The 214,141-nt window shown below is 40.6% G+C and overlaps 3 protein-coding genes across 43 annotated transcripts; 2 read left to right on the forward strand and 1 right to left on the reverse strand.

Moving 5' to 3' along the window:
* Nucleotides 1-1,643: 1,643 nt before the first annotated feature.
* LOC100611562 (mitochondrial import receptor subunit TOM20 homolog) lies at nucleotides 1,644-6,492 on the forward strand. Its single transcript, XM_063784634.1, is given in 3 exon segments — nucleotides 1,644-1,814; nucleotides 5,970-6,420; nucleotides 6,423-6,492. Coding segments are annotated over 3 exon segments (669 nt in total). The 3' UTR covers nucleotides 6,470-6,492.
* A 7,945-nt stretch (nucleotides 6,493-14,437) lies between these two features.
* PAK1 (p21 (RAC1) activated kinase 1) lies at nucleotides 14,438-167,612 on the reverse strand. 41 transcript variants are annotated; one of them, XM_063783273.1, is made up of 18 exons: nucleotides 166,055-166,159; nucleotides 164,834-164,922; nucleotides 100,396-100,474; nucleotides 89,592-89,658; nucleotides 84,900-85,110; nucleotides 72,422-72,522; nucleotides 71,769-71,916; nucleotides 66,861-66,898; nucleotides 51,410-51,529; nucleotides 48,176-48,350; nucleotides 46,047-46,110; nucleotides 41,746-41,794; nucleotides 36,332-36,444; nucleotides 33,162-33,279; nucleotides 29,826-29,925; nucleotides 28,588-28,784; nucleotides 25,247-25,384; nucleotides 14,438-15,778 (listed from the first exon to the last, which is right to left on the reverse strand). In XM_063783273.1, the coding sequence occupies exons 5-18, from the start codon at nucleotides 85,087-85,089 to the stop codon at nucleotides 15,692-15,694; spliced, it is 1,638 nt and encodes a 545-aa protein (XP_063639343.1). In that variant the 5' UTR covers nucleotides 85,090-85,110; nucleotides 89,592-89,658; nucleotides 100,396-100,474; nucleotides 164,834-164,922; nucleotides 166,055-166,159; the 3' UTR covers nucleotides 14,438-15,691. The 41 variants fall into 41 exon arrangements, with proteins under 41 accessions (XP_063639343.1, XP_063639357.1, XP_063639346.1 ...); XM_063783287.1 differs by lacking the exons at nucleotides 164,834-164,922; nucleotides 166,055-166,159 and adding exons at nucleotides 100,670-100,703; nucleotides 106,216-106,267 and having other exon boundaries at nucleotides 84,900-85,107; XM_063783276.1 differs by lacking the exons at nucleotides 164,834-164,922; nucleotides 166,055-166,159 and adding exons at nucleotides 100,670-100,703; nucleotides 106,216-106,267.
* A 25,338-nt stretch (nucleotides 167,613-192,950) lies between these two features.
* On the forward strand, nucleotides 192,951-195,469 carry LOC748884 (NADPH--cytochrome P450 reductase-like). The gene has a single exon (XM_063783301.1). It carries the CDS (start codon nucleotides 194,867-194,869, stop codon nucleotides 195,368-195,370), a length of 504 nt encoding a protein of 167 aa, XP_063639371.1. The 5' UTR covers nucleotides 192,951-194,866; the 3' UTR covers nucleotides 195,371-195,469.
* The last annotated feature ends 18,672 nt before the right edge of the window (nucleotides 195,470-214,141 follow it).

Here is a 214,141-nt window from a genome sequence, read left to right on the forward strand (position 1 = left end):
ACTAGGACTCATGAGCTATCTATATGCTGTCCATAGGAAACTCACTTCATGGATAACAATATAGGCAGGTTGAAAGTAAATGGATGAAGAAAGTTATACATGCAAACATGAATCAAAGGAAAGCAGAAGAGGTAACATTAATCTCAGATAAATTGGACTTCAGAGCAAAGAAAATTATAAGAAACATAGAAGGACATCATATAATGACAAAAAGGTCAGTCCACCAAGAAGATGCAGCAACCCTAAATGTGTGTGCAGTGGACAACAAAATTGCAAAATACGTGAACAAAAAACTTATAGGACTGAAAGAAGAAATAGACAAATCCACAGTAATAGTTCAAGTCTTGAACACTCATCTCTCAACAGTTGATAGAACAAGGAAACAGAAAATCGGGAAATGTATAAAAAAACAGAACATCAACCAACAAGCTCTAATTAATAGTCATAGAACATTCTTTTCAACAACATCAGTGTGTAGTTTTTTTTTAAGTGATAATGGAACATATAGAGATATAGCATATTCTGGGCCTTCAAATGAGCTTCAACAAATTTAAAGGATTTAAATCATACAGTCTATTTTCTGACCATAGAATCAAACTAGAAATCATGACAGGAAGAAAATAGAAAAATCTACAAACATTAGGAAACTAAAAAACACAGTTCCAATAATACAGAGGTCAAAGGACAAGTCTCAGTGTAAACTTTAAAAATATATGGAACTGAAAGAAAGTGAATACCACATATAAAATTTGTGGGACACACCTAAGGCTATGTTGAGAGTGAATTTTATAGGATTAAATGCATAAACTAGAAAAGAAGAAAATCTCAAATCAATAATATGTTTCTACCTCAAGAACCTAGAAAAAGAAGAGCAAAATAAAGCTAAAGCAAGTAGAAGGAAAGAAATAAGGAGGGAGTGGGGGAAGCAGGGGCACTGGGTATGGCTATAAAAGGGCAAGATGAGGGATCCTCATGGTGATGCAGAGGTTCTGCATCTTGACTGTGTCTTAAGATATTCTACTATGGTTTTGCAAGGTCCTACCATTGGAGGAAACTGATAAAGTGTTACCATTGGAGAAACTACCACTGGTGGAAGCTCTCTCTGTTATTTCTTACAACTGCATGTGAATCTACAAGTTATCGAAAAATAAAAAGTTTAATTTAGCAAACAACAGAGTAGACTTTACGACACATAAGTGAAAAAGGATAATTATCCAAAATATATAAAGAATTTTAACCAAAAAATACACAAAAAAGGTAACAATAGAAACAATGAGGAAAAGATTTGAAATGATACTTTACAAATGGGTAAAAGTACAATGAAATACTATTAATATTACACACACACTAGATTGGTTATAATGAAACAGTCTAACAGTATCAAGTGTTAGCAAGGTTGTTGAGCAAAGTATCCTCCCATACTAGTGACACCTGTAAATCGGTACAACCCCTTTGGGAAACTCTTAGACATTACCTTAAAAATTGGAGAGCTATATGCCCTGCGATGATTCAGTAATTCCACACCTAAGGTATCTGTCTTAGTCAGATTTTCTGTTGCTATCAAGGAATATCTGAGGCTGGGTAATTTCTAAAGAAAAAAAAAAGTGTATTTGGCCCTTGGTTCTGCAGGCTGTACCAGAAGCATGGCACCAGCATCTGCTTCTGTGGAGGGCTTCAGGCTGCCTCCACTCACAGTGGAAGGGAAAAGGGAGAAGACGCACACAGAGATCAAACGCGACGAGAGCCAGAAAGCAAGAGAGAGAGGAAGAAAGTGCCAGGCTTTTTTAAACAACCAGCTCCCACGGGAACTAAAAGTGAGAATTCATTTACTCCCACCAAAATGAGACCAAGCCATTCACGAGGGATCTACCCCCATGATCGAAACACCTCCCACCAGGCCCCACCTCCAACACTGGGATCACATTTCAACATGAGACTTGTTGGGGCCAAACAAACAATATCCAAACCATAGCAATCTCCTAGATATAAATTTGTGTTTATGATACATCAGGATAAATATATAACAACATTCATAGCACCATTGTTCGTCATAGCCTCAAACAGGAAACAACCCAAATGTTTATTAACAGAAGAATGGAAAATATCAGCATATTCATATAATTGAATAACATGGAGCAAACAAAGCCAAAAGATGAGACAGCACACATACTAGGCTTTCTAGAATAGCATTGAAGAAAACCAACATATTTCTCCCCCAAATATTGAGAATTGTTAAGTCAAAGTCACTGAAAACACAGAGGAACACTCTGTCTCAGCTTCTACTCGCCTGATGGCAGAACCTAAGTCCTTCCTTACTACAAACAGCACTTGCTTATCCACCCAGAGAGGGCACTAGCAGGCACAGAGAAATCTGGGAACATTTTCCCAGAAACAGATTTCCCAGAAATCTTCCCACATTTTCACACCTCTTAAAAGACAACTGTGCTCTTCTCTGTCTTGCCATTATGGGATTTATTATTCTTTGTTAAAATGCTATTTAAACAAGGCTCCTAAACCATTGCTTTGAGAAAGATACTTTTGAACTGAGCCCCCTCCCATATAATGTCAACGTATGTCAAACTTCTGATGATTTTTCTCTTGTAAATCTGACTTTGGTTTTGTTTTTTGTTTTTGTTTTGTTTTGTTTATTTGAGATGGAGTTTTGCTCTTGTTGCCCAGGCTGGAGTGCAATGGTGCTATCTGGGCTCACCACAACCTCCGCCTCCCAGGTTGAAGTGATTCTTCTGCCTCAGCCTCCTCAGTAGCTGGGATTACAGGCATGCACCACCACGCCTGGCTAATTTTGTATTTTTAGTAGAGATGGGGTTTCTCCATGTTGGTCAGGCTCATCTCGAACTTCCAATCTCAGGTGATCCGCCTGCCTAGGCCTCCCGAAGTGCTGGGATTACAGGTGTAAGCCACCATGCCCGGCCCTGACTTTGGTCTTAAAGAGAGTGTCTCAACTAAGAATTTATATGGGTCAAAAAAAGAATTATATTATCTTCCCTTCAGCATTTATTGGATGAGTAGTAGGTGTGGAGATCCGCTGTGGCCCATTCCATTTGGAGTCAGCACACAGGAATGAAAGAGAGCCTGGTCCTTGCCTGAATATGATGGTGTAGTGTCTCCTAATCCAGTAAGCCCCGAAATGCCAGTGAGGAAGGCTATTTCTTCACCTTTCTGAGTAAAGGGCTTGAAACATCAAAGAATAGCTGGCCTGACAAGGGCAGCAATCCAATAGATACATGACGTGGCTGGTAGAACCGTGGCTTCTGGTCCATTACACCACTTCATTTATCAGTTAGGAGTGCACAGGCTGTCTCCTGACAATAGCAGGGGCAAAAGTCTACGTCTTATTATGGCAGACAAGTGGCCTGGTCAGCATTCTACTAAGACTGATTGCCTTAAGCATTGGCTGTAGCCAGTTTCCATGGAGCTTGAAGGACAACTCCTTTTCTGGGAGGCCAGCCTGTAGGGAAGGCCCAAGTTAGCCGTATTTCTCCACCACTGCAGTTCTCCACCTCCAATCTCTATGTGGCCTCTATGCATCATACCCTGTTCCATCAGTAATATATGCCACTTCAACCTATAGGCAACTATGGAGAATGGTTAATACAGCAACTATGGCAGTGGTTCTCAAACTTGAGCTATATCAGAAATACCTGAGGGTCTATTAAAACACAGACTGCAGATCCACGGAGGGCCCTGAGAATTAGTATTTTTAAGGAGTTCTCAGGTGATGCTAATGTTGCTGGTCCAGGAACCACACTTTGAAAATCACTGGAATAGAGAAAGCCATGAATAGTCCTACCCTACGTCAAGGGCTAAGGGGGCCCAGACTCGGCCAAGAGAAGAGGTACCAGAGTTCTGATGGGAGTTAGATAACCATTAGACAACCATATGCCTTTTCCTATATGCAGAATACTGATTATTTTACTTACTGCTAATCACAATCCATAAACAATAAGATGTGTAGATTAGGGTACAGACCACCCTTTGTCTGTCAGATTATAAAGATCAATTCTATGATCTAAATCCACTTTGGTTAAAATACTAACATTAGTAGCAACTGCAATAATAAATAAAAATAAAACCACCCTGGTTAAGGAGTCCAGGCTAATCCACTGGGTGACTAGACGGGTCCCATTAGCTATTTAGCCTAGAATGACTGCAGATTTTCTATTACTGTCTTTAGTTTCAATTACTCCTGGCCAGGAATATGACTACATTGTGACTCCTAGTGCTCCTCCCTGACTGGCAACTGGGAAGTTTTCTCCTTCATATCTAGGCCAGATTGTGGCTGTGGGGGACTGAAGATCCCAGAAAACATGAAACAGTTGAGTATTTACCTCAGGGTTGTAGGTCTTGGTCTCTGGAGGCAAACAAGGCCATTTGGCCACACAGGAAGAAGCCAGGAGAGACGCATGGTCCAGTCCAAAGTTATGTGTGTGCACATGCATGCATGCACTGTGTGGAGTAAAGACAACAGTCATGGTTACAGGGCTTGGATAGAGGCTAACTGAGGCCTGTTGGATTGCTTTCAGGCCTTTCCCAATGACCAGGAATTCTGTGTCATCCCAAGAGGATGAGGACAAGCTAGACATTGAGACCTGAGTCCATTGTTGACAGTTTCACAGGCAGGTGGGTAGTCTAGTGTAATTCAACAGAGTAGGAGAGGAAGCTGGAAGTAGTAAAATGTTATCAAACACTAGACTGTTTCCAGCTCTCCCCTGCTGCAGGTAGTAACTGATGGCTGATCCAATATTGTGACAGGTTAGCAAAGGAGCCACTGGCAGCCAATCAGAGATGCCTGGAAGAATGTGGGATAGCCTGAGTGACAATCCTCCCAGAGGGATCTAAGAACAAGGTAGTGCATCTTCCCTCCACTTATCTCCTACAATTTCAGATATTCCCTTATTTCTGGTGAGGGGCTTCTTCTGAAAAAATCTATAACGTCTGGCCCAGTACAATCACCTTAACAGGAAAACAGGAGTAGCCCCATCACCCCCTGTCTTCTTATATGACCCCATAGTAGTTGAACTGCATTTACTTGCACCCAAGGGTGAGGGCAAGCTAGCACAGTGCCCATGTGGCAAGGTATACAATAACATCAAATGCAGGATAAAGGTGTTAGTGTGACCTCAGATAGATCAGCTACACTAGATAGCCATGAGACAGCAGTGCCTTCAGGTTGGTGTCTGCCCACTCTTGGTATAGGGCATTGTGCAGAATTCCCAACTACCAAAGAGAATCAGGGTAAGAAAAAAAAAAAGTGCAAAGGTGTGGAAAGGTATATCTAGGTTCAGGTCCCTGCAGTGCAGTTGTACTACTCTAGTTATTTTCTCATCCCCTAATTCCTAAGTCCAGATGGACCCTTGCAGGATGTGCTGGAAAGAATTTTGTTTGTTTGTTTGTTTGTTTGTTTTTGAGATGGAGTTTCACTCTTGTTGCCCAGGCTGGAGTGCAATGGCGTGATCTCAGCTCACTGCAACATCTGCCTCCCAAGTTCAAACGATTCTCCTGCCTCAGCCTCCTGAGTAGCTGGGATTACAGGCATGCGCCACCATGCCCAGCTAATTTTGTATTTTTAGTAGAGACACGGTTTCTCCATGCTGGTCAGGCTGGTCTCAAACTCCCGACCTCAGGCGAACCACCTGCCTCGGCCTCCCAAAGTGCTGGGATTACAGGTGTGAGCCACCACACCCGGCAGCTGGAAAGAATTCTAAGATGACCCACCAACATTCCCAGCCATTGGTGTACACATACCTTCTCCCAGTTATTCAATCTAGGTACTGTGGTGAAGGGGTTTGCAGATGTAATTAAGTTCTCCAATCAATTGACCTGGAAATAGGGATTATTTAGGCAAGCCTGATCTAATCACATGAACACTTTAAAAGTTTTCTCAGGCTTTCCGAGTCCTGGCCCACGGGCGTTGGGTATGAGCAGCGCCCTCCGCCCTCCGTCCTAAGGGTTCGTGGCCCACCGCTCCTTCGCAGTCCCTGCCGCCACCGTCCACGCTCTGCGTTGTAGAGAAGACAGTGGGTCGGAAGAGCGCCATCGCCGCCAGTGTATGTGGGGCCCTTTTTATCAGGTACTGCGTCTACTTTGACCACAAAAGACGAAGTGACCCCAACTTCAAGAACAGGCTTCGAGAACGAAGAAAGAAACAGAAGCTTCCCAAGGAGAGAGCTGGGTTTTCCAAGTTACCTGACCTTAAAGATGCTGACGCTGTTCAGAAATTCTTCCTTGAAGAAACACAGCTTGGTGAAGAGTTACTAGCTCAAGGTAAATATGAGAAGGGTGTAGACCATCTGACAAATGCAATTGCTGTGTGTGGACAGCCACAGCAGTTACTGCAGGTCTTACAGCAAACTCTTCCACCACCAGTGTTCCAGATGCCTCTGACTAAGCTCCCAACAATTAGAGAATTGTAAGTGCTTAGAGCTTGGCTGAAGATGATGTGGAATGAGAAACAAATGTCAACATAATAAAATCTCAGTTAAAAATATTTAAGGCCGGGCGCGGTGGCTCATGCCTATAATCCCAGCACTTTGGGAGGCCGAGGCAGGTGGCTCATGAGGTCAGGAGTTCGAGACCAGCCTGGCCAACATGATGAAACCCCGTCTCTACTACAGATACAAAAAATTAGCCGGGTGTGTTGGCGGGCGCCTGTAAGCCCAGCTACTTGGGAGGCTGAGGCAGGAGAATCAGTTGAACCAGGGAGGCGGAGGTTGCAGTGAGCTGAAACCATGCCATTGCACTTCAGCCTGGATGACAGGGTGAGACTCTGTCTCCAAAAAAAAAAAAAAAAAATATATATATATATATATATATATATATATATAATTCTTGGTAGTTGAGCAGCTCCAGGGGAATAAGGGCAAATATGCTTGTTATGAACTACACTGAAATCTACCAAAGTTAATGTTTACTTTGTGTAGATCCATTTGTCTATTTTTTTCCCCAGTGAAAAGTATATTTTGATAGAGAACTTTTCATTTTATAAATACACTATGAGTTACTGAAATATTATGGATTTTGTTTATTCCAGAAACATAGTTAAACTGTACATATGACATGGCTTATGTTAAAAATACCCAGTGGTCAGTTTTGAAAATAGGCAAAAAAAAAAAAAAAAGTATAGGAGAAACTGAAGAATGCACACTTTTTTAGCTCATACATTTTGCTGTAAATCCGGAAATTTGATAGACTTGGTTGTGTTTGTGAAAACTAGCATTAAAATTTTTGAGCGATCATTTATTTCCATTTAATCTCTTAGACATAAATATGTGAGGTATGCTGCTGTCCTGTGTTAACAACTTCATTCACTTTCTGTATATCGGTCTTGAAATGTTTTGTTTAAATCAGTGGGCTTAATGTGTTCTAGGTATTTACCTCCTTGGATTTTAAATACATGTAGTTGCAAATAGCACCAGGAATTAGAGCTATGTACACCCCTAATCTAGCCTTGTAAGATTCACCAGTTCCTGTGTGCTCACTTTCCCTCCGTTTTTTACATGAAAGAATGCGTCCACTAATCACCAAAGTGTCCCTTTCAGCTTCTGATTCACTGGGTTCTGATGAGCATCTTTAAATCCACCTTAACCTAAGGAATGTGTGTGGGCAACCAGGCTTTGCGTTTTTTTATATTCTGAATTTTGCATGCTTGCCTTAGTATTTCTGAATTGATTTTTTTTCTTTTCTTTTCTTTTCTTTTTTTTTTTTTTTTTTTTTTTTTGAGACAAGAGTTTCGCTCTTGTTGCCCAGGCTGGAGTGCAATGGCATGGTCTTGGCTCGCCGCAACTTCCGCCTCCCAGGTTCAAGCGATTCTCCTGCCTCAGCCTCCAAAGTAGCTGGTATTACAGGAATGTGCCACCACGCCTGGCTAATTTTTTTGTATTTTTAGTAGAGACGGGGTTTCTCCATGTTGGTCAGGCTGGTCTGGAACTCCCAACCTCAGGTGATCCGCCCCCCTTGGCCTCCCAAAGTGCTGGAATTACAGGCATGAGCCACCGCGCCCAGCCGAATTGATCTTTTTTTAATGGTATAACTATCTTGTTGATTTTCACTGAAATTATATGGTTCTGTCACTTCTCTGTAAATTAATCTGAAACTTTTAAGGTAACTGGGATGATCTGCTTGTAAAAATGTTTGTTGACTTTTGCTTTTATCATCGGTGTACCAAATCCTACTTCAACTTGATTAATTTATCTTGTTAAACGATGAGAGTAAGTTACAACCTTGTGACTGAAAACTTGAAAATAATGGAGCAGGTGGGACCTCTTATTCTCAAATAGTGACATATTCTCCGTAGTCACAGATTCCATTTCAGAATTGAGTAAGGATCCTTGGTATTTGGTGGCATCTGTTGAACTGAGTAGCATTTCTCATTGTAAAGATTGCCTTTATTCTGTCTAAAAGTCTGTGGAGAGATCCCAAAGACTTTTCCTGTGTACTAGGCATTTTATTTTGGTTTACTTACAAACTCTTCTTAATCGTTATTAACCTTGGGTTTTTGTGGTATAGTGGAAGGAGAAATCGTTCTAGTTTCTGCCTCTGATTAGCTGCACAGCCTTGAGCAAGTCACATTTCATCTCTGATCTTACCTCTACTATTAGACTAGGTGACTCACATTTGAGGACCTTTCTCAGGTATCTTGAGGGTGTGTGATCTTGAGCCCTTAAACAGTGCCTTTTTGGTGACATAGGATGCTTTTGGCAGGGGGGATGACCAGTGCAAACATGCCAGTTAGTTTTACTAGTGGGATCCCAAATCCAAAGCAGTGTAGTGGTGATTGGTCAGTGATTAACCAGTCAGCTAAAAAGTCTTAGGCACCAGCCCAGATGTATATAGAGGGGCAGTTAGAGAGAAAACAGGGGTGGGAAAGGGAGCAACGGGCAGACAGCTCAGCATGGAAAAAAGGGGCTCAGAAAAAGGAGGGCTGGCTGGAGGAGTGAAGAGCAGCTGAGGTCTGGGGAGGGTAGAAACGCCATTTCCTTGGGAACTGGAGTGCAGCATGAGCTGAGTATCACTTGGCTCTAAACATACTGGCTTTGCTGTAATCCTTGAAAAGACAGTGATATCTTCATTTTACAGCTCATTAAGCCAAGTACATGTTCTTATTTAAATGACAACTTTGGTGCTTTAAAATGAGGTACTGCTTTTTTAAAGCCAGCTGTGTCAAGTTAAAGAAAAAAGATCAGCACTTTTTTCTCCCAGAAATGTGATCACCAAACACTATCCGTTCCCATCTTGAGTTTTACAAGGTGATAGAATCAGGTCGTTGTAGTGATGCTGGCCAAATGGTGCTCAGCAAGTGAGAACGAAAAAACCCCAAATTTCAGTGGAGTAATAAACAGCTTGAATGTTTCCATGTGCTAACGTGGCACACTTACTAAAAACAAAAACTTTGGAAGTGAGAAATAATGTATTAGTGCAACAGTTGACATGCTTCTTTGGGCAAAGATCCATTGTTTTGGTCCACAATTTGTACTTAGGGTGAAAGAACATTTAAAACATAGACTTACTGGCTGTAGCAATGCTGGGCCTGTTAACTGATAACTAGAACTTAGGTTCACATTTATGTAACGTGTGTAAAACCTAGTGGAATGTGCATAATAGGCAGTCAGTAAATGTTTGGTTCCTTTTGCCTCTCAGTAAGTTTATTTTACCAACTTCCTGCCTGCCATTCTGACTTTATTAAATCAACCTGTGGACCAGAGTGTTAATGAAATGTTACTGCAGAAGAGATTAGAAAATTGGTATATCATGCACATATCATAGACAATCTTTTTGTAATGTAAAAAATGCAGTTTTAGGGCCGGGCGCGGTGGCTCATGCCTGTAATCCTAGCACTTTGGGAGGCCGAGGCGGGTAGAATCACGAGGTCAGGAGATCGAGACCATCCTGGCTAATACGGTGAAACCCTGTCTCTACTAAAAAATACAAAAAAATTAGCCGGGCATTGTGGCGGGCACCTGTAGTCCCAGCTACTCGGGAGGCTGAGGCAGGAGAATGGCGTGAACCCAGGAGGTGGAGCTGGCAGTAAGCCGAGATCACGCCACTGCACTCCAGCCTGGGCGACACAGCGAGACTCCATCTCAAAAAATAAAAAATAAAAAAATGCAGTTTTATTATTGCTTGTGCCTCAACTGTTTAAGTGAATATTAAGGGGCTTGGAGAAAAAAAAAAGTTTTCTCTGGCTAGTTGCAGAAGCAAAGTCAGAGAGATAGGTTCTAGCTGACCTGGAAGAAAACAAACATGCATTTTGTGAGTTGCCTATGGGAGTCATGTGGCAAGAAACTGCAGGCATCCTCTAGGAGCTGACAGCTAGCATGAAAATAAGATCTTAGTCCTACATCTATAAGGAAATGAATTCTACAAATAACCAGTGAGCCTGGAAGGAGGCTCCCAGCCCCACGTGAACCACAGCCTGAACCAACACCTGGGGGATTTCATTCAGCCTGATGAGGCCCTGAGCAGAAAATTCAGCCATGCCGTGCAGACTTCTGACCTATAGAAACTATGAGATAATTTGTGTTGTTTTAAGCCACAAAGTTTATGGTAATTTGTTATGTAGCAATAGAAAATTAACGCAGGTAATAAATGTATTCAGGACATATAGAATTAGACAAGCTGCAAGTATCTATGAGTAGAGAGTTTCAGGGTTCTCTTGCCTTCATACTCTGCAGGCAGTAAAAGATATAGGAATGTGTTAAGATGCCTGGGCGTGAAGAATGTTCCACTGTCTGAATGGATACCTAGATATCCTAGTAGTAAGCAGTCATTCCTACAGGGTCTAAATTGTGTTGGAAAGTTCACAGGACAACCAATGCTTCTGTCTTAACACCTAATGAATCAGACAACTCTAAGAATCCAGAGGGGTGATCATTAATGATTCCTCAGTCCTCATCAGACTTACCAGTTTACCATCACTGTCTTAAAATCAGGGTACAGTCTTTGGGTTCTCATCACTCCTGTCTCCTGGATGGGCTATACCATCATCTAGCATTCTCTATATCTCACCCGTAAACTGTCCTTTCAGCAACTGCATGGAGGCACTCCTGTACCTTTGGGGTTTTTTCCCCCAATAAAACAACATTGGGGGTCACCAATCTCATCACTTTTGACCCCTTGATCTAAAAGTCATTACCCCATAGCATAGGAGCTGTCAGCTCAGGCAGGGTGTGGTGGTTTATGCCTGTAATCCTAGCACTCTGTGAGGCCAAGGTGGGTGGATCACTTGAGCTCAGGAGTTTGAGATCAGCATGGGCAACATGGTGAAACCCTGTTGCTATAAAAATAATAATAATAATAATAACAATAAATAAAATAAAATAAAATTAGCTGGGTGTGGTAGCTCATACTTGTAGTCTCAGCTACTTGTGGGGCTGAGGTGGGAGAATCACTTGAGCCCAGGAGGTGGAGGATGCAGTGAGCTGAGATCCCACCACTGCACTCCAGCCTGGGCGACAGAGTGAGATCCTGAGCTCAAAAAAAAAAAAAAAAAAAAAGCTGTCAACTTAGTTGGTCTCCCTTAAGGGTTATCTCTTTTACCTAGAATTGGAGTTAAGAAGGGTGACAATTTTTTTTTTTCTTTTGAGACAGATTCTCGCACCATCACCTGGGCTGGAGTGCAGTGGCACGATCTCGGCTCACCACAACCTCTGCCTCCAGGGTTCAAGCGATTCTCCTACCTCAGCCTCCCAAGTAGCTGAGATTACAGGCACCTGCCACCACGCCCAGCTAATTTTTTTTTTTTGTATTTTTACTAGGGACGGGGTTTCACTATGTTGGCCAGGCTGGTCTCAAACTCCTGACCTTGTGATCCTCCTGCCTCGGCCTCCCAAAGTGCTCGGATTATAGGCGTGAGCCATCACGCCCGGCCCCGAGGGGTGACAATTTTATGAGTCAACTTGACTGGGACATGGGATGCCCAGATGGCTGGTTAACTGTTACTTCTGGCTGTGTCTGTGAGGGTGAGTTCAGAAGAGGGGCACATTTGATTTGGTGGACTGAAGAAAGCTGGTGGCACGCCCCAGCATGAAAGGGCATCATCCCTTCTGCTGATGGACTGAATGGAACAGAAAGGCAAAGGAAGGTTGAATTTGCTTTCTGCCTGTTTTGAGTTGAGACATTGATCTTCTTCTGCCCTCAGAGCTCCTGTCCTCAGTCCTTCAGACTCAGACTGGAATCTACTCCATTGGCTCCCTGGCTCTCCAGCCTTCAAACTATGCCATCAACTTTGCTGGGTCTCAAGCTTGTGGAGCAGATCCCAAGAGTTAGCCTCCATAATCACATGAGCCAATACCTTATACAGTAGTCCCCGCTTATCTGCAGGAGATATGTTCAAGACCTCCAATGGGTGTCTAAAACCATGGATAGTACCAAACCCTGTATACACTATGTTTTTTTTTTTTTTCCTATACATATAGACCTGTAATAAAGGTTAACATATTAGGCACAGTAAGAGATTAACAACAGTAATAAAATAGAACAGTTATAACAATACATTATAATAAAACGTGAATGTGGTCTCTCTCAAAATATCTTATTGTTCTGTGGGTTACTAAAACCGCGGAAAGTGAAGCAGCGGATAAGTGGGGCCTACTGTACTAGATATCTTTTTTGTATCTCACATAGACCACCTCTTTAGGCCTTCCTAATCTTTGCTTTTTAGGAAAGAGCAACACCTTAGTAACACTGACATCTCAAGCTGCTCCTCACTCACAGCCAAGGGAGGAACATCAGGGAAGGGTCCCATTTGATTGGCTCTGCTCAGGTAAGGTCATATGCCATTCTTTACACAAGGGGCATGTCATCGGGGGACATATTCCACATTTTAGTTTAAAATTCATCCAGTACTGATTCAGCCTTACTCTCAACAAACCCCTCCTGGGACACAGCTTCCTCCAAGGTCATTAGTAACCACAGAATTCTGTCCCTGAAGAGATCATCACTTAAGTTCTACCTCAAGTCTCTGGTTCACAGTGAATCTAAGATTCTCAGGAACTTAATCAGAGCTAGTAGTCCAGCCTTGCTGCAGTGGAAGTCTCCTCATAGGTGACTCTAAGGTTCTTAAAAACAATCTTGGAATACCATCCTGGGTGACATCCCCCACCCCTAGATCTCCATTCTCAGAAATATAACTCTTAAATTCCTTGGCTTGGCAGGTTTTGTTCCTGCAACCAGTCAGTGACCCACAATCCCAGTCTTTGAATATGGCTGGCCAGCTCCTGTGCCAAGAGGGCATTTTCTCACCCAAGGTGAATCTTGGTTCTCTAATTCCTTGGTTGGTTTCCATAATACGCAGTTACTGCTGCCATTATGAAGCGTGCAGCTGATGAGGCAGTATCCACTCCAGACCTTTTGGAGCCTGCTTTATTGGTGGAAACGTGTGGTTATAGGAACATTATCCAGAGTGTGGAAACTCTAATGCCCATCACCTTCTGGGGCAAAGAAATGTAGTAGGGCCCAGATATCATACTCCAGAGAAGGACTACAGGCATTGAGCCATGGGGATTATATTTTGCACACCTAAGAAGCACTACATCTTCTCTAGTAGTATTAGGTGCTGGGATCCAATAGTAAAACCACACGACAGAACACTGGCCTCTAGCTCTGTTGTGCCATCTTTGAGAAGCATTTTCTCTGGTGTGATCAGAGCTGGGGCTCAAGCCTTATGGTTGTAGCTGTAGGATGTGATAGACTCATGGCCTAATTCGCCACCTGAGAATTCTACCAGGTATGACTGCCTTGAGCAGTTGGCTGTAGTCCATTATGATAGAGTTCTGCAGAAAACCAAATCCTTTGGGAGGCCAGTCCTCAGGGAATTCATCTTGGACAAGTTAACTTTCCTCTCAAGTGCTTACAGCCGGAATAATAAATGAACTAGAGCTACACACAAACTAGGTACATATATTTTAAAAACATAATCTTGAGTGGAAACAATAACAGGCACAAAAGAATATATCTATTATGATATGTTTATTTAAAGTTCAAAAACTGGCCGAACTAAAATCTACTTGTATTGGAACACACCTGAATGTGATGAAAGTATACAGAAAAGCAAGAAAGTTATTTAAATAAAAGTCAAGATGGTGGTTACCTCTTAGGTGGGGGCTATAATGAGAAAGGAAGGACAAGATAGAGAAGGTTCTTACTGTCAGTGTTCCATTTCTTGATTTGGTGGATACAAGTGTGTTTATAATTATTCTTTAAACAATACAAATGGTTTTGGCCCATTTCTCTTAATTTATATTTAAAATAAAAGTGTTAAAAAGAAAGAATACACATTCAGGTATATAGTGGTAAAGGGGCATTCTATCTGCAACTTACCACTCTCAAATGGTTCAGGAAGAAACTACTCATTATTTCATATAAAAAATTAGAAAAGGAAAGAAAAAATGAAGAGAAAAAAGAAAGGCATACTCCAATAGAATATTTTCATCTCCTTTTATTGACAGAAATAGAAATTTGTGCTGCAGAGGCAGTAGTACCTCAGAGCATGAGAAGGTAGTCAATGGGGCTGACATGACAAGCCACAATGCTGGCCGGGGGTCCTACCATAGTGGGAGAACCAAAACCACAAAAATAGCAGGAGGTAGCAAACATCCCCAACACCCAGTGTAAGCATTTCCATTTGCAGAGAGCTTGGCCATGCATCTTAAAAACGGGGTCCCCTCACAGCTGGCAGGGTATCATGTCAGGCCACCAAATCCATCCAGAACTAACATACAGTCTCTAATTTGGAGACTCTTTATTGTGACCAAAAGATTTGGACCATTAGAAGATCCAAGTTAATCTTTCAGCTCCTTATCCTAGGCAGAAAAAGGGGCTGAGTTCCTGAAACATCACACAAGTAGAGCTGGACAGGTGCTGATGCCCAGCCTTGCTCTAAAAGTAGTCACCATTTTCCCCGACTTCTCAACACTGCTCTCACTCAGTATGTGCCCTAGAAAACCTCTCAATGTTATAAACAAGGGACAGGATAGGGGCAGCAGCCTAGGGTATGCAGGGAATCAAAAGCTGCTACATAGCCGAGAGCATTTCACAAGAAACAGCATGGGAACACTATTGGGTCAAGGTCCTCCCAAACAGCTGCTAGAAGCACACACAAAGAAAAATGTGGTTCTCCCATGTCAGGATCAGCTGCGCCAAAGTCATGGTCCAGGAAGCTGAGCCTCTTCATGTCCCTGGCAGATTATCAAACCCCATGGCATTCCCAAGCTGTTCCAGTTTTCAAGTACAATGAGGTGTCTGGGCAGTTCAGTCACAGAAAAGCAAGCACTAAAGAAATCTCAATTGATTACAAATTGATAATATTATCAAACCATAAATTTATATAGTCAAGAATTAATTGTGGGAGATGGTTATGAAGGAGGTGAGGATTTTGACACATGGAAGACTAGAAACATTTATTTATATAAACCCTTAATCATAAACCACCCTCATATCCATGAATTGGGAGGAAATTCCTTATTTAGAAATGGCCATCATCTGATTAGTCATTCAGTTGCAGTTCTCTTCAATGCTGGACACACGGTTTCCAAGGATCAAAGTCTTGAGGAGTGCTAGATCAGGAAACGGGAGAAGCAAGGCAAGGAGAAGAGGGCATCAGGAGTTGGAATTTCTGAAATGTGCATTTATCTCACAGAAGGCTTGGCACAATGAGGCTGGGGTGAGTGTGGTTTTAGTGATTGTTCTTTGTTGCCTCCTTAGCTGCAGCAATCAGTGGAGTGAGGCTGGAGAGGGGCTTGGCAATCTTCAGGAATTGATGCTAGAAAGGAGAAAAATAGCAAAAGACACATGACTATTTAACATTCTTCCCCAGTAACCATTACAAGACATAAAGGCATCTTTGTTTGTAAAGGGTGCTGTGTGGAAAGCTTCTGATCATCCCCAAATTGAAGGACATCTTAAAACAGACCACTTTGGAAAACTGTTTGGCAGCATCTACTTACAGATAAACATACATCTACCTATACTCTAGTAATTCCAATCCTAGGTATATTCCCAAGAGAAATTAGTTTGTATAGCCACCAAAAGATATACACAGAAATGTTCATAAAAGATTTGCTTATAATAGCCAATAACCAGAAAGAACCCAAATGTCCAAGAGAATGGAAAAATGAATAGTGTTATATTCATATAATACTATACAGAAAATTACACAGCAATACAATAAGTAATTGGTACACTGACAAATGGGTTGAATCTCACAGACACATTAAGGGAAAGAAGCCAGACAAGCAAGTTCATATTGTATTATTTCATTTCTTCCGAGGTAAGCCTAACCATGGTGATAATCAGAATAATAATTACCTCTGGGGAAGGTATTAATAGATCATGACCCAGTAGTATATCGCAATACTGCATTTTAGGAGCATTGATCTAGGAATTTATTGTTCTATCCTCAAATCCAATAATGCTAATCATTCAGTAAAAAGTTCAGTAGCTTGGTCCTTTCCCAAATCACTTTCACTGGGCTGTACTTTGGGCCATACCTTCAACATTTAATGACTATTTAGGAGAAAATATTATATGAAAATTGCATCTAAATTTTCAGTAAAACTGTTACAGAAAGCAATTCCTTTTTTTTTTTTTTTTTTTTGAGACGGAGTCTCACTCTGTTGCCCAGGCTGGAGTGCAGTGGTGCAGTCTCGGCTCACTGCAACCTCCGCCTCCTGGGTTCAAGCAATTCTCCTGCCTCAACCTCCCGAATAGCTGAGACTACAGGCGCCCGCCACCACAGCTGGCTAATTTTTGTATTTTTAGTAGAGACAGGGTTTTGCCATACTGTCCAGGCTGGTCTCAAACTCCTGACCTCAACTGATCCACTGGCCTCAGCCTCCCAAAGTGCTGGGATAACAGGCATGAGCCACCGTGCCTGGTCTAACAATTCCTTATGTAATTCTCAGAGCCTCTTAAAAATGGTGCTTTTTTTTCTTTTTAAACATTTAGTAGTAAAAAAGCTTTGTGTCTTAAAGCTGTAGGATGTTCTTCTATTGATAAAAAATATAGGAGCTATCACATTTCCTTTTCTGCCCTGGCTACCAGGAAATTGAAAACCAGATTTGACCTCTAAGCATAACTACTCAACTCACATGAGCATATCTGATTCTTCTGCCATACTTACAATTCCCTTGATTAGTCATATTGTATATATGTATACACACACACACACACACACACACAGAGACAGAGAGAGAGAGAAAGAGAAAGAGAGAGAAACATATATACTAATATTCTTTGCTGAGAATTGCTGCAACTTCTGTTGGGACAGAGATAGTATAAAGAGCTACTGAGAATAAGAACGTACTATTACTATGAAAGGAATAAAAGATCCTAGCTAAATCATGAAGATATGAATTCCAATATATATCATTCTATGTATTTCTGTCTATAAGTGTGTTCTCACAGGAGAAACAGATGTGAAGTTTTTATGATTTGTGATTCTCAAAGTCATGGTTTTCAATATTTACAATGTACACCAACAAGTTAAAAAGCCAGCTTTCTCAGATCACATGTTTCTGCAATTCCCCTAAGTTGAGAGCAGCATGATCCAACATCGAATTGGGAGGCCTCAGTTTCCTTCTCTGTCTAATAAACAAAACAGACTAGATGAGCCCTAAGGGCTTCCAGTTGTGATACTCTTTGAGCCTATTAAGAGCAGTGGCCAAGAGCATACACACTTGAGAGCCAAACAGGCTGAAATCCTGGATCTGCTACTTACCAGCTATCATGGAAAAGTTACTAAACACTTGAAACCTCAGTTTTCTCACCTGTAAAAATGAGAATAATAGAACCTATGACTCACAGACTTGTTGTGAAGGACAATATATAAAGTGTTTAGTGCCTAAAATATGGTAAAGATTCAATATAACGCATTTATTACTAGTTATATTACTATATCAGGAAGAAAACTTTAGAGGTCACTAACCTTTCAAGAACTATAATTTGGTATTTAATTAAGAATGGTATCTTTACTAATCGCAGGCTTAGCATATAGTATTTACACATTTCCCAGTGCCCACAGTTTCCAGAATACAACTCTCATGAACAGCAAAAGGGGTCCTACATTGTACTAAGAGACTTTTAGTTCCAACAGATACTAGAGACTAATGGGTTATACTTGGCAGAACCCAGATCTCATATCTAATAGGCCAGTACGCCATAATCAGTAACCTCAATTACAAAGACATGCTAAGTATGTTCCAGAGGGTGATATTCCAATGTGGGTTCTTCCAGTAATTTCATTCAATTCAATAAATATATTTTGAGTACCTATCCTGAGTCAGGTCCTAGGTAAAACATGAGACTCAGGGATTAACAAAATAGAGGTTATAATCCAATAGGAAAGAGATTCATAATTAACACAGGGCAGTATGCTAGGTCCTGCCCTGCCCTGCCCTGCTCTGTCACTTCTGGGCTTCATAATACGAAAGCAAATGACAGTGCATGCCTTCATAAAGTTGCATGTGATACTTACTATTAGATCACTAGTGGGCAATACAATAAAAGAACACTAGTTATAAGAAATTGTACTTGAAACATATATGTTAAATACAAATGATGCGGCCTGCTAAAGGCAATTTTTGCAACCATATAAAATTATCAGGATTAGGCAGGCAGGAGTATAAAAGGCCTAGTAAACCCCTGACTCCGGGTTTCCCCACAAACTGGCAAAGTCTCACTCTCAATAAGTAGAGTATCATTGCCATTATCTGAGGATTTCCAATGAATAAAGTGTAAAGACTCCAAAAGCCACACTCACTAATTATCTTCTAAACTTATGTTCCATGGATGGGCATGGTGGCTGATGCCATGCCTGTAATTCCAGCACTTTGGGAGACTGTGGTGGGCAGATCGTTTGAGCCCAACCTGAGCAACATGGCAAAACCCTGTCTTTACAAAAAATAGAAAAATTAGGCAGGTATGGTGGTGCATGCCTATAGTCCCAGCTACTCTGGAGGCTGAAGTGGGAAGATCAGCAGAACCTGGGGAGGTTGAGGCTACAGTGAGCCATGATTGCGCCCTGCACTCCAGCCTGGGCAACAGAGAGAGATCCTGTCTCGAAAAAACAGAGCAGAAAAACTGGAAACTCTAAAAATCAGAGCGCCTCTCCTCCTCCAAAGGAACGCAGCTCCTCACCAGCAACGGAACAAAGCTGGATGGAGAATGACTCTGACGAGTTGAAAGAAGGCTTCAGATGATCAGACTACTCCGAGCTACAGGAGGAAATTTGGATCAATGGCAAAGAAGTTAAAAGCTTTGAAAAAAAATAAGATGAATGGATAACAAGAATAATCAATGCAGACAAGTCCTTAAAGGACCTGATGGAGCTGAAAACCAAGGCATGAGAGCTACGTGACGAATGCAGAAGCCTCAGGAGCCAATGTGATCAACTGGAAGAAAGGGTATCAGTGATGGAACACGAAATGAATGAAATGAAGCGAGAAGAGAAGTTTAGAGAAAAAAGAATAAAAAGAAACGAACAAAGCCTCCAAGAAATATGGGACTATGTGAAAAGGCCAAATCTACGTCTGATTGGTATACCTGAAAGTGACGGGGAGAATGGAACCAAGTTGGAAAACACTCTGCAGTATATTATCCAGGAGAACTTCCCCAATCTAGCAAGGCAGGCCAACATTCACATTCAGGAAATACAGAGAATGCCACAAAGATACTCCTCGAGAAGAGCAACTCCAAGACACATAATTGTCAGATTCACCAAAGTTGAAATGAAGGAAAAAATGTTAAGGGCAGCCAGAGAGAAAGGTCGGGTTACCCACAAAGGGAAGCCCATCAGACTAAAAGCTGATCTCTCAGCAGAAACTCTACAAGCCAGAAGAGTGGAGACCAATATTCAACATTCTTAAAGAAAAGAATTTTCAACCCAGAATTTCCTATCCAGCCAAACTAAGCTTCATAAGTGAAGGAGAAATAAAATCCTTTACAGACAAGCAAATGCTGAGAGATTTTGTCACCACCAGGCCTGTCTTACAAGAGCTCCTGAAGGAAGCACTAAACATGGAAAGGAACAACCAGTACCAGCCACTGCAAAAACATGCCAAATTGTAAAGACCATCAAGGCTAGGAAGAAACTACATCAACTAACGAGCAAAATAACCAGCTAACATCATAATGACAGGATCAAATTCACACATAACAATATTAACTTTAAACGTAAATGGGCTAAATGCTCCAATTAAAAGACACAGACTGGCAAATTGGATAAAGAGTCAAGAATCACCAGTGTGCTGTATTCAGGAAACCCATCTCACGTGCAGAGACACACATAGGCTCAAAATAAAGGGATGGAGGAAGATCTACCAAGCAAATGGAAACCAAAAGAAGGCAGGGATTGCAATCCTAGTCTCTGATAAAACAGACTTTAAACCAACAAAGATCAAAAGAGACAAAGAAGGCCATTACATAATGGTAAAGGGATCAATTCAACAACAAGAGCTAACTATCCTAAATATATATGCACCCAATACAGGAGCACCCAGATTCATAAAGCAAGTCCTTAGTGACCTACAAAGAGACTTAGACTCCAACACAATAATAATGGGAGACTTTAACACCCCACTGTCAACATTAGACAGATCAACAAGACAGAAAGTTAACAAGGATACCCAGGAATTGAACTCAGCTCTGCAACAAGAGGACCTAATAGACATCTACAGAACTCTCCACCCCAAATCAACAGAATATACATTCTTTTCAGCACCACACCACACCTACTCCAAAATTGACCACATAGTTGGAAGTAAAGCACTCCTCAGCAAATGTAAAAGAACAGAAATTATAACAAACTGTCTCTCAGACCACAGTGCAATCAAACTAGAACTCAGGATTAAGAAACTCACTCAAAACCGCTCAACTACATGGAAACTGAACAACCTGCTCCCGAATGACTACTGGGTAAATAATGAAATGAAGGCAGAAATAAAGATGTTCTTTGAAACCAACGAGAACAAAGACAACATACCAGAATCTCTGGGACACATTCAAAGCAGTGTGTAGAGGGAAATGTATAGCACTAAATGCCCACAAGAGAAAGCAGGAAAGATCTAAAATTGACACCCTAACATCACAATTAAAAGAACTAGAAAAGCAAGAGCACACACATTCAAAAGCTAGCAGAAGGCAAGAAATAACTAAGATCAGAGCAGAACTGAAGGAAATAGAGACACAAAAAACCCTTCAAAAAATTAATGAATCCAGGAGCTGGTTTTTTGAAAGGATCAACAAAATTGATAGACCACTAGCAAGACTAATAAAGAAGAAAAGAGAGAAGAATCAAATAGACACAATCAAAAATGATAAAGGGGATATCACCACCGATCCCACAGAAATACAAACTACCATCAGAGAATACTATAAACACCTCTATGCAAATCAACTAGAAAATCTAGAAGAAATGGATAAATTCCTCAACACATACATCCTCCCAAGACTAAACCAGGAAGAAGCTGAATCTCTGAATAGACCAATAACAGGATCTGAAATTGAGGCAATAATCAATAGCTTACCAACCAAAAAAAGTCCAGGACCAGATGGATTCACAGCCGAATTCTACCAGAGGTACAAGGAGGAGCTGGTAGCATTCCTTCTGAAACTATTCCAATCAATAGAAAAAGAGGGAATCCTCCCTAACTCATTTTATGAGGCCAGCATCATCCTGATACCAAAGCCTGGCAGAGACACAACAAAAAAAGAGAATTTTAGCCAATATCCTTGATGAACATCGATGCAAAAATCCTCAGTAAAATACTGGCAAATCGAATCCAGCAGCACATCAAAAAGCTTATCCACCATGATCAAGTGGGCTTCATCCCTGGGATGCAAAGCCGGTTGAACATACGCAAATCAATAAATGTAATCCAATGTATAAACAGAACTAAAGACAAAAACCACATGATTATCTCAATAGATGCAGAAAAGGCCTTTGACAAAATTCAACAACCCTTCATGCTAAACACTCTCAATAAATTAGGTATTGATGGGACGTAACTCAAAATAATAAGAGCTATCTATGACAAACCCACAGCCAATATCATACTGAATGGGCAAAAACTGGAAGCATTCCCTTTGAAAACTGGCACAAGACAGGGATGCCCTCTCTCACCACTCCTATTCAACATAGTGTTGGAAGTTCTGGCCAGGGCAATCAGGCAGGAGAAGGAAATAAAGGGTATTCAATTAGGAAAAAAGGAAGTCAAATTGTCCCTGTTTGCAGATGACATGATTGTATATTTAGAAAAACCCATCGTCTCAGCCCAAAATCTCCTCAAGCTGATAAGCAACTTCAGCAAAGTCTCAGGATACAAAATCAATGTACAAAAATCACAAGCATTCTTATACACCAATGACAGACAAACAGAGAGCCAAATCATGAGTGAACTCCCATTCACAATTGCTTCAAAGAGAATAAAATACCTAGGAATCCAACTTACAAGAGATGTGAAGGACCTCTTCAAGGAGAACTACAAACCACTGCTCAATGAAATAAAAGAGGATACAAACAAATGGAAGAACATTCCATGCTCGTGGGTAGGAGGAATCAATATCGTGAAAATGGCCATACTGCCCAAGGTAATTTATAGATTCAATGCCATCCCCATCAAGCTACCAATGACTTTCTTCACAGAATTCGAAAAAACTACTTTAAAGTTCATATGGAACCAAAAAAGAGCCCGCATCGCCGAGTCAATCCTAAGCCCAAAGAACAAAGCTGGAGGCATCACACTACCTGACTTCAAACTATACTACAAGGCTACAGTAACCAAAACAGCATGGTACTGGTACCAAAACAGAGATATAGACCAATGGAGCCGAACAGAGCCCTCAGAAATAACGCCGCATATCTACAACTATCTGATCTTTGACAAACGTGACAAAAACAAGCAATGGGGAAAGGATTCCCTATTTAATAAATGGTGCTGGGAAAACTGGCTAGCCATATGTAGAAAGCTGAAACTGGATCCCTTCCTTATACCTTATACAAAAATTAATTCAAGATGGATTAGAGACTTAAATGTTAGACCTAAAACGATAAAAACCCTAGAAGAAAACCTAGGCAATACCATTCAGGACATAGGCATGGGCAAGGACTTCATGTCTAAAACACCAAAAGCAATGGCAACAAAAGCCAAAATTGACAAATGGGATCTAATTAAACTCAAGAGCTTCTGCACAGCAAAAGAAACCACCATCAGAGTGAACAGGCAACCTACACGATGGGAGAAAACTTTTGCAACCTACTCATCTGACAAAGGGCTAATATCCAGAATCTACAACGAACTCAAACAAATTAACAAGAAAAAAACAAACAACCCCATCAAAAAGTGGGTGAAGGATATGAACAGACACTTCTCAAAAGAAGACATTTACGTAGCCAAAAAACACATAAAAAATGCTCATCATCACTGGCCATCAGGGAAATGCAAATCAAAACCACAATGAGATACCATCTCACACCAGTTAGAATGGCAATCATTAAAAAGTCAGGAAACAACACATGCTGGAGAGGATGTGGAGAAATAGGAACACTTTTACACTGTTGGTGGGACTGTAAACTAGTTCAACCATTGTGGAAGTCAGTGTGGCAATTCCTCAGGGATCTAGAACTAGAAATACCATTTGACCCAGCCATCCCATTACTGGGTATATACCCAAAAGATTATAAATCATGCTGCTGTAAAGACACATGCACACGTATGTTTATAGTGGCACTATTCACAACAGCAAAGACTTGGAACCAACCTAAATGTCCAACAACGATAGACTGGATTAAGAAAATGTGGCACATATACACCATGGAATACTATGCAGCCATAAAAAATGATGAGTTCATGTCCTTTGCAGGGACATGGATGAAACTGGAAACCATCATTCTCAGCAAACTATTGCAAGGACAAAAAACCAAACACTGCATGTTCTCACTCATAGGTAGGAAATGAACAATGAGAACACATGGACACAGGAAGGGGAACATCACACACCCGGGACTGTTGTGGGGTGGGGGGAGGGTGGAGGGATAGCATTAGGAGATATACCTAATGCTAAATGATGAGTTAATGGGTACAGCACACTAACATGGTACATGTATACATATGTAACAAACCTGCACGTTGTGCACATGTACCCTAAAACTTAAAGTATAATAATAATAAAATGTAAAAAAAAAAAGAATTAAAAAAAAGAAAGAAAAATAAAACATAAATAAAATAAAATAAACTTATGTTCCTTTGCTAAAAATGTATCCTTTGAGCTAATCCCAGCAAAATATAAGTTGTGTAAGATTTGGGTGTCAGAGACCCGTTTCTCAACAAGACTCAAACAAACTCTGCCAGACTAATTCAAACAGAACAAAGGAAGTGCTAATGAAAGATACAAGCAGGCTGGTCATGGTGGCCCATGCCTGTAGTCCCAGCACTTTGGGAAAGCGAAGTGGGCAGATCACTTGAACCCAGGAATTTGAGACCATGCATGGCCAACATAGCAAAACCCCGTCTCTACAAAAAAGTTTTTAAAAAACTAGCCAGGTATGGTGGCGTGCACCTGTAGTCTGAGCTACCTGGGAGGCTGAGGTGGGAAGATCACTTGAGTGAACCCAGGAGAGGAAGACTGCAGTGAGACAAAATCACACCATTGCACACTCCTGCCTGGGCGACAGAGTGAGACCCTGTGGGGTGCGAGAGGAAGGGGGAGAGGGAAGAGGAGGGGGAAAGGGAAGGGAAGGGGAGGGGAGGGGGAGAGGAGGGGGAGGGGAGGGGAGGGGGGAGGGGAGGGGGAGGAGGAGGGGAGGGAGGGAGGGGGAGGGGAGGGGAGGGAGGGGAAGGGAAGGGGAGGGAGGGGAAGGGAGGGGGAGGGGAGGGGGGGAGGGGAAGGGAAGGGAAGGGAAGGGAAAGGAAGGGAAGGAAAGGGAAAGGAAGAAGAAAGGAAAGGAAGGAAGGAAGCAAGCAAAAAAGCTACAAGCAAAGCTCAATAGGTGCTCAGAAAATAGATTGTAAACTGAGCCTAGGAGAACGTGTAGAGTTTTAACAGGCTGAGAAAGGCTAAGAAAATAAATGAGCAAAGGCCCAGGGATAAAAGGGCAGTAGGAACAGAGTGAGTGTAGGAAGTGGTAGAAGAGAAGCCTAGTTCTATAAAATCCAGTACCTTACAAACATGAAGTAAAAAAGGCCTGGTTTAGTGATTCCCTGAATTAGGTGCTTCCCTGCATAAGGACAGTTACCTGTAGCAGCTCTTTAGCTGAACCTCTCTTCTCCACATCCATCTCGAGACAGCGGTTCAGAAAGTCCCGGAAGATAGCTGACAGCTTCTCTGGGTTCTGAAGTTCTGGGGTCCCATTGGTGGCAATGAGGTACAAGGCCTGGCAATAAAAATGGTGAATCACCTTGAGCTCCAACTGAGGCTCTCTTTTGTTCCCCATATACAAGTTCTAGAAATATGGTCAGCTGCTTTATGCTCTAGGATGCAAAGTAGCAGCTGTGTATATATACTGGAAAGAGTATGACCTAAGGATCAGGTTGAACATTTAAAGGCCATGGGACTATGTACAACTTCCCTGTCTGTAAAGTAGGGATGATGATAATGCCCATCTCACATGTCTGTAAAAATAAAATAAGATAGTGTATTTGAAAGTACTTTGTAAACTTATGAAATATGTTACAGACCTAAGGGTTTATTCTTCTTCTTTTTTTTTTTTTTTTTTTTTTTTTTTTGAGATGGAGTCTTGCTCTGTCACCCAGGCTGGAGTGCAGTGGCACGATCTTGGCTCACTGCAACCTCCACCTCCCAGGTTCAAGCAATTCTCCTGACTCAGCCTCCCAAGTAGCTGGGATTACAGGCACCAGCCACTACACCCGACTGCTTTTCGTATTTTTAGTAGAGACGGGGTTTTACCATGTTGGCCTGGCTGGTCTCAAACTCCTAGACTCAAGTGATCCGCCTGCCTCAACCTCCCAAAGTGCTGGAATTACAGGCGTGAGTCACTGTGCCTGGCTTTATTATTATTCTTGCTTACACATCTGAAGGGTTTATTATCCATTTAGCCTGTTGAGTTAAACATCTGCCCAGCTGCTGGCAGAAATTATTCCTGGTGCCTTCACCTCAGTCATCCAAGAACTGATCTCTTCTAGCAGGAGAGGAATATAAGTGAAAACTGTTGCCACCCTAGTCCCCTAAATGAAGCGTCTCCTGGGAAAGGTAAAGAAAAACAGTAAGACTAAATCTTTACAAGCACTCAGCACTTAATTCAAAGAGTACTTACATAAGCACTGTCTAATTTAATGGCCACAATTAACTCTGGGTAATAGGGCAAGACTTATCATCTTCACTTCACAGATAAGGTCCGGAAACATAAAAAGATATGTCTAGGGCCGGGCGTGGTGGATCACTCCTGTAATCCCAGCACTTTGGGAGGCTGAGGTGGGTGGATCACCTGAGGTCAGGAGTTCGAGACCATCGAGAACAGCCTGACCAATATGGCGAAATGTGGTCTCTACTAAAAATACAAAACTTAGCTGGGCATGGTGGCAGGTGCCTGTAATCCCAGCTACTCAGGAGGCTGAGGCAGGAGAATCGCTTGAACCTGGGAGGTGGAGGTTGCGGTGAGCTGAGATCACACCATTGCACTCCAGCCTGGGTGACAGAGTGAGACTCCATCTCAAAAAAAAAATAAAAATAAAAATAAAAATATGTCTATGTCTAGGATCATTCTGTCTTATTTCCAACATATCCCAGCAATTATCATCTTCAAATATCTGCAAGGCCGTTCTAAGGGAGGGAAGAGTATGTTGTATGTGGAGTCAGAGGCAAAGCTGGGACCAAAGGATAGAAACTACAGAAGGTAGTTTCAGTTTGGTGCACTGAAGCAATTTCCAATAATCAGAGATATTCAAGGATGACATGAGCATGTAGATGACCACCTACCAGCAACAGTGCACAGGGAATTCCTGCACTGGATGGGAGGTGGGAATAAATGAGAAAATAAAAGCAATCAGAATAAATTTCACATTTGCCCACACCAAGATTACCAACCTATTTGCACCTGTGTTGAGATGCTCTGTTACAAGGGATAAATTCTCCATGCTAATCTAATGTCCTTTACTTCAGTACTTGATCGAACCCCTCTCATCGACTTAAGGATATCACTTCTATGGTTGTCACTTCCTTCTTGTACATGACCATTTTCCTCCTCTCCACTAAATCATTCCCATTAGCACACAGACATCATCTTTTAGAAAAACCCTCCCTTGACTCCATTTTAAGATAGTGCTCCATTTTTGTTACCCTTCCCAGCAAAATTCCTTTAAGAGAAAAAAAAACCTGTTTATACATGCCATCTCAATGTCCTCTTCTTCCACTTTCATGAATTTAATTAGACTTTCATCCCCATCTCTCTACTGATAACTGATTGTTAAGGTCATTAAGAACCTCTACATTGGCAAATCCAATGTTCATTTCTCAGTCTCATCTTAACCTATCGATCACATTTGACACATAATCTACCCTCCTCCTCCTTCGGGAAGCACACTGTTCTCTTCATCTCCAGGACACTTCACCTCCAAGACACTTCCCTGTTCTCTCACACTAGAAAGGCCACTCCTTGGTCTACTTTGCTAGTTCTTCCAACCTGTAAACAGTGGAATAACCTAGAGCTCAGTACTCAAATCTCTTTTCTTTAACTGTACTCATTCCCTAGGTGAGTGATCTCATCTACCTACTATATATACCAACTATATATTATCTACTAATAAATTTATGTTTATAGTCCTGACTTCTCACCCTTGAACTCCAGACTCTTAAGCCAAACTCTACTCCAGCTCCACTTAAATGTCCAATTAACACTTCAAATCAGCACATTCAAAGCCAACTCTTTATTACCCAACCTAAGTATGCTCTTCACCATTTCAACAGATGGCAACTGAATTTTTTCAGCAATTCAGACCAGAAATCTTGTAGTCATTGCTGATTCCTCTTTCTCTAATATTCAGTTCATCTTGTCAGCTAGTCCTTTAATTTCCTGAATCTGACCACTTCTCACTTCCACTCCTACCAAGACACCACCACTCTGAACTATTACAAGTCTCTCGCAGTCTATTTTCCATAAAAGCGGCCAAAATGATCTGTTTAAAACATAAATCAGATCACATTACTCCTCAGCTCAAAACCCTCTAATGACTTCCCAACTCTGCAGAATAAAATAACTTATAAGAGAGAACTTCCCTCTCTACTCTAAAATAGCACACCTGTTCCTCCATTACTCTGTTAACTCCCTTACTTTGCTTTTTCTCACAGCATTTACCATCTGTTACTACATATTAATTTATTTTATTTTCATTAGAATAGTTTCTTGCACTTGACAGGGACTCAAATAATTGTTGAATAAATGAATGAGTGACTTCTAATATTCCTTTTCTTTGACCATTTATACTTTAAGTTCAACAGTGACTAGTTGTATCCAGAAAAGGGATCTCCAGGTTGAAAACCACAGAGAACACCCTGGATTCTTATTTCCTGGGACTAGAGACAACAGCCCAAATAACTTGAAATAGAACTGGTAACACTCACTCTCAGAGGGTTTTCATTGAGGTATGGAGGCTCCCCTTCAATCATTTCGATGGCCATGATGCCCAGGGACCAGATGTCAACCTTGGGCCCATAGGCCTTTCGTGTCACAACCTCTGGTGCCATCCAGTATGGGGTTCCTACCATGGTGCTCCGTTTGCTCTGCTCTGGGGTTATCTGTGCACAGAATCCAAAGTCAGCTAGAAAAGAAAAATAAGAGAAAGAACATACATTTAGGATATACACTCACTTCAGTAAGTGTTGACTGTGTACCTACACATAGGTGACAAGATCCGCCTGGCTTCCAGCTCTGCTATCCTTTGTCTCTCCAAAGTCACTTGACTACCACCTTCATGTCTAGCTCCTAGCCTATTTCCTATTGAACCCTGAAGAGAAATAGAAGGAATATAAGAAACACCATCTCTGGCCTCCTACTTCTCCTCAAACCAGGGGACTTAGTGTTAAAGTCCAAGCTGCCCATTTTGGTCTTGATTGTTCATCCCAATTCTGCTTTGTTCTTGAAAAACCATTCCCATAATCCCAAATCTGGCGACTAGGTCCTTGTCTTATTCCTTGGGCACGAGTCCTTGATTTAAACCCCAATCACCTATGACTAGGCATGGCCCTGTTTTTATGCCCCAGACCCAGGGCTGCTAGCAGTCCTTCCATAAACTGCCCATCCACCCATGACACAGCCTGTTTGTCTGGTCTACTGGTCTTTACACCTTTGAACAAAATGCTCTACCTGCCATGGTTTTTACATTATATTGCAATTATAAATTTATTTAAATTAGGAAGCCTTTGAGAGTACGGATTATGTCTTCTTACTTGTCCTCATATCCCTAGAAGGATCAGCATGTACTAGACATTCAATAAAAGTTTGCTGAATAACTGAATGAAAGAAATTATATAAAACTCTTTTTTCTAATTATCTATTACACGTTTTCCATACTAGATTGAGAAGGTAGGGAAAATGTACTCTCAGTGCCCATCACAGGACCTAGCACAGAGTAACCATTCAGCAAAGTTTTTTGTGGTTGTTGTTAAATGTATAAATGAATGAAAAAATAATGAAATGATATCCTATGATTAATACAGAAAATATAAAACAGCCCTCATATCCCATGAAATCATAAAGACCCTTTGGTGAGTGTCGTAGTTACTATTATATGATGACCATCTCACAGGAGACAGGGCCCCACAGGCAGAGAAGTATTATCATTCCTAAGGCTCCTACTTACTTAGCTTGACAGAGCCATCCATTCCCAACAGAATATTGTCACTCTTGATGTCTCTGTGAATGACCTGGTTCGAATGCAAGAACTCCAGAGCCTGCAGACACTATTGAAGTGGTGTGGGCAGGGGGAGAAAGAAAGGACATACATATAATACAGAAGACTTAATAGAAAATCAACTAATTCAACCTCTTCACTTTAAAATAAAGGAAGTAAGGCCCCAGTGAGTAAAAGGACTTGCCCCAAATCAATCGCAGAGCCAGATCTAGAAACAAGTCTTCCATCTCCTAGCTAAACATTCTTTTAACACTCCATGCTGCCTTTCACCTTAAAATAGTTTTTTTAAGTAAAGGAGTTCCTCCAATGTAATTTTTTTTTAAAATTAGATCCTTGGGAAAGGACCTAAGGCCCAAGAGAAATTACTGAAGAAAAATGGAAAGGATCTTATAATGACAGACCGGAGGAAAACAACAAATAAGGGTCATATTTGAGGAAGCAGACATATGGAAGTGATACTATAAGCAGTAAGTTAGCAGGATAATCTTATTTTGGTGAGGAGATATTTTGTACTATTTTGGATATGCTGAATTTGACATCTGAAGACAAATGTCCGGTAGGCAACTTAATTTATGAATCTTAGGTTCCATACAGTGGTAAATATTTACAAGTCATTTGGGAAGAGATGATTTTTGTTTAAGTTATAAAAATGGTTGAACCCGGCAAAGGGTAAAGGAGAAAGAGAAGAATCTTGGAAAACACCTATACTTAGCAGGCAGAATGAGTAATAAAGAGACACAATGGTACAATTAAAATGCCTGGTTCTGCTGCTACCCCATTGACTATATAATTCTGGACTTCCATCTATAAAATGTGGGAATCAGATGAGATCATCTCAGCTTTTCTACTAAATCAATAATTTGATTTCATTGACCCAAAACTAATTTTTTAGAAACTTCTACCAATTAAAAAACACTAAAGATATAAGTCAACAGGAAAATACTATTTAAATGGTCCTAACCTAATACTTTACTTTCTAAGAATATACCAATGGCTAAAGTAAGAATAAAACAATATCCAGAATTGGATTTTCCCTGAAAATGTAAGAGCTGCTCTTCTTAGAAGGGTGGAGAAACAGGTCTCAGGATGTCAGAAATTATGATGAAAAAGAATTATCTTGAGAAACTGGAACCCTCATACATCGCTGGCAGGAACGTAAAACAGTACAGCTACTATGGAAACAGTTTGGCAGTTCCTCAAAAGTTGAGTATAGAGTTGCCATATGACCAGCAATCCACCTGTAGTTATATATCCAAGAGAATGAGAACATACCTCCACACAAAAACTGGTATATAAGTGTTCATAGAGTAATTTTTTATTTTTTATAACAGCCGAAAACAGAAACAACCCAAATGTCCATTCTATTACTTGGCAATAAAAAGGAATGAGGTACTGATACATGCTACAAAACGGATGAATCTTTGAAACATAATGCTAGCTAAGTAAAAGAAGCCAATTACAAAAGAGCAAATATTACATGATTCCATTTATATAAAATGCCCAGTACAGGGAAACTACAGAGGTAGAAAATAGATTAGTGGTTACATAGGGCTGGGAGAGTCAGGGCAGGGGACATGGGGAGTGACTGTTAATGGATATTAATTTCCTCTTTGGGGTGATAAAAAGGATCTAAAATTCATTATGATGGTGGTTGTACAACTCTATGAATATACTAAAAACTAGTGAATTATATACTCTAAATGGGTGAATTATATCTCAATAAAGATTTTTTAAAAGGAGAAGATGATCTCTATTAGAACTGAAGAATAGTAATACCATCTATTATATAACATTAACATTTTTTTCCAAGTGCTTTTTGATCCATATAGCACCCCTAAGGTATATATAGTGTGAATGTTGCAATTTCCATTTTACAGATTAATAATGAGGCAAAATGATTTCCCAAAGTATACATATGCATGTATTCTCCACTAGTGAAACTTGGTTCCTGAGGGTAAGGGGGTGGGGTGAAAAAAATCTTAGGTATTACAATGGTTTATGACCCAAACAGCTTAGCTATATATCTGTGATATTACAATTTCATGGCAGGGAGTACGATTAGGAAAAAGCCTCCTTAAGAAGGAGATAATGAAAAGAAGGTTACAAAATACTGCATTAGTAGTGGAACAAAAAAAAAGTCAGAACCCCTAAGAATCCCAGCCTGGTATTAATTCCATTAATTAATTCCAATTACTTGTGAACATTCTAGATCCCAAAGTTGTTTGCAAAGGGGACCATTATTTTCTAGGGCAGTATTGATTTCACATTTTATTTTTCTTAACACTGATTAAATATATAACTACATAATTTCAGCAGTATGCCTTCAGCTCTTGCACCATCAAACCCCCATCATACTATTATACTCATCTCCACAAAATTCTGAACCTCATCTCATCTTCTATGCTTCCCCTAATTTCCTAACTTTTCTACTAGGTTGGTGCAAAAGCAATTGTGGTTTTTGGTTTTTTTTTTTTTTTTTAAGTAATGGCAAAAACCGCAATTACTTTTGCATTATTGGGCCATCAGAAAGTCCAGTCTGTCATCAGCAAAACACCCAATATCCTCAATGTCTCTGAATATTCCCTTCATCTTCTTGCTCTAATGGAAATGAAATGTAGTTATTCCCTGAGGACACTGTCCAGGCCTTCTGGAGGGCTTTTTTCCCTCCTACATCAGCATATTATCGATTCTAGACATTTAATAGCAATGAGGAGAAAGGGAGTATGTATTTGAGCTTTGTTTTCTTTTTTTATTTTCCTGGAAGTATTTTACCCTAGATTTTTGCTGGCTTGCTTTTATATATCATTCAGATGTTTACTCAAATCTATAGCAAAACCTTCCCTGACTATCTTGTCTAAAATAGTACTTCCTCCATCACTACCTTCTTACTCTGTTTTATTTTCCTTATAGCACATAAATAAAGCAAGAAAGCAGAATAAAAATGATTGAAATATATGCCCAGATAAAAGAGATAAAGGAATATATTATAACGTGCCTAGGCAAGTGGTTATCTTTAAGACTGGAATTATGAGTGACTTTTTACAATATATACTTTCTAGTACTTTATAATTTTTCTACAATGGGTAGAATAAAGTTATCGTTAAAAAAAAAATCATGGTGATAGAAATGACAAACACAGGTACAATACAGGAATGATAGCAGTGTCAGCACTAATTTCTACCAATTCCACAGAGCCCAGGCTGAGATCTCACTGTACAGGGAACTTCAGGAGACAGGAATATGGAGGCAGCTTTCTACCCAAGACTGCTTGGCCCTTGGCCTTACCTCACGGCACACAGCTGCAATTTGGCCTTCATCCATGCAAGTTTCTGTCACCACATCTGTCAAGGAGCCTCCAGCCAAGTATTCCATAACAACCCACAGCTCATCTCCCACGAGGTAACTGCAGGAATACAGATAAAGGGTGAGAGGGAACAATCAGAGTACACTGAGCCATAACACTGGGTTTCAAAGGCTAAGCATATACACAGAGTGAAACTACGTCTTAGCACAAAGTAAAGTAAAAGGTTCTTTACTTTGGGGAAAAGCAGAATCTGGGGAACAGAATCACTAACTTTGAATCTCTCAAGGATGCTCCTGGAGAAAACCAAGTATACATGTTCTGTGAAGCCCCAAAGGGCAGAACTAAGATCTCTAGCTTGAAGTGATACAATAAAATTATATTTCATCACAACACAAAGGAAGACATCCTAAAATTAGAAAGACTGACATGATTCCCACACCTCTAGAAGCATCCAAACATTTGACAAAGATAGGATTTAGAGTCCATGTTACCCAAAGAAGAGAGAGCTACTAAACCTCCCAGAGAGTCCTACCAGATCTGAGATCTATGAGACCAAGTTTTGGGTCTTGTTCAAGACTCTATCCTCAGAGTCCAGCACAGCAGATGCCAATATTTACTAAATAAATCAATGAATAAAATAAAAGATAACTATAAATATTAAACGAAATAATGTTTATAAGAGCCCCTTAAAAGCTGCAAAGTGTTGTATACATAGTCATTATGCTGACAATTGACCTCTACTTTGAGTGTCTGTGGTTCAAGAATGGAATGAATTTAGCAAGGGCTTATGGAGCCAAAGCCTTCTGATAAGCCAAGACTACCATTTAGTAAGATATCCCCAGAGAGATTATGGGCTGACATGAGTTAGAAGTGATAGTTTCACTCAGGAGTTGGATCACTCAACCCTATTACACGATAAATAAAAAGGTCACTTAGCCTATCTGGTCAATGTTTCCTTACTATAGAATCGGACAAATAAAAACAAGGCGAGCCTAGAGCCCTAAAGTCTTCTGCCAGTCTTGGACAAAGAAGCTGGATTGGAAAAAAACATTTCTTGCATTGGCTTGAACTGTGTGGTATCATCTTATCTTCATCCTGATATTGGGAATACTGCTGGACAGATGTGGAGACTGTTGGAAGATTTTAACAAATGCACTCAAGCAAGGGTAAGATTTGAATCCTATTTTTTTGACTACTAATTGACAGCTCTTTCCATAAAACTCTGTGTTCTGATTTATAATTTTTTAATGTCCTGACTAATAAACATGACAGACTAAGTGTTTCTTCAACAATCTCTTTTGAGAGAGAAGACTATGGGGATTTGAACTGCTATGGTCTGAATGTTTGTGTCCCTCAAAATTTATATGTTGAAAATCTAATCACTAATGTTATTAGGAGGTGGGGCCTTTGGAAGGTGATTACATCATGAGGGTTCTGCCCATGAGTTCATCCATATGTGATGGAGTTCCCCTCTGGGACATCTCACAAAAACCACAGACCCTCATTTGCAACACCTTCACTGAATGCTCAGGTTAATATCCTCTTCCATGACCTTACAGAGGTATTTTTTTTTCCTATACCAGACCAGGAACTATTTAAGGGCAAAGATAGCATTATTTACTTCTAATTTCCAGAGTAAAAGTCTCTGGGAATACTAGTAAAGATATGATTAATAAACAAATCTATAAGTCTCTTAATCCTACTCCCAGAACACAAATTCCTTCAATAACATCGTTTTATCATGTAGATGCATCCACTGATGGGGAACTCACCATTTTGTGAGACAGGCCATACCCTTACTGACAGCTTTCATTTTTCCATATCCTGAACCAAAATCTAATACCCCTGTCGCCTTCAGTAGTTTGCATGAGCTATATTCTCTGTATAATAAGTTCTGAAAGAGATGATAAGGTACTAACTTTCAGAGGATTCTTCAGAGCCAGTCAGGACCCACATTAAGGAGACACAGCCATCTCAAAGAAGAAGGCTTTATTCTTTATAGTGTTGGGAATGTCAAAGTTCAACTCTTTTCTTCTTTAAGGAAACTGAAGCTTACTAGTGTTTTAGATGCAGAACAAGAAGGCGCCCTTATGAAATCTACCAGTAACAGGAAGAGGTAGCTGGTCATGCAATATAAGAGGTAAAGAAATTAGAGTCCAAGATTTAGTCCAATTTCGCCTCCACCTATGATGTCTCTGAACCCTGGGCAAGAAGCTTAACTTTTTTTTTTTTTCAGGTATCGGAGAAAAGAACATGATATAATAGAAAGGTGCTAGATATTGGTGCTAGGAATATTCAAATTCAAAACACTGCTTTGCTGTTTTATGGCTTACTACTCTTGGACAAGTTATTAACGTCTATAAACCTCAGTTTCCTTGTCTGTAAAATATGGATTAAAAAACCCTACCTCACAATGAGATACTGTTCATGAAAGTGCTTGGTACAAAGTAAAGCACAATACAAATATTATATACAACCACTATTACTATTTTGCAAAAAAATTTTGATGAGCTGGAATGAGGGGCTAAAATAATAAAAATGGGACTTAATGAAGATAGTGAAAAAGTTCTACATTTCCAGTTTAATGCAAGCTTACGTAAAAAAAAAAAAAAACCAGAAATTTTAGTTGACTGCAAACTTACTGGGAGTCAAAGCAGACAACCTAAAAGATAAAACAAGAATGAAATCATTAAGCTGTGTTGAGTTTAGAAAGAGTCCCACTCTCTCCATAGTGGTCAGATCTCAAATGAAACATCTAGTTCTGCACACTGCATTTTAAGAGAACATAAACAAACAACAAGTTATTCAGGAGGATGAGCAGAATAAGGAAAGATTTGGGATGTAAAATGAGTTAAGGACCTAGATGTTTGACTCAGGCAGATGGGCTGGTAGGTTTCCCTTAGGCAAAACAAACAGTAAGAGGATCAACTGTTAGAAGCTACAAGGTGGTAGAGTTCAGCCTAACACAGAAGGATTTCCCAGCAATAAAGGTGTCCAGCATTACACAGGGTCACATACAGAGAGCCCAGCATCACAGAAGACTCATAAATGGAGGCAGTTCTGAGGGCTGGCACTGCCCTCTTCTCTAACAGCTTCACCACCAATCAGTCCCAAAGGCCCTTTCCCTCTGATGGGACCCACCACTCCATACCTGTCCAAGTAGTTCACAATGTTTGGGTTCTTGTTTTCCCTCATGACCAGGATCTCATTAATAATCAGCTCTTTCTTGGGCTGCTGCTGAAGATTCATCTGCTTAATGGCCACCTGAAATCAAGAGTATATTCAATGTGCAACCACAGTCATTCCCATTTATTGAGCACCTGCTAAGTACCAGACCTTAAGTACTCAGGAAACAAAGATGAGTAAGATACAGTCTTAGCCCTCGAGTAATTCACAATTTGTCTGTGTAGACCAGTGGTCTTCAAAGTGAGGTCTCAAGCCAGCATCATCATCATCTGGGAGCTTGTTGGAAATAAAAACCTCGGGTCCCACCCCAAATCTGCTAAATCAGAAGCTCTGTGATGTAAAAAGTCCTCCAGGTCACTGTGATACACATCAAAGTTTCAGAATCAAACTTTGGTGTAGAAAAATACTTTTAAAAAGTCACAACAGAAAAGAGATGCTATAACAGAGGCTCATACAAAATGCTAGCGAAACATAAAATACAGCAAAAGCCAAGAATGCTTTCAATCTGGCTAGGTATAGAGGCTTCATAAAGGGGGAAGTGACTTTCTGAACCTGGCGTAGAAAGATAAATCAGAGTTGATCAGGTTAAGAAAGAAGAGAAAAGGAGGATGAGAGCTCTATCTACAGAAATAAAAACAAATTTCCAGACAACATGAATATACGGTATACGTTAGTTTCTAAGGTTCTTGGTATCAATTCCTTCTGTGTGTAAGGTACTATTATAAGGTGTTCTCAAATTTGTTATTTCATTTAATCTTCAAAGACACCTTGTGTGCTAAATATTACTAATGATTCAACAGACGGGGAAACTGTGTTTCAGAGAGGATGTGACTTGCATACATAGCTATTCAATAGCAAAATCAGGATTAGAACCCTCAAAAGGGATGCCAAGTTATCCTGTACGTGTAGCCAGATTAATTTCCCCCCACAGTACACATTTGATAACCTTGTTCAAAAACTTAAATGGCTCCTGGTTGCCTAGAAATGCTTCTCAGTACAACATTCAAAGTTCTCATGATCTGGCCCCTACTTCCTTACTTCCAACTCTATTCCTTCACAGAGGAGAGTGTTCATGGAGAACACTCCATGTTCTCCCTGGTATCTAGTCCCCCTTCCTTTGTTCAGAATCTTCTCTTCATCTGGAACAGCCTGTATCATTTCCATACATTCAAAAGCTACTTACTCTTTTTGTATCAGGCCAAAGGAAACTTCATTCTCCAAACCCAATATGCCTTTTCCCTTCTTTAAAGCCCTATAAGATCATATTTATCCCTCTCTTATGGAACTTACAACTTGCTATCATGTATAATGATTAGTGTGTATGTTTGTGTGTATTGAGAGGTTTGAGGGCTTGATTGAAAGCCCAGAACCCTCAATGCCAAACACAGGCCTTTACACACATAGAGTTGGTGCTCAACAAATGTCTGTAGAAAGGAAGACGGCAAGAGAGAAGTCAGTAGGTTGGAAAGTACTTTGTTTTTAAATAAAAACAAACAAAAAAAATGGCAATGGGCTCCTCTATCCCATAGAAGTATACTTTAAATTATTTTCTAAGCGTTCATTCTCTAGAGATATTTTTCCTTTTTCCTGCTTAGTGGACAAGAACACGAACATCTAACAGAACTAAGTTGTCTTTCTAGAAGCAGCAAGAAGTATAAAGAAGGAATGATTCAAACTTTTATGTGACAAATGCCTGACTCTAATCAAGTCAAGAATGGACAGTCTCTTGCAGAGACCAGGTTAATCATTTAGAATAGAAGTAATTCTGTAAAAAAATCTGCCACCTCCATTCCCTACCTCAAGTAAGGAAAAATTGCTTTGGAGTGGGGTTTCCTGTTAGGTCAGGCTTCTGGTCTGGCTGCAGCTGTCTATAACAGCTGAGCATTAGTTTTTCCTAACGTTTGAAAAGCAACATGTTGATCTAAAGATATTAAGTATAGTTAGCCCTTACAACGCACATTAAGGACTGGAGCCAGAAGAATGTCTTTTGAGTTACTCATGCCATCTTGGAGGATGGGACACTGCTTACGAACCACACAGTGGTCACTGCTGGCAGCAGCAGGGGAGGAGAGGCAGAAAGAGGCTAACGTGGAGGCTAGGGAAGGACATGGGAGTCCTTTTCTTTTTACTTTTTCTTTTAATACAGAGTCTTGCTCTGTTGCCCAGGCTGGAATGCAATGGCAATCTCTGCTCACTGCAACCTCTGCCCCCAGGGTTCAAGTGATTCTCCTGCCTCAGCCTCCCGTGTAGCTGGGATTACAGGCATCTGCCATCACGCCCAGCTAATTTTGGTATTTTTAGTAGAAACAGGGTTTCACCACGTTGGCCAGGCTGGTCTCGAACTCCTGATCTCGTAATCTGCCTGCCTCAGCCTCCCAAAGTGCTGGGATTACAGGCATGAGCAACCGCGCCTGGCCAGGAGTCCTTTTCAATAGCTACTAACTATGGGCTAGGCTAAGTGTCCTTCACCTAAGCCCCACCTATATAGGCTAGGAGATAGCATTCCTGTAACAGAAAAAGAACTGGACTTGAACTCTGAGGACTCAAGCTCAGGATCTGACTGTCACTTACTGACCTTGACCAATCACAAGCTCTCTGAGCCTCAGTCTCTTCATCAATACATTGAAGATAATCTCAACCTTGATTCCCCTCTTTTCAGGATTGTTTTGAATACCAAGTGAGACAATGGCCAATGCATTACTCACATATAAGTAAAGAATTTAAGCAATAAATTTAGACAATAACAAAAATGGTAATCACAGTAATAACAGCATTTAATAAGTACTTGGCACAGCAACCACTCTCCCACCGCTACTGTTTATCAAATACCAACTGTGTGCCAGGCTCTGTGCTAGATGCCGTACTTATATTATCACAGTAAAACCTAACCACACACAACCCTACAAAGCAAGAATCATGATCTGCATTTTCAGGTAAGAAAATTGAGGCTAAGACTCATAAGAAAATTCTAAGGTCATAATCAATGCCTACAGGTCCATGTAACTCCAAAGCCTCTTCCAGTCTGTTCTTTCTATTGTACACATTCTCTCTAAAAACACACTTGAAAAATAATTGTTGGATATGTTAACTGGAAGACTTCCCAGCACTAACATTCTTCCTATATGTGAGACACTAGGTCTGCCCTTCTCAGCTGGATAACCCCCAATAAGCAAGAACTCACAAAGACTGAGAGCATCCCGTGGACTCCAATAAAGATTTATTCTCCCTGGGGCAGGAAATGAAGCCTTCCTGACCACACTGCATTAGCCACCCTGATGGACTCCCTTCCATTCATAGTTTTGTAACCACAAGACAGGCATACAATGAATTTAAATTTCTCTTTCCTCTGGCCAGCTTCTCACACAGCCAGCCTCCAGGGCTTCCAGGAACCACCATCATCACCTACCTGCCTCCCATCAAGGACTGTGAGGCCTGAGAGGCCAGAAGGGACTCTAGTATCTAACCTCAGCTCTGTTGTGCTCTTGCGGCCCAAAACACACAGGATTAGGAGTCAAAGATTCTAATCCAGTCCCTGGTAATTGCTGACAGTACAACTTTGCAAAAAAAAGTTATTTATACACCCTGAGCCTCAAATTCCTCAGCAGTAAAGAAGAAATAATATTACCTACCTCATAGAGTTCTTTTCAGGATTGGTATAGCCTTTTTTATTTTAATCTCTGCATCATATTCACCATCATTAAAATGCCATGATAATATTATCCTTCCTTCCTCACCATTATTTTTACTTTAAGGCAGATTCGTGTCAATATTACAAGGCTTTTATATGTACACAAAGGAAATTATGGTCTCTTACATTTACATATGATTTTAATGTCTGTGAACTTTCACAGAATTCTTAGCATAAGGTGTGGCATAAAGCAAATGCTTTGTGGAATACATACATATGTATATGAGTAAAAATGAATAAATATGAATATGTAGTTCATAAAGTTTATAATGCATTTTCACATGTATTGCTTTACTGAATTCTTTCAACACTTTCGTGGACATTTTATTATGCACATTTTATAAATATATAAAATTCAGGCTCAGAGAGGTCAAATGACTTGCCCAAGGTTATATAAGTAGCTAAAGGCTTATAAGCATCTAGGTCTTTGGATTCTCACATCAAAGAATAATGAATAAATCCTTAACCATAATAATGATTTTTAAAACTTGGCTTACCCTAGGTGGAGCCTTAATATTTGGCTTTAACACTTGTAAAAACTCACAAGAGCCTAGTGAGATATGTGCTACCCCTATTAACCACGACTTCTCCAGGGTGCCACGTGGTTTCAACCACCAAAAATATAGAAGCACGTTTCTAGCAGCCTCCCTCACAGAAGCCCAACTCTATTTTCATTGGAAGAGGAGGTGCCTCTCTCAATTATTGTGTACTGGTACTCTTTGAAGTAAGAACTTCTCTGGGGCAGCTGCCATCCACAGTTCATTGGCTGACACTCCTACTCTGCAACCAAATATTAAAATGCAAGGAAACCTCAAGTACTCTATATTCCCTTCATATCTTTCTTCTACTGAATATAAGACCTTGGGTCAGCAGGCTTTAGCTATAGTTCTCATGGCTTAATGAAATGAGAGGGACAAAAAGCTGCCTCCAAATAAATGAGGATTTCACTGTTCAGTGGAAAGTAAAGGTAGCACCAGTAGATTAGGAGTCAAGAGACATGGTTTAAATCTCCTGTAGATCAGATTTCTCCCCCAAGCCCCAAAGTTGTGTAAGCAACTATCCACTTGGCAATCAGGCAGTATCCAATTTCTTTTTCCTTTCTCCTTGAATAATATCACCCACTTGTAAGTAATGTTCACATTCAATCATCTAATCCTGTCGAACCTAACTGCTAAGTTATCTCTCAAATCCATTCACTTCCCTCCATCTAACTATTTCACCTTAGTCCAAACCTTAAGTTTCATAATGTTATCCTGCTATTTGGCTTTTGTATGCTACAGTAAGAAACTAGATATGTTCCAGCTGGGCACACTGGCTCACGCCTGTAATCCTAGCCCTTTGGGAGGCCGAGGCAGGAAGATCACCTGAGGTTAGGAGTTCGAGAGCAGCCTGGCCAACATGGTGAAACCTCACCTCTACTAAAAAATACAAAAATTAGCCAGGCATGGTGGCAGGTTCCTATAATCCCAGCTACTCAGGAGGCTGAGGCTGGAGAACTGCTTGAACCTAGGAGGCGGAGGCTGCAGTGAGCAGAGATCACGCCACTGCACTCCAGCCTGGATGACAGAGCGAGACCCCATCCCCAAAAAAAAAACCTAGAACTGTTCCTGTTGACCTAACAAGGGCTACAAATTAATCCCAAATAAAAAGAAACAGAACTAAAGGAGCAACAGTGGGTGGTGGATACTTACCTCCTGTCCTGTGGCCACATCCATTGCTGTGTACACGGTGCCTGAAGCACTGAACAGTAAGGTGGCGGAGAAAGAGGGAAAAAAACACAGTGTTCAATAAAGTGATATTTGTCAAATGCAGTTCTACACACAATCTGTGAGTGTCAAAAACAAGAGCAGTAAAAATAATCCTCTCCCTGCAGCATCCATTCTCACATTTAAGAAGCTATAAGAGGTAGTACAGAGAATGTAGGCTCTAGTGGCCAGGAGACCTGAATTCCAACCTGGTACTTCTACCTAGTACCTACTAGGTAGGATCTTAAGAAAGTTATTTAACTTCTTTGAGCTTCACTTTCCTCATTTGTAAAGTGGACATAAGAGAATACAAGATAATTTAAATTGATTAGTTCATGTAAAGTACTTAGCCAACTGCATATCATATAACAGATGCTCAATATATATTAATTTCCTGTTCCTGCTTGCTTCTCTCCTCTCCTCCATCACCCTTGGCACGTGGCTCTAATTTCTTGTGGCTTCAAACTCTTCATCTATAAAAGGGATAAGATTAGATCTATGATTTTCAACTGGGGGGGTGACAGGTGGGGAGAAAGGGGCCCTGCGGAGAATTTCAGAATGTGTTTGGGGGTGGGCCAGCATATCTTATTTATTTATCAAAAAGGAATATGGACTTCCAGGGTGTCGGTAATGTTCTTTTTCTTAATCTGGGTACTGGTTACATAGGCGTGTTCACTTTTTGAAAATTCATTGAGTTGTACACTTATGTATGCTATCTTTAGTGAAAATTTACTTTAAAAAACTATAAATAGTAAAAAACTATAAAAACTTGAAGAACCACACTGAATAATCTAATCTCAAAGTACCCTTCCCACTCTGATATTACAGGATACACTTGGATCCTTTAAAATAAAATAATGGTTTTCAATCATTTATTCCATCAATAGGATATGTGAATTTTGTTTTCTGTAGTTTGTATTATAAAAGTGGTTTTTAGTTTTCATTCTTCAAACATAAAATGATATTAAATATACTCTTTCAAACATACATGCTCCCAGAAGATCTGAGGGTACCTCTGCCCCACCCCCAAGGTAAGAATGACCCCACTTGACACATGTGTGTACACATATGTATGTTAAGTATATACACATTCATATATACAGACAGAGAAGGGGGGAAGAAATGCAGAAATAATGCTAGGAAAGTAATAATTCATTCAAAATAACTAAATCCATTCAAAATAACTAAAACCCTCATTTTATGCTTAAGACCATAAACCCTGTGTATTTGTAGGTAAGTAATTTGTAACACATATTTGTACCTGTACATGCCATATGTTAGGTACATATGATGCAATTTGAAGAAAATTAAAATTCTGCTCTATTACAAGACTGCTTCCTAGGCAAGCCCTGAGATTATAATTCCAGGTCAATCCAGGGGGAAAAGTCATGTGTAAGCATGCCTTGCAGCTAGAAACTATGGTCACCAGCTCCCTAATCATCACTCTTTAGTTGGGACCCTAGCTACATGCCTGGAAACTGTGACTATAACATACTGGCTATAAAATAAGGATTGGATGACTTGTACAGGCAGTTATTTCTTCACTGCCTGATTATCCTGCCCTTAGCTATCTTCTGTTATAAAGCTGGTATCTGTCTTCCTATCCCCATCCCTTCCTGATCCTACTAGATGTACTATTCTTAAAGGACAAACATGCCCAAGCCTCAGGGGACTGTCTCCATGATTACAAAGTTGTAGAAAGCTACTCAGGCCCACTGCTTAATACCTATTTCTAACTTGAATAGACATATAATTAGACATATGAATTCCAAGTCCAAAAGAATAATAATCTTCAGGTCTTAAAGGAGAAATAAAAGCAAGCAAAAATTACAATATTACCAATTCATCATATTGGTGTGGCAGTTGTATTTTAAAAATTATGCAATGTGGAAACATCAGCATAGGTGCTTAATTAATATTTCATTCTTCCCTTAGCACTAACAGACCTGTCAAGTAAGCAAGGAAAGAACATTATGCAGATGTTGCCTATTTATAGGTCTCATATATCAGTAACTAAAAAAAAAAAAAAAAGTCACAAAAGTTCTGGAGGTAAAAGGTCCTCAATTCACAATCTGTCTTCCTTAAATTTACAGGAAGAAACTCCAGTCCAGAGAAGAAACCTGACTTGCCTATGCTTGTCCATGTACATTTCTGCTACATTCTTAATATCTCAATTTCACTACCTAAAGGAAATACCATCCCACATTACTCTGAGGTAAGCAAAATAATTTTTTTCTCAAGGTGTTAAATACCTTACACCAGTTCAAACTCACAAAAGTATGTCTATTTTGAAAAACACTGGAACTAGAAAAAAATAAGATCCACTCAAGCCCAGAGTTGTTCTGAGGATTAAACAATAAATGCAAATAACAGATGTGAACTGTAGAATGCTGTATAAACAGAACCTCCCTATATTATGCAATCTTTTATTTTCAGAAATTCTTGGGTGTATAATTTTTTAAAAAAAAGAAAATTTCAATGACATCGTTAGCAACAATGCTTTCATTCCACTAACACTGAGAGCCAGACATTTTTCTTTTTCAGTTTCTTTTTAATTTTATCTCTTTTGGTGGGTCTTTAGAAATCTCTTTTTTTTTTTTATAGAGAGGTATAACTTAATTTGCACAAATCTTAAGTGTACAACTTGATTTTTATATATGTACATACCCATGTGTTCACTACCAAGATCACCCCCAAAGATTCCCTCATGACTATTCCTACTCAACATCCTCCTCCCAGAAATAACTACACTGTTCTGACTTCTATTATCATACATTAGTTTTGCTTGTTCTTGAATTTCATATAAATAGAATGACATAGTATCTGCTCTTTTATATCTGGCTTTTTTCACTCAAAATAATGGCCACTTTCAAAAGACACTACAGTCATTACCCCCGAAGATTCCTTCATGCCTATTCCCACTCTGCATCCTCCTCCCAGAAATAACCACTATTCTGACTTCTATTATCATATATTACTTTTGCCTGTTCTTGAATTTCATATAAATCAAATGAGACAGTATCTGCTTTTTCATATCTAGCTTCTTTCACTCAAAATAACAGCCAAACACTTTAAAAACACAAGACAGTCATGTGTCACATAACGACGTTTCAGTCAACAATGGACCGCATATGATGGTGGTCCCATAAGATTATGATGGAGCTGAAAAATTCCTATCACCCAGTAACACTGTAGGAGTTGTAACGTCATAGCACAATTACTTTGTTTTTTAATAAATGTACAGTCTAAGTGTACAGGGTTTATAAAGTCTACAGTAGCGTACACAGTAATGTCCTAGGCCTCGACATTCACTCACCACTCACTGACTCACCTAGAGCAACTTCCAGTCCTACAAGCTCCATCCATGGTAAGTGCCCTACATAAATATACCTTTTTTTTAAATCTTTTATGCTGTATTTTTACCGTATCTTTTCTATGTTTAGATATACAACCACCACTGTGTTATAATTGCCTACAGTATTCAGTACAGTAACATGCTGTACAGGCTTGTAGCCTAGGAGCAAGACGCTATACCATATAGCCTAGGTGTGTAGTAGGCTATACTATTTAGTTTTGTGTTCACTCTATGATGCTCACATGACAAAACTGCCTAAGGATGCACTTCTCAGAACATATCCCCTTTGTTAGGCAACATATGACTATACAATTGTTTGCCTATCTTTTTCTGTTGACTTGAGGTCCTTGAAAGCAGAGATTGTCTCTGAATTCATAGTGCCTTGCACACAATAGGAACTCAGTTAAGACTTGCTGAATTCATTACACTGAGGGCAGCATATAAGATACAGAGAAGGATGAATGCTAGAAGGATAAATTCTGGCATCTACCTAGAAAAACAGGTCCTATCACAGTAGTAGAAGGGTTTATAGTTTTGGGTCTTCCATTTTATATTAGTGCTGGTGGATCTCAGCACTAGGACAAACAGGGTTCATCCAGAAAAGCAGAGTTGTAATTTGGGAAGTTGGTTTTGTGCTAAGAAAAAAAACCGTTCTCTCACTGTCACTGCAGGGGTATTTTTAGCAACATGGTCAGCTAATGGCATCTCTCTCACATTAAGCATAATTCTGCCAAATCTGAAGTCAGTCTCACATAACAACTCCAGATGGGTGAGGGGTAAAGTGGAGAAAGAAGAACAAGGTTTATGAGAGGCAAAACAAAAGCAAAATCATATATGCCGGCACACACACTTTAAAGTCATTTCTCCAGGGAAAGAAAATGCCCCTACTAACCCTTGTCCAATCTTCTCAAACCGTGTATATTTCTTCTTAGGATCGCCCACACTCACTATGCTTCCTTTGAAAGAAACAGAGACCATGAATCATTTTTTCCCAAATCAAGATACAAAAAAGGTTCCACATTTCCCCAACCCCTGTAGCTGGCAAGGGTTAAAGAATGACCTCCAATAGCCAAAAAACATGCTAAACAGGCCCTCAGCTTTTCCCCCATAAGTCTCAACCAAAAGTTTCATCACCTTGACTGCTTTGATTCATAGTAAGCTATTCCATTTCTAAACTCCTAAAAGTCATTCATTTTTTAATTAATCCATTCAGTAAATATTTACTCATTTAATATGCACCAAGCCATATGTTGTATTAGGAATGAAGAGATATGACACAGGCAAGGCAGTCCCTGCTCTCAAGAAGGTCAATTTCATGGAGGAGACAGATAAGTAAGCATAAAGTTCCATGAAAATATAATAATTGCTGTGATAAAAGCCAAAGGGGTACAGAAAGAGGCACACACACACAAAAAAAAGACTGGAAAAACTTCAGAAAGGTGATATATGGACTGATTTCCACTTTAAGTAAAAGCCAGAGAGATAAAGTAGAGAAGAGGTTTACAACAAAGAATATTTCAAGTGTAACGACATAGAGGTTTTCCACTGGGTTTTATAACTTGTATTTTAGAGATGGAGAAATTGAGGCCCACAGAAGGGAAGAAGATACTTCCCCAAGGTCACACAGCAAATTGGTGTCAGAGCTAAGATTAGGAGTTTCATTTTTAGTCTCCCAGTCCAATGTGCTCTCCATTAATACCCAATTACTAGGAATTGGTACTTTTCACATATATTACCTCATTTGATTTGCAAATGAGACAAGTATTAACATCCCTATTTTAAAAATGAGAAAAATGAGGTTTAGAGAACAGTAGAAAATTGCCTAAGACACAAGTCAGTGGCTGAGCAGAAGCTTCAACTCAAGTGTCCTAACTCCCAGGCCAAGTCTTAATTCTAAGTCATAATTCTAAGTGTTATTGTTAAAACAAAACAAAACAAAAAACTCTGGTTTAGAGAACAAGACTACATACAGGAGTAAACAGATGACTAGGTAAGTGGCTTTTCTTACTTTGTCATTTTATGAGGGATCCAGAAAAGGGCAATTTTTAAAACAGTGAAAATTTGTTTTAAAGTCATATAGGAATTAATCAGGAAGAACTAGAGAACCACAAAGCAATGCCAGTTTGCAGACGTCGCCAAATCGGTCACATCAAATCCTTTTTGGAAGTAAGTAGATACAGTGAATAAATTAAAGCCCTTGTCAAATGATTCTTCCAAGCCCACAGATCAACCTAGTTCTTCCTTCTAACATGAATTCTTCTGCAGTTTACTGAAACACAGAAATAAGCTACCCTAACATACCCCCATTTCTGGCAGCTAAAGAAAGTAAAATGGAAGTTTCCACTTGACAGCAAGAGGCCGTATGCTCTACTTACAGGAACAAAAACTGTGTTCTAACCTCAGCCATGTCACTTTTTAGCTGCGTGATTTTGGGCAGGATATTTAGCCTCCCTGAGCCTCAGATATCTTAATTGCAAAAATTAGGAACATAATGCTTTTCTTCACAGGGTTAATAAGAGAATTAAATTTTAAAAAAATCAAGAAAATATTTTGCTTGTCATTTGATACATACTATAGGTTCATAAAATGTTAACTTCCCTTCCCTCTTTTCCTACAACCAAGATGGCAGATGTGTCTTCTCCTAGGTCAATGGCAAAACATCAATAATCGATCACAGCGCCCTTTTCCACTAGGTCCTCAGTCTTTCTCAACATGGCATTCTAGGCTATTCATTAGAGAAAAACTATTTGTCTTCGCTATAATACATGCCTAGGGGTGAGGGGTGCCCTGCCCTCAAAGTGAGCTATCCACACTCTCACCACATCTCCATCCTAACATAGTATCCAACCAGGGCTGTGAGACAGGGAAGGGAGGTTCAGGGGCAGGGTGAGGAGAAGCAGTCTGTGCCTAAGGTACCAAGCATGGCCAGCCAGCTGCATGGACCAAGCCTACGACCAGCAAATCTCTGTGCTTGACCAGTCATAAAACGAAGAAAGGTTCAGAAAGCTACAAATTCCTTACGTAATTTCTCCAAGATCTCCTCATCAGACATTTTAGGCTTCTTCTTCTGCTTCTCAGTATTCCGGGTCAAAGCATCTGGTGGAGTGGTGTTATTTTCAGTAGGTGAAATGGGAGATGTAGCCACGTCCCGAGTTGGAGTGACAGGAAGTGGTTCAATCACAGACCGTGTGTATACCTGCATTATTAGTGCAAAATTTTGGCAAGACCAGCCTTTGTTAGCATAGGGGAACCTCTCCTAGATGTGAGGTTAGAACATCCACAGAGCAAACCCCAATAAACTCATCCTTTCTCTTATGTCAAAATCTATATTACTCCTCCTCTGTGCCCAGGCCCACCCATTCTGGGTAAAATGGCCTTCCTTACTCTCACTGTAAACAAAAGAAGTGAGAGTGTCAGCACTAAAGATATTCAGTAGAGGCTAGACAACTATCAAAAGAAATTAGTTAAAGACAATTCTATTAGATAAGAATCCCCTTCATCTGTAATATTTTATGCTTCCCCAAGCTAAAAGAAATATCCTGTATTCCCCAAGCTAAAAGAAATATTCTGTAACAAAAGAAGTTAGTTGAAGACAATTCTATTAGATAAGAATCCCCTTCATTTGTAATATTTTATGCTTCCCCAAGTTAAAAGACATCCTGTAGTAATGCAAATAGCACTTGGCATTACTAGTACAACACCAACTTCTATTGAGTTACTCCCTCCTTACATCCTGAACCCTTGCAGGGAAGGAACTACTTTTGTTCTTCATCAAGAGGTAGTAGAGTGTGATGATTTAGAACATGGACTCTGGAACCTGACTGCCTGAACTTAAATCCCAACTCTTATTATTCTTACCTTCTGCATGACTTTGGGCAGGTTATTTAACTTCTCTGTGTTTCAGTTTCCTCATCTATAAAATGGTGATAATAATGATAACTATCTTTTGGGGTTGCTGTAGGAGTAAACTGATTAATATGTGAGGTAATCAGACTCATCCCCAGCAGACATTAAGCACTCAAATTTTACCTTTTAAAAATATTAAATGTCCTATTCATTCATTTACATAACAAACATTTACTGAGAATCTATTTGTTGCCTCACCCTGTACAAAATGCTGCCCCAACCTCTCATTCTTATAAAGGAGGTGAGAAAATCATAACTACAAGGCAGAAAGTGATACATGTTATAAAGAAATAAGCAAGCTATATACTACTGAGGTTCAGAAGTGATCATAAATTATACTTCCTTTCCCCAGGAGATGCTTCAAGGTATTTAACAGATTTTATCATAAAAATATCACAATTATCTTTTGCATAGTCCATAAACTGTATAAGGACAGGGAATGTGGGTCATTCATCCATGAGTTCCTCCATCTAACCACTTACTAAAAAAAAGCAAGCATTCAGGTAAATATTTGATGGAATAAATAAACAAACAGGATCCTGCAACTGGATCCTGAAGGACGGATAGGTTTCTACAAAGATAGAGGATCATTTATCTATGATGATCATTTATCTGCGATGATGCAAAGCCATTGGCAACAGTGGGACTCAAACCCATGGCTCCACAGAGACTAAAGCCAACTACATCCTGCACCTTGGACTGCTTGACCATGCTACCTTTTGACTGGACAGGCTTTTAATAGGTGGAAATGGGAGAGAACATTCCAGTAGTGGGAACAGCAATAAGCCAAGACGCTGAGATCAGAGGCGATGGCTTCCTTCCTGGTTACTACTCTAGCATAATGATTTCTCAATTTTCTATTCTTGTACCTGTAGACAAACTATATCCCAGGCACCTAAACCTATACTTCCATGCCTTGTCCTCTTTTGCCTGTCCTGATATATCTCTTTGAAGACAGAAACCTTGCCTTTTCCTTCTTTAATAGTCTCCTTCTCTGGCTCCTAGCACAGGTTTGTACACACAAAAATACCACTGTGCTATGGTGGAAAACAACCTGGAGTTGGGGTTAATTACCTGCTTTCAAATCCTGGCTCTTTTGTTTACTAAGAGACTGGGCAGATCAATTCACCTCTCCAAATCTCAGCTGCTTCTTCTATAAATTAGGAATTAACAATACCTTTTTAGAAAGAAATGCTATGAAGATCAATTAATTAATTAATTAATTCAATATTTACTGTCCTCTGATATTTACCCACCTCTGCAGGTGCCAAGAACTATGTTAAGCACTAGAAATACATACATATGGATTTCCTCTACTTTTTGAGGTGTTCATGGTTTAGTGGGGAAAAAAATGTTTTAAATGAACATGTCTACAAACCAAAAAAAACCATATCAGTGTTAACGACTCTCCAATTTTGAAGCGCATTTTCCCTTGAGGTAACTTTGTGACCTACAGAGAAGATGATTCCACAGATTCTGTTTGTAAGTTCTCATCCTAATAGGTCATATAATTCCTTTGAATTTCCTCCACAGCATCTCCAATAGTCATTCAACCAATTTCTGTTTGAACACCTCCCTGAATGCTGTATTCCAGAGGTAGCACTTTTTTTTCCTTTCATGATCACAGAAGTGCTAGATGGTTCCTTCATTATGGAGCTCTCATCTTAGTAAAAGACCTAAACAAAGAAACACTAGTAGAGTATCATCTGATGGTAGGTCAGTGCTCAGTGATGCCAAATTAAGTAAAAGGCACAGGGACTAGATGTTTCAAAGCAAGGTTAGAGGGACCATGGCTATTCTCAGAGATGCAGGAACCTCAAAGGAAGTTAAATAGAAATCACTGCCAACATCCGGCATCAAAATGCACTCCTGATGCCCAGCATATTAATAGCACTAATGTATTTATATATTCTCTTGGGTCTTTCAATATTATCAATAATGCTCTAAGAGGCTGAACACTGCACATTTAACAGAGAAGAAAAGATCTGTGGCAAGACAATTTGTTGCTTCCCTGGAGACTGGAATAATTTATGTTAGTCCTGCACTAAGTAGCATCAATCCTATATATCTTCCTGTCCTATCTGTGGAGAACCGAGACTGGACTGGTATAAACATCAATTACCTAGGACACTTTGGGACTATCTGCAAACCAATGATAAATAAATACATGATTTTTTGTCTTTAATCATACAGAAAGTACCTTTAGTCAAGGTAGTTCAGTGATTTCACCAGCTCCAAAATCTAAGGACGCCTACCAGAATATTAAACTTCTAGGTATCAGCACCAACTCCTCCCTCTCCCCACTTACTCTAATAAATCACAAAACTGGCCAGGTCCCCAAAGACTCACAGATTTTGTGTGCTCTGGGCGTGGAGCAATCACTGGTGGTGGGGTAGCATCATCATCATCATCATCCTCATCTTCTGAAACTGGTGGCACTGCAGGAGTCTCAGACACAGCCTTCACATTCTGTGCAAAGAAGAAAAGCAAGATGCATCTGGTCCAGCTGCCATGGAACTTAACTATCAGGATCACCAAACCTCCCACGAGAAACCCCATCCTGATATCCCTTCTGAAATACACATTAGCCTCCAAGCTCTCACCTTTGTGTAGCTAGTCTCAGAAGCTCAATCTGTTTCTCCCTCTTCTTTTAGCCATCACTATCCACTCAGTCCCTTGGGGCTTCCTTCTCCCACTCAAAGCCTAGCTGTGAATGGGAAGCTAGCTTACAGCTTTTCTACCTGCCTCTCCCCCAACCCAACCCCTGAAGACAAGCTCACAGTACCTTCTTATTCTATGAATTTTGCTCTCCACACTGAATAGGGAATAAAGTACGAAATGTAGGGAAGGGATCAAAAGTTTCTAATTTTTCAAAATTCATCACTATAATTTCTTACTCTCTCCTGATATGGTAAATGGCAGTCTAAACAGGCTTTTGCCCTGTCCTTTTCCTCTCTTTGCAAAAATCTCCTGAACCCATTACATTACCAGGGGTCCTCACCTCAACCTGAAGATAAAGAACATCAGCATCAGGATCATGTTATCTAAAGAGAACAATGAATTTCTCCCCAGACTGGATACTATCTATTTCCCTAAGCTTCTGCCCTACCCTGGAATGGAACTTACCACTAATTAGATCTGCTTACAATCTGTGACAACCTGATTTCCCCATGCAAACTATAAGAGAGCTGGGCCAAGAGTGGCAGGTTTTAGGGCAGGTCCAGGCAAAAATAGCATACCATTACTGTTTATTACACAGAATTAAGAGACAAAATGCCTCCAAAATATGAGATTTTTGATAGATATCAAATGATTCTATCATTTGATCAGCAAAGAACTGGAGAGGCAATGGGGATCTTTTAATATATACTGATATAATTCAATAGTTTCAGGTATTTTCAGAGCACCTACTTTGTGCTCAGTAAGACTGTGATAGGTACTGTTGACATAAATGTACAAAGATGAAAAAGATGGTCCATGTCCTAAAGTAGTGACCATCTGGTATAGGAGATAGACAGAGGATGAGAGCCCCTCCTGCCTGACACCTGGAGCCTCCTAAGAGGAAGGTCAAGAGTCAGAATAACGGGATAAATGGAAGAACTAAGGAATAATATACTAGAGGTACTGACTGTGGGAGACTGTCTTTTACCACATTTGACATACTAAAGTAAGAAAAACTGGCATAGATTTTAACAGGGCCTCCAGCACAAAGCATAAGTTAAAAACTGACAGTGCCGGGCATATATAAGCAGTTGTGGTGACCATAGGCAATAAATCTGTCCTCTTGGTTTGAAGTTTAATCACCTGAGGAATGTGAAGGAAGAGGAGTGTTATAATCTGAAAGATGACCTTAAATCGCTTTAAGTTCCAAAACTCAATAGAGGTCCTTTCCCTGTCAAAATATGTATTTCGATATTTTTCTGCTCTAATTTATTTTCTCCCCCCTATTCCACTCAACAAAATTTAACTAAAAACCTAATGTGGGAATACAGTTGACTCGGCAAGGCTCTTCATCATCAGGTAGCCCTGGAGCTCCCCTGATGTATACTGTAAACACTAGGTTTGTTTGCTTTATAAAACTGTAGAGAAGGGGATTTCAACACCTTCCTCAGTAAAAGATTCTGTTTTCCATAGGTGATAGCTTTGGGCAGTGATATTAACATCTGTCAGAGAGAGAAAGGTCTAGGTTATTACCCAGATTTTTACTTCTTAGCCCTGTGTCCTTGGGCAAGGGTCTAAGTTAAGTCTCACATTTTTAATTTATAAAACAGGGGTAATGACTACAGCTCTCTGCCTACCTCAGAAGGCCACTGAATGGATTAAATGAGGCAAAGTGAGCATAAAATCACTGAAAATGGTAAAGAGCTAGAGAGATGTAAGGAATCAATTAAATTATCATTATGTCTAATAACCACAAATCTCTGTTTCAAACAAAAGCCAGACATTCCAATTCATCATCCATCTACCCATCTAGCCATCCATCCATCTATCCATTCACTGTGTGCCAGGCTCCATTCTAGGCTCTGGGGCTACATAAAGAATAAAACAGATAAAGTCCCTGGTTCTATGACTTACATTCTAGAAAAGAATAGAGTAAAAAACAATCACCAAAGTGTCTGCTCCATATAGGAGCAGAGATTGGTTGACAAGGTGGGGAGATACTATTTTAGATACGATAGGCACAGGCAAGCCTCTCTAATAAGATGTCATATAACAGTGACCTGAATGAATTAAGGGAGCAAGCCACGGGGCTCTCTGAGAAAAGGATATTCCTAGCAGATGGAAGAAGTTAAAGACTCTGAGACAGAAACATGCTTGGTATGTTCCCACAACCCTTAGGAATTCTACCTATGTGGGTGTAACAAAGTTAGTAAGGGGAAGTAAGGAAAGAAACAAGGTCAGAAAGTTAGCTGGGAATCAGATTATGTAAAGTCAGAGAGGCGGTAATAAAAACTCTGGAGTTTAGACCTAGAATAAGAAACCACTGGAGGACTGTGAGTAGAACAGTGATGTAATCTATACATTTTTTTTCTTTTTAAAGTGATTTATTAAGATGTTTCTCACAAATTAGAGAAAAGGTTTTTTTAATCAATGGCAATAAAATACAAATTCCTATTTTATAACAAAATAGTGAAAAGCACCAAAGAAAATTTGCACCTGTAACTCTAACAAACTCAAGGGTTCTTGGTTCTCAGTTCTTTTAAAGTATAGTCTGATAGAGTACTCAAAGCTTTTAGAAAGAGTACCAAATTTATTACTTCCTGAAATGTTGTATGAATAGCACTTTTATTCATCATATGTTCATACATATATTCTAATATACCATCTCCACTGCCTTAAATACAAAAATATTCATCACAGGCAAGTTTTCTACTGCAAATAGGCAAGAATATTAAATATAATCTGTGATACTGTCTACTTTTTTGAAAACAAGATACTAGAACCAAAACACTGTAGAACACAAATGTTACTAATTTAAGATTACTAATGTTACTAATTTAAGGTTACTAACTTCAGATAGCATCAATTGTTCAACAATATTTTAAAGGTGTTTCTATATAAATTCATCCACTGGTTTGGGTTTTCTTTATTACGGAAATGTATGAATAGTACCCTGGATTATATCCTTGCAATTTGGGCATTTGCTTAAAGGTGTATATTCTTAGCATATAACCAGATGACAATAAGGAATAAATACACTGGAAACTTCTTTGTAACTACTTTGTAAGTTCGTTCTTCTTGCAACTTCCTCAATTGTTCTTCTAGTGACAGATCTCAAACGTCCTCTGTTGGAATATACTTTATGTACTTTTCCACTGATACCAATTTTTAGTTTGATTTTCTTTTTTCTTTTTCTTCTTCATTAGAAGTACTAACACAATATCACTGGCTACTTTATAATTCTCTCCAATTAAGGTTTTATGTTGAACTGTCTGTTTTATCAGGCAGGATAGAATAATGCTTAAAAACCAACATTTTGGAATCAACTAGCTTAGGATCAAATCACGCCTTTATCACTTACAAACTATGAGTTCTGCGTAAGATATTAATTCTCTCACTTTCCTCAGTTATGAAATACAGCCTGTATTAGTACTTACTGTAGTGTTAGTGTGAGGTTAAATGAGATAAAGCTATGTAAAATTCATTTTTGAAATACTCAAATATTAGCTATGATAATGATGTTGGCCAGATGATTAGAAAGTGCTCAGTATAGGATTGCTAAATGAATATGTCTTATCCAATAGTAGTATAAACTGGAATGAAATATCTAAATGGTGGGGCACTCAGTAATTGAAAAAGTGGAGATAATGGGAACAGGATTGTGAAGGAAGATGCCAAAATGGCGAAGAACCATACTATTAACTGACTTAAACCATTAGCCTACATTCTACAGTAAAAATTAGTGGGTCTGATGGTTTTTTTCATATCCTATAAAAGTTTGTTTGCTTTATTATATCTTCAACATGATCAAAACCAGCTCTCAACAGGCCAGGTTTTTAACAGGCCAGTTAAAAACCACCTTGGGAAGGCTCCAAGGTTCAGCTAAGACAGTCAAGGATAAGACTATATCCTAAGGAAATTTTGGGTGGCTGCTGCCTGATCAAATAGAAGTTTTAAGGTCAAGGAAAATAGTGAAGAAGAAAATGACTAGGTACTGGAATCAAAACTCAAGGCTCTGGGCAGCTCGGAATGATATAATGCAAACAGATTGAAAATGGCCACTGAAATGTGACAACCCAACCCAGAGAGGAGATGAGATGGTAGCCAGGGTGTGCTCACTAAGCATTCTGTCCCAGTAGGAAGACTATGCTCACCCTACAAGATCAACTTGATACTTTTCCTTGGGATAGGGAGACCAAGGATTGATACCTGACTAAACATAAAATCCTTTCCCCACTCCCTCCATGAGAAGCAGTATGATAAAAAGGAAAATAAACCGTATCAGGATTCAAAAAGTTCTTTCCATTAAACCCTCTGTTCCTTAGCCTCATAACCACTGCTTTCACTTAGGCACCATATTCTCTTACCTTTACCAATCCTTTACAAGTCTTCCTCATTGCTTTTTGGGCCCCCAGTCTTGCCTTCTCTAATGCATCTTTTATTACAGCCCAGAATAATCTGTCCTTTATCTTTTTAAAAATATTATAAGCAGACTGCCAGGTATGGCAGAGAGAGAAGACTGGCAAATCCTCTCCCCAACAAGCAACTATAAATCTGGACAAAATTGACAAAAACCATTTCAGTTCCCTGGAAATCCAACAAAGGTCAACAAAATATTGAGAAGTGCTTATGACTGATAAACTCCTGAACTTTGGGTTAAAAATAGAATCTCTGGCATTCTGGGCAAGGGATGTTCCCATCCATCCAAGCCCCAACTCCAGAAGTGTGGGGGTTCCATCAGGGCAGACCAGGGTATAACTGCATAGTCCAAGAACATTCACTTTGTGCTGGAGATATGGGCAATGCCTAGGCCCAGTGGCACTGTCATTGGAAGTGACTTCCAAAGGTGGTAGCGGCAGAGGGTCAACTATTCAGCTCTATTAGCCTGAAGCTACAGTCCTGAGTAGGGCAAACTAATTTCTGGCTAAGGCTGTTCACAGGCACAGCAGACGCTAGAAAAGCCTCACGCCAGTCACACATGCCTGGCTATGTGCATACACATAAAAGATTCAAAAGAGCCCAACATAAAGTAAAAGCTGGAACAGACTTGAAAAAGGCCTAAACAGTAAATGTACTCCCCTACCTACACATAGGTCCATCAACAGAGGAAAGAAGCCTTACAGAGTTGAAGTTTTTGAGCACCATCTGTGTCAAATCATTGGCTAAAGATTCAGCTAAGCAAACATAGAAGCAATCTCTGGAAAGCCAGGCTGCAACAAAACAAAACAACAACAAAACCACCACAAAAACAAACAAAAAAACAACAAACACTGAGCAATGACATCAATGACCACAGACAGAGACTATTTCACAGATTTATCCCTAGTAAGATAATACAAAACCAACAAATAAAAAAGCTAGCAACTTTTTTGGGGGAGGGGGCTATCAGTATCCAGAATTGGTACAGAATATTATCTAAATATTGAATTTTCAACAAGAAATTATAAGACATGGAAAGAAACAGGAAAGCACGACCTAGGGGGAAAAAAGCAATCAACAGAAACTCTGAATGTCCCCAAATGTTGGCTTTAGAGAATAAAGATTTCAACTCAGATATAAATACATTCAAAAAACTAAAAGAAACCATGTTTAAAGAGTTTTAAGAAAGCCTAACAACGAGTGAAATTCTCAGTAGACATTACTTCAAATGAACCAAATGGAAATACTACAGTTGAAGAATAAAATAACAAATGAAAAACTCACCAGAGAGCTAAACAAGGGATTCTATATGGCAGAAGAATCAATGAATTTGAAAATGGAGGTGGGGAGCGGTGGCTCACACCTGTAATCCTAGCACTTTGGGAGGCCAAGGTGGGTGGATCACGAAGTCAGGAGTTTGAGACCAGCCTGGCCAATATGGTGAAACCCCATCTCTACTAAAAATATAAAAATAAAATTAGCTGGGTGCGGTGGCACGTGCCTGTTGTCCCAGTTACTCAAGAGGCTGAGGCAGGAGAATCGCTTGAACTCAGGAGGCAGAGGTTGCAGTGAGCTGAGATTGTGCCACTGCACTCCAGCCTGGGTGACAGAGCAAGACTCTGTCTCAAAAAAAAAAAAAGAAAAAGAAAAAGAAAAAAGAAAATGGACCCATAGCAATTATCTGATATAAAGAACTGAGGTAAAAAAAAAATTAAAGAAAAAAACAGAGCATCAAAGAGCTGTGGAACAACATAAAGCACACCAGCATACATATAATGAGAGTCTCTGAGGAAGAAAAAAAAAAGACACAGAAAAAATATTTAAAGAAATAAGGATAAAACTTCCTAAATTTGATAAAAATATTAATCTACAGATCCAAGAACCTCAATAAATCCCAAAGTAGGAAAACACAAAAAGATTCACACCTGGCTGGGAGCGGTGGCTCATGCCTGTAATCCCAGCACTTTGGGAGGCTGAGGCAGGCGGATCACTTGAGGTCAGGAGTTTGGGACCAGCCTGGCCAATATGGTGAAACCCCATCTCTACTAAAAATACAAAAGTTAGCTGGCTGTGGTGGCATGCACCTGAAATCCCAGCTACTCGGGAGGCTGAGGCAAGAGAATCGCCTGAACTCAGGAGGCAGAGGTTGCAGTGAACCAAGATCGCACCACTGTACTCCAGCCTGGGCGACAGAGCGAGACTCCGTCTCAGAAAAAGAAAAAGAAATAAAAATAACACCTAAACGCACAGTCAGACTGCCAAAAGCTAAAGTCAACATGAAAATATTTAAAGCAACCAGAGAAAACTGACATCATGTACAAGGCCAGTCAGTATAATTAACAGCTGACTGCTGATCAGAGTATTTTAAAAATCAAAACAAAAACTTCTGATCAGAAAAAATGGAGGTCAAAAGGCAGTGGGATGACATATTCAAACAGCTGAAATTTTTAAAAATTGCCAGTCAAGAAATCTATACCCAACAAAACTATCCTTCAAAATGAAGACGAAATAAAGACATTCCAGATTAACAAAGAGAAAGAGAATTTATTGCTATCAGACCTGATTTACAAGAAATACTCAAAGAAGCCCATCAGACTGAAAGGAAGTAATACCAAATAGTAACTCAAATCCACAAGTAATAATGGAGAGCAGAGGAAACGGTAAATATGTAGATTAACATGGAAGACTCTAAAAAAATACTTTTTGTTATTTCTTCCACTGACTTCTTTAAAAAACATAATTGTATAAAGCAATTGTTAGGCTTCCAACATATACAGTACGTACACGTGCACACACACATATACACATACAGATTCATACACATTCATGTATATGAAAGAATGGCAGTAATAGAATAAAGAAGGGGCAGGGAATGAAGATATACTGGGGCAAAGTTTACATATTTTACTGGATTTCAGTTACTGTTAATGTGAAGTAGATTGTATATAAATGGCCAATAAGCACATGAAAAGATGCTCAACATCATTATCCATTAGGAAATCCAATAAAATCACAATGAGATACCACTTCACACCCACTAAAATGACTACAATAAAAAGACAGACAACAACAGGGACAGGCAAAGATAGGCAGAAACTGGAACCCTCATTAATTGCTGGTGGGAATATAAAATGGTGCCAGCACTGTGGAAAAAAGTCTGGCAGTTCCTCAAAAAGTTAAACATAAAGTTAACCACATGCCCCAGCAGTTCCATTCCTTGGTATATACTCTGAAGAAATGAGACCACACAAAACCTTGTATGTGAATGTTCATAACTGCATTATTCATAATGACCAAAAAGTGGGAACAACCCAAGTACACATCAACTGATGAAAAGATAAATAAAATGTAGTGTATCCATACAAGGGAATATGATTTGGACATAACAAGAAATGAAATACACCATACTGATACATGTTACAACATAGATAAAGTTCAAAGCTAAGTAAAAGAAGCAAAACATAAAAGACTACATGTTGTATGAGTTTATTTATATAAAATGTCTAGAAAGACAAATTTATAAAGACCAAAAACAGATCAGTGGTTTCCTAGGGCTGAGCATGGGAGTTTGAATGAATGGTAAAAGGGCACTAGGGAACTTTTTCAGGTGATGGCGGCACAACTCTATAAATTTATTAAAAGTATTGAATTGTCCACCACCAATGAGCTTAAAATTCTAGTGAGCTTTTTACTACCCCAATCATAAATATGAGCAGACCTCTGAATACGCAAGGAAAACCTCTAACATAAAAGTGTGAAACCAAAACAAATGAGGCAAAGGGCCACCTGGAAAAAACAGACTAAACAGGAAGGAAAAAACATCCAAAGAAAGCCTATCATTACCTTCCTTAGAGATAAGAAAATATATCAATTCTGGAAACAAGAATGCTATATATTTTCTTAAAATAAAAAACTGATTGAAAATTAAACATGAGAATAGAAATGAAAAATTAAATTGACTGAAAGATGAAGTTGAGGGAGTCTCCTAATTCTTCAGAATAAAAACCAACGCAAGGAAAAGAGAGAAAATCCTTTAAAAAATGGAGAATTAGTTTAAGAGGTCCAAGATCTAGGGCTGGGCGTGGTGGCTCACGCCTGTAATCCCAGCACTTTGGGAGGCCGAGGCGGGCAGATCACAACCTCAGGAGATCGAAATCATCCTGGCCAACATGGTGAAACCCCGTCTCTACTAATATACAAAAAAAAATTAGCCTGGCATGGTGGTGCGTGCCTGCAGTCCCAGCTACTCGGGAAGCTGAGGCAGAGGAATTGCTTGAACCGGGAGGCGGAGGTTGCAGTGAGCTGAGATCACGCCACTGCACTCCAGCCTGGTGACAGAGCGAGACTCCGTCTCAAAACAAACAAACAAACAAAAAGGTCCAAGATCTAAATGATGGAGGTTCCATGAAGAGACAACACAAGAAGCAAGGGGAAGATATCATCAACAAAATAATTCAAGCAATTTCCTAGAACTGAGGGCAGAGTTTCCAGGCTGAAAGAGTTCACAAAGCTCCCTGCAGTATAAATAGATGTAAATAGGAATATAATTGTGAAATTTCTAAGCAATGGTGACAAAGACGACCCTACAAGCTTTCTGAGTAGAAAAAAAGATTGGTCACATACAGAGAAGGATAAATAAAATGGCATTGGACTCAGCAGTACCGAAAGCTAGATGACAAAAGTGTAATGTTTTCCAAATTCTGATGAAAAAATATGTGTAACCTGCAATTCTATAAGCAGCTGAAGTATTAATTAAACGTGAGGGTAGCATAGAGAACGCCCCATTTTGAGACCTGAAAGGTATTATTAAATGTTTACTTTCCATTTACTTTCTTAAAGCTACTAGAGGATATGCTCCACCAAATTCATAAGTAAACAAAAAATAATGTAGGCGTGGCATAGAAAAAATAGGAATACCAACACAAAAATGCAAAGGGATTGCCAAGACAATGGTGAAGGAAGATCCCAGAATGAGAGCTACTTATTACAAGTCCTACTTGACTTTTTAATCAAATACCTGGATAAAAATATTTTTTATTTATTTATTTTTTTGAGATACAGTCCCACTCTGCGGCCCAGGCTGGAGTGCAGTGGCATGATCTCGGCTCACTGCAACGTCTGCCTCCCTGGTTCAAGTGATTCTTTTGCCTCGGCCTCCTGAGTAGCTGGGATTACAGGCACACAACACCAAGCCCAGCTAATTTTTTTGTATTACAGGCGTGAGCCACCGCGCCTGGCCGGTAAAAATACTCTTAAGTGAGTATTCTTAATCACCATTAACCCCAGAGGTAATTGATGTTACTATTTGGTATTTAGCCTTTCAGAAGTGATCTGTGGGTGGTAAACCTTGATCTTCACATGTCCAAACATACCTTTATATTGACACCTTATAGTTAAATGTTAGTTTGATTAGGTACAAAATTCTTGGTTCTAAACAATTTGCCTCATCCCTCTGAAGATACTGCTGTTTTTTCCACTATTTCTAATGAGATGTCTGATGCTAATGTTCCTTTGGACATGAACTATATTCTCTTTGGAGGCTTTTAAGATTTTTCTCTTTATTCTTGGATCTCTTTTCAATTATCTGACTTGGTCATTAACAGGCCCTTCATCTGAAGACTCATGCCTTTCTTCAGCTGGGAATTTTTTCTTCTATTTTTTCTTTATTTTTTTACTCTACTGCCTCTGTTCTCTGCTTATGCTTGAATCCCCCTGACCAACCCTCTATTGTCATTTATTCTCAAATTTTCTATCTTTTATATTTTATATCATTAATTCCCTATTCACTTATATGCATTTGTTGTTTAAACCTTATACATTTCTTTTTTTTTTTTTTTTTTTGAGATGGAGTCTCGCTTCGTCACCCAGGTTGGAGGGCAGTGGCATAATCTCAGCTCACTGCAACCTCTGCCTCCCAGGTTCAAGTGATTATCCTGCCTCAGCCTCCCGAGTAGCTGGGATTACAGGCATATACCCCCACACCTAGCTAATTTTTATATTTTTAGTAGAGATGGGGTTTCACCATGTTGGCCAGGCTGGTCTGGAACTCCTGACCTCAGGTGATCCACCCGCCTCAGCCTCCCAAAGTGCTGGGATTACAGGTGTGAGCACCGCACCCAGCCATAAATTTATGTCTTATGTTTTTAATACTAAGAACACTCTTTCCTCCTCTGATTGCTCTAATAGCAGGGTGTTTTTGTAGATGAAACATCTACAGATCCTCTCTGAAAATACTAGATTTTTAAAAAATCTAGTATTTCCTGAATTATCTATTTCCTCTGGGGCTAATTTTCCTTCCTTATCTTGGTTCCTCTCTTTAATGTTGTGTTTCTCTCAAATGTCTGCAGATCCTTAGCTATTCATTCCTATTTATAAGTGAAGGATAGATTAGTGTATGTAATTAGCATTAGTTTTTCTGAAACTTATGTAAGTCTTGTTTTTCCACTGTCCTACTCTGAATGGGAGGTCTGATATGATCTGTTTGTGAGTTACGGATAGATGGTTATTGGCAAGTGTTACTTTAGGGTATGTAGGCATGGAAAAGTAGAGATTCCCCTCCTCCCAGGTATCAAAAGTATGAGAAATTTACTCTTGGGATGGAAAACTTTAATGTATTTTCCTTCACTGCAGAGCTACTTCTCCTGTTTCCTTTTCTTTATATCTGCGGTAGAATTTTGCAGTTAACTCAGGTTCCTCTCTGTTTCTCTCTCAGGCCCCTACACCCACAGCAAGAGCTTTCCTTAAGTAGGCAGTTTACTTTCTTCAGAAAATTAGCTGATTTTAGCTTAGAATCAAATGCACCTGCTGCCTTTTGTTCACTGTAAGGAGGAGGCTGCCCCTACTGTTTCAAAGGTAGAATTAAATTAATTTACCCTTGAAGATGACCCATGACTCTTTCCTGCTTCTTGTATATATTCTTTCAGCCCATTTTCTCTGGAGCTACTTTCATTTTCCTAGGCATCTTCTCTTACACATACTTTAAGCTGTGGCTTCTTCTGCTCTGATCAATCTGACCTTTTCTGCTTTCTATCTTACATGAATTCCTCACAACAGTTGATTTACGTCATGCTTTTGTTTCAGAGCATTGCTTTTAATTTGGTTTTTAAGAAATCTTTTCTGAAATTAAGAAATTTGAGATAGCAAGAGAGATGGGCACATGAATTCAGTTTACTATCGTGATCCAATTTCCAAAGAAATCTAAGATGTTAGTTTAGACATCACATATCCAACTACATCAATCTTCTACTTAAAATAGTCCCTCAGCTCCAGCACAAAGTCCAAGCTCTCTGGCCTAACATACTGGATCCTTAACCCAACTTTTGTTCATGCTGTCCATCAGACAGGAAAGCACTGCCTTTTTCTCTGCCTGGTATCATTACCTGATGCTTACTTAACACTATATTATAAATCCTTGTTTACATGTTCTGATTCATCACAAAAATTGTGAGACCAAGAGCAAAGATCTTACTAGTCCTTGACTTCTCAGCACCCAAAGAACTTATCATGTGGTAACTATTCATTTTATAAATGAGAATCAGGCATTAAAATGCCATGGAATCTTAGAGTCAGATCTCAGACCAGTGAACCACAGATAACAGAATTTAGAGCTAAAAGGGACTTTAAGATTATGTTTGTTAAACGAACAAAGCTTTAAGGCCCAAGAACTCTGCAAACTTCCTTGTACTTCAGAGCAGAATAAATCACTCCATCAAATATAACCCTATTGTACATTATTCATGCCTCTCTTGCAGCCCTTATCTCCCCAGTCTGTCATTAATTTTTTTTCTCAAGGATTAAGACAGTGCACGTTCATTTTTGTGTCACTTGTATTTTGGCATAAAGAAGATACTAAGTCAATATTTAGGGTATGAGTGAATACATGAATGCTCAGGAGAGCAGAATTTTGTGCTGGTTTCTACTACTAACTCATTCAAACGTAGGGAGTGAGTCACTTAATCTTTCTGAGTCTTAATTTCTTAGGCAGCAATTATATTTGATTATTTCACAAGTGGAATCATCTGTTTGAAACCAACATGGAAAATAATGACATGCTACCATAATACAAAACATATCCTCCATGTAAAACTAGTAAGGATATATAGAGCACTGAGCTAGTGCTGGACAAATGTTCTGAACTGGGGGAGAACAATGTCCTTGACAGCCTTAGTGGTTTTAATTGTAGATACTAAACCAGTACAAGTTTTTACCAAGCAGGTGTTATCCTCCCTGCCATATGGCATGAACCCCAGGGCTCTTCCTCCTCAATAACAAACAACATAGCTACAGCTTTACTGCAGTCTCCTTTATAAGACCTCAATGACATCTTTTTTTGTTCCTTGCCACAGTGAAAAGAACCCTAAACTGAGATTCACAAGACCTCAGTTGTAATGTGGTTCTAATTATAAGTCTTCAGGAAACTCTGTTTTTCTGCCTATGAAATGGAGATGACAATACTTTGTACATAAGTAATTGTGAGGCTAATCATGCTTACATAAAGTTTTTAACACCGTGCATCGTAGGCACTCAATATTGATAGCTATCACTCTTCCTACAAAAGCATAAAGACATTTGAGCCACAAAGCACAATTCGGCTTAAAGCCTCTTCTTTAATAATTTACTATTCAAAGATCCTATATTTGCAAATTCTTTCCCATCTTTTAATCACATCTCTTCTATTTGATGAAAGGCAGCACAAATCAGGGGAAAGCAGTATAGGCTGGGAATCAGATGCCTATTGCCATTAACTCTTTTCCATTTCAGTTTTATCATCTACAAGGATAATAACTTACCTCAGTAAGCTCCTGTGAGGATTCAGAGAGTCAGTAAGAAAGGATCCAACAGGTTGCAAGGCACTGAACGTGTGAATATTGTTTTTTATAATCAATATGTGTAAAAATGACTCCGAATAAACCAGTCCCCACTGGTGGAAGCATGGTTCAAAGTATTTTGATGGTGACTCGGTATTGTGTTAGAACTTAACCACTCTTCTGCTTAAGTTCTTTAAGCGTCTCATCACCTTTAAGATAAGTCAAACTCCTACATGATCTGTCCTGCTTACCAATCCTCCTCATCACCCACCTCTACTTCCTTCACTATTCACATTCTAGTCATAACCACTTCGCAGTTCCCTGTGCAAGTATGCCTCATGAACTTCCTTGCCCACATACATGCTATTCTCTTTCTGTGTGGAATACCCGCATTTCCCCTTAATCCCTGCTCTAGATAACTAACTCATTCAGCTCAGACTTTACTATCAGGAAGCTTTCTCTGACACATCCAACCTTTCATTCAGTAAATGTTTACCAAATGCCAAGACTTGCCAGATGCCAAGGATATAACAATTAACAAGTCAGAGACAGCCCCTGGCTTCATGAAGGTTAGCATGCTGCACTATAATTGTCTGTCTGTGCCTTCAAGCACAAACAGGAATCATGAAGAACTGGCTGCTTGAGGTCTTCAACCTCAAGACTGGGAGGTTCTTAGGTACTGGGACATGTCTGACCATCTCTGTAATGTCACTTATTCACACCGGACTTGGCATAGTATAAACTAGGGCTTTTGCAAATGTTTAGTAAATCAATATGGCATAACCACCTATGTACAAGAGACAACATCAGATGTAAAAAATAAATAGCAACCAGGTGTGGTGGCTCACACCTGTAATCCTAACACTTTGGGAGGTCGAGGCAGGAGGATCACTTGAAGCCAGGAGTTTGAGAACACATAATGAGAACCACATCTCTACCAAAACTTTTTAAAAATTGTCTGTCTGACAATTTGACATCACACTCAATAAGCTGAGTGTGATGGCTTATACCTGTAGTCCCAGCTATTCAGAGGGCTGGGGCAGGAGCATCATTTGAGCCCAGGAGTTTGAGTTTACAATGAGCTATGATCACACCATTGCACTCCCGCCTGGGCAACAGAGCAAAACCTCGTCTCTTTAAAAAAAAAAAAAAAAAAAAAAAAAAAAAGGCAGTATTCTCTTATATGCATCACATTTTACTATTTATAGGACCCTTTCAAATACATCAACATCACATTTTATCCTTGTAAGTGCCCTGGGAAATAGAATTTGTAAGTTAAGAGAGACAGAGAGATCATCTAGTTTACTCTCCAGCCAATTCTTCATGATTTCTATAACATCCAGTTGAGTGTCAAAGCATTCATTACAACTTCAGAGGACAGAATGAATGACTTTAAATGAATAAAATCTGCTCCCTTCAACAATTAGTACTAATCTTGGTTTTGCAGACTCCATAGACCAAAGAGGAAATTTTCTTCTAAGTGTAGGTATCTGAAGACATGTCCAGGTGAGGGCACAGTGTATCATCCTCATTTTATTGATGAAGAAATTGAAGCTCAAAGAGGCAAACTGACTTTCCCAAGGTTCAAAGCTACAAATTAAAACTGAGTCTAAAGCCATACCTTCTGGTTCCAAAATTAGAATTTCTAGAACATTTTACGACTATTATGAATCCATAAAAATTAAAAATAAAAAAATTATCACAAAGAAAGAATTTCTAGGACATTAAAGCTGAAAGGGATACCCCCTATTTATTATATCTAATTTCTTTATTGGATAGATAGGAATTCTGAGGCCAAGGGTGCAGGAATGACTAATATGAGTGCCTCCCAGCTCAGGCTCTGCCTCTACCACACTGTCTTGATCCTTACCTCCACATCTGCCCACATCAAAATAGAGTAAATAAAGACTTACCAAGGCATTAGAAGAATTGTAATCCTCAGCTGACTTATCTGCACAGGAAGAAAAACAAGGGACTTAGTCAATAACAGTTACAGTTAATTCTTTCTGGACAGCAAAATAAGTCTATCTGGTCAAGCACGTGCCAGATTCAGAGAATAGTAATAATATGACTGGTACTACAGGCTAGATATCATGCTAAATGCATTATACATATCACCTTCTTTAATCCTCATTATGGCTCTGAGTACTATTATTATATCTACTTTCATTGATTTGGAAACAAGTTCAGAGATGTTAAGTACAGTTGGGTGTGGCTTAGCAATGGGGTATGTTCTGTGAAATGTGTCATCAGGTAATTTGGTCATTATGTGAACATCATAGAGTGTACTTACACAAACCTAGACAGTATAGCCTGCTACATACCTGGGCTATATTGTATAGCCTATTGCTTTCTAGGCTACAAACCTGTACAGCACGTTACTGCAGGCAACTGTAACACAACGGTAAGTATTTGTATATCTAAACATAGAAAAGGTACAATAAAAAATATCGTTTACAAGGTAAATAAAAGGATACACCTATATGAGCACTTACCATAAATAGAGCCTGCAGGACTGGAAGTTGCTCTGGGTGAGTCAGTGAGTGAGTGATGAGTAAATGTGAAGGCCTAAGTAGGACATTACCAGTGTACACTTAGGCTATGCTAAATTTATTTTAAACTTCAGGAATCACTAGATGATAAGAATTTTTCAACTCCCTTATAATATTAATTATCAGACCACCATTGCATATGCGGTCTGTTGTTGTGGCACATGACTGTTATTTGCCCAGGGTACACACAGGTTAGAGAGGAATTAGATTTGAATTCTGGTCTCATTCTAAATACTACGCTAGAACTGTATCCACATCATCAGCTATATCACTGTCAGGCTTAAATGGCCAAGAAAATCTGCATTCTAAAAGAAAAGGAAAGAATCCATAGCACCATCCTGAGTCATCCATGCCAAAACATGGCCAGTCTCCAGTTTCAGCTTTCATAAAGGATCCTTCTATATCCATATCTACTGCCCACAAGGACAAAAGGACTAAGGTTGAGGAAAAGAGAGGTATTAATCCTGTCAAGTCTAATTAAAGGTAGGGTCTTGTTTTCCAAGAATAGAATCAAGCTCCCTCAATGAAGCAATTACCATGTTTCACTGATTCTGAGATGTACATTTTTTCACATTAACGTCTCTGAAACAGAGGTGTGTCCTACTTTCTAAAGCATGTTATGGTTTAATTGGCAGCTTTATTTTCTTTGATTGGTATGTAAATAATTGTACATCTTACAATCAGTGGTATCTTAGACTTCATAAAATTTGAAAGAGAGACCCAATGGAGATCTTAGGAAGAAAGTAAGTTTATAGACCAGGTAATGTCTTCAGTTTTGTTCTTTAATTCCCATGGGTCCAAGAAAAACTGACTGCCAATTCACCACTAATAGAATTAAGGAGGGGAAATATTCTACCAAATCCAATATATTCCTCACCAAGAACCAAGCCCAGAGAATGTACAATTCCAATTCCATCATGTAAAAAAGTGCTAGATACAGCTTCTTTGACCCTACAGCAAATCACGAACCCACAAAGCAGGAAATAAGGCAAGCTCTGACAACTTGTTCTTATAACAAATCCAGAATAGCTAGCAGTATTCTGGAGAAATAAATTCAGGATATACTTTAAACATAATTCGTTTGTTTTTTCTTGTCCAAAAGACTATAGACTATCAACTTTGGCAGAGTACAACACTATGCCTTCACTGCACTACCCCCAACTTTACATACTGCTAGTATTTTTGAAGATTGGGTATTTTGGTAATAGGCATACTTGTTATGTCATATAAAAATAAGTAAACACTCCCTTTAAAGGTGATGAACTTCTATATATCAAAATCAAATTCCAAAGCACAGAATGACGGAACAGAAAGTGCTTCCAGCACTTTCATTTTACAGATGAGTAAAATGAGGTGCAGAAAAGGAAAAAGATTGGTTCAAGGTCACGTAAGTCAGTGGCAAAATAGGGCTAAGACCCAGTTGAGTTGTCAATCTAGTCTACTTTTTCCCTATTACATTAGCTACTAACAGGTATAAAAAATTAAGTGTTGCCAGGCACATGGCTCACGCCTGTAATCCCAGCACTTTGGGAGGCCAAGGTGGGTGGATCACGAGGTCAATAGGTCGAGACCAGCCTGGCCAATATGGTGAAACCCCATCTCTACCACAAATACAAAAATTAGCCAGGCATAGTGGCGTGCACCTGTAGTCCCAGCTACCTGGGAGGCTGAGGCAGAATTGCGTGAACCCAGGAGGCGGATGTTGCAGTGAGCCGAGATCACGCTGCTGCACTCCAGCCTGGGTGACAGAGTGAGACTCCATCTCAAAAAAAAAAAAAAAAAAAATTAAGTGTTGAAAAAATAGAAATACTTGACAAAAAAATTAGCATGGAAGATTGTGCTTCGGTTATAGGCAGCAAAGGAGTTAAAGGCCCAACTTAAAATACATTTCCATCATGTATCAGCTGAGTCACTTGGGGTATGTCATTTAACTTCTCTGAGCCTAATTAATTTCTTTGAGTATAAAAAATGAGCATAATAGTCCTTGCCCTGCCAATCTAAGGCCATCATAAGAATCACATGAGGGAGCCAGGCTCAGTGGCTCACACCAGTAATCCCAGAACTGTGGGAAGCCAAGGTGAGCAGGTCACTTGAGGTCAGGAGTTCCAGACCAGCCTGGCCAACATGGTGAACTGTCTCTATTAAAACACAAAAATTAGCTGGGGGTGGTGGTGCATGCCTGCAGTCCCAGTTACTCAGGAGGCTGAGGCAGGAGAATCACCTGAGCCCAGGAAGCACAGGCTGCAGTGAGCCAAGATCACACCACAGGACTCCAGCAAAAGAATCACATGAGGTAATTCACATGTGAGCATATACAAATGAGGTAGTATTATCATAACTAATAGTATAAGAGGATGGTAAATAGGGAAAGGAGAGATATGACACTTAAAAAAACCTATACCAAATATGCAATTTTGCCTAGAGTTGACCCTAGTCTTCAACTTATAGAAAATTAAAATTCTTGCATACATATATATATGTGCACAAATTTGTACATACAAAAGTAGATGTACACACGTATCCGTACATATACACTCAATATTATTCATATGTGCATGCATGAATGAACATACACATAATTACCTGAATGTGTATATTTATACATATGTTCGTTCATGAATACCTGAGTGGACTTTATCTTTGTTCATGAATACTTAAGTAGGCTTTAATTCCAAATATATGCAAACCCACAGGGCTATGTCTCTGTTTACATACACATTTACATGCCACTAGCACATATTTACATACATACATGCAGGAAAGATCCTTGCAAAGACTTGGCCACTGAGGTTTTCAAAGACAGCCTCTAACCTGATGTTTCCATGACAAGTTCCTTAAACAAAAACTCTAATTTCCTGACTAGAAAACTTTCCCACTCAGTAGCCCTCCAGCCCAATTCCTCCTTGAAATGACTCAGTCCCTGAATGGAGTAAGTGAGACAGACTCAGCGGGGCCAGACGAGAGGAAGGAAATACTGCTGGGCACATGCATGGCCCTCTCCTGGGCACCACCATAGCAGCATGAGTGAAGCTGCAGCCTGTCATCTCCACCATCTGTGCCCTTGAAACAAGCCAGATACTGGCTGGGGAAAGCATCCTTCAAAATTCACTAGTTCATCCTGGTTCTCACCTTCCCAACAATACTGCCATTTGAAGGAGGCAACATGAGTAACGAGCCTAGAAATTAAAAGATTAGCCCACTATTAATTTAGCATATTAGAAAGGCCTTCTTTGGTTCTCACACCTGCAAAACAATGGAAAGTTGGTCTGCTGTGGAAGGAGAGCCTCCAAATAACATTATTAGGGGCAAGTAGTAAATTCAAAAGGTGACGTTACAGGAATTAGGAGACCTGGGTTCTAATCCCAATTCTGCTATTAAAAACACTCCGAAAAATATAGTCCCTTCTACCGAGGGTACATCTAAAGAAACTTATTCTTTATTGGCCTGTTTTTCATTTAACTAATAAAAATTAGTTCCCTGAGGAAGACATACATTAATGTTATTAAATAACTAATAATAATATTAACAATAATGATGACAATGATAGCTACATTTCTATGGTGATGTTTTACAACTTATAAAGAACTCTCACATCAATCAGCTCACTTATTTCTCACTATAACCTCTTTTTTTTGAGACAGGGTCTCACTCTGTTGCCCAGGCTGGAGTGTAGTGGTGTGATCCTTGCTCACTGCAACTCCACCTCCCAGGCTCAAGTGATCCCTTCTCCTCAGCTTCCCAAGTAGCTGGGACCACAGGGATGCACCACCACACCCGGCTAATTTTTGTATTCTTTGTAGAGACAGGATTTTGCCATGTTGCCCAGACTGGTCTCGAACTCATGACCTCAAGCGATCCTCTTGCCTTGGCCTCCCAAAGTGTTGGGATTACAGGCGTGAGGCACTGCGCCCAACCATTTCTCACTACAGCCTCTTGAGATAGGAATTCCCATTTTGAGATGCAAAGAAATGAAGTGACAGGTAGAACCTAGTAAGGGTCAGAATCTAGACCTTCTAGCACAAAACCTGTGTTCTCTCTATATAATACCATGCTATTTTTAAAAAAAACGTGTGCAGTGACAGAGTGAAGACTCAAGTTTGATGCAAAGTCCATCATCTTGGCTGTCAAATTCCAAAATTCCACGTTAAAGTGCCACTTCCACTCTTTCCACTACTTTCTTCTCTCATCCCAGACCAATAGGCATGTGAGCTTTCCCACCCAGATTAAAACCATCTCTTGCTGAGACTGCCCTGGACGCAGTTCTCATACCTGTAAAGCTCATGTATTTCTGGCTGTTGGATGTCTTCTTCGAGTTGTAAAACTCCAACACATCCAGAACAGCCTGCGGGTTTTTCTTCTGCTCCGACTTAGTGATATTTGATGTCTGAAGCAAGCGGGCCCACTGCTCTGGCATTCCCTGTAAGAGAGACATGCAAGACTAACAGGAAGGCACAGTCACAGGGGAGCCTGAAAGAACATCAGAGCTAACTTTGACACTTGCTAGCAGCAAAAGATGCATTTATTAGTCATTCCTTTCTCTCTATACTCTCAGAGTTTACACAAGCCTCTTTTATAATATCTTTCTCATTGAATTAGTCATTTCTTAAGATGTCTGCTCCTTCACCAGGCTATACCTCCAGGATGGTAGGATAGGATGTTGTTCCTGCATGATCAGTGCCCCACACAGAGCCTGCTACCAAGCCTACCATTTAACAGAGGTTTATTATTTAAGGAACGGAGATGGAAAGGCTTCTCTGGATACAATTTTGGCGATGAAAGTGTCCCACTCATGAACGTGAGAAAATTGTAATCAGGGTCTCAGGCAAAGATAGAAGCATCAGGAAGATGAGAAAGGGTTGAATCTAACAGTGCACAGCCAGAACTCTAAAAGACTAAAGACCTTTCTGTGACCCAGGACTTACCGTAAACTCCCCTGTGACAGCATCAAAACCGACATGAATTGTGTGTTCAAAATCTGAAGGGAGAGAAATCTCTGGCCGCTCTTTCTCTTTCTTTTTATTTGCTGCAAGAGAAACAGGGAAAAGGAAAAAAACAGAAACATTATTGTTTTTAGGCTTATTTTAGCTCTTTATTGACTGTAGTCTCCTTGAGAGGGCAAAGTCTATCTATTAATATTTCACATATGTAGAAGAGCTCAGTTACGGACCTGGATTGGAGCAGATACTCAATGCATGTTTAAAGACTTAATTTCTTGTTGAACTAAAGTAAGGGAGGTGGCCGGGCATGGTGGTTCATGCCTGTAATCCCAGCACTTTGGGAGGCCAAGGCAGGCAGATTGCTTGAGTCCAGGAGTTCAAGACCAGCCTAGGCAACATGGCAAAACCCTGTCTCTGCAAAAATACAAAAATTAGCTAGACATGGTGGTGCATGCCTGTAATGCCAGCTACTTGTGAAGCTGAGGCAAGAGGATCATTTGAGCCCAGGATGTAGAGGTTGCAGTGAGCTGAGATCATGCCACTGCATTCCAGCCTGGGTGACAGAGTGAGGCCCTGTCTCAAAAAAACAAAAAACAATAAAATAAAGGGAGAGGCAAAAAGATCGTCTGTCAGAGTTAACAGTTCTGGTTTTACCAGTAACTAGCCAGTTGATATAGAGTAAGTCATCTTTTTTGTGAAGCCCTCCTTGATCTCTAGGCTGGGTGGTTCTTTACCCTCTCTGTTCCCACAGCACCCAATATATGTAATAGTAATTGACTATTATAAGTGTTTATCTTCCATACCAGACTGAATTCTAAGTGCAGAGGCCATGTCAAATTAATCACAGCTTCCCAAAGGCTAGCACACACCTGGACAAAGTAGGTGCTCAGACAGTAAGTGAAGAAAGGAAAAAATGACCAGACATTTAACTCAACTGGGCAAGGAGTTTAAAGAATCTGCCTAAGACACAAAAATTCTCTCCAGGGCAGGAATAAATGTTCATTTCAGCAGCTCTGGCCTGACTTTCACAACACTTGTTACCCAGCACCTGTGAACCTTATTTTAAAACCCTGCTGTCTGGGAGCTCAACACACTAACCAAAAGAAATTCTGAAGTTCTAACACCTCCACAGACCCAGCAAAACCCTGATAAAAGGTAGCAAAATGAGAAGGAAAAAACAAAAAGGTCTAGAGTTCAAGCCAGTTTCACCTCTACCTCACCACAGAGAGTGTGTGTGTGTGTGTGTGTGTGTGTGTGTGTGTGTGTGTGTGTGTGTGTGTGTAGAGAGAGAGAAAGAGAGACCAGGATCTCTGCTTTCTCATCTAAACAAGGGAGAGGATGAGCTAGATGATCTTAAGGGTCCCTCAAGCACCTACATTCTGTGAATCTATGAAAACAAGAAGCTATGCTTTCTCAAAGCTCTGCAGTTAAGATTCCTTCCTGAGATTGCATCCCACAGTTTTAAATAGGTATTTCATACATATCATCTAATACAATCACCACAATCCTGAGGTAAGTTTTACTTGTAGATTAGAAAATTTGGGAACAGACTTGCCTACAATCATTAAGTAATTAAAATCCAAAAAGTCTGGCATCAAAGCCAAGGCTCTTCACATTCTATTTTACCTCCCCTAAAAAATTTCAAGTTGAATCAAGAAAACATACTTCAGTGTAATAAGAAGAAATGACATTAAGAACTTGCCATGTATACAAACCATGATGTCAATATAGTATTTTTCTTCATTCTTACAATCCTACAAGATAGATATTACTACCGTCATTCTTACAATCCTATGAGATAAATACTACTACTGTCATTTTACAGATGAGGAAACTGAGTAATTTACTCATACAGCTACTGAGAGCTGGGATTTGAACCCAGGTCTGATTCCAAACGTTCATTCTTCAGTATCTTAATGAGAACCATTTGCCTACATGCCAAGTGCTAGGGTTTAAGCTATTTATGCACTTGGCAATTTCCCTCTCAGAAGCAGCTGCTTTGAGAAAGAGAAGGCTAAGGGGTATACCAGGGCCCCAAGTCAAGCAGTCCTTTATGACGTAAGTCCATCTGTCTTTCTCATAGCCAGAATGCACTGGAACATGTGGCAGGGCTTTGGAACTACTTTCTGTTTCTAAATTCCCTCTGATCTAGTCACTTAGGGAAGTACAATTATATTTGTGTTTTATTTCAATTTTTATTTTCTATATCTATGCATGTTTATACATTATTTCTATTACATATAATTGATATACTATATAATACATCACAGGCATGAACTGTCAAATGCATAAGAAACTTTGGTAAAGGAGACCCAAAAAGAAAGTTAGCTCAAAGCATGAGTGGTTTACAGAAAAGAGTTCCAGAGAAATGAAATCATTTAATACATGAACACACAGGGTAATGCTAAAGTCAGCTCTGCTTCTACTGAGCACTCTTTACCCTGCAACCTTTGAATATACCTCACACATTCCCACCTCCAACTTTTTGCTTGCTTTTTCTTCTCCTTGTTTGGAATGCTCTCTTCTCCTTCTCCCTATCTCAGCAATCTTTTAAAGACTGGCTCAGGTCCCACTTTTTCCAGGAAGGATTTCCTGACCTTTCTTCTTCCTGTTAATTCCCAAGACACTGAGTCTGCTACACCACCAAGCATCTAGTCATTTCCTATCTTATATAATTCCTTGCTAGTTTAAAAATCCAAAATGTAAGCTTCTTGAGGACCAAAATTACCACTTCCAATTACAATCCCTGTACTTCTGAATTTCAATACAGCACATGGCTTACTTAGTTGAAGAACACTCTAGAAAATATTAGGGAATGGCCAGGCACGGTGGCTCACGTCTGTAATCCCAGCACTTTGGGAGGCTGAAGCAGGCGGATCACTTGAGGTCAGGAGTTCAAGACCAGCCTGGCCAACATGGTGAAACTCCATCTCTACTAAAATACAAAAATTAGCTGGGCGTGGAGACACATGCGTGTAATCCCAGCTACTCAGGAGGCTGAAGCATGAGAATAGCTTGAACCAGGAGGCAGAGGTTGAAGTGAACTGAAATTGTACCACTGCACTCCAGCCTGGGTGACAGAGTGAGACTGTGTCTCAAAAAAATAAAGAAAGAAAATATTAGGGAGTGACTCTAGAGACCATGATCCCATTCCCTGAGGAAAGAGGCCCAGGGATGTAAGTTGACTTGTCCTGATTCACAGAGCACAGGACTGTAGTCTACCTGATCAAGTCTTTCACTCTTTATTATACCCCTGATCCCTACTGAGATTTGACTGGTATCAACTACTAACTGAAATAACAGTTTAACATAGATTAGATGCGGAGTACAAGAATAGCAATGACTTGGTTGAAGTGGGAGAGGAGAGAAGTAAAAGGAACGGGCAAATCTAGGTGGCAGGATTTAGCTTGGGTACTGTGTAATTTTTTTTTTTTTTTTTTTTTTTTTTTTTTTTTTGAGACAGAGTCTCACTCTTGTTGCCCAGGCTGGAGTACAATGGCGTGATCTCAGCTCACTGCAACCTCCACCTCCCCGGTTCAAGCAATTCTCCCTGCCTCAGCCTCCCAAGTAGCTGAGATTACAGGCACCCGCCACCATACCCAGTTACTTGTTGTATTTGCAGTAGAGACAGGGTTTCACCATGTTGCCAGGCTGGTCTCGAACTCCTGAACTCGGGTGATCCACCCACCTTGGCCTCCCAAAGTGCTGGTATTACAGGCATGAGCCACCACGCCCGGCCTGGTACTGTGTAATATTTAGACTGAGTATTCACCAGTTGGGGATCACCAGCAGAAAACAGGATTCAAGAGGCAGGAATACAGGAGAGAAATGGAGAAGTCATACAGTCCCAGAGCCACCTGGAACCCAATTAATCCCTTCTTGGAAGTAACAATCATCCCCTTCACCTGTGTACAGCCCTTCACCAAGCTCTGCCAGTCACTGTCTCACTGGCTCATCACCACAAACCCAGGAGCTAAACAGCTGAGGTCAGGGAATTAAAAGAAATTTCTGTTAGTGGAAAGAATCTCAGAGGAAGGATTCAGTATTATTTTTGCCAGTAACTCACTGGGTGACCCAGGGAAAGTCTGAGTTTCAAGTCTTCAATCTGCAAAATAGGACAATGGTGCATGCTCTGTTTACAGAAGAAGGTAAGTAATAAACCACTCTTCTGGAGAAGATAATACCTGAAAGAAGTCATAAAGGATGAATAGGGGTTAGCCAGACCAAGATGGGAAAGGGCATTTCCAAAAGAAACAGAATAAGCAGAGGCCAAGAGAAGTAAGCAGTGTGATCTTTCTTCCATCTTTCCACCTGCTCAGCAAGTCAACCAAATTTCATAAACTCTTACCAGATTCACAAAGCACATGACTGCAGGCAGGAAGGCACTAAGAGCTTCAGACTGAGGGAAGACACAATGGAGAAAATAAAGCAAACCTAGGATCCTGATGGTCCCATATCCCAGGGATATAGTATCCCTGGGACTACTGCTGCAGTTGCAAATTTTTTATGATGACTAGAAGTATGTCTGCAGGAATCTGATGAAAACTTATGTCTACACAAAAACTTGTATGTGAATGTTCACATTAGCTTATTCATAACAGTCAAAAAGTGAAGGCAACCCAAATGTCCCTCAAGTGACGAATAGATAAAATGCAGTACATCCATATACTATTATTCAGCCATGAAGAGAAATGAAGTCCTGATCCATGCTACAACATGGATGAACCTTGAAAACATTATGCTAAGTGAAAGAAGCCAGTCACAAAGGGCAATATACTGTGTAATTCCATTTATATGAAATGTCCAGAATAGGCAAATCCATAGACACAGAGTAGATTAGTGGTTGCCAGGGGAGAAGGGAGAAATGAGGAATGACTGCAATGAGTATGAGGTTTCTTTCTGGAGTGATGAAAATGTATTGGAATTAGTTGTAATGGTTGTACAATCTTATGAATATACTAAAAACCACGGAATTGTACATTTTAAGATGGTGACTTGTATGGCATGTGAATTATATCTCAATTTTTTTTTTAAAGTGAATGTAATTTACTATATTAAGAAAATAAAGAAGAAAATATATATAATCAATTCAATTAATGCAGAAAAAAGCATTTGCTGAAATGTGATATCAATCATGATTAGAAACTCTTAGCAAACTAGGATTACAAGGGAATTTACTTAATCTAATAAAAGGTAATTACCAAAAACTCTGGAGCAAACATTATACTCAATTCTAAAATGCTGAAAGCTTTTCCTGAGATTAAAAACAGGAGAAGGGTATTCCTCCTCACCACTTCTATTCATCATAGTACTGAAGGTATTAACCAGTGCAATTAGGCAAGAAAAAGAAGTAAAAGGAGAAGGATTACAAAGAAAGAAAAAGAACTATTACAATTTACAGATCATGTGCTCATGTACGTGAATACAGAAAACTCAATAGAAAAACCTTCATGTCTCTGAGTAGGTAAAGATTTCAAAAATAGAACCACAAAGCATTAGAAAGGAAATAATTAATAAATTTGACCATATTAAAATTCTATCTCACATCATGCCAAGCATCTGTCTAAGATTACAGGGGAATTTACTTAATCTAATAAAAGCTAAGAGCACAGAAGATATTTGTAACATATATAACTGACAGAAGACTTATATCTAAATAAGGATTCCTACAAGGATGTTAAGAATTCTTGGCTGGGCGCAGTGGCCCATGCCTGTAATCCCAGCAGTTTGGGCAGCCGTGGCGGGCGAATCACCTGAGGTCAGGAGTTCAAGACCAGCCTGGCCAACATGGTGAAACCCCGCCTCTACTAAAAAATACAAAAATTAGCCAGGCGTGGTTGCAGGTGCCTATAATCCCAGCTACTCGGGAGGCTGAGGCAGGGAGAATTGCTTGAACCCAGGAGGTGGAGGTTGCAGTGAGCTGAGATCGCGCCACTGCACTCTAGCCTGGACAACAGAGCGTGACTGTCTCAAAAAAAAAAAAGAATTCTTTAAGTTACAGGAAATATATGTGCTTTGTAAACTAAAGAACTTTACAAACATGAGTTGTCATTAATATAAAAAACTGTTAGGTTTCTCAGCCCATTCATTAAGACAGAGAAACTGTGGTTGAGGTGAGAAAGAGGAAAGAATCATCTTGATTTCATGTATCTAGAGATCTTGGGATTGAGAAAATAAAGCGGGAAAAGAAGCTTCCAACCTCACCCATCCCAACTTTAACCCTATCCTTGACCTAGACCACTTGGCTTTCTGATAGCATGGGAAATGAGGCTGACACTGCAAAATCCCATGTCTTGGTATAGCCATCAAAGTTTCAGCACAAATCACTGGCCTTTTTTAAAAAAATTATTTTTAAGCAGCACCTCTCATTGGCTCCACTGAGCTAATCTGAGCTCAAGGCAGTAAAACGTTCCAAACTTGGAGAGATAAACACTGACATAGTCCAATGTTAAAATTAACTTTGCTAAACTCTTCCCAAGCTCAGAGAATTCCACTTTGCTTGTGAAAATGCAGCCAGAAAAAGATTTCAAACTAAATGCTGAAAGACTTCTTAGAATAAACCAAAGGCTCCAGATCCTAACCACAGGAACCAGGCTTTCCCACATGGAATTCTGCAACTCAGCATCACCTATTACAGGCCCTCAATTACAGCTTCTCTTTCCAACCATTTATGCATCCCCCAGGCACATACTGAGGCCATGCTAGAGAGGTCAGCATTAGGTAATGCCCAAAGACATTCTACCCACTGGCAGCTCAAATCTCAACCATTACTACAGCCTACAGATCATTCTTCTTTCTCATCTCCCAAAAATCTCTCTAGAGACCCAAGACAACTCCTCTAGAAATTCTGACTCCAAAGGTCTGGATGGAATGCAGGTATCAGTATTAATTAATTAATTAATTAATTATTTTTGAGACAGAATTTTGCTCTGTCGCCCATGCTGGAGTACAGTGGTGTGATCTCAGCTCACTGCAACCTCTGCCTCCTGGGTTCAAGCAATTCTCCTGCCTCAGCCTTCTGCGTAGCTGGAATTACAGGTGCCCACTACCACGTCCAGCTAATTTTTGTATTTTTAGTAGACACAGGGTTTCACCATGTTGGCCAGGCTAGTCTCGAACTCCTGGCCTCAAGTGATCCACCCGCCTTGGCCTCCCAAAGTGCTGGGGTTAAAGGTGTGAGCCACCACGCCCAGCCTTTTTTTTTTTTTTTTTTTTTGTAATGGAGTTTCACTCTGTTACCCAGGCTGGAGTGCAGTAGCATGATCTTGGCTCACTGCAACCTCTGCCGCCCAGATTCAAGCGATTCTCCTGCCTCAGCCTCCTGAGTAGTTGGGATTACAGGTGCCTGCCACCACAACCGGCTAATTTCTGTATTTTTAGTAGAGACAGGGTTTTGCCATGTTGGCCAGGCTGGTCTAGAACTCCTGACCTCAAGTGATCCGCCCGCCTCGGCCTCCCAAACTTCTGGGGTCACAGGCGTGAGCCACTTGCACCCCGCCCTGTATTTTTTAAAAGCACCATAAGTGAGTCCAACATGTAATCAGGGTTGAGAACAACTAAGAGAGATAGTTATGTTACAATGGAACAGATAATTTAGGAAGACTTAGTTCCATACTCAGCTCTCCCACTTTCCACTTGTGAGACCTTGAGCAACTTACTTTTCTCTAAGCCTTAGCCTCCCCAACTAAAAATGAGTTGTTGTAGGTATCAAATAAAACAATAAATGAGGTTTCCATTTTTAAAAAACAAACCTCCTATTTGTATTGCATTTTAGTTTAGAAAATGCTTTTATATCTACTATGTCAAATGACAAAAGCCTACTAATGATATAGGATGAATGGGAAGTGAGGATATTGGAATGAAATTTAAAAAATAAATCAGAGTTAACAAATGTCAGTGGCTGGACTCAATCTGTGTTATAAGTCCAGTTCCAGACATAACTCTATGCAGCTGGTATAAATGCTCAAATACTACATGAAGGGCATATACCACTTCAAAGACTACCAACACTGCTGTGTATCCTTATAGGACTAACTTGAGTAGCTTACTGGTTGATCAAAGGCTCCAAACAAAAGAAAAACACCTCAGACTTCTTTCATTTTGATGTATGCATTAGTTATAGCCATCAAGGGTCTTAAAGCAAAGGGATGAAACCTATGTGCCCAGGGCAAATATAGAAAATCTGTAACCAAAGGATGAACGATAGTTAGATCATTTTGCAAGAACTTCTTTATAACTCTGTATGTTTTCTACCTCTATGTTTTCAGCCTACAGAGATGCAGTTTTGATCTTGAGGCTATGAGATGTATTTTCAGATCAGATTTAGCCTAAGGTTACTTAGATTTAGCCTAGGATTTTCTACAGCTGTATCATTGAATAAAGTACTTTACAATGGCCTAGTTTCTTTTCACCTATATAGACAAGCCTGATCTAACCACGCCTTTGCAATATCACATTTATGTAATTATAGGATTCTATTTTATTTTATTTTGTTTTTTGAGACGGAGTCTCGCTCTGTCGCCCAGGCTGAAGTGCAGTGGTGCAATCTTGGCTCACTGCAAGCTCTGCCTCCTGGGTTCACGCCATTCTCCTGCCTCAGCCTCCCCAGCAGCTGGGACTACAGGCACCCGCCACCACGCCCGGCTAATTTTTTGTATTTTTAGTAGAGACGGGGTTTCACCGTGTTAGCCAGGATGGTCTCCATCTCCTGACCTCGTGATCCACCCGCCTTGGCCTCCCAAAGTGCTGGGATTACAGGCATGAGCCACCGTGCCTGGCCAGTTATAGGATTCTAAAGCTAAAAGAAACTGCACATGCCTACTGCTCTCTCTCCTTTTCTAGATGAAGGCACTGACGTCTACAGAGAAATAATTGACCCAAATCAGACAGCCAATTTATGGAAGAACCAATACTATAATCCCAATATCTAGACCCCCACTTTCCCATTTAGCACATAAGATTGTCCCTTCAGGTTCCAATGATGTCTGAAGGCTCTGCTTCCATCTGCTGTTTCAGACTGGAATCTTCTTTTTTAAAAATCAGCTTTATTGAGATATAATTCACTTACCAAACAATTCACCCATAAAGTGTAAAATTCAATGGCTTTTAATATATTCAGAGAGCTGGACAGGTATCACCAAAATCAATTTTAGAACATTTCATCACTACAAAAAGAAACCCCACCCCTCTTAGTAATCATCTCCTAGTTTTAATTGCCTCTCCCTCTCTGCAGCCCTAGGCAACCGCTAATCTACTTTCTATCTATGAATTTACCAATGCTGGACATTTCCTACAAATAGAATCATACTATATGTGATCCTTTGTAACTGGCTTCTTTCACTTAACACAGCATTTTCAAGGGTCATCCATGTCATGGCACGGATCAGAACTTCATGTCTTTGTTACCAAATATTTCATTGTATGGATATTCCACATTTTATTATTTATCTATTCTCATCAGCTGATGGGGTATTTGGGTTGTTTCTGCTTTTTGGCTATTATGAATGCTGCTATAAACATTCATGTACTGCTGGTAACTCTATGTTTAATCTTTTGAGGAACTGCCAGACTGTTTTCCACAGAGGCTGCACCATTTTACATTCCCACCAGCAATTATGAGGGTTGCAATTTCTCCACATCCTCACTAACACTTGTTATTATCTTTTTTATTATAGCCATCCTAGTGAGTGTGAAGTGGTATCTCATTGTGGTTTTGATTTGCATTTCCCTGATGGCTAATGATTTTGAGCATCCTTTCATGTGCTTCTTGGCCATTTGTATATGTTCTTTGGAGATATGTCTATTTAGATATTTTGCCCATTTTAAAATTACTTGTCTTTCGGTTGTTGACTTGCAATAGTTCTTCTTCACACATTTTAGATACACGTCCATTATAAAATATGTAATTTGGGAAATTTTTCTCCTTTCTGTGTGTTACCTTTTTGCTTTCCGGATGATGCCCTTTGAAACATAAATGTTTTTAGTTTTGATGATGCCTACTGGATGAGAATCTTATTACCTTTCTAGTTTGAGTCAGCAAGAACAATTTAAACTTTTTAATTTAAAAAGTCCTCTTTCACTACATGTAGACACTTGGGCTGAAAGCCTATTTATAGAGATCAAGAACACTGGTTGATAAGATACAATATTAAAAATAAATACACATCTAAATTGAGGGATAAACAAAGTGGCTACATATGTGGAAGAAGACTGCAGGGCATTTAACACTGTCTCAGATCATAGCCCTTGTACCAAGGAAGTTGGCAGCTACTATATGAATGAATTAGTCAGGAAACCAAGGTTAAGCACCTTACCCATATCTTTTATTTTATTTATTTATTTTTTTTGAGATGGAGTTTAGCTCTTGTTGCCTAGGCTGGAGTGCAATGGCGCAACCTTGGCTCACTGCAACCTCCGCCTCCCGGGTTCAAGTGATACTCCCAGCCTCAGCCTCCTGAGTAGCTGGGATTACAGGCGCCTGCCACCATGCCCAGCTGATTTTTTGTATTTTAGTAGAGATGGGGTTTCACCATGTTGGCCAGGCTGATCTTGAACTTCTGACTTCAGGTGATCCACCCGCCTCAGCCTCCCAAAGTGCTGGGATTACAGGCATGAGCCACCACACCCGGCCTATTTTATTTTTTTAAGACAGGATCTCACTCTGTCACCCAGGCTGGAGTGCAGTGGCATGATCACAGCTCACTGCAGCTTCAAATTCCCAGGCTCAAGCAATCCTCCTGCCTCAGCCTCCCAAGCAGCTGTTACTACAGGCACACGCCACCATGCCCGACTCCTTTTTTTTTTTTTTTTTTTTTAGTAGAGACAAGGTCTTCCTATTTTGCCCGGGCTAGTCTCAAACTCCTGAGCTCAAGCAATCCTCCCACCTCGGCCTCCCAAAGTGTTGGGATTACAGGCATGAGCCCCTGTGCCTGGCCTTCTTTTCTACCCAAAGCCATCAAACCCAAAGGGAAGGGAAGGTGAAGTAGAAGGATTCATACACATAACGATATAAGCCCAATGTACTCATTAAAAGTCCTTATTATTTCTCATTTCACTTGTATGACATTTACAATACATGAGATCTGCTTATAAGACATATCTATATAAAGACACTACAAATGCAATGTGTCCGAAATAATCATCTTCCCTGCTCTCCAATCACCAACACTCCTAATTTGTTCCTTCTTTCTATGTTCCCTACTGGGCTAATGACACTACCATCTACCATCTCCCCTGATCCGTAGTTAGGCAATTATATTTTTCTACAACATGAGACATTTTCCGCAATCCACCATTGTGCTTGTTGTATCTGCCCTACTGTTTCAGAATCTCAGTTCTGATTTTACCATGTAGTCTACCAGCTATGCCTCCCAGTTTCTATTCATCAACAAAGGAGTAAAGAGACAGAGACAAAGGAGTAAAGAGACAGAGAACTAACATTCAAATACCTTCTGTGTGGAAGGTACTCTATTAGGAACTTTGTATGTAGTCTTCACAACAACCCTGTGAAATGATATCTCACTTTTAAAATAGGAAACTAAATAAAGGTCAAAGCAGTTAACTGACATGCCTAAGATCAGAAAGCTGGTAAGTGGTGACCCAGCTCCATCTAAACCAGAAGCTCATGGTAACTACTTACACACAGAAAGCCAGTATCTTTAGCATGCCATAAGAACAGGGCCCACAAATATAAGGAGAACTTTACTTCAGAGCAACAGCCACTTAAATCAACATTTTTGGTACCAAACAAAAGTCATCTTTTGTTGTGGACACCAAAACCTTTATTTTACAACCTTGTCTACGAGGATCTTGGTGACTTTTTCATATACACTGTTAAATCAACAGTGTTAAAATCAGTGTTAAAATCACCACTATTCATCATATGATTACTCTTCTATTAACAGAAGTTTTATCAATAAAAAGGAAATGAGGCTGCCCAGGATAATTTATTCATAGTAAACTCATGCTGAATGCTAGTTATCTCTGCATCCTTTTCTCAGCTGTTACTTGCCATTCTTACTGATACGTAGTCCCCAAACCTGAAAGTGGGACCAGGAAGCTGGAATAAAGAAAAGGCAATCAAGATTTTGGAAAGAAAACATTTCCAATTGAAACTAACTCGGGGGGAAAAAAATTCCAAATAAAGACATTTCAATTTTTCTTACATTTTGTGGCTTCATAAACAGTTTAAGAATTTAAAAATAAATAAATCACTTCAGATTGTCCCAAATCTGGCAAGAGCATAATTATTCTCTTACAGTTTTGCTCAGATATAGTTAATAGAGTATAAAAATAGGTCTATTTTCCATTTTGCTTCAGCCACTGTAGGGAGAAAGGGAAATATTTAACCAGAAAGAAAACATTAAAGGAAAATTAAGTCAAAGACAACAGATCTTTTATCCAGGTTACCCAAAATAATTTTTTTAAAGCATACAAATGATGAGAAGAAAATCAAATACTATACTTTTATCTCCAGGTAAGATGGATCGGTAAAATCGGTCCTTCTTTTTCTTCTCCTCTGGGTTTGGAGGCAGAGGTTTAGAACCATGGTTTAGGGTTCCAGCATCTTTGCTGCCGGCTCCAATCATAGTGCTGGTATTTCTCATCGGAGGGGCTGGGGGTTTGTCTTGAATGTCTAGGCCGTTATTTGACATTGTCACCACCAGCAGCAGCTACTAGAATCAGAAATAAGAACAATATAACTCTTTTATTATTTTTGACCAAAAGGAAATACATGTTAAAAAATTGCAAAGAATCAAAATTATACAGCCCTTCCTTCAGGGTCTAGCTCAAGTCCTTCCACTGCACACCATGATATTGCTAACACTCACTGATGTAAATGCCTACTATATGCCAAGCACTAATGAAAAATCACAATATCTTGCTTTTCTTTGCATTCCCATTCTGAGACATTGCAAAGCACGGAAAACCATTATGATGTAGTTGAAAGCAGAAATTTGGCCTAGCAAAAACTAAGTGTGAATCCCAGTACCACTTACTAACTTTAGAGAAATTCTTTAACCTCTTAGGTTTCATTTATTCATCTATGTGAAGATTAAATAAAACTGCTAACAGCATTCCACATAGTGAGTTCTCTGCCAACCTCTAATTTTATAACCTTAGACAAGTTACACTTTCCCTCTTGGGAATGGACTGTATCAAGGGTCAGCAAAGCTGCTGTTTTTGTAGATAGTTTTATTGGAACACAGCCACACCCATTCATTTATAAATTGTCTATGGCTTTTTTTTTTTTACCTGATGCTGGCAGAGTTCAGTAGTTGCAACAGAGATTGTATGTCCACAAACTTACATTATTTACTATCTTGCCCTTTACAGCAAAAGTTTGCTAACCCCTGAGACTATATAATCTCTCCAGTGTTTCCCTCCTCTGAAATTCTACCTTGTTCTTTAAAAAAAAAAAAAAAGAGAGAGAGAGATGGGATTCTTGCTTTGTTACCCCAGGCTGGAGTGCAGTGGTACAATCATAGCTCACTGCAGCCTCAAACTCCAGGGCTCAAGAGATCCTCCCCACTCAGCCTCCAGAGTAGCTGGGACTACAGGCATGCGCCACCATGCCCACCTAATTAAAAAAAATTTTTTTGGAGACAAGAGTCTCCCTATGTTGCCCAGGCTGGTCTCAAACTCCAGGTCTCAATCAATCCTCCCACCTCAGTCTCCCAAGCAGCTGGAATTACAGGCGAGAGCCACTGTGCTTGGCTTTCTTCTTCTAAATATAAAATGGTCAATGCAGTAACCATCCTGTCCTATATGGTGCAGATTTACTGGCAAAATCTCCACTACTTCTGAGAAACAGTAGAATAAAATCTAAAAGATAGGGGATAGGACAAGCGCGGTGGCTCATGGCTGTAATCCCAGCACTTTGGGAGGCCAAGGCAGGCGGATCACTTGAGGTCAGGAGTTTGAGACCAGCCTGGCCAACATGTTGAAACCCCCTCTCCACTAAAAATACAAAAATTAGCCAGGCGTGGTGGTGGGTGCCTGTAATCCCAGCTACTAGGGAGGCTGAGGCAGGAGAATCACCTGAACATGGGAGGCAAAGGCTGCAGTGAGCCAAGATCGCACCACTGTACTCCAGCCTGGGTGACAGAGGGAGACTCTGTCTCTAAATAAATAAATAAAGATGGGGGGGATTTCCTATCACATGTTATCAATAGTTTTAATGAAAATGTTATTATCTTAAATAAACGTCCTTGACAATGGATACATATGAATGTATCCAGAGTTAAAAATATTTCTCATTAGTCTTCCATGCTGCAGTAGAAATTATACATTTAACCATGACTATTTAAAATATAAGCTCTTTGGAGTTAAACACAACAGTGCTTTAGAGAATAATGGGTTCAAAAAACCAGCACAATAATTACCAAGAGCTTTTAGAAATATAGATATCCTGGCTTGGCCTCCATAAATTTTGATTTAGAACGGCTGAGTTAAGACCTAATTCTGTATTTTGAAAATTAGTGATCCCAATGCCAGTCAGATTTGAATACTACCGCTTTAGGCATCAATTACTTAAAATACTATGAATAAAATCTATAAGAGTTTTTTTTTTTTAACAATTTCTAATAAAGAACTGATCCCCCCACATCCAGTTTTTTCCTCAATCCTTTATCCAGGAGCTGTCAGTAACCTTAGAACACACTACTCTTCTACTTTTAAAACCCTTCACTGGCTGGGAGCAGTGGCTCACACCTGTAATCCCAGCACTTTGGGAGACCAAGGTGGGCAGATCACGAGGTCAAGAGATTGAGACCATCCTGGCCAATATGGTGAAACCCCATCTCTACTAAAATGCAAAAAATTAGCTGGGCATGGTGGCGCGCGCCTGTAGTCCCAGCTACTCAGGAGGCTGAGGGAGGAGAATTGCTTGAACCCGGGAGGCAGAGGTTGCAGTGAGCTGAGATCACGCCACTGCATTCCAGCCTGGAGACAGAGCAAGACTCTGTCTCAAAAACAAAACAAAACAAAACAAAATACCCTTCACTGACATCTCAGGATAAAAGCTGATGTTTTTAGCTTGCTTTTAGAGGCCCTCTGTTATTTGACCAAATGCAACAATTAGCCTCATTTCCCACCACTACCACTCTAATTTCCCTTACACTCTATCCACACCCAACTTCTCCAACTTCTTCAAATATCCCATAGCTTTTACACTTCTATGCTTTTGTGCATGCTGATCCTTCTGCCTAGAATACCAATTTCCCTATGCTTCAACTATGAATTCACTCATCCTTCAAGGCTTAATTCAATTGTTATTTCTTCCATGAACCCATTTGGAAATGTGTCCTCATCACTTCAAGAAGTTCGGTGCCCCCTCCTCCATATTCCCAAAGCAATAGGTAACTTTCCAGGTTATCCCTTTTATTATTGCTATTATAATTGTTTATAGGTATGTCTTCCCTGGGAGCCAGAATGTTCCTCAAATGTTGGGCCCAATTTTGTCATCTTTGCAATCCAACAATGCTTTATATAGTATCTAGCTCATAGTGAACTCAAATATTTTAATTAATCAAACTTTGCATAAAGATATATACCTTGCCTTTAGGAAGTTTAGTACAGATAAAATTCAAGGTCCTTCACTATCTGACATCAACCTGCCTTATCAACTAAGCCACTACACCTAGACACAGCCTAATTCAAACTAATTTAAACCTCAGAAATCTGTTCCACTGTACTTGTATTCTTATTTACTTATACACACACACAGACACACACACAAACACACACCCCAACGTGTTTCCTGTCAATGATTTCTCCCTTCTCTGACTGATAAAAATCTTACTCATCCATCAAGGCCAAACCCTAACCCCACTTCTTTGCATAATTCATCCTGACCCACCTTTGGCAAACCAACTGCTCCTTCTCTTTTTGAACAAAAGAAATCAAGCAAGCAAGGACAATCTTGTTAATGCAGATTAACTCTGATGTGCTTTTTATCCATTTCTTCCAGTTTCTCTTCCCAGATTTACCTTTGTTTTCCCTCCCAACTGTAACTCAAGTCCCTCAGCTCCCCCAAGAGAACTTTTACTGTCTCAGTTCTCAAGTGTACCTTCCCACTCCAGGCTGCCAGTTCCAAAATTACACTCCCTGCAGCCATCTGATACCCTAGTCAAGTCCTCCCCTGCCTCCCAGGTCCTTCAACCAACAGCTTCATTGAATGTAACTCCATTTCAGGCCCACAGCCCACGATTATGCCAAGAAAGCTTTCACCAACCTTCCTGATACAGGCTTTTCTCCATTTCTCAGTCCTTTTACTATGTTTGGAGAATTCTGTGATAGATCTTCACTTTCAAAGAGATTCCATTATTACTTAAAACCTAAAATATGCATTGGAATCTAATATTTCAATTCTTTTACTACATTCCAGCCTAGGTCATCCAGTCTATGCTTGAAAAGTTGCAATGACAGGAAATCTAAAATCTCCAAAGACTGTCTCTTCTATCTTCAGCCATCTCATTTAATGAGTTATCACTTATAATAAGCTCTTACACTGCATTGCAATAATGTTTACACATTTGCTTTCCCTTTCACCCCTCTCCCCTGCTAGACATAGACTATAAACACCTCAAGAACAAAGTTCATGTCCTATGTATTTCTCGATCTGCAACACCATGCCTGGCACAGAACAGGTAATCAATAAAGATTTGTTGAATAAACAAACGAATGAATAAACAAAGAAAAAACTTCCATCTGTTAGTACTAAATCTTGTATCTTAGAGCTATTCAGAAAAGATCACTATCTCTTCCCCAGACAGAACTTTAGATACCTGAAATACTCTTTTGAGACCTCCCAAATCTATTTTCTCAATGCCAAACATTTCCAGGACCTTCAACTATACTCACAGAACACAATTTTGTGCTTTCTTAATCACTTCCTTCTGAACTTACTTAACTTAAGGTTTCTATACTACTTTCCAGCTTCCCTGCAGCCCTCCAACAAGCCCTTTCTTATAGGTTCTCCACAAGTCTTTCCTCTTTTTACCCTCATTGATCCTCCAATGGTCATTTTGTATATCTACACTCATCATAATAATTAGCACATTTTAAAACCTGTACCATTTTAAACTTTGTTTACAGGAAAACAGGTCCAAAACAACAAACATGCTCAACTTTTGAATAAAGTGAGTATACACACCTTAATCTTCTAATAGTCTCTGTAGACCAAAAGTTTGGAAGGATGAAAAACCAATGCCTCAGACGTGCTGCAATATAAAGCTAGGCATGAGGCCAACATTATAACAGCTCAGATAGCACCATTCTATCCATCCTGGACAACAAATGAATACAACAGACAGAGAGAAAGACAGAGCGATCACATTTTACCAATGCCCCAGAGGCTCAGGGAACCTAATAATTTATGAGCAACTAATTATATTGAAGCATTAATTATGAATCAACTGAATGACTCTATAATAAATGCAGGATCACTGTGAGGTTTCAAAAGGTAGGGCAATATTTTAAAAGATTACTGGAATTAAAGTCAGGAGACCCAGGTTTAAGTCCTGGCTCTGCAATTTATAAGCCATCGCCCCTGTAGAAGTCCCATCACCTATGACCTGTAATTTCATGTTTCTCGCTATGCAGTCTCTAGACTTAATACTGGTCAAGAGGCAACCAAGGAGGGGAAGTGATTTGTGCCTCTTTTGAAGCATGCTATACAAGGCATAAAGATACAGTGCTACAGTAGAAAGACGGGAAAGAAAACACTTTTCAAGTAGCCACTGTGTGTAAGGTACTTTACATACTGAATCAAAGTAGACAGGGATTCAGAGAAGGAATGTGCTCACCAACAACTACCTCTTTCTACTCTTATTACCCTGGATTCCACAGTCACCGGTATAAAACAAAACCAAGTTAATCAACTATTTTAAGATGCACATAACATCAAAGCCAAAGGCTTCTTTGGAAGTCATCCAACCTGACTGCCTAATGTTACAGGTAGGAATACTGAAGTCCAGAGTGCAAGAGGAAATTACCTAAGATCACACAGCAATTTATAGGTAGAGTAGGGATAGAACCCTCTTTAAACTGATAGAAATTTTACTTATCCTTCCCAGCAAAACTCAAACCTCATCTTTAATTTTTAGTTTTTGTGGGCACATAGTAGTTGTATATATTTATAGAGTACATGAGATATTTTGGACACAGGCATGCAATGCAGAATAATCATATCATGGAGAATGGGGTATCCATCCCCTCAAGCATTTATCCTTTGTGTTACAGACAATCCAATTATAGTCTTTTAGTTATTTTTAAATATGCAATTGTTATTATTGATTACAGTCACCCTGCTGTGCTATCAAATAATAGGTCTTATTTATTCTTTCTATTTTTTTGTATCCATTAACCATCCCTCCCTTTCCACTAGCCCTCCACTACCCTTTCCAGCCACTGGTAACCATCCTTCTATTATCTATGTCCATTAGTTCAATTGTTTTGATTTTTAGATCCCACAAATAAGTGAGAACATGTGATGTTTATCTTTCTGTGCCTGGCTTATTTCACTTAACATAATGACCTCCAGTTCCATCCACGTTGTTGCAAATGACAGGATCTCATTCTTTTTGGTGGCTGAATAGTACTCCATTGTACATGTTCCATCCATGTTGTTGCAAATGACAGGATCTCATTCTTTTTTGTGGCTGAATAGTACTCCATTATATACACCACATTTTCTTTATCCTTTCATCTGTAAATAGACACTGTGATTGCCTCCAAATCTCAGCTATCTTGAACAGTGCTGCAACAAACAGGAGTGCAGATATCTCTTCAATATACCAATTTCCTTTCTTGTGGGTAGATACCCAGCCGTGGGATTGCTGGATCATACGATAGGTCTATCTTTAGTTTTTTGTTTGTTTGTTTGTTTAATCAGACCTCATCTTTAAACTCTCTGCCAAAGGATTTTCCAACTATACTGTTCTTGAGGTAATTCTAGCCCCTTTGTGTTCCACTACTTCTGATTTATGATTAGTTCAGTCAAATCTAGCCAATGGCAAATATAAAAATGTTATTAGCACTTTTAGGCTGGACTTGACTTTTACTAAAAGTCTACCATGAGCTAAGTGCCAGAAAAGATAAATGAATTCTTATTCCTCCAATCAAAAAAATATAAACACAGAATATGTAAGCAAACACATATGAAAGGTATGTACACCTTTTGCTGCAGTTGCAGGCTCTTCATTCAAGTGCAGTTCAAGTGCAGTTCAGCTTACATATAAAAATATATAAGGTGCTATGTATGCTAGAAACCAAGAACAAACAGATGAAGGAAGACAGATAGATAGGTAGATAGACAGATCATGAATAAAATATGACCTGACCCTAGAGGCTATCACCATCTAGTTAGCAGAAGGCAGAACCTAGAAAACCACAATGCCAGGCCAATTGTGAATAGTGCTGTAGAACAGTACAAACAGTAAAATGTCCAAACACACATGAAAGAAATGTTAAATTGAATTTGAGTGATCAGTGAAGTTTCAGAAAAGAGGTGGTATTAAGAGTAGCAGCTTAAAGAACAAATAGGTCAGACTAGTGGTCTTTAACTCTAGGCTATTAGAATCCCCTGTGAGCTTTTTTCTTAAAGCTCACTGGTGCTGAAGTTTTACACCAGTGCTGAAGTACTCAGGGAGAAGTATATTAATATCTGTAATTTATTTTCAAATGCATTTTTAAGAAATAAGATTAATTAACAGGGATATAACATAATATACTTGTCAATATATAATGGATATGATAAAGTTAGTATATGAAAATGTTAATGGTAGGAGAATCTAGGTGGTGGGTACACAGGTACTCACTGTAAGATTCTTCTGATTTTTGAAATTTTACCTAATAAAATGTTGAGGAGGAAAACATTAATGCTTGAACTCTACCCCTAGAGTTGCTGATTTAATTGGTCTGGAGTAGGTCCAGGCATTAGTATATAGTGCTTGGCCCAAAGAAAAGAGACAAAAAATGAGTGAATGATTTTCATGGAGAAAGATGATGGCAAATGCATCCAGACCACAGAATAACATAAATGTGAGAGTACAGTGTGGCAGAATGCAACATAAAGGACTAAAATGGGAGACTGAAAAAGTGGGACAGTGCAGATCACAGCAGGTCTTTTATGTTCTGCACCACGTAGAGCACTAGACAGAAAAATGGTCCATTCTAAGCAGCTCTAGAATTGTGCAATAAATGCCCCATGTTAAAAATAAAAGATGGGGCTTTTAATTAAAAAACAAGGTTGTGGAGAGATGACAATGAGAAAAGAGGTATTGCCTGGAGGAGGAGACCATCTGCTACCCATCTGCACTGAGGACTCCAGTGATGCCTTGAGTTCATACAACGGGATTAAGCATCACAGAAGATAAACGAATTCTGGTGCTTAGTCCAAGTCACACAATGAGACCTGGAGTTTAAGAGTCTTCCACACTGCCTAAGAGAGTTGCTAAAATTCTAGAAACAGTTTCCACAGAAAACCTTCAGGATTAACCATTTTTACAACTAGGATTTAAGCATTATTTGGGGCTGTTTTAATAATCACTAACATTAGATCACACTTTGGAGTTTACTGAAAACTTGGAAATCTATTTGGTATCATTTTTCTCATTCATCAGTGCAAATATTAACTCGTCAGCTACTGTTTGACAAGCTATGCATGAAGTGCTGAAGACAGAACAGTAAACAAGTCAGAAGAAGAAGCAAAGCTTCAAAGATGCTGCCAGTCACCCAGGGTCATACAGCTAGTGGGCAGCAGAGGCAGGAACCTGAAATTAGGCCTGTGTGGTGATAGAACCACTACACCACACTACACTGCTGACTCTAGAGGCAAAGGAAAGGACTAGATAACCTCTAATATTAACTCGAGAAGAAGAAATAAAACCTGTTCCATATACTAATCACACTTTTTAGTCCAAACAGCTCACAGCAGCTGCAACTGGCATGACCAACACTCCATCCAGAACTGGGGAGTACTGTATGCCCTTGACGCCTGGTTATGAGAATCTGATCTTTAATTATATTGTGCCAGGAGGTTTTCTTTGGCAGGGGACTGGAATGCTGCAGTCTTGAATTTGCTGAGGGATGTCCTTCTAACATGTCAAAGATACTCCCACTATGCAGCCTGGCCACTTGCTCTGGTTTAGCAACACCTGCTAGAGCAACAGTGAGGAAAACTGTTGGCTGTTTCTGGGTGGTTAGGAAAGCTACTTTACTTTCTGATCTTCAGTTTCCTCTTAGGTAAAACGCAAACAAGACTACCTACTTTATAAAGTTATCACGAGAATTAACAAGCATATATAAAAGCACCTAGCATGCTGCCTGGCACAAAATAAATGTTCAACAAATATTTGTTCCTTCCCCCACCTATCTTTTTAGTTTCATCTCTACTATTCCCTAAACATGTCATTCCAGCTCACTATGCTTTCATGCTCCTGCCTTTGCCTATGCTGTTTTCTCTGCCTAAAATGCCCCAACTTGTCTGCCAAGCAAACTCCTACTCATTCTTCAAGGCCCAACCTGACTCACTTCCCCTATGAAACCTTCACAGAAGCCCCTCACCTCTAACTTCCCCCAAATTTAACAGATCCCACTACTTCTGCTCCCGAAATGTAACAGCATTCTATGTGTACTTCTATGCAACAATTTCCAAACTTCATTATATCAACCATAATCCATGCTTCTTGTCCTCACCAGGCCATGAATAACTCAAGGGAAAAAACTGAAGTTTGTTTAATCTCTATATCCCTAGGCTGAGCTGGTACACACCTGGTAATTAGCCAAGGTTCACTGACTAAGGCAGCCTGGGTTAGCAGAAAAAACACAGGACCTGAAAGGATCCTGAAGAATCAGCCAGTTTTATTTTTATAAAATAAACACCTTTATTTTATGGGAACCTAGAACCTATAGGGTTATGCAATTTACCTAAGATCACTAAATGAAAGAGTGATAAAAACATTACTAGCTTCTGATTATTCTCTTGAAAACTCTCTTTCTACACTGATTACGTAATTTGAGACAGAATGAACAAGTGACTGTATCTGGGAGGCTTCCTACAATTAGAGAAGAATGAGAGGCAGCAAAGTGAAGTGGAAACGGCAGAGAAATTTAGAGTGAGAGACTGAAGTTCTCTTAGGCTGGCTCTGTACTTCTAATCCTCCCCACCCCCATCCACACCTACGCAACTTCCTCACTCCTACCACCTTGCAGACAGTCACTAGAGTTACTTCCAGAAACCAATATTTACAGGTCTTATAATCCTCTGCCTACCATCTTGGGAAATTCCTAATCTGCAACCCCAGTTGAGTTATTCCCAATAATTCAGGCAAAAATTGAAATTTAACCTTCAAACCTCCAAACCTCCCATTGGATGACCTGCCTTACAGGTTGAGGCCCTTACAATCGGAGAGCTGGAAGGAACCATAAAGGGGCCACTTCGTTCAACCTCCCAGGAAACAATGAAATCTATCGTACTGTCTCCTAGTTGGTTGACCTTCCAGCCAATCTCTGCCTAAACATGTCCTGATTTCCCACATTGCCACATGCTGCCTCAATGGAAAAGTTTATCTCAAAGTGTCAAAAACCATAGCATGAAAATGGGACAGTCCTCCCACCTCTAAAAGGTAATCAGGACTAAATCAATCAATCAGTCCTACAGTTTTCATTTACTTCAGTCATCCATGATCACTCAAACTCTCATCTCCAAACTTTTCTGTGAACCCTCTAACCTGACCAAATTCCCTCCCCCTATGGTGACTCTGGAACCCTTCCACTGTTCCCTCTGGAACTTCTCATTTGCCACTGGCTACACTCTTGCTCCTTTACCTTAAAAGAAATCTGGCTATGCCCTGAAGAAGAGGCTTCTCTACAAGCCCTCTCAATTGGAAGCTGTTTTCCCTCTTACACCCTACCTATCAGTGTAGTCCTTAATTTTCAGTGCCATTTCCAAACCATGTCTTTCTCTTCCTCTTGTAAAAACCTATATTTTCCTTTGAGTAGCTTCCACTGGCTGCTATCGCACATCTTTGCAGACTACTATTCACTTTCTGGTCACTCCCACTGAAAGGCTTTAGTTCCAGGTTCAATCTTCTTCTGAACCCCTCTAGTCATCATTCTAGGTGACTTCAACAGCCACAATGATGATCATGTCAACACCCTGGCCACTCCATTTTCTGACCTCCAGTCCAAGTTAGCCAATACTCTCATGATTACACCCAGGACCTTATCACCAAAATGTGCAACAATTCCAATATATAGAATGAATCATATATACTCCAGAGACAACCTTGCTCAAGAATTTCCACTACAATTCCTAGACTTCAATTTGAGCTCCAATAAACTATCCAGCAGTCCCCTGCCTTTTTTTCCTCTCTTTATCTAATCGTGATCCATCAAAATTACTCAAACATCAAAAACCATCAACCCCTTGCCCTTCCCTCCTTTTCCAAAATTTAACTGGCAAAATCCTAGCTTTAGGATAGTTGAACTCAACTTTCTCCCAACTGTCATTATACTTAAGCAGCCAAATGTCCTAGAGAACATTACAAAACCCAGTTAACTGCTTTCACTTGAAAGTTATGATTACCTTCTGCGTTGGTTTGAACGTGCCCCCAAAGTTCAAGTATTGGAAACTTAATCCTCACTGCAAGTGTTGAGAGGTGAGATCTTTAAAAGGTGATTGGGTCATGAGGGCTCTGGCCTCATGAATGGATTAATGTCATTATCATAGGAGTAAATTAGTTATCAAGAGAGTGGGTTCCTGATCAAAAGGATGAGTTCACCCCCACTTCCCTTGTTACTCTTGCTCTCTTGCCCTTCCACCTTCTACCACGGAATAACACAGCAAGAAGGCCCTCACCAGATGCAGGTACCTTGGACTTCCCAGCTCTAGAACTTTAAGAAATATGTTTATTTTCTTTAGAAATTACCTAGTCTGTCGTATTCTATCATAGTAACACAAAATAGGCTAAGACACTTTCCTACATATGATTACCCTACCTCAAATGGGAATTCAACTGGATTTTCCACTAGCCCTTTCCTTTAGCTAATGAGCTTACTTTTTCTTTTTTTTTTTTTTCTGAGATGGAATCTCACCCTGTCGCCCAGGCTGGAGTGCAGTGGCGCAATCTCGGCTCACTGCAACCTCCACCTCGGGGGTTCAAGTGATTCTCCTGCCTCAGCCTCCTGAGTAGCTAGAACTACAGACACAGGCCACCACACCAGGCTAATTTTTTATTTTTAGTACAGACAGGGTTTCACCATGTTGGCCAGGCTGATCTCGAACTCCTGACCTCAGGTGATCCACCCACCTCGGCCTCCCAAAGTGCTGGGATTACAGATGTGAGCCACTGCACCCGGCCAATGAGCTTACTTTCAATGAGAAAACAGAAATCTTGGCAGAAGAACTACATCTTCCTACCCTCAAATCTATGTGCCTCCCTGTATCTGCATCCATTTTCTCCTTCTTCCTTCCAGTTACAATGAAGGAGGTGTTCTTCCTCTCATCCGAAGCCAATTCTCTCTTATCCCTGTATTCCTTCATTCGTTCTTCATTATCCCTGGAATAATCTGCTCTTTCAGCTATGTCAACCTTTCCCTCTCTGTTAGATATATTCAGTCATTCAACAAACATTTATTGAGCATCTACAAAGTACCAATACTAATCTAGTTGAATAAGAGAAAGGCCTTGTGCTCATAGAGTTTATGGTCTAGTAAGAGATGCAGACAGAGAAATACACAAATAAATACACAATATCAAGTCCACGTGTATGTGTGAATATGAGGGGGAGGCGCATGCATGGGGCATGGTACATAAAAGAAGATGATCAAGACAGGCTTCTCTGAGAAACAGTTACTTAAGACCTCAATTAAATGAGACAGCAAATCATAGTAATATCTGGAAAAGCATTTTAAGCGAAGGAGTAATAAGTACAAATGTCTTAGATGAGAATACACTGGGCATGTAGGACAGCAAAAAGATTGGCAAGACTAAAGTTGAGTAAACAAAGAGAAATATGGTAAGCGACTGGGATCAGAGATGTAACCAGAGGTCAGACAGTGTGGAACTTTATAGGCCACAATAAATTTGGCTTTTCAGCAAGTGTGGAAAGACACTGAAGGGTTTTGAGCCCTGATCTGATTTATGTTTTTAAACAGACCACTCTAGCAGCAGAGGAGAACAGGCTGCAGGGGAACAATGCAGAAGTGGAGAGACCATTAGGGAGTTATTGCAATAATCCAGGTGAAAACTAATGGTGGCTTAGATGATTGGCAATAGGGGGAGAGAAGTAATTCAAAGGCAGATACATTTTGAAGGTAGAGTCAAATGATTTAAAGATTAGATACAGCATGTGATTTAAAAAAAAGAAAAATTAAGATGGTATCTAAATTTCTGGACTGATCTGAGAAATACTGGGTGAACGTAAACAAGTTTTGGCGTCTCCTATTCAAAGACAGACAGACAGAGACACACACACACACACACACACACACACACACACACCCCCCCTTCCCTTGACACCCACATCCTCTTCCAAATACCACTTATTTCTCTGCTCCCCTTCATAGCAAAACTTCTCAGAACAACTGTCTACTTAAACTATCTCCACTTCCTCCCCTTCTGTCTGCCAACTAACAATCTACCATTTCATCAAAAGCAGTCTTGTCAAGATTATCAATTATCCCCATCTTGCCAAATCAAATGCTTATTTTTCTGTCCTCACGTTGCTCAGTATCTTGGCAGCATTAAACGCAATTGACCTCTCTTCTCTTTCAAATACTCTACTTTCTTGTCTTCTGGGGAAGTACACTCACTTGGCTTTCCTTCCATCTTTCTGTCTACTCCTACCTCGTTTGCAGAATCCTCCTTCTCCAGCTATCATCCACACATCCAAGGCTTGGGACCTTCCTTGCTCGGAACCTTCCTTACTGATACACTACACTTTTCCCAAGATTATTTCCTCCATTCTCATGGCTTTACATATTATTAATACGTTGATGATGCCCAAGTTTTGATCTCTAGACCAAACAGCTCTCTTCAGCCTAAAAACCATCTATTAGACAACTCCACCTGCGTTTCTCATCAGTACCTCAAATCTAACAAGACCAAACGGAACTCTTGGTTTTCACAGCATCATCATGAGTTGTAATTATATTTGTTTACTTATTATATATCTCCCTCAATAAGTGATAAGCTTTGTAAAGGAGCAACGATATGCTTTTGTAAGTCTGCTGTGCTTACCAAAGTATACTCAGCAACTAAATAGGACTTGGCAAGAGTAAGCACTCAAAGCCAGGTGCGGTGGCTCATGCCTGTAATCCCAGCACTTTGGGGAGGCTGAGGTGGGTGGATCACTAGAGCTCAGGAGTTTGAGATCTGCCTGGGCAATGTGGTGAAACCCTGTCTCTACAAAAAATACAAAAGCTAGCCAGGTGTGGTGGCATGCACCGGTAGTCCCAGCTACTCAAGAGGCTGAGGTGGGAGGACTGCTTGAGCCAAAAGGTCAAGACTGCAGTGAGTGAGCTGAGATTGCTCCACTACACTCCAGGCTGGGCAACAGAGAGAGAGACACGATTTCAAAGGAAAAAAAAGAGTAGACACCCAGTATCAACACCAAGATTTACTAGACCCTGTCCCTGCCCTCAAAAATCTCACAGACTAATGGGAAAGGCAGATACATTAACCACAATAACAATACAATATGGTAACTGGCACTATTGATTGGTGAGAGGAAAGACATAGGTGCTGCATGAATCCAGAAGAGGGGCCCTTAATAGCCTAGGAGTCAGGGGACTTGCAGAATAAGTATAGCTATTAAGTGCCTACTATATAATTATTATTATTTCTTTTTTTATATGATTATTTTTAAGCTTTATAATAACCCTTCAAAGTAGGTATGAATATCTTCCATTTTTATATATGAAGCTTAAAAAGATTAAAAACCAGGTAACAGTAAGTGGTAGAACCAGGATTTGAACTGAAGTCAATCTACTTTTAAGTCCCCCTTCCCCTCTTTGTGTTACATCATAAGAAGTCACTAAAAGTATCTTTTATAATTGCCACCTACTATCTATTCGACCTTAAATAAAGCACATACTTCGTGGTTTTTGTTTGACCATGGAACTAAATTACCAGTCCTAAAGCTCTATCTACCCCCCTCCTTTTCCTTTACTCATGGAGGATTGAGGTTCAATCCTCTCCTATTAGTCTGTGAGTTTTTCGAGGGCAGAGAAAGGGTCTAGTAAATCTTGGTGTCTATACTGAGTGCCTATTCTTGCCTGTCAGTGGCAACCCTAGGCTTTCAGGCTATAGCATCTGAGCAATTTTTCACGGCTTGAAAATGCACTCGGGAACAACCACAATGATATCTATATAGCACTTTACAAAGCATTTTCACGCATTCATTATTTCATCTGATCCTCACCAACCCTATGAGGTGTTAAATCCCTATTCTATAGAGGCCAGTGGAAGCAAAAATGCCTAGCCTAGCTGCATCTGGTCTCTGGACTCTGCAACCCGCCAGAAATTGAATTTAAGAAAATGGAACAGGGAGGAAAGGAAGGAAGAGATCAAATGACTCAGAGAGGGAGCTCAGCATATAGTCACCCAAGTGGCCTCGAGCCAGAAGTTAACAGGGACGAAGTCTGTTTCCCTTCCAAGGTAATGAGTGTTTGTTTGGCTATGGCACAGTGACCTGCCACATGGGATTGTTCTTTTTTTCATGTCAGCAGTACCTAGAGTCTAGCCCCAAAAGTAGGCAGAAAAGAGGATATAGGAAAACTCTTTGTACACTGTATGTATACACAAACTCAGGAGATAACAGGGTATAAGAGAATAGATATCACCTTCAGAGAAGACTTAAGTTTAGGTCCTAGCTCTGCCACTGTCTTGCTAAATCAAAAGTGCCCTCTTCCGCATTATCACAGCCCCTTGTGCTTCCTTCTACAATACTTACCACATGAGCGTCCACATTCCTTGATCTGCATTTGAGGGCAGCAACTGAGGCCAGTTTCAATTTTTGTATCGCCACCAACCTAGTACCATAATTAGCATAGAGTAGATGGTTCAGAAATATTTGATAATGGATGGATGCAATATTCAAAGCTCTGTGAATATTGTACATACATATACACACACATACACACATGTGTATATATGTATATACATACATATATACACACATGTACACACATATATACATACACACACATACACACGATCGTACGTACCATTGCACTCTAGCCTGGGCAAAACAGCAAGATCCTGTCTCAAGAAAAGAAAAAGAAAAAGACAGGCAATAATAGATGCTGGCAAGGATGGGGAGAAAGAGGAACCCTCATGTTGTTGGCAAAAATGTAAATTAGTAGAGCCACTATGGAGAAATACACACACACACACACACACACACACACACACACACACACTCTCCACATTCTGACAGTGAGTGCCAATAAAACAGTAATCTTGTCGTTCTCATCTCTGCTTTCCCTCTAACTCCCCCACTTTAAGGACAGTGCTCACAAAAATTCTGTTGATTAACAAAGTGGAGACAACCCACAAAATGGGAGAAAATATTTGTAAGCTATCCATCTGACAAAGGATTAATAACGAGAATCTATAAGGCGCTCAAACAACTTAATAGCAAAAAAAACAAGTAATCCAATTTAAAAACTGGCAAAGATCCGAACGGACATTTTTCGTAACAAGAGATACAAATAACCAACAGGTACATGAAAAAAATGCTCAACATCACTAACATCAGAGAAATGCAAATCAAAACCATAATGTGATATCATCTCACTCCAGTTAAAATGGCTTGTATCAAAAAGACAGGCAAAGGCTGGGCACGATGGCTCATGCCTGTAATCCCAACACTTTGGGAGGGCAAGGCAGGCAGATCACTTGAGCCCAGGAGTTCACAACCACTCTGGGCAACATAAGGAGACCACATTTCTAAAAAAAAAAAAATTTTTTTTTTATTAGCCAGGCATGCTGACATGTGCCTGCAGTCCCAACTACTTCAGAGGTTGAGGTAGGAGACTGCTTGAGCCTGGGAGGTTGAAGCTGCAGTAGGCCATGATCGTACCATTGCACTCCAGCCTGGGCAACAGAGCAAGACCCTGTCTCAAGAAAAGAAAAAGAAAAAGACAGGCAATAACAGATGCTGGCAAGGATGGGGAGAAAGAGGAACCCTCATATGCTGTTGGTGAAAATGTAAATTAGTAGAGCCACTATGGAGAATAGCATGGAGGTTCCTCAGAAACTAAACATAGAACTATCATAATTCAGCAATTCCACTATTGAGTATATATCTAAAAGAAAGCAAATCAATATATGAAAGACATCACACTCCCATGAATCCTGTAGCACTATTCATAATAGCCAAAATGAAAATGTGTATATACACAATATATATATGTGTACATATGTATATATACACACAACGGAATATTATTCAGCCGTAAAAAAGAATAAAATCCTGTCATTTGCAGCAACATGGATGACACTGGATACCATTTTTTCAGGTAAAAAAAAAGCCAGGTACAGGAAGACAAATATCACATGTTCTCACTCATATGTAGGAGGTAAAAAAAGTAGATCTCATGATGATACAGAGTAGACTGGTGGTTACCAAAGGCCAGGAAAGGGAGTGAGGAGGATGAAGGGGGAAAAAAAGATATAAATGTACTTATTGAAACTGAACTGTACACTTAAACATGATAAACATGGTAAATTCTTTCAAAATTTTTAACTAAAAAAAAATTTGCTGAGTAGAAATCAGTTCAAAAAGCCAGTCATCAAAGGGGAAGATAATTAACCTATATAGTCCCCTTTCCCAGACTACAATCTTTCTCTTTCTACACACAAATAACCACTATCTTGTCCAGGCCACCCTCTTCTTCAAAAGAGCACTGTCTTCTCCTCCAGGCCTCCTCCTCCTCCTGTCCCTCCAACCCATCCCTGCTATCCTCCCTCTTCTTTCCTGGGCTACCTCCTTTCCTCCAGATCAGCACTATCTCACAGCTGCCAGAGTTTCTGGTCCTCCCAGTCGCTCATCTCACTAAAGGGAACTTGAGCCTCTGCCCAGCACTACTTGACATTCTTGCTCTCCTCCCACTCAGGCCCCCCACTTCCCATCTTGCTTATTCCCTACTGCCTACCTGCTTGCTGCCCCACCACCACCAGCAAAGATGGGAAACAAATGCAGGAAGAGGGAGTGCTTGTTGGCAGGCCCAAGGCAAGGCACAGAGGCAGTAAAGAGAGAGAATGGTCCTGGGGAAGATAGAATTTGGAGGTAAAAGCTAGATGCAAGTGAGTTAGGTAGAAAACAATGTTTGGACCTCATAAACACAGGAAAAGGTCTCTAAAAACCAGTAACCTACTAATAATAAGAAAGCTTAACCAAAAATTTTAGAAAAGAGAAGAAAGCCTAATCAAGAGGGGGAGGATCCAAGAGAGGGAAGGAAAGACTGGCTACACAGGGGGAGAAATACAAAAGGGGAAGCATGAGGGGAGGAGGAAGGGTGAAGGGGACGGCAGGAGAAAAGGTAGGCAGGGGGCAGGAAAAATGATCAGGAGGAGGAAATAGAAAGAAAAGTGAGGAGAGGAAGACGTAGAGTCATGAAAAAACTAGGGGGAGGAAAGAGGTCCAAAATAATCAAAGTAGGTTATTATCGGGCCTGACATGAGCTTCTTGGTGCCAGGTAATAAAGAAGGAAAGAATTATAGTGATTAAGATATTACCACAGCCAGGTCTGTCATTAACTTAGCAGAATAAGGAAGGGGCTCCAGAGAAGAGAGTCTAGTTTAACGCAACTTTATACCTAAGGACAGAAAAACTGGCCAGTTTAGAATCATTAACATACCTTGACCTTCTACTTCCCAACCCTACCTCCCTACACCTAACACACCTACGCATCACACTAAAATAAGCATCAGCATTCTCAGTCTCTGCTTTGTCCCTGAAGAACCAGCAAAATGCCATTCAAAAGGCTGGCTGGAAGACAGGATACCAAGGTCTACTTCCCAAGTTCTCCTCTCTTCTACAGTGTTGAGGGGGACATCTCTGCAGCCCGTTTTAGCACTTTAAACCAGCTCACCTTTCCAAAAGATGGTTTGACGGTCTGGAAAAGCCAGAGTAACAAACAATGTCAAGTCCTTCACTGCACAGATATGGCAACTCAAGCCACAGAGGATGTCTGAATAGGACCAGTCCCCCCAGGTCTCCTCCCTCCCAGTTCACTCAACCTCTTAACACAGAAAAGCCCCCACAGTCCCAGCAGGCCAGCGACTAAGCCAAGGCAGAGGAAAGCACCACCTTGGCCACCAAGCAGAAGGGCGCCTGCAAAGGAGCAGAGCTTCTGAGGCTGAGCAGTTCCCCAAAGGCGCAGCTTCCCCTTCACACCCTTCCCTGGGCAGAGCTCTGATTCCAGTGCAGGCCTAGCCCTGGGTGGGCTCATCTAAAGGTTCCACCCTCAGCCCTTTCTCTCATTTAGGGTCCCTTAAGGTAAGAGGAAAGTAAGACACCCCTCAAAATCTACTGGACCCCGTGTCACCACTCTCCGAAAGCCGGCGGAGATCCCCCAGAACCCGGCCCAGCTAGGGGAGCCCCAGGCAGGGCCGGCATTACCTGGTGGGGAAGGCTAGCCCCGGCATCTCTGGCGATTGTTTCCGTCGCAGAGCCGCACCTCTCCCTGCCCAGTCGGGTACCCACAAGGCCCCTGCTCCACCGGCTCCGCTCGATTCAGCTGGGCTGGGCTCCTGGCAGCTCAGCCGCCAGCTCCCGAGGTGCAGCACGCTCGCGCTCTCGCAGGGCGGCAGCGAAGGCGCCGCGTCGGGGTTGGCGAAACAGAAGGGGCGGGGGAAGAAAGGAGGGAAGGAGGCGGGAGGAAGCCGCGCGCTTCTCCTTTTCTGCAAAGCAGAGCTGAGGGCGGGGAGACAGCTATCTTCCCACCCTCTCAGCTATTCTCCCCACCCAGTCTCCAGCAGGAGGTAATTTCTCTCCAGGGCCAGGTTTTCCAGGGCTTGTCAGAGTCCTGTGTGAGCTCCAGAGTCAAGAAAGACAACCAGAGCTCCTCTGTGCCTTAGTTTCTACAGATGAGTATAAAGGAGTCCCTTCTAAGATTCCTCAGGTCAGACCTACGATTCAGATTAGGCCTCAGAGAAAGAGATACACCTCCCCCCTCCCCAAACGTGCCAAGTTCTAATTCTAATGCTCCAGGAAGAATGCTAGGTGGGCCCCTATAGCTGCTTCTAAGCAAACAAAGCTCAGCAGCTGCTACATTATTATTATTATTATTTTGAGACAAGAGTCTTGCTGTGTGCCCAGGCTGGAGTGCAGTGGTTGGATCTTGACTCACTGCAGCCTTGACCTTCCCGGGCTCAAGTAATCCTCCCACCTCAGCCTCCCAAGTAGCTGGGACTACAGGTACCTGCCACCACACCCAGTTATTTTTATATTTTTTGTACAGATGAGGTCTGCCATGTTGCCCAGGCTGGTCTCAAATCCTGTTCTCAAGCAATCCTCTTCCCTTGGCCTCCCAAACTGTGGATTACAGGCGTGAGCCACCACACCTGGCCACTGCTACCATTTATTAAGAACTATTATGTACTAGGTACTTTATAAATGTTATGTCTCTCTCAAAACAACCTTATGAAGTAGGCACTATACCAATTCACATACGTCAAAACGGAGGTCCAGGGAAAATGTCCAGGGCTCATACAATAAGTATTTTTTAACCAACTATTGTGCATCAGGCATTGTGATGGAACCTGAGCTGAACAACACATTATAGAACATTTACCAACACGGCCCGGACTAGTAGTGCCTCTAGTAGTGCCTCCCAATTACTGAAACAATAAAACACACCTTCACACATTTGCAAATGCTCCCTAGGAGGTACTATTACCTCACTCTTCCCCCTCCCAAACCCTGCTCTTAAGAGACATGACAGAAGTCAGATTATGCGGTGTCTCTTTCGGGTCATAATTAGGAGTTAGGCTTTTGTTCCAAGTTTTAGCAGTGTGAAGGCTTTGAAAGGTTTGAAAGCAGAATGACAAACTCTAACTTACATTTTTTAAAAGATCACTGGCTGTTCAGTGGAGAAAGGGGGTAGGAGTGGAAATAAGTTAATAAATTCTCTCAGAGGTTCAGGCAACAGAAAATAGTAATGATTTAGACTAACATATTGTAAGATAATGTAAAAAGAAGCAAGCCTATTTTCTAAAGACACAGCTTGGAAGAAGCAGCAGCAGAACTTGGTGGAAAACAGAATACGATGGTGAAAGAAGTCAGTGACTTGTCCAAGACCACACATCTGGTAGATGCTCAGGAGTTCAAGGCCAGCCTGGCCAACATGGTGAAACCCCGTCTCTACTAAAAACACAAAAAATTAGCTGGATGGTGGCAGGCACCTGTAATCCCAGCTACTCGGGAGGCTGAGGCAGGAGAATCCCTTGAACCCAGGAGGCGGAAGTTGCAGTGAGCTGAGATCGCACCACTGGACTCCAGCCTGGGCAACAAGAGCGAAACTCCATCTCAAAAAAAGAAAAAGGAAAAAAGAAAGAAAGAAAGAAAGAATTGGTCAATAATAGACACCCGGAGAATTGCTGTAGTCTGAGGATTCAGCTTCAAAGTCATTTTAAGACTTTTTTTTAACCCCACACCATGTCCTTCATCCCAATTTACACAGGGTGAATGAGAGCCAGAAGTAGTCCTCTGCTTTAGACACAGCTTTTCAAACTAATAATCAATAATCATAGCAACTTATCTTACTCGACTTCCCACTCCATGCAGCATCCTCTTATAGATGGTCTTCCAGGCTTTTCTGAAATACATGCAGGAATGAGGAGCTCACTTTCCACCAGCACTATGAGGCAGCGTTTCCTCACATTCAGCCAGGTGGCTCTCTGTAAATTTCTAATTCTGCTCCAGGAGCAACGTCCTCCAGGGCAAGTCACATTAAAGGCTTGTAACTATGTATGTATGTAGGCTAATTTATTATGCCCCTCCACTTTTTCTCTTCTCCAAGATAAATACTCCCAGTTCTTTTAGTTGTTTGTTCATTCAACAACTATTTAAGCATCTTATGCAAGCCACTGGGGATAGACACATCAGTGAACAGAACCACATCTTCAAGGAGGTGATGATTTTATGGTTTAGTATGGTGGCTTTTAATTCTCCCTGTCCACCAGAATAACTTGGAAAGCTTTAAATATGTGTAAATATACTAGAGTCCCAGCAGAGATTCTGACTTGGTTGGTCTGGCATGTGGCCTAGGCAATATATTTTTATAGATACAACTATATTGATATCTATTGGAAGACTGACTTGCTATAAAGCTACAGTGATAATGACAATGTGATATTAATGAAAACATAAATAGATCAGTGGAATTGAAGTAAATAGCCCAAAATAGACCCACACAAATGTGGTTAACTGACTGTAAAAGAGAAAAGGAAATTCAATGAAGAAAGGACAGTCTTTTCAATAAATTGTGCTAGAACTGGACATCCACATCCAAAAAAATCAACCTAGACACAGGCTTTATGCTTTTCACAAAAATTAACTCAAAATGGATCACAAACCATTGCATTTGCAAAATGCAAAACTATAAAATGTCTAAAATATAATGTAGGGGAAAATCTAGATGACCTTGGGTTTGGCAATGACTTTTTAGATACAGCCCCAAAAGCAAGATCCATGAAAGAAAGAACTGACATGTTAGACTGGATTAAAATTTAAAATTTCTGCAAAATACAGTGTTAAGAGAACAAAGAAACAAACCACAGACTGGGAGAAAACACATCTAATAAAAGGCTTGTATCAAAATTTACATAGAACTCTTAAAACTCAATAAGAAGTGACCCAATTTAAAAAAAAACAACTGTGCAAAAGATCTGAACAGACACTTCACCAAGGAAGATATATGCATGACAAATAAGCATATGAAAAGATGCTCAGCATCTTTTATCATTAGAGAACTGCAAATTAAAACAATGAGATATCACTACACATCTATTAGAATAACTAAAATCCAAAACACTGACAACACCAAATGGTGACAGGGATATGCAGCAACGGGAACTCTCTCGTTCATTGCTGGTGAGAATGCAAAATGATACAACCACTTTGGAAGACAGTTTAGGAATTTCTTACAAAGCTAAATACAGTTATGTGTCACTTAATGACAGGCATACATTCTGAGAAAGGTGTCATTAGGTGATTTCATTGTTATGCAAACATCACAGAGTGTACACATACAAACCTAGATGGTACAGTCTACTACACACCTAGCCTATATGGTATAGCCTACTGCTTCGAGACTACAAACTTGTATAGCATGTCACTGTACTGAATACTAGGCAACTGTAACACAATAGTATTTGTGTATCTAAACATATATAAACATAGAAAAAGTACAGTAAAAATACGCCGTAAAAGATTAAAAAAAAAAACAGTACATATGTAAAGGGCATTTACCATGAATGGAACTTGCAGGACTGGAAGTTTCTCTGGGTGAGTCAGTGAGTGAGAGGTAAGTGAATGGAAAGGCCTAGGATAGTATTGTACACTACTGTAGACTTTATAAACAGTGTATGTTTACGCTGCACTAAACTTAAATTTTTCTTCTTCAACAATAAATTAACTTTAACTTCCTGTAAGTTTTTACTTTATAAACTTTTTAATTTTTTAAAAACATTTTGACTCTATTGCATTAACACTTGGCTTAAGACACAAGCACGTTGTACAGCTATACAATATTTTCTTTATAGCTTTATTCTATATGCTTTTTTGTATTCTTTGTATTATTATTATTATTATTATTATTATTATTAGAGACAGAGTCTCACTCCGTCACCCAGGCAGGAGTGCAGTGGCATGATCTCAGCTCACTGCAACCTCCACTTTCTGGGTTCAAGCAATTCTTGTGCCTCAGCCTCCCGAGTAGCTGGAATTACAGGCGTGTGCCACCATGCCCAGCTAATTTTTGTATTTTCAGTAGAGACGGAGTTTCACCATGTTGTCCAGGCTGGTCTCCAGCTCCTAAGCTCAAGCTATTCACTTGTCTTGGCCTCCCAAAGTGCTAGCATTACAGGTGTGAGCCACCATGCCTGTCTATTCTTATTTTTTTACCTTTTAATCTTTTTGTTAAAAACTAACACATAAACACACACTTTAGTCTAGGCCTACACAAGGTCAGGACTGTCAACATTAGTGTCTTCCACCTCTACATCTTGTCCCACTGTCAATATTAGTGTCTTTCACCTCTACATCTTGTCCCACTGGAAGGTCTTTAGGGGCAATAACATGCATGGAGCTGACATCTCTTATAATAACAATGACTTCTTCTGGAAGACCTCCAAAAGGACCTGCCTGAGGCTGTTTTACAGTTAACTTTTTTTTATAAGTAGGAGTACACTCTAAAATAACAACAAAAAGAATAATAAATATATAAACCAGTAACAGAGTCATTTATCATCACTATCAAGCATTATATAACACATATAATTGGCCAGGTGCTGTGGCTGACGCCTGTAATCCCAGCACTTTGGGAGGCCAAGGTGGGCGGATCACGAGGTCAGGAGATCAAGACCATCCTGGCTAACAGTGAAACCCCGTCTCTACTAAAAATACAAAAAATTAGCCGGGCGTGGTGGCGGGCGCCTATAGTCCCAGCTATTCGGGAGGCTGACGCAGGAGAATGGTGTGAAACCAGGAGGCGGAGCTTGCAGTGAGCAGAGATTGCACCACTGCACTCCAGCCTGGGCAAGAGAGCAAGACTCTGTCTCAAAAAAAAAAAAAAAAAAATACATATGTGTTCTATACTTTTATATGACTGGCAGCACAGCAGGTTTGTTTACACCAGCATCTCCACAAACTTGAGTAATGTGTTGCATTAATATGTGATGATGGCTATATCATATATGTGGCTCATCACTGACTGAATCATCATTATGTGATTATAGTATTCCTAGGTATTTACTCAAATGAGTTGAAAACTATGTTCACACAAAAACCTGCTCATGAATGTTTATTGCAGTTTTATTCAGAATTGCTAAAAACTGGAAGCGACTGAGATATCCTTCAAGACTGAATGAATAAACTGTGGTATGTCATACAATATAGTATTATTCAGTAAAAAAAGAAATGAACTATCAACCCACAAAAAGACATGGAAGAACCTGAAATGTAGATTTCTAAGTAAAAGAAGCCAGTCTGAAAAGGCTGATTCCAACTACATGATATTTGGAAAAAGGCTAAACTATAGAAATAGTAAAAAGATAAGTGGCGGCCAGGTATTTGAAAGGTTGGGGTTAGTGGTTAAGGAATGAATAGGTGAAGCACGGGGCATTTTTAGGGTGTAAAACTATACTGTATGATACTATAATCGTGGATACACACACTATGCATTTGTCAAAACCTACAGAACTATACAACCCAAACAGTAAACCCTAATGTAAACTATGTACTTTAGTCAATAATAATGTATCAATATTGATTCATCAATTGTACATTAATGAGATGGTGATAATAGAGGAAATGGGGAGAGAGGGATTCTGCGTTTTCTTTTTTCTTTTCTTTTTTTTTTTTTGAGACAGAGTTTCACTCCTGTTGCCCAGGCTGGAGTGCAATGGCGTGATCCTGGCTCACTGCAACCTCCACCTCCCTGGTTCAAGCAATCCTCGTGCCTCAGCTGGGATTACAGGTGCACGCCACCACACCTGGCTAATTTTTTGTATTTTTAGTAGAGATGGGGTTTCACCATGTTGGCCAGGCTGGTCTTGAACTCCTGACCTCAGGGGATCTACCTGCCTCGGCCTCCCAAAGTGCTGGGATTACAGGCGTGAGCCACTGCGCCCAGCCGGATTCTGCATTTTCTACACAATTCTTCTATAAACCTAAAACTGCTCTAAAAAATAAAATCTATTAAAATAAAAAAGTATCAAGCAAAAAAATAGAAAGAAACAAAGACATACAAGATAAAGTTCATCTTCCTTTTTATTAGATTCATTAGACATAAAATTACTCTGACAAATTGCTATAAAGATTTCTAAGTACTTTCAATTTCTATGCTTATCTCATTGTGGGCTGGGAACAGTTCAGACTACACTTTCAGTAATGATGATCTAGCGTACCCTCCACTAAATAGAGTCCTGTTTGCAATGATCCTCTTACTGCCTGGTACCCTGAGGGAAACATGATACTCTAAGTGCAGTCTGTCCCTTGCAAAACATAGTGGAACTATCACCTCCTTTAACTGTACTTAATACTTCCAATAATTCAGTCTGAAGTTACATTAGATTTTTATCCACTGCAATGCCTTTGGCTGACATTGAGCTTCAGCAGCCAAAACCACCATTTTCATAAGAATAGCATCATGCTAAGTCTCCTCCAGTCTGCCCATATGTTGCCATTTCTTTTGAGACTTAAAATGCAGAACTTCATTGTCTTCCTCTTAAATTTCATCTTGTTGGCTTCAGCCCATCATTCCAAGCTTACTCATCTAAATATTAGTTTTCTCTTTCAGTTTTTGTCACCTACAAAGCTAATAAGTATGCCATCTCTTTAAACATTTTTCAAACATCTGTCATGTGCTCTTGCCTGTTCCAGGTTTTGAGGATTAAAGATGACCTAGAAATGGCCTACATCTCCAGGAAATCACCACTAATAGGGGAAGTTGGCAAATACAAAACTAAAAAGTGCTGCACTAGAAAAATGACTGAACCAAATAAATAGGACCAGGTAGACGAAACAACAAAACATCTATGTACAGTATTAGGCAGAACCACTAATATCTTCAGCAGGAAGGATCAAATTCAGACATCTTCTATTTTAGATTTCAGTTCTGAAAAACCAAACGCTGGTTTGGTTACCAAAAGTTAACTGGCTGGCTAATACACTGTCTCTCTTTCAATGGTGGGTGCTGCTATAGGAAACTTGGCTAAGTTTAGTTCCCGCTGATGAAACACAATACTTATGAAATTGAGGCATACTGGTAAGATGCCAGCAGTTTTATTTATTACTAACAGAATCAAATGAGGTAAAAGCAACTTTAGAGATGATTCTGTACATTCAAAGAAATTAAATCCTGGAGATCTCAAATGATGTGCTGAAGTTATACAAGTTAGCAGTTAACATGTTTTAAGTGCAATAACTCCTTTCATTTAAATAGTCCTCTGGTTTTCAAAGTAAATAATTAACAAATTATTCTTATAAGTCATGGACCTTGGCCAGCAATGTTTTGTCTCTGTAGTCATCTTAAGCCTAACCAGGCCTTTTTAAGTCACTTATCTCTCCTCTGTAGGCATATGAGTTTGCAACTCCTGCTAACTCTATTATAAAAGCAAATGATCAATAATCATTCAAAAATTTGGTTTTGTTTGGAGACTACAGCTTTCAATCTAATAGCTTATAACTGATGACTAGTGTGATTGAAGTGCCTAAAGGATTTGAAAATGATTATTTTTACTGGGTTCTTTTGCAACCACAAGTAACTTTTAAAACAATATGTGTACTAAGTGAAAATTATAAATCACCTGACACAACCAGTTAAATGTACAAGGAAATCAGTCAACAATGATGATGTTGGATTTAAAACAACATCTGAGATGAAATTTTTTCTTGTAGTAATTAGATGGTGAGGCCAATTGCCTGTTAAGGTCACTTTCTGTGGAGTATACTTTCAGTAATGATGATCTAGAGCATCTTAGATCTAGATATGAGGTGGAGTATAAAATAAATAATAATAGTAGCTTACAAAAACACTATAAGTAAAGAAACAAGCAAAAGAAAGATGGAAATGAAAAAAGATATTAATAAATCTATTTAGTGGCAGTCAGTCATAAGTCAAAGCAACCAGTCATAAGTCAAAGTATACTTGAATTTCAAAAAAGGCAAAGAAGTGCAGAGAAGGGAGACATTAATTACACCTGCAGAACTAGGAAAAGGTTCATGGAAGAGGCAGTATTTGGGTTGGTATTGAAGAAGGAGTAAATTTTTCATAGAGCTACTGAGATTTCCCTTGAGTGAATCACAAAAACAAAGGCCCAAAGGAGAAAAAAGTATGAACGGTTTAGGAAATAGTAAATAACTTGGTCCTTCTTGGAAATAGTAAATAATCTCATCATTCATTCACCACTTATTGAACATATTCTACATGCCAGACACAATGTTCGTCACTATGGATGCAAAGATGACATGACCTAGTTCTTACCCTCAAAAAGAAAAGCATTTTTAAAGACAATAGGAGACAAAGCTGTGCCACTGACTGTCAGACTTAACAGGTCAAAACTCTGTTCCTCCTTCAGGTGTTTCCTCCCCCAGCCCTCAATAAATGGCAATTCTACTCTTTCAGTTGCTAAGCCAAAAATCTGATTCATTTTTTACTCCACTTTTTGTCTATCAGCCCCCACAAGCATCCATCAGCAAATTCTATCAACTATACCTTCAAAACAGATCTACGGTCCAACCACTTCTCATCACCTTTACTGTTATCACCTTGGTCCAAACCATCAGCAACTTTTGTGTACAACAGTGGATCTCAATAGTGGGGTGAAGAGGAGTTAGGGAGGGGAGGACAGATTTGCTCTGCTACCCAGGGGATATTTGGCAATGTCAAGGGAAATTTTGGATTAAAACAACTGGGTAAGTGCTACTGGCATTTAGTAAGTGGGAGCCAGGGATACTATTAAACATCCTAGAATGCATAGTATAGCCCCTCATAACAAAGAATTATCCTGCCCAAAATGTCAATAGCGCCACTGTTGGGAAACTCTGACCTAGAATATTACAACATCCTTTTTAACTGATCCATTCTTGCCTCCCAGGGTGATCTGTTTAAAACATGTCTCAGATCACATCACTCTCTTCTGCTTAAAATCTTCCTGTGGCTTCCCCAATCTCCATGTAAAAGCCAAAGTCCTTGGAAAGACATACAAGGCCTTATATGATCTTACCTTCCTCTACCTCCTCCCCTCATCTCACCCTGCTACTTCACTGACCTTATCTCCGACTTTTCCCCACTTCACTCACTCTGCTCCAGGCACCAAGGCTTTCTCCGACAGGCTATATACACTCTCTCCTCCAGGCCTTCATACCCTATGGTGACTATGCCTGAAAACACATTTCCCCTCAGATATCCATATGGCTTATTCCCTGTCTTCCTTCAAGTCTCTGCTGAAATATCACTTTATCAGATAATTCTTCCCTAACCATTCTTTATAAAACGATTTAAAAATCCCCCTCTACTCTATATCAGCACCCTTTATTCCACCCTATCCTGCTTTATTTGTATCCTGGCACTTATCATCAACTGACATTTATTTGCCTATTGGCTGGCTCCCTCCAATGGAACATATGCTCCACAAAGGCAAAGACTTTGTCTTTATCTCCAGACCTCAGAACTATTCCTTGCAAACAGTGGGTGACAGATAAGTAATGGCTGAATGAAGGAATGAATGAATAAATGGAGCTAGAAAGACCAGTCAGAAAAAAAGCTACAGAGAATCCTGAAGGCTAAGAAAGGAATGTGGATGCAGTCTTAGAGTGGCCTAAAGTAATTGTCCAAGAGTTCTCCTCTCATCATGTCATACAAATCACCTTTTGCCCTCCCAACCAAAAAGAGAGACAGGGGAAGGGAGGAAGAAATGGAGAATTCTATAAGAACATTATAATAATCAGAGGTATCTAATAATGAAATGGACAATCTCTGAGGTATTAACATTGCCAATCAACCCCTCAGCAGGGAAGATACAGCAACAAGTTACTGCATAATCCCATAAGTTTTCCTCCCTTTGCTTATCCTTTAGGACCCAGCTTAAATGTCACCACTTCTATGAAGGCTTCCTATAATCCCTCAAACAGATTTAATGACTCCTAAATATGGCCCTTAGAGAAGTCCCAAACACTTATCCAATTTACTGAAAGTATTTGATAGTATTTATTTTTACCTCTAGACTGGAAAGGTAGTATATATCTCCTCATTTGCTACTATATCTCCAGCCCAAAATGAGGTAGCTCCAATAAAACACAGGCACCAGCACACATTTTTATAAAATCATACAGAGTACAAATACATTTTTTAAAACCATATTAAAAAGTCACTAAAGGCAGGGCACAGTGGCTCACACCTATAATCCCAGCACTCTGGGGAGGCTGAAGCGGGTGGATCACCCGGGGTCAAGAGTTTGAGACCAGCCCGGCTAACATGGTGTAATCCCATCGCTACTAAAAATACAAAACTTAGCCGGGCATGGTGGCAGGCACCTGTAATCTTGGGAGGCTGAGGCAGGGAGAAATCACTTGAACCCAGGAGGCGGAGGTTGCAGTAAGCCGAGATCGCGCCATTGGACTCCAGCCTGGGCAACAGAGCGAGACTCCGTCTCAAAAAAAAAAAAAAAAGTCACTAAAATCAAATGACTTTCAAATCCCTAATCAATATCCATTCATCCCTTCATCCTTGCCAATTTTGCCAACCCTAATTTTATCCAGGAAAGTAATGAGACAATTAAACACTCATTTTTCCAGCCTCCTTTAAAGTTGGGCATGTGCATGTGACAAAGTTCTAGTCAGTAAGTTTCTAAGGATTCTGGGGAAATGGTTGCTTTAATTACAAAATAGAACACAGGCAGAGTGCTAATTCTGCCTTTCCGCCCCTTTCTTCTTTTCTCAAACATTCTTTCTGGAGCTGCAGCAGCCTAGTAACCTTGAGGTCATAAGTACAAGAGTGAAAAGCACACACTCTGTGGCTGGCAGAGTGGCAGAGTGGAAAAGGCTGGCAGAGTAGAAAAACAGAAAGAGCCTGGGTTCTAAATGGCATTGTATCCCACCCTATACAAGCAACCAATGCCCTCCCTCCAGAAAATTAATTCCTATATTTTAAATCACTGTTTTCTACTACTTACAGCTGAAAATATTTCTAATTGATACAAACAAGAAGCATACTAGAGAATCAAGAAAAAGATGCTTCTTACTAGTCTGAAACATTGATTCCTTATTAGCCACTGGTCTCTAACCATAAATAAATTCCTCTTATTAGCAGAAGAATGAAAAAGATCTGAGCAAATTAAGACAATACTAGATAGATATGAAAGGAAGACTGAGAATATTCTTCACAATTTGATATATTCCCAATAAGGCAGGCAATCACTCTTTCCAAGTTCTTTAAAAAAAAAAAAAAAAACAGAATAAGAATATAACCTGTCTACTTCAAAAATGGCTTTCAAGTTGCTTTCAAATATATATATACACACACACACACACACACACACACACACACACACATATCCCTTAGGACAATAGTAATCATCAGTGGAATACAGGTAATAAAGTAGGAGACAATTAAAACATAGTACCAACACTCCATGCTTTGCAATTCATGACCAAATTTTGCTCTGAGCATCCTGGAAGCCAAAACTAAAATTTAAGAAAAAAGGGTGAAACTCAAACTAATACTCACTGTCTCACGAAGGAAACATTTCAGTGTTGTTAAGGGACAACCATTATTAGTTAAAGTAGGGGTTGGAAAATTCTGCAAAAGGCCAAATAGTAAATATTTTAGGCTTTGCAGGCCCTATCATCTCTGTCTCAATAACTCAACTCTGCCTTTGTAGCACAAAAGCAGCCACTGACAATATGTAAATGAATGTGTGTAGCTATGTTTCAACAAAACTTTATTTACAAAAACAGGCAATGGGGCCAGATTTGCCCCACAGGCTGTAGTCTGATGACCTCTGACTCAAAGGATTCTTAGATGTAAGCACCAGACTCTGAGTCTGGTGAAAATCAATTTAAAATCTGAGTCTAGTGAAAATCAATGTACTGAAAGAATATTGGGTGGCTCACAAAATTTGGTGAAGGTTGGAAAAATAGGCTTAAGGCTAAACTTCCAGAATAAAGCACAAAGTTACACTGCAGAACTAGTCCAATGAGGAAACCACTGCAGCTACTTCTCATCATTACATGCTAGAATGGGTACCACTGTCACTTCTGCATCAAGAATTCAACCTCTGTGCAGCAATCACAAACAACAATGCCACTTCAGTGCCAGGAACCCAACCTTGCAGGGGATGCTGCTGCCTCTGCCATCAGAAAAAGAAAGTTAGTTTCCCGTTACCTCCTCTCTCAAGTCTTTAAGTGCTAAATCCAAGTGTGGTCTGGGCATATCGGATTGGTGAAACCTAGGTCACTGCCTATGCCCCAGAAGCAAGGAAGCTTGGGAAGCAAGTATCTAAATTATCTCCTTTAGGGAACTGCATATTTGCCCCTAATGAGACTCATAAAATGGGGAACACAAAATACTGTACAGTAAAAACAAATGTTCCACTATAAAATCTTATAACTAACACTAACTAAAAATGTTCTATCTCTTCAAAAAGGGGACAATATACAAAGTCTTATCAGTTACTACACTCCAGCATTAAATTCTGAGGAATGTTTCTCTTATTTGTAGGTGCTTTAAGTACCAGGTACTATTTAAATCCTGGTGCCTTTCTTCAAGCTATTACCACTGCATAGAACACACTTATCTCCCATTATTCCCTTCTGTTTCCTCCAAAACTTTTAATCTTCAGGTGTCCTCTCCTCTAACTTGCCACCTCTGATGCAGTCCTTACCCAACGGCTTGAGTAGGTCCTCCACCTTTAAGATCTTAGAGTACCTCATAAAAATGCTTATCACTTACCACAGATGTCTTATATCTCCAGCCAGACTATATGTCCCCTTGTTTACGAAATGCTTTATTCATCTCTGTTCCCTCAGTACTTCATACAAAGCCTAGCACATACAAAACTCTCAATAATTACATCTACTGAACCCAAACAAATATAAAAAATAAAAACATTATGTATCTTTGGCTCAGCCGCCCAATTTCTCTTTGTCTTGTCCTGATTCATTTTATTCCCCAGGATACATACTTGTTTGCAAGGCTGTTTTAAATATCTAAAATGCTGCAGGAGCACAAGTGGCTTTTTTTTAAGTGATAATAAATAAGTCCTTTATAAACTCAAAAGTGGCTGAGGTCCACTGTGTCATCAAAGTAGAAGACAATTTTAATAGGCATACACACCCCATTTTAAGGACTCCTGGATTCCAAAAACTTCAGACACAGGCTTTTGCTTTTTTTTTTTTTAATATAAAATCCCAATCTACTAAAATCTTTCTTCTCACTTTAATTAAGTTTGGACTCCAACTATGGTGTTCTACTCGGTCAGCCAAGGTTTCTAGAAAAGAGGCACCTTCTGTAAGAATTGACAGTTGTAAAAAGCTGCATTTATGTGGCAACTAATAAAGCACATTCATATCCATTATCCAATTAATTCTTACATACCCTCCTTTGAGATTTCTCCTCAGAAGCAATGCCCAGCCCCACGGCTATCTCTGTGGCACCCTCCTGGACCACTCCCACCACAGCCACCATTATCTTCTGCCACATACACATTTGTTATAACTCTTTTCACTTAAACTAATTATCTGTATCTCTTATCCTTAGTGAAATATAAACAGCTTGACCGAAGGGACAGGCCTAGCACCGTGTAAGGCATAGTAAATGCTCGACAATTATTTGCCAAAGTGAGTTAAAAAGAATAATTCATATTTCTGTTTAAATAAAGTAGAAACTGAGTTGACTTTCCCAAATTATCCTAGCTAAAACTATAAAATCAAGATATTCTTAGTGCAGTGGCTTCTGCGTATAATCCTAGCTACTTGGGAGGCTAAGGCAGGGGGATCGCTTGAGCCCACAAGTTCAAGGCTACAGTGGGCTATGATCACATAGCCTGGGTGACAGAGCAAGACCCTGTTTCTGAAAAAGAAAAAATACTCCTGGGTTCAAGGAATCTTCCCACCTCAGCCTCCCAAAGTGCTGGGACTACAAGCTTGAGCCACTGCACCAAGCCCATTCTTGACTTTTCAATTGAAGGCTTTTTTTTTTTTTTTTTTTACACCACACGGCCCTCTCCTAAGACTTGTTAAGAACAAAAGGAGTCTCAGACTAGGAGTCAGAGGTCTCTGTTTTCAGACAAGCCACTCAACTTCTCTGAGTATCAATTTCCTTATTTGACAAATGGGAACACCACCACCATCTTTTTTTCTCTGATCACAATATGAAGGTTATATAAGATAATGGAAGTAAACGTAGCTTTAGTGTGAAATTATGGCATATACTAAGCCAGGGACAATGCTTAGGTTGATGACTCCCACCTCCCACTGTTGGTGACAAAGTCAAAACCAGAGTCAACCCTACAAGAATCATATCATTTAACCTAATAACAGCCCTTTAAAAATTGGCTTTATTACCCTCATTTTACAGGTAAGAAAATCGGGGCACAGAGAGCTTTAACACTTGCCAAAACTTACAAACCTAGTAAATATCAAGTTCATCACATTCTAAGGAGTTTTCCATGCTGCTCTCCAAACAATTATAGAATAAAAGCTTTCCTTCCTCTTCAGTTTCAATTAGCACCAGGCAGATGGAATAGTGCTAATCTTAAATTGGGAACATTCTACTGTGTCTCAGGCCAAATCAAAATAAGAGTTAGTCTTGTAGGTAAGTATACCTTGATTCAACCCCTGTGGAGGCAAAAATTGAATCTGTATATTAGAAAATATTCTGATCTCAATTTAGAAATTATTTTAATGAGACTGAAAACCTGACAGGAAAAGCAAAAATGAGCAATCTTTAAAAAAAAAAAAAAACATTCGGTGCTATGATTACGAAACACAAAAGAGCCTAGGCTTTGAAATCAGACAGTTCAATCTCAGGGTAGAAAAGAAAACCTGGACAAAGCCCTGGAAGAATGAATGATCAGAACAAGAAAAGTTCAAGATGCTGCTATGGCTGGAGCAAATGGGGTTGGTAGTGGGATCTAAAGAAATACAGACTCCTATCTTTCTCTTCCTCTCTAGAAACCCCCACATGCTACAAGGAACCTAGCCTGTGATGCTTCCCACACAGCTCCAAAAAGTGCAGACTGGTAAAGTCACTGAGAAAGTCTAAAACCCTCCTTTGCTGACACTTCAGCCTAAGTGTCTCTGCAGAGACAGACTGAGGGTCTCTGCAGGGATAGGCTGTCAGGAGACACATATCACAATGCTGGCCTTCAGACAATTTGGGGCAGGCTTTTTTAGTAGGATGATGTCACTGCTATTATTTGCAGCTTTAAATACCTATATTCCTGTAGCTAGGAATTATTTTATTTAGGATGACAGTGTAGATTTTTTTTTAAAGACATATTTGGAATTTACTAAAGAGGAGAACAGTGTGAATATATCATTTTCTCAGAAAGAGCTCTGGCACAGGGCAGATATCTAGACCCAAGGATGCCAGACTCCAAACTCTTTCTTGTAGTCAGAGCCTCTCAGACCTCAGTGGGACCTGTGAATGGACTTCAAATGAAAGCAACAGATTCACTGCTGTGGTAACTTCACCACCCAAAATTCATTCCCTTGACAAGTTCCATCAGCATTCCCTGAGTGTCTACTAGATGCAATGCCCTGTGTTGAGTGCATTCAAGGAGCAGCCAATGAATCAGAGGCAACAGATATGTAAACAGCTGATTGTGAAAAGAGAGAGAATGAAGTAAATACTCCATCAGAAGTAGAAAAAAAGGGGACTGTTTATGACTATAGAGGTCAGAGAGGTTTCACCAGGTAATTCCTTCCTCTTATTGTTATCTTCCTCACTGTATTCAGGCTCTGACATCCATAGCAGACATCTGAACTAGGACTCTGAAGGATTTTATCAGACAGTGAAGAGAGTTGGCTAAGCCAGACAGAGGAGAGGATAAAGGCAAAAAGCCAGAGGAGTAAATGTACTGGGGTATGTCTAAGGACTAGCCAGTGGCGATAGTTGGAGTGCACAGTATACCAAGGAACTAATAAGAAATGAGGACGAAAGGTACCTTTGGGTCAGATACTAGAGATCCTTGAATGACAGCCCAAGGAACTTGAAATTTATTCTCTAAGCAAAAGGGAACTATTACAATGTTTTTAAGCAGAGCAGTGGCATGATTTGACTTATATTTTAGAATGATCACTCTTGCAGAAATGTGAAAGGTATAAGAAGATTGAAAGCAAGGAGATCAGTTAGGAGGCTTTGTGTTATAATAGTCTAGTTAAGGCCAGGCGCAGTGGCTCACACCTGTAATCCCAGCACTTTGGGAGACCGAGGCGGGCAGATCACAAGGTCGGGAGATCGAGACCATCCTGGCTAGCACGGTGAAACCCCGTTGCTACTAAAAATACAAAAAGAAAAAAAAAATTAGCTGGGCATGATGGCAGACGCCTGTAGCCCCAGCTACTCTGGAGGCTGAGGCAGGAGAATGGCATGAACCTAGGAGGCGGAGGTTGCAGTGAGCCGAGATTGCACCACTGCACTCCAGCCTGGGCGACAGAACAAGACTCCATCTCAAAAAAAAAAAAAAAAGTCTAGTTAAGAGATGATGAGGGCAGCCCAACACTGTGGTCAGACCTAAGCAGGGTGAGTCCATCAGGAGGGGGAGGAAGAGACAAGTAGTCTAGTGAGGAGAATCAGAGCCCAAGCAGGGTGAAAAGAGCATCCACATTTGGGGCAGGGAGGTGGACTGGTGTGGAATATCATAGTCTAAGTATAGCAAGGAAGGCATCCGTATCAGGAGAGAGGGGTGCCCTGGTGTAGTGTGTCAGAAGCCAACCACAGTTAAGAAAGAGTTGTCATGGAAGAGCACCCTGCTATAGGGTACCGAAGCCCAAGCAAGATAAGCAGGGCATCCACACAGTAGGGAGAGCCTGTGATGGGGGTGTCAGAACCTCATTTCCTCATTATGTCTATGAGAAGGCCTGGGAGCAGCAATGGTCCAATAACAATGAGCATTATCTAGGAACCAGATTTTGGATTCTAAATGCCATTTAACACTAAAAAAAAAAAAAAAAAAAAAACACACACACACACATCAGGATTCCTTGGCTGGTATAGAGAAAGTACAGGATGAACCTAGAACATCTTATTGGGCTAGAAAGCAAGGAAGTAGTCAAAGAATGATAGGGACATATCAAAAGTTGACAGAAGCCAACTTCTGATTTGGCTCCTACTGGCCAAACCAAAGAGAATTTGAGCACCAAAACAAATGATGCTAGCAATAGATTATTACCCATTAAATAAAATGAGTCCATACTGATATAAATAACTAAATACACTGAAAGTCTGGCAACGAAAGGGATATTTACATAGTACTGCCTACAAAATACTTATTAATTATAAAAGAGAAAAGAGTAACTTCACAGTGAAGAAGGCTGGTAGACACCACCTTAAGCAAGATGCTGAAATGAACATCAATAGTCATGGGACAAACCAAAACCACTACCATCTAAAAGGATGCAATGAAACGAATACAGCACCAGTTCTGTAATATTTACTACCAAAGAAGCATAACGTAAGACTGGTGATGACATTCTATAAAACACCTGCTTTATCTGATATTCTACAAAATAATTGGCCTGTAATCTTTAGAAGTGTCAAGGTTATCAAAATTAAGGAAAGACCGAGGACACTAAAAAGATGTAGCTTCTAAATGTAACATGTGATTCTGAACTATATTCTTTTGCTGTAAAAGACAGTCGGACAATTGGCAAAGCTTGAATGGGTATGAGGATTAGATAATAGTAATGTAACAGTGTTTATTTCCTGATTTTGATGGTTGCATTGTACTTACACAACCATCTTATTATGTAGGAAATAATGTGGGGTTGATGGAGGGTCATGTCAGCAACTCATTCTCAAATGACCCAGAAAAACTAAGTTTGATATCGTTTTTTAAATTATTTTAATAAAAACAAAACAGATGATGAAGATCTAGAATACAGCAGTAGCAGTGGGATTAGAGAAGAAAGATATTTTTCCAGGGTCACACAGTGAAGTTAAAGGTAAGACTGAGACTAGACTCTTTCTGAACCTCATATTTCCTTCCTGCTATATAGGGCTTGTGTGGTGCCAAAGAAAATACTCTTCTAAGAATTAGAAGGTGTCTCATAGTGATTAAATATTGGGGGTTATAGAAAAAAAAAAGAAGATAACAAGTCTTCAAGTGAGTCAGGCTGAGGTTTACAGGACATCAGGTTTTTGGTGAGGAAAAACATATTTCAGACTCCCCCATTTGATGAGAACAAAGTTTAATAACTTCAAATGTTCCTTCAACACTGAGATAATGACCTTGCTATTCGAAGAGTCCTTGTTCCCATTTTGGCCCAGTCCTATGAGTGTCCGAATAACCAGTGACTAAATTAGTCTCAGACCTACTGTCTCCTCCAAAGTCTAGTACTGTTTAGACAGTGGGGACAAGCTGTAGCTGTCAACAAAAGCAAATTTTATCCTTTCTTAAAATGGACCAATGTGACCCACACTATCAAGACCTTTTCAAAACAAGTGGAATAGAAGAAAACATCTCTTTACCAAAGGGCAGAAAAATATAATAGAAAGAATATGGACTCTAGAGTTAGATCCAGTTGTGATTGCTGACTCTTCCCCCTTGGGATGATTATTTAATCTGTTTGAACTGGAATTTCCTCCTCTGTTAAATGGGGACAAATAATTGTTATGAAGCGTTAGGAAAAGAATCTTTAAAGCACATATCAAAAGTGCCAGAAACACAGTAGGAGCCTAAAATATAGTAACTAATTTCAGGGGTCCCCAACTCCGAAGACCAGTACCATGGCCTGTTAGGAACTGGGCCTCACAGAAGGGGACAAGGGAGCAAAGCTGAGCTCCACCTCCTGTCACATCAGTGGCAGCATTAGATTCTGATAGGAGCACAAACTCTACTGTGAACTACACATGAGAAGGATCTAGGTTGTGTGTTCCTTATGAGAATCTAATGATAAATGTAATGCATTTGCATCATTCTGAACCACCCCCACCCCCACAAGCTCAGTCCATGGAAAAATTGTCTTCCCTGAAACCAGTCCCTAATGCCAAAAATGTTGGGGACCACTGATGTATTTAGTGCATTTTTGCTACATTATTTGCAAAATTTTGCTAGTATTTACTACATTATCTGCATTATTTTACAACATTTACAAGATAATTTGCATTTCTGCTACATTATGCAACTCTACCTTTTGCAAATAACCAATATATAAAGCTTTGTATGCATCTAGGATATAATTTATGTCTCATATCAACCCTGAGAGATTATGCAATAGAAGTGTTATTCTCTAAGGAACCGAAGTATGAACAGAATGAACTGACCTACCCAATGTTTAACAATGAGTTAAATATATAGCTGAGTCCTGAAAAACATGTACTCCTAATACCCTCTTCAGTGGTCTTTTCCTCTCGTAGGACTTACGTGATGCTAAGGGAAATGGTCTTTCTTAAGAGTTACCCCTTTCACCAGAATGTGGACTGATACGGAAGGCAATCATCTCTCTGAGATGAGAGTGCAGTTAAGGCCAACGAAGAAAGAAGTAAAGCATCTTTCCCCCACTCTGAACCAGAACAGGAAGACTCATCTTTCTAGCTACTTGGAGCTATCAAAATGGCACTCTTCATAAGGACCTAAGTGAAGGAAGCCCCACAAAAGCCAAGTAATTTCACAACATGTCATAACTAGAAGGGGTCTTAAATAGCAAGTCTAACTTACCCACGTATAGATAGTGAAGCTGATATCTGGAGAAGAGAAAGGATATACCTGAAGTCACAAAAAGTAACAATATGCCAATCCTATAACTGCTGAATGGCCTTAAAATAAGCTCACTCTAAAGTTCATTTGGTAACTGTTTATCACACATCAACACAAGGTACTGTCTTTATCCCACTCTCGTACTCTAAAGTTTAAGCCTGTGTGGTTTTTTTTGTCTCCTCAATTAAAGTGAATAGCCCCATCTTACTCATCTGTGTCCTCCCACAAGCTTAAACAGTTGGTGCTCAACAAGTAATTGTAGTATGACATAATGATTCCAGATATGCAAGGTTGTTTTAATATCCAAAAAATCAATTCATTAATACCCCATAATAACACAATAAAGGGAAAAAGCCATAGAATTATCTCTGTTGACACAGAAAAAGCATTTGACAAAATCTGATACCCTCTTACAAAAAAAATACTCAAGAAATGAGGAATAGAAGGCAACTTCCTTAATCTGATAAAAGGCATCTATGAAAAACCCACAGTTAATATCATACTAAACTGAATGCTTTCTCCCTAAAATCAGAAACAAGACAAAGATGTCCATTTTTGCCACTTCTATTTAACATTGCACTGAAGGTTCTGGTCAGAGCCATTAGGTGGAAAAAAAAAAAGAAATAAAGAAAAGAAAAAGAAATACAAGCACCTAGATTAGAAAAAAAGCAGTTTAGCTGGTTGTGGTGGCATGCACCTGTAGTCTCAGCTAATCAGGAGGCTGAGGCTGGAGGAATGCTTAAACCCAAGAAATCAAGGTTGCAGTGAACTACAATTGCACCACTGCACTCCTGCCTAGGTGGCGGAATGAGACCCTGTCTCAAAAAAAGAGTAAAACTATCTATATTCACAGATGACATAATCTTGTATATAGAAAATTCTAAGGAATCAACACCAAAAAAAAAATCTGTTGGAATTAAAAAGTTCGACAAGGTTTCAGGATACAAAAATCAACTGTATTTCTATACACAGCAATGAACAATCCAAAAACTGAAATTAAAAAAAAAAAACATTTAGAATAGCATCAAAAAGAAAAACAGAAGTGTAAAACTTGTACAACCTTGAAAAAAGAAAAACAAAGAAGACTAATACTTCCCAATTTCAAAACTTGATTATAAACCTAGAGTAATCAAGACAGTATGGTACTGGCATAAGAATAGAGATACAGATCAATTAAATGGAACTGAGAGTCAAGAAATTAATGCTTATGTTTGTGGTCAATTATTTTTCAACAAGAGTGCCAAGACAATGCAACGAAGAAAGAATAGTCTTTTCAACAAAGGGTGCTGAAACAACTGGATATAAACATGCAAAAGAATGAAAATTGACCTCTATCACCTCATACCACATGTAAAAACTAACTCAAAATGGATCACAGCTTTAACTGTAAGAGCTAAAAGTATAAAACTCTCAGAGGAAAACATAGGTGTAAATATTCATGACCCTGAATGGTTTCTTAGACATAACACCAAAAGCAAACAACAAAAGAAGAACTAAATAAACTGGACTACATCAAAAATAAAAACTTTTGTGCTATAAATAATGTCATCAAGAAAGTAAAAAGACAATCCACAAAATTGGAGAAAATATTTGCAAAACATATATTTGATAGGAGACTTGTATCCAGGATATATAAAGAACTCTTATAATAATAGTAAAAAAGAGGCCGGGCGCGGTGGCTCATGCCTGTAATCCCAGCACTTTGGGAGGCCGAGGCAGGCGGATCATGAGGTCAGGAGATCGAGACCATCCTGGCTAACACGGTGAAACCCTGTCTCTACTAAAAATACAAAAAATTAGCTGGGCGTGGTGGCACGCTCCTGCAGTCCCAGCTACTGGAGAGGCTGAGGCAGGAGAATCGCTTGAACCCGGGAGACAGAGGTTGCAGTGAGTCAAGATCGCACCACTGCACTCCAGCGTGGGCGACAGAGCAAGACTGCATCTCAAAAAATAAATAAACAGTAAAAAGACAAACCAATTTAAAAATGGACAAAGGCTCTAAATAGACATTTGTCCCAGGAAGATATCCAAGTGGCCAATAAACACATGAAAAGATACTCAAAATCATTAGTCTTTAAGGAAATTCAAATCAAAACCATATGAGACAGATACCATTTCACACCCACTAAGATACCTAAAATAAAAAGACAGTAACAAGTATTTACAAGGATGTGGAGAAATTAGAACTCTCATACACTGCTGGTGGAAATGTAAAATGGTACAGCCCCTTTAGAAAACAGTCAGGTAGTTCCTCAAAAAGTTAAACATAGAGTTAGCACATGACCCTGCAATTCTACTCCTAAATATATACTTAAAGGTAAATGAAAATATATATCTACACAAAAAATGTACATAAATGTTCATAGTAGCATTAGTCGCAGCCAAAAAATGGAAACAACCCAAATATCCATGAACTGATAAAGGAATAAATAAAATGTGGTATATCCATACAACAGAATTCAGCAGTAAATACAATTACATAGATAAACAGAATTCCATACAATAGAATATTTTTCAGCAAAAAAATACTGCCAAATATTATTTAGCAATAAAATGAAAAACACACATTACAACATCCATGTTTCTTTTAGGAGGACAAAATATTCTTTTTCTTTTTTTTTTTGGAGAGGGGATGGGGTATTGCTATGTCACCCCCAGGCTGGAGAGCAGTGGAACTATCATGGCCCACCTGTAACCTCAACCTCCTGGGCTCAAGCGATCTTCCCACCTCAGCCTCCCAAGTAGCTGAAACCACAGGGAGACACCACTATGCCCAGCTAATTTTATTTATTTACTTATTTATTGAGACAGGTTCTCACTCTATTACCAGGCTGGAGTGCAGTAGCATGATGTCTGCTCACTGCAACCTCTGCCTCCTGGGCTCCACTGATCCTCCCACCTCAGCCTCCCGAGTAGCTGGGACTACAGGCATGCACCACCAAGCCTGGCTAATTTTTGTATTTTTTGTAGAGACAGGATTTTGCCATGTTGCCCAGGCTGGTCTCCAACTCCTGAGCTCAAGAGATCTGCCTACCTCGGCCTCTCAAAGTGGTGGGATTACAGACATAAGCCACCAGGCCTGGCCCAGATAATTTTTAAATTTTTTTTTTGTAGAGACAGGGTTTCCCTATGTTGTCCAGTCTAGTTCCCAAACTCCTAGGCTCAAAGGATCTTCCTGATTCAGCTTCCCGAAGTGCTGGAATTACAGGCATGAGCCACTATGCCCAGCCAAGACAAAATATTCTAAAACTAGATTGTAGTACTTGTACAACCCTGTGAATATACAAAAAAAAAAAAAAAAATTGAAATTAAAACCCCACTGGAAACAAGAAAAAAAACACTGAATTGTATATACTCTAAGTAGGTGAATTTCATGGTATGTGAATTATCTCAATAAAGCTGCTAAACATACCCATACACACATACACAACTATGGTAGAATGGCAAGAATACCCACTGGACTTAAAGGGTCAGTCAAGTTGAGGTCAAATCCTGGTCTATCACTATCTATATGATCATGACTTCACACTGAACCTTAGCTTCTCTGTAAAGTTAGGATAAAAATAGTAATCCCTGCCTTCGCAAGGTGGCTGGAAGATTATGTAAGAAAACAGACATGGAAGTGCCTTGCATATAGCTAATTTCCAGAGACACATATTTTCTCTTTTTTTTTTTTTTTTTTGAGATGGAGTCTCACTCTGTCCCCCAGGCTGGAGTGCAGTGGCGTGATCTCGGCTCACTGCAAGCTCCGCCTCCCGGGTTCACGCCATTCTCTTGCCTCAGCCTCCCAAGTAGCTGGGACTACAGGCGCCCGCCACTGCGCCTGGCTTTTTTTTTTTTTTTTTTTTTTGTATTTTTAGTAGAGACGGAGTTTCACCATGTTAGCCAGGATGGTCTCAATCTCCTGACCTCGTGATCCGCCTGCCTCGGCCTCCCAAAGTGCTGGGATTATAGGCGGAAGCCACTGCGCCCGGCCCACATATTTTCTCTTAATAGACATCCCTTATCACTAGTATTACTGAACAAAATAACTGAAAATGGAAGAGGACATTTTCCTCAACTAATTTAAGTAGATTTGTGTGTTTTTCCAACAAACTAAAGGGAAAATGAGCAGACCCCAATGTTTATAATGAAGAGTAAGACGGCGCTAGAGTATGTGTACATAGGCACTCAGTGCAGTTCTGAATAAAGAAGGGTTAAAGTAGCTACTCCAACTGCCTTCTTCCTCTATATTGCAAACTCTGCTTTCTGTTTCAATCGGTAGACCATGACCGCCACATCACCACTGAAATAGGAAGGTGTTCAGGAGAAATAACATGATTCCCAGTTCCAGGTTGGCAGGGAGAGTAAGGTTTCCCTGTTTCTCAGTAGACACTTACTCTATGGTTGGAGACCACACCAGGATATCACTGGTGGGCAACCAAAGATGGGAAGGAGAAAAGAACAGCTGTTTAATACTTTTGTTTACAGAAAAGAAAACCAACAGATTTGCCTAAGACCACAGAGCAAAATCATATAGCTCTAATCATGATAGGCATGTGGCAAGCAGCACTATGTTGTACAAAGAATTCTGGGCTTAAGGATAGAAAAAATCAGATCTAGTCCCAGAAGTGCTACCAAACTGCTATATAATCTTGACTAAGTCAATTTATCTCTCTCTCTTAATTACCTCTCATGTGCCTACTGATTCAGAATTTTCATAAAGTGACTACTGCATGCAAGACACTGTGCTGGAATACTGTGAACAAAACAGAGTCCTACATTTATGTAACTTATAGGATAGAACACTGCAGAAGTCAGATGTTAAAGAAATAAACAATCTAATTATAACATAATTACAACTTGTGATACACAGCCAGTGCCAATCAGGAAGTAAGATATGCGTGGGAAAGCACATATGCAGAAGAAAACTTCACCAGCAAACTCCAAATTACATATCAGAAGAAGCTTCTCTCAGCTCTCCCTCCATCTCAAACAGGGACTCAGTATTTCTTTGCTGTACAGTATGTCACCTGACTGCCTGCTTCTTAGTATAGCTGGAAGCATCATGGTCAACCACAAATAAACTAAAATGCGTGACAGATGCCAGTCAGTTGCATCAGTTACTATGAGATTTTACACAAGCCTCTTTCTCTGAGTCTGTTTCTTTATCTATAAAATGGGGATGATACTACCTATTTCACAGTATTGTTCTGAGGATAAAATAGGAAAAAGTCGTCTGGAAACTAAAACAATGAATTGGGATAACAACACTAAATCATTAAGATAAAGAGGTAAATCATTTACTCTAGTGTGCCCTCAACATTCAGTAGCAGGTTAGGCACACAACAGATCTATGCCTATCTGTTCCCATCTGTAAAACAATGATAACATCAGAACTCACTTCACAGAGTGATTGTAAGTATTAAATGAGATAACATATAGGTCAGGTACTTAGCACAGTCCCTGACACATACTTAGAAAAACATTAACTGCTATTAATTCACTTAACCTTACTTTCCTTCAATTTCCTCATCTGTGAAACAGTGATAGTAAGAGTACCTAACTTATACGATTATTATGAGGATTAAATAAAGGCTTAGAACAGCGTCTGGTACACAGTGAGTGCTAAATAAGATTATAATAATATTATTAATTTTATCTTTTAGCTGTCCCCACAATTCACATGAATACAGACCACTGGTTCTCAACAAAAGTTGATTTTGCCTTCCAGGCGACATTTGGCAATGTCTAGAGATGTTTTTTATTGTCATGTCTTGGGGAAGAGATAGCCACTACCGGCATCTAGCAGGCAGAGGACAGGGATGCAACTAAACATCCTATGATGCACAGGACAGCCCCATACTCCCCAAAGACTTATGCAGTCCAAAATATACACAGTACCAAGATTGAGAAACTCAAATATAGACTAAACAAATCAAACAAAAGTTCTCTCGTGAACTCCTCTGAACTCTTTAAGAGTATATGGATCTCCCTTCTAGACTTTATTAAATAGGTATAAATGTTTTAGATATCTCCAAGACTTAGAATGAGCAAGTAATCTACAAAAGAATAGATATTCAATAGGAAAGCCAGCACTGGAACTCAGGTCTCCTGATTCCCAGACTTGTGCTGCTTCCAAGAGCTAACTCAACAATATGTCTCAGGTACCTCACAAGCATTTCCTTTCCTTCTCCCTCTTCTCCTTGGACTACCCAGTTTGAAAACAACATCTATTTCTTTTCCAGCATCATCAGAGGTCAAACACAGCACTGGCCTCTGTCCCCACCCTCCCCATTTAAAATACCTTTCCAAGGACCTGTCCTTCTGGGGAAGCCCCAGGACACTTACAATCATGGCAGAAGGTAAAGAGGGAAACAGGCACGTCACATAGCCAGAGCAGGAGCAAGAGAGAGGGGTGCAAGAGGTGCCACACACTTTTAAACAACCAGATCTCATGAGAATTCACTCACTATCATGAGAACAGCACCAAGGGGATAGTGCTAAACCATTCATGAGAAATCCATTCCCATGATCCAACCACCTCCCACCAAGCCCCACCTCCAACATTAGGGATTACAATTAAACATGAGATTTGGGCCCAGGACACATATCCAAACTGTATCAAAGGCTTGCCTCCAAAACAGACAATGAGCTTCTTTAGGTGCTCTATAAATGTTTGTGGATGGAGCCCTTTACCTTCTCGTGTTAGGCTGAAGAACAACTTGATATTTTTAGACTGAAATCTGTGTAATTTTAACTAATGCTGTTGCTCCCAATAGAAATCTCAAGGTACACAGGTCACATGGCACTTAAAAATATATAGTTTTAGAGCTTGGTAACAGCTTCTCTAAAAGAGCTGTTTATGGAAAGACATCTAGGTCTTGCTACCAGGAAACCACAGTCCTAACGTCAGTTCTGTCACAGAACCTCTGTGTATGACATTGGGCAGATGGCTTTACCTCTTTGGAACTCAGTTATTAATCTATAAAATGGTGGTTAAAATAGACTATATGATCAGTAAATTTCTTTCTAGTACTAGTACATTCTGCAAGCCTATGAAAAAATAAATTATTTTAATAAAAACCACTCACCCACAAAGACATGAGGATGAATTTGAGGCTCTAGAACTGAGCTCCTGGGTCTCTGTCTTGCCTGATTCTCTTAGCTGGAGGCAGAGTGGAAGATCACACCCAATGGTCCGATATACATCATTTCATTTGCCTAAGCCTGTTTCCTCATGTGAGAGGCCAGTGATTCGAAGCCATGAAGAGCATGCTATCTCCTCTATCTTTTAAATGTTAGGACTTTGGCTTTTAAGCCAAACTAAACTTTAGTTTAGTTTTTAAAAGAAAAAGCCAAAATATCTAACCAAGAAAATGAGTGCTTCTACTCTAGTTTTAAAACTAGAAGCCCTATAGAGGAGCATGCTATCTCTTCTATCTTTTAAAAGTTAGGGCTTTGGCTTTTAAAACCAAAAAGCCAAAATATCTAACCAAGAAAATAACCGCTTCTACTTCTAGTTTTAAAAGCCAAAATTATATATATACATAAAATAAAAAATGAAAGCCAAAATATCTAACCAAGAAAATGCCTGCTTCCAGAAGTACAGGGCTCGCCAACATGGAAGTACGCAGATACTGGAAAACTACCTGGCAGGAACTTTGAAGAGAGAGTTCAAACATGGGTTAAAGGCTGTGTTAGATGCCCCTAAAGGGAAATTTCAGTCCCTAATATTCTACAATTCTCTTTTCAGACAATTACAGAAAGAATAACCCTTAGCAGACTTCTAGAGAAAAAAAAATACCCAAGGACTATTCTGGTCCTATCCTTTCTCCTGCCCTCCTTCTATGTCTCTACCTCAGTACAATGGGTCATTCACTTCCAGAGACATCATGGCTATACTGTACTTGCCTTCTCTTTTCTGGGTTTAACATATGGAGAGGGAAAGAGGACTAAATTGTCAAGGAAATTTAAATTGTCAAGAACCATCAGGTGCCTGGGTCTGTATCAGGGAAAATTTCTCAGGAGAGTGGGAAGGTATAAGATGGCTCTACTCAGCAGTACCTAAGCTCAAGGTAGCCACTGGCTTCTCAGATCACACAAATCAATGGCCCTCAAAGCATAAAGTTAGAAACCTAGTATGGATATTTAATCCAGCCCTAGTCACCCAGACTAGTCTAAGATACACCTGTCATCGGAGAATCAGGTATTATAAACTTAATCCCCGGTGCCTCCACTGGGTAACGTTGGACCATTCACTGCTTCACTCTGAGCCTGAACAGTTCCAAGTGTAAAATGTACCAATTCCAAGTATAAAATGAATATATCAGACAAGATCATTTGAAAAATTTCTTCAGTACTGATTTTGTTACTCTGCTATAAAATGGTATTGTTTAGAATTTAATTAGCATCTATCCTAAACTTTCAAACATACGAGAACAAAAATAGCCAGGTGCAGGGCCTCGCATCTATAATCCTAGCTACTGAGGAGGCGGAGGCAGGAGAATAGTGTGAGGCCAGGAGTTTTGAGACCAGCCTAGGCAAAATAGTGAGACCCCCATCTCTAAAAATAAAAAATAAAGAACAAAAATAATAATAAATACTTAGCACCTACTATAAGGGCACTTACTATAAGGGTAAGTACCATACTTAACATGCCTATATCCTTTAATCTTCACAGCAATCCTAATTTATAAATGAGGAAACAAACTGAGAAAGGTTAAAAAACTTGCCCATAGTCACACAGGTAAATAGAAAACCTGGAACTTGACTCACCTCTACTGATTCTAAATAGAACTCTTAGAATCTTTCTACTAAACCATTAATTTCCAGGCTTCTATTCCAAAATAGAATATTTACTTGGAAAGAAAGAAAACAGACAGTAGGGAAAAGATGATTAGAGATAAGCTTCAATCAGCTAGTAAAGACCTGCTATATACAGCAAGGGAAATAACAATATGCATTGAAGCCACCAAAAAACAAGAGACCTTCTAAGCTGCTGGAAGCAAGATTCATCTGAATTCCTCCCACCTCTACCTGCTCCTCCCACCTCTACCTGCTCCTCCCACCTCTACCTGCTCCTCCCACCTCTACCTCCTCCATTAGTTTGTTCTCCAAAAGATAGATGGGCTTGGGGATCCATATAGGCCAGGGAAAGTATGTTTACAGCTAAATAATCCAAAGGAGGCAGAGACCAACTTAGAAGACCAGTCCTTCTCACCTGCTGCTAACTCACTTGACCCCCTCCTCTCCCAAGAGGCCTGTACCATACTCTGCCTTTCAAGGGAAGGCCTTTAGCCCTGCAGACCTGGATCCTGTTCCTGAAGAAGCTTCAATCAGCTTAGAGACAGGAGATGCAGCCATCGGTATTTAATGCCCATCTCTCCCAATACTGTCTTAAAAAAAAAAAAAAATCTAAAGGAAAGAAGGTGAGGAAAAGGCCTAAGTTTCTTAGAGACATCTAGGTCCATTTCTCTGCCATCCTACCTGTAAAAAGGAGGGTAATCCCATACCCCTTGGGCTAGTCCTTGCTCAACGGCATCAGAAAAGCCAACCCATTTCTTTTCACTGAGAAGTCCTTTGAGAATGCAATCACTCAATCCAGTGGTTTCCAAGCTTTTTTGTAAAGTCTCTCTACCTCTTTTTCAATCAAATCTTACAGTAATGCCAATATTTCAACAGATGAAAAGTAGAGCTGCTCTGGCTGAAATGGAGGTGGATAAGTTCTATTTCCTCAGCCTCTTCTCACCTCCCAACCTTACCCAGGTAGCTTGTGAGGCTCCACTTCAAAGCCCTGAAATTCTAGTTTAACACTTCCTTGTTATACTTAAGGAAACTGCAGTCCAGAGAGAGAACATGACTTAGGATCACATGGTCAGTTAGTGGCAAAGCAAGAACTCAAACCCAGATGTACTGACTTCAAGGTTAGCTGATTTCCCATCTCATCACTACTCCTTTGAGATGATCATGTAAAAATGAATGTGAGTTTTTAAAAGCATTAAGTATTGGAGATGCACAGTTTCATCAGCTAATTTTCTCCACAAGTAAGAGTCAAAATACTCAGACCTGCAAGGACAAAATCACCAGGTAACACCCAATAGCAAAGAAATCTTCTTGTGTTCCCGACCCTCACGAAAGTGTCTGGTTGCTGGTAAAACAGGCATGGTTGTGTTACCAACTTAGAAAAATTAATAGTAGAAAAATGAGACCCAGAAGGCTTCTGAAGGAATCCCTGCTCCCTTCACCCTCAGAAACTATCCCTTAAAGACATATGGGAATTCTCCTCATATCCACCATGCCTGGAACATGGAATAGAATCTTAACCTGTTTATTAAAGTTAATTCCTTAATACATGATATGTATAGCCTGGTCTCAAAATTTTTCTACCACTGTGAAAACCACTACTTGGAGGTAGCCAGCCTCTAAGATAGTACCCTATGTTCCCTGTCTCCTGGTATTTGCATCCTTATAGAGTCCTCTCCCATAGGGTTGGTCTATGTGACTGAAAGAATACAACAGAAGTGATGGTATGTCACTTCTGAAGTTTGATTACATTAGACACAGCAGCTTCTGTTTTGATTACTCTCCTCTCTCTTGGATCTCTTCTTTGAGGAAGCCAGCTGATATGCTGTGAACTGCCCTGCCCTATGGACAGGCACACATGGCAAAGAACTGAAGCTTTTAGCCAACAGCCAGGAAGAAACTGAGGCTGGCCAACAATGAACGGCATGAGTGAACTTGGAAGGAGTTCATTCCAGCCCTGCTTGAGCCTCCAGATGACTGCAGTCCTGGGCAACAGTTTGGCTGTAACCCCATTACAGACAGTGAAGCAGAACCACCCAGCCCAGCCACTCTAAGATTCCTGACCCTCAGAAACTGTGTGAAATAATAAATGTTTATTTTTTTAAAACTGCTAGTTTTGCAGGTAATTTGTCTACACAACAATAGATAACTAATACAACCATCAAACTAAGGTTTCCTGGGTTAACATCAGAAAGCCCCGATTATGAAACCAAAAGTCCAGCCGAAATGAAACCCAAAGCCTCAAGGCTTGGGGCTTCTCCTTAACAACAGTCTCTGCTGCTTATTCACAAGGTGACCTTGTGCAATTCATTTCCTCTCTCTTAGCCATGGTTTCCTTATTGAAGATACAGAGATATCACCTTCCTTGCAGATTATTGTGAGGATTAAATGAGAATAGTTTCTAAAAGTATCTAAAACAGTATAGAATTATACAAAGTAGGCTGGGCCTGGTGGCTCATGCCTGTAATCCCAGCACTTTGGGAGGCCGAGGTGGATGGATCACGAGGTCAGGAGATCAAGACCATCATGGCCAACATGGTAAAACCCCATCTCTACTAAAAATACAAAAATTAGCCGGGTGTGGTAGCGCACGCCTGTAGTCTCAGGATGCTGAGGCAGGAGAATCACTTGAACCCAGGAGGCAGAGGTTGCAGTGAGCCGTGATCACTGCAGCCTGGCAACAGAGTGAGACTCCGTCTCTTAAAAAAAAAAAAAAAAAAAAAAAATTATACAAAGTAAGATTGTTATAATAGACTGTGGAAGACTCCCCAGCAAGCCCATTCCCAACAGCCACCACAAGGAGATGGCTCTGCTCAGTGAAGTCAAATGGAAAGGCCTCTACTACAACCCTTATCCAACTGTAATGTTAAGTATCCCCCTCTATTACTGCCCCTCATAATAACAAGAAGCCATAATCACCAGTGCTTACTAGGTATCAAGCAAAATGCTAAGTACATTTACATTATTTCCCATGTAATACTCCATTTTACATATAGGAAAACTGAAACTTAAGAGGTTAAAATGATTTGGTTATTAATGGAGCCAGGATTGAACCTCAAATTCATGCAACTCTAAAGACCATGTTTTTTCCATTAATTCAGTAAGCTTTTAATGACACCAAGGGATCTGGAAGTATCCAAAACAGAAGGCATTCAGGTACAACTTAATAAAAGAAAAAGGAAGCAAAATCACAGTTCAAATTAATGAGAAAATTAAAAGATTCAGAAGGTGAGAATTCTGAACCTGTCTAGGGCACCAAGCAGCTGTGATATCTTCAGCAAGTTGTCTGTCAATGAAAATAAAACACCCCTCACATTTACAGTATATAGTATTCTGGAGTCTACATAGCATTTTGAAATATCTGCAAATATTTTATTGTCACAGCAACACTGGAGAGCAGTTTCAATTATCTCTCTTCTATAAATGAGCAAACTGAGACTCAAAAAGAATTCCAGTGACTTACCTATGGTTATTAAACAGATGGAACTTGCCAGACACAATATACCTAGATTTCTTTATTCTCAGACATAATATACCTAGATTTCCTTATTCTCAGAAGAGATGTACTTGAAACTGGAAAGTTTTAGGGAATGGCCAAAAGGTCACAGCAAGGACAAGAATCCAGTTTCCTTCTTATTCTCCTAACCCAGTGAGCTGCAACCAGGTATGTAAACCTGGAGAGCTCTAAAAAAAAAAAAAAAAAACCCGACGCCTGGGTCCCATACCAACCACCATCCCCCAAATTTAACTTATTTGGTCCAGGGTGGGACGTGGGTATCATCAGGAAGCTTATATTTTTAAGCTTCCCGGGTGTGGTCATGCTCAAAAACTATTGGCCTAACCCCCAGAGCCACAGATTGAGAAATGTCCTGATTCACCCTCGTTTTCTTTTTTCTTTTTTTTTATTTTATTTTATTTTATTTTTTTTTAATTTATTTATTTTTTTATTTTTTATTATACTTTAAGTTTTAGGGTACATGTGCACATTGTGCAGGTTAGTTACATATGTATACATGTGCCATGCTGGTGCGCTGCACCCACTAACTCGTCATCTAGCATTAGGTATATCTCCCAATGCTATCCCTCCCCCCTCCCCCCTCCCCACCACAGTCCCCAGAGTATGATATTCCCCTTCCTGTGTCCATGTGATCTCATTGTTCAATTCCCACCTATGAGTGAGAATATGCGGTGTTTGGTTTTTTGTTCTTGCGATAGTTTACTGAGAATGATGGTTTCCAATTTCATCCATGTCCCTACAAAGGATATGAACTCATCATTTTTTATGGCTGCATAGTATTCCATGGTGTATATGTGCCACATTTTCTTAATCCAGTCTATCATTGTTGGACATTTGGGTTGGTTCCAAGTCTTTGCTATTGTGAATAATGCCGCAATAAACATACGTGTGCATGTGTCTTTATAGCAGCATGATTTATAGTCATTTGTCACCCTCGTTTTCTAATGTGAAATTCTCTGAGTGAAGCCATCTAACTCTTTGTAAACTCATCACAATTACGAAGCAAAACATCTTCTATTATTGTGAATGGCCATGTAAGTTAAAATAATTTAATTTCTGTTGCCTAAGAATAAATTGTTATATACCATGCAATCAACATCTTAATGGTCATGACTAGAAATGTGGCATACAGCAACAAAATTGCTTCTAGAAAAAGAAAAGCTGCCCACAATAGTATAATATACACAAAAACAACTAAGTAAAAAAACTGAAGTTGTCTTTTTCCTCCAAATGTCCCTGTTTGGGGGATCTCAAAACTCCTTGGTTCCACCAACATGAATTCACCTCAAGTGTCCTCTGATGGAGGTCTGAATACTGCAAGGACTTATCCCACAATATCTCTACTTCTCTCTGCTAATCCAAATCCTACCTGACCAAGTTCTTTTCTTGACCATCCAGCCTACTGTTATGGGTTGAATTGTGTCTCAAAAAAAAAAAAAAAAAAAAAAAAGTTAAAATCCTAACCACCAATACCTTAGGATTGACCTTATTTGGAATTAGAGTAGTTACAGATGTAATCAAGTTAAAATGAGGTCATTAGGGTGGACCCTAATCCAATATAATTGGTGTCCTTATAAAAAGGGGAAATTTGGACACAAGAGACAATCACACACAGAGGTAAGATTAGGTGAAAGGACAAAGGGAAAAGAAGCCATCCATAAGCCAAGAAAGGCCAGAGGGTAACAGAAACTAGGATAGAGGCCAGGCACCTCCAGAGGTGGACCTGCAAAAACCTTGATTTCAACCTTCTGGCCTCTAGAACTGAGAGACCACAAATTTCTGTTTTTCTAAGTCACCCAATCTGTGGTATAGGAGCACTAGGAAACTAATACAGCCACCTTTCTCTAAACTACTAAAGTTTGTACCCAGTTTATTTGGTGGCACTGTTCAATTTATTTTTAGTGTATATATCCTACATTCTTAATGAAATCAAAGTTTTTTAAGGGCAGAAACACTATTTTATACTTCTTTGGTATCATCTACCATTCTTAGGGAAAAACTGACCTCAGGCAAGGTATTCAGGAAACATTTGCTCTCTTGATCACTTTCTGGAAAATGTTCAACAACCACTGTTGTTTTAGAATGTGATAACCAGAAAATCACTTTTCCTACTTCCATAATTCTGTTTCACACCGGAGTGAGCTATTTAAAAATCTACATTTCTCTTCATGAGCTTTTTATATACATAATATCTATCACATATAGAATCATGGACTGTTTGGGGCCAAGAGAGAGCTTAAAGATCATGTAGTGCAATCCTGAAGCGGTATCTTCTTCAACTTACAGATACCACTTCTCCCTTCTTGATCGTAAATGCCCTATTCTCCCTTGTCTGTTGTATTAGTTATTGATTTACAGGGCTCCTTCTCATCACCCCACCCCCACTATACAATAAGCACATTCAGGGTTGAAACTGTCTCATTCATCTTTATATCTCCAGTACTTATCACAGTTCATAGTACATGCTCAATCAACAGTTCCTAAAGTATTATTTTCTCTTTCTTTGCCACTAGTCTGCAAGCTTCTCCAAGAAAGGAAGTGAATCTTAGTCATCTTTGTATCTCTAGGGTCTAGCACTAGCATGTAGCAGATAATAAATATAATATTTGTTGTTCATGATATTAAAATGTTTGACTCACTGTCTCTATGCTAGGCTGTGCTGGCCTATCCTTTATTAAGAAGCTCAGACCCAGGCTGGGCACGGTGGCTCACACCTGTAATCCCAGCACTTTGGGAGGCCGAGGTGGGTGGATCACCTGAGGCCAGGAGTTCGAGACCAGCCTGGCCAACATGGCGAAACCCTGAATCTACTAAAAATACAAAAATTAGCCAGGCATGCTGGTGCAGGCTTGTAATCCCAGCTACTCAGGAGGCTGAGCCATGAGAAACACTTGAACCCAGGAGACAGAGGTTGCAGTGAGCCAAGATCACGCCACTACACTCCAACCTGAGTGAAAGAGCGAGACCCCGTCTCAAAAAAAAAAAAAAAAAAAAGAAAGTTCAGACCCAAGGTCATATAGTTAATAGATGATGGAGCTAAGATTTGAATCCAGAACATCTCATTGAAAGGTCTGTCCTCTCATGTACTTTCATGGTAAAGTTTTTATAACTCTAGATATAAATGCAACTTCAGTTTTCTATTTGTTTAACTTCCTTTGAAGTTTGTTTCTAGTTAAAATTGGCAGATTGCAAACACATTTACTTATGTTCCCTCCCAAAATCACTCTAAAATGATGGTAAAGCTATAAAAGAGGTATGAACCTCAACAATAAAGAGAATGGGTGAGGGGACATCAGACGGTAAGAGATTTCAAAAACTGTTTAGAATAATAGTGAATAGGGGAGCTGTGACAAAAAGAAAAACAAAAAACAAAAAAGGAGAGCAAAAGAAGCTGTAATTTAGAGCCTTGCATAGTCCCTGAGCAGCAAAGATGTGTGGTCCCTGTACAACAGGATCCCTTCACCTGGAAAGAATCACTGGATTAAAACACATAAAGACATAGGAAGTATAAATCATTTACCCAAAACCACACAGAGATAAGAAGAGCTAGATCCTATTTTTGTTACCTTTCTATAACACATCCGCTATTAGCCAACTTAAAAGAATATAGGATGAATCAGCAGCCCATGCCACAAAACAAGGAGGCAGAGGTGTTTCCCAGGGTCTACATTTTGGCCTTCTTTACCAACTCCAAAAAGGTCCTTTGTGTTTGGGCTCTCCCTGGTGAGAACCTGTTCAAATAGTTGGGATAAGAATCCCATTATTCCCATTGTCTGATTCTATAGCTCTGAAAGGTAGGTTAGGACAAAACTTGGAGGCGAAAGATTTCATAAGCACTAACACTGTTTCAAGTCAAAGCTGAGCTCATCTATCTTGCCCGTGGTAGTGTGAGAGAAGCAGCTTTTCATCCCTTTTTAGAACAGAACATGTCCAAAGGTAGGTGTTGTTATATCTGCTAACAAGATGAAACAGATTCTTTTTTTTTTTTTTTTTCAGGGGAAGTCTCACGCTCAGGCTGGAGTGCAGTGGCACGATCTCAGCTCACTGCAACCTCCACCTCCCGGGTTCAAGCGATTCTCCTGCCTCAGCCTCCCAAGTAGCTGGGATTACAGGCGCCCACCACCACGCCCAGCTAATTTTTGTATTTTTAGTAGAGACGGGGGTTTCATCATGTTGGCCGGACTGGTCTCGAACTCCTGATCTCAGGTGATCCGCCCACCTCAGCCTCCCAAAGTGCTGGGATTACAGGCGTGAGCCACCATGCCCAGCCAAAATAGATTCATTTTAAAATGCCAAATTACAGAATTGCCTACAGTTGCAATTAAGGCATTAATAACTCTAGGGCTATTTCTTAATACACAATTATGAGAGTACCACAGCTATTTGCTCCCCATTCCACCACACTCCCATTTGAACTCTAGTCCATCACTGCATTAAACACATCTACATACTCAATTTGTGTGTTTTTGATGTGCACAGAAAGAATACTGAATTAGGAGTCAGAAGAATAGTTCCAAATACAACTCAAGCTTTGGAATCAGCAAACTTGGGTTTGAATCCCAATTCTGTCTGAGTTACCAGCTGTGAGATCAGAAACTAATCATTTAATCTCTCTGGGCCTCAATTACCTCATCTGTAAAATGGGAGACTCACATGGGAAAAAATGGAAAAATATGTCAGAGACCTGTTGTGAGGATTGGGAATATTTATTAGGCAACTTGCACAGCAGTAAGGTACTCAATGCGTGGTACTTTCCTCTTTTATTGACCACCTGGTATTTGCTACGTATTTCTAACCTTGGAAGGGTTGTTTTGAAGAAGTGTTTAAGGAGAGGTAGAATATACAAATTACATTAATTACAATACCGTACAACACAAAATATAACACAGTACAAATATAAGAAATGATGTCATAGCCATTACAACAGAGTAACACATAAACACTGAAGGAAGAAATACTAATTCTGCCTAGCACAGGAGGACAATGTCAGAGAAGGCATCAGAGACAGATATTTGAACTTGGTCTTGAAGGTTGTTGAGTGTAAGGACAGCAAGCAAAGGAAAACATGTTAAACAAACAAAAAGCTATGAGACCCAAGTTAAGGGAACATGAGAAAGAATGTTTGGCTTATTTCAGCAATAGTGTGAAAACTTACAAAGAAGTGATAGGTTATACAGAACCAGAAATAAGATTAGCATGAGGAAGGGACTACCCATGGGAAGTTTTTTGTGGAAAGCAAAGTGGTATAATAGGCAAAAAGAGGTAGTCATTTGAGAAACTCTTGAAACTATTTAGCTGGAGAAGAACAGTAATAAAATCACTACTGTGATTATAAAGAATTGTCATGTGGAGGAAAGGTTGAACTCATTTTGTCTGACCCAAGGGACAGATTTAAGAAGGTGGATAGAAATTAAAGAATGATATTATACAAAAATGGCTAAGGAATATTAATGATATACAGAGTGAGTGTTTGAAATTTAAAAGAAAATGTCCCTCCTGTACATTTTGAAATTAACCCAGAAAGCTCGAAAGAGAAACTCCTTCAATCTTAGCCTGGGCTAAGAACCCCAGGCTTTCTCTTCCTCTTTGGGGACAAGACTTGACTTGATGGGCCTTTGGTGCAACCAGGTTTGAGGAAGGTGCTTCCACCACTTCCTGAGGCCTTACACAATTCAATTCAACCTCAAAAGGGAACACTAGCCCACACAGAAACAGCTTAAAAAGAAAACTAAAGAAGGCAACGACTTTAAAGGAAACTAGGCAGTGCGCTTAAAGAGAAAAGGGCAATGGGAACAATATGAACATCAGAGGCATCAACTATCCGTTCTCATGTTAATGAAGGAAGGAAGAGCAGCAAGACCATTCAGTTCAACATCTCACTGTACACATAGAGAAACTGAAGCCCAGAAAGGGGATAGGGCAGGTAAAGCCAGGCATGAAAACAGCTTAACATAAAACGTTAGAGTTCAGGCAGACTCTTTTATCATCTCACTTTTCCTCAAAATAACACAGTGAAGGAGGTGTTATTTTCCCAATGAGACACGAAGATCTTTAAAGCATTACAATGTTTGTGTTAGTTTTCCTTATGGGTTGCTGGAATGAATAATGCTTTCCTTTTCAATCCTATAGGTAAAAAAAAAAAAAAAAAAAAAATCACCCTAAGGACTGGAGCTTCTCCAGGGAAATAATGTGGACTAGGAAACAGTTTCTCAATACCCTCACCCCAATTCCCCTATTCTATCTAGGACTTTCCAATGTATTACATATTCAATTTTTTAAAAATTCTGTTTTAGCCCCTGTGCTGAGAACAGGGAGCAAAAATTCAATCAGACATGCATCTTCAAGGAGCTTCCCATTCTGAAAGCATAGACAAGCATGACAATCAATGATTATCTTTTAGTCATGAAGACTTGGTTTCAAATCCTGGGTCTGCCCTTTACTAGCTAAGGCAAGTCATTTCCTTTCATCTAAACTTCAGACTCCTTTTCTGCGAAATTGAAGGCAATACCCTCAGTCTAACTCAAAGTATTAACTTGTGAGTATCTGGAAAGATAATTATTTAAAGCACCCAGCAGAATGTCTGATCCACAGTATATATGCTCAGAAGGTATTTACTGAATTAATGGCTTACATAAAAGTATCAATTCTAGGGGTAGAGTTGGGAAGAAAGAACATCCCAGCATTATGTTTTCTCATAACCCTGGACCCACTGAGAGAATGATGTTTACCTGATCATGTGGGTTTCATGCTCCCCAACTCTTGTGCATTAAAGCCACAAATACCACCCCAGCATTAAAAACCCGAAAGAACCTGGCAGGTCCCACACAATGACTAGGGATGAAGGAAATAGCTGTCTGGCCTGACCATATTTGCAAAGGGAAGTAGGCAGCAGAGCAAGGCCTAAAAAACCCAAGACCTGAAATCCTGCAAATCCTTATGATTAAAGACTAGAAAATCCTTGTTAAATACAAATATCTCTGCAAGGTGAAGCTGGGGTGAAGAATTAGGAGCCATTAGGGATTTATGGAACTCTATGGGCCACAGAAGTTCTCCACTTTAGATAGATATTATTTCAAAAAAATATATTGGCATATCTACTGTGGGTCAGGTGTTGAAGCAGCAGAGGACTTAGACATGGTTCCAGTTTTTGAGACACTTAGAATAACAGAGACAGAGATCACAATGAAAAATGGTTTCACCACTAAGGTCCTGACATACTGCTATTCAGTGGGCTGCAACTGCCTGCAGAAGTGACCCAAGTTTCCCAGTTACCAAGTTTCCTCCTCCTCTTTTTCAATCCATTTACCACAAAACCTGCCATCTCTAGAGGCCCTTCTCTGGGCAGAAGAGCTTGCCTATGTGCCACAGGAGTTTAGAATGGAAATCTGACTAACAGCAAAGCTCATACCTTACACCACCTATAGCCTCTGGAATCAAACTCCACAAAACACTTTAAAACCACAGAACAAGAAGTTCTGATGTATTTATTTTAAGACTTTAGGGAAACCATTTGAGAAGACAGAACTAAGTCTTCTGAGAATATCTCAAACATTTACTGACTACCTATTATGTTCCAGCCACCACTTTGATGCTTTATAATGGGGTTCAAGACATGCTACCCCAAAATATGACATCTTAGCATATGAGAAAACAGCAGACGCAAGAAAGTATTCTCTCAGCTTCCCCTCACCCTTCTCCCCTGAAGCAGGTAATCAGATCCTCATTCAAGAGGTACCCTCCTTATTCCCAGAGGAAAGGCTCATTTTTCTCTGAAGACACAGGGACATACAGAAAAATCTGAACAAACCAGCCTTGCTAAGTTCCCTCCAACCCTGATCCTATTACCATTACATCATACCGCCTTTGTCCAATCATATTTCTCCAAGACTACCCACTTCTTCCATCAAACCTAAACATAAAAATACACAAGTTTGCCTGTTTCTTTGCATCCTCATTTCCTTATGAAGGCTCCTATGTCATTTAAACTTGTATTAAATATATTTGCTTGCTTTTCTCTCGTTAATGTCTTTTGCTACAGGAGCCTCAGCCATGAACACAGCAATGGGAAAAATAATTCTTTTCCCCTACATTTATATATATTAATGTCCTCAAAACAACCCTGTAAGAGAGCTATTATTGTCTCAATTTTACAAAGAAAAAACTACGTTCACAGAAATTAAGTGACTTGCCCAAAATCACACAGTTAATAAGTGATGGAGCTAAAATTCATAAGTAAATTGGCCACGTCCACTTTAAAGTCTTCATTTCATTTTTTCCCCTGCATCTCACATTTCATTCTAATGATAACGCTGTGAGGCAGAGTATCAACATAATTTCATTTTATAAATAGAAAACTGGTGCTTAAGGAAGTGATATTACTTTCTGAGAAACAGGTCAGTAAGTAGCAGAGCCACAGTTTGTACCCAGATCTCATGCCCTCAAATCTGCACTCTTTACACTACCCCACAATTCCTCTTACACTTGCCTTGCAGAGAGGTGTAGTAAAAATATACTTAATAGGGAGTCAGAAGTGCTGAGATGTGGTCTTGACTCTGTAACTAACTTATATTATATAATATTGAATGAGCTGCTTTTCTTCTCTTGGCTTCAGTTTCTCATTCATAAAATAAGGGTGTTGAATTAGACATCTCCTAGGGTCCCCTTCAGCCAGCAACCCAACTAGTCTATGAGAAGCAGTTTCTCTAATTTCCTTGCCACTCAAGCAGTAACTTTCTAAAAGAAAAAAAAAGACTGGTTATTTACAGTATAGACGAAGGTGGAAAATGCTCAGCACCAAAGAGTAGAAATTACCCATTCAAATTCATATTTACCTTCCTCAAACACCCTAGATATAAAGAAAGAAAAAGCCATAAGCCACCTAATAACAGTGTTGGCACATCTAATAACAAGCCAAGTAGGAGTAAAGAGTGTGTTCATGGTAGGGCCCTTTTTCCTCTGCTGGATTCCTAACACTTCTATTCACTAGCTTTCTCTCTTCCTAGGTTGGCACATCAGCCCTGCCTCACAGCAAATCAGGCTTATGACTTTAACTAAATCCCATCAGATCTAAACAATCTACAAATGACTTTTTACTAGTATTACAGAACAAAAAAATGAAAGCCCCAGATGTAAATTCATCCATGCCAAGAAATAGGAAGAAGGAAGAAGTGGGATATATAAGATTTTGGAGGCCAGGTGCGGTGGCTCACGCCTGTAATCCCAGCACTTCAGGAGGCCGAGGCAAGCAGATCGCCTGAGGTCAAGAGTTCAAGATCAGCCTGGCCAATATGGCAAAACCCCGTCTCTACTAAAAATACAAAAATTAGCCAGGTGTATGGCGCACGCCTATAGTCCCAGCTACTCAGGAGGCTGAGGCAGAAGAATCGCTTGAACCCAGGCAGCAGAGGTTTCAGTGAGCCGAGATCGCGCCATTGCACTCCAGCCTGGGCGAAAAGAGCAAAACTCAGTCTCAGGAAAAAAAAAATTTTTTTTGGAAAAATTATTTCCCTGTCTGTCCTAGTTTCTTTATATATAAAGCAAAGGAGAGAGTCCAAACCGATTCTAAACACCTTTCCCACTGAAACTTAACATGAACTTGTAAGTATTCTATATTTAGAAAATGTGAGATATATTAAAAAAAAAAACAAGGGGGAAAAGGGCATGGTATTACAAATTTTAATTACCTCACAGGAGAAAATAAAAAGGAATGAATTATAGTGCCAGGGAAGAACATAAAATATGTATGGTCACAGCAAGCTGAATACATATTAGTTATAAGAGCAAAAGGAACTGCACTATCCCTGTAACAGCCAAAGTAAATAATTCATATAATGCCCCAGGGTAAGACTGCAGAGGCAGAACCCATGTTCATGCAGTTAAACCAGAGCTGATCTGAATATGATCAAAGATCCAACACCAGGCTGGGTGCGGTGGCTCACACCTGTAATCTTAGCACTTTGGGAGGCTGAGGCAGGAGGATTGCTTGAACTCAGGACTTCAAGACCAGTCTGGCAATATGGCGAAACCCCATCTCTACAAAAAAATACAAAAAAATTAACTGGGTATGGTGGCACGTGCCTGTAGCCCCAGCTACTTGGCAGGCTGAGGTAGGAGGTTGAAGCTGCAGTGAACTATGATCAGGCCACTGTACTCCAGCCTAGGTGACAGAGCGAGACCTTGTCTTGAAAAATAAATAAACAAATAAATAAAATTCATACTACCCTAGCCAAGTATCATCATTCATATTCTGTAGCTCTTTACCTATTAATATGCTAAATTACGTACTAGGCACTTCCACATATATTTGTCCATTTAATTGTCTCAACACCCCAGTGGTTATATTCCCTATTTTACAGAAGGGGAGCCCGAAGCTCAATGAGGTAAAAAGACCAGGATGAGAATCCAAACTCTGGCTCCAAGTTCAATATACTCTGTCCCTATTATAACCTATCTCCTTCATTGTACAAGTCCCTCAGACACACATTATCCGGTTTTATATCTCACAACCACCACCACCTTGTGAGCTAGACATTCAAGATTCCTCATGAACTGGTCCCTATCCGTCTTTCCAGTTTTGAAATGGATGCTGTTGGCTGCCTACCCAGCATCCATTCCCTTCTTCTCCCTTCCTAACAGAGCCCAGACTTTTTTTTTTAATCAGGTATTCATCCCTCATCAAACAGTTTCTAAGGCAGTTCTCAAATTTTAGCATGACATCAAAATCATCTGGCAGGCTTGTTAAAACACAGATTCCTGGGCCCCACACCCAGAGTTTTTGATTCGTAAGTCTGAGATGTGGCTCCAGAATTTGCATTTTTAGCAAGTTCCCAGAACACAACACTTTGAGAAGCACTGTTCTCAGAGAAAGCTGACCCCATTCCTAGCTCCAAGAGTAGGCCCTGATTGTACATCCAAACCAAACATGGTAATTCCATTCTCCTTGCCAGTGATTAGTTCTTGAATCAGATTTAGGTTTACTCAATCAGCACCTGGCATGTCCCTAGAAATTCTTGTAGTTCAGGGATGGGCAGGTGATCTCTACTGGTTCAATTTCACTGAGGAGAAGAAATTTTTGTCCATTTTCTGAAATAAAATCAGTCAGTCTCTCTCCCTTTCTCTCTCTCTCTCTCTGTCTCTCTCATCCACTGGTGAATAAAGAAGCTTATCTCCCCAGCTGGTCTTGTCAGCCAATTTACTACCATGATGGAAGCCAGCTTGTGGATAAAGGTAACACAAGCATGATAAAAACGTCAACATGATTTAAGCCAAATTTGAGTCAGAATTTCTGTTTACCGAATTCCAAATGATACACAATTTGGTACTAGAAGAGGGTACAGCCACCTGAATACTCTCTAGGGCACAATGTATACACTGCTTTGCTCAACACCTATTCCAACTCCTTTCTAGCTTAGTAGGCACTACAGAAGTTGAAAAAAAAAAAAAACATTACTTCTCAGATTTCCTTCTAAATGTGATTTAGGTTCCACCATTCAGATGCTCTCAGACTAGATACTGATTAGAACTAAATTGGATGATGGGACAGACTGGCACAGGACATCCCTTTTGCTGGAACAAACTGCAGCAGAGGCAGCATAGTTCTCTATCTAGCAACTGTAGCAACAGGTTCCTGATTCTGGCAAAGAGCAGCATCCTTGGGGACTCAGTTATTTAATGTAGTTTGGGGAGTTTGTTCCTGGAAGCCCAGCCTGGGTCCATTTCTTTAACTCTCCCAAAGATTCCTAAATCTCTCTGATATCCTTTAATAAATCTTTTTTGCTTAAACTTGCTAGAATGGACTCTCCTGTTTGCCCCTATTAATAAGAGCCATGACAAATAAGATAGCATATAATATTTACTATCATATTCCCATGACACCTGGCCCTTTCCTACCATGTCTTTGCATCAGCTCTTCTATCAGTGTGGAATGTCCTCCCTCAAAATAACCCCATTTGCAAAAGTTATCCACTACCTCCATGAAGAGATTTACAAAAAGAGGAAGAAAGACTTACATAAAGGAAGAAAGACTTGACAGGAGACTGAGCTCTGAAGAATGAGGGGTATGTCATCTGGTAGAAAGGGACAGAGAGGAAGGAGAGGGCTATTTCAAGTGCAAAGATCAACATTTACAATAGTAATAAGGTGTCTCTTGCCACCAAAGACTGCACCTGCACCTACAAATTCACAACTTCTTAAAGAGTTGGAAATGATACCACCACACATACTAGTTTTTGCTCAAAAAATTAATGTTGAATACAAGTGAATTTTATAGTCAGTTGTCAGTAATTACTAAGCACTAATAACTGTATTTAAAAAAAAATACCATACTAGAAGCTATAGGGAGATTCCCATAGTAGACATCACACTCTCCCACTCTTGGAGCCTTACAACGTAGAAGGAAACAAGGATACCCAAAAAGATCAAAGACACAACATAAAAACTATTTTTTAAGTGCAAATTCATATAAACAACAGTAAAGGAAAAAAAAAGATTCAAGTATCTAAACCTAGATGTTATTCAGAGAAAATGTCCCTAGAATTCATTAATTCACCAAATATTTATTAGGTATCTACTATGTGCTAAAAATTGGTCTAGGTGCTGAGGACAACAGAGAAGCAAGCAGAGAACGTCTTTGTTTTCACAAGGCTTATATTCTAATTGAAGAATTAGGAACAAAGGTTTTGAGGGCAGGGCTATAAATTAAAGCAGAAGTCATTTAAAATCATTTTAGCTTCTCTATCCTGTAATGATAATGATAGCCGACATTTGTTAAGGACTTCTTATGTGCCAAAATTTGCTAAGTGCTTTACAACTACTACCTCATGTAATCCTAATAACAAACATAGGATGCAGGTACAATTATTATTATTTGTGTTTTTTTTTTTTTTTTTTTGAGACGGAGTCTCGCACTGCCACCCAGACTGGGGTGCAGTGGCGTAATCTCAGCTCACTGCAAGCTCCACCTCCCGGGTTCATGCCATTTTTCTGCCTCAGCCTCTCGAGTACCTGGGACTACAGGCGTGCACCACCACGCCCGGCTAATTTTTTGTATTTTTAGTAGACAGGGTTTCTCCGTGTTAGCCAGAATGGTCTCAATCTCCTGACCTTGTGATCCGCCCGCCTCGGCCTCCCAAAGTGCTGGGATTACAGGCATGAACTGCCGCACCCAGCCAAAGCAGGTACTATTATTAGTACCATTTCAAGTATAAGGAAACCAAAACCACAGAGGTTAACTAAAACTACTCTGGCCAGATCACAGTCAGGAAATGGCAGGGCCACAGGATTCAATGTTAGGTCAGTAGCAGAGATTTTTAACAGCTACACAATACACAGAGAAGAGAAAATTATATTTACATGTTACAGCCTTGTTGAAATGTGAGGTTTGGAATTATTAATTGGGCATGAACTTCATCATCTCTGTCATTATTTTTCCTTATTCTATAAAGTGAGCTGTTAGACTTCCAAAACTAAGGTCGTGTTCAACTTCTGTTTCCATGGTTTCAAAAACAATGTGAAAAGATATTCAGGTGCCTGGTCCAATTGTTAGTAAAAAGGTGCTTTGAAGGCTGCGGCTCTGCAGTTCTTATTCACTGGCTGGGACCGTGTGCTTCCATGGGTTCATTAAGGGGCGCATTAGCATTACATTAATTGGCATAAACAGCTGTAGCACAAACCTCCAGCAGATAGGAGGCTAGAGGCACAGAGAACAAAGGGAGAGGCAGGAAAGCAACGATTGGCTGACCTGAAGCTGTCTAGGTCAGGCATGGCATTTGGTCCCTCTTCATTTCTAAGTTCTCATGAATGTGGACACCCAGTCGGCAGCCCAAAGCCTTTCTCATTTCCATCTCAATCTCCAGGAAGAATTACAATGAGAATAACAGCTACTGAGGCAGAGAACAGATTCTGAATATTAAAATACACACTAGGCAGGAGCTGGGAAAAGGAAGAATAAGAGAGGTTTTCCTTTTGGTCTTAACAAAGCATGACAGTCAAATGTTACCATACACCTGCTGTATAAGCTCTGTACCAGACAGGACCTTTCAAGGACCCTTACCAAGTCCCTTCAATTATTATTCACTTCTTATCTCTATGCATTTATTAGGCATCTCTGATGTACCAGACTCTGAGGTAGCCATCATAGGAATATAATTTAAAAAACACAATCCCAATCTCAGGGAACTAAATCTAATGGAGGAATAAGCATATATAGAGGGGATTCTTGTTATGTGAGGATAACTACTATCCAAAAATACCACTTAAAGTTAACTGACAAGGGACCAAAATTTCTTAGTAAATTTTTTTAAAATGTTGATGGGGCCTTTAATTTATCAAGACAAACATTTTAAAATGTTTATAATTCCTAATTTAATAAAACTTGTTATATTGCCCACAAAGTTAATTCTTAGAACAAAGAACATCTGTCACTTCACATTTGGCTTTCAAAACATATCGATAAGAGGATCAATTTTATAAAAATATTCAAGAGCTTCATCAATTTTTCCCAAGGGTCTCTTTTAATCCTTTGTTACTCAAATCACTGTCCTCCGAATGTCCTGTTATGTCATTACCCACATTAATTCTCCCTTCAATTTTAAATTGGTCTAAATTTACGTAATCCTCATTTGTCAGTGATTTTTGTGTGTGTGATTCAGGCCATTATCCAATATTGCCTTATTTCAACTTCCTAAATTTTTTCAACATTCATTTTAGAATCCACTTGCATTACATTGTTCAATGTTGATAATCCTACCATTAGAAAAGCACTTCCTGACAAAGAGGGGTGAATGTACAGACCTTACTGGTGAGCAGGGAGGAATGTTTGAGTGGGGGCTAATTTTATAAGTCCCTATAGATAACAAATGAACTTCAATACTAATTATAGTGCAAAGGACGGAGAGAGTACTATGAAAATTCAAGAAAGTTTGATGAATATATGTCGAGGGAGTGCAAAAGTAAATTATTTTATTCAGTCTTTCAACAAATATTTATTAAGAGCCTACTACATGCCAGGCACTGATCAAGATACTGAAGATACAGCAAAGAACAAAACAAAGTACTACCCTCTAGGAACTTAAAATCATGAATGGGAGGATGAAAACTGGGGAAGCCTACATGGAAGAACTGGCATCCAAGTTGCATCTTGAGGAATAAAGAGTTTTAAAAGCATAGAGGAAAACAGAATTCCAGGCTGAGGGAACAGGGTAATATGATATGAAATGGAATGAAACTGAAACTGTCTATTTAGAGAGATAGAGTAGGGTTAGAAGAGATGATGCTGAAGAGGTAGGTGAGGTCAAATTATTAAGTTCCCTGAATAACAAATTTACATATTATCCTATAAACAATGGAGACACACTGATGGCTTTTGGGAAGAACAGTGACAGGATCAGAAAAATTACTCCAGGCAGAATAATGAATAAATAAGAGGGCACAAAGACTGGTTGCCACACTAGTTAATAGGTTACTAAAAGTCAAGGGAAGAGATGATTACAGTCTAAATCAGAGCAGAAAGGATAGAGAAATAAAAATAAACTGGTAAAAAAACTACAGAGATAAAACTAACAAGGCTTGATAATCCATTGGACTGATAGCATGAGCTTATTCATTCTGCAAATATTTACAAGCCTCACTGTGTTCCAAGCATTGTACTAAGTGATGAGGTACAATGGTGACCAAAAGACATGACCTTTGACTCTATGGAGTTGAAAGTCTAGACATAACCAAGAGTCAAATAAATACAGAATCACAAACCATTATAAATGCCATTGCAGAAAATAACAAAGTGCTGTAAGAGGAAAACAGAGGGGCTCTTCTTTTTTTTTTTTTTTTGAGACGGAGTCTCGCTCTTTCACCCAGGCCGGACTGCAGTGGTGCGATCTCGGCTCACTGCAAGCTCCGCCTCCCGGGTTCACGCCATTCTCCTGCCTGAGCCCCCTCCGAGTAGCTGGGACCACAGGTGCCCGCCACCGCGCCTGGCTAATTTTTTGTGTTTTTAGTAGAGACGGGGTTTCACCGTGTTAGCCAGGATGGTCTCGATCTCCTGACCTCGTGATCCGCCTGCCTAGGCCTCCCAAAGTGCTGGGATTACAGGCGTGAGCCACCGCGCCCGGCGTGGGGCTCTTCTTTAGATTAGAAAGGTCCTGGTTTACAGTAGACAATGAGTATTTGTTTACTGAATGAGAAGGAGAAGCCAGAATTGCGAACAGCAAACCAGGGGTAAAGAACAGGTGTGAAGGCCCTGAGGAGAGACAGACTTTCTCAAACTCTGTAGAATAGAAAAAAAAAAAAAAAAGGGATGAAAAGGAAAAAGGGAGAGAGAAAAAGAAAGAAGGAAAGAAAAAAAAGAAGGAAGGGAGGAAGGGAGGGAGGGAGTCAGCCAGCCAGCCAGCCATTGAGGTACAGGATTATTGGGTACATCTGTGGCTATAAGGTTTTTTGTTTGCTTTTTTTTTTTTTTTTAAAGTAAGTTTGGCACCATGAACATCATTGATGGCCTTAGCAAGAGCAGTTATGATGAGGTTGTGGAGACAGGAGGGGAGCAGGCTGCAGAATAAATAGGAGGTAAGGTACTCGAAGTAGAAGTTGTAAATAGCTATTTTAAAAAGACTAGCTTTGAAGGAAAGCAGAGATAGGGTTTATCTAGAAGCTGACATGGGATCCCAGGAGCACTTTTTTTTTTTGGTGAAGAAAAGGAAAATTATTTTCCTTTAAGTAGAATGTTTGAATGATGCTTAGGATAACTCAGTAGAAGGCAAAATTTAAAGATGCCATAAAGCGAGGTTTCTAAAATGGGACCATGGGAAACAATCTAAAAACATGTGGAGGAGCAAGCGAAGAAGAGATGAGGCAAGAGAACAGAATGACTTCTTTCATTGTAAAAGAAGGGGCAAAGGAAGGAATGGGTACAAATCCAAGTAAATTCTAAGTAGGAATATGAAGCTTCTATTTCATCTGTGATATATGAGGCAAAGTCTGGAGGGTGGGGGCAGAGAGGTAAAGGGCAGAAAAAAAGTGGCAGAAGGAGAATAAGAGTAAAACTGAAGACAATCCTGAGGAAAAGCATGCAATTATTTCCAGAGATAGAAAACACAGGCAGAAAACTAGGCTTGTGGAAAAGGTAAATGAGTCAGTTGAATAGGCCAATTCCTGAAGAAATCATCAAAAGAAAGGCTGTAGTGGTTTTTTCAGTTTGCAAATGTCAAATCCTGTCAAGAGCCCATTAGGTCTTCTACCCCTTGATCCAGTAATCCCACCTATAGAAATTTATTCTAAAGAAGTAATCTTTGAAAGGAGAAAGCTATATGCAGTGCTATTGGGTAAAATTACAGTATAATTTATAATAGGAAAAGAAAAACCTAAAAACCTACACCTGATAGTTTTATGTGTCAACTTGGCTAGGCTATAGTCCCCAGTTATTCAATTAAACATTAATGTAGAAGTTGCTGGGAAGGTATTTTGCAGATGTGGTTAACATCTACAATCAGCTGACGTTAAGTAAAGAATATTATCCTCCATAATCTGGATGGACTTCATCTAATCAGTTGAAAGGCTTTAAGAGCAAAACTGAAGTTTCTCTAAGAAAGAATTATTCTACTGGTTCTGTTTCTCCAGTAGAACATTGACTGACACAATAGTTTCGGGTAAATTATGGAACATCATCTTAAATTTTACAATGAAGACTAAAGAGTAACATGCGGGAATGTGTATAAGTCAAGAAAAAAGGGCAAACAACAAACTTACGTCTACATTATGATTACAACTACATGTATGTTTACGTATGTTTACATACACCAAAAAAGGAAACAGAAAAGGGTTGTCAGGATGGCATCATAACTAAATTTTAAATTGATTCAAAAGTTTGTGAAACAAAGCCCTGTTATTTTTAATGGAACAAAGTTAGTCACATTATTCATGTTAAGCTTTATTAGAATTGTGTGGCACTTTAAAGAAACCCATACTAATCCAAAAGAAAACTGCGAATTTTGAAACACTGCCTTCGATAATACTAAAAAGAGCTGACCCACTAGAAGACAAATAGGCCTTCAAGGGTCTCAGTCCAATGCCATTTTTCAGTAACATGCAATTCCTCAGCTTAAAGGAAATGAAGAAAGATCCAGAGTAGCAAAGTAGCTGCTGATCAGCTTTAAGAATTTTCCACATCTTATCGCCGGGCGCTGTGGCTCACGCCTGTAATCCCAGCACTTTGGGAGGCCGAAGCGGGTGGATCACAAGGTCAGGAGATCGAGACCATCCTGGCTAACACGGTGAAACCCCTTCTCTACTAAAAATACAAAAAAAAAAATTAGCCAGGCGTGGTGGCGGGCACCTGTAGTCCCAGCTACTGGGGAGGCTGAGGCAGGAGAATGGCGTGAACCCGGGAGGCGGAGCTTGCAGTGAGCCGAGATTGCTCCACTGCACTCCAGCCTGGGGAACAGAGTGAGACTCCGTCTCAAAAAAAAAAAAAAAATGTTCCGCATCCTTAGATAGCATCAGGACATACTTTCAACTTTTACTCAGGTCAGAGGCATTTGCACTGGGCAGCTACACATTTAGCACAGTAAGGTTTCTTCTCTCCTCTCTTCTCCTAATACCAGACATTGAAAGGATTTTTTTTTTTTATGTTCTTTGAACTTGAGAAAATCAAATAACAGTTATTAGTAAAGAAGTCATGTGGGCCAGGCACAGTGTCTCACATACGTAATCCCAGCACTTTGGGAGCCCAAGGCTGGCAGATCACTTGAGGTCAGGTGTCCGAGACCAGCCTGGCCAACATGGTGAAACCCTATCTCTACTAAAAACACAAAAATTAGCCAGGCATGGTGCCTTGCACCTATAATCCCAGCTACTTGGGAGGCTGAGGCAGGAGAATTGCTTGAATCCGGAAGGAAGAGGTTGCAGTGAGCCGAGATCGTGCCACTGCACTCCAGCCTGGGCAACAGAGCGACCCTCCATCTCAAATAAAAAAAAAGTCATGTGTCTCAAAAAAAAAAAAAGAAGTCACGTGGACCACAGTTTGAATGCTGGCTCCACTTTCACTCACTCAATCAAAGTGCCTACTATAGGTTAGGCACTGGGGGATACAACAGTGAGAAAAAAAAAAAAAAGGTGGGTGGGGTGGGGGGGCTTTTAGGAAAAAGGGTACTATGTTAAAACTCATTCTCTTGAAGGTGCCAAGCCTTAAAGAGAAATTATTCTCTGGAACTTAGGGTCTAGTAGGGTAGACAGATATTCATCAAATAATGCCACAGAGTATCAAGTAAGAGTATAGTTTCATGTAAGCAAATAATGATATGAATGCTAAAGTGTTTACGGGTGTACTGATACCTGCAACTTATTTTGAAATGCTTCAAAATAAGACAGGTTAATGAATGGATCAAGGGATACATAGACATGCGATAAAGAAAACACAGCAAAATACCACAGAATCTAAATAATGGGTATATGGGTGTTCACTGCACATACTCCCCTGCCAATGTTTTATTTAAAAAAATTTTTTAACATACATAAAATTAAAGAAATATAGTATAAAATGAAACAGTTTAAAGAAGAGTCAGCCTACAGGAAAATTTTTATGAAAAATTCAGTCTTTGAGAGGGTCCACCTACCACAGATAGCCAGAAGCAGTCTCAAGACCACTTGGAAACTTGTATTAATCAATTTATTCTTCATCAATATTTATTTACTTGTTTTAGCTGACAATGAAATAAGAGCATTCTACTCCCAAGATACTATGCTAAAAGTGCTTGTTCATCTCCTCATTCTAGCACTCTAGAGAGGAGAAGAGAGACTTTGGCAATTACTGTCTCCATCTATAAAATCAGACTTGATAATCCCCTCTCAGTCCCTTCGGATTAACTAGGATATTACACAGGGTAGCGTTTTGAAAGGTCTCTTCCTCCCACTCCAACTTCATCTCATACCATTTACTCTTGCTTCCTATACAACAGCCATAATTTTTTTAGTTCCTCTATGTTGAGGTAAACCAGCATTATCCAACTGAAAGATATGGTTAGCCTTAAAGAAAAGCCACATATGTAATCTCAAATTTTCTAGTAGCCATATTTTGAAGTTTGTAAAGAGGTGAAATTAATTTTAAAATACATTTTAACCCAATATATTCAAAATATTAACAATTCAACATATAACCAATATAAAAAGTTAATGAGTTATTTTACATTATTTTTTCAGTATTGTCTTCAAACTCTGGTATGTATTTTATTTACACTTACAGTGCATCTCTATGTGAATCAGTCAGTGTGCTCAACAGCCACACTGGCTAAGTAGCTACCATATTGAGCAGTACATCTCTAAACTTTTACCTATTCTCAGGGCCTTTGTGCATTTAAAATGTTCCCTCTGCCTGACATGCTTTTTCCCCCTCAGTGTTCTGCATGACTAAAATCTATTTATCATGCACATCTCAGTTTAAAAGCATCATTTCCTCAATGAGGTCTTTTCCTTATCACTCCAAAATTCTCTACATTAGTCCTTTATCTCTTTTGTAGGACTTATCAAAATCTGCAACTGTCCACTTGTATATCTACTTACTTTTCTCTGTATTACCCTCTGGAATGTAATCTTTGTAAGAGCAAGGACAAGGACCATGTCTGTATTATTTATGAGTGTATCCTTAGTACTAAGTACAATGCTTGGCACACAGGAAGAAATCAATAAATACGTGTAGTCTAATTAAGGAATAAATAGAAGCACTATAGAGCTGTACAGATGCTCCTTGACTTATGATTAGGTTACGACCTGATAAACCCAACTTACACTGAAATACTTTAAGTCAAAAATGCATTTAATACACCTAACATACCAAACATCATAGCTCAGCCTACCCAACCTTAAACATACTCAGAACACCTACGTTCGCCTACAGTTATGCAAAATCATCTAACACAGAGTCTATTTTTTAATAAAGTGATGAATATCTCATGTAATTTATTCAATACTGCACTGAAAGTGATTGGATGGGTATTCCAAGTATGGTTTCTACTGAATGCATATTGCTTTTACACCATCATAAAGTCGAAAAATCATTAAGTTGAACCACTGTAAGTAAGGGACCAGCTGTATTGGATTGGTACATACATGAAAGTGTGTGTGTGTGTGTGTGTGTGTGTGTGTGTGTGTGTGTGTGTGTGAAGAATATACTCAGCAGCCATTCCTAACTGTCCTGGAACCTTTACCACATAGTCAACTAAGTCAATTATCCGACAAGTAGCAATGGATAGTAAAAAAATGATTTTTTGAAAGAGTTAGAGGGAACTATAAATATATTTTACCATTCTCCTAGGAACGTACAATTTTTTAAAAAGTGCCACTGGTCAGGGCAGCACCCAAATGATCAGGAACAGGTGACCAGATTTGGAGACAGAAAATATGAATTAAAGATTCCAGTTTGTAACTTCCCAGCTACATAATCATGCCACTTAACTTCTGTTCATTTATAAAAATATGATGGCTTAAGAACAGAATTAAGTTAAATGAGACTCTATATAAAAGGGTTTTGAAAACAGTAAAGCACAAAAATTATATATATAATCCTATATATAATCTCTAGAAAGTCCAGGAAACTTGGACTTTTCAAGTCTATCACAATGGGCTTTCTCATTTTGCTCACCTAGTTCTTTATTTTTTTTTAAGTTACTTTACAAATTACATATGTAATTTATTAAATTAAGCAAAATCTATCCTGGATATCAAAAAAATCTCAGACTCTGGACTGGTGAGATAATTCCATATGAGAAAATAAGTGGGAGGGAATGTTATAAAACAGTAATTCTTGGGCCGGGCAAAGTGGCTCATGCCTGTAATTCCAGCACGTTGGGAGGCTGAGGCGGGCAGTTCACTTGAGCCCAGCCTGGGCAACACGGCAAAACCCTGTCTCTACAAAAAATACAAAAATTAGCTGGGCTTAGTAGCATGCCCCTGTGGTCCCAGCTACTTGGAGACTAAAGTGAGACAATTGCTTCAGCCCGGGAGGGCAGCGCTGCAGTGAGCTATGATGGAGCTACTGTACTCCAACCTGGATGACAGAGCAAGACCCTGTCTCAAAAATAAATAAATAAATAAAATATTAATAGTAATTCTCTAACAGGTAATTGGAGAACCAAGAGCCCCTCCAACTATACCAAGTCCCTCTTTACCCATCCCCAAAACTGGAAATTTACATTTTGTTTCTGTAGCCCATTGGGAACTATTTCCATAGTGAAATACTGTTACTGATGGACTACATCCCGGTGTATCACAGAGGAAGGGTGAGGGCAGGGAGTAGGTGAGAAGGTTAAGAATCACTGTCAAAATATTCAAGCAAAGAAGTTGGCATCAAATTCAACACATTTATATGACAGCTAAGGAAAACTGAGTCTCAGGACGGTTAAGTGACTTGCTGTGGTTACACAGTAATAATTTTTAAAAATGTCTTCAAGGCCGGGCGAGGTGGCTCACGCCTGTAATCCCAGCACTTTAGGAGGCAGAAGCGGGCAGATCATGAGGTCAGGAGATTGAGACCATCCTGGCTAACACGGTGAAACCCTGTCTCTACTAAAAATACAAAAAATTAGCCGGGCATGGTGGCACGCACCTGTGGTCCCAGCTACTTGGGAGGCTGAGGCAGGGGAATGGCGTGAACCCGGGAGGCGGAGCTTGCGGTGAGCCGACATCGCATCACTGCACTCCAGCCTGGGCGACAGAGCAAGACTCCATCTCAAAAAAAAAAAAAAAGTCTTCAAATGACAGCTTGATGTCTCTGCTCCTAAATTTCCTCATCTGTAAAATGAGTTAGCCAACATCAGTCTAGCACATTACAGCTTCCAAATTGTTGTGCATATATCCACAGAGCTTACCTGATTCCCTACCACACCGCAAAAGTCTAAGACGGCTATGGTGTAATAGAAAAAGCATGATGAACTAAACAATCATAAGAACCTGGCTTCAGATCTTAGCTGTGCTGTATAGCCTCAGCAAGTCAATTAACCTCTTTGTGTTTTCTTCTATCAAATGAATATAAAACAACACCTGTCCTAGCTAACCCAGGAGATTGTCCAAAGAATAAAGTCAGATAATATCAGTAAAAGTATTTTGTACATTATACAAAAGGCCCTTCATCATCTGGGCCCTGCCTCCTCTCTGCTCTCACGCCTCCCCACTTTACACCCTATCTTCTAAGCATACTAAACTACACAGGGCTCCCCAAACAGGCTCTCAAATCTTCTGCTCACATATTGCTCTCTCTTTCAAGAGGGTCCATCATCTCCCCTTTCTTCTCACCCCTCCCTGACTGTGCTTCGTTAACCCCTGATCATTTTTCAGAACCCATCTTAGATGTCACCTCCTTTAAGAATGCTTGCCGGGCCACCCCCATTTCAAGTGCAGCAGATGCCCTTCCTCTGTGTTCACATGGCACTTGCACTTATCTCCATATTTTTGTCATTTTTTTGTCTCAATGTAGTGTAATTGTCTATGCACATGTCTGTTTCTCCCGGAAACTATAAACCCAAGGGTAGAGGCTATGATTCATCTGTTTATTCAGAACCTATGACAATGCCTGATGCATAATATGTATTTAGCAAATGAATGAACTTTAAATGGCAATAAAATATTACTTTTCATATAATACTTACATAAGACATTTATGCAAAACATTGTTAATATAAGGCAGTGCTTCTCAACTTTGCATATCAGAATCACCTATAAACCTTTCAAAATAGAGGTGCCAAGGCAACTCTTTACATCTTCACAAGTAATTCAAGTGCAGAGCCAAAATTAAAACCACTGCTACACACAATCATAGTCATAAAATTACAAACTACTCTACCTAACATCTATATAGCTCAGTATCTTACAATTCACTTTTACATATATTATTAATCTTCACAAGAATTCTGTAAGTTAGGTATTATTTCTTTCAAATGAACAAATAGAGATTTAAATAAGTGTCCAAGTAGCTCTTTGTCTAACTTCAAATTTTGTGCTCTTCCTTATACCCTCCCTTGGTAAGTGCAGCAATACACAAATCAAGGGTTCCACCAGTGAGGAAGACATCAATCTTAGCTTTGTGGGAATCCAGGAGGAAATAAGGAAAGCTGGACCTTAAAGATATAGGCAGGCAGATGAGGGTGGAAGCCATGCATATACTGTCATTGTCATTTGCCATCCCAAAAGATTCAAAAGGCAGATTCTATAAATTAGAAAATGCTCTTGCCAGCCTCAGTTAGTACTTAACAGTCTGAAAGGGAAAGGGATATTGGAGAAGGCTGGAAGTAGAAAAGTAATAAAAGAAAGCAGCCCATAAACAAGAATGGATTTCCCAATCCTGCATGCAAATTACCTAACCCTGACTCCAGGAACAAAAGCCAAGACATAATGGACTTAAGAATTAGATGAATTCTACAGTCAATCAATACCACCAAAACTCATGAGGGATGAATGAACCTCTGGTTCTTTCTAGACTTACTACTACACTATTCCTCAAGAAGGGATAATCCGGAGAAGCCTAGCACATACATGACTTTCCCCATCTCAAAAACTAAAAGAATGGGAGAGAAGAGGAAGATATTCATGAAAGAAAAGGCTTACAAAAAGGGTAGAAAAATGTAGCACATTAAGTTAATAAATTTACGATGGCACAGGGAAATATTCAGGCACAAGTGATTCCAAATACTGGATAAAGCCTGATCTGGCAGCTTCAGCAAAGAGGTATTATCTTCTAAGTCTGCAACATCATGACCATCTGACACAGGGTTTTATCAGCAATTATCCTTTCTAGTTCAAACTGTGGACTTCAGTCAGGGTTTTCTTAGGGAGAAGAAGCTAAAGAGATTAGGAACCAATTTAAAAGAATGTGTCTAGTGCCCCAAAATTTAGTTTGATAGAGTTTAAAAGGTAATATGTTATAGTGGCAAAGTAAAGTAGCACTTAGAATTTTAAAATGTGGTTTAAAATCAATATTCAGGCATTCATTAATGATGTGCCTCTGAGCAAGCCAAGACTTCTATTAATATGATCCTCAGCCTCCTAACTCGTAAAATGGGAATACCTATCTCATAGGGCTGTTACGAAGATTGAACAAAATAACATCCAGGAAAGATGTTATTTTTCCTGTATGAATGATAAATGTAAACGAATGTAAATCTGTCTTCACCAAGCCTTCTAATACACACACAAAAAAAACATACCAAATGGAAACTTTAACTCTCACTGCAATATATTTACTTGCAAAACATTCCTATATCCTCTGTGCAGAAACATTAAAAGCAGCCTGTGTACTGAAAATAGCACATAGCTGCTGGAGTCAGGTGCACATGGACTAGAATTGTTGGTCTGCCACTTACTTGCAGCAAAACCTTAAATAAGCTCCCTTTACTAGTATGACTCTCAGGTTTCCTCACCTATGATACAGAGATACCAGCAATCATCTCATAAGGTTATTCTGAGGGTTAAAAAGAACATGTTAAACATCTCATATAGGGCCTGGTACAGAACAGGTATTCAATAACGTAAGCCATTTTTAGTAAGCTTACCACCACCTAACAACTAACAAGCAAATTATACTTTTCAAAGATTCCTTTATAGTCATTATTTTAATTGCTTCATGATCCTGTAAACTAGTCGTAGCAACTATTACTATCCCCATTTTACAGTTGGGACAAAACACATAGATAAAAATTACTTCTACAAGGTCATGCAGTAACATAGACACTAAAGAAGGTCTCCTAACTTTTCCAGGGTTTCATCTTCACCCACTACAAATTACAACATTACCCCTTAGAAATTAAAACAACATCTGTGAAGAGACTTTTTTTTTTTTTTTTAATAATGGGCATAGAAAATGACCCAGAAGGAGCAAATACTGGTGTGGGAGAATGTTTTTAAATTTTTTATTTTCAAGTTTGAATATACTGACTATTAATTTTGAATCAATGCATTTTTCCTTTTATTTTTAGTTGATATGTAATAATTGTACATATTTATGATATTTTGATATGTATATAATTTGTAATAATCAAATCAGGATAATTAGCATATTCATCGCTCCAAACATTTATCATTTCTTTATCATAAACAGTCAAAAGCCTCTTGTTTTTAGATGCATATTGTTTATAGCTTTTCAAAAATAAACAATAAACTGTAGTGAGATGTATTCTTTTGATAACCTTAAACTTGTCTCTTTACTATGCCAAAAAGAAATATTTTTCTCCCACTTTCTGGTTATTATTTAGAAAAATAACATGGAGAGGGATCAGAAAATTCATTAAAACCAGCAACAACAGAATTAATGTCTCAAATTGGCAACTGCTGATTCCACCTTGATTTTTGTTTTAGCTTTCCTCAACAAAGCCCATGACCTCTTAAAATTTTTTAAAAGTCTGCCTGTCAAAATGATGCTTGTTTGACAAATTATTCCTAAACTGAGGGAAACAAATAGAAAGGCAGCTTTCTCCCCCCCTTTATGATCATATACCACCTTTTTTCATCCCTCTATTTCATCTCTTCAGTTCAGCACTTATCATGTCATATTATCTCTAGCTCCTTAAAGACTTGGGCTGCACTCTTGTATATAGCTGAACATCTTGCCCAGCACAGGGTCTGGCACATGGTGGAGAAGGACTCATAATTTTATAGTAAACGGATGAATAATTGAAGCCACTCTCCCAGAAGGAAGCTAGGAAAGGATAAAACTGGGCATGGTATCTTAGGGCTAATAAGAAAGTGAAAGAAACAAAGCATTTTAAGAGCTTGACAAAGAAGAGAAACCTTTGTGTGGAGTCAAACAGGCCCTATATAGCTTTAAGTATCACTAGAGAAAGACAAAAACCACAGGAGACCAGGAAGAGACAGTTTTAAGTTAAAAGACTCAAAAGTTAAGAGTGCTTAGACTTGCAAAACCAACTTGCAAATTCCAAAGAAACAATCCTGGCTTGGAATATTGCAACAGCAGTTTTCAGGTGGTGGTTAAAACAAACAAACGAACAAAAGACTAGGCTAAAAATTCTTGCAGGCTTTGGTTGGAGACACATAAAGGGAAAAGCTCAACCTAAAATGAATCCCCCAAAAATGTTAGGATCCCCTTGGATTTGCACATTGGACCATGATTCCTATTCATTCTGAGAACGGTTCTTGAGTAAAACCCCAATGTCGCAGCTGGCAATACATAGAATTAAATCATCTTACATTATTCATTCAACAAATACTTGAGTGCCTGCTATATGCAGTCACTATTCTAGGCACTAGGATTAAAGCAATGACCAAACTGACAAAACTTCCCAGTCTCAGGAAGCTTTCATTCTATTGGCAAGAGAGGGATGGGATGGGATGGGATGGGATGTCACGCAGTTAAGTGCTACGGAAGAAAAACGGGACAGCAGGAGCTGGCAGGGTGCTGGTTTTTACTAAGAGCAGATCTTTTAACCCAGTGGTTCTCAAACTTTAGCAAGCATCAGAATCATTTAAAGGGCTTATTAAAGAAAAGAAATTCACAGGCTACCAAAAAAAGACAGGCACAAACTCAAGTAATTGCAACAGAGCGCTACAGAAGGCCATAAAAGTGGTATGTACATGAGCCAGAGGATGGAAGAGCAACTCATTCTATGCAGGAAAAGGAGAGACTAAGGGACTGCATCCCAGAGGCCCAACAAGGACATCTCCACAGGCAGGTAAGGGGTGGAAGGGCATTCCAGGAAGAAAACAGAACATGCAAGAGTGAAGATGAGAGTGGCAGGGGAGCCACAGAAAGTGAGACTGCAAAGGCAGGCAGTGGTCTGATCCCTGAGAGTTTTTTATTCCATGTTACTCTGAAATTTATCTTCAGAATATGAAGAGTCAGGGGTAGAGGGCGCTGATGTGGTAAGGTTTTGTTTTACAGAAATCTTTCTGGATGCACAGTACCTTCCTTTGAGGCACTGCTTCCTTCAAACCTAGCACAGGGACTCAAAACATGTGCTTAGTAAACGTATATTGAATTGAACTGAACAAGCTTTTTACCAAATGCCCTGTTATGGATGAGGCAGGTCACCTTCCCTGCAGGACTCACTTTGGCCAAGAGAAGACTTGTAAAACAGGTCCAGCAGCCTCAATTATTGCACACTACTACCTGTACAACTGGAGTCCCCCAGAGATTAGGGCAGACCTTCATTGTTTACTTGTCTACCTCACCCATTAGACTTTGAGCTCTTTGAAGACAGGGAATATCTTAATAGACTGAATCCCCATAGCCTTAGCAAGAGGCCTGAAACATAGTAGCTCTCCGAACTCCAGTAATGTTGGATAAACGAATTGACTGAATAAGCAAATTTACCAAGGTAGACCCATGAGCTCATGTAGTTAAAGAGTATGGATAAGCTTCAGGGAAAGTATGGGAAGTTTTCAGGGTCAATGTTCCCAAAACCCTTTTTGAAAGGCATAGTTTCTAGTTGAGGTGGGGAGTTTTTATACGCACCTGACTTAGAATTTTCCAAATAGGAACCAAAATGTTGTAAGTGCTGTGGTAGAAATCCCACCGGGCCAATGGGAAGAAATCAGCTCTGTCTGTGAGAGGAGAGACAGGATGGAGGCCAGCAAAGACTTCACAGTGTGGGAATTCTTCAGTGGACTCTTGAAAGCTGAGTCCGGTGCTTGCTACTTGCCCGTTTTGGGGCATAAAACCAAACTTCTGGAGCTTTTAAGGCTGGAAGTGACCAGCTCAAGGTCACACAAGAAGTAGATGAAGCCACAAGGTAAGAGAGATGAGGTATCTGTACTGATAATTCCTACTTTCTCCTGACAGAGTTGAAAGAGAACCCAAAAATGTAGGAGGCAAAATTAAAGATTGTTCTCAGGAACAATTCTTAAAGTCAAGACTAATGAATCTGAATTTTTATTAGTAACCACGGAACTAACCCTTCCCTTCACTGTTCACAGTTTTTGTAACAGTAGAACAATTATCCAAGGGGTTTAAAAACCAAGGACGTTGCTCACAACGCCAACACCCACTACTTCTCAAGTATTCTTCCAAAACACTCCCAGTAATGTGTACTGCTGAAATAGGATAGCGAAGGCTACAACAATCATGTCTTTTCAAACGTAATAATGAACATAAAATAACTATAAATCTCCCTCCCCGGTTGTTTTTCACTTCCCAAGTTACAGAATATTCCGGGGTGGGGGAGGGGCTGCGTAAGTCAAGTCCTACCAGCCCTTATTTTTCAGGGAGTAGAACCCTAAAGGTGACTGTCCAAGCCTGGAAGGGGTCATTTATTCCATGCAGAAGGAACTGGGCGCCGCTTTGCTGCGCCTCCTCGTAGCGGGACAGGGTGAGCGCCGCAGGACTGCGAAGTTCGGGACGGACTCGGTCCCGGACCGGTACTCGTGTGGCCTCCCGGCTCCAGCCTGGCCTGGCCCCGCTCCGCCCCTTCCCTCTCCCAGGTCTCTCGAATCGCCCGGCGTCTGAGACCCGCGACCCCGCCGGTACGCGCACAGGGGGCCTTTGTTGGCCCGACGGGAGCGGGCCTCGCGGGGCGACGCCCGCCTCACCTTACCTGGCGCCTCCTCCCGCCCAGGCGCCCGGCCCCGCAACGCGAAATAAATGGGCCCAGACCCCCACTCCACCCGTCCCCAACCCCGCGCCCCAGCCCTGGCAGCCCGGGACGCGAGGGGTACTGGGCGGTAGGCCCGCTCTCACCTTCCGCGCTCGCTCAGCTCCTCTCGGCTCCTCCTCCTCCTCCCGGCGGTGGGTGCCGCCTAGCCGGGAGTGAGGGCGCGAGTGTGCGCGAGCTACCGCTTCACTTTCTCCCTCCTGCCGCCGCCGCCGCGCTGCCCGTGGCGGGGATCCCCTCAGGACAGGGGAACTGCGAGGGAAGGGATGATGGGGGGGCGGAAGGGATGATGGGGGGGCGGGAGGGAGCGAGGCGACGCGGGCGGGGGGGGGAAGGGGGGACTGAGGGGCGAGGTGCGAAGGGCTCAGATGGCCTCTGAGGCAGGAGGTGGTAACTGGATGCGGAGACCAGGTTCTTCGAGGGGGCTCACGAGAGCGCGGGGCTCCGTGGAAAAGGGAATGAGAGTCCAAGGGGGAAGGCGTCTGTGGGGGAGGACTGCAGAGCCTGTGAGGGAAGCGCGATGGGCGAGCGAGGGGGCGGGAGCGTGTGGGGGAAGCCGTGAGGGGGCGTCTACTGTGCAGCCACCACCTTCGGCTCCGGCTGCAGCCGCGGGAGGGCCGCCTCCCCCGCCCACAGCCGCGCTATTGTACGCCGCCCGGCAGGCCTGACCGCCTAGTTCACTGGCTCCCCTACTCCTCCTCCTCCCGCCTCCTCCTCCCCTCTGCCCTTTCCCCTTCTCCCCCTCCCCCTCCCCCCTCCCCCTCCCCCCTCCCCCTCCCCGGCGCGGCGGCGGCGGCTCCGGTGGAGCCGTGCCCGCCCCGCCTCCCTCAGGTGGGAGGGGGCGGGGAGGGCCTGACCGACACGTGGGAGCGAGGCCAAACCCTGGCCCGCATAAGGGCGAACGCCTGGGATTACGTCATCGGCGCGTGACGCCAGAGGCTGGGGAATCACCCGCTTGCTGCGTGACGTCATCGCGTCGCGTCACTGTTCTCGGTCCGCTGTCCGTGGCGGGTTGTTTCCGTGCAGCCTTTCTATCAGACAATTTTGGGACGATTTCTGGGAGGGCTACTGTAGTAGTCAGGATGGAGAAAGACGGCTAACTTCCGGCGCTGAGGGTCCTTTTCAGGTTAACAAAGCACCACCGCATCTATGAGCTCGTTGTCAAGGGCTGAATTTGAAAACTATCCGATGTCGTGTGATCTCACAGCCAGACATGTATTATGTTTTCTTTCTGTGGGAGAGGGGGCAGGGGTGGGAGAAAGACAAAGAAATTGTAACGGAGATGTTTCAACTACTGTGAACTGACATACGAAAAGAATGGGCTTCCTTTCACGTTTTTTCCCCTACCGTGGAGGGTACTTTCGACCCAAAGCTTGCTTTCTCCTGAGCTCAGATTGTGTATTTCCCAATACCTCCCGAGCAGCATTACCTGCATACTCTTCGTACCTCAGATTCAACATGTGCGAAACTGAGACAGCATTAGAAAGGCTAAGAGTCCGGAATCAGGTTGCCTTGCTTGAAATCCTAGCTATTCAAATATTAGTGATAGGACCTTGACATTTCTAAGCCGTAATTTTTCTGTAATAATAAGTAGTACCTTAACTACGTCTTCCTAAGCCTCAGTTTTACCATGGTAATAGTAACAAGCCCTTTAGAATGTTAGCTATTATTATTATTTCCCCCCCCAAAATTGCTTCTTACGTTCCTTTCCGTTCTCAATGAATGGGCCACCCATTCAACAATCCCCTAAGCCAGGAACCTAGACATACTAATAGATCCCCGTTCTTCCTCTCTCAACATCCATATCAAGTTGGACACCAAGTCTTCTAGCTTCTCCTAAATATTTTTCAAGTCCTTGCCTGTGTCGTCTTCTACTACCACCACCTGAACAACGGGAGCAACCTTTAGTCTCTTCAAATTCAATCTATTTTTCTCACTAGTTACCTGAGTAGCCTTATAAAAGCACAAATCTGATGATGTCCTCCCGTTTAAACACCGAAAGGATTTTATTGCTTTCAGGATAAAGTTCAAACTCCTGAACTTGGCACTTTATTACCTGACTGCTTACACTAGCCTTTCTAGCTTTGTCTCACATCATTTATTTTTTGCTCCAAGCACACTGAAATATTAACGTTATTTGAATACACATTTCTTCATGTCTTCGAGCTCTTCCCTACTTATCTGACTGGCCAACACCTATTCATTGTACAAAGCTGAGCTCAAATGTCATTCATATTCATATTCATATTCATTTGACTAATATTTCTAAAGTTTCCCTAAGCCTTAACAAAACTGTAATTCTATAGTATTTCTATGCCTTTTATGGAAGTAACTGCATTTGTGTATCTAATTTCTTGAGTTCCTTGACAGCAAGTCATATTCCTTTCCATATCCTCAGCACCTAAAACAGTGCTTGACATATACCTAAGTATCAATATGTTGTTAAAATATATTTAATAAGGCCAGGCGCGGTGGCTCACGCCTGTAATCCCAGCACTTGGGAGGCCAAGGCAGCCAGATCACCTGAGGTCAGAAGTTTGAGACCAGCCTGGCCAATATGGCGAAACCCCATCTCTACTAAAATACAAAAATTAGCCGGGCGTAGTGGCAGGCACCTGTAATCCCAGCTACTCAGGAGGCTGAGGCAGGAGAATTGCTTAAACCCAGGAGGTGGTGGTTGTAGGAAGCTGTGATTGCACCACCACACTCCAGCCTGGGTGACAAGAGCAAAACTCCATCTCAAAAAAAAATGTATTTAATAAATGTTCCTATTGTTCTTTCTATGTGCCAGGTACTGTTCTGAGCACTTTACAAACACTGTCTTTAAACCTCTACCCTTTACGGTAGATACTGTTGTTATCCTCACCCATCTTATTGATGAGGGAACTGAGGCACAGAGGGGTTAAGTAACTTAACCCAGGATCCTAACCTAGTATATTGACTCTAATCTGGATTGTCTTTTCGTGATCTCTGCACTAGGCAGAATAATGGCTCATCCAATGGAATGTTCACATTCCAATCCCTGGGAACTATGAATATGTTACCTTCCATGACAAAAGGACTCTGCAGATGTGAGTAAATTGAGGATTTGGGGAAAGGGACTCTCCAGCTTTTGGAAGCAGACTCCGGAAAATGGAAAAGGCAAGAAAATGGATCCTCCCTTGGAGCCTCTGGAAAGGAAGAGACGGTATCCTGATGATACCTTAATTTTAGCCCACTGACATCCATTTAGGACTTCTGAACTACAGAACTGTGAAATAATAAATGTGTATTGTTGGCCAGGCACAGTGGCTCACATCTGTAATCCCAGCACTTTGGGAGGCCGAGGCGGGTGTATCACCTGAGGTCAGGAGTTCAAGAGCAGCCTGGCCAACATGGTGAAACCCCATCTCTACTAAAAATACAAAATTAGCTGGGCGTGGTGGCACATGCTTGTAATCCCAGCTACTCGGGAGCTGAGGCAGGAGAATCGGTTGAATCCAGGAGGTAAAGATGCTGTGAGCCAAGATTGCGCCATTGCACTTAAGCCTGGAGACAAGAGTGAAACTCCATCTCAAAAAATAAAATTAAAAAAAAAAAGTGTATTGTTTTAAGCCCACTTTGTGTTTGATAATTTGTTACAGCATCCATAAGAAACTAATACAATCTCTAATCAAAGGTGACTGCTCTATGCTAGGAATTGCTAGCAGGATGAGAAGTGAAACTGTCCACCAAAGCTGCAGCTGAAATCAGAGATGGGCTAGAAGTGGAATAAATAAGTAGGATAAGTGTATACAGTAAGTCCTCACTTAACGCCATCAATGGGTTCTGCAACTTTAGGCAAAACAATGTATAACAAAACCAATTTTACCATAGGCTGGCTAATTGATATAAATAAGAGTTGAGTTCCTGTGGCATATTTCTGGTCACAAGACATCATCAAACTTCTAAATAAAGACCAAAACACCTCTAATATCAAACATTGAAATCAATGTGACCTATACATACATTTAAGAAAGATTAATAAAAAGAGGCCAAACCAGGTGCCTTGGCTCATGCCTGTAATCCCAGCACTTTGGGAGGCCAAGGTGGGCAGATCGCTTGAGCCCAGGAGTTTGAGACCAGGCAAGATAACATGACAAAACACCATCTCTACAAAAAAAAAAAAAAACCCAAATACAAAAAATTAGCCAGGCATGTCAGCACACCCCTGTAGTCCCATAGTCCCAGCTACCCAGGAGGCTAAGGTGGGAGGATCACTTAAGCCCCGGAGGTCAAGGCCACAGTAAGCCATGACCGCACACCTTTGCACTTCAGTCTGGGCGACAGAGTGAGACCTTGTTTCAAAAACAAAACAAAAAACAAGAGGCTGGGCACAGTGATTCATGCCTGTAATCCCAGCATTTTGGGAGACCAAGGCAGAAGATCACTTAAGCCTAGGAGGTCGAGGCTGCAGTGAGCCGTGATCATGCCACTGCACTCCAGCCCAGGAAACAGCGTGAAACCGTGTCTCAAAAATAAACAAGTAAGATCATTATTTACCCAATTTTTCCAGTTCAGGGTTGAGAGTGGCCAGAGCCTATCCCAGCAGCTTAAGGTGCAAGGCAGGAACCAACCATGTATAGGATGCTACGTAAGCTATTCCAGGGTGCACTCACATGCACACCAACACTCACTCAGACTAGGACAATTGAAACATGCCAGTTAACTTCATGTGCACATCTTTGGGATGTGGGAGGAAGCTAGAGTACACAGAGAAAACAGAGTCCAAACTACACTGGTGACCCAGGCCAAGAAGTTATTTTTTTTTTTCTCATCAACATTGTAACAAAATAACATTATTCAAGGACTTGTTGTATTTCACTTTATAAGAAATTGCCAAACTGTTTCCCAAAATGGTTGTACCATTCAGGATCCTTTTGACACGTCCTCATCATCGTTCTTTGAGCTCTTCCTTGCTTTTTGGTCCAAGATGTTCTAAGCTCTTCTTACACTTTCTTTGACCCAGCCCTCAAATGAGCCATTACTCCAAAGAGCTCTGATTCTTTTCAATGAAGAATAGTATTTAAATGTGAAGATCTGGCCTAGCACGGTGGCCCAAGCCTGTAATCCTAGCACTTTGGGAGGCCAAGGTGGGTGGATTGCCTGAGCTCAGGAGTTCAAGACCAGCCTGGGCAACATGGCGAAACCCCAATCTCTACTAAAATACAAAAAAAAAAATTAGCCGGGCGTGGTGGCATGTGCCTGTAGTCCCAGCTGCTCGGGAGGCTGAGGCAGGAGAATTGCTTGAGCCCGGGAGGCAGAGGTTGCAGTGAACTGAGATCAGGCCACTGCACTTCAGCCTGGTGACAGAGTGAGAGTCAACATTTAAATGTTAAGATCTAGGCCAGGCGCAGTGGCTCATGCCTGTAATCCCAACACTTTGGGAGGCCGAGGTGGGCGGATCATGAGGTCAGGAGATCGAGACCATCCTGGCTAACATGGTGAAACCCCGTCTCCGCTAAAAATACAACAACAACAACAAAAATTAGCTGGGCGTGGTGGCAGGCGCCTATAGTCCCAGCTGCTTGGGAGGCTGAGGCAGGAGAATGGCATGAACCCAAGAGGCACAGCTTGCAGTGAGCCGAGACTGCGCCACTGCACTCCAGCCTAGGCGGCCGAGCAAGACTCCATCTCAAAAAAAAAAAAAAAAAAAAAAAAGTTAAGATCTAAGCATTAGCACTCATTGTAATAGATGCCACTGTTCCCAAACTCAGACCTACTTTTGCTCTCTTTCTGGCCTTTAAGAAGCATACCGTCACGAGTTCTATGGCTTCAAGGAAATGAATTTTGCCAACAACCTGAGGGAGCTTGGAAACTGCTGATGAGAATGCAGCCCTCCGATGTCATGATTGCAGCCTATGAAACCCTGAGCAAAAGACCCATCTAAGCCATTTCCAGACTCCTGACCCACAGAAACTGTCAGATAATGAATATGTGTTGTTGTAAGCCACTAAGTTTGTGGTAATTTGTTGCTGAGACATAGAAAACTTATAGGGGGCCAAAGGAGAGAAGGGGGAGAAGAAGAGGAAAGGAAGAGCTCTGGAGACATTTTATATTTCCTAATTCTTCCTCTTTCCTGCTGCCTTGAGTGTACACACGAAGGCTGGAGCTAGAGCAGCTATTCAGAAACCATGAAGAAAAGGCCAAGAAAAATAAACTTTTTTTTTTTTTTTTGGTGACAGAGTCTCACTCTGTCACCCAGGCTGGAGTGCAGTGGTACGATATCGGCTCACTGCAAACTCCGTCTCCTGGGCTCAAGCGATTCTCATGCCTCAGCCTCCCAATTAGCTGGGATTACAGGCGCCCACCACCACACCCGGCTAATTTTTGTATTTTTAGTGGAGATGAGGTTTCACCATGTTGGCCAGGCTGGTCTCAAACTCCTTACCTCAAATGATCCACCCACCTCAGCCTCCCAAACTGCTGGGATTACAGGCATCAGCCACAGTGCTGGGCCCAAAATCACAAAGATCTTGAACTAAGTACTTTGAGTCATCAACCTAATGCCAGGAACCACCTGCCTCCAGAATTTCTATCAGGAGAAAGAGAAGTAAGTTTTTTAAAGCTGTTGTTTCTCAGGACTCTTACAGCCAAAAGCTGTTCCTTAATAGTTCAGTGTGTTTTGTAAGTTTCCATATGTATGCTTTGTTTTGTTTTGTTTTAACTATCTTTTCACTGCTGTTTCTTGAACATGGCAAGCACCCTCCCAACTCAGGGCTTTTGATCTTGCTATTCACTCTGCATGGAATTTTCTTCCCCTACATAGCTGCATATCTTGCTCCGTCACTCCTTTCAGGTTTCTGCTCAAATGTTACTTCATCAGAGAGGCTTTTCTTTTTTTTAAAAAAAAGTATACTTTAATAAGTATAAAGTATATAAACAATTAGGTAAGCTTGTGGAGAAGCTGACCAAGATACATAAATTAGGAGATACAAGTGTCCATCTAAATTTTCTGTATTTTATTATTTTACAGAATATTTATTAAAGGTGTTTAATATACACTTTCTCATCTGTCATTTTGGAAGTCCTTTATTGTAAAGATAATTCTATTGTCTGAGTAACCACCATGGTTTTTTTTTTTTTTTTTTTTTGAGACAGAGTCTTGCTCTGTTGCCCAGGCTGGAGTGCAGTGGTGCAATCTCAACTCACTGCAACCTCCGCCTCCCAGGTTCAAGTGGTTCTGCTGCCGCAGCCTCCCGAATAGCTGGGATTACAGGTGTGTGCCACCATGCCCAACTAATTTTTGCACTTTTAGTAGAGGCGGGGTTTCACCATGTTGGCCAGAGTGGTCTTGAGCTCCTGACCTCAAGTGATCCACCTGCCTCAGCCTCCCAAAGTGCTGGGATTACAGGCGTGAGCCACCACACCCAGCCTAAATATTTTTTGAAATTTGTTTATCATCTGTCCTCTTGCCCTCAGAATGCAAGCTTCATGACAGTAGGACTTCATCTCATTTGTTTGTTGCTGTGTGCCCAGCTTCTAGAAAATTACCTGGTGTATAATACATGCTTAATAAATATATTATTTCTAATTTAATTTCATTGTGGTCAGGAGACATGCTTTGTATAACATCTTTTTAAACTTTCTTGAGACTTTCTTTTGCCCTTGTACATGTTCTAGTGCATATTTTAAAAGAATGCATATTCTCTATTTGTTGGATGCAGCATTCTATTTCTATTATATCAATTATATTAACTACATCATTCCAGTGTCTATTCTTTTTCTATTATATCAAGTATATTAACTACATCGTTCCAGTGTCTATTAACTTAATGTTCCAACTTGAGTTAATGATCCATCAACTTAATGTAAAAATGTGATTAAAAATCTCCAAATATATATAACTGTGCATTTGTCAATTTTTCCCTTTTTGATTTATGTGGTGATTCTCTGTTGTTAGGCTTGTGATTTGGGTGATTTGTGTCTTTTAACATTGTATCTTTAGGCCAGGCACGGTGGCTCATGCCTGTAATCCCAGCACTTTGGGAGGCCGAGGCGGGCGGATCACGAGGTCAATAGGTCGAGACCATCCTGGCCAACAAGGTGAAACCCCATCTCTACTAAAAATACAAAAATTAGCCAGGTGTGGTAGCATGTGCCTGTATTCCCAGGTACTCAGGAGGCTGAGGCAGGAGAATTGCTTGAACCCGGGAGGCAGAGGTTGCAGTGAGCCGAGATTGTGCCACTGCACTCCAGCCTGGTGACAGAGGGAGACTGCATCTCAAAAAAAAAAAAAAAAAAAAAAAAATTACATCTTTTCTGAGTAGCACAATTGCTAGATTCTATTTTTATGCAATGATAGTTTTTGGATTTGTATAGGTGAGTTTAATCTGTTTCACTATATTGTGTCTTCCTGTATTAGAACATGTCTCTCCAGGAAAATGTAAGCTTCTTGAGTGTGGGGAGTTTGTTTTACTCACTACTATATCTCTAGAGCTTGGAACAGTGCTGTACTTATTAGGTACTAAATAAATATCTATTCCTTGTTAATAGTGATTATTGCTATGTTCATTTCTATTATCTTGAATGTTTTCTTTTTACCATTTTGCTTCTTTTTTTTGAGATGGAGTCTCGCTCTGTTGCCCAGGCTGGAGTGTAGTGGCACGATCTTGGCTCACTGCAAGCTCCGCCTCCCGGGTTCAAGCAATTCTCCTGTCTCAGCCTCCTGAGTAGCTGGGATTACAGGCACACCCCACCACGCCCAGTTAATTTTTGTATTTTTAGTAGAGATGGGGTTTCATCATATTGGTCAGGCTGGTCTCGAACTCCTGACCTCAGGTAATCCGCCAGCCTCAGCTTCCCAAAGTGCTGGGATTACTGGCGTGAGCCACCACGCCCGGCCTATTTTGCTTCTTTATTGTTCTTTTCTGTATTCTGTTGGATTGATAACGTTTTATTGGCTTCCCTCTGCCCCACTGATGCCTTAGAAGATAAAAATTGTCTTTCTATTCTTTTAATGATTATCCTTAAAAAAGATATATATAAATTTAGCTATAAACTTTCATAAATTATCAGTGTCTCCATCCTCCTCCAAAGTAAGATGAAACCTTCAATATACTTTAACACTCACTGATCATTCCTCTTGAATTCCTTTTAATTAGTTTTTGTACATGTCTAAAAATGATTTTATTTTTCCCTCACTCTTTTTTTCTTTTCTTTTCTTTTTTTTTTTTTTTTGAGACAGGGTCTTACTCTGTCACCCAGGCTGGAGTGCAGTGGCATGATCTCGTCTCACTGCAGCCTCGACCTCCTGAGCTCAAGCAATCCTCCCACCTCAGCCTTCAGCCTGCTGAGTAGCTGGGATGACAGGCACTCGCCACCCTGCTCAGCTAATTTTTGAGTGTTTCTTTTTGTAAAGGCAGGATCTCCCTCTGTTGCCCAGCTGGTCTTGAACTCCTAGGCACAAGCGATCCTCCCGACTTCAGACTCCCAAAGTGCTAAGATTACAGGCATGAGCCACCACACCCAGCTTTTCCCTCACTCTTGAATGATAGGTAATCACCTGTAATCCCAGCACTTTGGGAGGCCAAGGCAGGTGGATCACCTGAGGTCAGGAGTTCAAGACCAGACTGGCCAATAGGGTGAAACCTTGTCTCTACTAAAAATACAAAAATTAGCTGGGCATGGTGGTGGGCACCTGTAATCCCAGCTACTCAGGAGGCTGAGGCAGGAGAATCGCTTGAACCTAAGAGGCGGAGGTTGCAGTGAGCCAAGATTGTGCCATTGCACTCCAGCCTTGGTGACAAGAATGAGACTCCATCTCAAAAAAAAAAAAAAAAAGACTAGTCTCTGTGGCCTAAAAGAGTGGAGAAAGTAGGAAAGAGTATAACCAGCTGGTTGAAACAACCTCATCAGATAACGGCATGTTCGTAATCCATGGACAGAAATAAAACTCAGACCAAGTCACTGAAAAGGAATAGACACGCTGGGAAATGGGATGAGGAAAGTGAGGAGGATTATAGGGCTCTTTAAAAATTTATCATACCAGTCTATCAACAGACATTTATCAAAACTCTACTTTGCTACATATTGAATGATTCCATTTACATGAAATTTCTTTAAAAAGGAAAATCTATAAAGACAGAGCACAGATCAGTTGTTGTTTGGGGGTAAGAGCAGTGATTGACTACAAACAGGTACAAGGAAACTTTGTGGGGTATTGGAAATATTCTAAAATTGCATTGCAGTGATCTTCACACAACTGCATAGATTTATTAAAAATCACTGTGCACTTAAATTGGGCAAATTTTCTGGTATGTAAATTATACCTCAATAAAGCTTAAAAATGCTATTGCATGGCTAGCCATATGGAAGGTGCTAATGTGTGAGTAATGAGAACTAACTATAACATCCTAAGAATGGAACTGAAGGGGTTACAGCAATTCGTGGAGATGAAAATTTAGTAAAGTAGACATGTCTATTTTTGCCTCCATTTTCATATTTCTTTCTAAAGAACTTAGTTTGACAATACCTATAGAATGGCAGAGCTTTACGTTACACAAAGTCCCATCCTTCTGGCTGAATGGACCAGGGATGAGCATCTGATTCAGGTTAGATCAATCAGATTCTCTCTTTCTCTGGAATTTGGAATTAGGAAATGAAAAATAGAGCCAGCCATATGGTACCAAGTGCTTTATTAGAAAGGCAATGTAGATTGGGAGTGTAGGGTGCCATAGCAAACTGAAGGCTTTATTTAGTAAGCGTTAGTATAGAGAAAACCATAAGTCCTATAACATTAGTATAGAGAAAAACCATGAGTAAGCCAAAAAAAAAAAGTTATCCATAAAAAAAAAAAAAAAAAGGAAAGCTGAGAAGATGAACAGAGATAAGTAGAGATCAGAGACAAGGTGGGCCCACAAGAGAAAACCAGAGTGGCTTCAACAATCAGCTGCTCCATGTCAGTCCCCAGGAGGCTTGACTGAACTTTTGGTCCTGGTGGTTAGATTGTTCATTAAGCAATATACCCCCTGGGGTGGATGTGGTATATTAGTGCTCAACCTGTATTCCAAGCTCGTTTTAGTGTACCCTCTACTACAGAGACTGGAAAGATAGAAATAACATTTTTTAAGACTTTCTTAGAATTAAGATTTTATATCCAAATTAGGTTCCACCAATTAGAAGCACTCATGGGTGGTTGGGAAAGCAGAAGTTGGGCAGAGATTGTCTTCCTGCTGCTTTGCCTATTGCTGCCAGGAAGAAAAGTTATGGAGACTGGGTTTTCCTGCAGCAGTGCCTCAGTGACCAGTCACTAACTTTGTGGGTGTCAAGAGGAGTTGTCTAACTTCACATGCTCTCACTTGTTTGTGGGAGCTAAACATTAAAACAATTGGACTCATGGAGCTAGAAAATAGAATGATGGTTACTGTATTAGTCTGTTTTCACGCTGCTGATAAAGACATACCTGAGACTGGGTAATTTACAAAAGAAAGGTTTACTGGATTTATAGTTCCACATGGCTAGGGAGGCCTCACAATCACGGCAGAAGGCAAGGAGGAACAAGTCACATCTTACGTGGATGGCAGCAGGCAAAAAAAGAGAGAGCTTGTGCAGGAAAACTCCCCGTTATAATACTGTCAGATCTTGTGAGACTTATTCCCTATCACAAGAACAGCATGGGAAAGACCTGCCCCCATAATTCAATTATCTCCCACTGGGTCCCTCCCACATCACTTGGGAATTCAAGATGAGATTTGGATGTTACACAGCAAAACCATATCAGTTACCAAAAGCCGGAAAGAGTAGCGGGGTAGAGGTGGGGGTGAGGGGAATAGTGGTTAGAGAGTACAAAAAAATAGTTGAAATGAATAAGCTCTAGTATTTGATACCACAACAGGGTGACTATAGCCAATAATAATTTAATTGTACATTTTAAATAACTAAAAGAGTATAATTGGATTATTTGTAACATAAAGGATGAATGCTTAAGGTGATGGATACCTCATTTACACTGGTGTGATTATCACACATGGTTTGTCTGTATCAAAATATTCCATATACCTCATAAATGTATATACCTACTATATACCCACAAAAATTTTAAAATAAAAAAAAATTTTTTTTTTTGAGACAAAGTTTCACACTTGTTGCCCAGGCTGGAGTGCAATGGCGCAATCTCAGCTCACTGCAACCTCTGCCTCCTGGGTTCAAGCAATTCTCCTGCCTCAGCCTCCTGAGTAGCTGAGATTACAGGCGTCTGCCACCTCACCTGGTGAATTTTGTATTTTTAGTAGAGATGGGGTTTCACCATGTTGGTCAGGCTGATCTTGAACTCCTGACCTCAGGTGACCCACCCACCTTGGTCTCCCAAAGTGCTGGGATTACAGGCGTGAGCCACCATGCCTGGCCTAAACTTCTTAATGTAAAATTAAAATTTTAAAAAGGAGTTATCTAGAGCAGCAGCAGCATTCTGATTCTTCGGTTGCAACTATAATAGTGTATTCTCGAACATCGGTAGTTCCGTCGATGGTTTTTTGATTCTCCACCTCTCTTACGGTAAAAGAGATGGCAGCTCCAGTGGCCAGCCAGTTTTGCAGTATTATTCTGGGGATTATTCCTGGAGGTCTAGCCTACAGCTCACTCCTCCTAACTTTGCAATAACTTCATAAACATCTCATTTCTTTTTAAATCCTCTTCCATTTACCATAGCTAGAGTGATTTCTGTTTTCTGTACTTGAAGCTTGACTGATACACACCCCTTTTTCTTGAGCTGGTTTAAAAAGGTTCCTGTTCCTTGCAGCCAAGTGATCCTAGTCTAAGATATCAGTGGGGGTATTAAAAGTTGACTATTGCAGGCCGGCCATGGTGGCTCATGCCTGTAATCCCAGCACTTTGGGAGGCTGAGATGGGAAGATTCCTTGAGCAGCCTAGGAGTTCAAGACCAGCCTGGGCAACATAGCAAGACCTCATCTCAAAAAAAAAAAGTTGACAATTGCAGAGGAGGAGGTGGGGCAAGATGGCTGAATAAAAGCCTCTACTAATTGTCCTCCCCACAGGAACACCAAATTGAACAACTATCCACACAAAAAAATCACCTTCATAACAACCAAAAATCAGTTGAGTAATCATAGTACCTGGTTTTAACTTCATATTACTTAAAGAGCACATAAAAGGGTAGGAAAAACAATCTCGAATTGCAGACACCACCCCTCTTCCAACCCCTGGCAGTGGCCACATGGCATGGAGAGAGAATCTATTTGTTTGGGGGAGGGAAAGCACAGTGGTTGTGGCACATTTTGCATTGGAACTCACTGCCACCCTGTCACAGTGGGAAGCAACACCATCCAAAACTCAGCCAGAACCCATGGAAGCATGGAAGAGCATTTAGACCAGCCCTATCTGGGTGGGGAATTGTCTATCCCAGTAGCTGAGACCTGAGTTCCAGCAAGCCTCATCATTGTGGGCTAAAATGCTCTGGGGTTCTAAGTGAACTTGAGAGGCAGTCTAAGCCACAAGGACTGCAATTCCTCGGCAAGTCCGGGTGCTGTTCCAGGATCAGAGCCAGTGGACTTAGGGGTTATGTGACCTAGTGAGGCACTGGCCAGGGTAACCAAGGAAATGCTTGCACCACCTCTCCCACAGCACCAGGCAGCACAGCTCATGGCTCCAGGAGAGACTCCTTCCTTCCACCTGAGGAGAGGAGAGGGAAAAGTAAAGAGGACTTTGTCTTGCAACTTAGATACTTGCTCAGCCACAGTAGGATAGGGCAACAGGTAGAATCCTGAGGACCCCATTCGAGGCCCTAGCTCCTGGATGACATTTCTATACACACTCTGGGCCAGAAGGGAACATGCTGCCTTGAGGAAAAGAACCCACTAATGGCAGAATTCGTCATCATCTGCTGACTATAGAGTCCTTGAGTCCTGAATAAACAGCAGGGATAGCCAGGTGGTACTCACCATGGGCCCTGGGTGAGAGATTCAGAGATGTGCTGGCTTCAGGTGTAAACCCAGCACATTCCCAGCTATGGTAGCCACAGGGAGGGACTCCTTCTGCTTGAGAAAAGAGTAGAGAGGACTTTGTCTTGCAGTTAGGTACCAGCTCAGCCACAGTAGGGTAGAGCACCAAGCAGGCTCTTGGGGTTCCTGATTCCAGGCCTTGGCTTGTGGATGGCATATCTGGACCTTCCCTGGGACCAGGGCCCTAAAGGGAGAGTCCCAGGCCCAGCAGCATTCACCACAAGTTGACTGAAGAGCCTTGGGTCTTGAGTGAACATTGGTGGTAGCCAGGCAGTACTCGCTGTGGGCCTGGGGCATGGTGGCCACGGGGAGAGATTCTTCTGCTTGTGGAAAGGGAGGGAAGAGTATGAAGAACTTTATCTTGTGTCTTGGGTACCAGCTCAGTCACAGTAGAATAGAGCACCAGGTAGATCCCTAAGGTTTCAGACTCTAGGCCTGGCTCCTGGATGGCATCTCTGAACCCACCTGGAGTCAGGGGAACTCACTGCCCTGAAGAGAAGGACACAAGCCTGGCTGGCTTCTATTGTAGAGCCCTAGGGCCTTGAGTGAACATAGGAAGTACCAGGCAGTAGTTACTGTGGCTCTTGGGCAAGACCCAGTTATGTACTGGCTTTAGGTCTGCCTCAGTGCAGTCCCAATGGTAGTAGTCACAGAGGTGCTTGTATCACTCCTCTTCCAGCTCCAGGTGGCTCAGCATACAGAGAGAGACTTTATGTGTTTGGGAGAAAGTAAAGGAAGGGAGCAAGAGTCTCTACTTGGTAATCTGGATAATCCTTCTGCATCTTATCGAAGACCACCAAGGCACTACCTCTATGAGTCTGTAAGAGCCATAGTGTTACTGGGCTTGGGGTTGCCCCTAAGGCAAATATGGCTGCAGTGATTTAAAAAAAAACTTGGATCACAACACCTGAGTCCCTTCAAATACCTGGAAAGCCTTTCCAGTACAGGTGCAAACAAGCCCAAACTGTGAAGACCACAATAAATGCTTAATTCTTCAATGCCCAGACACCAATGGACATCCACAAGCATCAAGACCATCTATGAAAACATGAGATCACCAAATGAACTAAATCAGGCACCAGTGACCAATCCCAGAGTAATAGAGATATATGACCTTTCAGAAGAAGAATTCAAAATAGCTGTTTTGAGGAAACTCAGCAAAATTCAAGATAATACAGAGAAGGAATTCAGAATCCTATCCAATAAATTTAGCAAAGAGATTGAAATAACTTAAAAGTGTCAAGCAGAAATTCTGGAGTTGAAAAATACAATTAATATACTGAAGAATGCGGGAGTCTCTTAAAACAGAATTGATCAAGCAGAAGAAAGAATTCGTGAGCTTGAAGACAGGCTATTTGAAAATAGTCAAAGGAGACAAAAGAAAAAAGAATTTTTTAAAAAAGGAAGTATGACTAAAAAATCTAGAAAACAGCCTCAAAAGGTTAAACCTAAGACTTTTTGGCCATAAAAAGGAGGTCAAGAGAGAGATCTGGGTAAAAAGTTCATTGAAAAGGAAAATAATAGAGAACTTTCCAAACCTAGAAAAAGATATCAATATTCAAGTACAAGAAGGTTATAGAACACCAGGTAGATTTAGCCCAAATAAAACTACCTTGAGACATTTAATAACCAACTCCCAAAGGTCAAGGATAAAGAAAGGACCCGAAAAGCAGCAAGGGGAAAGAAACAAATAACATACAGTGGAGCTCTAATATACCTGACAGCAGGCTTTTCAGTGGAAATCTTACAAGCCAGGAGACAGTGGCATGACAAATTTACAGTGCTGAAGGACTATACTATTCTATTTATCCTAGAATAGTATATGCAGTGAAAATATCCTTCAAATAATGAAGCAGCATTATTCAAAATAGCCAGACAAACTAAAGCTGAGGGATTTCATCAACACCAGACTTGTCTCGTAAGAAATGCTAAAGATCTTCAGTTTGAAAGAAAAGGATGTTAATGGGCTATAAGAAACCATCAGAAGGTACAAAACTCACTGGTAACAGTAAGTACACAGACTATTATAACACTGTAGTCATGTAGAAAGACTAAAAGATGAATCTGCCAAAAATAATAACTACAACATAGACAGTACGATAAGATATAAATAGAAACAACAAAAAGTTAAAAGCAGGGGGATGAAGCTAAAGTGTAGAAATTAGCTGGAAATGGTGGCACACACCTGTAATCCCAGCAATTTGGGAGGCTGAGGTAGGAGGATTGCTTAAGCCTGGGAGGTCAAGGCTGCAGTGAGCCATGATCGTGTCACTGCACACCAGCCTGAGTGATAGAGTGAGATTCTGCCTCAGAAAAAAAAAAGAAAAGGAAAAAAATAAAGTGTAGAGTTTTTATTAGTTTTCTCTTTGCTTGTTAGTTTATGCAATCAGTGTTAAGTTGTCATCAGTTTAAAAAATGGGTTATAAAATATATGCAAGCCTCATGATAACCTCAAATCAAATACAACAGATACACAAAAAATAAAAAGCAAGATATTAAAACATACCACCAGAGAAAATCACCTTCACTAAAACAAAGACAGGAAGGAAGGAAAGAGGAAACAGAAGACCACAAAACAACCAGAAAACAAATTTTAAAAAGACAGGAGTAAGTCTTTACTTATCAATAATAATACTGAATGTAAATGGACTAAACGCTCCAATCAAAGACATAGAGTGGCTGAATGGATCAAAAACAAGACCCAATCATCTGTTGTCTACAAGAAACACACTTCATCTATAAAGACACACATACACTGACAACAAAGGGCTGTAAAAAGCACATGGAAATTAAAAGTCGAGTGTTGCAACAAGGAGTGGGAAACTGAAGAATCCAGTGAGACTGTGCTAGGGTGAATTCAGTCAATCAACACATTTCGCTCATCCCCTACCCTGTGTCAGTCTTATACTGGGTTCTGCAGATACAGAGATGGATTACGAACATTCCCTCCTCTCAAAGAGCTCAAAAGCTAGCTGGGCATGGTGGCAGGCGCCTGTAATCCCAGCTACTCGGGAGGCTGAGGCAGGAGAATCGCCTGAACTCGGGAGGCAGAGGTTGCAGTGAGCTGAGATCATGCCACTGCACACCAGCCTGGGCAACAAGAGCGAGACTCCATCTCACAAAAAACAACAACAACAACAACAACAAAAACTCAAAAGCCAGTTGAGGAGACAAACACATATGCATAAATCACAGTACAATATGTTATGACCCATAAAAGGAATTAATTAAATGCAATAGGAACCCAGAGAAGAGAGCAATAATTATGTCTCTGCCCAGGGTATTAGGAGATTAAAAGATGGCATTTGAGCTGAGGTGGGTCTTTTTTTTTTTTTTTTTAAAGGCAAGGTCTCATTCTGTTGCCCAGGTTGCGGTGGCACAATCATAGCTCACTATAACCTCAAACTCCTGGGCTTAAGCTATCCTCCTTGTTATGGTTTGAATATGTGTCTCTGCCCAAATCTCATGTTCAATTGTAATTCCCAGTGTTGGAGGAGGGGCCTGGTGGGAGGTATTTGGATCTTGGGGGCAGAGTTCTCATAAATGGCTTAGAACCATCCTCCCTTGGTACTGTATAGCGATCTGATCACAAGAACCGATTGTTTAAAAGTGTATAGCACCTACCCCTGCTTTTGATCCTGCTCTGGCCATGTAAGACATTCCTGCTTCCCCTTCACCTTCCACCATGATTGTAGGTTTCCTGAAGCCTCCCCAAAAGCCAACCAGATTTCAGCACCATGCTTCCTGTACAGCCTGCAGAACTGCGCGCCCATTAAACCTCTTTTCTTTATAAATTACCCAGTCTCAGGTATTTCTTTATAGCAATGCGAGAATGGACTAATACACTCCTGCCTCAGCCTCCTGAATAGCTGGGACTACAGGTATATACCAGCATGCCTGGTTAATTTTTTAAAAATTGTGTAGAGATGGTGTCTCGCTCTGTTGCCCAGGTTGGTCTTAAACTCCTGGCCTCAAATGATCCTCCCACCTCGGCCTCCCAAGTAGCTGGGATTACAAGTGTGAGCCATTGCACTCAGTCATTTTTTTGTTGTTTTTTTTTTTTTTTTTTTGAGACAGGGTCTCTCTGTGTTGCCCAGGTTGGAGTGCAGCTGCAGTGGCGTGATCTCAGCTCACTGCAACCTCCACCTCCCAGGTTTAAGCGATTCTCGTACCTCAGCCTCCCGAGTAGCTGGGATCACAGGCATGCACCACCATGCCCAGCTAATTTTTTTTTTTTTTTTTTAGTTTTAGTAGAGACGGTTTCGCCATGTTGGCCAGGCTGGTCTTGAACTCCAGACCTCAGGCAATCCACCTACCTCTGCCTCCCAAACTGTTGGGATTACAGACGTGAGCCACCATGCCTGGCCTGCACTCAGTCTTGAGCTGGGTCTTATAGGATGAGTTATCCTGAAAAGAAGGAAGAGAAAAAGGACTCACCACCCACAAACCTTAATGAACCGAGAGTGCGTCAGTCGTTTTGAATGTATCATTCCATTTAACCTCCACAACACCCCTATAAGATAGGTATTACTCTCTCCTTTTCACAAGTAAGGAAGCTGAGCCTCAGAAAAGGTAATGATTTGAGCATGTCTCACAATTAGGTATAGTAGAAAACAAGTTCACAGAATTCACTGTAGAAAGTATAAACTGACTGGATGTTGAGTAAGCCAGTCCATTATTTCTGTCATATTCGGTTTGATGTGTTTAAGAATATTCACTCAACAAACACTCAAAAGATTGATAATGGCAATGCTGATGAGATTGTAAGGAAATGAACACTCTCATACAATATTGGTGGAAGTGCAAACTGACATAAATTTATCGGAAGGTACTTTGACAGCAATTAATAATATTTTTTAAAACATGCATACCCTATGACCCAGCAAAACCACTTATAGGAGTCTATCCTACAAAGAAAAAAAATAGCACAAATACATGAAGTTCAAAAATGCTTATTGCAGCACTGTAACCTCATAAATCTGGAAACAACCTGAATATCCGCTGATAGGTGAATAAGTAAATAAATAAATGATACACCCATACAACTGAATACTATGCAGGCATTAAAGGGAAATGTGTGGATCTCTATGTACTAGTGTGAAAAGATGTCCTTGATATGCTGCTACATGTAAAACAAAAACAAGCTGCAGGTAATTTGTATAACATGATCCCATTTAAACATTTTTCTTTAGACATAGAGTCTTGTTGCCCAGGCTGGTATCGAACTCCTGGGCTCAAGCAATCCTCCCACCTCAGCCTCCTAAGTAGCTGGGACTACAGGTACATGCCACTGCACCTGGCCCATTTTTTGTTTCTAAAAGGAACATACAAAGATGTCAGCACACCTGTTAGGATAGCTACTATTTAAAAAAAAAAAAGGCAGAAAAGAACAAGCGTTAGTGAAGATGTGGAGAAACTGGAATCCTTGTCCACTGTTGGTGGGAATGGAAAATGATACAGACACCATGGAAAACTATAGAAAATGTTTTCTTTACAGATTTAAAAATAGGGCCAGGCATGATGACTCACACCTGTAATTCTAGCACTTTGGGAAGCTGATGCAGGAGGATCGCTTGAGCCCAGGAGTTTGAGACCAGCCTAATCAATATAGTGAGACCCCCATCTATACAAAAAAATTTAAAAATTAAAAATTAGGCTGGGCGTGTTGGCTCACATCTGTAATCCCAGCATTTTGGGAGGCCAGTATGGGAAGATCACAAGGTCAGTGGTTCGAGACCAACCTGGCCAACATAGTGAAACCCTGTCTCTACTATAAATACAAAAATTAGCCGGGTGTGGTGACATGCGCCTGTAGTCCCAGCTACTTGGGAGGCTGAGGCAGGAGAATCACTTGAACCTGGGAGTGGGAGGTTGCAGAGATCCAAGACCACGCCATTGCACTCCAGCCTGGGTGACAGAGTGAGACTCTGTCTCAAAAAAAAAAAAAAATTTTTTTTTAATTAGAGGCCAGGTGCAGTGGCTCACACCTGTAATCCCAGCACTTTGGGAGACCAAAATGGGCAAATCATTTGAAGTCAGGAGTTCGAGACCAGCCTGGCCAACATGGTGAAACCCCATCTCCACTAAAAATACAAAAATTAGCCAGGTGTGGTGGTGCATGACTGTAATCCCAGCTACTCAAGAGGCTGAGGCAGGAGACTCACTTGAACCTGGGAGGTGGAGGTTGTAGTGAGCCAAGATCGCACAACTGCACTCCAGCCTGGGCAACAGAACAAGATTCCATCTCAAAAAAATAAAGTAAAATAAAATAAAAATAGGATTACCATATTATCCAGCCATTCCACTTCTGGATATATACCCAAAAGAATTGAAACCAGGGTCTCAAAGAGGTATTTGTATACCTATGTTTATAGCAGCATTATTCACAATTGCCAAAAGGTGGAAACAACCCAAGTATCCATCAAAGGATGGATGAATAAACAAAATGTGGTATATACATACAATGGAATATTATTCAGCCTTGAAAAGGAAATAACTTCTTGCACATGCTACAACATGAATGAACCTTGGCAATATTATGCTAAGTGAAGTAAGACAGTCAAGAAATACAAACCCTATGATTCTACTTATATGAGATAACTAGAGCAGTCAAATTCATAGAGACAGAAAGTACAATGGTGGTTGCCAGGGGATGGGCTGTAGGAGAGAGAAAGGAGGTTATTGTTTAATGAGCATAGAGTTACATTTTGCAAGGTGGAAAGTATTCTGAAGATGGATGGTAGTGGTAGTTGCACAACAATGTGGATGTACTTAATACCACTGAACTGTATACTTTTTTTTTTTTTTTTTTTTTTTTGAGAAGGAGTCTCACTCTGTCGCCAGGCTGGAGTGCAGTGGCACCATCTCGGCTCACTGCAACCTCCGCTTCCCAGGTTCAAGTAATTCTTCTGCCTCAGCCTCCCGAGTAGCTGGACTACAGGCGCCTGCCACCATGCCTGGCTAATTTTTGTATTTTTAGTACAGACGGGGTTTCACTCTGTTGGCCAGGATGGTCTCGATCTCTTGACTTCATGATCCACCCGCCTCAGCCTCCCAAAGTGCTGGATTACAGGCATGAGCCACCACACCTGGACTGTATTTTTTAACTAGAAATAAAAATAGGCTGGGCAAGGTGGCTCGATCTTACAATCCCAACATTTTGGGAGGCGAGGTAAGCAGATCACTTGAGCCCAGGAGTTCAAGACCAGCCTGGTCAACACAGTGAAACCCTGGCTCTACAAAAAATACAAAAAAATTTGCCAGCGTGGTGGTGCACGCTTGTAGTCCCAGCTACCCAAGAGGCTGAGGTGGGAGGATTGTTTGAGCCTGGGAGGTAGAGGTTGCAGTGAGCCACTGCTCTCCAGCCTGGATAACAGAGCAAGACCCTGAAAAAAGAAAGAAAAGAAAAAGAAATAAAAATAAAAACTCAGGCTGAGCTCAGTGGCTCATGCCTATAATCCCAGCACGGTGGGAGGTCAAGCCAGGCAGATCATTTGAGATCAGGAGTTTGAGACCAGCCTGGCCAACATGGCAAAACCCTGTCTCTACTGAAAATACAAAAATTAGCCTGGCATGATGGTGAGTGCCCACAATCACAGCTACTCAGGAGGCTGAGGTAGGAGAATTGTTTGAACCTGGGAGGTGGAGTTTGCAGTGAACCTAGATCATGCCATTGCACTCCAGCCTGGGCAACAGACTATGTCTCCAAAAAAATAAAAATAAAAATAAAAAAACTGAAATGGGTGATTTGAACCCAGAACCAGTCTCAGTAGCCTCCTTTGAACTGAGGAGGCTCTTCACTAGGCAGGGCTCTGGTGAAGGTCCATACTCACTCCTGAATCTGCAAGGTCAATGGAGCTTATCTAGCCTGAATCTGTCCTACTGTATAGAGGAGCAGGACAGGGTGTGGGAAGCCTTCAGGAACTGGGCGAACATCTGCAAGTCCAGGAAGGGGAAGGTGTGCTCAGGTCCTTATCTCCCCATGGAGATGAGTCTGTGGGATGGCTATGGTGGTAGGCACTAGAGGTATGGAGATTAATAAAATATAATTATTGCCCTCAAAAGGTTGACCAATGACAATTCACATCTGAAATAATAATTTTTACATACATCTGTATAGCCCCTAACAATTTATAAAACACTTTCTTCTTCTCACTTGATTCTCCCAAAAGCCATATGGGGAAGCCCCATTTTACAGATGAGGAAACTGAGACCCAGAAGGAAAGCGACTCACTTAGAAGGAAAGTGACTCACTCAAAGTGCACATACCAACTGCCTTTTACCAACTGCTTTCACAGCCATTAATTCATTTACAAGGGGCACAGCCTGGCTTAGGAGAGGGACATGGGGACAGCATTGCTGGGCTCTGAGATCGTGTGTGTGGTGTATTTCTATCAAGTGATGAATTCTGTTCAGCTGCTTGAGCCAAGAATTCCATCCAACTCAGCAGCATGTAGGGAGTCAGTTCTATTCCAAAGGGCAAAGCTGTTCAGTACATCACTATGGAAGGAACAAAAGGATCTCTCTCTTGCTGTGTCCTCTGATTTCTACTGTCTTAGGTTCCTTTGCATTTTCTGACTTTGAGATATAGTGCTCACAATGCTGTATGCAAGTGTTTTTTGTTTTTCACTAGAATATTAATCTTCACAATGGCAAGAATATTTAATTTTTAGGTGTCTTCTAAGACTGTTTCTTTTTTAAAAAACTGCTACCTTCAGTAAGAAACACATCCTACATATGTAGTAGAAACAACTTCCCATAAAATAATACTTAACCTTAGTCTGTGCAAGTATTTTCTATTCTATTTTATATCATTTCATTTTTTAAAAAATTCTAATCTTCTAAATGTAATGTGGTATTCTGGAAACCTAGAACAGAAAAAGGACACTAGTGGAAAAACAGGTGAAACCCAAATAAAATCTATAGTTTAGTTAATAATATTATATTAATGTTAATTTCTTACTTTAACAAATGTACCATGGTTATGTAATATGTTAACATTAGGGGGAGCTGGGTGAAAAATATGTGGAAACTTTCTGAACTATCGTTCTATGCTTTTGGTAAATCTAAAATTATTCCAAAAGGAAAAGTTTATTTAAAAACAAAACAAAAATTTCCAGTCTTGACCATTTAAACTGATATCATGACCCACTCATGGGTCAGAATTCACACTTCCAGTGTGATGTCTGCTGTCTTTTTGGATAATGCTGACAGGAATCATTGCAGTGCTTTATAAAAGCTCATTATTGCTCTTTCTCCGACACACACACACACACGGTGCCACGGCCCACCTCTCACAGTCCTTGGCCTCTCTGCCTTGTCTTACATTCATTTTTTATCTATATGGCCTGCCTTTGAAGGGCTTTCCCTGCCTGTATCATCTGAGCAACCTCAAAAGAATACATGATACATATTTGTTAAATGAATGCCCAAAGAAATAATTGTATTTTTAACACCCTTGCTTGTAATTTTTTTTTTTTTTTTTTTTTTTTTTTTGAGACAGAGTCTTGCTCTGTCACTAGGCTGGAATGCAATGGCAAGATCTCAGCTCACTGCAACCTCCGCCTCCCATGTTCAAGTGTTTCTCCTGCCTCAGCCTCCTAAGTAGCTGGAACTACAGGCACACGCCACCATGCCAAGCTAATTTTTGTATTTTTAATGGAGACTGGGTTTCACCATGTTGGACAGGGTGGTCTCGAACTCCTGACCTTGTGATCCACCCGCCTTGGCCTCCCAAAGTGCTGGGATTACAGGCATGAGCCACCACGCCCTGCCAAATTTTATTCCCTCTTCAAACTGCAAGAAATTTTTTTTATACATAGAAGTCTAATATAAAGCCTTCTATTAAATTTACCAAACTTGGCAGAAGGTCTTTAACTTTTCATATTAATGAGTGATACCCACTCACTACTAAAAAAAAAAAAAAAGAGAGAAGGATAATTTTTAAAGGGAGGAAAATAAAATTTCAAAAATTCACTTATAATCCTACCAGAAATATCTATTGTTAACATTTTTTTTCTTTGTGTTGAGATGGGGTCTCATTATGTTGCCCAGTCTGGTCTTGAACTCCTGGGCTCAAGCAATCCTCGCAGTTTGGCCTCCTGAATACCTGGGACTACAGGTGCATGCCACCACACCTGGCTTATTGCTAACATTTTGGTGCATAGTCTCTTCCACATGTATACATGTAAATAAATATATTTTTCAGACAAATGTTCCTACTATTCATACAGTTTTAGAGATGCCTTCACTCAAGCTGTTCCCTCATCCTGGAATGCATTTCCTCCTTTTTATCCTTCACTGTATAGTTCCTACTCATCCTTCTAGATCCAACCCATGATCCCACCTCTGGGAAGTCTTTCATGCCCACTCTGCCCTTCTCAACTTTAGAGGAAGTAGGTACTGCCTCTTAAGTATTCCAGTGATACTTTGGTTATACCTTTATTACACTTTTTGTCTTAATTAGTTGTTTACATGCCTGTCTGTCCCAACAGTCAGGGAATGTTAATTTAGAGTTGATGTGTGCCCTGGGTCCATATTGCTCCCAAAGCACTGAGTTGGTTTGTGCTGACACTGCACACACACACACACATACACACACAGAGCAGTAGACTTTCTGGCATTTTGGCTTCTACAGAACAGAATGGATACAGCCTGGCTAAATGTCTCACCCTTTTGACCTTCTCTAGCACTCACCTGATAAATCCACCATCCAGCATCAGCGAACACTTCCATCTCTGCTTCTACACCTGGCTCTGAAAGTGGCTGGAAGGCCTCTGAACACACGCATCTGAGATAAGCAAGCTCTGACCATAAGTGAGTGGAAGAAGTTTGCTCCCTTGGAAAATTTTGTTATAATCAGTTCATAAAAATGAAAATTCACAAACACAGAATTTGTATAGCAAAGATGAATATACATAACTCAGATTCAACTGAGAGCCCTCCTGCCCTTAAAGATCAAAATATAAACCAGGCATGGTGGCTCACGCCTGTAATCCCAGCACTTTGGGAGGCCAAGGTGGGCGGATCACAAGGTCAGGAGTTCGAGACCAGCCTGGTTAACATGGTGAAACCCCGTCTCTACTAAAAATACAAAAATTAGCCAGGCATGGTGGTGCATGCCTGCAGTCCCAGCTACTCAGGAGGCTGAGGCAGGAGAATTGCTGGAACCCAGGAGGCGAAGGTTGCAGTGAGCCGAGATTGTGCCACTGCACCCCAGCCTGGGCAACAGAGCGAGACTCCACCTCAAAAAAAGAAAAAAAAAGTCAAAACATAATTGACTGGATTCCTCCCTCCAATTCCACGTCTTGTGGAAATCCAAAGCCCTCCTCAAGATTTCCGTTCTGGCTGGGTTCAGTGGCTCACACCTGTAATCTCAGCACTTTGGGAAGCCGAGGCAGGAGGATCATTTGAGCCCCAGAGTTCAGGATCAGCCTGGGCAACACACTGAGACTTGTCTCCACACACACAAAAAAATTAGCTGGGTGTGATGATGCATGCCTGTGGTCCCAGCTATTCAGGAGGCTGAGGCAGGAGGATTGCTTGAGCTTGGGAGGTTGAGGCAGCAGTGTGCCGTGTTCACACCACTGCACTCCAGTCTAGGAGACAGAGTGAGACCCTGTTTCAAAAAAAAAATTCAGTTCTTTCCCAACAGCCTTCTCTTACCACAGCCAGCTAGCCTCTGGGCTCCTGGCTCCCCACATGGTCCTCTGTTCTGCAGTGTGCAGATCCACATTCAAAACTTAGTCCCTCCAATTTCCACCAAAAACCCAATCCCGGGTAATTAGCCGGGCGTGGTGGCAGGCGCCTGTAGTCCCAGCTACTCGGAAGGCTGAGGCAGGAGAATTGCTTGAACCCAGGAGGCGGAGGTTGCAGTGAGCTAAGATCCCACCACTGCACTCCAGCCTGGGTGACAGAGCGAGACTCCGTCTCAAAAAAAAAAAAAAAACAAAACAAAACCCACTCCCATAGAGCAGTTTTGAGGTTAGTAGAATTTGCGGGCAATGTGGAGGATGAAGGGGAAATACAGAAGAGTTTCACATCCATAGCAAAGCAAACAATTCAAAATTGAAGGACCACTATCTGCCACAGGGGAGCTTCCCCGGCCCTTCACTCCACCCGGACTCAGTCTCTCCAGTGACTCCTCTCTTCTTCATCCTTCTCTCTTCTCTCTACTCCCTGTGGTGGCATCTTTTCTCTGTGCCTGCTGAGCATTCACTGAATTCGACCCCTCTTCTCGGGTAATAAGCAACAGCTTTCCCTTGGGGAATCACCCTTACCCCTTCTCTCAAATGGCTTGAGCAGGGCTGATCCCACCCTGTTCCAGTGATCCATACAAGTGACCAGTCAGTGCATCCCACCTCTCTGGTCACACTGATGCTCAGGGACAGGCTTGTGGGAATGTTTGGTGAGTGAAGGACTCTTGCCCCCAGGGTCTCTGATAGGAAGATCAGTATTGCTCCTGGTGTCTTTGCCACCCCATGTGAAGGCCTGCTTGAGAATGAATCAAGATAAAGAAAAACAGGAGTCAAGACATGAAGAGAGAGCTCAAATATGGATGGGAAAGCTCCAGTCCCTGAATCCAAACGTTTCTAACTAGATACCTGGGTTTTCTTTGGTCTAGCCAGATAGAGTTAAATTTTTGTCATTTGCAATTGTGAGCACCCTGACCAATACCTTCCTCCTTCCGCTTCCTTTTCAGAAGCAATAAACCAAATTCCTCTTTGCTTCATGAAAAGCAGCTTCCCCTTCTCTGAGCTGGGAATCTGCTGACAGCTGTGCCTGCTGGGCATTTAAATGTTTTCACCAAGATAGTTTTCTCCTTATGACATATATTGGCGCCAACGATTAAGATGACCTTTTTATTCCCAACTTGTCACAAAAATATTTATATAATTGAGACGATACTGTAAATACAGTTTTGTATCCTGCTTTTGTGTGCGTGTATGTGCATGTGTATGTGTTTTTTTCTTTTTAAAGTTTTCTTAATTTTTCAGTTTTTGATCAACAAATATTTATCCAGGAACTACATATATGTCAGCCATATACAAGAGCAACTAACATACTATGTTGGGAATTTTCCCACGTCATTAAAGACTTCATAAATGTCTATTATTTTCAACCAGCACAGAATATACAATCACACAGTTTTAAAACTAAACCTTTATTGTTAAAACATTTAGTTTTATTTCCAAGTTTTATGAATAATGATAGACACATAATGTGTCTAAATCTTTCATCATTTCCTTAGGATAGATTCTCAGAAGTAGAATTCCCAGAGGAACTTCTTATTTTACCCCTCCCCGCAAAAATGCAGAAAGAAATTTACCAGACACCGCTGTAGTAGTGTCAGTCTTCTCTAACCCCACATAGCTGGAAGAGACCTGCCCTGAAGTGTCTTCAGATGGCAGAAGCATCAGGCTTCTTCGCAGGAGCTTCCTGTTCCCTCTGAGTGCCCTGCCTCAGCTGCCCTCAAGGAGCTATGAACTCGCCAGCAGCTGTCCCACTCCACCAAGCGGTGGGCGCCCTGTCAACCCCACAGATCTCGCAAGCTGGCATGGTGCACATATCTGCTTGTAAGGACTGTATGAAAAGAATGGCATTCAGGGCAAGCCCAAAAAGGAGAGATGCCAAGACAAGAAAGTCAGGGCTAATTGTGACCAAATTTTCTTTTCAAGCCTCTTTTCTTTTTACTTTTCTTTATTTTCCTTAATAAGCACGTGTGATTTATAATGGAAAAAAATTAACTTATGGAGGAAAACAATAACAACATGAATTTCTCAAATTTGGTGTGAGGCTGGAGATGATCTTCTGGTTCCTGGGAAAGCAGCTGTGAGTTATCTGGCTTGGCAATGCCTCCTGCAAATCACTGGCTGACTCTGAAAAATGCATCTGTACTTTACTCACCAGAAGGAAGGGCTGATTCCCTCTGGGGCCACCACAAAGGGCAATCGATGACTATCTTCCAGACCTGGAAGAGGGTTCCAAACTGCAATGTGTAAAACCAAGGAGTGGGTCTAAGGCCAATCAGTGGGAGCCTCCGAGAGACAGATCTTTGACTCACTGCCAGAACTTCTGAGCAGAGTAGTGCAAAGATAAAACCAGCTGCTCCAGGAGGTGGTGGCCTCCCCATCCTATGCAGCATTAAAGCACATGCTGAGGCCAATTGCCCTGGATGGGTTGGTGGCGGTTCAAGTGCAAGGCAAGACAGCAGTTCTCAAACTGTTTGGTCTCAGGACCTTTTTACACTTTTAAAAATTATTGAGAACCCCAAAGAATGTTGTTTATGTGGGTTATCTCTATCAATACTAACCATATTAGAAATTGAAACTGGAAGTTATAAAGTATTAGGTCAGGCATGGTAGCTCATGCCTGTAATTCCAACACTTTGGGAGGCCAAGATGGGAGGATTGCTTAAGCCCTGGAGTTCAAGACCAACCTGGCCAACAAAATGAGATTCCACCTCCATAAAAAAAGTTTAAAATTTTTCTGAGTGTGGTGGCACATGCCTGTGGTCCCAGCTACTCTGGAGGAACACTTGAGCCCAGAAAGTCGAGGTTTCAGTGAGCCATGATCACACCATTCAACTCCAGTCTAGGCAACAGAGCAAGACCTTGTCTCAAAAATAAATTAATTAGTAATAAAATAAAGTATTTATGAATCTTTTTTTTGTTTTGAGATGGAGTCTCCTCTCTCTCCAGCCCAGGCTGGAGTGCAGTGGCGCGATCTCAACTCATTGCAGTCTCTGCCTCCCATGTTCAAGAAATTCTCTCATCCTCCAAGGTCCACCCCAACTCTGTGCACATCTGTGCGGTGGTTGTGGAGTACGAGACCAAGGCCGGCCGCATCAACAAGGGCGTGGCCACCAACTGGCTGCGGGCCAAGGAGCCTGCCGGGGAGAACGGCGGCCGTGCGCTGGTGCCCATGTTCGTGCGCAAGTCCCAGTTCCGCCTGCCCTTCAAGGCCACCACGCCTGTCATCATGGTGGGCCCCGGCACCGGGGTGGCACCCTTCATAGGCTTCATCCAGGAGCGGGCCTGGCTGCGACAGCAGGGCAAGGAGGTGGGGGAGACGCTGTTGTACTACGGCTGCCGCCGCTCGGATGAGGACTACCTGTACCGGGAGGAGCTGGCGCAGTTCCACAGGGACGGTGCGCTCACCCAGCTCAACGTGGCCTTCTCCCGGGAGCAGTCCCACAAGGTCTACGTCCAGCACCTGCTAAAGCGAGACCGAGAGCACCTGTGGAAGTTGATCGAAGGCGGTGCCCACATCTACGTCTGTGGGGATGCACGGAACATGGCCAGGGATGTGCAGAACACCTTCTACGACATCGTGGCTGAGCTCGGGGCCATGGAGCACGCGCAGGCGGTGGACTACATCAAGAAACTGATGACCAAGGGCCGCTACTCCCTGGACGTGTGGAGCTAGGGGCCTGCCTGCCTGCCCCACCCACCCCACAGACTCCGGCCTGTAATCAGCTCTCCTGGCTCCCTCCCGTAGTCTCCTGGATGTGTTTGGCTTGGCCTTGGCATGGGCGCAGGCCCAGTGACAAAGACTCCTCCGGGCCAGGGTGCATCCTTCTCAGCCCCCAGGCCAGGTGAGGTCCACCGGCCCCTGGCAGCACAGCCCAGGGCCTGCACGGGGGCACCGGGCTCCATGCCTCTGGAGGCCTCTGGCCCTCGGTGGCTGCACAGAAGGGCTCTTTCTCTCTGCTGAGCTGGGCCCAGCCCCTCCACGTGATTTCCAGTGAGTGTAAATAATTTTAAATAACCTCTGGCCCTTGGAATAAAGTTCTGTTTTGTAAAAAAAAAAAAAAGAAAAAAGAAATTCTCCTGCCTCAGCCTCCCAACTAGCTGGGATTACAGTCACCCACCACCACGCTCAGTTAATTTTTGTATTTTTAACAGAGACAGGGGTTTTACCATGTTGGCCAGGCTGGTCTCAAACTCCTGACCTCAAGTGATCCGCCCGCCTCAGCCTTTCAAAGTGCTGGGATTATAGGCGTGAGCCACTGCACCCGGCCCCTATTAATTTATTTTAAAACAACCTTAATAAATTATTAGTTTGTTAATATAAATAGCACATTTCCATGAAAAATAACTACACTTTCTAAAGCAAAAAAAAAAAAATAGTGAAAGGAGTAGCATTCCTTATATTTTTGTAATCTCTTTACTACCTAGATTAATGGAACACAGCTGGATTCTTATATTTGCTTCTACATTCAGTCTGCTTCAGTGTGTTCTTTGGGTTGAAGTATAATGAAAAAAATCTTATGTGTGGCTAGAAAAGGCAGGAGTATTCTAATTGCTTTTTTCTGATAAGTTTGAATATTCTTCTTTGACACCACATTAAAACTTGATGAGTGGGAGTTTCTTAAAGGTTGTTGCAGTGTGGAATCTGAAATCATATCAATGAACTTTTCATACTGCATATACTTGTGTGAGAATGAGACTGAAAAAGGCAAATAATATCTTAGTATTATTATGAAAGTGGGTTTAACTTTATGGACACCTGAAAGAGGTTTTGGGGATCTCTTGTGTTCTTATACCATACTTAAGGATTGCTGAGGTAGGGACTTGAAATAGAAGACTGTTCAGTCATTCATTCATTGCATATACATGCATTGAGCACCTAAGGTGTTAGGCACCTGAAAACACTTATGAGTGCTCACCATTATCCAGACACCATATCAAGTATTCTACAGACATTACTTCATTTAATCTTCAAACAATTATGTGAGGGAAATTTGCCTACTTTTACAGATGAAGAAACTGAAGTATAGAAAAGTCAGATACTTGCCACCAGATCACACAGCCTGATAGCCTCGTGGAGCCATGATCTGGAGCCAGGATGAGAACCACAAGGCTAAAACTGCTTCTCAGTACACTTTTTAAAATTTATTTTTTATTGCAGTAAAATATACATCATGTAAAATTTACCATTTTAACCATTTTTAAGTGTACCATTCAGTGGCATTAAGTACTTTCACAATGTTGTGCAACCATTGCTACTATTTTTTCTTTTTTCTTTTTTTTTTTTGAAATGGAGTCTTGCTCTGTCCCCCAGGCTGGAGCGCAGTGGTGCAATCTCAGCTCACTGCAGCCGCCACCTCCCGGGTTCAAGCGATTCTCCTGCCTCAGCCTCCTGAGTAGCTGGGATTACAGGTCCCTGCCATCAGGCCCAGCTAATTTTTATATTCGTAGTAGAGACAAGATTTCATCATATTGGCCAGGCTGCTCTCAAACTTCTGGCCTCAAGTGATCCACCCAACTCGGCCTCCCTAAGTGCTGAGATTACAGGCGTAAGCTAACATGCCTGGCCATTGCTACTATTTATTTATCTGGCTTTTCTCATCTTCCCAAACTGAAACTCCATATCCATTAAACAACAGCTCCCCATTCCTCTCCCCATCCCTTGCCCTCGATAACCACCATTCTACTTTTTGCCTCTATGAATTTGCCTATCCCAGGTATCTCACGTAAGTGGAATCACACAGTATTTGTCCTTTTGTGATCGGCTTATTTCCAGTAACATCCTCAAATTTCATCCATGTCATAGGTGTAGCAGAAATACTTTCTTTTTTAAGGATGAATAATATCCCACTGTATGTATATGTCACATTTTGTTTATCATCATCTGTTGATGGGGGCTTCTCAGTACATTTTAAATAAACAGTGACAAGAAGTGTGAACAGTGCTGTGTTAGAAGTAAGAGCAGGTCCTAAGGAGGAGCAATCAGCCCAGCCAGGTCGGGCGCCAGGGACTGGTGCCTGAGCTGAGATTTGAGGGATTAGTGGGAGCTGGGGAGGAAAAAGGTGGCAAGGGAGGAACACCAAGGCCTGGAGGTATAAGAGAGAAAACTGCAGCCAGTCCAGCAGGGCTCCCAGTCAGGTTTGGATGGAAAGGGGCATGAAGTGAGATTAGAGAGGCAATGATAACCAACGACTGACATTTAAAGACATTTACAATGGGCCAGGCACTATGCCAAGCCCCTTGCATGTTTTAACTCATTTAAACATTACAGCAACCCTATAAGAGAGAAAACCAGCTCTTCTTGCACATAGACGGAGGGCTAGACACTATTCTCAGGGCTTTGCATGAAATAACAAATTTAACCCCACAACGACATGAGGTTGGAGCTGTTATTACTCCCATGTTATAGGTAGGAAAGTAAGGCATAGAGAGGATTCAAAAAATTGCCCAAGGTCATGCCAGATCAAACCTGGATTTAAACCCAGGTTTCAGCAACTTTGCTTGTCACTACTGTGCCTGACAATTGAGGACATAAGGACAAGGTAAGGAATTTAGATTTTTAGCTGGCAGGCCCACTGGACAGGTTTAGGCAGAAAGCAGCCAGTTCCGATTTGTATTTTATAATCATCCTATTAATAACTACTGTATGGAGAATGACAGGCAGGGACAAGACAGAGAGAACAGTAAGCCAGGTGAGAAGGGGAATGGAGGAGGGGTTGGTGACAATACAGGAAAAATGGTGGGTTGTCGGGGTGGTTGAAAGAAATTAAGGAATCAGAATAATCAACATATGGTGGTTTATTTATTTATTTTCTTCCTGATGGACCTATGACATAGGATGATTTATGAAAGTGGGGCCAGGGATAACTCCCAGGTTTCTGAGAGAATAACAGTGCATTTCATAGAGATTGGGGGGTACATGGGAGGAGCAAACTTAGGGTTGGGGAGAAGCAAGGGATAAAAACAGTGAGATAATATGAGAAAGACTGAGTTTTGAGCACATCCAAGGAGCGTGATTTAAGCATATAGGCTCCATGAAGATAAAGATCTTCATCTAGTTCATTCACTGGTCTGGCCCAGTGCCAAGAACAATACCTGGCATAAGAAGATAACCCCATAAATAGTTGTTGAATGACCGAGTATGGATCTAGCAGAGAAAAAAGCTCTGAATTGGAGGTTAGGAAATTACAATGAGAACTGGAGCTACACAGCTGGTCAGCAGCATGTAGAGTGAGGACAGTTGTAAAGACAGAGCTCTGGGGACCCTAGCCTTTAAAAGAGTAACAGAGGAAAAGCAAGTGAACCTTAGAGAGACTGATGAGTGGCCAGAGATGGGGAGCAACCAGGGGCCAGGGGGGCTGTCAAAGGCCATCAGCAACCAGAGCACCTTAAGATTCTCTCCTTCACTGGGTCCTCTGGTCTACATCTCTAACCAGCAAGGGGACACTCAGATTTTGAAGGTAAAAGAGGCTTTGCAGCTCTGCCTTCTTTAAGCACATTAAGAGCAACATGCATATTAAGAGCAACTAAGGTTTGAACAGTGCTTTCCAGTTTATAAAACATGCCTTCTCAGATTCTTCTTTTTCTAATTTCAAATCCAATATACTTTTTTTTTCTTTTTCAGACAGGGTCTCACTCTGTCTCCTAGGCTGGAGTTACAGCAGTGCAATCATAGTTCACTGCTAACTCGACCTCCAGACTCAAGCAATCCTCCCAACTCAGCCTCCTGAGTAGCTAGGACCACAGGTGCACACCACCAAACTATTTTTAATTTTTAAAAATAATTTTATAGAGATGGGGTCTCCCTACATTGCCCTGGCTGGTCTTGAACTCCTGGCCTCAAGCAATCCTCTCACCTTGGCCTCCCAAAGCACTGGGATTACACGCATGAGCCACCACACCTGGCTCCCCAATATACCTTTTACCAAACTTTTTTTATTCAGGTAAAAAGTATCTACTATAAGATGCAATAATCTCAAGAGTATATAATGATGAATTTTTGCATCTATATGCATTTGTGTAACCACCATCCAGATCTCTCCAGCACTCCAACATTTCCTTCATGCCCCTTATCAGTCCCACCCCTCTCCCCACCGGGATAAGCATTCTTCTGGCTTCTATAACCTTCTTTCAGTTTCTGAACTTTCATCAGTTCTTAATTTTTCATATAAATGGACTCATACAGTATGTGTTACTTTGTGTCTGACTTCTCTCACTGAAAGCTATGAGATTCATTTGTGATGGTGCATATTTTAGTAGCTCGATTTCATGCATTGCAAAACACATGATTATCCTGGGAGACACTACTGCCTACCTCCACAGGCTGCCTTGGGAATTACATGTGATCATGCCTGGCAGCCACCCTATAAAATGTTTATTGATTACCTAGGTTTGGTTCAATACCAAAACAATTTAATCCTTACAGGGGAGTCATTATCCCCATTTTTACGTGATTTGGTGCACATTGGAGGGGAGTGTGACAGCAGTATGTTGGTAAACCCGTCCTGTGAGAGAAAGACATCCCTAATTTGAGGTGTTTGTCAATTTTCGTAACTCCTCCCACCATAGTTGATATTAAACTATCAGTGGTTTAACAACTGGCCAGTTCCAGCAAACCACTGAGTGCCGCAAATTCTAAAGCTCAGAGCAGCTAAGAATTTGCTCGTGGTCTCATAAGTGGGTACTGAAGACCAGCCTTTTCTGACTCTAATTCTCTATATGCCTCTCCCCCTACATAGAGATTCTTTTTTTTTTTTTTTTTTTTTTTTGTGACGGAGTCTCGCTCTGTCTCCCAGGCTGGAGTGCAGTGGCGGCAAATCTTGGCTTACTGCAAGCTCCGCCTCCCGGGTTCATGCCATTTTCCCGCCTCAGTCTCCTCAGTAGCTGGGACTACAGGCGCCCACCACCACGCCCGGCTAATTTTTTTGTATTTTTAGTAGAGATGGGGTTTCACCGTGTTAGCCAGGATGGCCTCGATCTCCTGACCTAGTGATCTGCCCGCCTCGGCCTCCCAAAGTGCTGGGATTACAGGCGTGAGCCACCGCGCCCGGCCCAGGGATTCTTTAAAATGAGCCAGCATCTGGCCGGGCGCGGTGGTTCAAGCCTGTAATCCCAACACTTTGGAAGGCCGAGGCGGGCGGATCACAAGGTCAGGAGATGGAGACCACGGTGAAACCCCGTCTCTACTAAAAATACAAAAAGTTAGCTGGGTGCAGTGGTGGGTGCCTGTAGTCCCAGCTACTCGGGAGGCTGAGGCAGGAGAATGGCGTGAACCCGGAAGGCGGAGCTTGCAGTGAGCCGAGATCGCGCCACTGCACTCCAGCCTGGGCGACTGAGGGAGACTCCACCTCAAAAAATAAATAAAATAAAATAAAATAAAATAAAATGAGCCAGCATCTGCTGATGGGCCTGAGTCTTGCTGATGTACCTCAAATGGACCCCAAAATTGATAATTTTATAAATCTACATTTTCACTAGTAAACTACTAAATGAATTATCCATTATAAAATGTGATGTTCATAAACAAACACTGGGCTGTTACAAGAGTTTATTAAAGACTCTAAATTTTCAGTATTCCACAAGGAAATCTGTCTCCCAGGCCAACTGTGGCAACCCCAGTTTGCCTCCTACTGTTCATGGCCTCACACAGATAACTGGTGATATAGTTTGGATATTTGTCCCCACGCAGATCTCATGTTGAATTGTAATCCCCAATGCTGGAGGTAGGGCCTGGTGGGAGCTGTTGGTTCATGGCGGGTGGATCCCTTATGGTTTGGTGCTGTCTTTGTGATAGCGAATGAGTTCTTGTGAGATCTGGTCATTTAAAAGTATGTGGCACCTCCCACCACACTCACTCTTACTTCTGCTCTCACCGTGTGAAGTGCCTGCTTCTGCTTCACCTTACACCGTGAGTAAAAGCTCCCTGAGGCCTCCCCAGATGCCAAGCAGATGCTGGTGCCCTGCTTCCTGTACAGCCTGCAGAACCATAAGCCAATTAAACCTCTCTTCTGTATAAGTTACCCAGTCTCAGGTATTTCTTTATAGCAATGCACAAATGGCCTAACATAGCTGGAATGCCCTGAATTTGGGGAATAGACTCTCTGTTATCAGATCATCAAATCATTGGTGTTGTCTTGAGTTTGTCATCATTTTCAATTGCTGCTATTCTTCCTCTTTAATTTTAAATAACTGTTAGCTTACCTTTCCCTTTTTGGTTTAGGTTGTTAAGCATTATAGAACATGTAGGGAGGCATATTTTCACCAGTAGCATTTTTGTCCTATAATCTGCTAATAACTGGACATTAAGACATGTGTACTTTGTGATTCAATTATGACTTAGCCATACCCCCATTGCTAAAGCCAATGTAAATATTACCTCTCTAAATTTTGTTTTCATGGTCATACTTCTGTGGTGATACGTGTGACTGCCTGTGAAAGGGTGCTATTTAAACAACTTGCAACACACTCTCAATATAATGCAATAAATTACTGAGTTGTTATTAACTTTATCAGGAACTGTTTATAATTCAAAATTGTATGAAAGTACATGTTCTTCCAGTTATACATACAGTTGTATTATTTCATGTGGTAACAAGTGGGAACAAGGAAAATGGGGAAGTTTATTGAGGTTTAGGAACAATTCCCACACTGTATACCAGGAGGCGGTAATATGATATAGTTGAAGACACAGGCTTTGGAATAAAAATGACTGTCTACATGCCAGCTGTGTGACCGAGGGCAAGACACTTCTTTCTGTGCAGTTTCAGTTTCCTTGTGTTTAAATGAAGCAAATACCCACTACCACAAACACATATTTTAAACGTTCAATGAGATAACTATATGCCTGGAACAAAGCAAATTATATTTATTACTGTTTTTCCCTATGTGGTCTCTTATCAAGCACAATCATAGAACTTGCCTTCCCTATGGCTTCTCCAAGATTTCACCAGGTACACAAATATTATTTGATAACACAACCTGTCAAGCAGCCAAGATCTATCTTTTTGGAAAATCTGAGTAGAATTCTATTTGAATAACTGGACAAACTTGTAGGCTCGTAAGTTATTTCTTTATCCCACATCCAAAACATAAAAGTTCAAGGCCCGGCTTTCAGTTATTTTAGGTACAGTGGAAACCCAGAAGTGAAATTGCTGGATCATATGGCAATTTTATTTTTAATTTTTTGAGGAACCCCCATACTTTTTTCTATAGTGGCTGTACCATTTTACATTCCCACCAGCAGCGCACAAGGGTTCCAAGACTACTTACTTTTTATGTATTTTTCAAATTGTAATATGCAGTACTAATTATTTTATTTTACTTTATTTTGAGACAGGGTCCTTCTCTGTTGCCCAGGCTGGAGTGCAGTGGCACAATTACAGCTCACTGCAACCTCAGCTCCCAGGCTCAGGTGATCTTCCCTCCTCAGCCTCCTGAGTAGCTGGGAATACAGGAACATGCCACCACGCCCAGCTAGTTTTGGTATTACAGTACTAATTTTAAAAAATAGTAAATCAAAAGTAGGCTGACATTATTGTTAGTTCTTTAAAGATCTTTCAGAGATAGACTAGGCCTAGACACACATGTCCAATTTTGGAGTCATTAGCATATAGACAGTATTCAAAGCCATGAGACTGGATAAGCTCTGCTAGGAAGAGTGTTAAGTGCTTACTATGTGAAGCACTATTCTAAGTGCTTTACAAGTACTATCTCACGTAACTCTTACAATAACCCAGTGAAGTAGTTATTAACCTCCATCTCACAGTAACTTACCTAAGGTCCTGCAGTTGTTAAGTACCTAAGTGCTAGAGCTGGGCTTGGAACTAGAGCAATCTGACTCTAATTCATGGAGTTAGACTCTAGCTCCATGACCCTAGCTCATGGAGATGAAGCTTCATAGCCTCTCACTCAACAGGCCCCTTCCTAGATTGGTAGCAGTATAGTTGCATGGTCGTATGTTTTCAAAATTTTGCAAAGGTAAAATTGTCTCATCACAATCATTTAAAACCAGTTTTTCTTTCCCCTACAACTATTCCTCATGTAGGGTGGCAGTGGAATGACTACAGACATTTTTGGAACACAGCTAAGGGGAAAATGAGTTGAGAATACCTTTAGTTTGGGTTTAGTTGGACATTGCTGTGGTTTAAATGTCCTCTCTAAAACTCGTGTTGAAATTTAACTGCCATTGTGACAGTATTAAATGGTAAGACTGTTAAGAGGTGATTGGGGCATGAAGGCTCCACCCTCATAAATAATGTCATTATCATGGGAGTGTGTTAGTTATCTTGAGAGTGGGCTTGTTCTAAAAATGAGTTTAGCCCCCTCTTGCCTGCTCACTTTGGCACTCTTGCCTTTCTGCCTTTCACCATGATGACACAGCAAGAAGGACCTCACCAGATGCTAAGCAGATGTCAGTGCCATGCCCTTGGACTTCCCAGCCTCCAGAACTGTGGGCTAAATAAATTTCTTTTTTGAAATAAATTGTCCAGTTTGTAGTATTCTGTTATAGCAACACTAAACAGACTAAGATATACTTATGTAGTTCACAATAACCTTCACATATGGTTATTGAACCAACAGAACCAGCATTATGCATGATGGTGCAGAGCCAACAGTATTTAATATGAATATCAATATTTAATATGAATGCATACTATGGTGTCCAGCATGACAAGTATGTGGGGAATGGAAGAGAAGCAAAGGTTGACAATAATGGAGCCTGAAGTTAGTCCGTAGAAAACTCTTCCAGTCATCACATGTGCAAAATTATAAGGGGAGGATTTAGAATTCATTGACAGCTAGTTGAAATAGAAGTTCTCTTATGTCAAGAGTATACTCAATAATGCAGCAATCATTTTCTTTTTTGATGGAAATTGTATAAAATTGAATTTATCAAAAATTTTATTTGTAGGGCACATTGCCAAAAGTAGCAAATAAGTCTATCTGCAGTATCTTCTAACACCAAATATATGTCATTTTTCCAGAACGATTCTCCAATTCTCTGACACCAGCTGGGTGTCCGGCAAGTCAATTCAATCCTGACACTAAGTCCCAGAGGTAGCACTGATCTGATCTCAGTCTCACAAGACTGCTCTTGCTTCAGATGCCATCTGTGAATGAGGTGCCCAGGATACCTACACTTCTGCCCAGCCAACTACAAATTCAGGGGTTCTCATGACACCCTCTTAGATTCAATAATTCACTAGAGTGACTCGCAGAATTCAGGAAAGTGCTACACTTACTATTACAGTTTTATTATAAAGGATACAGATGAACAGTCAGACGAAGAGGTACATAGTACAAGGTCTACAAGAGTCCCAAATACAGGAGTTCCCTGTGAAGTCAGGTTGCTCCACCCTTTCAGCACGTGGATGTGTTCACTAACTTCAAAGCTTTCTAACTCTTGTTATTCAAGAGCTTTTATAATTCAGTCTCCAGCCCCCTTCACTTTCTGGGAGGTCAGAGGGTGAAGCTAAAAGTTCCCATCTTCAACCTGCACAGTGGCTCACTCCTGTAATCCCAGCACATTGGGAGGCCAAGGTGGGAGGATCACTTGAGGCCAGGAGTTTGAGACCAGCCTGGTCAACATAGCAAAACCCCATCTCTACTAAAAATACAAAAATTAGCTGGGTGTGGTGGTGCATGCCAGTAGTCCCAGCTACTAGGGAGGCTGAGGTGGGAGGATGGCTTGAGCCCAGGAATTTGAGGTTACAGTGAGCTATGATTGTGCCACTGGTTACAGTGAGCTATGATGATGACTCCAGCCTAAGTGACAGAGTAAGGCCTTGTCTCTGAAAAAACACAAGTTCCCAACTTCTAATCACATGTTTGGTCTTTCTGGAGACCAGCCCCCATCCTGAAGCTATTTAGGGGCTCCACCCTGAGTCACTTCATTAGCATAAACTCTGGTTGTGGTGCAAAGGGGTGCCTAATGAACAACAAAAGACACTCCTATCACTCAGGAAATTAGGGTTTTAGGAGCTCTGTGCTAGGAACTAGGGACTAAAACCAAATATATATACGTAATTTTTTTATACCACAGTCTGTGTGTGAAGTTGCATATACATCCAAATCAGGGTTCTAATTCTCATTTATTTTATTGGAATCTTTAAAAACATCTTTCCAAATTTCAGTTGAAAGGAGTATATAAAAATTTTATCAACTTTTTGAATAAACTTTGACCATTTTATTTGTGTTCAAGTTACTCTTCCAAGTCTTTGAAAATATATTTTAGCATTCTTAATGTATTTTGTACCTATATTTCAAGACTTAAACAATTTTATAATGGATAGACTACTTTGCTACATTTTAACTCTTTAAAGAAAGTTGAGGCCGGGTGTGGTGTCTCACGCCTGTAAATTGGCCTGTGTGTTCAAACTACTCCATCTATAAAACAATATACACACAAAAAGATACAAAAAGCAAATGTTATAATTCAAACCATCTAATTCATTTTCTTCTTGAGTATCCTCATAGTCAACAGAGCATCTACAAACAGGATGTTATGAAACAGGAAAAAGTCCAGAAATTAAAAATATAAATGCCAAAAAATCAATATAAAGTTTCTAAGATGGTAAAATAAACCTTCCATATAATAGAAAAAAAAAACTGTGGCCGGGCGCGGTGGCTCATGCCTGTAATCCCAGCACTTTGGGAGGCCGAGGCAGGTGGATCACCTGAGGTTGGGAGTTCAAGACCAGCCTGACCAACATGGAGAAACCCCATCTCTACTAAAAATACAAAATTAGCTGGGCATGGGTGGCACATGCCTGTAATCCCAGCTACTCAGGAGGCTAAGGCAAAAAAATCGCTTGAACCTGGGAGGCAGAGGTTGCAGTGAGCTGAGATCGCGCCATTGCACTCTAGCCTGGGCAACAAGAGCAAAACTCCGTTTCAAAAAAAAAAAACTGCATACAATGGAAGACAAAAGTAGCAAGTTTAACATCTGACAAACAGGAGATCCAAAAAGAGAACAGACAAAATGGCAGAGACAAAACTGACCAAGTATTAATAGAAAAGAATTACCTGAAGCTGAAGGACATGAGTCCTCAGGCTTCAAAGTTCACAGAAACCTAGCATGAGAGACTCAAGGTCCACACTCAGACATGTTGCTGTGAAATAGAAGGATCACCAGGATAAAGAGGGAAAAAAACACAGGTCATCTATGAAGGATGGCATCTGACTGGCATATAACCTGAGAAATGGCATATCTGAAGACTGTCGAACAATGCCTTCCAAATTCTGAGTGAATATGACTTTACAGTTGTACAATTTAAATGGAGAAGCAAGAATATCACTGAGAATAATATAACATCTATGTGTCCATCATAAAAAAACCCACATGAACAGTTTTTCATTTTTGCTTTAGAATTCTTAGAGTAAAAAACATAGAGTACCCCCTACTCCAAGGCAACTATTCTCACAAATTGGCTTGTAATTTCTAGTTTATGTTTTCATACTTTAGAATCTGTGTGTGTGGCTATAAGCAATATAGAGTGAGATTCATGTGTTTGAAAAGTATCTGAATTAAAATCTTACAGTGTCTAGCCTTCTGTTCGCTTGCCCCCTTCTCTATTCTATTTATAAGCAATGTAGCTGACTGCCGGGGCCACATCCTGATTTAATGGGCCCTGAAACTTATACAATTTGGGGGACTTCTTTAAGAAAAATAATATTAAATTATGACTATAAAATTATATCTGATAGTAAATTTGTATTTAGAGTGGGAAAGGAAATTATAACAAGTGACAAGTTTTACAGTTGACAGCCAGAGATATACAATATTTTTATTAATTTACTGCATGACACAGTTCTATATACTTATTTTCTCTACAACTTTTAGCTGTTTACTTTTTTTTTTTTTTTTGAGAAGGAGTCTCACTCTGTCGCCAGGCTGGAGTGCAGTGGCACCATCTCAGCTCACTGCAACCTCCACCTCCCGGGTTCAAGCAATTCTTGAATCCAAGTAGCTGGGATTACAGGCATGTGCAATCACGCCCAGCTAATTGTTGTACTTTTAGTAGAGACGGGGTTTCACCATGTTGGCCAGGATGGTCTCAATCTCTTGATCTCATGATTCCCCCACCTCGGCCTCCCAAAGTGCTGAGATTACAGGTGTGTACAGGTGTGTACACCGCACCTGGCCAGCTGTTTACTCTTTGATAGGCTCTTCCTAGGACAATGATTTTGTAATATCATTTTCAGTTCAGAAAATGGAAAGATATTCAGTTTTGTCTCTACGGTTGACCAAAGTTTGTTCTTTGCAACTGATAATTTGCAAGTTTCTTTGTGCTTCACATATGATATTATTCGTAATGTTCTCTAAACTGTTAGGATTGCTATCAACTTTGGGAAAGCCTCTATCTTGCACTGTGAGGTCTTCCCTTTTCATAGCAACCTGTTCTTATTTTGTGGATGCATCATCTTTATGAGAATGCTAAGGAGGGTGATTCTTTTAAATTTGTTTATTTCATTTATTTGGCTTATTCCTCTGAGTGATCTCCCCTTCCTCCAGTATTGTTTCTTTCTGTTAGTTTAACTTATCCTTTTTGTTTTACTGAAATGTTTTTGCTTGCACATGTTTGAGAAGGTGGGCAAAGAAGAGCTGACTATGACTTCTGTGTGGGAAGGTAGGTGGGAGTTGTGTTACTGAAAGCTTTTTTTCATAACGAGCAGACAGGGAACCAACCATTATACAGTATTTGGCAATCCTGAAATACAGTCTAGTCCTAATTCACTCAGTTTCTTTAGAATAAACCATCTTCTTTCTTGCAAGGGTTGAGGAAGGAACCTGACAGCTCTGCACACAGGGAAGGGGGGCAGGATTTATTATTAAGGCTTCAGCTTTATAGCTCACTTCTGCCATGAGGATGGTGGTGGCAAAAACATCAAGAACACCAGCATACACACCTCCACAATGATTTGTCTCTAAGATCTATCATTTGTTATGGTGAGTCTGGAGTCTTGTTAAGGTGAGTCTAGGAGTCTGTCCTGCCATCTTCTTTTCAGTGTCAGCACTGGCTTAGATGCTTTTTATTATTTTTATTCCTTTCAGCATTAAATCTCAGAGATAGCTATCTATGTCTCCGGAGTTTTGCCTGCAGGCTATACAATGCCCTCAGCTCCAAGGCCCTTCCTCTTCCATGCTCACAGCTCAGAAAATACTTCCCAACACTCATCTTACCAGAGTGTAAGCCAGGTGCCAAGACATGACAAGTAGCAATGCCACATTTTTTAACTTTTAAAAACTGGGTCAGTCACAGATCTGAATAGCACTGAAACACAGCTGCTTTAAATTTTTGTCCCCTAAAACAAGGTCTAATTATAAGCTGCATGAGCAACTAAATCAGAAGTGTGCATTTGATTAAAATATGAACATTGTTTTTGACAAGTGGGTTTTGCATTGACTCTATGTCCCAGCTCAGAGTGGGGGTAGTCTCCAGTTTGACTTAAAAACACAGCGCCCCAAATCCTTAGTGTTTGCAGCTTGCAATATGCATAACAAGGAAGGGGTTGGGGGGCGTTCCACACCATCCCAACACAAAGGCAAGGTCAAGCTAACTATGTCCAGTCTCACTTTGGTAGGGGGATAAGGATTTCCCTTCAGGGCACCTTAACCCCTTGAGGAGGCCAGGTCCCCTCACTTTATGTTCCGGGGCTTACAAGAGTCGATACTGCTAACATGGGAAGGGTCCAATGGGGAAGGAAAGCAGGCCACTGCCTCCAGGGTAGAAGAGCTCATTTCAAATTGGATGCTCATGGGCAACCGAATTTTGCAGGCAGTTGATAGTCCACTCCAGACAGCAGCATGAAGGACAGCTGGTCACCGAAGCAGTTCCCCCTTTGTGGTTCCTCCTGCCTCCAGTTTTCCCTCCCCTCCCCCTATTTCAGATTTCTCCCCATCTTCCTCTTCTGTGGTCCATGGTGAGTGCCACCCCCACCCTCTTCTCCTTCTACCCCAGTATGTGGTCATTCGTTTGGTCTCTGTGAGCAGGAAAACCTGCAAATTTGCAGACCAAACTTTGTGTTTGGAGCAGTATTTCTAATCTTTGTAGGTGACTCATGTCTACTGGTACAGGCCAGGAGTGGGGATGGGAGCTAGTATTTGGGATTGTAATGGTACAGGTTTGATGCTCTCAGTGGTACCGGTAGAGCATGGTGAAGGGAAGAATGATTGTATCCTTTTTTAAGGAAGATTCCCTCCTATAATCAACTTTTTCAATTAATTGACCAATTTCTAGTTCATAGAAGAGGTCTCCTACTATGCTATTACTAGCTACAATGCATTGAATACCTATGAGTACCTATTATGTGTCAGCAGTGGCTTAGATGCTTTTCACTATTTTTATTCCTTTCATCATCCTTCCAAGGTGTATTCACTTGTATCTGCATATTATAAAGAAAATAAGGTTCCCAGGCCAGGCGTGGTGGCTCACACCTGTAATCTCAGCACTTTGGGAGGCTGAGGCAGGTAGATCGCTTGAGCCCAGGAGTTCGAGACTGGCCTGGGCAACATGGCGAAACCCTGTCTCTACAAAAAATACAATAATTAGCTGGACGTGGTGGCACACACCTGTAGTTCCCGCTACTTGGGAAGCTGAGGTGGGAGGATGGCTTGAGCCCAGGAAGTCATACAGTGAGCTATGATGGCACCACTGCACTCCAGCCTGGGCGATGGACTGAGACCCTGTCTCAGAGAAAAAGAAAAGAAAATGAGATTTCCAGAGGCTCTTTGACTCTTTGACGTCATTGACTCCAGGTAAGCAGATAATTCAGTTGCTGCTGAGTCAAATCCTTTATGCCTCATTTTTCTCATTTGTATCATGGCGGTGTTATGTGTCTTTAATGAGTTAATCTAGATAAAGAGATTTGTAAGCACTTAATAAATGTTTGGATGAGGAAGTATATAGGTATATTTTAGTTGATATTACCTCTCTCAAGATAATCCTGCAAGTAAATAAGGGAATATGAATTTGATTAATAGTCTTTCTGGCCAGGCATGGTGGCTCATGCCTGTAATCCCAGCAGTTTAAGAGGCTGAGGCAGGCGGATCAACTTGAGGCCAGTAGTTCGAGACCAGCCTGGCCAACATGGCAAAATCCGGTCTCTGCTAAAAATACAAAAAATTAGCCTGGCATGGTGGCGCATCCCTGTAGTCCCAGCTTCTAGGGAGTCTGAGGTGGGAGAATCACTTGAGCCCGGGAGGTGGAAGTTGCAGTGAGCCAACATCGGGCCACTGCACTCCAGCCTGGGCAACAAAGTGAGACTCTGTCTCAAAAAAAAAAAAAAAAAAAAAAGCATTTCTACTGAAAGACCAGGAGGAGACTGTGTGCACGGACAAAGCAATAGGCTACCCAGATCAGAGTCTTTGTGATGATGGTGGAAAGGAAGTATTGAAGGAAGGCCTGCCTGCTATTCCTTAGCTCACGGTTAAGAATGTCCTCTCTATATTCCCACCTACTTATAGTCCCCTATTAGGAGACTAACACATTTATTAGGTATTTATTATGTGCCAAGTACTGTGCTGGACACCTGTCACTTCATCTCATTTGCTCCTTATTCCATTTATATGAAATGAGAATTATTATCCTCATTTTACTGATAAGGAATGATAGAGTCATTATATAACTTTCCCAAGGTCAAACAGCCAGTGAATGGTAGAGCCATGATTTGAACCCATAATTTGGAGAGATTCCAGAGCCTGCTCCATGTGGCTTCCATGAATGGGAACCTATTCCTTTTGAAGTTATTCCTATGGCCCCTTTAAGCTTCAGGACAAATCATTTTGTGACTAAGTATAAGACAGTCACAGTCGGGCACGGTGGCTAACGCCTGTAATCCTAACACTTTGGGAGGCTGAGGCGGGTGGATCACTTGAGGTCAGGAGTTCAAGACCAGCCTGGCCAACATGGCGAAACCTCATCTCTACTGAAAATACAAAAAATTAGTCGGGTGTAGTGGCGGACACCTGTAATCCCAGCTACTTGGGAGGCTGAGGCAGGAGAATCACTTGAACCTGGGAGGCAGAGGCTGCAGTGAAGTGAGATCACACCACCGCACACCAGCCTGGGCGACAGAGCAAAACTCCATCTCAAAATAAATAAATAAAGACAGTCACCTGTGCTGGCGCTCTTCAGGATTAGTTAATAAATCAAATGTTAACTGAAAACCTGGATGACATAATGGTGTTGGTGTCTAAAAACATCTAGAAAAGTTTCCATCTACATTTATGAAAATCTGCTTCAGCTCACTAAGGGACAAGTGGAGCCAAAAGCAGGCAGTGATGTGTTAGTCTGAGGCTTCCTGGGCAGGGACTGTCTCGTTCATCAGTTTCCATAGCTCCTAACATGGGATCAGCACATCAAAATTAGGGCCATTTATCGAGTACCTGCTGTGGACCAGCTAACTTAATAAGCATCATCTCAATCCTCATAACAATCCTGCAGGGTAGATATTGGCTCCATTTCACAGGTGCAGACTCTAAGGCTCAGAGACATTAAGCAACTCACCAGTAATGAGTAGCAGAACTGGTAGAACTCAGACCATCAGAGGTTTCTCAAAAAGGATCATAGTTGAGCTGGATCCTGGAGGATACATTTGAAGGAGGAAAATATGAGAAAAGTCCTTCTAATTAGCAGCAACGGGCAAAGAGGAGGAAAAGAGCATGACATTACCTAATTGAATAGCAATAATTTTTTTAGAGAAACTCTATTAAGTCTTTCCAAAACATCCAACTTAGCTTTCATAGGAATAATAGCTCAACTTCTTTTTACACTCATATTTCATAGGTTTCCATTGTACATTTAATTTAATTTAATTACACCATGTGTGCCTGGCAAAAACTGGTTAGCAAACGTCATTGACTCCTGGTAAGTAGATAATTCAATTGCTGCTGAGTCAAGTCCTTTATGCCTCATTTTTCTCATTTGTGTCATGGCGGTGTTATGTGGCTTTAATGAGTTAATCTAGATAAAGAGATTTGTAAGCACTTAATAAATGTTTGGATGAGGAAGCATACAGGTATATCTTAGCTGATATGTTTTCCCTGAAGGAATGTGGAGCATCAGTAAACCCCGTGCATGATTTGGTTACATGGAGGAACATTACCAGCTTCTCCTGTGTTACGGGATGGTTTTATTAGACAACAATGCCTTCTATGGATCATAGAAAACCTTCCCACCAAAATACTACCTTCTCATTCTCAGATTTCTTATGAAATGTGCACTTTGTCCCCAGGATACCTGACTCATTCCTTATCCAAAGGCCTTATTTGCAGGTCTGGCCTGAAGGCAGGAAGCAGCACAAAAGTAGTGTCTCCTCCTTCAACATTTGAATGACTGCCATAAAAATAAATAAATAACATCCTTTTTTTACTCCCAAAGGGGATGTTTACGACAAGTGTCTTACTCTGTCCTCAACTACAGCAAATATATGTTCAGGAGTATCAGGTTGCAAGGTATACACCAAATCCAAGAGCACTGCTGCAAGCAAAATATGCCATACTTTCTGATGTTAGAAAATTCTCCAAGTTGACTTCATTTCTCGGTTGCTGGCAGCCAATCATAAGCATCCTAGAAATGCTGCACGTCTAGTGGAAAAGTTGGAATGTAAGGCCCTCCAAGGTAATATGATGGAAAGAGGAAGGGCTTTAGAGGCAGACATGACTGGATCCAAATTCAGTCTGTGCCATTTGTTTTTAGCTGTGCAATTTGGTCAAGTCACTTAACCTCTCTAAGCCTCAGTTTCCTCAACTACACAAAGAATAATCTTTGCTGCATTAAATTCTTGAAAAGACTTAATGTGTTAAGGCAGAAATTCACCTAGTTTAGGACTGGACACATAGTGTGCATTCAATGTATGGTAGCCATTATTATTGATTATTTTTCAGTATAACTCCAGCATTGAACCTTAGGTGTAATGAAGCTATAGAATGTCGTGACTAAAAGCCAGGCTACCTGGGTTTGAATACCAGATCTTCTACTTCTGAACTGAGTAAACTTGGACAACTTTTTTAAGCTCTCTGTGCTTCATTTTCCTTCTCTAAAATAGAAAAAGTAACACAACCTATCTCAAAGGGTTGTTATCAGAGTTAAATAAGTTAGTATATGTAAAATGTTTAGAATAGTACTTAGAACATATTAAGCAGTAACGTGTCAGGTTTATATAATTACTGTATTATAACTGTCTCTTTAACTGTGAACTGTGAGATAAGGACTCTTTTGTTTCTGTATCTCCAGGGTGGTCAAGTGACTGGAGCAGATTAATAAATGTTAATTGAATAAATGAAGCATCTCACATGCCATGCTAGTCAAGACTTTCCCTAATTTAAACTAACCAATTTAAACTAACTACAAAGTCTAGGCATGGTGGTTCATGCCTGTAACCTTAGCCCTTGAGAGGCTGAGGTGAGGGGATCAGCTGAGCTCAGGAATTCAAGACCAGCCTGTGC

Source organism: Pan troglodytes, chromosome 9, assembly GCF_028858775.2.
Source record: "Pan troglodytes isolate AG18354 chromosome 9, NHGRI_mPanTro3-v2.0_pri, whole genome shotgun sequence".
Lineage (NCBI taxonomy): Eukaryota > Metazoa > Chordata > Mammalia > Primates > Hominidae > Pan > Pan troglodytes.

Excerpts from the sequence above, each read along its gene's own strand:
- PAK1 (XM_063783298.1), bottom strand. The coding sequence starts at position 104,096 with ATGCCGGGGCTAGCCTTCCCCACCAG. Across the intron at positions 46,111-48,175 it reads GGAGATCTTGGAGAAATTAC|GAAGCATAGTGAGTGTGGGC; the intron begins GTAAGGAATTTG and ends TTTCTTTCAAAG. Across the intron at positions 28,785-29,825 it reads GGATGGCTCTGTCAAGCTAA|CTGACTTTGGATTCTGTGCA; the intron begins GTAAGTAGGAGC and ends TTTCTTTTCTAG.
- LOC748884 (XM_063783301.1), top strand. The coding sequence starts at position 194,867 with ATGTTCGTGCGCAAGTCCCAGTTCCGCCTGCCCTTCAAGGCCACCACG.